The sequence below is a fragment of the Amphiura filiformis genome, chromosome 13 (genome assembly GCF_039555335.1).
Source record: "Amphiura filiformis chromosome 13, Afil_fr2py, whole genome shotgun sequence".
In the NCBI taxonomy this organism is placed as follows: domain Eukaryota; kingdom Metazoa; phylum Echinodermata; class Ophiuroidea; order Amphilepidida; family Amphiuridae; genus Amphiura; species Amphiura filiformis.
In genome coordinates this window covers 40,867,500-41,155,857 of record NC_092640.1, presented here as the reverse complement: position 1 = coordinate 41,155,857, position 288,358 = coordinate 40,867,500, and the positions used below count along the sequence as shown (strand labels likewise).

General features: G+C 36.4%; 8 protein-coding genes across 10 annotated transcripts in view; 5 read left to right on the top strand and 3 right to left on the bottom strand.

The window, feature by feature from the left end:
- The window catches only part of LOC140168352 (uncharacterized), a 7,414-nt gene extending 900 nt beyond the window's left edge, over positions 1-6,514 (top strand). The window contains exons 2-4 of the mRNA XM_072191723.1: positions 2,444-2,714; positions 3,758-4,099; positions 5,055-6,514. Of these exons, the coding sequence (XP_072047824.1) occupies positions 2,444-2,714; positions 3,758-4,099; positions 5,055-5,092 (651 nt within the window). The 3' untranslated portion in view covers positions 5,093-6,514. The remainder of the gene's footprint in view (positions 1-2,443; positions 2,715-3,757; positions 4,100-5,054) is intronic.
- Positions 6,515-30,668: 24,154 nt separating this feature from the next.
- Positions 30,669-32,042, top strand: LOC140167667 (uncharacterized). The gene has a single exon (XM_072190966.1). The coding sequence runs from the start codon at positions 30,669-30,671 to the stop codon at positions 32,040-32,042; it is 1,374 nt and encodes a 457-aa protein (XP_072047067.1).
- A 7,281-nt stretch (positions 32,043-39,323) lies between these two features.
- Positions 39,324-54,608, top strand: LOC140168350 (patatin-like phospholipase domain-containing protein 4). Its single transcript, XM_072191720.1, has 7 exons — positions 39,324-39,523; positions 47,766-47,965; positions 48,663-48,851; positions 50,214-50,372; positions 51,828-51,893; positions 53,520-53,615; positions 53,869-54,608. Exons 2-7 carry the CDS (start codon positions 47,771-47,773, stop codon positions 54,112-54,114), a joined length of 951 nt encoding a protein of 316 aa, XP_072047821.1. The 5' UTR covers positions 39,324-39,523; positions 47,766-47,770; the 3' UTR covers positions 54,115-54,608.
- Positions 54,609-82,682: 28,074 nt separating this feature from the next.
- LOC140168357 (aromatic-L-amino-acid decarboxylase-like) lies at positions 82,683-138,103 on the top strand. Its single transcript, XM_072191729.1, has 11 exons — positions 82,683-82,912; positions 95,702-95,815; positions 101,396-101,518; positions 104,392-104,526; positions 107,371-107,514; positions 108,748-108,814; positions 110,118-110,212; positions 111,200-111,358; positions 132,575-132,673; positions 134,069-134,170; positions 137,554-138,103. The coding sequence occupies exons 1-11, from the start codon at positions 82,709-82,711 to the stop codon at positions 137,821-137,823; spliced, it is 1,512 nt and encodes a 503-aa protein (XP_072047830.1). The 5' UTR covers positions 82,683-82,708; the 3' UTR covers positions 137,824-138,103.
- A 22,786-nt stretch (positions 138,104-160,889) lies between these two features.
- Positions 160,890-166,651, top strand: LOC140168355 (uncharacterized). The gene is made up of 4 exons (XM_072191728.1): positions 160,890-161,005; positions 161,732-161,847; positions 163,421-163,508; positions 165,632-166,651. Exons 2-4 carry the CDS (start codon positions 161,742-161,744, stop codon positions 165,747-165,749), a joined length of 312 nt encoding a protein of 103 aa, XP_072047829.1. The 5' UTR covers positions 160,890-161,005; positions 161,732-161,741; the 3' UTR covers positions 165,750-166,651.
- A 257-nt stretch (positions 166,652-166,908) lies between these two features.
- LOC140167666 (kielin/chordin-like protein) lies at positions 166,909-188,783 on the bottom strand. Its single transcript, XM_072190965.1, has 9 exons — positions 188,723-188,783; positions 184,941-185,108; positions 181,270-181,461; positions 180,073-180,246; positions 179,403-179,561; positions 176,500-176,691; positions 171,244-171,417; positions 170,585-170,749; positions 166,909-167,537 (listed from the first exon to the last, which is right to left on the bottom strand). Exons 1-8 carry the CDS (start codon positions 188,781-188,783, stop codon positions 170,586-170,588), a joined length of 1,284 nt encoding a protein of 427 aa, XP_072047066.1. The 3' UTR covers positions 166,909-167,537; position 170,585.
- LOC140168354 (uncharacterized) lies at positions 166,909-283,501 on the bottom strand. 2 transcript variants are annotated; one of them, XM_072191727.1, is made up of 5 exons: positions 283,247-283,501; positions 262,024-262,275; positions 259,475-259,532; positions 258,852-258,867; positions 166,909-167,518 (listed from the first exon to the last, which is right to left on the bottom strand). In XM_072191727.1, exons 1-3 carry the CDS (start codon positions 283,344-283,346, stop codon positions 259,492-259,494), a joined length of 393 nt encoding a protein of 130 aa, XP_072047828.1. In that variant the 5' UTR covers positions 283,347-283,501; the 3' UTR covers positions 166,909-167,518; positions 258,852-258,867; positions 259,475-259,491. The 2 variants fall into 2 exon arrangements, with proteins under 2 accessions (XP_072047828.1, XP_072047827.1); XM_072191726.1 differs by lacking the exon at positions 166,909-167,518 and having other exon boundaries at positions 257,713-258,867; positions 283,247-283,499.
- Positions 230,144-250,707, bottom strand: LOC140168353 (uncharacterized). 2 transcript variants are annotated; one of them, XM_072191725.1, is made up of 4 exons: positions 250,469-250,707; positions 241,079-241,138; positions 234,501-234,661; positions 230,144-231,171 (listed from the first exon to the last, which is right to left on the bottom strand). In XM_072191725.1, the coding sequence occupies exons 1-4, from the start codon at positions 250,539-250,541 to the stop codon at positions 231,160-231,162; spliced, it is 306 nt and encodes a 101-aa protein (XP_072047826.1). In that variant the 5' UTR covers positions 250,542-250,707; the 3' UTR covers positions 230,144-231,159. The 2 variants fall into 2 exon arrangements, with proteins under 2 accessions (XP_072047826.1, XP_072047825.1); XM_072191724.1 differs by having other exon boundaries at positions 240,947-241,138; positions 250,469-250,688.
- Positions 283,502-288,358: the final 4,857 nt, after the last annotated feature.

Genomic DNA, 288,358 nt, shown 5'->3' with positions numbered 1-288,358 from the left:
GGGCAGAAACCATTCCTGACAATTATTACTAAAAATATTTCAGCATTTTAGGTAAAGAATAACCAAAATTCAATTTTGACGGAAATCGTACATAGTGGCTTTATTTTCAACGTAATAGATGTACAACTTTTCAAATCGCAGTTTATATTATTTCAGGTAAACTTCATATTTAGTTTTACACAAGTAAGGTATTAACATGATTAAACTGCAGCTATTAAAATTGTCCGTACATTCATGTAGTTATTTTTTAATTTTATTTATTTATTTATTTATTTATTTAGGCCTATTTATTTATTTATTTAGGCCTATTTATTGATTGATTGATTGATTGATTGATTGATTGATTTATTTATTTATTTATGCCTATTTATTTATTTATTTATTTATTTATTTATTTATTTATTTATTTATTTATTTATTTATTTATTTATTTATTTATTTATTTATTTATTTATTTATTTATTTATTTATTTATTGTATTGCAGAGAAAGATACAATCCATCCAAGCATTGTGGACTTTCTTGTTGGTGGTGTGGTTTCTTTTTTTGTGTTTTTGTTGTGGTTCTTTTTTGTGCGGTGTTTATTACATACAAAATAACTTTGTAGTAATATTTGAGTTGTACAAGGCATCTGGTAATCCACGAACACCACCGTAGCGGCTTGGGTGGTACCCAAGTCCCTCTCCGCCTCCGGAATTACAATGAATCCGTAGTCATGGTAGTAGAGAAGGTGTATTAAAATTATATCTTCTTTGGTTATTACAGGCATGAGATTTCCAGTCAAATCACTGGAACCAGACTTTTGTGATCAAGTCAAAATACCCGCAATTTTATATATTTTCAGCCCATTTTCAGGTGCTTTTGTCAAATTTTACACACTTTGCCAGACTTTTTCATGAATGTGTATTCTCTAATTCTCGTGCCTGTTCATGTTTATATTAGGAAAATCACTTCGTTAATTATGAAAATTGTAAATGGCATTAGTGTAATATGATAAAATTATATTATATTATATTATATTATATTATATTATATTATATTATATTATATTATATTATATTATATTATTATTTATATTATATTATTCGTGATCCAAGCATCCTCTTTTTATGTAATTTTTCAGAAGATATACACGAAAAAATAATTTGTTCTCTAAATTTCAGTTGATTCCGATTTTGCGTTTGGAAGTTATGCATGCTTTGTGTATTGACACACTGCTCCAATTTGTAATTTCGTTCTGGTGAACCAGAACCAGGTTCTATGCCAGAACGTAATTCGAATTTCACGATATTTTTGCTAAACGAATTAATCTGCAAGAATTTTTTTTTTACACATAAACATTATGTAGCCAGAGATTTCCAGTGGTATTAAAATCTCAAAAGTGGAGGGATGAAGCTGTCACGAAATGCCCCTTTGAATTATAATATATTATATTATATTATATTATATTATATTATATTATATTATATTATATTATATTATATTATATTATATTATTGTTTAAATCATCTGCGAGAGTAAATCAGAGTAATTTGTTCACGCCAGTGAACATTAAGGGGGTACTACACCCATTGGATTTTTTTTGCGGGTTTTTTGCATTTTGTGAAGAAATGAGAAAAAAATTGGTCAAAGTGGTATGCAAAATGAAGGTGCAAATCTACTCGTTCTATTGGTGGCATCGGTATCAATGTAGCTTACATGCTTTTAAAGGTAGAAGCCCGGAAGAGGTACATATAGGCCTACAATCACGAAATCGAGTTTCTTGAGAATTTCAGAATTGCTATACCGTGAATCCAATTGAATATATGAATACAAAACCCACCCAAGTCCATACGTTGGCTAAATTGAGTTAAGCATGGGAAATTGTTGCTATACATAGGCCTGTCATATGTATGAAAGAACAACTCAAATTCATCCTCTGTGTCTATTGAGCATGTGAAAAATAGCATGTATGAAAGAACCACCCAATTCCATGATTTGAGTCTTGTAACACATTCATTGAAATCCAGTATGTATAAAAGTCCACTTGTAACACATTCATTGCTAGAGAGTGAGTTTTGGAAAAAAAAAATGGATTTATTAAAGGAAAGTGTGTGGTTTATAATTTAGGCCTGGCATTTTCGAGTAATTTTGTACCCGGGTACACGCCGCATTTTTCGGGCGGGTAACCGGGTACCCGAAATTGCAAAAAAAATTGCAAAAAATAAAATAAAAAATCCGGTTTTGTAGTGTCCCTGGACCTTTACAATTTCTAGGATTATTTTTATCCAAATAAAAAAAAAAAAAAAAAATCAAGATGTTTTGTATTTTTAATATGAAAATTGATAATATGTATTCATGTCATAGTCTATTAATGATTTCAAAATGCATTCAAATTCAATGCATTATGAAATCATTAATAGACTAATGGATAATTTTCCTTTTATATTTCTTTAAATTTATAGATGGACGCTTTCAACATGGGCAAGGCTGTGATGCTTTGCATTGTGCTTATCTTGATCTGTGAGGTAAGCGGTTGGCATTGGGATAATCGGGGAGGCTTTCGCCACGGCAAAGGCAATAAGGCAACCACCACCACCACCACCACAGAGGCACCCACCACCACCACCACCACCACCACAGAGGCACCCACCACCACCACCACCACAGAGGCACCCACCACCACCACCACCACAGAGGCAACCACCACCGAGACCATCGGTCTCGGGGATACTAGTAAGTGGTGTAGATTTCCTTTCAATATGAAGCAGAGTCTTTCGCTCTCAGAATAACTTGTGGTGGAATTATTGAAAACAATTTTAGAAGAAAAACAAAACAAAAACGCGAATTCTAACCACTGGACACGTGAAAAAAAAGACAAAAATGCATTCGATATTGTAGCCGTGTGCGAAGAAGGCTGAAAATCTGACCTATAGACGAATCCAACGAGCCAAGTCATGCAGGATTTGGTCGGCCATTATTGGGTCCCCGCAACACCAAACTGGTGTTGTGACTGCCCAATTGTTTGGGTGGATTAAAGCCGCTTAAAAATCGATGTTAGATTCTTTTGTGTTGTAAACTGTCATCATTCTTTTGTCTACGTGTAACACGGGTGATATATAGAAAGCAGTTTAAAATTAGTCCAAGGCCACAGCTTTTCACATTTTAGGGGAGATTGAGCCGACGGGGACCCAGCTACGGCCGCCATTCATTTGTAGGAATGCGTGAAATTGGTTTCGTCTATAGTGCATGGAGTCATATCTCTGATGGAGTTAACTTTTCGACTTCAAATTTGTAATTTTTTAAAATCCGGAGCCACATGAACGCCTGCTGATCAAAGGGGAGGGGCCGTCAGGGTATTATCTACTTGTAGGATTTGACAAGTGTCCATCATGTCATTTTCACCGAATTAATTCTGTTCAAAATTTAACCTTGAATTACTGCAGGGCATGGGCAACAATATCTGTGGTGCCAAATATGCTTGTTAAAAGTAAAATTCAACTTGATTTCGTGATCCTAGCCAAACATGTAGCCAGAGAATTCCAGTGGTATAAAAATCTAAACTTTTTTTGAGAAAAGTGGTGCGATGAGGCTGTGCATGGATCTCGAAATGCCCTTTTAATAGCGTGTGGCCAAGTATTCAAAAAATTAGGGTGCCATTCTGGGTGTCATTTCTTCATAGCAGGTGGATACGGGTGGCTAGTATGGTTCTCAGACTAGTACCTCTGAGCCATACATTTAAAAGAAACCTTACAAGTCTTATTTTGCACCTCTTTCAGTCCGCCTTGTTGATGTTTCCTTTATGGAATATGAATATGAAGATTGGCCTACTGTTGAGGAAACTACGGGCGAAGTGGAAGTACAAAACAACGGAGTTTGGGGTCCAGTGTGTGGTAACAACTGGGATGAAAATGATGCAGATGTAGTTTGTCGTCAACTGCAATTTGGTGGTACGATCATGATGATTGATGTGTGGGAATATGTGGAGGCAGTACCTCAATCAACTAACGCTTGGATGTCAAATGTACAGTGCACAGGTACGGAAAATGGTTTGGATGAATGCAGTCATGATGGAACAACGGACAACTGTAATTCCGTAGCAGGGTGGTTTGCGCAACGGTGTAAGTACTAGGCCTAATCAATTAGGCCTTCATATGAAACCTGAGCGCAAGAAGACCGTAAGTCCACTTGGCCCCTCAACATGTATACACTAAAGTTCCGTATAGTTTCTTAAGGCTTTATAATGTTTAATACATGTTCCAGGGTGAACATCATGAAAGGTTGTGAAAGATTTGTTTTGGCAACTGAACATGTATAAACATTACCAACCTATTATACCTATACGAAACTATACGTAACTTTAGTGTATACATGTTGAGGGGCCAAGTGGACTTACGGCCTTCTTGCGCTCAGGTCTTTATATAGATAGCCGGAACCAACCAGAGCAATCGTTAGAAAAATGCGAACCATGCATTGATTATGTAAGCGCACTCCGCGTACTACACGCAATACATTCGGACGGATTTAGTCTTTTTGTGGGGGTTGATGCATTTATTTTTGCTTGATAATTTTGTTATAAAAGAGCAAAAATTATGGATTTTTTTCTCATGAAAAACTGTATTAAAAACGTTTTAATAACAGCCCCGTAGCCACCCCAGCCAGCCGCATACTTCACTTCGATTTTTAACTAATAAAAATAACAGTTTCCATATTCTATGGTTTCAAATAATTATTGTTTTATACATACCACGGAAACATGACGTCATATTGCCTAAAGACCTTTCATATCGTGTGAATCGGGATTGGAAATGTTCGCAAAATAATCACATGGTGAATCACATGCTGAATATATAAAATGCAGCATGTGCGCATTTTATTAAAATGCTAAATATAAGAATCATGTTTGCGTAATATACGCATTTTAACACCAAATTACACATTTTAGGCTGTGAAAATGTTGCATTATTATTATTATTATTATTATTATTATTATTATTCTTATTCTTATTATTATTATTATTATTATTATTATTATTATTATTATTATTATTATTATTATTATTATTATTATTATAGCGATTATTTCGATTATTACGGCTGGTAGCCATGAATGACCTGACACGGTGGAACCATGGACAGCCCCGGTGGACAGCTAAGCTGCATGGAGCGACAACGCACTTGACGTTTTATCATTAAGTTTAAAAGTAGTACAATTATTATCTAGCCAGACACACTAACCGTAAATATTGCAATTTCTCAAAATGGAGGTTTTCAGTTAAAAATGAAAAAAGTGGTGGCCGGAAGAAAGTAAGTAACTCACAGGGGGAAGAAGGAAGGAGTGCCAGGGATAACGAGACTGGAAAAGACTGGAAATTCTAAAACTACAATGATAAGGTCATGTGATTATCGCAAAAAGAACGACTCCCGAGGAACGACTTAGTTTAACCATGTCGTAGACAAGTGGTGCACGCATGTTCATGATGTCAATAAACCGACCCCTTTAAGGCGCTTTGAGGGATCGGGAGAGGTCACATTTAAAGCGCTGTATAAATTTGTTGTGGCATTCGTTGTAGTCAGATACCCTATAATTTCAGATGACGATTTTCAGTCTTTTTATTAAATCTCGTACTCTTTGTAAGACTCGTATCTTCTTTCCATGTAGTTCTCTTCAGTGGGACTTTCTGCCGTCACCCAGAAATCGAACATCGAACCGAATAAACTCTTTGGACCAAAAGACCCTCTCTGCATGTATAAGAAGATTCACTGTCATCCTTGATCTTAACTGTATAATGGGAAGAATCTTGACATCCATTGCGTAATCGATATGACTCGATTGAAACATCATCTTTTAACAAGACGAGTCGGATGACATAAGCCATTTTTTCTTCAGTTTTAGCAATACATTGATATTATAGGAAATAAGTCGAGGAGTCCAATAATTGCATTTATATTTCCACAGGCTTTGTAATTCTTGAGATAAAGCAAATAATATATCAAAACGAACGTTTACCCATCCCGAGAAAATCAAGCATGCACCTGTCCGGAAATTACACCTTTATATCAAACCTTGGGGTCTATTATACCGTTCCTGTTGTGTGTCAGCTTTATTTGTCTCGATATTGGGTTCGGGACACCACTAGGTCGTGCTCCCCTGCGACTCGCCTTAAATCAGGAAACCTCTATTTTGGTAATATTAGTATTGCGGACAGTATGCATATTATGGGATGTAAATGGTGTATCTCAAAAATGTTCCATTAATCTAATGAAAAAAAATAGTAAAAATACAAGGCTCTCTTTGTTTACCCACCTCATAGACCGATGTCATCAGTAGAAAACAAAATAATTAGTTAACGGCGTAAGTTTTTAAGCATTTACATCCATCTCAATGTGTATTAATTGTATCAGAGAAACTTGGCATACACAGTTCAGTACACCGTCACTTCAAACAAAAACTGTAAATTACACGAAAAAAAAAACTGACTTGGCCGACATGATGCTGCATACCACCAGTGCCGACATAATGCTGCACACCACCAGTGCCGCACACCACCAGTGCCGACATCATGATGTCAGCACTGGTGGTGCACACCACCAATTTTCTTCTAGTCGACAAAAATAATTTAAAATTGTAACATTTTTTTGAGATACACCCTGGTGATGGGAAAAAAGGTTATATAATACCCGTATTATAATAATCATGTTAACCTTATAAAGATTAAAATAATATTCTTGTAGAATGAAACCATTTATGTGTTGGGAGTCTGTTTAATTAAATTGGATGCCGCTTTTAAGGAACCTATTAAAAAGGTTGGTCTGGTCTGGTAGAGTCCCGGGGATGCACGTATAAGTCCTCGGGGTAATAAGCCCCCGTATGCTGGACTACCATAGCAATTGGTTCAAACATGCATTTTGGGCGAACTTCGCTACTCCGAAGGTTCGGTATTCCGAAGGTTCGCTATTTCGAAGGTTCACTATTCCGAAAATTAAAAAGGTTCTCTATTACGAAGGTTCTCTATTCCGAAAACAGAAAAGGTTCTCCATTCCGAATATGAAAAAGGTTCTCTATTCCGAATATGCAAAAATGGGTTCTCTATTCCGAAAACGAAAGAAGGTTCTTTATTCCGAAATAAGTCACCGTGTTCTCTACTCCGAATATGAAAAGAGGTTCTCTTTTCCGAATATGAATTAAGGGTTCTCCATTCCGAAATCTAAAACAGGTTCATCATTCCGAAATGAGTCACCGTGATCTCTATTCGAATTATAAAAAGGTTCTTTTTTCCGAATCTGTCGTTGTTGAATCATGTTGCGCCCTCTAGCAAAGTCCTTGTTTGTTTGGCGGTATGATATAGGCCTGGGCGGTATGATTAAGGGTGCTTTGGCACTGCATTAAATTTTAATGCTAATTTATTGCACATTCTAGGGAATCGTGTCTAGGGAAGCGTGGTTACCTTTTTGAAATCGCCGAGTGGGAGGGGTTTCAATGAAATATTTTTGTGTTAAAACTGAAGCATCCTATGTATAAAAGAATATATGAATATTAACTGCACATCATATATAACGATTCATGATACCCAATCGTGAAAATTTATGTGGTTTAGGAGGCAGAGAATTTTATTTTAATTTTATATACGCCAAAATATTTTCTGAATTTAGTCAAAATTAACGCTCAATTGATGGTAAAAAATTTATGTAAAGATTAAGGGATCTAAAATGAGCGTTTATTGCGTTTCGACAGTATTTTTTGTGGGACATGAGAACACCTCAGAACTATCGAATTGCATTCTGAATACGAAGCATGTCTTTCTGATATCAAATAATTTTCATTTTTGAAAATTACAAAATAATTCAAATTTTATGACAAATTATGAAAATTTGATATTTTTCAAAGTTTTGATATATAACAGTCCTCGAAGTAAAATACATAAATCTAATGATATATTCTTAAAGTGTATGTAGCAGGGAGGAAAAGCCGACGGTCAATTTAAAATTTTGACCTTTTATATTGAAGATATGGATTTTTTCCCCAAAAGACCTTATTTTTGTTTGGTGTTTTGGGAAAAAATCCATATCTTCAATATACGAAAGGTCACAATTTTCAATTGATCGTCGGCTTTTTATCCCACCTACATACACTTTAAGTATAAATCATCAGATTTCTAAAGTTTACTTCAAGTACTGTTAAATATCAAAAATATCAATTTTAATGATTTGCCATAAAATGTGTATTAAATTGCGAATTTCAAAAATCAAAATTATTTGATATCAGAATGGCATTCTTCGTATTCAGAATGCAATTCGGTATGTCTGATGTGCTCTAATGTCCCAAAATAAATACTGTCCAAACGTTCATACCCCAGCCCTTAAAGACTAAAGATTACTGTTTCGTCTTTATGCGAATCTAATCTCCAATATCTGGAAGAAACTTTTGAGGACCTACGTGGAATTATCCTATAACTTGCAAAAATCCAGACCGTGTATACACGAAAACTCGAAAAATGGCATACTGAACCACATGTAGGCCTATATACTCAGTATAATATAGGAGTAGGCCTATAGCACGTGCAGCCCAGCGAGTTCAAATCGATAATGTATTGTGTATGTTTAAGGATAATATGTTTTTAAGGAATGGGGTGCAAGAGCACGGAAAAGCCCCATTAAACCAGGGACCATTTTTCTTACCAGCTTGGGTCTAAAACTCTCTATTTATACTATACTATTACCGGGTGAAAATCATACTTTTCAGCAACAATAAATCCATAGAATATCCGTTTATTTTGGCAAACTTTAAGTATTATTTCCAGTGGATATTTTTGAAATCAAAATATAGCAATGAAAATCAAACCTTCATTTTGATTGATGTTCAATTTTAGGTCACTTTACGAAGCTTATTTATGGGGGAGGGTACGCTTCTGCAAAGGATCATGGGTAAATTTAGATCTCGTACAGTGACGTAGTCACGTAGAAAGGGCAAAGGGATCAGCTGCCCCCCCCCATGGCCCTTTTTAGTACTTTTTTTCTTCAAAATTCCCCCCCTTAGAAGTTGGCATGCCCCCCCCCCTTTGCCCACCCTCTATAAACTGAGTGCTGCATGGTCTTGTAGCCACGGTCGACACGATACCGATATCCATTCAATTTGTGTGTGAAATTTGGCCAACTTCAGCACTATTTTATAAGGTGTCACGTAGATTTTACAACATGGGCTTAGTTTAACAAAACCGTTCGTTTTCTGCATAATGGTTTTAATAAGATGTAGGTTACACACTCCAGAATTTTTATAAATAGCGCACAAAATGAATGTCCGACGCCATCTTGAGGGCTGATTTTGGCGATGATCCATTTTGGTAGCCCAGTTAATCAATAAATACGAGGGACATTCAAAAAGTTCTACCTCCACTCTCAGCTTCTGCAAGTAACAGCACATTCGTATTTTCCATGATAATAACCAATGGTTTTATCTAGCTAATGAGAAAAATGTGTTTTAATATCTTTTTCCGTTAATTGTAGGCGAAGTATAAATGAAACCAGGAATCAGGACAGCGGAAACGGAAACGGAGAAAATCTGGACCTATATCCATATAAAGAACACATAAATAGACCAATTTGACTTCACCATGATAAAATATGATTTAGTCATCAGGTGGCTTAAATTAAAGCTGACATAACGAAAAATATTGACAATTATGTACAATTATGTAAAATGACAAAACAATCGGCATTAATCCAACAAAAAAACTTGCTTTTTAACAAATTGCAGATAAGAATTTAATCAAACTAGCAGTCACCCGTCTTTCGCGGTCATTGTCTTTCGCGGTCACTGTTTTTTGCGGTACTGATGTTTTATATAATTTTTTTAATGTTCTATTTAATGTGATCAGTGAGGTGAAGGATATTGTCATTTAAGATTACAATTGAGATGGTCAAATGCAATTTCAATGTTTGATTTATTTTTTACCTTGGGTGCACCCATTTTGAAAGTTGTGGTTTAATTTCACCTGATGCAGCGCAATTTGAAGTGCAGTCTCAGAACAATCACAATAAATGTACAATTTTGTAGGACACTTACGTTCAACATGGGCCTAAATATATTGCACAGCACAGTCCCTTAATTGAATAAATGTTTGGAGCATGTTTGTCTTATTGTACAGTGATATGAATGAGAATGCACTAGGAGCTTGAGATATCATACCAATGTCTGAGTTTTGAAATACAGTCACTGCTTTACTTGCCCAAAAGTATAGTATAGTTTAACTCACTTTACCAAATCTGCTTCTGGGAACATGTTTATGTTGTCTGTACAATGATGTGAATGAGAAAACTCCAGGAGCATCATACCAATGTCTTATTTTTTTTAAATACATCACTGCTTTACTTGCCCATAAGTAGGGGAGAGCGGGGAGTGTTCGCCCTATTTTTTTCTGACCAGCCTAGCGATGTCAATTTTAAGGTTAGGGATGACCTGATTAGCCCATGTGAAAGCCCTATGTCTTAGCTATATATGACCACAATCCCAGAACTATAGGCCTGACAATAACAACAGGATAGAGCAAACAAAAAGTTTTGCAAAGTGGCGAACTTGCCCATTATTGGGGCAGGTTCGCCCATATGGTGGGGGTAAGTTCAAAAAAAAAAAAAAAAGGTTTTAACATTGCGTAACAATAACATATTTAATGCAAACATTTAGCAAGAGTATACAGGGCATTCATTCTCTTCTGGGAATCACTAAATTTGTTGCAGGGGTCGGGTCAGGGTAAAATGTTGGGGTCCAAAGTGAGCTTAAACGTATCATGTTTACAACTTCAGGGGGATTATGGATTAGGACATAAACGGTGGTATGAGTATTAAATACTGATACCACATAATTCAGCTTTTCAGTAGTTTTACCTTGTTTAATGGTATAATTATCAATATTTTGCATAATACGCTGATGGGGCAGGTCCGCCCTGCAGTTTGGGGTAAGTCCGCCCGGGGAAGATATAGGGCGAACATGCCCCATCCTCAAAAGGGCGAACGTGCCCCTTGTGCACATTTTTGTATTTTCTTCAGGGCATGCAAAATACAAATCGAATAAGGAGTTTATAACTGCATTAAATCTTTAACAAATCCCATATGTTCCAAATACACATTTCCATTAAGACCATCTGTATTTATGTATCAATGATACATCAACATTATCAATGCAAGAAAAAATTACGTTTTGGTGTAATTTTTTTGTTTTGGCTGCAGTTCGATGAACACGTCCCTATATGTCGCGTAGCTAATATGAGAAGTTTATAATGACCTATGTCACCTAATTTTGCCATCACCAAATCCCCGATAGCCGTAGTGCTGAGAAACAAGGGGTGGGCGAACCTGCCCCTAGGGCGAACACTCCCCGCTCTCCCCTATAGTTCAACAAATTATATCAGAACTGCCCCGGGAGCATGTTGTCTGTACGACGATGTGAATGAGAATGCTCCAGAAGCATCATTATCAATGTCTGATATTTGAAATACAGTCACTGCTTTACTTTCACATAAGTATATATATAGTTTAACACATTATATCAAATCTGCTCCTGGAGCATGTTTATGTTGTATGTACAATGATATAAATTAGAATGCTCCATGAGCATGATGTATCAGCGATCACCTAAATCCGGGACAATCCCGAGAATGGAACATAACACCCCGACAATCGATAGTTCAAATATGCTGATTGGCGCTGACTGCTCCAGGACCATATGCTCCAGGAGCATATGCTCCTGGAGCATATGCTCCTGGAGCATAATTTCGGGCAATGGAGAATGAACTTTGCAAACAATGCCACAATGAAATAAAATATGAATTATAAATGTTTCGGCATATCTAAAACCACACATTTAATAACAATTTAAAAACAGCAAATGTTGTGAAGATGTTTTGTGTTTGCTCTGCTGGGTATAAGGACCGCTAATAATAATCCAAAATAAAGGCGACCCAGTTTTGGAGAGAGAAACATGATTTCGGTGATATTTTCATCCCGGTTTCTGTAAACACGGTACATGACTATCAAGATGTGCCACATTTCGGTTCTTATCTTTGGTTTTAATTTTAATATTTACATATGCCTGTACGGGTGCATTTCTTTGAATTTTTTACAAATTACTTTCAATTGAAAAAAAAGAGAAAAAAATGCGCATAAAAAGGTATAGACTATACACATTTCAGGTAAACATTGCAAATATTAGGCCAAAAACATGTTTTATGTCCGGATTTTCGATAAAAAATAGAGAGGTTTTTTAAAACTTTATATCGCACGCATCTGTGTGTATAAATAGACCTTTTATGGTTGTTTTAGCGTGATAGCGTCTAAAGCCACGCATTTGTTTGGCTTTAGGCCTATATTATAACTTAAGGTGGTACGAAAGGCAAAATCAAGTTGCTCTGATTGAGATTAAAATAGACTTGTTGCAGAGAGATATGCAAAATAATCTTAATTCCAAAATTTGAGCCAAATCGGACAAACGGTTTTTGAGATATTGCTGTTGAAATATTCTTTGTATTCTATTGTTTTTGCCAATATATTGATGAAGTTAATGAGGAAAATTGGCAAAATGTGCTGATTTATATTAATTTTTGCCAATATTTTCCCAATATTTATGAATAAACCTTCATACTACTTTTACCTTTAAGAATTTTGACCTGAAACTTTGCCAATGTGTCTCTATGACCTAAACCTTTAACATGTGATTTTCCGCCCATCTAATTTGCATATTTGCATAATTAATTAGCTTTAAGTATAATGCTAATTAAAAATCACATGTTAATGTTTTAGGCCATAAAAACACATTGGCAAAGTTTCATGTCAAAATCATATAAAATAAAAGTAGTATGAAGGTTTATTCATAAGATATTGGTATAATATTGGCAAACATGAATATTCATGAGCACATTATGCCAATTTCCTCATTAACTTCATCAATATATTGGCAAAAACAATAGAATACAAAGAAACTAAAAACATGTATATCTTGACAACCGTATGTCCGATTTCCTTCAAACAAAAACTATTTTTCTCAGTGTATTTAGCTTAACTTATTCAATCTATTCAAATGGTTCTAAATTCAGTTTCTGTTTTCCAGAAACATCGTTTCGAACCCCCTTAATATATTAAGTCCGAGGTAACCCAAATGGAACAAGTATATCGCATTATATTACATGTACCTCATTTGTAGGTGACATCCCAATGTGTATCTTCGCCATGTTTTACGAAGCTATATACCGTAAAATGGGGTAACTTCGGTCAGCAGGGTAACTTTGGTCGGTCAAATATCGGTCAAATGGTCTTATTTTCGAACAGCAATATTGTTTTTAGTCATATTTGGTGTTATTTTGTTAAGAAATTAGCATTTTTTTACATTTTTTTCAGAAAAAATAAAAATCAATATTTGTGAGCAAGGATGTGTGCTTGCTTGATTAACTTTGCAAGGGGTCAAATGTCACAAAAAACAACAACTTGCTCATATATAACGAAGGTCAATTTTTTTGATTTTTTTTTCTTCGTGGAATGTAATACTCTGTCCAAAGTTCCCCCAAATGCGGGGTAACTTTGTTCAGGCTATTTTTAACCCCTAGGGCACCCTTAAAAAATTACTAAAAACATTTTTTTCAACATCGAGGTGAAGAAGGGAACCCTAATGTCACAAAAAAGAGATAATTAGAAATATAATCGGATTTGTTTGGAAGCAGTGGTTTAAAAACTCTCCAAAGTGCCCAAAGTTACCCAATTTTACGCTACGCTTTACACAAATTTTACGGGAGTTGAAGCAGAACCCAGAGGCAGAGAGAATGAACCTCAGTCATCGCGTGATTTTAACGCCCAACACTTCCCTTATAACATATAGTAGCCTACAGGGCGCCATAGGTTTGGGATTTTTTTTTTGCTACAAATTATACACTCTCAGAAAAAAAGGTGCTACTTAGAACCTTTTTTTGTCCTGTATGTAGAACCCTAAGCAGTAATAAGGTTCTAAAAAGAACCTTAAAAAGTTCTATAAAGAACCTTAAAGATTTAAGTAGGCCTGGGGTCATTCTAATTCATTCATTCAGGGACTCATCACAAAGTTAAGAAAAGTAAAACGCAGTGTTAACCCATTTTGGTACTAAAAATAATTTTCTTGGATAAAAAACCTTTTTTTCTGTTCTACTAAGAACCCTTTGAGGTTCTTCCTTTAAATTCTTAAAGGTTCTTCAATCTTAGGTTCTACAAAGAACCTTTTTCTTGGCTTCTAGAACCTTTTTGGTTCTACAAAGCATTGGGTTTCAATTGGGTTCTTTGTAGAACCAAAAAAGGTTGTGTAGCCAAGAAAAAGGTTCTTTGTAGAACCTTAAGATTGAAGAACCTTTAAGGAATCTTAAAGGAAGAACCCTCAGAGGGTGCTTAGTAGAACAGAAAATAACCTTTTAAGGTTCTTTTTAGAACCTTATTATTGCTTAGGGTTCTACATACAGGACAAAAAAAGGTTCTAAGTAGCACCTTTTTTTCTGAGAGTGTAGTGGAACCAATGTTTTTTTTACATCCTGCTCCTGGAGCATGTTTATGTTGTCTGTACAATGATATAAATGAGAATGCCCCATGAGCATGATGTATCAAACAAATGTCAGGCTCAGCGATCACCTAAATCCGAAAATCCTTTGAAGGATAAACATTTAATTGGTTCCAATTTTCTATACCCCTGTGGTTCCCACGAGGGGTCGAAGTTCTGATGGGGTCAAAACTTAAAATCAGCCCCATAATGTTGTATTGGCGGAATAAAAAAGTCTATTGTCATATTTTTCCACAGTGCTTAGTTCAGGTCGAATAGGTCAAATGTCAAAATTTTCATACACACGGATCAAAATTTTAAAAAGGTCCGATTTCATCGAAACAGAATGGTGTCAAATTACTCCCTTTAACATAACTCCCCTTTACTCCTCTCAAACATATTCTTAATAGATTCACAATGTTCACAGTGTAATTTCTATTGTCCTAGCGGGCCTTCAGATTTTATAATGCAGGCAAAGTCCAATAGAAATAATGTAGGCCTACATACATACATGCATAACCTTTGACCTATGATTTATTCCGATTCCGAGATTAAACATGCCTCAAACAAATTCTATTCTTATTCGTTTGTCGAGAGGAGTAATTTGCGACAAAACGCGATTGAATCGGTGTATATTGAAAATAGCTCTGTAACTCCTAAACTAAGCACCCTAAATGAAAAATGACAGTTGACTATTACATTCTTATTAATGAGAGGAACAGTTTTGATATATATTACAACATGATAGAACAACTTTTACATTTTGGCCTCATTCTGACCTCCGACCCCTCGTGGGAAGCATATGGGGCATAGAAAAAAATGGAACCAATTCTAGTTTTATCATTTGAAGTGTACGGATGCCAAAAATCATTGGTTGCACTATATGTAGCAAGACAAAATGCTTTATACCCTTCATTAATATATTCTCGTTCATTATTTGGTTAAAAGAGTATCATGTGATCAAAAATAGTTTTGCTATTTTGCAAAGCAGTCAAAAAGCTGATTGATTGATGAGGGACTGAAAGGGTATACTCAAAGTATCTCCCGGGAAATAGTTATACTATCTCCATCTGAGCGCGTATGACCTCATAGCCGCGTCGCAGTTCCTAGTGGTCGGAGCCATATCAGCTATCTTCAGTAGATGACATCTTTAGTAGACAGAAATGACCTTTAGTAGATAGCCATTACCTCTCTTCAGTAGATGTCAATGACTTCGCATGGTCATCAGATATCTTAGGTAGATAGCAATGACTTCACAGAGCTATCATGGATCAGAAGCTAGAAATGTTGCTACCTGTCACTTTGCCCCCCCCACGTTTTCTAAATTGGCAAATATCAAGTTTGCAATTGATACAGGGCCCTAATCCTAACCCCGAATCTAACCTTAAACCCTAACCCTAAGCCCTAACCATAAATCGTAACCATAAGTCCCAAACCCTAATCCCTAACCTCAAGCAGCGACATTACCATTTCAAAGTTTGGCGACCTTGACCAAAATTGGGAATTTAAGGGTCCAATTTCCCGTCCAAATGACAAAGTGCTCTCTTTGAGGGTTATTTTCTTCTTAATTGAATCAGTTGTGACCCTCTTTTTGAATATGGTCACTCACTGGCTGTGTCTGATTTTGACCCCCCCCCCCCATAAAATCCCTGAAGAAAATTAAATTGTGCCGCCCCTTCGTCAACAGCCCGAAAAGGTGGACCCAATTGTTGTTTCGGTGGTTTGAATAGGCGCTAGCGCCCCAAAAGCAACACATTTTGATGTATAGTACCACCAATATTTTATACTTTTTCAAATTTTTCCGCCCTTTTTTTCTTTACTAATTCTTTTTGCCGCCCCTTCTTCTTTCGCCGCCCCCTTTTTGGCCGCCCCTTCGTTTTGGCCGCACCCAAAGCCCCCCCAAAAAAAAAATATGCGCATGATGATCCTGCTGAACACATCTACTGGGTGTATTTGTCATTGCCTAGCTGGGGGTCAGTTTGTTCTTCCAGCTTGCAACAAATCTCTGTGCATGTGGGCATGTACCATAATGGAAACTTGATAATGCTAGATGCAAACCCGGCCATAAGGGCGCATAAAATTTGACGGTTCACCTCTGGTTACCTAGCTGGGGTGGGGTTCTAATGCTATCTGATGCTTCTTTCACCCCCAGCTAGGTATTCTAATGCTATCGGATTCTGCTTCTTTCTTCTTCTGGCAACAAAAACTAGGTAATTTCAAAATGCTTCTCCTATATACATGTTACAGCCTACATGTACCTTGCACATATGTATCGCCTATATCCAGTGCCCATTAGGCCAAATAAAAAAATAAACATGTTTCACGTCCCCTCCCGCTTCCTTTTTTGAGGTTTCTTCAATTTTATTTTTATTTTTTGAAATTCAGTTATAACTTTTCAATACATATGTCTAGGAAGTAGAGATGCTTTCTATAGCCTTGCTAATATACAAGAAACACTTTTATAAGGTTTTTTGATAGTTAGAGGGGGCCTATGTCTCAGAACAAGAAATAAAAAGAGGCCTCCTCCTTTTTCCAGGCATTATTGTATACGCTAAAACAGCTCTAATTATGGGTATTTACACTGATTTTGCAATAAAAAATAAAAAATAAAAAGCCCCCTCTTCCTCCTTTTTTTCAAAAACCCGGACGTGAAACATGTTTTTTATTTTACTTGGCCTTATAGGGTGTAAACAGAATCGGAGTTATAGATTATTAAAGGGGTATTTCTGGTATATAACCAAATACCTTTAAAATGCTTCTTCTGACACATATTACATAGCACAATGACGTCACTTGCACATATGCATCGGCTTTACCAAGAGCCTATAACTTGAACATGGAATTAGGGTCAAAGATCATTAAGGGTGTAAAATATTACAATTGCATTATCTGGACATCTGTATGGGGTATGGGGCTCAAACTCGGTGACAACAAATCTTATGACCAGGGGAACATTTTATATAGGGGTCAGGTCAAAGGTCATGCAGAGGTCAAATTGTAGAAATGCACTCTCTGTACAACTGTGAGGGGTACGGAACTCAAACTCTGTGACAACAAACTTAATGATCAGGGGAACATTTTGGTTCACTTTGCAGGGGTCAGGTCAAAGGTTATCTGGGGTCAAATCTTATAATTTCATTTTCTGGATATTTGTAAGGTGTGTGGAGCTCAAACTCAGTGACAACAAATTTCATGACCAGGGAACATTTTGCAGGGGTCAGGTCAAAGGTCATGCAGAGGTCAAATTTTGGAAATGCATTTTCTGGATAACTGAACGGGGCACGGGGCTCAAACTCCGTGACAACAAACTTAATGCCTGGAGGGGGTTCTCCCTGGTTGAAGGTATACGGGGATGTGCCACCGACCTCCGTAAAGCTTTGAGAACCATAATAGAGATACATTTTAAGACCCGCTCTCCGTATAAATAGCGACGCATAAGACCCTCTCCGTAAAGCTTAGTCGTAATGGTGATGTACGATATTATTTTACGACCCTCCCTCCCTCCGTAAGGCTTCGTCAAACTTTTAGTTGTTGCCACAGACTGCAGAAAGAAACATGTCGGTGTTTCAATTATAGTTCAAGAGATTTCAGTTCATGGGCACTACAATTGTGCAGTGCAAATCGTGTTAAAGTTGCCGTATTTGGCAGCGTACTTATAGAGGTGATTAATCAAGGCTATTTCAAAAACACCCCTCATTTAGTGGAAAAAGGTCATTTAACTTTGACAGGCGGCCGCACTGCTTTGACCCCTACGTAACCCACGTGGTATTTGACCCTAAATGACCTTTGACCCCTGCATGTACGTGATCTTTGATTCAGATGTGCCCTTTGACCCCTATATGACCTACGACCCAGAAGTGATCTTTGAAACCTATGTGACCTTTGACCCCTATGTGGCAGTGACACTCTATGACCTCAGACCCCTACATGACATCTGACCCGGAAGTGACTTTTTACTCCATACATGGGTGACCACTATGTGACCTTTGAACCGGAAGTGACCTCTAACCCTACATGGTCTTTGTCCCCTGTATGACCTTACCTCATGAATATTCATAATCGATGAGGTCACCTCATACATATTCACAACCAATGAGGTCACCTCATGAATATTCACAACAATGACATCAACTCAGGAATATTCATAACAATGACGTCACCTCATGAATATTCATAACCAATGACGTCACCTCATGAATATTCATAACCAATGAAGTCACCTTATGAATATTCATAATTAGTGACGTCCCCTCATGAATATTCATCATCAACGACGTCACCTCATGAATATTCATAATCAGCGACGTCACCTCATGAATATTCATAATCAGCGACGTTATCTCATGAATATTCATAATCGACGACGTCACCTCATGAATATTCATAACCAACGACGTCACTTCATGACGTCACTTCATGTATATTCATAATTAGTGACGTCACCTAATGAATATTCATAATCAGCGACGTCATCTCATGAATATTCATAATCAGCGACGTCATCTCATGAATATTCATAACCAATGACGTCACCTCATGGATATTCATAATTAGTGACGTCACCTCATGAATATTCATAATCAATGACGTCACCTCATGAATATTCATAACCAATGACACCAGCTCATGATTATTCATAATTAGTGACGTCACCTCATGAATATTCATAATCAATGACGTCACCTCACGAATATTCATAATCAGGGACGTCATCTCATTCATAATCAGCGACGTCATCTCACGAATATTCATAATCAGTGATGTCACCTCATGAATATTCATAATCAATGACGTCACCTCATGAATATTCATAATCAACGACGTCATCTCATGAAGAATTCATAATCAGCGACGTCATCTCATGAATATTCATAATCAGTGACGTCATCTCATGAATATGCATAATCAGTGACGTCACCTCATGAATATTCATAATCAGCAACGTCATCTCATGAATATTCATAATCAGCGACGTCATCTCATGAATATTCATAATCAGCGACGTCACCTCATGAATATTTATAACCAATGACGTCACCTCATGAATATTCATAACCAATAACGTCGCCTCATCCTCATGAATATTCATAATCAGCGACGTCATCTCATGAATATTCATAAACAGTGACGTCACCTCATGAATATTCATAATCAGGGACGTCACCTCATGAATATTCATAACCAACGACGTCACCTCATGAATATTCATAACCAATGACGTCACCTCATGAATATTCATAACCAATGACGTCGCCTCATGAATATTCATAACCAATGACGTCGCCTCATGAATATTCATAATCAGCGACGTCATCTCATGAAGATTCATAATCAGTGAGGTCACCTCACGAATATTCATAATCAATGACGTCACCTCAGTAGCGTAGCCAGCGGGGGGGCAGGGGGCAGAGTGCCCCCTGACAAAAAAAATGAAAGAAAAAGTGCCCTCTGACAAAAAAAAAATGAAAGAGAAAATCAGGAGGGCAAAGGAAAAGAAAAAGGGCACAGGAGCCCCTTTTCTAGCAAAATTCAGGGCCAAAATAGTGTAAAATACAAAATTTTCCGCGCTACGCGCGCACATTGTAACAATAAAGCCCTTTTTTTAGCCGGATAATGGACGAAAATAGTGTAAAATACCATTTTTTCGCGCTACCCAATAAGGCCCTTTTCGGGAAGCTCGAAGACATACAGTCTCTATGTATTATGATGCAACTGCAATTTTTTTCGTCTGTGCCCCCAAAATTTTATTTTGCCCCCCCTGACCAAGAAAGCTGGCTACGCCCCTGCGTCACCTCATGAATATTCATAATTAGTGACGTTATCTCATGAATATTCATAATCAGCGACGTCATCTCATGAATCTCATGAACAAATGACGAAACCTAATGAATATTAGTGACGTCACCTCATGAACATTCATAATCAATGACGTCATCTCATGAATATTCATAATCAACGACGTCACCTCATGAATATTCATTACAATGACGTCACTTCATGAATATTCATAACCAGCGACGTCATCTCATGAATATTCATAATCTGTGACGTCACCTAATGAATATTCATAATCAGTAACGTCACCTCATGAATGTTCATAACCAATGACGGCACCTCATGAACATTCGTCATCTTTCGAATATTCATTGTGAAAAACAAACTCTCAGGTAACGGATATTTAAAAATATTTAAAATAAATATGTATATACTTTGATTGGCTTGTGACATCTCGCCAGAAGCATCACTAGTTATTCATTGAAGTCATAATACTTTGTCTATTTTCTTGAACACGCAAAATATAGACCATTCAGGTCAACTATATCACTTTTAATGTGATATTGTCGGTCTACTTTTCGGCATAGTTGTAATAAAAATTCCTTTAAAAAAGGAATGTGGCGCCCAATGTGAACTTGGACGTGATATGGTGAATTCCAGGGTGTGTAGATTTGGTATTATAATGATTTTTCTAGGGAAGAGTAGAAGATGATCAAATGCAAGAGAAATGTGTTTGATTGGGGAAGGTGTTCTGACAATCCAAATATAAACTTGGTTCACCTCAAATGACCTGTAACAATTTGTGATTGACATTACTTAATTCACCTCGGATGACTTTGATCTGACATTCAACATTTTCGCGCTTACACCAATCATATCCATAACAATTTAACTCTTACAACTTCCTGTCAACTCTCTAATTTAAAACTCTAAATTTATGTCTGTTTGCCTTTTCTGTCTTGTACCATTTAGTACACTACAGTTTGTTACAATTATTAAGATAAGCAAACATTGCTGGGTAGATAACAGGATTTAGTTATTTACTTAATCCAATCATGGAGGCAGTAGCAAACAAAAGCCATCAGTTTAAGAGGCCTCGTTAATTGATCTTATCACTATGGACCACAAGAGTCTCATCCCAATGGCATAGTCCAATAACCTCAATTACATAATCATAGTGCACCATTTGACCTCAAGTTGCAGAGTATGAGTTTGTGTAACCAAATTTTCAAAGGATGAATGTACAAATGTATTAGGGTTTAAGAACTGTTCCCATGATAGATGAGCATGTTGTGGATCCTAGTGTATGGTCAAATGTCACCGTCTATCGGGTTCTAAGGCACACGGTAAACTGGTTGAACGCATACAAAGGTCAGGATTTATTTGGTGTTTTTATAAATCCTAATTTTGTATTTTAAACAAAGAATATACGCTCACCATTTTATCCCGTGCATATCAGAAAACAATAATAAAATAAAATCCAAGCAAATTGTGGTTTTATTTCTGAGCTGGGCATAATTTTAGCAAAACAATTGCGAAGTCAATCTAGCAAGAGTGAAATTAGAAGCTTTTCACAAAGTCATGCCTATATTGTGGCGCCTCCGTAGAGGGCGCCACAAAAACCTAACAATCCCCGGCCCCGCCGATTACGAGTTGATCAAAGTGTAACTGATTTTCTACTTAATTTTGGATTGCAGTATTTTCAACCATCACTGCAATTAATTTATTCCAGTTCTTTCATTTTTATCCTGGAAGTACCAACCCAGCAAACACAAAACGTTTTTGACATCATTCGCAATAGGCTAAAAAAATGCCATAAAACGTTTCAATGTCGGGTTATATAAAGGACATAATAAAGGGTATAAAACGTTTTCATATCATTCAAAAACATTTGTTGATAACCTACTGCAAATATTCTAACATAATGTTATTTAAGTGTTGACAAAATATTTGGCAAAAATGTTTGAAGAAATATTTTACAATAACATTTTGAAAACATTTTAGAAATATTAGTCTAAACCCAAACCCAAAATGTAATAATTTTTATGTTTAAAACGTTTTAAAAACATTTTTGTGTTTGCTGGGAACATTGTGTCTATTTGGTCTTATTTTCGAAAAAAAAAAAAAAAAACACTTCACAAAAACTAAGTTCCCCATTCGACCTCATTTTACCCAAAAATATATTGACTGAGAATTTGAACCCATTTATAGGCCTATGACTGTGATCTTATCCATTTTAAAAGCTGCCAAAAAGACGTCAAGTAGTCAAATTAAAAATGCTGAACATTTGTATCTAAATAATAGTAAAATGCCAAGGCCAAAAAAAGTGGCCCCATTGAAGCTTTTGAGAAAGCGTCTTCCTTTTGGCTTCCTCGAGAGAGTGACGTCAGTTAGAGTTCATCGATGCGGCCGCGTCGTGTGCGTGGTTTACTTCGCGAGGGCAGCTTTAGCTGCCCGAGCACATGTGTTCTGCACATCAAATATGAAATTTCTACTCCAAAGAAATAGCTAGATAAAATGTAACATTTTGGGGTACAAAATGACCCCAAATCCTTAAATAGCGGAAATTTTAGCTTGATTCCGAGTCTTTAGAGTATAAAGTGTTAACAAAATAAGACTTCATTTATAGACTGCCATATTTTCCAAACGGGCTGAAGGTGTCAAATTTAAATTGGCCGCCAGTTAAAGGTCATATATATTGCTCGGACAACATCATATCATTGGCAAGCTAATATTATGAAGACAATGAAACTAATGACTCCTTTTTTTGAGAAAATAAAACGTTTAAAATTGATATTCCGCAAAATCCAACTTAAGCGGTGAGTTCCTTCGAACGAGACAGATTTGACCTAGAAAAAATTTGACGTCATGAAATGAGAGGTTCCTGCTTTGAGAAAAGGGACTGTAAACGCACTCAATGCACAGAACGTATACTGTTGTTGTCCAAAGAAAAAAGTCTAATCAAGTGTTACAAATTTAATGTTTTTAAACATACTAGCGGGATACCCGCGCTTCGCGCAGAGTCCCCGCTAGATGAGTAAACAGGAGCGTTCACTATAACAGGAAGAATTACAGAACAGGTAGAATCATTGAAAAGGTACATTTTATTTATCTAAATCTGTCTCTTCATACATTTTCTTTCTTAGTTTCTTCTGCTTAGCTTGTGATTTCCCGTTTCCATGTTATTTATTTATTTAACCCCGTTCCCATTATTTTCTAAATCTGTTCTTTCTTACATTTCCTTTTAGCTTTTTTTTTTATTTCCCGTTTTCATGTTTTTTATTTAATTCTGTTCTTATTATTTTAGCTTATTTTTTTTTTACATTTCCTGATTAGTTCCTTTCCTTCTTTGTTTCGTTCCCGTTTCATTTAGTTACTTTAACCCGTTGGCCTATTACTCGTACCTTTTTTGTCCTCATTTTAATCTCATTTTTCTTTATAGTACCGCTTCATGGTGTTTAAAAACATACATCTTTTTCTCGTATTTTTATTACGTCCTCTCATAGCGTGTCTGCGGACGTGTTTACCCGTTATCATAATCCCTGGACCCGTCCATGTACCTTTTTATTCTTTATTTTTCCTTCTTTTATCATGCCCGTCCACTGGTCTCTGGCTAGGCTAGTCTCTGGCTCGCAAGTCCCGTGGCTCTGCGCCGTTTACGCGCGAATTGGCGTAGTGCGCATTACGCACACAGCGTCGACGCGCTGCCTGCCAGCTGCAGTGACGCGTAGGCTGGTAACCAATTTTCATAACAAAACACCGTTTTTACCCATATTTTCACTGTTTTTGCAGCCAGTTCTTGACCGTTTTCAACCAAATTTTCGCATAACCGTTTCGGTATATTTCTCGATCTCCCGTATGAATTTGGCGACATTTAGATCGAAACTGACGGAGCCTTTATACACGATACATACATAGATAGATAGATAGATAGATAGATAGATAGATACATACAACATTCCCTATTTATAGTAAGACTAGCGGGATACCCGCGCTTCGCGCGGGTCCCCGCTAGATGAGTAAATGGGAGCGTTCACTTTAACAGGAAGAATTACTGAACAGGTAGAATCATTAAAAAAGTACATTTTTATTTATCTAAATCTGTCTCTTCTTACATTTTCTTTTTTAGTTTATTCTGCTTAGCTTGTGATTTTCCGTTTCCATGTTATTTATTTATTTAACCCATTCCCATTATTTTCTAAATCTGTTCTTTCTTACATTTCCCTTTTAGCATCTTTTTTTTATTTGCTGCTTGATTTCCCGTTTCCATGTTTTTTACTTAATTCTGTTCTCATTATTTACATTCTTACATTTCCTGATTAGTTTCTTTCGTTCTTCGTTTCTTTCCCGTTTCATTTAGTTACTTTAACCCGTTGGCCTAATACTCGTATCTTTGTGTCCTCATTTTAATTTTATTTTTCTTTATAGTAACACACGTCTTTTTCCCGTATTTATTACGTCCTTTCATAGCGTGTCTGCGGACGTGTTCACCGGTATCCCGTGACCCGTCCATTTTCCTTTTCGTCCTTTATTATTTTTCTTCTTTCCGTATTATCATGTCCACTGGTCTCTGGCTCGCAAATCGTGTGGCTCTGCGCCGTTTACGCGCGCATTGGCGTAATGCGCATTACGCACGCGACGCCGACGCGCTGCCGGCCAGCTGCAGTGACGCGTAGGCTGGTAACCGATTTTCAAAACAAAAACCCCGTTTTACCCATATTTTCACTGTTTTTTGCAGCCAATTCTTGCCCGTTTCCAACCAAATTTTCGCATAACCGTCTCGGTAAGTTCCTCGACCTCCCGTATGAATTTGGCGACATTTGGATCGAAACTGACGGAGCCTTTATACACGATACATACATAGATAGATAGATAGATAGATACATACAACATTCCCCTATTTATAGTAAGATGGATAAAATCAGCCGCTTCTTTTTTTTTATATCTTACTATAAATAGGGAAATGTTGTATGTATGTATCTATCTATGTATGTATCGCTATAAAGGCTCCGTCAGTTTCGATCCAAATGTCGCCAAATTCATACGGGAGATGAATATACGGGAACGTGTTTAAACTTTATTTGGTTGAAAACGGTCAAGAATTGGCTGCAAAAACAGTGAAAATATGGGTAAAAACGGGGTTTTTGTTATGAAAATCAGTTGCCAGCCTACGCGTCATTATAGCTGGCTGGCAGCGAGTCGGCGCCGCGTGCGTAATGCGCACTACGCCAATGCGCGCGTAAACGGCGCAGAGCCACGCGACTTGCGAGCCAGAGACCAGTGGACATGGACAGGTCACGGGATTATGAACACGTCCGCAGACACGCTATGAGAGGACGTAATAAATACGGGCAACTGAGATGTGTGTTGTATAATTCTTCCTGTTATAGTGAACGCTCCCATTTACTGTGAAGCGCGGGTATCCCCATAGACATACTTGTTTGTCTGGGGGTATCCCGCTAGTCTTACTATAAATAGGCTAATGTTGTGTGTATGTATGTATGTATGTATGTATGTGGTTTATGTAAAAGGCTCCGTCAGTTTCGATCAAAATGTCGCCAAATTCATACGGGAGATCGAGGAATAAACGGGAAATTGCCTGGACTTTATTTGGTTGAAATCGGTCAAGAATTGGCTGCAAAAACAGTGAAAATATGGGTAAAGACGGGGTTTTTGTTATGAAAAACTGCAGCTGGTAGGCAGCGCGTCAGCGCCGCGTGCGTAATGCGGACTACGCCAATGCGCGAGTAACCGGCGCAGAGCCACGCGACTTGCGAGCCAGAGACCAGTGGACATGATAATATAGAAAGAAGGAAAAATAAATAGAAAATAAAGGACACAAAGGTACATGGACGGGTCACGGGATTATGAACGGATGAACACGTCCGCATACACGCTATGAGAGGACGTAATAAATACGGGAAAAATGTGTGTTGAATAAACAACATGAAGCGGTTATAAAGAAAAATTAAATTAAAATGACAAAAGAAGTACGAGTAATTAGGCCAACGGTTAAAGTAACTAAATGAAACGGGCACGAAACAATGAAGGAAAGAAACTAATCAGGAAATGTAAGAAAAAAGAAGCTAAAATAATGAGAACATAATTAAATAAAAAACATGGAATTGGGAAATCACAAGCAGCAAATAAAAAAAAAAGAAGCTAAAAGGGAAATGTAAGAAATAACAGATTTAAAAAATAATGGGAACGGGGGTTAAATAAATAGAAAATCACAAGCTAAGCAGCAAAAAAAATCTTTAAATGGGAACAAAATAGCCCCATATAGAAGAAACTGAAAAGAAAAAAAAAAGGAAATGTAAGAAGAGACAGATTTATATAAATAAAATGTACCTTTTTCAATGATTCTACCTGTTCAGTAATTCTTCCTGTTATAGTGAACGCTCCCATTTACTCATCTAGCAGGGACCCGCGCGAAGCGCAAGTATCCCGCTAGTATTACTAAATTGTGATATTACTATTCATATGTAGGCCTATATCAAGTTTTTGAGAAATGTTTGGACTAAACAATAAAAAATATTTTAGACCAATTTTACCGTGCAATTTTAGAATTTGAGCGTGATGTATATCGATATTGTATTTATTATGCAAATAAACAATTTCAGTGGCCTTCTGTTCGAACCTTCCCGATTTCTCGTGGAACAAGGTCGCATATTATACACATGACTGAATGTCAAAAGAGCTCATATCCAGAGCTCATGTGTATATAACATGACTCTTCATTTACTGTGACGTCACCGGTCTCCTGCCATGGAAATCAATTTTGCTTCGAGGGGGGAAGGACCGTAAATTGGTGTACGACGCAGAATTTACAAACACAATTTCTCGTTTTTGCAACGAGTGTCAACTTGTAATGTAATAATTATTCACTTCGAATGGAGATAAACTTGTTTTTGCAATAGATCTGCCCTTTAAATATATCTAAAAAATCAACATGGTCAAAGGATACCATAATGATGACCAAGTAATACCGTATGTAAGCTTGATCCTATACCATCTAGCATTGTTATTTGAGTCCATGCAATGCAAACTACCTTTTCTTGTTCGGGGGGTGAGACCATGTTTATATTTTATAGTTAACCGACGGCCATCTTGGATTTGATACCCTTAGCCCGTTTATAAAAATTACAATATTTTTTAACACTTTAGACTCTAAGACTAGGTAGGAATCAAATTAAATTTTGCTTTTATTAAAGGAAGGTGACCTGATATATTTGGAAAATTAAATTCTTTAAAACTTACGTATAACATAAAATGTCATCCCTTTCAAGCACTCATACAAAAAGAACATGTAAATGTTTTTTTGTAAATGTGACTAATTCCTGATGGAATTACCGACATTTATACAGCGTGATATTGGTAGTCTACAGGGTTTTTATAAATGATAATCATCATGATCATGTAATATATTGATTTCAAGTAAAAGGCCCTATATTTTTCTCATAAACATATTAATATTAGAAGTTCCAACTCAGTGTATTTCCGAAGATATCATCAAAAAACGGTATATACAGCCTGTCTCAAAAAAAATTGTGCAAGTGAAAAGCGCCCTCTTTGGCAATTAGAAAACACCATTGTGATATAATGCTTACATCAACGTCACGAGCACAGTCTTAGCTCTCAAATGCCGTTTGTTCTGTTCTATTTGCTTGTTCCAATTTCGAGATATGTTTATTTAACAACGAAAGGGTAAAATCACAATTGTGCCACTTTTACTAGGGAAGAGAGCTGTACATGTAAATCAATGATAGTTTATGTTGATGCGTCTAATGCACTCCCCTTTCGGGGCGCATGCATTAGACGCATCAACATCAGCACTTTGATGCTAATACGCGTTCATTAACGTATAACATGTATAAGTGCGCAATATTTTTTGTCTTTTAGCATGCCTTAAGTGAATAAGAGAACAGTATTTACCATGATAAAATCATTGACATATGCACATGTATTTAATTTTACAGCAGAATGTGAAATATTTATTTATCTTTAATCTCTTTTAAGTGGAAAAGAGAATCATCATTCCTGCATCATAATAAAACAATAAAACAGTCAACAACATTTTGTATTGTGTAATTGATGCATTCTTTTGATTTCACGAAGGAACTCTTGATAATCTTGATGCTATCACTGTTACATGTAAAGCCCTCTTCCCTATTAAAAGTGGCACAATTGTGATTTTACCCATTCGTCTTCAACTAAACATATCTCAAGATTAAAACAAGCAAATTGAAAAGAACAAACGGCATTTGAGAGCTGAGACTACGCCCGTGACGTTGATGTAAGCAATATATCACAACGGTATTTTCTAATTGCCAGAGAGGGCGCTTTTCACTTGCACAATTTTTTTTGAGACAGGCTGTAGTTTTAAATGTGGTATACCATATTTGAGACTAATTCGGCAGTTTTTTAATGATTTCTTCCGAAATATACCGATTTGGAACGCCAAATTTCAATATGTTTATGAGAAAAATATGAGCTTTCATCTGATACGCCCCACTGGATGGCAGCACTTCACATCAGCTCTTAAATAAATGTTTAATTATGTGGTTTTTCCTGATGCTACAAGCTTGTGGTGTTTACTAGTGGTGAAACTAAACATCAGGACTCTACTAGACACTTTTTGTGACATCTAATTGAATATTTTGGAATTCTGAAGAAGAAATACGGTTTTTGGATATCACTGTGTATTTCATCAGTTTGTGTATTATTCTCATCACATAGAAACCATGGTCATCCAACAGTGACTTTTGGTTCCCAGTTGATATTCACACCTCTTCATACTTTGCTGTACAAGTCCCATCATCTCGATCACTTTGTTGCATAAGAAGCCATCTACTTTAATCACCTTGTTTTATGTGTGGAGAAGCACTGACTATTTGAACAATGGTATTATATCATGTCTTGCTAGTCATCTTATTGTCCATCATTAATGGACCAACTTGCCGTTGTTTTCTACACACTGGCCTGGAATGGAATTTTGTAGGCCTACATGTCCAACATGCCGGAAACCAACAACTGCAGAGACTTAAGTATCTTGGCTCCCGCATTCCTTACAGCAGTAACACATCTGCGTCTTTTCAGCTTGACATCCTGATATTCGGAGACATTAACCCCAACCCGGGCCCTAACCAGACTGAAGATGATAAGTATGAACTAGTGGCAAATGGTGGTCATAGACCACAAACCTAGCTGGGCGTGTTGGTGTTGTGGAGGTATCTGACCCCTGGAAAATGTTCCAAAAATGTTCCCCTGGTTATGAGGTTTGTTGTCACCGAGTTTGATGTCCAGATGTCCAGATAATGAAATTCTAAGATTTGGCCCCAGGTGACCTTTGATCTGACCCCTGCAAAGTGTTCCAAAATGTTCCCCTTGGCATTAAGCCCCGGACCCGGAATGCATTTCTAAAATTTGACCTCTGCATGACCTTTGACCTGACCCCTGCAAAATGTTCCCCTGGTCATGAGATTTGTTGTCACTGAGTTTGAGCCCCATAGGCCTACTTCTTACAGATGTCCAGAAAATAAAATTAAAAGGTTTGACCCCAGATAACCTTTGACCTGACCCGGCAAAATTTCCAAAATGTTCCCTTGGTCATTAAGTTTGTTGTAAGCGAGTTTGAACCTCGTACCCCTTACAGATGTCCAGAAAATGCATTTCTAAAATTTGACCTCTGTATGACCTTTGACCTGATGCCTGCAAAATGTTCCCCTGGTCGTCAGCTTTGTTGTCACTGAGTTTAAGCCCCATACCCCTTACAGATGTCCAGATAATGCAATTGCAAGATTTTACCCCCTTAATGACCTTTGACCCCAATTTTGTGTGCAAGTGATGGGCGCTGGGTAAAGCCGATGCACATGTGTAAGTGACGTCATTGTGCTATGTAATATATGGCAGAAGAAGCATTTTGAAGGTATTTGGTTATATACCAAAAATGCCCCTTTAATGACCTTTGATCCCAATTCTGTTTGCAACCTATGGGCACTGGATTTAGCCGATACATATGTGCAAGTTACGTAATTGTAGGGTGTAACATGTAGGAGGAGAAGCATTTTGAAGTTTGTTGCCAGAAGAAGAAGAAGAAGAAGAAAGAAAGAAGAATCGGATAGCAAAACAGTACCTAGCTCGGGGGGTTGAAAACCCCCCAGCTAGGTAACAAGTCAAACCTAAATTAGTTTACAGTTCTGAACAGCTAACTACATTGAACACCTACAACAACTCAACCAACCAATCATTACCCCGGTTACCCACAGAGGAGAACAATTACCTCCCTTGGAATTAATAACTCATTCAATGCAAAACCACGGGGAAAAAGAGGTGGCCGACGAAAACCATGGCTGATCTCAATTAATTCCCTAATGGATGATTTGGTAAACCACAGTATACCTGTTCACATCTCTTCAGAAAGGAAACATGATCTGCACATAAAACCCGTTCGTACTGATAGACCCAACCGTACCCTCATTACACCCCATATAAATCGTGAACCATTAATGAACATAAGACTTTGGAATTCGAGATCAATTCGAAATAAAACAACAACATGTAACGACTACATCAGTGAACACGATGTAGATGCTATCTTCTTAGTTGAAACATGGTTAGCAACCGATGACCCAGTTGTCATTGGCGAATTGAAGCCAAATGGGTATACCTTTTTGAACATCCCACGTGGTACCAGTAATCATGGTGGTATTGGAGTTCTTAGTAAGGCTCAACTTGCGTTTCGTTTACACCCGCTTAATGCTAAGACAGTTACCTTTGAACATGCCAGTATTTTAGATCCAAATAATGGTGTTCACTACATTATCATATACCGTCCCCACCCAACCAAAACAAATGGTTTTACTCTCAATTGGTTCTTGGAGGAGTTTGAGGATTTCCTCCAGGAGGTCTCTTTGTTGACTGGTAAACTTATCATGTTGGGTGATTTTAATTTCCACATGAATGAGCCTCATAGATCCGAGGTTGCTCGTTTTCAAGTTATTTTATCCTCTTTTGGACTTAACCAACATGTCACTGAGGCTACCCACATATCCTTAATCGATCTTATAATAACTCGTGAAAACGAGGATTTCCTTAGAACTTGTGATGTTGGTCTTTATTTTGGTTCTGACCACAAGATGATAAGCTGTGTAGTCCAACAACGTAAGTCACCACCCATGAAAGCTACATGTACCATGCGGAATTACCGTAATCTGGACTCTAGCGTATTTGTAGGAGATCTAACTGATAGACTGGCTTCTACTCCAGCTACATCTGATGTTAACATTCTTCTTGAACATTTCAATGAGGTTTCGAGAACTGTTCTTGACACCCATGCTCCTCAATCTACCAGAACTCGCACTATTCGTCCTCAAGCAAAGTGGTATAACGATGAGATTAGGGCTGAAAAGCGAGAACAGCGTAGATTGGAGAGAAAATGGAGAAAGAACCGCCTCACTGTAAACAGAGATTCTTATATGGTTCAACATGAAAAGGTTATCTCTCTTATTGAAAAGGCTAAAGAAAACCACTATAAAGATGTGTTGTACAATGCTAGTGTAAAAGACACTTTTAAAACATTAGGTGTGTTACTTAATAAGAACAGTAGAGCTTTACCAACTTTTGATACTCCTGATGAGTTGTGCAACAAATTTGCACAATTCTTTACTGACAAAGTTGCAAAAATACGTGGCAACATCGACAGTAATACTATCGTTTCACCACCAAGTATTGTAACTAGAAACTAGAAGGCTATATATTTGTACACAAATACGGCTATACCCGCATGTTATCGGTTTACACAAACTTACAGTCCTTATTTGCTGAGGACTTTGCTGTTGTCAGTCTCTCTAATTCACAGTGAAGCTATGCAATTTGATAGATTGAGATTCACAATATGCAATTTGATTAGGGGAAAGCTATTCCAGAGGGAGTATGTAAATTAAATGGAACATCCATTTCAGAGGGAGTATGTAAATTAAATGGAACAGCTATTTTGGGATCATTTCAGAGGGAGTATGTAAATTAAATGGAACAGCCAAAGGTATGTTATTTGAATGGAACAGCCTTAACGCTTCACACATGGTATTTCCAATTATCATCATCTATAATTATTATAGGCCTAATACGCTATTGAAATTCACAATATGCAATTTGATTAAGGGAAAGCTATTCCATAAGTAGTATGTAAATTAAATGGAACAGCCATTTCAGAGGGAGTATGTAAATTAAATGGAACAGCTATTTTGGGATCATTTCAGAGGGAGTATGTAAATTAAATGGAACAGCCAAAGGTATGTTATTTGAATGGAACAGCCTTAACGCTTCACACATGGTATTTCCAATTTATATCATCATCTATAATTATTATAGGCCTAATACGCTATTGAAATTCACAATATGCAATTTGATTAAGGGAAAGCTATTCCAGAAGTAGTATGTAAATTAAATGGAACAGCCATTTCAGAGGGAGTATGTAAATTAAATGGAACAGCCTATTTTGTGGCCAGTTCAGAGGGAGTATGTAAATTAAATAGAACATCCAATGGGTATGTAATTTAACTGGAACAGCCTTAACGTTTCTGTCATCTAACGTTTCATGTATACATATAACAATATAATGCTGAAGACCTATTAGTGTACCAAATCTAAACCCTGTAGCTACTTTATTTGCTGAGAAACGACCGGCCCTTTGTTTTAACATTTGGGCCTCTGAGACCCCTAGCCTAAACCATCTGGGGCCAAAATGGGCAAAAGGCACATTTACAACTTAGGGCCCATACATGTGCCACATATGAGCCCTAGTGTCCTTGTAGTTTTATACATGTAGCTAGCCTTGTCAATCTGTTGCCCCTTAATTTAACATTTGGGGCCCTGGGGCCCATAATATATGACATATGGGGCGCATGTATACTTGTATATATACCCCTGGAGCTATCAGTGTACTAACTCTGGGCCCTGAGGCTGCTTCATTTGATGAGAAACAGCATGCTTTGTATTTTTACATTTGGGCCCCTGGGGCCCGTGACCTTTGACCTCTGGGGCCAAGATGTGCAAAAGATAAATCTACGGGGTAGGGCCCATAAGTGTACCACATATGGGCCCTAGGGCCCTTGTAGTTTTAACGCTAGCTTTGTCAATCTGTTGCCCTTATTTTAACATTTGGGGCCCTGGGGCCCATAATATATGACATATGGGGCTCATGTATACTATATATATATATATATATATATATAGAGTACCCTGGAGCTATCAGTGTACTAACTCAGGGGCATGAAGCTGCTTCATTTGATGAGAAACAACATGCTTTGTATTATACATTTGGCCCCTGGGGCCCGTGACCTTTGACCTCTGGTGCCAAGATGTGCAAAAGATAAATCTACGGGGTAAGGCCCATAAGTGTACCACATATGGGCCCTGGGGCCCTTGTAGTTTTAGCGCTAGCTTTGTCAATCTGTTGCCCCTTATTTTAACATTTGGGGCCCTGGGGCCCATAATATATGACATATGGGGTTCATGTATACTTGTATATATAGAGTACCCCTGGAGCTATCAGTGTACCAACTAAGGGCCCGGAGGCTGCTTCTTTTGATGAGAAACAGCATACTTTGTATTTTCACATTTGGGCCCCTGGGGCCGGTGACCTTTGACCTCTGGGGCCAAGATGTGCAAAGGATAAATCTACGGGGTAGGCCCCATAAGTGTACCACATATGGGCCCTGGGGCCCTTGTAGTTTTAGCGCTAGCCTTGACAGAATGATGTGTTTGATGGAGGAGGAAAAGGAGAAGAAGGAGAAGAAACCATAGAATGGCAATATACCCGTTCATGCTTCATGCTTCGCATGCGGGTATAATAACATCGTTGTCGCAAATGATCTTGTCTCATTTAAAGAACTTGATGAAACCGAGGTTCGTGATATAATCATGAGTTGTGCAAACAAATCTTGCTCCCTTGATTATATGCCAACTTGGATGGTAAGAGAGTATATTGATATTGTTATTCCCGGGTTATTCCTCATATAACTTGTATTGTAAACAATTCTCTGACTACTGGTATTTTTCCTCATAATCTCAAACAAGCTATGGTGACTCCCATCATCAAGAAAGTCACCCTTGACTGGAATGACCTCCAAAATTATAGGCCTGTTTCCAGTATCAATTTCATTGGCAAGGTTATCGAGAAGGCTGTGATTAAGCAGGTTAGCAAGCACTTGGAAGAGAATAATCTTGATGAAACTCTCCAGTCAGCGTACAAAAACAAACACAGTACTGAGACCGCATTATTGCAGGTAAAAATGACATTGATCGGGCACTTGACAATAACCATGCCGCCTTCTTGATCATGCTTGACTTATCTGCTGCCTTTGATACCATTGATCATAACATTCTTTTTGATCGTTTTGAACTTGACTTTGGTATCAAAGGCGCAGCTCTAAATTAGTTCAAATCATATATGACCGGTCGCACATTTCATGTCAGTATGCATGGTTCAATATCTGATGTTTATGTTCTGAATTATGGCGTTCCTCAAGGATCGGTCATTGGTCCAAAAGCATTTACTATGTATGCTCAACCTGTCTCCTCAATAATCCGAAATCATGGTATTAGATATCATCTCTACGCAGATGATATTCAATTGTATTCATATTCAATCCCAGCATTCCAGGTGAAGCAGCTAGTGCTCTGTTCAAGCTGTCATCCTGTGTGGAAGAAATACGTTGCTGGATGACACAAAACAAACTCAAACTCAATGATTCCAAAACTGATTTTTTCATAGCTGCATCCCCAAATAACATGCATCGCCTTCTCAACACTATAATTTGCATTGGTAGTACTGTAATAACACCTTCAGCTACAATCAAAAACCTGGGTGTAACATTTGATACAGCAATGAACATGTCATCTCACATAACCTCCTTGTGTAAATCTTTGAATTTCTTCCTCTGGAATATATCCAGAATTCGTCGTTATATCGATCAAGATACTTGTAGCAATGCAATGCGAGCACTTGTTCTCTCCAAATTAGACTACGCTAATGCGCTTCTATCTGGTTGCAGGTCTACCGATATTGCTCGTCTCCAGCGCTTACAGAACAGAGCTGCTCGCATTGTATTCCACGTCCCTCGCCGCTTATACTCGTCATCCAAGCTTCTTGACTCCCTCCACTGGCTACCCATCGAAAAACGCATCAAGTTCAAGATCCTCTTATACATCTATAAGTCACTGAATGATCTGTCACCAATATACCTGTCTGATTGTTTGACGATCTACACTCTAAATTACAAGGATTTAAAAATAAATCCTTAAGACTGTAGTTAGGGACCAATCAATTTTAGATTTAAAATTAATCTTATAGATTTGAATTTTAAATCTTAAAGATTTAATTTTAAATCTTAAAGATTTAATTTTAAATCTAACACTTGATTGGTCCCTAACTACAGTCCCTTGTGATTTATTTTAAATCCTTGACATTTAGAGTGTATATCCCAACCAGAGAGGGTTTACGCTCGGCGTTAGACGCAACTCGTCTAGTTGTCCCCAGGAGCAACAGATTAATTGGTGATAGGTCTTTCAGTGTACAGGGACCCAAACTGTGGAACAATATCCCTTTAAACATCAGAGTTTCCCCCACTGTAGATAGTTTCAAGAGTAACCTTAAAACTCACTTGTTCTGATTGTTGCTGTTTTTAAGCCTTTTTTCAGGTATTATGTTTTTGTATATTTTTTGTATCTTTGTAAAGTGCTTTGATCAGGTTGGAAAAGCGCTATATTAAGTGCTGTTATTATTATTACCAAAATCAGCATTTTAGAGGTGGGGATGCGATTGTCAATCAGGTTACCCACCTTTAAAGCAATATTATAAACATTTTCAAACAAAATAGATTAGCATTTCTTTGCCATAAAATGTTAGCTTTTACTGTCAGATATATCCCTTTTATTTTTGAGCCGAACAACTACGGCAAAGCAAAGCAAAGAAAATTGGAATTTACTACCAGCGCACATGTCGCCAATTATACGTACCACTCCTTCGGTCATGTTGTGGTACGACCCTTTGTTGTGTATATCACCGTCCCGAACGCCGTGACGTACTGTGTGTTATGAACATCGTGTATGCGTTCGAGTAATAATTCCATCGTAATAATAAAGCGCTGAATCAGCCTTTAATTCAAAATCACGGATTTTGACAAAACTACAACACTTAGAGTCTTGATTTTTGCAGGGTATATTGGTTTAATAAAGTACAATTTAATCGTGTAAAAAAGGAATTTTAAAAATTCAGTGAGGGCGTCTTCCTCAGCAAATGTTATAATATGGCTTTAACATGCGAAGCGCTAGCGCACGACTTTACAGTGGCCTGCACTAACCATGCTAACATGTCAAATCTGGGAGACAGCAAACTAGACCTTCTTACCACTCCACCAGAATTAATGAAGTAGCTATCTGCTGCTGATGTAGTATAGTATTGATGAAGTAACAATTTAGCTGTTGATTGATCAGGGCGGATTTGGGGGGGGGGGGGCGCAGCCGGCGCGCGGCCCCCTCTATTTTTTGACTAGCAAAGGACGCCGCCGGTAACTTAAAAATACAAAAATTGTAAGAAATTTAAAAAAAAGGAACAAATTCGGCCATGAACAGCAAACAATGGGCCAAAACCGTTTTCGAGGGTGTAACCCCGGCCCCTTTAACACTTTTTTCGTCGTCGACCAGAAGGCGCCCCCTTTATCAAAATTTCCTGGATCCGACCCTGTTGATGAAGTAATTATGAAGGTATAGGCCTACTGCTAGCTGATAATAATATCAGTATTGATGAAGTAGCTATATATACGGCTGAGTGATAAGGGTATTGATGAAGTATAGCTATCTACTGCTGATAAGGGTATTGATGAAGTAGCTATCTACTGCTGATAATAATATCATCATCATCATCATCATCATCATCATCATTATCATTATCATTATCATCATTATCATCATCATCATCATCATCATCATGTTGCAAGACATTCTCTAGCTAAATTGTATATATGTTACAAATCGTGAACACCTAATTTTGTTTATATGATACATTTTAAGGCATGCGCAATAGAAAGATTAAAATGTAAATATATTACATTTTAAGAAAAATCCGACTTCTGCGCATTTCACTGAAGTGATGATGATGCTTATTTTGTATATTTAGCACGGCAGTAATTAGCGCCCTCTGTGTTACATTAATGGTGCTGTTGGCCAATTTTATACATTAAGGTTACTGTTGGTCAATGTTACATTAAGGTTAGGGTTAGGGATAGTGGATTAGGGTTAGGATTAGTGGGTTAGGGTTAGGGTTAGGGTTAGGGTTAGGGGTTAGTGTTAGGGTTAGGGTTAGGGTTAGGGGTTAGGGTTAGGGTTAGGGGTTAGGGTTAGGGTTAGGGTTAGGGGTTAGGGTTAGGAGGTTAGGGTTAGGGTTAGGGTTAGTGGGTCAGGGTTAGGATTAGGGTTAGGATTATGGTTAGGATTAGGGTTATGGTAAGGGGATTAGGATTAGGGTTAGTGTTAGGGTAACCTTAAGGGTGACGGGCTGTCTCTACTAGGTGACGGGCTGTCGATAGCGAAAATGAGATTCTGTTATCGACAGCTCGTCCATACTTAGAGACAGCCCGTCACCCATTTCACACTTTCTACTTATTTTACATTTTTACCCCGTAATTTCCCTCATTCTTCAGGCCCTGCCCTCTATCGGTGGCTAATTTACAGTTTAAGCTTGTTTGCTATTGTATTGGGAGCAACATTGTTTCTTTATAGGCCTGCGGCGCAACCTTGAACAATATTGTCCTTGAGCTAACGCCCCGTAGCCACCTACAGCCAGCCCCATACCTCATTTCAGTTTTTAAATTAACAAAATTCTGCTTTTTACATTTTATAGTGTTACTTATTAACTCAAATATTAATTAACTCTCTTAAAAAGTACTTACTAAAGTGAATTTTGATCAACAGAGGGCGCTATTTATTGCCGTATAATTTGATGATGATGATGATGATGATCCTTGACTACTGCGCATCCATTCTTGCGCATGGTCTAATTTGTATCATATATACATTTTAACTGCTTTGACCATTTGTATCATATGTACAAAATAAGAATGAGAATGGGTTGCATCATTATCATCATCATCATCATCATCATCATCATCATCATCATCATCATCATCATCATCATACATCATCATTCATGATCACTAATGTCATACTACGATCATATCATGACCCTCTGCAATATCGGCATTAATATCATTAGCTATATTGCTCTATATGTACTCCCGAAAGTGACTCACTTTTTCTTGCTTTACTGTCATAATATAACCCACAAAGTACCCAAAAGTAAATTTTATTGGGTTAAAGGGGCATTTCGTGATCCACAGCCTCATCCCCCCACTTTTCAAAAAAAAAGTTGAGATTTTTACACCACTGGATACCTCTGGCTACATAATGTTTATGTACAAAATATTTCTTGCAGATTAATTCGTTTTGCAAAGATATCGTGAAATTTGAATTTCGTTCTGGTGCACCAGAACGAAATTACAACGAATTGTCTATGGAGCAGTGTAATACACATAATCATGCATAACTCGCAAACGCAAAATCGGAATCAACTGAAATTTTGGAAATAAGCTTTTTCGTGGATATCTACTGAAAAATGTCATAAAAAGAGGATGCTAGGATCACGAAATCCTCCTTTAAAAGCACTTTGGGCATGTATAATAAGTATAAGGGGCTTTTTCTTTTTTTGGGAGGGGTAGGTCCACATTTTGGAAATTCCGCAACCACCACAAAAGAATTCTGGCTATATAAATATAAATATAATTATAAATCATACCTGGTTTAATCGATATCGTGTAGTAGGCCTAGAGAATGACTTGATTTATTTCTCTGATATCATCGCCCATTATTCCATACCATTTATATTTTAGCAATGTTATGGCATTCAGGATGCAACCGATGCCTCCCGGACGGAATAGCAGATGGTTTATAGTCCGCTAAAAGCCTGTACGCTGTTTGTTTCTCCTATTTACAATCGTGGGCTTTTCCGGAACGGTTTTTGTTATGTTCGCTAATTGCATAGAGTTAAAATGTCTAAAAACAGAGTGGAGTTTGTTTGACGGTTTGTAAACCTGTTGAAGCTAGCTGTTATTGCATGTTGCTGAAATAGTGGGTACCAGTGAAATTGTCTTCTTCCAGAATCAAACTTAAGGTAGGAAAGATATTTTATTTCGTATATCAGTAGGCCTAGCTATCAGTTTGACTGTATACTGACAAGTCACTTTAAATTATATATAGTAGACACCCGATATAGATCATAATACAGAATATTCACACCTATATATAGTCTACATGTATTTTTCAAATGAATTTGAACACTTGAGTAAAGCAGATATAGGGCCAAAATGTCCGCCATGTTGGTAATTATCGTTAATTTTGCAGAGGTTGAAGATGCAAAGCTTAAGTGTGTTTTAATCAAAATCATAACAACAACAATATTGTAATGGACAATAAAAACCTTACATTACAAAGTTGTAGGCTCTTCTTATTCCATTCATCTGTCGCATTATAAGGGATTGTCTATGAGGGAAATGAACCTCTTCAGAGGTTGGAAGTTCGTTTTAAAAATGAAACCAAAATTAAAGCCATTTGGTGCAATGTTTGCATATTATGGGCTCAGGCATAATGTATAGGTATTCATACTATATAGGCCTACATGTACATTACATTATACTGCATGCTTGTGCCTGTTAAGGCATGTTTTAAAAAACAAAATATAAATCAATCAATCAACCAATCAATCAATCAATCAATATATAAATAAATATATAAATAAATAAATAAATAAATAAATAAATAAATAAATAAATAAATAAATAAATAAATAAATAAATAAATAAATAAATAAATTAAAATTAATAAATTAATTAATTAAAATTAATTAATTAATTAATTAATTAATTAATTAATTAATTAATTAATTAATTAATTAATTAATTAATTAATTAATTAATTATAAATAAACAAGGAACCTAACAAACCACATCGTCGACAATATTAGAGCCATTACTCTGTCATTTATAACGGTTTTTCGTCTGTACTATGTTTGATTTACAAAATGGTAGATACAGGGATAGGGAGAACAAAATATAGTTTGTTTGACATTTCCATGGCAACCGGATCACCGCGGCGTTAAAAACGAAACTTGATTTAAAGTTCCATCGCTAGTAGGAGCGATTGCATTGTAAACAATCTACGAGATGTAAACGATCCATATCATTTGTCAATCATGAATCGCCAGCACCCTGCGATTGTGTTGTCGTTGAACATAATATGACACTGCTTCTGTAAACATATTATTTTGTAGACCTCTGTATAATAGACTTGATGCTTTTTCTTTTCTATATAACTTGAAAGTTCACTGTATTTGTCCACATTGTAAAATTATTTAATTTCTGGCAGAATGGGTGATAGATCATTTTTCAGAGATGGAGCTTTATCAGGAGGGATGAAAGAAGGAAAGAGACGGAAGAAGAAGAAAGACTTAGAAAGGGGAGTTATAAGAGAAAGGAGTGCATATATAGGAGACTGATATATTATAGAATACGAAACGGTGGGAAGAAGAAAGAGAGCCGGACAGGGGTTCTCAGATGAGAATGACACAGATGGATGAGAGTGCACATGAGCATGATGAGAGAGAGAGAGAGAGAGAGTGCAGGGAGGGAGGGGAGAGCCTGCAAAGCTAGAAAGAAACAGTGGGTAAGAAGGGGGAGCTAAGAAAAAGACAGACCGAAAGGAAGGAGTAAGAGTAGTATAGTACAGCTGCTAAGCTAAATCATTGTGCACTTTGTGCTAAAAGCATGAGATATTAAGCATGGCGACACATGAGTCCAAAATTTATTTTAAAATGTGGAGGCATTTCGGATTTGACCCTTATGTCACACAGGGATAAAAATTTGAAAATCTGTCTTGTCGATATTAAAGGCCTACATTCAAGTATTCGTCTGATCACAGGGATGTCAAAAATATATAGTTTATACAGAGTTATTCTACCAAAAAACCCAGATTTTTAACATGATATGATTGCTCAATTTCGCGAGCCGGTACAGCGAGTCAGATGGAACAATCCATCTGTCACCGAATGATTTTATAATTTCACCATTTTGTTTTATATCGTATCGCTCATACACGAATTCTATTTTCCATTGATAGCATTGCTAGTAAGTCATCAATGCCCTCATCAGCAGTAGATAGCATTTCTAGTATAAGTGCTAGTATATGGGATATTGATACTTACAAGAAAATGCTGATGGGCGCATTAATGATTTACTAGCAATGCTATCTACTGCTGACGGGGTTATTGAGGACTTGCTGACGGGGTTATTGATGTCTTACTGGCAATGCTATCTACTGCTGATGGGGTATTGATGACTTACTAGCATTGCTATCTACTGCTGCTGGGGGCATTGGTGACTTACTAGCAATGCTATACTGCTGATGAAGGTATCGATGACTTACTAGCAATGCTATCTACTGCTGATGGAGGCATTGGTGACTTACTAGCAATGCTATACCTACTGCTGATGGGGGCATTGATGACTTACTTACTAGCAATGGTATCTACCGCTGATGGGCACATTAATGACTTACTAGGATAATGCTATCTACTGCTGACGGGGGTATTGGCGACTTACTAGCAGATCTACAGCTGCTGATGGTGGCATTGATGACTTACTAGCAACACTATTTACTGCTGATGGATGCATTAATGACTTATATATGTTGCAATACTAGTTACTGCTATGTACTGCTGATGGGTGCATTAATGATTTCTAGCAATTCTATCTACTGCTGATGGGGTTTTGATGACTTACTAGCAATACTATTTACTGCCTGCTGATGGATGCATTAATGACTTATATGTTACACTTGCAATGCTCTCTACTGCTGATGTTGTATTGATGACTTATTAGTAATGATACTTATACTGCTGATGGGGGTATTGATGGCTTACTATAGCAATGCTGGTCATGCTATCTACTGCTGATGGGTGTCTTAATATCTTACTAGCAGCAATGCTATCTCTACTGCTGATGTAGGTATTGATGATTTACTATAGCTATATACTACCTACTGCTGATGGTATATATATACATTAATGCCTTATTAGCAATATCTACAGATGGCGGTATTGATGACTTCTTCAACATCCCCACCAGCATGGCAGTATATAACATTGCTAGTAAGTTATCAATGCCTCTATATCAGCAGTAGATAGCATTAATCATGTTAATGCTATACTCTGATCAGCTCGTAAAGTCATTAATGCACCCATCAGCAATAGATAGCATTGCTAGTAAGTCATCAATTCCCCCATATCAGCAGTAGATAGCATAGCTAGTAAATCATTAATATACCCATCAGCAGTTATATAGCATATAGCTAAATTAGTAAGTCATCAATACCCCCATCAGCAGTAGATAGCATTGCTAGTAAATTATCAAAACCACGTCAGCAGTAGATAGCATTGCTAGTAGCCTACACAGGCCGAACCAATTAAACTCATTAACCTCTAATCAGTTTTCATGATCATTGGAAAGACAGTTTCTTCTAATACAACTGCAACGTTGGATCCTCTGGAAATGAAATGACCAAAATTTCATTCTGGTATAGGCATACAGGTTACAAAGAATCTATACAATGACAACTCGAAGATCTGTTATTTTGCTTTATTTTAATCAATTTTTAAGATCAGAAGAATACTATACGGTTATGGTTTATACATAATCACAAAATGTTACGTCAGATTTACTGTTGCCCCCTCCCATGCCCCCAATACGACTCCCCCGATTTTGATTTTGGTACTGTAATTACAATGTTCCACTTTAATTCGTCACCCAATGACCCCTATTTCATTGTCTTTATTTACATTATGGTGTCACATGCATGTCACTGTCGTGTTTGACAGCTCCTCCTCCATGATCGCCCCGTCCTCGCCTCCCATGCATCCACCCAACCCAGGTACTTATAACCAAAGTTCCCACACCCACACGGTTTTTCTTCTTTCTCATATTGCTGGTATCGCTTTGCGAAATATGACAGCTCGGTAGCAGCTAATGATACTTGTTTCCTTTGACTTGGATCTTTATCCATACATCCTTTGACCAGAGCACGTAGGATGTCAATCTTGCAAAAATACCCAACATCATACATGAGATACCCGAAGGCGTAGGTGTCAGTAGCCTCGGTTTGACCGGTTATTCCTTCGATCAATTCTGGTGCTTTGAAAGGTAAGCTCTCTATATACAGCCTTGTCCTGGTCAGATAATTGAAGAGGAGCTGTAGGCGCATCCAAGGGCTTTGCAGATCCTAAGTCAATAATCTTGGCATGCCATGTTCTTCCCTTTGAATTTGGAAGTTGTGGCGGAGAGGGACACAGCAAAACGTTGTTGTTATGTAAGTCACCGTGTGTAAACCCCGCACTGTGCAGCTTGGCGAGTCCACTAGCAACGTCACTAGCAACAGCCAACCATTCTGATGTCAACAGTCGTGGATTGAAGGTGCTAAGGGCGTCAAAAATTGAGGTTGATGTGAGTGTGCTCTTGTCGCCAACAAATTCAAGAATGATCGCCGGTGAAGTGTTGTGGTCAATGAAGCCGATCAGTTCGGGAAAGGCAACGCAGTGATCCAATTTCCGCAGAATTTCGGCTTCCTTGATCAGTATGGATCTAGGCTCCGTTGGATTGAGTCTCTTGACGGCAACCAGGTCATGGCAGGATGACAGCTTATTTAAGGTGACTGTACTGCTTGATCCGTGGCCAAGAAAAAACGTGTTACCAGTTGTTATTGGCTCCAGGTCACTATCTCTGTAGATGGCGACATGCTTGGGTAGTTGCAGTGGAACAGCTGATGGCGTGTCTATGGACTCTGCGGAGGGCTCTGCGGGTAAGTCGATTGGAGACACGGGCTCATCTTTGCATACTACTGATGAAAAGTCTTGCATAGGTTTCTGAACATACTGAAAGATACAATTAGTCGTCAAGGATACACTGTTAGTCTTTAAATCATCCTCCGTGTATATCGGGCTTCCCTTTATGTAACTTCAGCTTTCAAGGTTCTTAAACCAAGACACGTTATTCTGTAGCAAAGAGTTCATAGCAAAGAGTGTTTTCCATCCCCATGCAGGATGAACATAGTATACCTCGCTGCAAACATTAAAGAGCATTTTCATCCTTTTCAAATATAATAGGCTCTTGTCTAATTAAAAATTACCAGACCTTTGTCTTGTCATAAAATTACTGTGTATTTCAAAGGGTGTACGTTGCCTACCTTTGACTGTGCTCCAGAGCCAGAGACTTTCCAATACGAGTCTTTTGTGTTGCATTCGTACATACAGGGTTCCCTACCAGGTTGCTGGTCCTCATCTTGACGAACCATGCAGCACAATGACCGCAGAACATCCAGCAGAGTTCTAAACCAGGGAAATAAACAGACATGATAAAATGACGCATTACTGAAATTAAGTAGGTGCAGGCGAATTTTGTGAGAGGAATTCCATTAGGCCTATGAAGTATAGAGCAAAGAAAGAACTGCAATATTTTAATTTCATAACCTTATACAGTTTCTTGTTTTGCTTTTCTTATTTAACTTGGTTCAATCATTCAGTAAATATCAAACACTGTTCTTCCCTGATGTCCATGGTAGGGTGTACAGACAGGCAGGCGTTACCCTAATCGGAAACTGGCTGCAAGGTCTTTGTCACTCACTGCATTTGCCCCACAAATTCAAATGCAGAAATGGAGAAAACGGGAATTGAACAGGGGACCACTTACACCAGAGTCAAAGACCTTAATAGGTTGTCTTCAATAAATTTGAAATCGGAAAAAATTCGGATAAAGGTTTCTTGGTACCATTTTTATCAGCATAGGCCTACATGCCACCAGTCCAAAACGTTGACGTTTTCGAGTAAACGTTCATCGAATTTTACACAACAAATTTCAACCTTGCTAAAATTGTGTTAAAAAGCATAACCTACAAATGTATAATTCCTCTATAGTCATGAGGATTCAGAAAATGTACATTTTACCTATCTAAAGAGTAAAACAAAAATAAATATGATTCGTTTCTATATTTCAAAATGTATTTCTTCATTGAAAAGATTTAGGCAAGCATCATAAGCAGACTCATACTAGCATACTTTGCGACTTTTGAAATCAGCAACTCCGTGTCAGCAATTTCTCCATTCATGTTTGATTACTCATGAACTGTAGATGATGCGTGTCAAAAATATTTTCAATCGAAAAAATGCTTTTTGAAAACCAAATCCAAAGGGGTAGTCTTTTGTTAAACATTTTGGCCCTCTTGTGTCAACATTGTCCCTAACACTAACCTTCGAATTCCACCAGGTCGTCGTTGTCTGGATAGGCCTTCATCTCGCACATCAGATGGTTTCGTAATTGAGAACGACTGGAACAGTTAATGATACAAAAATGATTCAAATAATATAATATTGTTTGATCAATAATCATGAATGACATGTCATTGCTAAGTTATGAGTAGTCGATTCTCATTTTTAGTAGGTCGTGTGAAAGAATGGTCATTATAACTCCTGCATGATCTTATATATCTGAACTGAGTTTGGCACAAACTTTGACGAGTTAGCTAAGAATAAAAGAGTGTCTAAGTTACAAATGATTTTACTTATACTGAAAATGAAAGGCCTATGAACTTAGAATAAGTTTTAATTTACCATGATACGTCATATTTGGTGAATGCAATTATTAACACTGCGCGATACGATGTTATACGCATGGACAAAACACGGCGTGAAAATTGTGACAATTTTTTTGGTCAAAAGTGTAAAAGTCTTAATTTTATATCAATTCACAAGGAACAACAAAAATTTACTTACCGAAGTTCGGTTCTTTCGCTTCAAGACGCCCATATTTAACAAACTTTTATGCTAAATATTCAATGAAATTACTTAAGAAATAATTATACGACGTGCATAAGTACGAGCGTAAACTAAATATGAGTGTGTTGTGTTTATGTTTTTTGGTAGCTAATGTAACGTTACGCGTTGTTTCCCGTGAAACGTGTGCCCGCGCAGACTACATGCGCGTCATTATTTTGCGTGTTACACGCGTGAAGTAGGGACTGAATGAAAGAGACGGCAAGACAGAGATGGGTGGCATGCAGGGGAGCGAGCTAAGAGAAAAACAGGCAGGGCCGGATTTACATTTTGGGGGCCCTGGACCAGGCCAAAATTTGGAGGCCCCCAAACTCACCGTGAGGAAGGCACTCAAGTGACCAAGGTTTGGTTTAGGTATAAGATCCACAGTGCCGGCGGACAGTTGCGCGAGAAGCGCTCGAAAACTGTAAATTTTAGACTGTTTTAGCCCAAAATGAAGGTAAATTTCCCTACTAACGGACCACTGCGCGTAGTTTTATCCTATTTTGGCCAAAAACATGCTGTTTGTCGGGGTAAAAAGGAAGATACACAGGGCAATTTTGGGGCCCCAAAATGTGTGGCCCTGGACACGGGCCCATCTGGCTCAATAATAAAGAAACCGACGACAGAAGGTTGGGAGCGACAGTGGAGCTAAAGAAAAACACACAGAGAAAAAAAAAAAAGAGTGAGAGAGGGAGGAGAGAGAGAAGAGAGGGAGAGGGAGAGGGGAGAGAGAGAGACGCTCGGGAAGAGGAGAGGCCTGAAAAACAGACAGAAAAAGAGAGTTACAGAGAATCTTAAAGAGAGGGACAGGTAGCTCGGAGAGAGAAATCAGGCAGTGAGGAATAATAGGTCTAGTGACGAGAGAGTAGGCAAAGAAACAGATTACAGAGAGTGAGAGAGACAAGCAGACACAGTGACACAATGATAGACAGACAGAGACATATAAAGACACAGAGTTTCAGTGCACTGGGATCCAACATCCAGCATATAATTCACAACATGGTCTTTTATTTTTTTGAGAAATTTGGGAAAATATTTTGCGAAAAACAATCCCTTTGAGAAAGATGAGTATCCTTTATCCCGGAGGGCCTGGTTACACATGCAGTTTTAGGTTCCCTTTTCAACGATTTCTTTTTATATCGATAGGTGGATTCCGGTTTTCAGTTAAGACCAATGCGCCCAATTGGGTGCATTTGGGCAAAAGTGCCCTTAAAAGCACCAATTTGGGCATTATTTGGATGCTATTTGAGTGCTCTTTGTGACAAATTTGTATGGGCTACTGATTTCTAATGGGTTGCCATAAAACAGCAAAGAGTATATAGGTATAAAGAAAGTCAGCATCCGAAAGTATGCGTGGCACATCATCGTACAAATATTTTCGAAGACCCCCTCGGGATTATATGATTAGAAATTATGAGAGCAGTAGACATACTGACTGATCTTGTGAATGTCCGACAAACATTCTATTGATCATATTTATTTCACTTTCCTTTCTTTTTAGCAAACATGTCGTCGGAAGGCGATTCAGGATTCAATGTGATGTTCGTCGGTACATCCTTCATGGGGATCTACAACGTCGGCTCTGCCCAATGTCTTTTAGACCATGGCAAAGGAGTAATGCATAGAACAAGATGTGTCGGTGGTGCGTCAGCCGCGGCTATCATTGCCAGTATCCTGCTTTCGGCACCGGAAAGACTTTTAGTAGGTCTATATGTCTGTGTGTCTGTTTGTCGGTCGGGGTGTCTGTGTGTCTGTGTGTCGGGGTGTTTGTTTGTCTGTCTGATTTTGTCCTATTTTCTCTCTGCCTTCCTTTAGGCCCAAGGGAAATGTCCCATAGGGGTACGTATACTGAAATCGAAAAAGGTATAGGTATGTGCGACGAGGGTCTAGAACGGAACAGAGACTCTGAAAAGGGCTATTCTATTCCATTTAAACTTCATATGCAGCCCCTATGGAAGACATGACCTTAATCTTCCACACAGGTACCCATTCAGGTACCGGTAACCCCATTAAAAATATAGCCCGGAAGGAGACTCCTGCGATGTCGCTCACAAAATAATAAGATAGTTACTTATAAAATGAATTATTTGCATTTATTGTAAACTTGTAAATAAAGGAATAGGCCTATAAGGAATTTTTTGTTAGAATAGATGAAGAGTAGGCGTTTGTCGGCCTGTTTCAAAATGGGCTATTCCAGTTGAAATCCATACACCCCTATGGAAGACATGACCTTAATTTCCTGCATAGAGAGTGTGAATTTCAAATGGAATCACCCATTCAGGTAACCCCAATTTGAAATTCACATTCCTATGTGGCAGATTTAAGATCATGTCTTCCATAGGGGGTGTATGGATTCTAACTGGAACAGCCCAACGCGTGTTTTGCTTTATTTTTATAGGATTACAAGGAGACTATCTACGAACTCTCAAATCACATTCATGGATTGGATAAAGGCGCAAATACGTCAGGATTCGATATCATTGCACATGTCAGAGGTGTACTGGAGGAGTTTCTCAAACCGGACGCCCATATTCAATGCAGTGGTAGGATGTCGGTCCCTCTTACGGAGCTTTTGCCCGTACATGAAGTAAGTCATTGGTCATGAAGAGTCAACTGCTCAAAGACACTTGAATTACCAAAGTGACTGCAAAAGAACATAACACCTGGGAACCAAGGGAGAACAGTGCCATTGATTGGTCACCCCAGGTTGAATGAATAAATAAATAAATAAATAAATAAATATAAATAAACAAACAAACAAACAAATAAATAAATAAATAAATAAATAAATAAATAAATAAATAAATAAATAAATAAATAAATAAATAAATAAATAAATAAATAAATAAAGTAAGTGACACTTTTGCCTTAAGTTGGGGGGACAAGTTCGTTTTAACTTTTGAAACGATTTCGAAACGAAACTATGGCTCTGTGAAGTGTGGAAAAAAAATCAGCAGTAAAACAAGGAAACACGATAATTCTTTTTGTCGTTTTCTTCTTCTTTAATTTTTCATTCCCATATCCCATAGAACGACCAATCATTTAATTTAAACGTAACCTTTTCCACTGAATGAAGTTAATGAAGTATATATCTATTCCTATCATTGGTTCGTTACCAGTAGATTTACCAAAATGTATTTTGCGCGGGTCCCCAGTCAGCGGTAAAAGCACTTTATTAGACTTGTTTATGGTTCGAGGTTTTAGTACAGTCATTACGTGGTCGAAAATGTGCGCGTTACTGTTTAAAAGGAGCACACATTTGAAAAGCAATAATTTATCTAATGCTGATATAAAATATTATACTTTATTTTCAGATGTTTGTTGTTCCTTTATATACAAATATCTTTACGACCACATTATGAGTAAAACCTTGGCCTATTACTCATTGGAATATAATAATGTTACATGGTTAAGAGGGTACTACACCCCTGGCCAATTGTGTGCCTATTTTTGCAATTTTCTCAAAAAGTATAGCGCATTGGTGACAAATAAGATATGTATATTATAGGGGCAAGGACTACAACTACTGCATTTGAAATTTTATTTCAACACAGACAACAGTTGTGGAGTTACAGTCAAAAATGAGGGAAAACCAATATTTGATCAATAACTACTTGCCTTGAGTTGCCGAATTTCCAGTGCAGTAGTTGTAGTCCTTGCCCCTATAATATACATATCTTACTTGCCACCAATGCGCTATATTTTTTTAGGAAAATGCTAAAATATGCACAAAATTGGCCAGGGGTGTAGTACCCCCTTAAACGAAGCAAATCTTCATAAACGTATCCTGCAGCAAATCTTCTTATACGTATCCTAACCAGCGAACCAAAGAAAATCTTCTCCCCTCCCCGAGATTTCATCATAATTACATTAATATGATTATCATTATTATTTCATCCGTCTGTTTTCCCTTTCTTCTCTTCTTCCTCCCTTCCTCATCACCTTTTAGACGGAGTTCAAATCTCATCATAAGCAACAAACTGATAAGGTATCCCCGCGTAGTCCCCGTGGTGCATCGCTGACCCCTGTACAAATGGGTGGACAAACGTGGAGATTTGGAAGCAGAAGAGTTGTGTCGAAGTTTTACAGCAGAGAGGAACTAATAGAGGTAACCCAGCAAACACAAAACGTTTTCGATATCATTCGCAAAAGGTTATAAAAGGTTGTCAGAAAACGTTTAAATGTCGGGTTATATAAAGGGTACATTAATGGTATAAAACGTTTTTATAACATTAAATAACATTTGTTGGTAATTTACTGCACAGCAAACACAAATGTTTTACAGAAAACATTTTTATGTCGGGTTATATAAAGGGTATAAAAACGTTTTAATAACATTCCAAAAACATTTTTGAAAACTTGGTACAAATCATTCTAAACAGAATGTTATTTTGGGGTTGAAACAATATTTTGCAAAAAATGTTTGCCCAAAATATTTACAATAACGTTTTTAAAATGTTTTCACGACCTTTATATAACCCGACATTTAAATGTTATTAACACGTTTTGTAAAAAACATTTTAAGAACATTTCTGTGTTTGCTGGGTGCAAATATTTTAACATAATGTTATTTAAGTGTTGACAAAATATTTGGCCAAAAATGTTTGCAAAAATAGTTTACAATGACATTTCGAAAACATTTAAAAAATATTGTTGTAGTGTGTTTTCAAACAAAACGTTTCAAAACGATTTCATGACCTTTATATAACCCGACATTTAAATGTTATTAGAACGTTTTTACCTAAACCAAAACCCAAAATATAACTTATTTAAAACGTTTTAAAAACGTTTTTGTGTTTGATGGGAAGGTCTGAAGTTTTGGACCCGATATGCACGCTATAAGTTTCGATATAACATCTCATCAGCCTTCACGAACTTTCACGAAAGGCACACTCACACACCCCTGACCAAGACCCCCGTCCTACACTCGCGCACACCCCCCCCCCCACGCAACATACACCCCAGCCACACTCATACAACAGCCCAGCAGACCACAATTGTAGACATACATAATACAAAATAACAAACATTAACATCACTCACGTCTAATAGTTCGCATGTTTCCAAAACATGTCAATGTCAGTGTCTAATATAGACTGTCCCACAGTCTCGGTTCGGTCCGGCCTGGATAATGGACCGATACATAATTACATAATAGCCTATCAAAATATGCCATAGTCCTTCCCCCCCCCCCCCCGATTCTAAATACACAGCGCCCAAAACCACTTCCCAGCGCCCAAAACCAATTCCTCTCTCTATACACAAATTGATGCCACTACACTAATCACACCTCCTATATTGAACGCTAAAATTCAGTGACCGTATTGGGTTGATTTTTAATGCTATGTAATCTACATTACCAGTCGTTCTCCATGGACTCGAGGGAGGGTCTATGTCTAATATGGTAGAACAAAAATGATTACAGCCATGCACCCAAAATGTAATCCACCTAACACCTAAAATGGAACTTCTTTGTCCAATGTGACTTTTCTAATATAGTGAGTTTTGTTTTATTTATTTGATTTTGTTTGTTTGTATATTTTATAATTCATCTCCTATATAGGTCTTGTTGTCAAGTATCTACGTTCCTTGGTTTGACGACTGGAAGCCACCGATGTATGCCGACAGGGTAGGTAGTGTTACAAGAATTATCTGTGTACGACTGTGTAGAGACTAGTTTATCATAATGCCAGGGCAGCATATGGGGAATGAGTGATTTTAACCCTTATACTGCCAAATCTAATACAAGCTAACACAAAACCACTGCACTGCGCATGCATGTACCCTACGTGATACCATGACGTAATCACCCAAGTCATATACTCACGGAATCGCTGGCCGGGCCAGCGAAACCTCCGTGGCTACCGGTCGGTGATCCGGTGGTTGACACGATTTCTTTGTTCATCTTCTCTCCTTTTTTGTTTCTTCTTTCCCTTTCAATAGCAAAAAAACAAAACAAAAAACAAAACACCCCTCCCCCACACAAAAAACATTGGTGTTTGGGTTAATGTGGACGTATTTCAATCCTGCTTGTATAATAGGCATGCTGCCCATTATACTTATAGTGACTTTAAATACATCTGAGACAAGGCAATCGGTGTTATAATGTTGGCAGTTGTGTTATGCCAGGGGCACTGCAACAAAATGGCATGGGATGTGGAATGAGCTATTATCACGTTTCTGGGCTAAAATGTGACTAGAAAATGAATTATTTACCTATATAGCTTTGGGGTTTACACCCCGGCTAGGTATTCTAATGCTATCCGATTCTGCTTTCTTCTTCTGGCAACAAAAACTAGATAATTTCAAAATGCTTCTCCTCCTGCATGTTACACCCTACAACTTGCACATATGTATCGACTATATCCAGTGCCCATAGGGTGCAAACAGAATTGGGTCAAAGGTCATTCAGGGGGAATTTCCTGTATATAACCAAATACCTTCAAAATACTTCTTCTGCCACATATTACATAGCACAATGACGTAATTTACACACGTGCATCGGCTTTACCCAGTGCCCATAACTTGCACACGGAATTGGGGACAAATGTCGTAAAATCTTACAATTGCATTATCTCGACATCTGTAAGGGGTATGGGGCTCAAACTCGGTGACAAAAAATCTTATGACCAGGGGAACATTTTACAGGGGTCAGGTCAAAGGTCATGCAGAGGTCAAATTTTAGAAATGCATTTCCTGGGGTACGGGGCTCAAACTTGGTACAACAAACTTAATGATCAGAGGAACATTTTGAAATACTTTACAGGGGTCAGCTAGGTCAAAGGTTAACTGGGGTCAAATCTTATCATTTCATTTTCTGGATATCTGTGAGGGATATAGGGCTCAAACTCACTATTTCCATGAACTCAGTGACAAAAAATCTCATGACCAGGGGAACATTTTGCAATGGTCAGGTCAAAGTTCATGCAGAGGTCACATTTTTGAAATGCATTTTCTGGACATCTGTAAGGGGTATACGGGACTCAAACTCCGTGACAACAAACTTACTGACCAGGGGAACACTTTGGAACACTGTGGAGGGGTCAGGTCAAAGGTTATCTGGGGTCAAATCTTAGAATTATATTTTCTGGACATTTGTAAGGAGTACAGGACTCAAACTCGGTGACAACCTCATGACCAGGGGAACATTTTTGAAACATCTTTCAGGGGTCATATACCTCTAAAACACCAACATGCCCCGGCTAGGTTTGTGGTCTATGACCACTATTTGCCACTAGTTGCTATTGCTTTACAGTATTGGGTAGATGGTTCAATCGGCACCACAAATATTGGAGTAGAGGATATGGACTTCCCTCCCGGTCGTCTTATCACGGTATCACCTGATAAGAAGGTAAGAAACAAACAAACAAACAAACAAACAAACAAACAAACAAACAACAACAAATAACAAACAATTAACCAACAAAACATAGGCCTAGTCCTAATAAACAAACCATTCTAATCAAGATTTATGAAAGAATCAATTAATTATTAATTTTATTAATTATTTAAATTATCGATTTGCAGGCTTTGGTGAATATTTTAAGATTAATAAACAAGAATGCTAGCAAAATACAAAAATTTCACCATTTTATCATTTTCAGTTCGCACACGCAAAACCACAGGATAACATCACAACGGAGTGGCGTGACGTCAGCAATGAAAGCTTTCAGCTACAACCATTCAACATGTACAGAGTCAGTGGTGCTCTTTATCCACCACCGCAAGGACAACTCAGAGAGCAGTTTCGCGACGGCGTAGAAGATGCCAAGATATTTCTGTCGAAATTTGGGTTATATGAACAAGGACTGAACTCGTTACGTAATGAAGGACCCCTTGGTCAATTCTAAATCACAAAAATCGTGATTAAGAATATTGCTGACCTGCGGGGTGTGTTGATGTGGGATGGGGATAATATGGGTGAGTGGTGGATGTGGGTGTGTGTGTGTGTGGGTGTGTGTGTGTGTGTGTTGTATACCAAATGACAACACATGCCAGCCAGATTTCTCTCGACAAAACGAGGATCTACCTGCGATATTCATTTGACCAAAATCTTTCTTACATGTCTAATGGAAAAAAATGTGTGCAAAAGGAAATAAGTGCACGAGGCTAAAGCTAATATCTTTGTTGTCGTTCTTTTCCGTTAAGAAATATGGCTTTAATCTTGACCTTATTAAATGCATAACATATGCTAAGATATCAGAAATGTCATTATCGAACTGGAGGAACAAAATGTAAATAATATATAGTTTAGACTTGTATGTATTGTACATATCAAATAGTTGTGTGAAGCAACAAAACTACGTCAACTGATGGAGACTATACACTGTAAATTCAAGTGTTTAGGGTTTCTGTAACACTTTTTAAACACTGCAAGGTGTTCAATTTTTCATTTACACAGTAAAGGTATCCTAAACAAATGTAAACACAAAGAGTAAACACATGATAGTTGAATGTTTAGAATCTAAATACTCTCATATGTTTACTCTTTGTCTTTATGTGTTTACTTTGTGTTTTGGTGTTTAGGTGTCCTGTACCTGTACTGTGTAAATACAAAATTAAACACCTGGCAGTGTTTAAAAGTGTTACAGACACCTAAACACTTGGATTTACAGTGTAAATTGTCGTGTTATAGGCCTAGCTGCATGCTTAATTCAAATGAAAAAATCATCTGCGTTATAAAAAATGACTTATGATATCATTCTCATTTCTGAAATACATGATGTCAGGTGTGTAACAAAGATGCAAAGGAAAATCTGCTACTAGTAATTTAATGTACTGTTGTTGTTATCCTATGGAGCTGAACTTTGCAACAGAACTGAATTATGTCCATGTATAGACAGATGCGTAGCCAGGACGTTTTCAAAGGTAAGGAAGGAAAGGCAACTTTCTAGCGGAAAACTTTGACTGAAATGGTCAAAATGGGCTGAAGAGTACAAAAAGGCATACTATCACGTGACCAGTCCAACGGGTCAGTTGCCTGATGAAGTATGGTGGTTCCAGACGCAACGTAGCAATAGTTGCAAAAAGTAAGTTCCAGTATTAGATTTAATTCCAAAACTCTGCTGATACTTGTCTTGATGAAGTAGCTAGCTACTGCTGATAACGGTATTGATGAAATAGCTATCTTCTGCTGATACGTGTATTGATGAAGTAGCCATCTACTTCTGATATACTTGCATTGATGAAGTAGTTATCTCGGGGGGGGGGGCTGCTCCCTTGCCTCTTTGTCCCCTGCCTACGCCGCTGAGGTAGATAGTTTGACGTTAATTAAGATGAACCGGTGGTGTAGTTTTTTAGTAATATAAAAACTTTGGTTCACATAGTACATTTTAAGGCTTCGGAGACGGAGAGAGAGAGAGGAGAGAGGGAAGGAGAAAGAGGGAGAGAGAGAGAGGGGGGAGAGGTGGGAAGAAAGAGAGGGGAGAGAGAGAGGGAGAGAGAGAGGGGGGAAGAGAGGGAGGGGAGAGAGAGGGAGAGAGAAGTGGGGAGAGAGGGAGGGAGGGAAGGACTAAGGGGAAGAGAGTGGGGGAGAGGAGATAGTGTGTGTGGCAGTGTGGGGGAGAGAGGAGAGAGGGGAGATAACATTTAATTTGGAGATTTTAACCCATAAAAACCGCGTATTTAATATAGTGAAACCACAGTAAGACCATAAGCAGTTTTTGTAGAATTTTGTTGTGGCAATAAACATGTTACAGCATAATTCAGTTTCAGTTTTTCAGTTTCAGTTTATTTATTTACCATATCAACGCAATGAAAATATATATAATACATAATGGTAGGATGACCAAAAAAAGAGCAAAGCTCGAGAAGACTTTGGCCACCCTGAAAAGTAATAACAAAATACAAAACAGTGCAAAGACAAAGACACCATTTATGTGTAGACAAAGACATTACCTACAAGTGGGACAGACATTCGCTACATGTTGGCAACAAAGGCAGATCCATGTAAACCACACTCCCAGACAGTTGGTTAGGTCCATAAGGATGAACGAAACAAGCGTGCAAAATGGAAAAGCAAAAGCAGCATAACAAGAGAGCAAATGACACGAAAAGGACAGAAATGTCTGGAAGTGCGGACTACAAATAGATAACACTATTAAATAACATGAATAATATTCAGAGCATAAAATAATCACCACTTAATGATAATTAGACAGTAAATTCACTTTATACATTAGTTTAAATTTTTTAACTGATAAGGAATTACGAGTACATGTCTCAATAGCATTCCATAGAATGGGACCCTGTCTTTTGATCGTATTTCTGGCAAGATCAGAGACAAAATTATGAGGGCGAAACAATTCAGAAGACCTGGTACCATAATTATGAATTCTATTGACAGTAACAAAATAATCAGAAAAATTTACAGGCAGTAAATCATTCGTAAATTTATACATAAACACAGCTTTAGATAATTTATGAATATCATAATACAGTAAGAGTATTAAGTCTGGCAAATAAAGGTGTCGAATGTTCAAGAAAATGAGAATTGGTACAGAGACGCATAATACGCTTTTGTTTGCGATGAACTAAATCTAAATTGCAATTATTACGGTCGGCCCAAATTAAACTACAATACTGAATATGTGGGAGAACTAAGGTATTATATAATGAAAACAAAATGTTCACGTGTAAAACGTGCTTTAGTCTGAAGAGTATGCCAGAATACTTTGAAACAATATTTGCAACTTGGACATTGTGATCTTTCCAAGTTAAACATTCATCCAAAATTAAACCAAGGAATTTTGTACTTGAAACGCGAGAAATAATGTGATTATCAATGGTGATATGAATATCTGGATAATTGCGGTTACTGAACCTATTTTTAAAAATCATATAATTACTTTTGTTAACATTAAGTGATAACTTATTCGCCTTGAACCAAGTAGAAATATTCGCAAGATCGAAATTAACATTATTAATTAATTGAGTCAAATCATTGTGAGATACCAAAATATTAGTATCATCGGCATATAAAATAAAACGAGAATGTGTACCAGCAGACATTAAATCATTTATATAAATAATGAACAGTAAAGGCCCTAAAATTGAACCTTGAGGAACCCCGCAACATATATTTAATAAAGACGAATTATGATGATTATAAGTAACAAATTGAGATCTATTTGTGAGATAACTCCTGAACCACTCGAAGGCTATACCACGAATACCGTAATTAGAAAGCTTGGAAAGAAGAATATCATGGTTTATGGTGTCAAAAGCCTTCGAGAGGTCCAGGAATAACCCAATAGTGTGCTTTCTCTTATCTAGATCGGAAATAATATTATCATATGCTTGAAGAATGGCCATTTCTGATGAAAAATTAGGACGGAAACCAAATTGATTTTTATGAAGTAAATCAAAGCGATGAATGAATAATTTATGTCAATCGCATTAATTTTGTTTTTCTCTTGTTGTTTGGTTTGCTGATACCGTTATTGATGAAGTAACTACCCATGCAGCAAACACAAAACGTTATATAGAAAATGTTTATATGTCCGGTTATATACACGATATAAAACGTTTTAATAACATTAAGAAAACTTGCAAAAACATTTTAATGTTGTTAAGTGTTGTCAAAATATTTCGCAAAAAAATGTTTGCCAAAAATATTTTGCAATATACATTTTTTCATATAAAACGTTTTATAACCTTTATATAACCCGACATTTAAATGTTATTAAGGGGACTCGATCTTTTGTGCATAATTATAGAGGGCCAGGGGATTCACTCTATCATTAAAAAAATTATTTGAAGAAGTCAAAGAGCCCTAGGAATAAAAACTGTAGTGTAATTCACGCCAGATACAATTTCTTTATACGACAAAATTAATTTTTGTAATCGATCAAAAAACAAACGTTTTACATCAATTTTAAATTTAGCCTGAATCCGTACAAAACATTCTAGAGAAAGAATGAGGACATATTAATATAGTGTTGGAATATCTTTTGTTGATTTCGAATGATAATGTTATGAAGTCGTAAATTTTAAGGTCAAATTCCTAAAACCAAAACAAAATATTGCGACGCAGATAATTCCCGACTTACGCAATTTCATCATCAAATCAGTGTCTTTATTATTTGTTTGAAACCTTTCCCTAACGTTCGTGCTATTTATGCATAAAACGGCTAATCTATCTTTACAAAACGCGTCTTTTTTTAGTAAACAAAAGGCTAAAGATGGCATTATGAGATTTATCTTTTATCATTACACTCATCCGCTCAACTGCCACGGTGGCCGAGCGGTAAAGCGCTAGACGCGTAATCGAAGGAAGTTGGAAACTTTTTTTTCTTCAAAATTCATGATCGCATTCCGAAATGAGTCACTTGTCGGTAAATCATGTATCGTATCCTTAAAACGTTTTTAACCAAAAGCAAAACGTGTTTATAACATGTTTATAACGTTGTCAAAACATTTTTGTGTTTGCTGGGTATATACTACTTCTAGAATTGATTATAAAATTATAGCTATCTATCACTCTAGGGTTCATACCACTAAATCCGCCTGTGAAGCGGTTTCCGGTAAAAGTTTATCACGCCTATAGTCCCAACTTTGCATAAAAATTGAAGAAAATCGGTACAATATTAACAATTTTAGTGTTAAAAATCGTGTTTTACTAGATTTTGTGAATGTGATCTCTGCAAATTTGAAAAGAAAATGCGAAAATTTGAGTGATGTTTACGATTATGGGCGCATGAACACACGAGGTCAAAACGCGGTTAGCAGTCGGACGTAAACACGGGAAAATCTGGCCTTTTTATTTGACGCTAATTTTCTCAAAAAGTAGACGGAAAATGTTGTGTCATTTTCAGATATGTTATGCAGAATTTTGTTCTGATTAAGATGATATCAAATATATATTTTAAAGTAAGAGGTAACTCGACTTATGGCCTAAAACGCAACCCCTATTTTGCACGTAAAGTCTATGGAAAGCTATTTTGTGTTATGTACCCTCTATTGCTGACATCTGTATGGATGAAATATCCCAGCAAACACAAAACGTCGTTTAAATATTAGATTACATAAAGGGTAAAAACGTTTTAATAACATTCAGAAAACATTTTTGAAAACGAAACATTCTATCATAATGCTATTAAGTGTTAACAAAATATTTTGCTAAAATGTTAAAAAAAAAAAAAAATGACCTATATATTTTTGCCTTAAAACATCTTTTTCACACAAGGTACCAAAACGTTTTACATAAACGTAGTTTAAATATTAGATTATATAAAGGGTAAAAACGTGTTTAAAACATTTTTACCCTTTATATAATCTAATATTTTTAAATATTGAAATAACATTTTTGAAAACTTCATACGATACATTTCATCATAATGTTATTTAAGTGTTATAACAAAATATGTTGCAAAAAGGTTTGCCAAAAATACAGATTTAAAAAAATGCCGTTTTTTTGCCTTAAAACATCTTCTTTTTCACACAAGCCACCAAAAATACGGTTTTTTTTCTTGTGAACCGGTGAACCCAAACATTTGAAATGTTTACTCCAAATATGAACTTTCTAGTACACTCAATCTAGAAATACATGTACATTGAAAAAAATGAAAGATAGTCGATTTTAAAAGTCTTACAGAATGCAAGTATCATCAGTAGATAGTGATGTAGCTGTCTACTGCTGATACTGCACTGATGAAGTAACTATCTACTGATCTACTACTGATACTAATGGCATGTCGGGGTAGGGGGGTGGGTGCTGAAGCCCCTCGCACTTTGTTAAAAATCATGCCCCCCCCCCCCCTAACTCTGAAAGGCTCTCTGAGCCCCCCGCAGGAAACGATCCTAGACACACCGGTGGATACTTGTATTGATGAAGTATAGCTATCTACTGATGATACCGGAACTTGCATTGATGAAGTAGGCCTTACAGAATGCAAGTATCATCAGTAGATAGTGATGTAGCTGTCTACTGCTGATACTGCACTGATGAAGTAACTATCTACTGATCTACTACTGATACTAATGGCATGTCGGGGTAGGGGGGTGGGTGCTGAAGCCCCTCGCACTTTGTTAAAAATCATGCCCCCCCCTAACTCTGAAAGGCTCTCTGAGCCCCCCGCAGGAAACGATCCTAGACACACCGGTGGATACTTGTATTGATGAAGTATCGGCTATCTACTGATGATACCGGAACTTGCATTGATGAAGTAGGCCTATTAACTGCTGATTCTTGTATTGATGAAGTATTTGTCTACTGCTGATACTTGTATTGATGAAGTAGTTGTCTACTGCTGATACTCGTATTGATGAAGTAGCTATATCTAATGCTGATAACGGTATTGATGAAGTAGCAATCTACTGCTGACATACTTGCATTGATGAAGTAGTTATCTACTTCTGATACTTGTATTGATGAAGTAGCTACCTACTGCTGATACTTGTATTGATGAAGTAGCTACCTACTATTAATACTCGTATGGATGAAGTAGCTATCTTCTGATGATACTTGTATTAATGAAGTAGCTATCTACTGCTGACACTTGTACTGATGAAGTAGCAATCTACTACTGATACTTGTATTGATGAAGTGTTATGCTGATACTTGTATTGATGAAGTAGTTACTGCTGATACTTGTATTGATGGAGTAGCTATCTACTCACTCACTCACTCACTCATCAGGCTGTTTCACCCACTGCTGTGTGAAGCCCTCCTCCAGCATTTTCCATCTCCTTCTGTTCCTAGCCGCTGATGCCCAAGCTGTTGTACTCATGAAGGTGGTGATGTCATCTCTCCATCGTCTTTTTTGCCTTCCTCTTCTCCTCTTTCCAGTCCTTGGCTGCCATTCTGTAAGTCTCTTCGTCAACCTGTTATCGTCAGTTCTTGATAAGTGACCTGCCCATCTCCATTTTGTTTCTTTAATCTTTTGCAAGATGTCTTTGACTTGGGTTACTTTTCTGATTTCTGTATGTCTGACTCTATCACGCAATGAGAGGTGGAGCATTTTCCTTTCCATAGCTCTCTGTGCTGTTACCAATTTCTGTTCCATTTCTTTTGTTGTTGACCAAGTCTCTGCACCATAGGTCATAGTTGTTAGCACACACTGGTCATAAACTCTTCGCCTCAGTGACAGTGGTATGTTTTTATCTGTCAACAGTTCTTTATGCATACCAAAGCATCTCCAACCTGCCTTTACACGGATTAGGATCTCTTCAGCTGTGTTGGTATCCATTCTCAAGGTCTGTCCTAGGTACTTATAGTTGTCAACTTTCTTGATCTGGTGATTTGCTATTGTGATTGTTTCTTTTGTCTCAAAGTTTGTCATAAACTGTGTTTTTCCTTTGTGCATTTGTAGTCCCACATGTATACTTTCTTTGCACAAGCTGTTCAGTTGGTCTTCCATATCCTTCACCGATGTTGTTGTTAGTGCAACGTCATCGCGATGTTGATTCCTTTTCTCTCTAGGTTAGACTTTTTGAAAACCTCTTCCAGTGCTGCTGTGAAAATCTTTGGTGATAATGTATCTCCCTGTCTCACTCCTCTCTCTATTCTCACCTCCTTGGAAACATCATTATCTATGTGTATTTTGGCGATGGCATCTGTGTATATATCTTCTAGGATGCAGATGTAGTTTTCGTTTATTCCGCTCTTCCTCAGTGCATCAAACATATCCGTATGCTCTATGGAGTCAATGCTATCTACTGATGATACTTATATTGATGAAGTAGCTATCTTCTGATAATACTTGTATTAATGAAGTAGCTATCTACTGATGATACTTGTATTGATGACTTAGTTATCTACTGCTGATACTTGTATTGATGAAGTAGTTATCTACTGCTGATAACGGTATTGAAGAAGTAGCTATCCTCTGATGATACTCGTATTGATGAAGTATCAATCTACTGCTGATATTTGTATTGATGAAGTAGTTATCTGCTGATGATACTTGTATTGATAAAGTAGCTCCCTACTGCTGATAACGGTATTAAAGAAGTAGCTATCTTCTGATGATACTTGTATTGATGACGTAGCTATCTACTACTAATATACTTGTATTGAAGTAGTTATCTGCTGCTGATACTTGTGTTGATGAAGTAGCTATCTACTGCTGATAACGGTATTGATGAAGTAGCTATCTACTACTATACTTGTATTGATGAAGTAGCTTTCTACTCATGATACTTGTGATATAGTAGCTATCTACTGATGAAGTAGTTGTCTACTGCTGATACTTGTATTGCATTGATGAAGTATAGCTATCCACTGATGATACTTGTATTGATGAAGTAGCTATCTTCTGATGATACTTGTATTGATGAAGTTATATGCGTAGATCCCGGGTGAGGGGGGTATTGTTATGTTGAAGTAACTATCTACTTTTGATACTTGTATTGATAAAGTAGCTATTTAATGCTGCTTGTATTGATGAAGTAGCTACCTACTGCTGATAACGGTATTAAAGAAGTAGCTATCTTCTGATGATACTTGTATTGATGAAGTAGATATCTACTGCTGATAACGGTATTGATGAAGTAGCTATCTACTACTATACTTGTATTGATGAAGTAGCTTTCTACTGACGATACTTGTAATATAGTAGGTATTTACTGATGAAGTAGTTGTCTACTGCTGATACTTGCATTGCATTGATGAAGTAGCTATTCACTGATGATACCAGACTTGTACCCGAGTCCAGCTCGTCCGAGTCCGAGCCGAGCCGAGTCCAGTTGTATCCGAGTCCGAGCCAAGTCCGAGTCCTTTTGTGTCCGAGTCCGGACTCGAGTCCAAGTCCAGGGTGCCGAGTCCGAGCCAAGTCCGAGTCCAACAAAATAAGATTCCGAGTCCGACTCGAGTCCGGCTCGAGTCCGGACTCGGTCAGAGTCCATGCCCGGAGGTGGGGGGCGGGGGGGCATTCAACTTTAATGTGGTAGGTATCACCCTACTGGCATTGCTTAGTAGGAGCCATTTGTATAAATATGGGTCATTGGGTATAACAAAATGAAAAAAGGGGTAACTGGGCATAAAATTTTGAAAGAAGGGGTCATTTGGTGTAACATTTTGAAAATCTGGGTCATCAGGTGGAACATTTCCAAAAAATGGAACAAAATTTTATATTTTGTTAAAATTTACAATACAAATTTGCTGAAAAAAGACAATAAGTTTCTGCATAATTTTACAGCATTTTGATGATAAAATTGTAGAAAAAGAAGGCAGTTGGTCAAAGGCCACCACACCACACACATGACACACCGCTCCCCATATACACACCCACCCTACTAAACCCCACCCACCCCACCCCACACAGTTGACATTTCAAAGATTCAACCAACCAACAGTATGTACACACTTCACTTCAATACTCCTGAAGGTAAAAACTACCATGTATCAGACAGGGACAGGCTGGCAGCATTCATGTGAGGGTATTTGTGTGTGTGTGACACACTACATGTAAACTCACAGTTAACTTGCGTGCAGCACAGATCCAGGATCTGTGGTGCAGCATACATGTAAATGAAGGGCAATTATGATAAGGATAATGAACTGAGTGCAATGCATTCGTCAAGATAATCGCACGCGCCGTGGAGTTATTGCATTTAGCTTGAGAGCCGATAGGCTCGAAAGCTAAATGCAATAACTCCATGGCAAGTGCAATTATCTTGACGAATGCATTTGCACGAATACATTATCCGTCATACACTTTGAGTGTAGGCCTATTAAAACAATAGGCAATATTAATTGCTGCATTCATTATATTAGTTTTAATATTAGGGAAAATATCTTACATTTTAAAAACACCGTCAGGACATTGACCAGCTACGTAGCATTTAACTGGTAAAGAAAATCAATCCCTGTAATCAATGGTATCGATTGCGCCATACGTCATACTTAGGTAACTTATTCACGGATGGTTTAATTGACTTGACTTTATGTTGTGATCATTTAATATTGTGGTTTCGAACACAGAGAGCACTGAACCAGTTGGAAACGATCGATTTAGATGTCATACTAGTACTACGGTGAATATCAACTGGAGTTTATAGCTCTATAATTTGAACTACTTATATTAAAACACACGACATTGGGATTTAACAATTTGTTCAGTATTATCATAGGCCTTCAAACACATGTGTTTGAAGGCCTATGGTATTATAAAGCATGATCATGATATTATGCGCTAGTGTGTGTTTCCAGGCCCGGCTATGTTATTTTAGATATAGGCCTACATGTATTTCATTTGTAAAATGCTGAATATTTTGCAATGGTGTCATCTTGTATAATTATGATCCACCTGTTTTTGGCCCTTTTTAATTAATAGAAGCTCGATTATTCTCATTTGATGTTTGATTTATTTGAGGTCATTAATCATAATTTATGACAATGATATTTGCAAGGGTGCAACTCTACTAGTCTTATTACAAGACTGCCCTATCCCAACCCTAAACCCTAATCCTAAACTCCGTAAACGAGGACTGGACTCAAGTCTAGCGAGTTACACTTATTCGGTAATTGTACACTATTATAGAACACCGTTTGTAACTATACCATTTTAACACCACAGAATGTATATTTGTACTTTTTTGTTGGTATATATATCGAACAGACAATTATATAGTTATGTGATCTCTGTGTCTAAAGCGCCACCTAACTCTACTTTATGGTTATGTGAAAGTAGTATTTCTAGTATTTGAGCGTGCACGTATTATCTAGAATCTATTGTTTAGCGTGCAGGTTTTAGATAATGCATTGTTTAGCGTGCAGGTTTATATAATTTGGGCTGTGAAGGGTAGTTCGCGAAAATAATGCACGGGAGAAGAATACATAACGATGAATAGAAACAGGCACTAGAAGTGTATAGAAAAATAACATCATCATCGTTATCGTTATCATCATAATAATAATAATAATAATAATAATAATAATAATAATAATAATAATAATAATAATAATAATAATAATAATAACAGAAATTCACCTTTTCAGAAAAAATTTGGTTGTTTGATATTAAAAAAAACAAATGTCCCAGACATAACAAATGTGCAGTGAGTAGTGACCACACACAAATTACAGACCAGTTACTGAGTGGGAGCTGAGATGTATGTTGCAGTCTACATGTTTATATCTCTTTCAAGAGTTTAATGGATTAGAAAGTTCCATGAAAAAGAGTCTTAGATATTTCATATAGTCCAAATATTTAATAAACTTATGCATTTAATTAATTATCAATCATTTCATTAATGATGAAAATATGATTCTGCTATAAATCTAAATAATTTGGTGGGTATTTAGGATACATGACAGATCACAGATTTGACAGCCCCCCCCCCCCAATGGCCAAATAAGTGAAGTCAACATTTTATTTGAGATCTATTTTGACATTTTTAGATAATCAATTCACATTTTACATGGATTTAATATTGGACTGGACTCGGACCGGACTCGGCTTCGAGTCCGAGTCCTTTTGTGTCCGAGTCCGAGCCGAGCCGAGTCTTTTGTGTCCGAGTCCGAGCCAAGTCCGAGTCCAACAAAAGTGGACTCGAGTCGGACTCGAGTCCGAGTCCGGACTCGAACGATACATCTCTGGATGATACTTGTATTGATGAAGTAGCTATCTCCTGATGATATCTGTATTGATGAAGTCATAGGCGTAGATCCCGGGTGAGGGGGGGATAAATCCCCCAATAGTAGTTGTCTACTGCTGATACTTGTATTGATGAGTACCTATCTACTGCTGATAACGGTTTTGATGAAGTGGCTATCTTCTGCTGATACTCTTATTGATGAAGTAGCTATATCCACTGCTGATACTTGTATTGATGAAGTAGCTATCTTCTTCTGATATACTTGTATTGATAAAGTAGTTATCTACTGCTGATACTTGTATTGATGAAGTCATAGGCCTAGATTCCGGGGGGGGAGGGTAACTCCCCAATATTAGTTGTTCTACTGCTGATACTTGTATTGATGAGCACCTATGTACTGCTGATAACGTAATAAATTGATGATTTAGCTATCTTCTCCTGATACTTGTATTGATGAAGTAGCTATCTACTGATGATACTTGTACTGATGAAGTTGCAATCTACTACTGATATACTTATACATATCTACTGCTGATACTTGTATTGTTACAGTAGCTATCTACTGCTGATAGCCTTGTTGATGAAGTAGCTATCTACTACTGATACTTGTATTGATGAAGTAGGTTTCTACTCATGATACTATCTACGGATGAAATAGTTGTCTACTGCTGATATATGATACTTGTACCGTATTGCATTATTGATGAAGTAGCTATCCACTGATGATACTTGTATTGACGAAGTATAGCTATCTTCTGATGATACTTGTATTGATGAAGTCATAGATCCCGGGTGAGGGGGGAGATAAACCCCCGATAGTAGTTGTCTACTGCTGATACTTGTATTGATGAGTACCTATCTACTGCTGATACTTGTATTGATGAAGTAGCTATCTTCTGATGATACTTGTATTGATAAAGTAGCTACCTACTGATGGTACTTGTATTGATGAAGTTGCAATTTACTACTGATATCTTAATACTAATTACGGCGTGTCCGTCCGTCCGTCCGTCCTCTGTCCGCGCGCTATCGCGTAGTACAGTCCGCGCATCGGAAAAGCATTACAGTGTGACTAACAGGTGCATCTCATCGGACCAATAATTATAGGCCTTATTTTCAACACATATTTCAATATTAAGATACCGAACACGTGCACACACCAAACACGTGCATGTTTCATTACTTTAGTAACGGCCTATATCCACGTCCAGATACTAATTTCGGTTTCTCTAAATGTGGTAACAGGGCAGGGCTTGGAAGAGGCGAATGATTGGTTTCCAGATTATGGGTAGGCCTACCGAAGTAAGCATCACACCTTTAAAACAAACAGAGTTGATTAAGTTGTGTCTTGGGTCTTGATCACTGAGAGACGCATTTCTTAGTAGTTTGAAAAGTCAGGGCAGGTATATGGGTAACGAGTTTGGGTAATTAGAAATAGGCCTATCACGAGAAGCGCCCGACCCGAGAACCGCGAAATCTAGTATAGTACTTATATTGATGAAGTACCTATCTACTGCTGATACTTGTATCGATGAAGTAGCTACCTACTGTTGATACTTGTATTGATGAAGTTGCAATTTACTGCTGATATAGGCCTATACTTATATTGATGAAGTACCTATCTAGTGCTAATACGTGTATTGTTGCCAGTGGCGTAGATTTGTTTTTGACATGGGGGGATGGGGTTGGAAACAATTTCTTGAAATATAGTGAATCCGGCATATTTTTGCAACATAATAAGTATACGGTACAAATGCGCGCGAAGCGTGCGAGAAATTTTGCAATTTTGAAGCTAAACTGATGAAATATTGTACAAAAGTGAACAAATTCGCTCGTAGCGCGAAACAAATTGGGCTTCAAAAAACATCAGGAAAGAGGTAAAACAGTCAATTTAAGAAATAAATTAACTTACATTGATCAAAAATGGTAAAAAATGAAAAAAGTTTATTCAAATCAGTAATTTAAAAAAAAAATCAAGTGATTTAAATCGCAATTTAAATCGGCGTGATTTAAACTAAAGAACCCTCAAGCAGGCATGTCAACTATTGCACTCTTAATATGGGTTTACTTTTCGGGGTAGTGGTAAAAATCTAAAAATTCCCGCCGATTACGAGCTGGTCAAAGTAGTGCAATGATATATACTGATGGGGACATTAATGACTTACTAGCAATGTTATACTACTGATGGGGGTATTGATAACTTACTAGCAATCCTATCTGATGCTGACGGGGATATTGATGACTTTATACTAGCAATGCTATCAACTGCTGACGGGGATATTGATGACTAACTAGCTATGCTATCTACTGCTGACGGGGTATTGACGATCTAATACTGATGGGAGAATTAATGATCTACTAGCGTGCAACGATATCTAGGCCTACTGCATGCAGAGGTACATTTATGAATTATGCTAGCAATGCTATCTACTGCTGATGAGGGCATTGATGATTTACTGTTGACGGGGGTATTGATGACCTACTAGCAACGATATCTACTGCATGCTGATAGGTACATTTATGACTTATAGCAATGCTGTCTACTGCTGATGGGAGGATTGATGACCTACTAACAACGATATCTACTGCATGCTGATAGGTACATTTATGACTTAAGCTGATCTACTACTGATGGGTGCATTAATGATTTACTAGCAATGCTTTGTACTACTGATGGGGGTATTGATGACTTACGTGCAATGCTATCTACTGCTGATGGGGTATTGATGACTTTGCTAGCAATGCTATCTATACTGCTGATGGGGATATTGATGACTTACGTGCAATGCTATATCTACTGCTGATGGGTGCATTGATAATCTACTGCTGATGGAGAATTGATGACACACTAGCAATGATATCTACTGCATGCTGATAGGTACATTTATGACTTATACTAGCATCTACTGCTGATGAGGCATTAATGACTTACTAGCAATGCTATCTACTGCTGATGGGGATATTGATGACTTATACTGGTAATGCTATATATCTACTGCTGATGGGGGCATTGATGACTTACTAGTAATGCTATCTACTCCTGATGGGGATATTGATGACTTACGAGCTATGCTATCTACTGCTGATGGATGCATTGATAATCTACTGCTAATGGGGCATTAATGACTTACTAGCAATGATATCTACTGCTGATGGAGTATTGATGAATTATACTGGTAATGCTATAATATCTACTGCTGATGGGGGCATTGATGACTTACTAGCAATGCTATCTACTACTGATGTGGGCATTGATGACTACTGGCAATGCTATTCACTGCTGATTGAAGCGCGATGACTTATACACTGTTTTTTTAATCTGCTGATGGGACCAAATTTCGCAAAATGCACAAAAAAGACACCCTTGACTGAGCACTAACCTTTCACAGGGTCGACGGGAAACATTATTATGGCCTTTCCACTGATACTAAAATCATCAGTGAAGGAGAAAAAGTGGGACAATGTCATAATCGTACCATCCTCATTTAAGGTGACGTTATGCAGTTAATAGTAAGTCATCAATGCCGCTATCAGTAGTAGATAGAATTGTTAGAAAGTCATCAAATTCCCCACCAGCAGTAGATACCATTGCTTTAATTCTTAATGCCCCCATCAGCAGTAGATAGCATTTGAGTAAGTCATCAAAATCCCACCAGCAGTAGGCATACAAGTTCGAAATAATCTACAATGACAACTCGAAGATCTGTTATTTTGCTTTATTTTAAGCAACTTTTAACTCAAGAACAGAAGAATATTATACGTTTATGGTTTATACATCGTTAAGTCACAAAACGTTACGTCAGAACTGTTGCCCCATCCCCCCAAATGCCCCAATACCCTCCCCCGATTTTGATTTTGGTGCTGTAATTATAATGTTCCACTTTTATGCGTCACCCGATGACCCATAGTTTATTGTCTTTATTTACATTTATGGTGGCACATGCACATCACTGTCGTGTTTGACAGCCCCTCCTCCATGATCGCCCCGTCCTCGCCTCCCATGCATCCACCCAACCCAGGTACTGATAACCGAATGGCCCACCGCCACACGTTTTTTCATCATTTTCTTTTTGCTGGTATCGCTTTGCGTAATATGACAGCTCGGTGGTAACTACTGATACTTGTTTCCTTTGACTTGGATCTTTATCCATACATCCTTTGACCAGAGCACGTAGGATGTCAATCTTGCAAAAATACCCAACATCATACATGAGATACCCGAAGGCGTAGGTGTCAGTAGCCTCGGTTTGACCGGTTATGCCTTCGATCAATTCTGGTGCTTTGAAAGGTAAGCTCTCTATATATACAGCATTGTCCTGGTCAGATAATTGAAGAGGAGCTGTAGGAGTATCCAAGGGCTCTGCAGATCCTAAATCAATAATCTTGGCATACCATGTTCTTCCCTTTGAATTTGGAAGTTGTGGCGGAGAGGGACACAGCAAAACGTTGTTGTTATGTAAATCACCGTGTGTAAACCCTGCACTGTGCAGCTTGGCGAGTCCACTAGCGACGTCACCAGCAACAGCCAATCATTCTGATGTCAACAGTCGCGGAGTGAAGGTGCTTAAGGCGTCAAAAACTGAGATTGATGTGAGTGTGCTCTTATCGCCAACAAGTTCAAGAATGATCGCCGGTGAAGTATTGTGGTCAATGAAGCCAATCAGTTCGGGAAAGGCAATGCAATGATCCAATTTCCGTAGAATTTCGGCTTCCTTGATCAGTATGGATCTAGGCTCCCTTGGATTGAGTCGCTTGACCGCAACTAGGTCATGGCAGGATCGCAGCTTATTAAGGGTGACTGTACTGCTTGATCCGTGGCCAAGAAAAAACGTGTTACCAGTTTCTATTGGCTCCAGGTCACTATCTCTGTAGATGGCGACACCCTTGGGTAGTTGCAGTGGAACAGCTGATGGCGTGTCTATGGATTCTGCGGCGGGCTCTGCGGGTATGTCGATTGGAGGCACGGGCTCATCTTTGCCAGAGGATGATTTAAGCACTTCCCAGCAAGTCTTGCGGTTAGCACAGCTGTGTGAGTGAACATGACACCACTGTCCGCCCACTGCATACACACGTGCATGGTTAAATTTGAATTTGGACAGATATATTTACAATAAAAAACCCTTCAAAAGTTGGTCGATTTCACATTTTATGTTATCTACAGAAGGTGTGAATTATCCTTCATGCATACATCACTTTAGATCTGAAATCGACCAAGTAATAATGACACACGGGCAATTCTAAAACAACATCTTTTGCACAGAGTTCAATGGGATTTGAGAAGTAAAGTGGCAGTTGAAACTCTAGTGATAACACTTTTACAGTGCATGATGGGGCTTCCTTAAATCATCCTCTGCATCTTTGCATACTACTGATGAAACGTCTTGCATAGGTTTCTGAACATGCTGAAAGATACAATTAGTCGTCAAGGATACACTGTTAGTCTTTAAATCACCATCCGTGTATATCAGTACGAAACTTAAGCTTGATGTCGACGCGCATTAAATGCACTAAAACACGGTAGGTCAAAATAATAGGCCTACTCCTGTTAAAACTTTTCACCTCTCATACGGAGTTAAAACTGCAAAAACTGCACGGGCTTATGTAAATTCAGCTTTCAAGGTTCATACTGCAGTTACTGTCCGTTTTCCTATACACAATACACAGTGCTCTCACCATTGACGCGCGACCTTTACAAATAGTGTATGTTAGAAGTATATTGCATTTGCCTAGTTAACATCACTGTGTGAAAAATAACCGGCCAATATTTAAACTAGTCTCCAAACTTCTAGCAAATATATTTCTCTAACATGACCTAAAATTACAGCTAGGTTAGATGTTCAGAAATAGTCGCACTTTCGTAGAATATGAATGAGGGCAAAGCATAGCTAGCTCATAGCTAGCCAACTCCCCGTGTTAATTGAATGGAGATTTGACCGAAAATATTGAGCTATATTGGTAACGGACCGCTCCGTTCTGAAGGATGCCACAAAAAAACGGTACAAGCTACATTTAAACTATTCTATGAAATTCTAGAAAATATAGTTTTGTAACATGTCCTAAATTTTTAGCTAATTTAGGTGTTTGAAAATAGTCGCACTTTTGTGTTTTAGGAAGGATATGTAAACGACAGATAACACCAAAAATATGAAGAAATTATTTCCAAACCGTGTTAAGTCAACAATCATTATGTTGCTCATTTTCAAGAATGCTGGTTAACAAAAAGCAGGCCATTGTCTCATTTCGTGAACAAAGGTCCACATACCATTGTTTCCTTGCGTTTCCTTTATAATCGGTTACCCAACTGAAGCTGTATTATAGCACCTCATAGCGATACCGCACATATAAAACAGACACATGTGCACAACCAGAGAAGATCCGATTTAATCAGTTGAGCTGTTTCAATGAGTGTTATCTTGGTTTAATAGCTTTTAATGGGGTTTAAGTCCTGCAAAGGTCGAGATGAATTCTACTGTAGACATGACTGCATCATGTCTCAGAGATTAACAAGACATGTCATTCTGTAGAGTGTATAGCAAAGAGTGTTTTCCGTCCCCAGAATGAACATGGTAGCCTATACCTTGCTGCAAACATTAAGAGCATTTTTCATCCTTTTCATAGGCTCTTGACTAATTCAAAAATTACCAGACCATTGTCGTGTCATAAAATTATTGTGTATTTGAAAGGGTGTACGTTGCCTACCTGTGACTGTGCTCCAGAGCCAGAGACTTTCCAATACGAGTCTTTCGTGTTGCATTCGTACATACAGGGTTCCCTGCAAGGTTGCTGGTCCTCATCTTGACGAACCATGCAGCACAATGACCGCAGAACATCCAGCAGAGTTCTAAACCAGGAAAATGAACAGACATGATAGAATGACGAATTACTGAAATTAAGAAGGTGCAGGCGAATTTCGTGAGAGGAATTCAATTAGACCTATCAGACACACATCTTTCATGAAGCTCAGGGTAGGGTGTAGACAGCTAGCCCTATCCGGAACTGGTTGTGAGGTCTTTGTCATTCACCTCATCTGCCCCACAAATTCATTGTGCAGTAATGGAGAGAACGGATAATAATAAATTTGCCTCCACCTGGAATTGAACAGGGGACTACTTACACCAGAATCAGAGTTGTCTTCAATAAATTAGAAGTCGGAAACAATAGGATAGAGGTTTCTTCCACCATACATATATACCTCCAGTGCAAAACGTTGGTGATTTCGAGTAAAACTAAAAAGTCATCTAATTTTACAATTGTCATATTTCAAACTCGCTCAAATTGTGTTAAAAAGCATACCAATGTATCATCTGGTCATAAGGATTCAGAAAATGTGCATCTCAACCTATCAAGGATGTACTGTCAGTTCTTGCGTTATATTCAAAAGGTCAAAATGGGGATCAAAATATAATGCTCCGACTTTGAAAAAATATGATGTTCGTTTTAAAATTCAGATATTAAAAATTCAAAAAAAGATAAAATTTTACAATTTAGGATGTTTCGTTACCTATGTAATGCATCAAATATGTCAAGATCAATGCTTTAATTAATAGAACGTGGGTTGTTATATCGAAACGAATATTTTGAATTGATACCCCTTTTGATATAAAATTGGATCGATTGAGCCTGCCTAGATTATGAGTTTTAAAACTCAGCGAGACCAATAAATATTGGGCGTAAAGCATCCAACTTTATCATTATTATGTTTTGGATCCAATAATTCCACGCCCACAGTTGGATTTGTGAAAACATAAAAATGATATAAAATTGGATCGATTGCGCCCATATTTATTGGTCGAGCTATGAGTTTTAAAATATTGGACGAGACGTAGTCGAGTCCAATATTTTATAACTCATATAGCGAGACCGATATTGGGCGTAAAGCATCCAATTTTATCATTATTATGTTTTGGATCCAATATTTTTACACACTTGGATTCAACAAAACATAATAATGTCAAAATTTGTCCCTAACACTAACCTTCTAATTCCACCAGGTCTTCGTGATCTGGATAGGCCTTCATGTCTCACATCAGATGGTTTCGTAATTGAGAACGACTGCAACAGTGAAAGAGACAACGTACACAATACAATTAAGGTTACACAAAGAAACGTATAAAAGACGTATAAAGTTGTTCTCTAAAACAGAGTTTTCTCAGTAATCAAATATCGCAGCGAGTGAAATGTTGCTGCATTGGATGTAGCTTTTTTTGTGTGTTTATACAAATTTTTAGAATAAATTTGAAAATCCTTCATTTAAAGCCTTTTTACGCACCATGTTCACAAGATCAAAATCATATAATGACATGTCATTGCTATAATGCTAAGTTATGAGTAGTCGATTCTCATTTTTGGTAGGTCGTGTGAAAGAAAGGTCATGAAAATTTCTACATGATCTTAGGCATAATAATAGTGTGAACTGAGTTGGGACGAACTTGGGTTTTTACGAGTTGGTTAAGAAAGTTACAAATGATTTTGAAAAAAAATAGCAACAAAACGTGTAATGAAAGTATAGGCCTAGCCTACATGTATTTCTATGAACCTGGAATAAGTTTTAATTTTAATGCCATACGTCATAGGCCTATTTGGTAAATGTAATATTAACACTGTAGTACGCGATATGATGTTATGCATGGACAAAAAACGGCGTCAAAATTGTGACAATGTTTGGCGATCTTTTCCTTTAGACCACCCTCGCTATATAGGGACTAAAATATTACTTTTGCATCAAGGTTTAATTTTGCATCAAGGTTTAACAGTTGCCAAACACTTTGAAGTCAAGGTTTAATGTATTGGAAGGAGGGCAGGGCTTCGATAAATGAGGGAAATTATGGGGTAAAAAAACAAGGTTAAAACAACTTTTTGAAAACAAGTGAAAACGGCTATTCTGCTAGGAAGTTTTTGTCTCAAAAAACAATTTAAAAATTATCGGAAAAACAAGAAACTTACCTTCATAAAATCAGCATAACTTCCGTCACATAAAAAGATGATCAGATGAGTGGAAAAATGCAAAGAATTTGTGAAATGAGGGATTTTTTAAAAGAAAAATACATCGTGTTTTGGAGAAATTCGCCATCTTGAATAAATGCAAAATTGCGTCATGCAGTAAAATACTGTCAAACGCGCTTGAAAATGCTTGATACGCGAGCGTAAATCATCGTCAGAACGAGCGTGCAACAAGCGCTCGTGCTACGCGAAAGTTTTGAGTTTGCATCACCGGTTTTATATTCAGCTCTTTTACGTCAAAAATTGCAATAAAAACATGGATTTTGGAACAAAATAAAGCTTGTTCGACGAAATAAAAGGTATGTTTGTATAGCTAAGAACATGTTTAACCTTGATGCGAAAGTTTAATTTGATAAATTCGTAGTTTTAACCTTATATAGTTCGGGTGGTCTAAAAGAAAAGATCGGTCAAAAGGTGTAAAAGTTTTAATTTCATATCATTCCACAAGAAAGAACAAAAATATACTTACCGAAGTTCGGTTCTTTCGCTTCAAGACGCCCATATTTGACCAAATTATGCTAAATGTTTAATCAAATTACTTCAGAAATCAGGAATACAATGTGCATAAGTACGAGCGTAAATTAAATGTGAGTGTGTTGTGTTTATGTTTCTTGGTAGCTAATGTAATGTAAACGCGTTGGTTTCCCGTGTAACGCGTGCGAGCACATACTACATGCGCGCAATTTTCTTGCGTGTTACCCAGCGAGTAACGCGTGTTACACGCCATTATTTGAGGCATATGGCTTACGCACATGGAGGAGGGTAATGGGAATTTAGAGGGTGGGGCACCGTATTTTTCTTTCCATTGAATTAGTCCCATGCCTCTTCTCCTTGTTTTTCGCACAGTTTTTATTCCAGATATTAGATAAAAAACAGGAAAATACAGCTTTAATTGACGTGATTAATGAAACTTTATCATGTTTATAGGATAAATCAAGGAGGAGTAGGCCGAGACCTACTATGGAATTCTACAAAATATGCAAACTCGCTGAGAAATCTTTATTTCATTTAAATATAAAATATAACAGCACAACAATTAAACACATACATTGAATGAGGAGGTTCTCGGAAGGCCGGATGGCCTGTATTAAGAACCCCCTGTTCTTGAAGAGAGAGAGAGAGAGAGAAGCTGAAAATAACTTAAAACAAGTTTTACGCCTTGATTTTATCGTCGAACTTGCTGATAACATTTTATTTGGAGATTTTAACCCTTAAAAGCGCGTATTCAATATAGTGAAACCACAGTTTTTGTAGAATTTTGTTGTGGTTAGCCAATAAACTTGTTACAGCATAATTTATGTCAATCGCATTAATTTTGTTTTCCCTTGTTGTTTGGTTTACTGTACCGATATTGATGAAGTAACTACCCAGCAAACACAAAACGTTTATAGAAAATGTTTATATAAACGATATAAAACATTTTAATAACATTCAGAAAACTTGCAAAACATTTTAATGTTATTAGGGTAAATTGGGGTAAATGGAACGGTGGGGTAAATGGAACGCTGAGAATACAATTCCCTCAATCAAGAAAAAATTGGGCAACATCATACCGACTGTTCCATTTACCCCAACGCCATACGTTCTGCTTTCGTTTCATACCCCAAGTGTGGGTTTACTCGGTATTTGAGTGGAAGAAAATCTCAAATGTTGTCACTGACCTTGAAGTGGTGCTACGGTTCAGTGAACATTACTAATTTAAGGGTATTGATTCCTAAATATTTGAATGTTGTGCTGAGAGTTGTCTTACAATATTGGCAATATGTTTGTTTTCTACAATAACATAAATGTTTTAAACAATAAATAGCAGATTTTAATGATGAAATTATGCAAATTAATATGCTAATTAGCTAATTAATTAGTTTGGTGTTCCATTTACCCCACAACAGATCCACTTGGGGTAAATGGAACACGGTTGACTGACTTCAAATATATATAACATGTTAATATTTTTTTTTACTAATTGGTTTAATTATTATGAAATTATATGCTACAAATAACTAATTCATGGTAGATTAGGCCTCCTATTGCTTTTTCAAAAATCTGAAAACCATTTTTTCTGTTATGTACCGAGAGAAAGTGTTTTTTACGTGGTATTTTACCATGTTTATAAAAAAACATGAAAACTAAATTATTTTTGTTAATCTTTTGTTTAGTCACAAAATATATGTTAAATAAATTATTCTGATGTCTTTTCAATGTAAATATAGCTATGAATGTAGGCTCCTTGCAAGTAATGCCCCCGGTAATGCCCCTTGTTCCAATTACCCAACTCACTGTTCCATTTACCCCAATTTGTTGGGGTAACTGGAACACCATGACCATGCATGTATTTGGACCGATACAAGAAACAAAGCCATAAAATGGGAGTTTATCTGTTAAAACAAGTTGTAAAAACATATTATCTACTTATTGAAACAAACAAAAATCATATATGGATACCCTCCTGACCACAGAAAGTGATTTATTGCTTTAGCGTTCCATTTACCCTAAGTATTGTCAAAATATTTCGCAAAAATGTTTGCCAAAAATATTTTGCAATAACATTTTGACATCATTTTTGAAAAGTGATAGTATTTTTCATATATAACCCGACATTAAATGTTATTAAAACGTTTTTAACCAAAATTAAAACGTGTTTATAACATGTTTATAACGTTTACTGCTATCTATTGCTGACATCTGTATGGATGAAATATCCCAGCAAACACAAAACGTTTTGTTAAACGTCGTTTAAATATTAGATTACATAAAGGGTAAAAACGTTTTAATAACATTCAGAAAACATTTTTGAAAACTTTATACGAAACATTCTATCATAATGCTATTAAGTGTTAACAAAATATGGTTGCTAAAATGTTTGCCAAAAAAAAAAGACCTATATATTTTTGCCTTAAAACATCTTTTTCTCACAAGGTACCAAAATATGAATTTTTCTTGTGAACCGGTGAACCCAACCATTTGAAATGGTTACTCGAAATATGAACTTTTTAGTACACTCGATCTAGAAATACTTTGAAAACATAGTCTAATTTTAAAAGTCCAACAGAATGCAAGTATCATCAGTAGATAGTGATGTAGCTGTCTACTGCTGATACTTGCACTGATCAAGTAGCTATCTCTACTGATCATACTTATATTGATGAAGTAGCAATCTACTGCTGATTCTTGTATTGATGAAGTATAGCTATCTACTACTGATACTTGTATTGATGAAGTATAGCTATCTACTACTGATACTTGTATTGATGAAGTAGCTACCCAGCAAACACAAAACCTTTTAAATGTCGGGTTATATAAAGGGTATAAAAACGTTTTAATAACATTCAAAAAACATTTTTGAAAACTTGCTGCAAAACATTCTAAACAAAATGTTATTTAACTGTTAACAAAATATTTTTCAAAAATGTTTGCCAAAAATGTTTTACAATAACATTTTGAAAACGTTTTCATGACCTTTATATAACCCGACATTTAAATGTTATGAAAACGTTTTGAATAAACATTTTAAGAACATTTTTGTGTTTGCTGGGTATCTACTACTGATACTTGTATTGATAAAATAGCTATCTACTACTTGTATTGTTGAAGTAGCTATCTACTGCTGATACTTGTATTGATAAAGTAGCTATATACTGATAACGGTATTAAAGAAGTAGCTATCTTCTGATGATGCCTGTATTGATGAAGTAGCTACCTACTGCTGATAACGGTATTGATGAAGTAGCTTTCTACTACTGATACTTGTTTTGATGAAGTAGCTATCTACTGCTGATACATGTATTGATGAAGTAGTTATTGCTGATACTTGTATTGATAAAGTAGCTATCTACTGTTGGCTGATACTTGCATTCATGAAGTAGTTATCTACTGCTGATACTTGTATTGATGAAGTAGCTATCTTCTGATGATACTTGTTTTGATGAAGTAGCAATCTACCCCGGCAATCTACTGCTGATACTTGTATTGATACAGTAGGTATTGCTGATAACGGTATTGATGAAATATCTATCTGCTGATGATAGTTGTATTGATTAAGTAGTTGTCTATTGCTAATACTTGTTTTGATGAAGTAGTTTACTGCTGAAACATGTATTGATGAAGTAGTTATCTACTGCCGATACTTGTATTGATGAAGTAGTTATCTACTGCCGATACTTGTATTGATGAAGTAGTTATCTACTGCCGATACTTGTATTGATGAAGTAGTTATCTACTGCCGATACTTGTATTGATGAAGTAGCTATCTTCTGATGATACTTGTATTGATGAAATAGCTATCTTCTGATGATACTTGTTTTGATGAAGTAGCAATCTACTGCTGATACTTGTATTGATACAGTAGGTATTGCTGATAACGGTATTGATGAAATATCTATCTGCTGATGATAGTTGTATTGATTAAGTAGTTGTCTATTGCTAATACTTGTTTTGATGAAGTAGTTTACTGCTGAAACATGTATTGATGAAGTAGTTATCTACTGCCGATACTTGTATTCATGAAGTAGCTATCTACTGATAATACTTGTATTGATGAAGTTGCAATCTACTGCTGATATAATGGATGTGTGTATGTTGGTGGGTGTGTGTGGGTATGGGATGTGTGGGTGTAGGGGGTGGTTGTCGCCTGCTGATCTTCTCCTGCCAAATCAATTTTTGAGACAAAGTTAATACATCCGAAGTGCGGGAAACATTCGCAAAATAAAAAGGTGCGCAAGACATTTTGTGTGGGTGTGTGTGTAGGGTGAGGGGTGGGTGTGAGTGGGGTGTGGGGTGGGTGTGGGTGGGGTGTGGGTATGTGGGGGTCATTCTCATGAGTCAACAAGGGTTTGGGCTGTTATATTAGTAAAGATTTTTGCAATAGTTTCAGTGATTTAATTTTCATTTTGTTGTTCTTTTTGTTGACGTAGTGCATATGATAGTAATATTAGGGACCCGTCGATATTTACGCCGCCGGGGGATGGGAGTTTTAAAGAAAATATCGATGAAAAATGTGTGTTCCCACTCGCGTCGACTCAAAATTTTCTTATTTCCCCTTGAAATTTTCTCCATTTAAAACTTATCATTTCCCCCTCTTGGTTCAAATAAATACAGATTCCCTTCTCAAGACCCCCCAAAAAATCGGATTCCCCTCCAAACTCCATTCCCCCTTTCGCGTTGCGTAAATATTGAATGGTCCCTTATTCTCACTCACTCACTCACTCACTCACTCACTCACTCACTCACTCACTCACTCACTCACTCTATATCAATCAATTATTGAATCAATCACTCATTTAACCAATCACTCAATCAATCAACATTGTCAATTAATCAATCAATTTATTATTAGGTAGGCACAGGATGGCAGCAATTATATTCTAGAAGATTTCAGGCTCGGTTAAAACATAGGCCTTGACTGTATTATGGCTGCTTTGTCACTTAATCGGTATGAGCCTGGTCTGCGCATGGGACAAATATTCTTGTCTCGAATCTGTTTTGACAGTGTTTGCCTGGTCTAAACCGGCAAAATGGCAAAAAGTGGCAAAACGTCATGTATAGTCAGTCAGATATTAAAAAGTAACAAAGAAAGCTCATGAACAGCAACACACAACTTTTAATGAATCATTCTACATCCCGTTCTACATATTTTTTTTTGTCTCATCAAGTCCTTTGGAAAATGTTTTGAATTTGATATGATACATTTAACTAGTGCGCATGAAAACCCATAAATGCCTTTGATTTTTGAATAATTATGTTAGTAAAATAATTACAAAATCTGGTCTTATAACATCCAGGAAATTATCTTTCTAATAAAGTCCCATTCAGCGAAAGTGTAAAAAAATTAAAATTGTTTATAAATTGCTTAAAAGTGAAGGAAGTCATTCAACTTGTCATTTGGCATTTTTGAATTGAAAATATTGGCAAAAAACGAAGAAAACAGCAGTATTGACGAAGTTGAAGCCCATATACATGTAGCTAATTTACATACTAACATAACATAACATAACATAACATAACATAACATAACATAACATAACATAACATAACATAACATAACATAACATAACATAACATAACATAACATAACATAACATAACATAACAACAAGTATGCGCGTTTTGCCGAGGGATTCAAGGCGCAAAAGAAAAGAAAACCAAAAATTCAAAAATGCAAAAAGCAACTGCAGCAAACATTACGGGAACAAGTGAGTTTAGAGTCCAGGCTGATGGCATTCTTGAGTAAATGGTAAGCCATTCCAAAACCCGTTGGGGCAGTCAGTATATAAATTTATACAGAGTCATGTAAAATGCTTTATTTTGTCTTATGGCTTTCGGCTGACCCACTAGCAGGCTATGAATGCACATCGGCCTATATGACAATGACAAAGGTATACCAAAATCTAAATTTTGATGATTTTTACCATCATCCGGATGAGCAATCTCTGAATGGGCCTTTAATAATTAGTTTTGAGATGAATTAAAAAAGTGAAATATGCCAATTTATCAATTCTTTAGTTTTTCCATTTTTGCCAAGCGGAAAACCATGTGTTTTCAACCTGCGCCAGAAACCTGCGAACACTGCATTCTTCTGGGTTTGCTGTACGTGATTCGCGATGTGTTCTGGGATAGCATAAATTCATGTGAGCTCCCTGTTGCGGTATCGAGAGTTTCGTCTCCTCCTGCTCCTGGCTGCGGAGGAGACTATAATATCGGGTATCGATCAGCTGATGCAGAGAGATACCATTCATCGCATCCGAGACCTTCGACCTGTTAATCGCCTCTGGTAAATCGTTATATGTAAACACATGCAGACTATAGCTGGTGCATGGTGCATAGCAGACGACACGACATTTGACACAAACGAACTTATCTTGCTGTGTTTTGACTTAGAGGAGCTGTACTAAACTACAGAAGCAGTGAATGCAAACTGAGTTGAGAGAAAGTGACTAAGCATTGGGACAGTTTCATCGGTGAGCCCTGTCGGTGAGTAAATATTAAGTACTTGCCGTAAACTTTGTGGCACATAATAATTAATATGTACATGATTAAAATTATGTTGATCTTCTTCGTATGATTTGTGTGTGTACAGATACAGTGATAGTGTACCTGTGTCTTGCCACTCATCATCATTATCATTATCATCATCATCATCATCATCATCATCATCATCATCATCATCATCATCATCATCATTATCATTATCATCATCATCATCATCATCATTATCATCAACACCATCATCAATACTGCACAAAATACACTTACTCCAATTTCCAAATGAACAAGTCACAAATGGAATGGACAAAGTTGGAGCTGTATATGACACAGCTCTACCTCATCTAGGTATGACAGGGAAACCTCAGTTAACACATTTGCTAGTCAGTCAAAATGGCCTAAACCGGCAATACAAATTTACATTGAAATTTAAAAGAACCGCTTGCTCAAGGAAACCTTCATAAATATGTTGTCTATACTTCACTTGACCCAAATATATGATTTTTTTTGGTGATGAGAGACTCGCACATGGAATTTCAGAGGGATTTTGATAGCAGTTCCATTAAAAAAACCTGCTATCGTCATGAGATCTAGAAACACCCCCCTAATACTGTTTTGGGGAATTTTGCTAGCAGAATCTTTTTGATGAAAGACAATCTTTGACTAGATGAAACTTTGCTACGGAAAGTGCTATGACAAAAAGGTTTTCAGTGTTGGCTTTCTTTACTCAAGGGCTTTAATTTGATATATAAAATGATGCAGTTTGATGGCAAATTTAAATTCACCTGGCATACCTACCTCATCCACAGCTTAATATGTGCTCATGATTCCGTCAAGGTCCTTAGATGCATCCGAGTAATCCTATTCGTCATAATTTTTACAAATTTTTCTTTACAGTTAAAAAACTATATCTACTATAGTATTCACCATGACAAATTCTGATGACTTCAGAAAATGGGGACGTGATATGGTAGATTACGTAGCTGGGTATTTAGATACGATCGACAAGCGCCCTCCACTGGCACAAGTTTCCCCTGGATATTTGCGACAGCTGATACCAGATGAAGCACCTCATCAACCAGATAAATGGGAAGATGTGATGGCAGATTTGGAGAGGGTGATCATGCCTGGGGTAGGTGTAATAAAGGAATTTCTCATAAGCATCTTAAGGGGGTACTACACCCCTGGCCAATTTTGTGCCTCTTTTTGCATTTTCTCCAAAATTATAACACATTGGGGACAAGTAAGATATGTATATTATAGGGGCAAAGACTACAACTACTGCACTGAAATTTCAGCAACTCAAGGCAAGTAGTTATTGATTTATTGATCAAATATTGGTTTTCCCTCATTTTTGACTGTAACTCCACAGCTGTTGTCTGTGCTGAAATAAAATTTCCAGTGCAGTAGTTGTAGTCCTTGCCCCTATTATATACATATCTTACTTGTCCCCAATGCACAATAATTTTTGAGAAAAATCCAAAAATAGGCACACAATTGGGCAGGTGTAGTATTCTATAAAAGATCTGGAATAAGCGTTTTGACAGTATTTTTGTGGGACATGAGAGCACATCAGACATATCAAATTGCATTCTGAATACGAAGAATGTCTTTCTGATATCAAATAATTTTCCATTTTTTTGAAATTCACGATCATAATACAAAGTTTATGACAAATTATTAAAATTTGATGTTTTTCAAATTTTTGATATATACCGGTAACAGTCCTCGAAGTAAATTTTATAATTATCTAAATATTCTTAAAGTGTATGTAGCTGGGAGGAAAAGCCGACGATCAATTGAAAATTTTGACCTTTCATATTGAAGATATGGATTTTTTACCCAAAAAGACCTAATTTTTTTTGGTGCCCTTTTCATCCCACCTACATACAATTTAAGTATAAATCATCAGATTTATAAACTTTACTTCGAGTACTGTTTTATCGAAAATATCAATTTTTAATCATTTGTCATAAAATGTGTATTACATTACGAATTTCAAAAAATCAAAATTATTTGATATCAGAAGGACATTCTTCATATATTCAGAATGCAATTCGATATGTCTGATGTGCTCTAATGTCCCACAATAAATACTGTCCAAACGTTCATACCCCATCCCTTTAAGTATCATTCTAGTTATCAGTGAATCCTATCCACTATTTTATGTCCAATCTTAATATACTTATATCAATCTTAATATACTTATTTTGATCCAAGTTGATTTGAAACTGAAAACATTAAGGTGAGTTACATGTAGAACCTTTCTGTCATATTATTTTCAGTTTTGGTTATTTTGCTTTTTTTAATACAGTTTATTTCTGTAGAGTAATATATTAACTCAATGGAAATGAGTCAAGGAAGGCTCTGGTCACATTTATATGTATTGCAGTTATTGAGTTATGATAGGCCAAAACAAAAGTTTTTGCTTTTTCTCCCCCACCCCCCTCTCAGTGAAAATCATGCACAGTGGGGGAAAAATAAAACTCAATAATGAACCTTGATATCTCACCTATTGAACCCATACATTGTACCTTTCCATATGAACGTGAGCTTTTTTGAACACTAACATGGCTAGACATCGCTCCAGGTGCAAATATATTTACATTCCAAAATTCTAGCAACACGATAACGAAATAATATTCTCTGATACCATGTTACCCCGACATGTTATCAACAATCATGTTACTATTGAAATGTAAAAATACAGTGTTATGCAAATCTTCCAAGCAGTGTAGTTTGAGGACTCTGCCCAATATTTACTCAACTATGAAAAGAATTTATGCAAAGTTTCATTTCAATAGAAATTGCATGTTGTTCATATATCTCAGTCACATGTATCATGGCTGATCTTAGCCCCAAAATTCAAAGGAGGTATTGAAATGGGGGGGAATTGCCCCAAATTGTTTGCATTTTTACCCCAAATAGTGGAATTTTCAGTATTTTGATTTTGTTCTGATGATGGAGAAATCTAGGACAATAGCAAAATTAACCTTTCTTATGGGCTTGTCCAAGTAAATCGGTAACAAAATATGTTCGCCCCCTTACCTTTTAATGCTTCCGCTGCCACTGGACCCATACATGTAGGCCTACATATTTTCAGAGATGTCACACTTCGGATTTATCCGGATTTCGGATTTTTAATGTGCTCGGATTAAAAAAAAAAAAAAAAAAAAAAAAAAAGCCAGGATCATTCATGGTTGACCTACAAAACATATTGTTTGTGTTTTTAATATGCAAAGTGATAATTTGTGTTCATGTCATACTCTACCAATGATTTAAAAATGGATACAAATTCAATACATTTTAAAATCATTAATAGAGTATGGCATGAACACAAATTATCACTATGCATATTTATTATTAAAAACACAAACATTTTTTCCCTTTTGTAGGTCAACCTTTCCTGCGGTGCAAAATGTGCAGAAACCCTCTGGCTTGCACATTAAGCCCCCAAATGTGGGCCCCCTCCCACATACCCGAAGAGGGGGCAGGGGTCAAAATTTTGATGAATCATTATTTTTATATTGCGCATATCAATTTCAGCCATGTAAGCCATGTTATTACGCAAAAGAAAAACTTTGAAGAATGTCTCTCATGTACAAAAGTATAGGAAACTGAACATTTAAAACCACTTTTTTAGGATGTAGGAAGCATTTTTCAAAAAAATCTAGAACAGGTTTTAATGTCAAAAATGGTCTCTTTTGGGGTGCTATCGTCCTGAAACTAAAAGCACACTGACCATCAAGGCCCAGGATAGGGTGCCGGTTGGTGGGGGTGGGTTGGGTGGTGTGGGGCAGTGTGGGGCAGGCAGTGGATGCCAAGCACAAATGGTTAATTATTGCTTTATTTTTCTGCTTCACTTATCAACATCAGCCATATTGGTCTTGTAATAAAGCCAAAAAACATTTTTTAAGAGTTTTATTTTTAATTAAGTTGTACATTAAGTGTAGCCTAAGATGTAGTGTAAGTTGTACTTTTTAAGATCATTGTAAAGCGCTTTGTTCATACTTATGCTAAGGCGCTATATAAATTCCGTTTATTGTATTATTGTATTGTCTCTTGTGCATAAAAGTATAGGAAACTCGAAACTTTAAAGCATGTTTTCTGGAAGAAGGAAGCACTTTTTATTAAAAGTGCAGAACAAGCCAGGAGCTTTGAAGTGTTCTTTTTACCCTCTGAAATGGCCTTTCCTGTGGTTTTAAACGTGCAGAAACCATCTGGCTTTGGGGCGAAGCCCCTAGAATGAGGGGCCCTTAAGCGGGCCCCAGACCCCGGCCGTGCTGGGTGAAAGCTCGCTCGCTTTGCTCGCTACGCTCGCAAGTTCAGGATTTGTTTTGGTCAGCCTGTGACATCTCTGTATTTTAACCAGTTTTTACACAAAAAGTATAACCAGTTTATACACAAAGAAGGGGCTAGGGCCATCTTTATACCAGAAGGCAGATGTGACTCATTTCAACAGCACACTCTTTACTGTGATGCCCCCCTCCAGGTTAAGTGGTTCATTTAACAAAATTTGTTTCAAATTCATCAATATCCCCTGAAATTTTGAAGAGTGCAGAAACAATTAAAGCTGTCAATTTAGATGACACAATGGTATCCATGGAAACAAAGCAATCATCATTCCTGCTGTCACAGGCTTAGCAAACAATTCTTTTGAACACAACAACTTCATTACTAAACACTTGTTTATCACTATGTGCTTCAAATAATTCATTAAGAAAATGAAGACAAGTAAATTAATGAGCCTAGTACAAGTCATATAATTAAGGCCTAAAAAATTTGTTTGATTGGCATTTAAAAAAAAAATAGAGTAGAGGTTTTTTTAAAACTTTTAAAGCTATAAATTGCATTTGATTAAAGGCCTTGGGAACTCTTTTCACTCTTTTTTTAAATTAATTTTTTTTTTTAAATTAAAAAATATGGCCAGACTGCCTACTTTTAGGGTCTGACTTTTCTTCTTCTTTTTTTAAATAATTTTTTTTTAATTAAAAAAAAAGTCTAGGGTCGGGCCTACTTTTAGGGTCGGCCGGGTTACGCCAATCAAATTTTTTATTTTTTATTCTTAGGCCTAAAGCATGACAAGACAGCTGTATTGATGAAGATAGATGACATGACATCATAAAAACATTTGACATCACAAAAACAGTTTTGCCAGCACATCAATGAAGGTTGTTGTCAGGCCATAAGTTTAAAAAAAATAATGCTATGTCTCAAAGCCCATGGCAGTTTCAAAAACGAATGCGGAATGAGGTTTTTTTAAAGATTTTTTTTGAAACAAAATTTTATGATGTCATTTTCGAGTGTTCAAAAGTACTCAGCATGAAATTGTGGTCAATTTACACAATAATCTTACTATAAATAGGGGAATGTTGTATGTATCTATGTATGTATGTATCACTATAAAGGCTCCGTCAGTTTCGATCCAAATGTCGCCAAATTCATACGGAGATCGATGAATATACGGAGGCGTGTTTAAACTTTATTTGGTTGAAAACGGTCAAGAATTGGCTGCAAAACAGTGAAAATATGGGTAAAAGCGGGGTTTTTGTTATGAGAATCGGGGACCGGCCTACGCGTCGCTGCAGCTGGCCGGCAGCGCGTCGGCGCGTCGCGTATGCGCGCGACTACGTAATGGCGCCAGAACGGCGCAGAGCCACGCGACTGCGGGCCAGAGACCAGTGGACATGATAATACGGAAATAAGGAAAAATAAAGGACAAAAAGGTACATGGACGGGTCACGGGATTATGATAACGGGTGAACACGTCCGCAGACACGCTATGAGAGGACGTAATAAATACAGGAAAAATATGTTTGTTGCACAAACAACATGAAGCGGTACTATAAAGAAAAAGAAAATTAAAATGAGGACAAAAAAAGTACGAGTAATAGGCCAACGGGTTAAAGTAACTAAATGGAGCGGGAACGAAACAAAGAAGGAAAGAAACTAATCAGGAAATGTAAAAAAAAAAGAAGCTAAAATAATGAGAACAGAATTAAATAAAAAACATGGAAACGGGAAATCACAAGCAGCAAATAAACAAAGAAGCTAAAGGAAATGTAAGAAAGAACATATTTAGAAAATAATGGGAACGAGGTTAAATAAATAAATAACATGGAAACGGAAATTCACAAGCTAAAGCAAAATAAACTAAAATAGAAAGTGTAAGAAGAGACAGGTTTAGAAAAATAAAATGTACCTTTTCAATGATTCTACCTGTTCAGTAATTATTCCTGTTATGGTGAACGCTCCCATCTAGCGGGGACCCGCGCAAAGCGCGGGTATCCCGCTAGTAAGTACAAATATCAACACTGCGAGTACCGAATTCAGTATCTTTTCTTCCAAATTTGTCACAGAATTTTATGATTTTACGGCAAAATGGCAGTTTAAAAACGAATGCAGAATGAGGTTTTTTTAAGGATTTTTTTTTCAACAAAATTTTAAATTAAGATGTCATTTTCGAGTGTTCAAAAGTACTCAGCATGAAATTGTGGTCAATTTACACAATAATAAGTTCAAATATCAATTGTTTTACATAAACAATGCGAGTACCGAATTAAGTATCTTTTCCCCAATCTTTTCTTCCAAAATTTGTCACGGAATTTCATGATTTTACGGCAAAAAATCTAAAAAAACAAACGCTAAAGAAAAACAAACACGCACGTGGGCTTTGAGACATAACAATTTATTTTGGCCTAAGCTCATACAGGGTCAGTCAAATTCTTAAAAAGTTAACCAAAACATGTGGTATTTCAATAATGTGGTTGCTATAAACTTGTGAGTCTACTTGGCCTCAAATGAATTCTCGCTATTCGCAATAAGGGCGCAGCCAGCGGTTTGCGATGTAATAAATGATGTATCATGGGAAAATCGTGATGTATCATGGGAAAAGGTCGACATCAAGTCCCGCATAATCGAATATTACCATGCTATTACATAGGAACACGTGACAATATTTTTAGTTTGTCAATATAGCGGTATTACGCATAAATCGATAGAGAAAAATTAATTGTGCACATTTCAAATCACATTATTAAGTATTATTGAGTATCGATTCGCGTGTAACACCTTTATTTTGACAAACTAAAAAATATTGTCGTGTTCCTATGTAATAGCATGGTAATATTCAGATTATGCGGACTTGATGTCGACCTTTTCCCTTGATACATCACGATTACATCGCAAACCGCTGGCGGCGCCCTTATTGCGAATAGCGAGAATTGAGATACATTTCTTTCTCATCTCATCTTTTTGTAACAGTTTAGAAGTGTGAAGAAACTTTTAAATCATTTACAGGATGTCAAACTTCTTAAAGAAAACTATCTTTTTCTGGAATTTCCCAACTTGCTGCAATTACACAGAATTTGGGCTCAAAAGGTCAGTCATGAGTAATATAATAATAGGAGCATATGGCTGCATGTGATTTCTATTGAAATGAGGCTTTGTATAGGCTACAATTCTCTTCATAGTTGATTTCACTTTGATCAAAGAGTCTTTAGAAACTATGGAGTGATTACCTAATAGGGTTCAACTCTACTAGTCTTATAACAAGACTGCCCTACCCCAACCCTAAACCCTAACCCCAAACTCTGTAAACGAGGAGTGGACTCAAGTCTAACAATTGCACAATCATGAATTCCACTATTTTCTTGGGGGATTTGCAAAAGGTTTGTTATCACATTATTAGGCCAAGTAAAATAAAAAACATGTTTCACGTCCAGATTTTTGAAAAAAAGGAGGAGGAGGGGGCTTTTTATTTTTTATTTTTCATCTCAAAATCAGTGTAAATAGGGGAGACCGGGGCAAGTCCGCCCTCGGGGCAAGTCCGCCCACCCCATGTTTCTGATCTCGTGACTGCTAGAAAAGTACAATGATGATGTAATTAGCTGGCACACGTCATAGCTAAGTACCCAAGAAAACAAGACAGTCCGACACATCTCGCCACAGAAATTATCGTCCAAAAACGTTTTTGAGTCAAGGAAGTTTACATTTTTAAAATTAGTAATATTGTAATAATCTCAAGACCTTGCAGAGACGGTTTTCGTTCTTATATTTATTTGGAAGGTGAACGTCGTGCCCAACATATTATGCAATTAAAAGATCGACATATTGTGTTTAGTAGGCATAACACGAGGTAAAGAAAATAAGTACCGTTGGGGCAAGTCCGCCCTGTATGTGAAGGGGCAAGTCCGCCCTGTGTTTTCCCCAGGCGAAGTCACGGGGCGGATTCGCCCATCGGCGTATTATGCAAAATATTGATAATAATACCTTTAATAAGGGTAAAACTGCATGCAAGCATATTTTTTAAAGTTAAGTAGTACTCATACCACCGTATATGTCCTAAAACCATAAATGCCGTTGTAAATAAAGGTTTTGCTCATTTTGGACCCCTGCATTTATTATCTTACATTATACCCCTCCAATAGATTTAGTAGACTCTTTGGAAGAGAGTGAGTGTCTATATTACCCTTTACTAAACGTTTGCATTAAGTTTATAATTGTTTTGCAATTATTATAACCTTTTCTTTTTATCAGGGCGAACTTACCCCACCATAGGGGCGGACTTGCCCCAGCACAGGGCAAGTCCGCCCTGTCATCGTAATTTTTATTTTCCCTTCTCCTGCCCTTACTGAAAGCTCAATGTCCTTACAAATGTGGTAGTATTTAGCTATAGTATACAGCTTAAAAATGTAAAAACTATAGCCTTCTAACATGAGAATTGCCCTCTCTAGGCGAGTTTGAAGAAAATAGGGCGGACACGCCCCGGTCTCCCCTACCCATAATTAGAGCTGTTTTAGCATACTTAATAATGCCTGGAAAAAGGAGGAGGCATCTTTTTTATTTGTTGTTCTGAGAGGTAGGCTCCCTCTAATTATCTCAAAACCTTCCAAAAGTGTTTCTTGTATATTAGCAAGGCTATAGAAAGGATCTCTACTTCCTAGACATATTTTATGAAAAGTTATAACTGAATTTCAAAAAATAAAAAAATAATTGAAGAAACCTCAAAAAAGGAAGCGGGAGGGGACGTGAAACATGTTTATTTTTTTATTTGGCCTTAATGTACATGGTATAGTATGGAAATGTAAAATTTATGGACGTAACTATTTCTTACTAGCATTTGAATAAACTTTCTCATTTTTCAACTTCTAAGATAAAAAAAAAAGTCTGTCTCAGACATATATTTGGTAAAAAAGCTAAGTGTATGCTTTTTTTAAGAAAATGAGCTACATGATATGCAATATTTTTTGTTTGTTTTTTACAGTCAAGGCAATGTTTTATGTACTATTTATGATTTATTCAAAAACAGAAACATAGTAATATACATACAGAGTGAATAGTTTTGTTTGTCTCTTCATGTGTATAACATGCAGATTCATCAATTTCATTCTTTATTTAAATACCGGTACCCCTTTTTTTGTTTGCTATTAATCAACTTTTATTTTTCTCAAACAAACATTTAGGTTACAATATGACACAAATGTTTCTTTTATCTTTTGAGCCAGATTGGCTAATTTTACTCAAACAAACATTTAGGTAAATACAATATGACACAAATGTTTCTTTTATCCTTTGAGCCAGATTGCCGAATTGTTATATCTGGTGACTGCCTTATTATAACAATAGCTCATTATAAAACATTTCCTGTAATTACCATAAATCTGTTGATTGCATGTTGTATAAAGTTAATTGGCATTTAATTTGACGTCATTGTAAAAAGCTAATTTGAGTTTTTGTTTGTGAGCATGCCATCTGTCTTGAAAATTTTGAGTGGCAAATTGCATTTAATATTAGCATTTTAACAATTTGCATATCATGAATGCTAATTAGCAATTTAGGGCAATATAATTGATAACCTATAACTTTTTCAAACATTCTGAAAACAGTGTAAGTTCACTATGTAGCAAACTCACAATATAATTAGAAATTTGTTGTACATTTATATAATTTTTTTGTATATTAAAATTAATTGTGAAAAATACCCCAGAGGATTACAGTACTTACAATATTATTATCCACTGAATTTAAAAAAAAGTTATAAAGAAGAAATGCAATAAATTAAAAATTAACAACAAAAACATTATTAATATGAATAATTATACCTCGCATACAACTCAATATTTGGTCAAGTAATTTATCCCTGAAAAAAGTTAATAAAAGCAAAATTCACACAATAAAATTACCAACTTGATCTCAGAAATCACCTCACATGTTTTCTCAAAATTTTTCCATGTAATTACATAATATTAAGGGGGTACTACACCCCTGGTCAATTTTATGCCTATTTTTACATTTTTCTCAAAAATTATAGCACATTGGTGACAAGTAAGATATGTATATTATAGGGGCAAGGACTACAACTACTGTACTGAAAATTCAGCAACTCAAAGCAAGTAGTTATCGATCAAATTTGGGTTTTCCCTCATTTTTGACTGTAACCCCACAACTGTTTTCTGTGCTGAAATAAAATTTACAGTGCAGTAGTTGTAGTCCTTGCCCCTAATATAATATACATATCTTACTTGTCACCAATGCGCTATAATTTTAAAGAAAAATGCAAAAATAGGTACAAATTTGGGCAGGGGTGTAGTACCCCCTTAAGGGAACTGAAAGTGTCACAATGAAGGTTTTTATTGATAATTACTGAATACAAGTAACAAGTAACATCCTTTCTTCAGATTTTAAACTTATCTATTATTCTAATCTATTATTCTTTCATAATAAACAAAGAATGGAAAACCACTGGCAGTTATATTACTTAAGAATTTCATTGTTGCAATCAGACTATTTTAATGACATTATTGAACTTAAAATTTCACTTGGTAACATTATTAATGCTCTGCCTGCTAGCCATGCGCTTCAACGGAAAAAAAGTTCAAGTTTTGAAATATTTTCTTAAAATATCAAGAGCTGTCTTAAGAACCACTGAACCAATACTAGGCTTGTTTGTATTCATTTTAATGCATTTTTCATGCTGATTCCAAATATGGTCATGATAATTTACATTTCTGAAATTTTTGAATAAAAAAAAAAATTTGAAACATGTCGTCTGCAGTCGACACCCGCGTGGAGAGAGTTAAACAAATATATTGTGTGCTGTGTACAATGTACAATGTACACAGATGCAGCAACAGGTTGCCTGTACCGAGACAGTCCTGTAAGAGAGCTAGCATAGGAAGACAAATGGAAAATGGGACATGTCTAAATAGCTGCCATGTGTATTTGTTGTTGTTTTGTGTATAGAGATACCTTTTTCAAATGTCATTCGACCTAATGCTGAGCTTTTAAGAAAAGGTAAAAGCAGAGAGGCATGTAGGACAGGTCCGGAACATGATGACTGATGAGTAGATCTATTTATAATTTTCTGATCGGGAGGGATGTACTAATAAGAAACAAATAGCCACTACTTGATGATATGAAGATATAGAGAAAATAATGCAATACATGACTTCTACAGTAGAAAGATGATGATGAATAGAGATGAGCTGGTAAATGCTATCTTCAGTAGATGACAAAAAAAAACATGAAAAAAAGCAAAATATAGAAATACCCCCAAAATATGCAAAATATGATGAAAAAAAAGACCTAAAATATACCAAATTTTTATTATTTCTTTTCAAAATTACAGTCAAATTGTAAAATGTGTGAAAATTTTACCAACAATGAAAAATCTGCATTTTGTCCCAATCTTTTGGAACTATATATTAAATAAAATAAGATGCCCCAAACAAAAAACCCAATACAAAAGTTATACCAAAAAACCCAGAAATTCACCCAAATTCTACTAAGGCACATCCCAGTGCCCACTTTTCCACTACTGAACCCCCATGAAATAAAATTTATCTGTACTGTAACAATATTGCTAATATTAACTACCTCAAGGCAGCACACAGCTATATCATGTTTGCGCTTAAATTCTTCAATAATAAATTGGCTTCTTGAATATGCAAATGAATCTTGTTGTATGGATACACTATCCCTGTAACCTTTGGCAAATATTGATTAGTGGTGAGCGAGCTCTCATTAAAACTACCCCGGCCCAACAACCCATCTCACTACGAACACGGATATTGGTTGGAGTGTATCCACATAATAAATCAAAGCTCAGTTCCAATTTATTTTATTCTTATTGGTAATTTAGATACAGACAAAAAGATGGACAGTTTTAAGACTTATATTTAACCAGTCACATCAAAATTGGGCATTTTAACACTTTCTGTTTGAAATCTAAAGTATTGATTTATAGGCTCTTTTGATTATATATATCAAAATATTGTTGGATTTAATTTCTTATTTTATACTTGTTTGTGTGATTGTAATAGTGATTGCCTGTCTTCAAATAAAGTGCTTCAACCATGTTTTGTTATTTTGTGTTCTTCTGTAAAAAAACAACAACAACAATTGATGTATTGTTTATAATTATGAATCTAAATAGAAAAAACTCTCTTGATATTATCACCTAATTTGCTAACTTAATTAAAGGCCCATTCAGTGATTTGCTCATCCGGACGATCGTAAAAATCATCAAAATTCAGATTTTGGTACCATTGTCATTGTCATAGATGTGTTAACATTGCCTTCTGGTTCAGCTAAAAGATGTGTATCAAAGATTAAATAAGACATTTAAATGAATTTGTAATTCTCTACTTAAGCAGGGAAATTAGCTACATGTATTTGAATTGGGCTTCAACTTTGTCATTATTGCTGTTTTCTTTGTTTTTGCCATATTTTTCATTTCAAAATACCAAAATGACAATTTTTAATAAGTCATTAAAATCGTAAATTATTTATGCATATTTTTATTTTGTTTACACTTTCGCAGAGATCATTTAAAGGGCCTCTAACTAAAAGAAGAAAAAAACCTTTTATAATGATATAAAGAAACCTTTTCCAAATATGAACTGACATTATTTTGACGCAAATGTTGCAAATATTTGCTACAGTAAAATTAAAATTGTGTATATAAGCATGCCTTGTACCCGGCCTTGTACATGCAGAGATAAGTCAAATCAGCAAGTGTTCAAAGTTCTAATTTAGAGGTCAGTCAAGTCAAAATTTCTATTCATGTTCTCTGATCAACAAAACAATTTTGATTAATAATCAATTCTTATATGATGGAGGTATTGTTAGCGGAAATGTGTGTTTGTCAGATAGCAGTTTCAGGCTGCTATATGTTTAGCCATGGGATACAAATTCAGCAAACCACAAATTTGGGTAATTTAGCTTTACATTTTGGAAAGAAATCATTTCAAAGTCAAGAACATATTTAATTGCTGTATTTGTTTTGTTTCTTGTTTACCGGTTGATAGTCAGACCATTAGCCTGAAAACTGAATCAGACTTTGTTAAGCTTTGTTATAAACCCTAATCCTAATCCCCGGTCCTTATCCTAACCGTAACCCTAAACTTCACCGTAACCCTAACCTAAGCCCTTATCCAAACCCTAAACCTAAACCTTTTCTCTAATCCTAACTCTAGACTAATCTATCCCTAACACTTTACCCTAATGCTAACCATTAACCTTAATCCTAACCCTAATCCTAACTTAAAATGCCATAAATCTTTTCTCTCTATTTTAATTCTTTCCATAGAGGCCTGCATGTTTTTAGGCTTCTTCTCAGCATAGAGCGACCGGACCGTTTAAACAAACAAACAAACAAAAAACAAACAAACAAATAAACCAAACAAACAAACTAACAAACAAAACCTAACTTTAACCCTATTGACCCTTTGGCCAATCAAGTAAACCCTCTTTTCAATTTATCAAATTTGGTATATTTTTAGGGTCAGTGTTTAGAATCATACCTTACACATCCCTATCCCCCAGTTCTAGAAGATAAACTTATTATATTTTGCCATTCATTGAATCAACAGTTGTAACTTATTTTTTCATCTTTGCTTCTCTTTTGATCCCAATGCAGGTGACACATTGGCACAGTCCTCATTTCCATTCGTATTTTCCGACGGCCAACTCATACGCTGCAATACTAGGAGACATCCTGTCCGATGCCATCGGGTGCATCGGGTTTACGTGGGTAAGCTGAGCATTAATCAATAACTTAGTCATTTTGTAAGTGTAGCAATAGAGATGGATATTAGAATAGCTGCCAGATGCTACTGTGCACCACGTTTAAAAAATACAGCACTATTTGTTTAATATTTTTAATATAAAAGAAATATCTTTCTGCTCTACAGATGAAACATAATAGTATGGAGGCCACATTGACAAAATGCCTCTATTTAAGATTTGTTTGGAACATTTTTTGGTTCAAATTCAATTTACAAATTTACATTTTTAAAAACCCAAATATCACTTTTCAGAAATGAGACAGCCATATAAATGGGGCTATTCCATTTAAAATTCACATTACCCCTGTGGAAAACTTTGGGAAATATCTGCCACAGGGGGAGTATGAATTTCAAATGGAATTAGCTCATTAGGCAGCTCCATTTGAATTTCATACACCCTCTGAGAAAGATTCAACCTGAATCTTCCACAGAGGGAGGGTGAGTTTCAAATGGAGCTGCATTATGTGTTAATTCCATTTAAAATTCACACTCCTCCTGTGGAAGATACTTTCAAAATCTTTCACAGAGGTATTGTGTATTTTAAATGGAATAGGCCATTGAAAAAAAGATTGTATGTAGGTAAATTTTAATACCATTAGAAGCTTTGTCCAAAAATGTTGACATTTTCTACTATGTGGCTATTTTCTGCTAAATGGCCTATCTGCAAATGAACTGTAAACTATAAATAAGCATGTACTTTTTTATGCCAACATTTCATCATCAAGTTTACAGTACAACATTTAGGTTACAATATGACACAAATGTTTCTTTTATCCTTTGAATTGAGCCAGATTGACTAATTGTTATGTCTGATGTCCGCCTCATTATAACAATAGCTCATTATAAAACATTTCCTGTAATTACCATAAATTTGTTGATTGCATGTTGTATAAAGTTGGCATTTAACTTGACGTCATTGTAAAAAGCTAATTTGAGTTTTTGTTTGTGTGCATGCCATCTGTCTGTAAAATTTTGAGTGGCAAATTAGCATTTTAATTAGTAGCTTTAATTTTTCAATTGCATGTCATAAAGTAGTAACAATTTGCATATCATGAATGTTAATTAGCAATTTAGAGCAATATAATTGATAACCTATAACTTTTTCAAACATTCTGAAAACAGTGTAAGTTCACTATGTAGCAAACTCACAAAATAAAATATAATTTTTTGTACAGGTATCATTAAAACATTCTGAAAACAGTGTAAGTTTACATTTACATGTGTGAGGCATATAGACTATAGCAAACTCATAAGAATTAGTACAGGTATCATTAATTTGTGTGTATCTTAAAATTAATTGAATGTGTCTCATGAAAGAAAAAAACCCGAGATGATTATTTTTAATATTCAGTGGAGAATATTTACAAAAAAATATTATCCACTAAATCAGGGACTGCCTTTTGAAAATGAGAAAAGAGCTGTAGAATGATTTTATGGTCTCTTCAAGAAGAGCTTTAGAAGAGCTGTCTGCACCTGTGTGGCCATTAAAGCATAAAGTATTTACAAATTATCTATCTAGAGGAGCTATAAATCACTCTTGCAAATGCAACTTAAGGAGAGCTGTAGAGGAGTGATTGCTCTCACTCCTGTATGTGGCTATTTTCTGCTAAATGGCCTATCTGCAAATGAACTGTAAACTATAAATAAGCATGTACTTTTTTATGCCAACATTTCATCATCAAGTTTACAGTACAATGTAAAAATCCAAAACAAAAAGGTCGACTTTTTCACTAATTTGCCCTGTCCTCAATATTAATTCCTAGCTACAGGCTTGAGGGCAGCTATGGCTTTATTTTCTGTCATTTTCTTGGTTAACTGTGTGTGCACTTACTACACCAGACATAATGCAACATGTTTGCAAGTAAGAGCAGGCTCGTAGACAGGATTTTTTTGCTTTGGGGTGCAGAAAAGTGGATTTTTTTTCCCAAAATATATTTGTTTACAAGCAGAAAGTAAACTTAACCCCATAAAGAATTGCCATTTTTCTGGTTAATTTGAATGGTTCAAATTAATTAACAAATCGAAATGTTAAAACATGAAAAATTGATCCCTTGGATTTGTTAATTAACATGAAAAATTGATCCATTGGATTTGTTAATTAATTTGAACCCTTATGGGTACATTTTTATATGTTCCCCCTAAAAAGTGGACCTTTTAGTCAATTAAGTGAGGTGGTGTGCATTACCTTCCTCACACCCCCGGCTAAGGGCCTGGTTAAGAGATACAAAACTGTCAAGAAGATTTCCCCTGCCAGTGTTCAAGAAGATGCCCCCAGTCTCATATTTCTTTTTATTTTAATCTTGTTACTGGATCGGATAGCAACTTCTGCACAGTACTTTTAGTATATTTTGTGGGACATGATAGCACATCGGATGCTTCAAATTGCATTCTGAATACGAGGAATGTCTTTCTGATATCAAATCATTTATATTTTTTGAAATTTGCGAAATAATACAAATTTCATGGCAAATTATTAAAAATTTATATTTTTGATATCTTTTTGGGGATAAAATGTATATCTTCAATATACGAATGGACAAAATTGTTCAAATGATGGATGGATTTTCCTCCCTTGGTTGCAAAGAAATTAATGATTACATAATGCGTGCATCAATGCAGTTCATTCCAAGTTTGATCAACAGGTGCATTTTTCATACTCGCTTACCCCTTTCCAAAGTTTGTGTATATCTCATTAAATTTAGTCCTCATTATCTATTTTATAATCTTATGGTGTTATGTTATTCATGCTTCCATTGAAGAGGAACAACAGTTTGCCCAAGCAAAATTTGATTTCTGCAATTGGAAGCTTCCCAGCTTTAACTTTTTATGTTGTGCATAATATTATGTTATACTATAACTTTGGAAAGAACATTTGAGCCAAGAATGACAATGATCAAGTGCTTACAGCTTTACATGTTGTTTTTGATATCGTGCAACATTATGTTGAAGTTTGAAATTTAAACTGACATTATTTGGAAATATTCCAAAAACATTAATGTGTGAGAAAACTTTTTAGCCAGCTGGAATTCTTTTTACATAGACACATCTGCATTTACATAAATACTCTTCAAAGTTGCATGAAAGCAAAAAGTCAAAGTTACTTGATTTCAGAAGGACATTCCTCGTATTCAGAATGCAATTTTGTGTCTGATGTGCTCTCAGGGCCCACAAAAGATATTGTGCAAACATTGTTTCCTGATCCCCTATATATGCTTATAAGCCCAAATTGTTTTTTGGTTAAAATATCTTAGGGAATTACAGTCAAGAAAAGTAGAATCACAAAGTGATACACATTTCTTGCTAGACTTTCCTACACCTAGTTTAATTAGATCAATTAGACCATTATAATGGTTTCCTTAGAAAATACTTTAATACCCTCTATTGTTAATGTCTCATCCTGTCCATCTGCTCATCTATTCTTATCCTCATTATTTTCATCACTTCTGTTCTTCTAGAATGTAGAATAATACTCTGTATGCTAGCCATAGGCTTCAGCATAATAAGTGCGAGTTTTGAGATATTTTCTAAAAATATCAAAAGCTACCTTAAGAACCACAGAACCAATACTAGGCTTGTTTGTACATTTGAATGCATTTTTCATGCTGATTGCAATTATACTAAAGACAATGTACATTTCTGAAATTCTTGAATTTTTAAAGAACAATTGAAACTGCACACTTAAAACTACGGGTCAAAAATGACCCAAACGGGTCATTTTTTGACCCCAGCATAGTTATCAACTAAACACCATACCACTAACGGGGTCATTTTGACCCCATTGGTCGGGGTCATTGCAATGACTACGTATTTGGGTCAAATAGTAACCCCATTGGGGTATTTGGGTCAAATGAAATGACCCCTTCAAAAGGGTTGCCTTATTGGGTTACTTAATGACCTCATTTCGGGGTCAAATGAAATGACCCATTTGAAAGGGTTGTTTTATAGGGTTACTCAATAACCACATTTAGGGGTTGTTTGGATTTTTGTAGTAGGCCTATGGTCATGCTGGTCCCACCAGGACATAAGTGTGTTTCTGCACAGAGAAAGCATTACATAAACAGCAAAATGCATCTGTGTATCACACTCACACACAGTCAGTCATCGCCTATGACAGTTCACGTATTATAAGCTTACATGATATAAGCTTAACAACTGCAGCCAAGACACCAGCCACGACAGCATGAAATTGGAATGAATCTGCGTGCATAGACAAGGGTCTATGCATCATTGCAGTCTCACTTTTCAACTAACTTTTCATATTCCATCATGCAGACAAGCACACACGACAATCCGCTGAGCTGCACAATCAGAACAAATATGGCGCTGATGTGACCACGTGATGCAAGTCATTATAAAGTTGACAAATTGGGTAACTTCGGTCAAAAAATGAGTTTTATTTATTAATCAACAAACATTAATTGCAGCTCATGTTTAAACTCATTTATGAATTGAGATTTTCAAAGCGGAAGATTGAAACTGATATCAATGCGCGACGGTATCGGCAAAATGACCACTAAGTTTTTGACCACGTTCGTCGTGGCTAAAATGACCTCGTGAATGTGGTCAAATTAAAACAGTACAACCCCCTTGAAGGGTCAAAACAACCCCAAACGTGGTCAATTCAAAATGACCACGGAAAATATAACCCCGTAGTTTTTAGTGTGTGGTTGTCTGCAGTTGACACCCGCATGGAAAGGGTTAATCACAGAAGATGAGAACTTTTCTCATGTACTCTGGAATAATCAATTCAGGCAAACAGTAGTAGACAGGCAACACCATCAGATCCAACAACTTGTTGCCTGTGCAGGAGACAATGTCAAGAAATCAATCCCATAATGCATTGCTCAGATGTTGATTTATTGTGAACAGTCACATAAAAAAAGTACACTTTTACAGGAAAATAAACTATGAGATTAAATTTTCATGATGACATTACTTGTCATTATGGATCAAGATATTTTAGAAAATAGAGTAATTATATTCTTTATTTTTTCATGCATAATTTCATCCATATCGAAAAAATAAGTGCCCCTAGCTTTAAACTTCTTTCCAAAAGGAGATCCTCTGGATCAGGAAGGTTTCTTACTTAAAGGGTCTAGAAGTAAAAGATGAAACAGGCATCTTTCAGCCAATAGGCACTAACCTTGACTAACAACTTGAGTTGTTCAAGGCTACAAAGGTGTGTGTCAGTGTTTGGTCTGCAAACGAGGACACACACAAGATTTTTTACTCTAAACTGCGGACTTACCTGCAACTGAGGACTCACAATATTATATCTAGATCATTATGGTTTGCTATTGGATCACAAAAATTTGGCATGTGCAAAGGGGGGGGGGGCAAAAGATCTTTTGATATTTTGGCAGAGAGGCAGAAGTGTTTTGGCAGACCGAGGGAGGGGAAGCATTTTTTGGCATTTCGTTTGGAAATTTTACCCCCCTGGCTCATGATTATTGCATAGCCACTAACCTGTCTTGCTGTTTACTTGGATTCTATTGCTGAATTTCCAAGTACAATAATCAGCCACTTTTATTTATATTTTGTTGCAGGTGTCAAGTCCAGCGTGTACAGAGCTAGAGACAGTTGTTATGGATTGGATGGGCAAACTCTTAGGTCTACCTGATTCCTTTCTATCTGGGGAAGGAGAAAGCAAAGGAGGGGGCGTAATACAGGTAAGATGCTATGATGGGGCTAAAGCCCCAGACAAACGAGTACCTAGACCAGTGACTTTGATTCTCGTAGTGAAGCCGACACTGCTTAGCAACGACTTTGACAAGGACGCATTCCCGGACGCAATCAAGTAGATATGCTCGCGTCTACGGAACATGTTGCATTTGACGAGAGCGATAATGGCGCAGCAATCACGCAAACGAGCGCGTCTTTCTCTCCAGACATGAACGCTTATTTCTCCGCGTCCGACCACCCGACCAAAATCACCTTGGATGCGTGGCTTCACCTACTGCCATGGTTAGGGATGGGCACTCATAGGTCTAGGTGATATGTCTATGGCTAAAGCGGGGGAGGTGAATCTACTCCAGATCAGTGCATGGGCATCAATCCTGGGGGGGGGGCACACAGGGAAATTATTTCCTTTCCACTTTTTGACAAAATTAGCAATTTTTAGTTCTTTTCAGCCAATTTTCAATAACTTAGGCCAAATGTCCCTCCCCACTTTTCAAATGCGTATATCAATGAGTTAGTCGATTATCAGGCAAAAAAGGTTTGCCTCTCAAACCAGTGTGCATAAGTATGTGAAAGCCATCCTAGCATGGTAGCTCTATGCGCTGGGCCTTTTTACAGGCTTTTTCAGTAAGGGCTGAAAACAAGAAAAAGTGGGCTAAAAAAATGTTGCTGGCACTTAACTTTTCTAAAGAAAGAAAAAATAGGCAGCACTTAGCTTTTTTGAAAAATGTTTGAGAGACCTTATATTTGAGGTGGGTAGATCAGATGTGTTATGAACATCCCCTAGTTTTGTGTGATGTGTACAGTGAGACATTTCAGCAATACACAAGCTGTACTATATAATCCTGATCAAATAGATTAAAGCTAGGGATCTTGTAATATTTAAAATTTTATTTCAGATTTGCTATCAGCACATAAAATACCAACTACCGTATTTAGTCAAATAGTCGCCCCCCCCTCAAATAAACGCCCCCACCACTTTTTTCAACCAAGATGTTTCAAAAATGCCGATATTTCCATGCTATCTTGTGTAGTAAGCAGGGGTGTGAGAGTTCAGATTAAAATCTGAATTCAGATTTTTTGATCTTGATATTTATCTCTTTTTCTACACTTTCTCTGTACAAAAGTATAGGAGCTTGCCAAATTTCAGACTTTTTCAGATTTTTTCAGATTTTTTTATCTGTGGTCACTCACACCCCTGAGTAAGCTTACCAAGTTGCGCACATGGTCGATAATAGTGTAAATAATTGGCGAAAATCTGGATCAGAAACCCCGGAAGTGAGCAAGAAGTCACTGTGTTTTTAGTTCATAGTTCGTCATTTTAGCGTGTGTTTTTACTTTACCTAATGATTTTAACGGGAATTATTGTTCTAAAATTGACCTTGAATAAACGCCCCCCTTGGGAAAATGTAACGCCCCAGGGGGCGTTTATTTGACGAAATACAGTGTCAAAATATTAAGACGTTGTATCACATTTGGTACCCCCTATTATAATATAAGTGATCATAGAGATACAGCCCATAAGCTCCCATACACACACACTTGGAATAGATTGTAGTAGAAAGCCTGCCCTCGTTTGTATTTATTTAACATTTTAACAGCCATGATATAGATGGCAGCAGTTAGAAAATAGATGTGAGAAAAAAGATACTGCTGTCACCTTGCAAAATGTGATGTTGTTGGAACCAAATCAGTTCATAAAGTGGTTAATAAATGCATGGACTACTAGTATACTCAAAATTCCACTGACAATTTGGAGTTAAGGTTCCTGAGATGTGGTAACTTGCATGTTGCATGTAGAAGACAGCAAAATAAAATTATTTAAAGGTTACACTTCTTAAAATTAGTTTCAGCAGCAAATAGTTGATCGCGTATCTGCATATGCAATTGTACATATTTAGGCATGGCATACTTTTGACTTTCAATTGCACCACATAGATGTGGGCATATGCTTGGAATTCAGTAATTGTACAATTTTTTAATGTTATAACATGTTTTGATTTTGGTAAAAAAGTTTTAATGTCAGTGTTGTATAATGGTCATGAAGACATTTGAAGACAATGTTTTAAATGAAAAAAGCTATTATACAACATTTTACAAATGTTGCCCAATTGTTATAGCAAAATATTTTTTAACAGACATATTTACAAAATAGTTTGTCAACATTTCAATAAATTTATGTTAGAATGTTTTGCAGCAAGTTTTGCAAAATGTTTTTAAAATGTTATTAAAACGTTTTACACCCTTTCGTTTTGTGTTTTTTGTGTTTAACTAACTTTGGGGACTTGATGGCTATAAATGAGCAGACAAACTTAAAACTGGATAAGAAAGAAGTTCCAGATAAAACTGTAAAAATAAAAAATTTTGTATAAAAAAGAAATAAATTTAGATCAGTACAACGACTGTGACTACCCCTAACAGCTTCCCATTGCACCTGGGTGGGGTGAGGTAAGCGAGGCAAAGCACCTTACCCAAGGGCACAACATGGTGGTGGGACGGGGACTCGAACCCACACACAGGACTCAAACCCACACACGTCCAGCAAGCTCTCAGATTATGAGTCCAAGGATGTAACCACATCCCATTTTTATTTCTTTTATGTTCACATCTATCATGAGAATTTGATGGTATCCCATCTCCCTAGAAATACATGTTTCCAATTTAGTACATTCCCCATTTGGCATAAAAGTTAATTAATCAATTCACATCTTTTGATATATACACAATATAATAGGATCATGCCCCTTTTGGAATGATTGTACATGTTTTGTGTGGCAACCATTTGATTATGGTTCAGGACCTCTGTTCCAGTTGACAAACTGATAGCACTTCAATAGTGAATCTTTTTTCCATCTTATTTCAGGGCACAGCGAGTGAAGCAACAGTTATGGCCATTTTAGCAGCTAAAATGAAGTCAATACGTGACATACAACACACAGAACCAGATAGGGATCAGTATGAGATTATGTCAAAACTAGTGGCATACTGCTCAGAACAGGTAAGGCAAAAAAAAAAGATTGTTTGCTTGTCCTCCAGCGACCGACCGTAATTTACCACCCGAGTTTAAAAATAAAAAAGTTTTTAAAAACTTTTACCGACTGACCGACCCAAATTTGTGTGTATGCATGTTTTGTTGTGCACTGTAAACTCGATGTTACGATTTTATTTGACCGAGTTACTAGCGTTGCTACAAACTCCAAAATTTTGGAGGTATTAAACAACAACATGGAGAATATAGAGGTCGATGTTAATTGAAGAGCGTTTTAAGTGGTGGAGAAGAAGGTACAAGTTGGAAGTGAGATCGATGTTAGTGAAACCTGAGACGAATACAAGTGTATTCGTCTCAGAGTGAGACCATTGGCAATGCTTGGCACACTGTAAGATCTTGGTTTGGGTGTGGGAAAAAAAAAGAAGAGAAAAAAAAGATTCCCGACCGACCGACCCAAGTCTGAAAAAGTTGTGGAGGACAAGCAAACTATCTTTTTTTTTAAGCCTAAGCTTACAACACACTCAACCATTATGTCAAAACTTGTGGCATATTGCTCTGAACAGGTAAGCTTACAACACACTCAACCATTATGTCAAAACTTGTGGCATATTGCTCAGAACAGGTAAGCTTACAACACACTCAACCATTATGTCAAAACTTGTGGCATATTGCTCTGAACAGGTAAGCTTACAACACACTCAACCATTATGTCAAAACTTGTGGCATATTGCTCAGAACAGGTAAGCTTACAACACACTCAACCATTATGTCAAAACTTGTGGCATATTGCTCTGAACAGGTAAGCTTACAACACACTCAACCATTATGTCAAAACTTGTGGCATATTGCTCAGAACAGGTAAGCTTACAACACACTCAACCATTATGTCAAAACTTGTGGCATTGCTCAAACCAGGTACATGTAAGCTTACAACATTTGTTAAGCAATAATGTTGTGAAACACTGTGCAAAGTTTTAAGAGGTATTTAACAGTGTATCTCAACACAGGCCTATGGTCTTGCAAGGGGGGGGGGCATCGGCAACATGGTCCAGTTTTGGTGACACTTGAATTATGTGGTCGTCAATTTTCAGAAATACATTAAGTAATAGAGGTAGTCATTGTTGCTAAGATCACCGCATTGACGCTTGACTGAAGAGGTGCGTCACACAATGCAACTTCTGCGTAATCGGGGGCGTAATGTCTAACATGCAGAACGACAGTACCCACAAGATGGCGGATCCCGCTGAAAAGGCTGATGGCCTCTATTGATGAAATAGAATACATTTTTCATAAGGAATACTCAAGGAATCTAAATATAAACCAAGAATTCCCAAACTGGAGTGCAACACAAATGTGGGTAGCGAGCACTTCTTCAGGGGTCATAGACAGGAAAGAAAAGTAAGTAAAAAATAAATGGAGAATAATAGATGCGTAATTATAAATAGAAGAGAGAAGAGATTCAAATTAGCTTTTGTCAGTGGCGTAACTAGACATTTTCATTTGGGGGGCAAGCGGGGCCAAACATAATAAATGAGGGGGCAGGTATCATTCATGCTGTTTGTGTTTGTAAGTGCGTCAACACCCTCGTCGCACTGGGTGACACAGGGGGAGATATGCTTGGAATGTGTCCCTGGAACAGTGGCCTAGGTTTCTTTTTGACATGGGATGAGGTTGGAAACATTGTCTTGATGTATAGTGAATCCAACACCTTTTGGCGACAAAAGAAGTTTATGGTACAAATGCGCATGCGCGAAGCGTGGGAAAAATTTTGGCATATTGAAGCTAAACTGGTGACATATGGTACACAAGCGGAATAAATGCATGCAAAAATTGGTTTTTTTAGGTTAAAATGAACAAATATGAGGTTAATTAATACTCACAGATCGCCTACTTTACCTTTTTCATGGGTGGGGGGGGGGAAAAAGCCCCCCTGGCTTTTTGTTTTTCATCACAGCATCAACATGCATGCAGGGTACCAACAATGGGCATCAGCTCAGTTTCCATAACAATGATAACAGACAGTACCCAACTTTGAGATGGGCTCTGTGTAAATAAGCATCATTATTTCAGTCTATAATAGCGAATTGATTAATTCAAATTAAACAATTCATTGATGTTAGCACTGGGTAGTAGCCATTACTGCCAGTAGACAGGAAGTCTAGAAAGTTGACCTCAATGCTGTGGGTGGTCTTCCTGTGCTTTTGAATGGGACAGGAGTAACCTTGGCCAATTTTTAGACCAAAATTTTGGATTTTTCAGATGTTTTTCTAAGTTTGTGAGAGCATAACGTTAACAAGACTATCCGTCGATGGATTTTTATTTCCGTCGGAAAATATTTTTTAAATTAAGTTTTTCATAACATATTAAGAAAACAGAGACCCCTCCTGTAAAATATTTTAGCTAGGTCAGTTTTGAGTAGCCTTGGTGAAAATGATCAAAAAAGTGCCTATTCTTTTGTGTGTGTACGGCCATTACCTGTCACTTGGTAGTCTTGTACATGTCTAATGGCGCTGTCCATGGCCACTCGATGAATTGTTTAATTCAAATTAATCAATTCGATATTATAGACTGTATTTTGTATTATGATGTGTGAGTCACACCTTTATTTTTCTTATCAAAAGTTGGGTCACTGGAAAAAAGTTTGGAAACCCTGATTTGGCATGTTTGGTGTAAAAATAACCATTTTGGAAAAAATCAAAAAACAATTGCTCTATTTTTTGTGATGACATAAAAATCTATTGTTCAAAATTTAGTCTTTGTTTTTATTTGCAAAGGCTAGCTATACCACTGTGCCTCATTTTACTCATAGGTAACAAAATCGATTTTTTCTTGTTTGTTTGTTTTAATTTTTAGGCACATTCCTCTGTAGAAAGGGCAGCTCTTATAGCTTCAGTACGGATGCGCTTACTTCCAACAGATGAGAAAAACGCCCTCAGAGGGGATGCGCTGAGGAAAGCGATAGAAGAGGACAAAGCCAAAGGACTTATACCATCATTTGTAAGAAACTTAGTTCATAAAAATTGATGTAAAATCATTGGTTCTACCACCACAAAATCATTTTAACCCATTTAAGGTTATTAAATATTTTAAACTGTTGTGATTTGGTAGTTCACAGCATCTTACGAATGGTAGTGAGCTTTGGCAAAAACTGCATTGCTCAATTCATAGCTAGCGTGTAGAAGACTTAAAATATCACATATATACTTTTATAGGTCCTGCGGTTCTTTAGTTACGTTGTAAAGATGGTTGAAACAACAACACTTTTGTAAAATGTACATAACAACAATAAATTAAGCAAATTTGCAAAGTATACGATTTATAGAATGAACTTTTGCAAAACATCAAAGTGTTATTTTTCAATAATATATTGATCTAGATAATGAAAATTGATTTTTAGGTTGCTTCGACCAACAATACCTTAATAGATTCCTTTTACTGGACAGTGGGATACTGACATGTAAAGGTGGTATGGGTCTAGCTGTGTGGCAGTGAAGGGTTCAGGCTCTCCATCTGTGCATCTGTTTGCTAGATCCCCTTCTCCCATTTGGAGATCAAAATTGTAACTCTTGAGCCAAAATTCAAGGACATACTGAATATTCATAACTCTACAATCCGCAGGCGCGTAGCCAGCATTGTCAGCCTGGGGGAACGTCAGTATCGTCCCTATTTTTCCGCTCCTTCCCTTTCTTTCTCTCTTTTCTCCCCTTTTTCTCGTCCCCATTTTTCCGCTTCTCCATCCACATTTTAGGTGTCCGACTGGCTACGCATACTGACAATCCATTTATTAGGCCCAAAATTAGTTCACTAGACTTAAAACTATGTTAAAATTTCAGTTCAGGAGCTACTATTTTGCAGGAACTACATCATAGATCATGCTCACAGTGTGGTTGATTGGGCAAACCTTTTCTGCATGAAAGTGGGCCAATGTTTTTAATATGCGCAGTCATGACCAAATGGAATGATACACACATACAGGCGCTGGAATGAATTAGCAATTTTCTTTGTTTACCTCATTTGTTCGGCCCAAAATTAAAAGGGGACTTATCTGACGGTGAAAACGAACAGTCTGTAGCAAAAAAATAAAAATATATTGTTATGGAAATGAACAATAATTGCTTTCAGTCCATGAAAAACTAAGTTATTAGTTAATCCTGAAATTAAATAAAGTACCTGCAGAATGAAATAGTTTTTCAGCAAAAATAATCTGAATGTTATTTTAACATGTCATAGGTGTGTGCTACCATGGGGACCACAGGGTGCTGCTCATTTGATAATATAGAGGAGCTTGGAACTGTATGTAAGTATTGTTTGATCATTTTAACATTGTCTCAACAAACCCAAATCATATAGACTCACACAGGAAAATTACTAGCAATACCAATAACGCACTTTCAAATAATTGGGCAAAATACCCCGACCATCTATCTATGGCAACCCCCTTCGTTCACTAGGTCACTTGTGCCTGGCTGTCAGCGTTATCTCCTAGATTTCAGCTGTTAATGCCTAGATATGCCCGACATAAAAAAAATTAACATTAAATAATCAACTTCATCGCACATTTTCAAACCATTGGTAATGCTTCAATTTCATCACACACATCCCGCACATTCACACACTTCCATAGAAAGCTATTTGGGTATTTATTTGAAATGTAAATCATCATTAAATGTTGAATCTCACCAGAGATCCAACCAACCATTATGTGTGGACTATATAACATTAATTTCAACCTTTTGAATCCTCCCAGATGTGGGAAAAAGGCGCTATATAAATTCGAAATTGATATATATTATTATATTTATTTATTATTAATACTTACATGTATGAGGAACTGTTTTTGAACACTTTGTATAATATAAGTATTCTGTATTACAACTAAACACATGACAAATAGTGATTACTCCCTTTATTATGAGCAGTGGCGTAGCCATGCGCCATGACTTTTTCCAGTGGCGTAGATTTCTTTTTGACATTGGGGGATGAGGTTGGAAAAACTTTCTTGAAGTTAAGTGAATCCAGCACCTTTTGGCGACATAATAAGTTTATGGCACATATTGAAGCTAAACTGATAAAATATGGTGTAAAAGTGTAATAAATACGCGGGATGATTGTATGGACCATCCCCCCTGGCAAAATATTTGGGGGATTTATCCCCCCATCCTCCCGGGTTCTACGCCTGTGACTTTTTCAAAGGGGGCTTTTTGTATTAAAAAGTACAAAAAAGGCCTAAAAAACTTAAATATCAGGATGGCCAGAATCCCATAAGGGGGAGGTGGCATAGGATGGGCAGCTGCCCCCTTGCCTCATGCCACTTAACATAAGATAATAAACCGAAATAGCAAAAAGAAACCTCGTATTGACTTTAAAATGGGTTTTAAGGATGTTGGATTCAAAATAGTCACTTTATGTGACTAATATAGTATTTTATTATGTTTTTCATTTTTTCAATACAACCACATTTTCAAATCAGCAACAAATTAAAACTTCCAACAACTGCTATACATGTGTTTCCATGTGATGGGTCACATTTTAATTTCAGCCCTGCAGTTTGCTTGATTAGTTTTAACAATTTGATTCAAACTAAACTTGAATACTTCCAGGTAATGAAGAACAAATCTGGCTACATGTAGATGGTGCTTATGCTGGCAGTGCCTTAATATGTCCTGAATTCAGATATCTTGGTGCTGGTTTAGAGGTGAGAATTGTGTGAAGGTTGGGGATGTACAATCTTGTGCAAAAAACGTTGGGACAGTTGATGTTTTGTGAATTGAACATGAGGCTGAAAATATATGATACATTTCATAGCTCTGACCCACCTTAAGGTGAGAATCATGGGGTAATTTCAAAATCTCTGGAATGGTTTGTGGATTGATTTGTTCTATCGTAATCAATAACTTTCTGTAAAGTGTTCAGCCTTGTGGGTGTGGCAGTGCATTATGAAGATCATTGCTCTGAGGTTAAGTTACAGCATAAAGGCAGTCAATAAATTTTTATATTTATTTTATTGTAACGGCAGGCCCGTACGCAGGATTTTTTTGAGGGGGGGGGGCGATTTTGTGAAAAGTGGACTTTCTTTCTGAAATTTGGACCTTTTTTTGACGAAAAACCCGTAAAAAAACAGATTGGGCCTGTGTAGGGCCTGATTGTAAGGTTTCAAAAGATTCAAGTGAATGGATAGGGGTCACATAGTGGGGCATCAGTTTGGGACAAAGGCAGCTATGTGAGTTACCAATAGAGGTTATCCGTGTTCTATAAGCTGCATATCCTATCAACGACTGCTATACCTTGTTTAGGATTTTCAAAAGAAGTACCTGCATGTGCAACCATGACTGCCCGCCAAAGTCATACAAGTAACTCCGAGGTCATGCATTGAATTGGTTTGAATGAGGAATACTACGGGAACCACCGCCTATTGTTAGAAGTCACACATGAGTAACGTGGATAACCTCTATACCAACACCGTGTCCTCTCTTTTACATGAAGCAACTCACACCTGATTTAAAAACAAAACAAAATGAGGCTACGCGATATGCACAAATTCTTTTGTTATTGGCCGGCCCACTTTTATTTCAGCAGATTGTTTTCGACTTGGGGGAAAATAAAACAAAGAATATTCTCTTCGTACTCTAGTAGGCCCTACTCTTCGTAGTAAGTGGTATTTTGTAATGGTTACTTTTTCTAGCTTGCTGATTCTTTCAACTTCAATGCACACAAATGGCTGCGAGTCAACTTTGACTGTTCCTGCATGTGGGTGAAGAACCAGCAGGACCTCGTGGGTGCCTTCCATGTCGACCCAACCTACCTAAAACATGAGCATCAGGGACAGGTCATTGATTATAGGGTAAGTAAGAATTTGAATCCAAGACATTTATAATGGCCCTCTTGTCACAGGAAATGTCAAACTTGGGCAATAAATGGCAAATAATGGATAACATTGCTAACATTTGCACCAAGCAACAAGCTGTATAAAGTTGCTTGAACTCAGATTGCATCATATGGGTTGCTATGACAACAAAACTGCTTCACCTTGGCCAAAGTTGACATGATCAAGCTCGCAAATTGGATCAATGTTTGCCGTTTTTGGCCAAGTCATTTCCCCTTGTGACGTGTGGCCCGGGGGGGGGTACTCAGTACCAATGACCATACGGGGACGTGCTGCAAATATGGGTAGCATTTTCAGCCTTTTGGTATATCAACGACCCCTTTTTCAAAGCCTATTTTGGTATATGAATGGGTCCTTTTTTCAAAATGTTCTCAATTTTTTTCGGAAAATAGCCCAATTTTTCCTTAATCTAGCCAAAATTGTCACAATTTGGGTTAAATTCGGCCGAAAATTTTGACTTTTGGTATATCAATGGGTCCAAATTTTTTGAAAAATTGGTATATTTATGGGTCCACTTTCAAATTCTCAGCGGCACATCCCTACCAAAACCAAACTTGAGTACCCCCCCGGGCGTGTGGCCTTTTAATGGGTTAACCAGTGGCGTAGCATCATAGGGGCATGTGCCATCAATCAATTTAAAAATTTAGAAAATCCAATAGAAAAATTGCCAAAAAATGGCCCTAATCAGACCCGGTGTCCCATCCCAATCATGGATTGTGCCTCACCCCAATTGGATGACTCACGCTATGCCACTGGGGTGAACAGGGCCGGGTTTACCTTTTTGGGGGCCCTGAGCCAGGCCAAAATTTGGAGGCCCCCCAAACGCACCGTGAGGAAAGACCTGGCCTGTTATATGCAATTTTTGAACCCTATTTTGGCCCAAACATGGTGTTTTTGGCTAAAATGGAAGATGCACACTGCACAGGGCGAATTTGGCCCCCCCCCCCCAATTTGGGGGCCCTGGGCCCGGGCCCATCTGGCCCTATGGTAAATCCGGCCCTGGGGGTGAACACCAGGAACAGGTCATAGATGATGAAAGGATGATTAAGAATATGGACATAATAGACTTGTGCAATATTATGACAATATATTCTGCATTTGTTTGATCAATTTGCATTTAATTTGATTGTGGTCCATTCTGACAGCATTTGGCACAGTGCTACAGTGACATACTTTCAGTAGGAAGGAATTATTTATAGCGATACAAAACATTCATTTAATTTTTTTTAAAGAGAAGAAAAACCAAGTAACTTATCAAAAGGTAAATGTTTATTTTTAGCAAATGGAAATTATATAATTGGGTAATTTGCTTTGTTAAGTTTGACTCCAGAATTTGACTCCGTTTTTGTTATCAAATAAGTTGCCATACTTTCTGTGCTGAACTGTTGAAATCAATTTTGAGCAGGAAGAACTCATGACAATTGTTATTCAATATGAGTATAAATAATATTTTATGTCACTAAATTGAATTGTGAAGTTTAACCCTGGACACTAACTTCAATACCATTATGTTATGCAAATAAGTTTTTTCGCTTTGGATACTAAACTTACAAAAATATGTGACAAACTCGATCAAATGTGGTGTGATCAGCAAAATCAGTCTGAAGTCGGACATATTCAATTTCCAGTTTCTTATAGGATTGTAAACAGCATTTGCAAAGCTACATTTGGCAGAAAACCTCATTGAAATTGGACAACCAACTCTATCAAATGTGATGTGATCAGCAAAATTAGTCTGAAGTCGGACAAATTCAATTTCCAGTTTCTTATAGGATTGTAAACAGCGTTTGCAAAGCTACATTTGGCAGAAAACCTCATTGAAATTGGACAACCAGTGCAAAAGATGTGAGCAGTTAAAGAGTTTCCAAAACAATAAGAAACAAAAGGAAATACTTCCTTTGTTTGGGTATATCTCAAAATCAATATCTCTGACTTACAACTGATTTTGCTTGATCGCATCACAAATTACATAATATGAGGAACAAAATTAATAACAACCACTTAAATATATAGATGTCAGTATAAATCTGATTCTACCATACATGACTTGAAATCTTTTTGACAACTTTTTGAAAAGTTACTTAAAAAACGACATGGAAAGGTTTCGATTGGTTGATTGAATCACATTGCGAAAAATTCTGAAACATCAAATACAAATTTTGGTTTGTGTGGGGATGTGCGCCTGAGATTTTGAAACCATGTACTAACACTTAATTTAACAAAAAAGAGACAAAAAAGAGACCAAAAATATATCAATTTGCAAAAAAAATTACACCAAAAAGCTTGAAAAAGTACAGAAACTCTGCCGCACATCCCTATTCACACAGCTTTTTTGAATTTTTCAAATAAACAAAATGAATGTCAAGTTATGCAAAGAAATGTTTTGTAACTCCTAAATTGATTTTACCATTTTTGAAACATCCGGCTTAATAAAACCTTCTAGAAAAACCAAAACACCATTAAATCAATCCTCGTACATTACATGTATAGGATGTTGAAAAGTGTAACTTTTTCTGAAAGCACCATTTTTGGAAAATGTGCTTTTTTTGACCAAAAATTGTTCATGGAAATGGGACAACTTTGGGAGGGTAACAAAAGGATTCTTCTATTGACAGCTTTTTGAATTTTTCAAATCAACAAAATGTATGTCAAGTTATGCAAAGAAATGTTTTGTAATTTTAGGGGGGTATTTCTTTTGAACCCTGTATTATGCAGGCCTATAGAGAAAAAAAGCCAGGATGGCAGAAAAAAATCAATTTTTTATTTAATTACAACAACAATATTATTACAATCTATTATTAGAGCCAAATGGTGTAGCTATTATATCAAATTAAAGTAATTGTGGTAGTTTGCTTACAGATAATTAGATGCCAATGGTCATTTTTCTAAAAGTGAAGTTAAACTGAACTTCACTTTTGTGCTTTGCTCTCTTATATAAAATTGATCAACTTCCATTTATTTCCAAATTTTAGAAAACTTTAAAAAATACAAGAATAAAATTGTAAATGTAGTTGTTTATTTATTCATCATAATTACCTTTACTGATTCAAATTGCATTTCTTTTTCAAGCAAAAACAACAACAATGCATCGACCTGGTCTTTGACTTAATTCGCAATATCTAAGTGAATTATGTGAATTGAATAATACAACTGGTGGTGGTGGTAATTCTTTGACTACTTTTGTCAACTGACCAAATCAAAATTTTATCAATTGAATTGTGATATAAGACCAAGAGTAATGTCTAATACAACACAAATAGATGTGACCCATCTCCACAAAAGAAGTGTTAAATTTGACAGAAAATAACAGCAACATATGACCAATTAAACATGCCAAATTCAATCTTTGAGATATTATATAATTATTTTTGAAAATTGCTGAAATGTTACTAAAGGTTTTGATATGAACAATGAATAATCACATCAAACAACCGTGCTGTGATTTTTTGCCCAATCTTGATCATGAAAATATTGATAATAGTTATATAACATGTTCATATAAAATGATATTATGAGAGTCAGAGGGTTCCATTGAACCATTGTGTTTTAAAGCATTCAGTGCTAACAATAATTATATATATTAAATTCATTTCTGAACAATAAAAGTTCTGAAAGTGGAAATAAGCCTTTCGAAAATCCTTAATTATTGTCACATTATTAAATTTGAGAAAATTTTTATTGAAATTGAATTTCAGAAAATTAATGTCTGATTAGCATGTTACAATATATGGACACTTGTATAAGATTTTGTACTCCATTATCCATTGGCATAGCCAGCCCTTTTCAGATGGTGTCAAAGAGGTGAAAAATAGCCTAAAAAGTACAAAAATGGGATAAAAAAAAACAAAAAAAAGGGGCTTAAAATCCCGGTGGGTTCAGTCTTCACTGACATGTGTATACGCATGATGGTTCCAATTAGGGGTACTTTTCAAGAAATGTCCATGGAATTTTCGAGGACAAAATTGTTCATGATTGTCCAAATTAGGGGTGTTTTGGAGCAAAATTGTCCTTGAAATGAAAAATAGGGTATATTTCTAGGACTTTCGTCCGTGTTTTACCGCTACAGTTTTCGTTATTGTACTCATTTCCCCATGAAATAGGGGTACAAATTCAAAAGCGTCCTTAAATGGTAAAAATAGGGGTATTTATTTCGAAAAAATGTCCTTGATTCCTCGTGATAAGGGGGTTAAATGAAAATGCATCCTCAAAATGATAAAAATAGGGGAGGTATTTGGGGGAAAATTTTCCTTGATTTTGCGCAAAATAGGGGGTAAAATTGCTGCAAATGTCCTCGATTCCCCGTGAAATAGGGGTCATTTTCAAATCCTGGAACGGTCATACGTCCTACCTTTAAATACAAACTGAACCCACCGGGCTTAAAATCTTACCAGGAGGCCAGCATCCCACAGGGGGGGGGTGAGCAAGAGGGAGGGTAACAAAGATTTCTCAGTGGGCAGCTATGCCACTGCCATTATCACATCTGATTCTTGAAGCTCAAAATGAATCCCGGCTCAAACCATGCATCAAACATTGGGGACGCAAACTGCATATACTGCATACAGTGGCGACGGAAGCAGACAGCGTTCAAAATATTGCAATTTTACCCTATTTACCCAAAAGACGTTATTTTTTGTGGCAAAAGGGAGGATGCACCAGGTAAAAATTGAGTTAGCTTGGAATTCCCCTGGACAAGGAACTAACTGCTAATTGTCTCGTTGTAACCCGCACGAAACTCGGGAGCTGATCCTGGTTGCGATGGTTATTTGTGGAATGTCTAGGGTGTGCGCTCTTGAAGCAGCAAAGTCCCTGATTTGTTGTTAAATGGTTTATGGAATGATGTGGGCCGTAGTGGTCAGCGACAACCTGTAAAGTGTGCTGAGGCTTGTGGATCAACGTCTAGGCGTTGTGCCTGTGCGTAGCGCACTATAAATCACTGCGCTTTTTTTTTCTCTTTTTTTTTTCTTTATTTTTTTCTTCTATTATGACTTTTAGGGGGACTCCTCCATGCAAAAATTTAGGGAGGCGTATCACCCATCCCCTAGCTTCCCCCGATTGCTTGAAACGTTTTGCATAATTATGCATCTCTGAGATTTTCCAAATGCTGTTTTGATAAGGCAGACCAGGTGATCGTACTGAAATTCTCGCCAAAGAATGGCATAAAAAATTGTGAAAATGCATCCAATTTAAATTAACAACAACAGTCGAGAATCAATATTTTTAATGTGTGTTCTTGCAAGACGCTAAAAGTGTCAACTATATCTTGTATTATGATATCGATATTTAGGAATCTGAAACTTAAATCAGAATCAACTGAAATTTTGGGAATGAGCTTTTTTCATGGCTATCTACTGAAACATACCACAAAAGAGTAAATACTCTTTAAGTAATCTCACCTAAGCAAGTTTGGTTTGATTACCCAAAGTGTGTTGTTCATGTATGTGTATGCGTTTGTTTCTTTGCAATGTGTGTAAAAAGACATTGGCTTGTTTACATCCATGAAACAAACTTGCTAGTAACCATGGTAACTACATCATCAGTTGCATCCATTGAAGCTTGATGTAAGTCTGGAATCAATATTGGGCTATTACATTTAAAAGCCACACTACCCCTTTGGAAGATTAAGCTAAAGTCTTCCACAGAGGGAGTATGACTTTCAAATAGAATAGACAATTGGGTAACTTCCATTTGAAATACTCACTCCAGTTGTGGAAGATATAGGTAAAGCCGTAATACAGGCGGAGAATGGGTTTCAAAATGATTAACCCTGACCAATTACATTTGAATAACATACTCCCCCTGTGGAAGATTCCAAAATCTTCCACAGGGGTAGTGTGGATTTCAACTGGAATAGCCCATTTCTCAAATCTTGGGTTGGTTACTGAAAGAAAAGAGTTGTTTCCCTACCTTGTATAAATTTTACAAGAGCAGTGTATCGCTGAATAGATTCATCATCAGGTTTGTACACCAGGCACAAAAAGAAACTCGTCAGTTATATTCATCCTTGCTGTTCAATAACTTGATAATTTTGGATTATTCTGAAATATACATTTTGTTAATTGGACTTTTCTTTCTCATTTGACACCCTGTTCGTGAACATTGAGCAAGAATTGACCAAGTTATGCGCCTCCAAACTCTCAACCCCAAAATGAAAAGTTGCAATTTTAACGATTCAATTGTGCCTGTTACACTGTGTGCTTTATTGATTGGCCCGTGGTGCTTGTGTGCAATACAACGATGCGTTCCCATTGAAAATCGTTGAAAGTGCAACTTTTGATTTTGGGGTTTGAGGCTTTGGAGGAGCATATCTTGGTCAATTCTTGTTCGTTTTTCACGAACAGGGTGTCAAATGAGAAAGCAAAGTCCAATTAACAAAATGTATATTTCAGAATAATCCGAAATTATCAAGTTATTGAACAGCAAGGATGAATATAACTGACGAGTTTCTTTTTGTGCCTGGTGTAGATATTCAGTAAGGAAAATTTCATTTTAATATAAAATATTTTACTCACTATTGTTGACGGTTTTGCCTATCATGGTCGAAAGGCATCATCAGGATGATGATGGATGGCCCTTACTTCCGGCTGGACCGTCGAGATACGTCCAACCAGAAGTAAGGACCATCCATCATCATTCTGATGATGCCTAACAACCATGATAGGCAAAACCATCAATAATGAGTAAAATATTTGGTTTTGTTCTAATGAAATTTTCCTTACTAAGAGCAGTGTATGTTGATTTACACCAAAGTAAACATTTTAATGGATTTCACAATGTAAATAAGAAGAATGGGTATTCAGGATGTATTTAGCATTGTCTGTTTAAATAAAGGTAAAAAATAAGGGTTGTTTTATTAATCTGTCTGCTGGGCTGCAAGAATGTATTGTGAAATCATATTTTTCCGGGGGGAGGGGGAGGGGCTGGGCTCATATAGAAAAGTTGTATTTAACATACTTGTCAATGTACTCTCAACAACTACACTTAGCTAGGATCCTGGGCTAGGATTTAAAAGGATGAAAAAAATTACCTTACCAAGGATTTTGTTTAGAAAATCACACCCTTTACAAGGACATGTTTAAAGGAGTATTTTGTGATCCTAGCATCCTCTTTTTATGATCCATGAAAAAGCTTATGCCCAAAATTTCAGTTGATTCCAAATTTGTGTTTGCCAGTTATGCATGATTATGTGTATATATTGCACTACTCCATAAGACATTGTTGTAATTTCGTTCTGGTGTACCAGAATGTAATTCAAATTTGACAATATTTTTGCTAAATGAATTAATCTGCAAGAAATTATTTGTACATAAACATTATGTAATCAGAGGTTTCCAGTGGTATAAAAATCTCAACTGTTTTTGAGAAAAGTAAGGGATGAGGCTGTGAATCATGAATAGACCATTAGCAAGGACAGAGTTTGATAGGTCTTTAAGGTAAGCATAGGGAAAATGCGCTATTTTTTGGAGTAAAATGCATGTGCCTGTTTTTGAAAATGCGTTCAAAATTTTTCTCCCCAAAAACTTCAAATATGTGGTCGAAAATGAGTTTTACATATTTATCTGTAGAAGACATTTAGAGCTTTCAGAAACTGAAAACCTATGTTCCGTTGAAAACAATTGTAAAACAAAAGAATTTTAACACTTGCTTTGCCAATATCTCAAAATCAATATTGCATGTCTACAGCGACATCCGACTCATTTCCCTTGATCATGTTACATATATATGTATCCACCACAACTGAGCCAGGATGTCTCCAGTGCCACTATTGAGATATGCTATGCTACATTGAACTAACAAAGGATTTATTGACTGTTTTATTGATTTTTCACTTCTTAAATGTCAAGTACTATAGACATGATATACATCATTTTAAAGCTAATTTCAAGCAGAATATTTTGGTTGAATATCTCAAAAATGATGATTGGCGACTTCAGGGCTCAGTTGTGCTGGATGGTCACATATATGCAATATTAAAAAATTGTGAGTTTTTCTATATTTTCTTGCAATTTTTTGCGACGACCTATTTTCTGTACTTTAAAAAAAAATGGATTGCGTTCAGATCATTATGGATTCTTTGATTTTAGTGAAAACTTTTGACCTACCTTAAGGCGTCGGCACGGGTGGATCACTCTGCCTTACTATCTGTGTCATGATGCTTTGCCAGGGTGTTCTTTGTGTTGCTAGCCTTCCAGCTTCCACCAGGGATGTCAAGTTAATGGTTGAGAGTCTTCTCTTTGCAGGTCTTCCTTTTGGTCGTTGTGGAAGTATGCTTGCTTCCAGGAGGATTTTTGGATATCTTGTGTTTAGCATTCTTTGGATGTGTCCAAAGAATCGCAGTCGTTTCTGAGTTACTCTGTTTAAGATGGTGTGAAAACTTTAGGTTTTTGGAAAATGAGGACTTGAAAAATGGTTAATTAAAAAAATTTTTGGTTGGACCTAAAATACGTGATTATACCCAAAATGCAACATTTTTGGCGGTTTTTTTGCGCATCACACATTTTCCCTGTCCTTATCTTTAAGGTATGTTTTCCTTTATTTGAAACTACCCTTTGTGCAGATTCAAGTACAAAATGACATTGAGTTTGGGAACCACCAGACTTCATCAGAACATGGACCTGTTTGACTGGTCATATGATAGATGACTAGGTATCGTCTTGTTAGCCTGGTCTCATACATGAGATAGGTTAAAGCGGAGTCCTCCTTTCTTGTTTAGTGATGGTGGCTCAATACGTTCCCAGATGGCTTCTTTGATCCCTCTCCTATGCCACTGTTCCAGATACAGAATAACGACTTCCTTGTTGTTAATTTTGTGTAACTTATTATTATACATTTCATACTCTTGCTGAATTTAAAACAATACCCTTGAAATATAAGAAATCTTATAGGGCTTGGAGACAGTGCATTGAAGTGTCACATATTTTTTCTGAGAGATATGGGGTGATTTGTTTAGGAGGGGAGTGATTTGTACCTTAGAAATGTAATTTTTTGTTTTGAGTGGGGGAAATGAGGGGGGGGGGCTGGGAAGCCCAAGCCCAAGCCTCCACCCCATCCTCACCTTCACTACCACTACCCAGCAGACTATAGTTACTAAAACTAAAAAAACCATAAAAGGAACAAGATTGCATGGTGCAGAATAACTACATTATACAGGGTGTCCCAGAATGATCTATACCGTGTTTGAAAAAAATCTTAAAAATATATAGTCAACAGTGTATCTAATTTTGATGAGTGCAATACAATGACACACATGTCTCCTACTTATTCTGTGATTTTCATGGAAATAGCCTGATGCGTTTTGGCGTGACATTGATATTACTGAAAATGGACAAAAACTACAGTTGTGTGATTTACAGTGCAAAGGCATCATAACACATGGATGCTTTATCACCATCGTCCAGCCGTTGTAGAAATCCTACATTCCATTATAGAAAATACATCAAATTTGGCACAGATGTAGAGCGTACAACGCTGAATAATTCTTGATATGGAATTAAGTGAAACATTTCAATATGACTTCAGATATTTAGGTTAAAAAACATACTTTTTATGTAATTTTTACCACAATTTTTACCCAAAAATGTCATTATTACAGAGAGTATAACTTCCTCATGGATCCCTACAGTCAATTTTAATCTTTAATTTTAATATACTGTGGACATAAATAAATTCTACGACACTAAGGACAAACATTCTCCATACTTTCATGACAAATCCATGTTCGCGGCATTTAAAATGATAAAACTCAGAAACTGCCAACAAAGAAACAATATAGTATAAGGTCACTCACGCGTAGCAAATCCTTTATTCCATACAAGGATTACTTCGTAACATTATAAATAATCGATAGATATCGACTATTCAGGCAATTTAGGACAAAAGTACCTGTATAACCTTTTACAAATACATTTTGCTGAACAGTTAGTAATTTTACAGATTTTCAAAATAGGTTGTTTTGTGAAAACCCTACATTCACCACTTTTACGCAATCTCCTGTAACTTCTATGAGAAACATCCAATTTCAAAAATCTAAAATTTCCAAGAAAGCTAAATATTTGTAAATTTTAGAATGTAAAACATTACTACCATTAATAATGCCCTTCATGCCTAGAAAAATTCAACTTTTCCGGTATAGATCATTCTGGGACACCCTGTATACACATCTTTATTAACAAAACTAGATTTGAAATTTTTACCACAAGATAATAAACAATTAGATTTTTAAAAACCTTTTACCTCATAATTCAATTTTGAACTTGAACACAAGATTTGAATGCATTATGATTTGAACCTGCTGTGCAAAGTAAATTAGCTTGGAATTGTATTTGTCCAGGAATTTTATCAAAAAAGTTATCCCAAAATATATGTTTTGACTGGTCTATACATTATATACACAGAGATTAATAAAAGTGTTTATATAATTCTGCCTTGGAATGATATTACATGCCTTTTTGGTAAAATTTTGTCATTTATGCTGTGATCAAAATTTATTTCATAATTGTTAATAAAAACCTTCTACCAGACATTTTGATTTAAACCTGAGACGAATATACCTAAACCTACTACCAAAAAGGTAGGTTTTTAAAAACCTACCAAATATTATATTTGAACCTTCTACCAGACATTTGGATTTAAGCCGGGGGCACTCAAATATAATGATGTAAGCATCGTGACCAAAAAACAGCGTGAAAAGGGGTGTTTTTTCTTGGTTGGGCACGTTCTGGCGATGTGTGACGCGTTAAGGGGCAAAACCGGTGATTTTCATGAAAAGGGGTTGTTTTAAAATCGTTTGTAACGCGTTTAGGGTACCATTTTAATCCGTTTTTCAAATCTGCTGAAACTCCGATTCCGAAAAAAGTTTATTCCAGGGTGGTATAAATGTTCAAAGCAGGCTCCAAACCCTAGAGTGTCACTATGTTATGCAAATATATTTCATGACGTGTTACATGTGGTTTAACCATGGCCTCGTACTTCTATGTAAAATATCGTTTAGATTGACAAACCTGCATATTAATTAATGATGTCATATAAATGTTGCTTGAATTATGATCATGATGATGGGTATATAGTTCAGTGGACATACGGGGAGACAAAATTTCCGCGAAAATCCGAGACGAAAATATCATGTATTTCAAAAAGATTTTCAGGACCTTTATAGATTCCTCACATTATTTAGTACTCCTGCTGGTAGATTTGCGAGTTTCCCCTTCTCTGGATTACTTTAGGAATTATATTTGCAGTAGAAAGCATGAAAAGGGCACACGATATCGGGACACGATAATCAACTTTAGGTGGCGAATTCGGAACCAAATACGATGTGAATACTGCTTAACGTTGCCTCTGGAAAAATTACGCTGAATATGGTATTTTATATTCTCACAAAACTACTTTAGGAGAATCCAATCAGATTCATGTAAAAAGCTACGAATCTGAAGGCCTCATGGTATACACTCTGAATTCATCGTGTCATTATTTATATTTTAAAGTGGTACGGTATAGTATACAGGAGGGGGGTATATCCGGGAGGGGTAGACTTTTTTAGTGTTCAATGACAAGTTAGTAGGCCTACAAAAATTTGTTCAATTTGTCAAAATCCATCAAAACTTGTAAAGTGGGTCAAATTGAGACAAAAACTTGTTTAGGGGGTCAAATTTTTGGGGAAAGCGCGCTAAAAATGTGCTTAGGGGGTCATTTTGCTCACAGAGGAAAACTTGTTTAGGGGGTGTTCGAAAACAATTTGGTTACGCATGCGTACACTCTCATATTTGAGTGCCCCCCCGGGATTTAAGATTTTAAGATAATAAGATTTGAAGCTTCTACCTTAAATTTGTGAACCTTCTAAAGTTCTACCACACTTCAACATTTAGAGATTAGAAACATTAAGATTTGAAGCTTTTACAACATGTACAATTTGAACCTCTACCATACATTTAGAATTGAATCTCATTCCACACATTTAGATTTGAATTCCCTTCCACACATTTAGATATCCACACATTAAGATTTGAACCTTCTACATTTCTACCACACTTTTAGATTGAAACCTATTATCACACATTTAGATTGGAACCTATTACATTTAGATTTGAACTTTCTACCACACATTTAGATTTGAACCTCACATTCGGATTTGAAACCTGCCATGCACACCATTAAACTATCAGCTACACTAAAAATCAGGCTGATAACTCTGGCCCATTATAGTTCATTGGTTTTCTTGTCTGGAGTCAAGGTAGCGGGGTATCCTCACTTTTATCAATTGGATGAATACATTGCATATTTCATGTGTATTTCTCCACCAACTGAAGTGAACATTTAATAGTCAACCAAAAATATAGTTATATACTGTACATATATCATGAATCATTCTACATATGATTGGCACTAGAGATGGCTGTTGCTTGCGAACTATTTTGACTTACTGTTAACCGCTTTGAACTGGACGAACCACAACCAAATGCTTTTCTGAATGCTTGACGAACACGAGGGTTGCTTGCGCTGTACACAATAGGGTTTATGGCCGAGTTAACAAGTGTCATGGCTGCTGAAAATCTCACAAAAACATACTCAAATCTAGGAGTCCAAAATGGAATTGGTAGAGAGGTAAACTCCATAATGACCCAGCAAACTTGAGCAAACTGATACGGGCTCATGCAGATGAAGAATGCAGCTCCGTTTGCGATCAACATTCGTGCGACTTGATTACGAAGACTGTTACCTTCCGTCGACTTACTGGATTTCTCCCCAATCTCACTAGATCTCTTACCTAATGTTTTGATGATCATTGTGTAAAACACAGTGTTGGAAACCATGGCGATGATGAAAGGAATAAATTCCACAAACGGCCATGCTCTCTTAAAGTTCCAGTTCGTCCAGGTGCAAACACGTGTGAAATGCGGGAATCCATCATACCTTGCTCTGTTAGGCCACATAATGCAGAAACTCAAAAATCTGTTTTTGTTTGGAATTCGCATCAATGTTGGCAGAAATCCAAGAAACCATGTGATGATAACCAACTTCCCAGTACGGGATTTACTCGACATCATGCGACTTTTTAACGGATAGCAAATACCAATGAATCTCTCCAAGGTTACAAGGGTGATCAGTCCAATGGACGTGAAATATGGCATGTACAAGAACGTTCCAGATATGTTACATCCTACAGAAGATCTATAAAACTGCCCCTGGACCATCCCATACGTTAAGACGTTCAGTCCTGTCGTCAACCCCTGCATGAAAAGATACAGAAAATCGGCCACAGCTAAATTTGCAAGATAAAAGTTGGTGATGGTTCGCATTTCCTTAACACGGATCAGGACGAATAAGAATAAGAGATTGGCGATCAATCCAAACAGCATGATGGATGGGAACACACCAGCTCGGATGACCATGGATTCGTAGTGTGTATCCAACCAACACGGTCGTCGCTTGTATTACGATAATCAAATGTTATGTGCCCAGGTGGACAGATGAATTCATCCTCCTTGTTATCCATGTTGTTGATGTGTGCTCACAGAAATGACCAAAGTCGCAAAAAACAAACTATTTTTCAGTTTGTAGTAGACTCAGCAGAAATAATGTTTGCTTGGCTGCTTTGTCACATTTACCAAAATCATTCAACGTTAAGAATTCGAACAATAATGTTGATATTGTATGCATTCAGAGAAATGCAGTCAAGTATTAAATTCTAATGAGGAAATATATTAAGTCAACAATATTGAGGTAGAAATTGTCAGTCAGTGTTAACCAAATAATGTGAGATGCTTAAGTGATTTGTCATCTCTCAAGCCAAGACGTGTGCTGTGACTTGGTTGTTGCTAATTTGCCTTTATATATTTCATAACAGAAATAAGGCAAAGTTATGGCTGCCCTGTGTGTGCATGCGCATTTATGGTTGCTTTGTGCGTAGTAGTTGACACTTTGAAGTGTAATTTGATTAAAATGAATACTTACAGTTTTTCTACCAGATTCATTGCAAAATTGAAAACCAAGGAAGGAAAATTCCAAAAAGAGCTATATATGATGGAGATTATGTAAAGTTGTTTCTAATACTAATTTACTGATTTTTAGATTTAGTATCATTTTTTATATTTTAATAAAAAAATTGCAAACACTGGAGAAGTGGTTCAAGTCTCTGATGCAAGAGGTCTTCAATCCCACAGTGGAGGAAAGAATAATTGAAACCATGATACATAACCATTGCATATTAAAATACATTACACCATTTCATACAGTGTATTGTGCCAAAAATATCTTTTTGCTCTTTCTTGATTTTACCTGAAAGTATTTTACCATAGCAGGCTCAGCGCAAGCCATTTGAAAGTGTTGCGGTGGCTCCAGATGCATCCAATTCAAGCTCAGTGTTTAATGGTGTGGAGTCCAGGGGTCCGCTGAAGGACTCTTGGATATGGAATTAAGTGTAATCAAATTTGGGCAGTTGTTACGTTTGCAGTTTTGTGCCTCCAGTGGGGTCCATTTCATTAAACTCTTAACCCTTTGTAACTCAAGTAACCATTTGTAAAGTTACGAATTCCCAATACTAGATGTATCTTTATGTGGGGTCCCTGTAGAAAATCCCTATTTCTTAAGAAGGGTACCATTCATCAGTGTGTTTAGTGAAATGGAACTTACGATTCATCGTAAGTTACAAATGATTTTGAGACTTACAAAGTTTAGTGTAATGGACCCAGGTCTCACAAACCTCTGGTTACACCATTGACTAAAGGTTGTACAAATAAATCTGTTCTGTCCTGGTATGATATCTGATATTATATGATACTAGATTTCGCGGTTCTCGGGTAGGGCGGTTCTCGTGATAGGCCTATCTCTAATTACCCAACACCTGTTACCCATAATACTTGTCCTAACCTTTCAAACTACTACGATATACGTATCTCAATGATTAAGACACAACTTAATCAACTCTAATACCCCGAAATTCTAGTAGTGTCTGGATGTAGGCCGTCCATTCAATCGGGAGAAATGTGAATGCAAACGGGTTATATAGGCCTTACCATAACTGCTGATTTTTATGTTAATCATGTCTTGAAAATAGGCCTATTGGTCCGATGAGATGCACCTGTTAGTCACACTGTAATGCTTTCCGACGCGCGATGCGGTACACGCGCACACCCATGTTGATACTCGCGATAGCACATTGCGAAAGCACGCGATATTGCACCGCTGCGACGCGATATCGCACCGCATTTAACACGATATCGTACACACGCTTGAACACAATAGCGAAGCGGGCGGACGGACGGACACTCTGTGATTAGTATTAAGATTTTGGTCAAAAAGCGCGAGATATTTTGGTCTGTACTTGTGACATTTTCAATGATATTTCATTGTATTTTCTGATTTAGCATATCACTTATAGTGCATAAGGTCTAATGTGAGAAGAAATTGTTCTGCGTCAGATTAAATTGCACCATGACTTACAAAATGGGGTGCAAAAGCGCACCCCAAGGTAAACAAAATTAATTTGAAGACTAGTTTGTATCACACATTTAGATTTGAACTTTCTGCCATACACTTTAGATATGAACCTTTTAACCATACATTTTAATGTATAGATTTAAACTACATGTACAACATATTTGGACTTGAACCTTCTATCACACATTTAGACTGGAACCTTCAACTACACATTAAAATTGGAACCTGTTACTTTGGATTGAAATGTTTGCAACACATTTAGAGTGTAACCTATTACTACACATTTAGATTTGAACCTATTTAATACCACACATTTAGAATGAAGTTTGTACAACACATTTAGATTGGAACATATAACCACACATTTAGATTGGAACCTTGAACCACACATTTGGATTGGAACCTATTACCACACATTTTAATAGATTGGAACCTTCTACCACACATTTAGATTGGAACCTATTACCACACATTTAGATTTGAACCTTTTACCACACATTTAGATTGGAACCTATTACCACACATTTAGATTTGAACCTTCTACCACACATTTAGATTGGAACCTATTACCACACATTTAGATTGGAACCTATTACCACACATTTAGATTTGAATCTTTTACCACACATTTAGATTTGAACCTTCTGCCACACATTTAGCTTGGAACCTTCTACCACACATTTGGATTGGAACCTATTACCACACATTTTAATAGATTGGAACCTATTACCATATATTTAGATTGGAACCTATTACCATACATTTAGATTGGAACCTTGAACCACTATTTATATATGAACATTCTACCACACATTTAGATTGGAACCTATTACCACACATTTAGATTGGAACCTTCTACCACACATTTAGATTGGAACCTATTACCACACATTTAGATTTGAACCTTTTACCACACATTTAGATTTGAACCTTCTGCCACACATTTAGTTTGGAACCTTCTACCACACATTTGGATTGGAACCTATTACCACACATTTTAATATATTGGAACCTATTACCATATATTTAGATTGGAACCTATTACCATACATTTAGATTGGAACCTTGAACCACTATTTAGATTAGAACATTCTACCACACATTTAGATTGGAACCTATTACCACACATTCAGATTGGAACCTTCTACCACATATTTAGATTGGAACCTATTCCCACACATTTAGATAGGAACCTATTACCATACATTTAGATTTGAATCTTCCACAACACATTCTCTTGATCAACAGAACTATATACTGTACATCATATCATGAACCATTCTACATACGAGTCACATCAGAGATTGCTGTTGCTTGTGAACTATTTTGACTTGCTGATAACCTCTTCGAACTGGACAAACCACAACCAAAGGCTTTTCTGAATGCTTGACGAACACGAGGGTTGCTTGCGCTGTACACTATAGGGTTTATGGCCGAGTTAACAAGTGTCATGGCTGCTGCAAATCTCACAAAAACATACTCGAATCTAGGTGTCCAAAATGGAATTGGTAGAGAGGTAAACTCCATAATGACCCAGCAAACTTGAGCAAACTGATACGGGCTCATGCAGACGAAGAATGCTGCTCCGTTTGCGATCAACATACGTGCAACTTGATTGCGAAGACTATTACCTTCTGTTGACTTACTGGATTTCTCCCCAATTTCACTGGATCTTTTACCTAATGTTTTGATGATCAATGTGTAAAACACTGTGTTGGAAACCATGGCGATAGTGAAAGGAATAAATTCAATAAACGGCCATGCTCTCTTAAAGTTCCAATTTGTCCAGGTGCAAACACGTGTGAAATGTGTGAATCCGTCATATCGCGCTCTGTTAGGCCACATAATGCAGAAACTCAAATGTAAGTTTTTGATTGGAATTCGCATCAATGTGGGCAAAAATCCAAGAAACCACGTGACGATGACCAACTTCACAGTACGGGATTTACTCGACATCATGCGACTTTTTAACGGATAGCAAATACCAATGAATCTCTCCAAGGTTACAAGGGTGATCAGTCCAATCGAAGTGAAATATGGCATGTACAAGAACGTTCCCCCTATGTTGCACCCTATAGCTGATCGGTAAAACTGGCCCTCAACCATGCCATATGTCAAGACGTTCAGCCCAGTCGTCAACCCCTGCATGAAAAGATACAGGAAATCGGCCACAGCTAAGTTTGCGAGATAAAAGTTGGTGATGGTTTGCATTTCCTTGACACGGATCAGGACGAATAAGAATAAGAGATTGGCGATCAATCCAAACAGCATGATGGATGGGAACACACCAGCACGGATGACCATGGCTTCATAGGTGCTTATCCACCCTACACGGTCGTCACTTGTATTACGATAATCAAATGTTATGTACCCGGGTGGACAGATGAATTCATCATCGTTGTTATCCATGCTGCTCACAGAAATAACCAAAAGTCTGAACAAACTATCTTTCCTGTTTGAAGTAAACTCAGCTGAAACAATGTATACTTGACTCTCTCTATCACATTTGCCAATATCACTCAATGTTTAGAATTCTGACAGTAATTTTGATATTGTATGCATTCAGAGAAATGTTTGAAGAAGTCAGTCAAGTATATATTAAAGTCAACAATATTTAGGTAATGAGATAATATTTAAGTCAACAATGTTGAGGTAGAAATTGTCAGACAATGTTAACCAAACCATGTGATATGCTTAAGTGAATTATGGTCTCGCTGGTTACTGAAAGCCAAGACGTGTGTTGTGACTTGGTTACCGGTAATTTACCTTTAAATAGGGCAAGGTCATAGCTGCCTTTGGCGTGTGTGAGCATGCTTATAGCTGCCTTGTCTGGAGCTGCCTTGTGTGTATATAAAAGCATGCTTATAACTGCCTTGTCTGGAGTAAGTTATATACTTAATAATTATTTGACCAATAAGGTACAAGAGTATCTGGTCTATTACAAATGTCATGATTTTTATAGCTTTTCTACCAGAAAAATACAAAAATTGAAAACAAGGAAGGGAAAATTTAAAAATTGCCCTATTTTGGGCTAAAAATCTTTGTACTGTTTTTACCTATAAAATAATTGCAATGCAAATAAACATCTCAAAAAAAGTAACTAACCCTCCTTAAATAATGGCCATTATTAAAAAACAGGCGATTGTATTAATACAGATCTGTAATGCTTTGGAAGCAGAATTTATTTCTGCACATTTTGACACCTCATTTGTAGCAATTGACTAAATATTGATGTCACGTCATGCATTTAAATCAATGTAGCCCAAGATTTGAAAGTTGCAGTAAATTCTATTGATTTTGTATTCAGTATAATGGAAGGAAATCTGTGTTATGATATCTGAGTGTTTTTGTATTGTTGTAAGTGCAACTTTCAAATCTGGATCTCGCTACATTAAATTCACCGGTGTTTTATTGTTTTCTAGGCTTTCGTATCAAATGAGGTGTCAAAATGCGCAGAAATAAATTCTGCTTCCAACGAATTTTACAGATTTGTAATACAAATTTTACAGATTTGTAATACAATAGCCTGTTTTGAATTGAATAATGGCCATTATTTAAGGGGGGTTAGTTACTTTTTTTGAGATGTTTAACTAATTTGCACACTAAACCCACTCTTTGTTAATATCATGTATTGGTTGACACAGAATGACTCTATTTTTGCTCCAATGCAAATTTGACTATTTTTAAGTTTCTCATTGGAAAGCATAAAGATTTCAAAAGACAAAAAAAAAATCATTGACCTTTTTCTCCTATCAGCGTACACGTATAGATCTATTCATATCGGATCGACAAATTATAGATTTGTACCAATTAGGGCACCTTTTGTACAATATTAGAAAGTCCAGTATAGTGTTACTTTTATAATTACTCAGGCTATTCAGTGTCTCATGTGCAACATTTTTTGTACTTTAGTTAGGGTCTTAGAATTTTGTTAAGCTCCAATGGTTTTAAATTATATGGAATAAGCCATAATAAATGATTAATATCACATTACTGCGAAACGTGGATGTCCATGGTCGTAAGACAGCATAACTTTGCATGTGGGGTAGGGTCCTCTATCGTGGGGGTAATACCAGGTCCACGGTTAGCGGTGAAATATCACAGAAGTCCATGTTTATATATATATGGTGCTAGTACTGCACAATTTGTAGTTTTCAAGTGGCTACCTGAATGGTTGGTGTGAATGTGCAAAGGCCATTTTACTCTACAGGGGAGGTTTCCTATAATCTAATGTATTTTCCTTCAGATCGCTATAGTCATTGTTTCTATAAAATATTCGATTGCAAATCAAGTATTTCCAAAGAAATTGAGAGTTTAAGTTGTGATGAAATTATCTTTTTAGAATAATTTCAAAACTGACATAGCTTCAACGACACTAAATCATATGGAACAGATTTTCCCTGTTTTTATAAAAATACCTATTTTGAATGTGAAATTATTTATCCTCTTTAACAAATAACATTTTTCATTCATACAGAAACCAGAGGGAATTTTTTTGATCAATAAATGTGATCAATAATTAGGAGCATGTCAGTACATGTAAACAACATGTCATGGACTGATGACTTTTTTCTTATTGCAAAACAAACATGTGAAGTGATCAATTGTGGATTCAGTTTTACTCAAGTTTGTGATTTGTGTGAACTAGAGCGTAAGTAATTATTTCACTTGATGGAGCATTTGATGTCAAGTCGGGGCCCACAAAAATCCTAGAGTAGTCCTCGGTGATCGACAGCACTTCCATTTTCAGCTCAGACCGTTAAAAAACAAGCCGCTGACATAAAATCAAAGTATTCTACTGGTATTCCACTTTGCATCACTTTTAGGCACAGATAAGAAAAAAAATAGCTGCCTTGTGTGGGACAATTTTATCGACGAAATAATTCAAGATATTTGATGAAAATAGTGAAAAGTTTTCAGTCAGAACGTTTGAGATGTTGGTCGGACGAGGACAAGCAAACAAAGCAAACAATTTTTTGGCCTTACCATCAAACATTTGAAATTAATATTTCCGTTTTAAAAAAGAATGGTCAAGTACAAGGAATATACAAAGATGTGGGTGAGAATGTGAAGTGTATCGTGGATCTCACAGCCCTTTGATTTTATTTATTTATTAGGGCCTATATATATATTCCAAGAAATTGCATCTTTATATGTGCATAGTTTAGTACTGACTCATAATTATTGTCACCAAAAAATGGACCAAAATGACACTAGCTAATTTTTTGTCAAGAGGTTGAGAAAAATGCAATTTTAAGGAATTATCTTTTTTTAATTTACCATACCATGTTCATCTTAGAGGGTTATTGTAAAAAAAAGTTTTATAAGCTCAAGTTAGGTATTGGTTCTTGATTTTAGGTCAAATATGCTGAAGCAAGGCCTTTATCCCGCACAAGTTTCAAACTTTCCTTGAGGTATTGACTACTTTATCACAGTAGTAATATAACAACACCCAAGTAAAGTATACACTGGGCAGGCATAAGAAGCACCCCAATGTTCATTGTCATTCTAGGTCTATACATTTTACAGAGCTCAGTTTTTCGAAAATAACAATTAAGGTTTTATATAATTACTAATTAGTATAAAGCTGATGTTTGGTGTATACATGTAGTGTCACATGAGCTGCTTTTTGATGGGGAAAAAGTATTGTCACAGAAAACCACATGGCATGTCATCCCGTTCTATGATTGTTTCTACTAACAAAAGTTTTGTTCTTTTTTCTTATTTTATTTGTTTTTACAGCATTGGCATATACCACTCGGTCGTCGTTTTAGATCACTCAAGATATGGTTTGTTCTACGATTGTTTGGCATCGATAAACTGCAGGAACACATTAAAACTGTAAGCAACTCTTACATCATTTTTAAGTAGAAACATTTATGGTTATATCACGTTATATTGTTAAATTCATTGTGCAAATTGAACGATGGTGCATAAACCAAAGAACCAGTTCACACAACATTTAAGTTTATGTCACATCACATTGTTTGATTCATTATATATGCCTGTTACCATGTTTCCCTGAATTTAATAGCTCCCTACTTGCAAATAGTAATTGACATTGATATCAAAGAAGTGCATCATCTGTTCAAGCAAAGGTAGTGGTCATGGTGCCCCCCAGATGGTCCATTGATACATCTCAATCCATTGCTATATTTCTGTGCATGCCAGTAAAATAATTTTTGCCTGATTGTAAGAGGTTTTATCATGTTTAATAACATAGTCAAATGAAACAAGAGTCTTGATATAAAATTGCCAAAAACCATCATTAAATCTGTCAAATATCTGTTTAAGAAACTACCCTAAATACATACATACATACATAGCTATACATACATACATATACAATGGCATTTATATAGCGCAATTTCAAAGAAATGATCATTGCACTTTACAGAAAAACTTACCTACTACTAAAGACTACAAGTAAACAAAAATATGAAAAAGAAACAACATAAAATTAGCAATGGTTAAAAATATGGGTTTTCAGGCTACGTTAGAAAGTAGTAACTGTAGGAGATGACCTAATGGATGAAGGAAGATTGTTCCAGATTCTGGGTCCAAAGACACTGAACGATCCATCGCCTATCAGTCTGTTTGTCTTAGGAATTATAAGGCGCGTAAGATCTTGATTTGAACGAAGGCCTTCCCTAGTTGGAACACGGATGGTCAGACAATCAGAGAGGTAGGGTGGTGCCAGATCGTTCAATGTCTTGTAAATGTAAAGTAGCACTTTGAAGCAAATTCTCTTGTCTATTGGAAGCCAGTGTATGTAACGAATTTAAAAGATGAGTGAATTTTGTTCTTGTTCGAGCAACTCGTTAATAATAGTCACATTATGCTTATTAACTAACCTTTCTCGTTCCATTTCATTAATTTATTAATTTTTCTTCATGTTGTTTTCGTTCTTTTTTCACACTTGCATATATTTTCTTTTTTCCCGGTTTTAAAACTATATAAAAAAAAAAAAAAAAAAGAAATTTAAAACAAATGCGAAATGTGATTTTTTTTTTTTTTATTCGGACTTTTTTCATGGTATTTTGAGAAAAAGTCTAATTTTCGCCGTTTTTCGGGAAAAAACTAAAAAAAAAAAAAAAATTTGAAAATAAAAAAAATGTCCGCATTTCTTTTTTGTCAAATCGTGCTATTTTACAAACGCACGCGCAAGCTTTGCGACGAACCTTTTTTTTTTTTGCCCTATCGTAATTCTCACTGTTTTTTACTTTTGTTTTTCAGCAAGTAGCATTGGCACATGAATTTGAAGCCTTAGTTGCTGCTGATAAAAGATTTGAAATATCCGCTGATGTTGTCCTGGGATTAGTTTGTTTTCGACTCAAGGTAAGAAAAAGCTAATTTCTCAAAATTTAGTAACTTTTTTTATGTGTTCATTTAAAGGCCTATTCAGTGATCCCAGTGAAGGTAGGTATAAACAAATTAAAATTGTTTAAAAATTATCTAAGAGTGAAGGATAAGTCATTATAAGGTATTTTTGCTGTGACAAATTTGGCAAAAAACAACAGTGTTGATGAAGTTGAAGCCTCATTCAAATACATGCAGTTAAAGGAGTATTTCGTGATCCTAGCATACTCTTTTTATGACATCTTTCAGTAGATATCCACGAAAAAAACCTATTCCCAAAATTTCAGTTGATTCAGATTTTGCGCTTATGCAGTTATGCATGATTATGTGTATTACACTGCTCCATAGACAATGCGTTGTAATTTCGTTCTGGTGCACCAGAACGAAATTCAAATTTCACGATATCTTTGCAAAACGAATTAATCTGCAAGAAATATTTTGTACATAAACATTATGTAGCCAGAGGTTTCCAGTGATATAAAAATCTCAACTTTTTTTTTTGAGAAAAGTGGGGGATGAGGCTGTGGATCACGAAATGCCCTTTAATAAAAAATTACAGATTCATGTAAAATGTTTCATTAATGTCTTGAATACACAGCTTTCGTCTTAACCACTAGCAGGCTATGTCAGACACATCTGTAACAATAAATATAATTTTAAACTGTTGTAGTATTTAAAAAAAATTTTTTTAAACATTTTAAAATGTTTTCATTATCTAACATTTAATGTTTTTGAAAAAAAATTGACCAAAACTGCAACAGATTTAGAAAAACATTTTTTGTTTGATGAGATGTCATGCTTGTTAACAAGCACATAGAGCATGTAGAGTATCTATATAAAGTGAAGAAAATATAAAGCTGGTATCCACCATGGATAACATATAATTTAAGTACTTAATACTGAAGGAATAGACATTTTAATGGCAAATGAATTCACAAACTGGACAAGATTAGGCATATTACTTTTAAGATATTAAAAAGATTGAAAATCTTTTAAGAGATTAAAATGTTAAGATTGAAAAATATTTTAAAACATTAACAATATTTCAAGATATTAAATTAACTTGAAGGTTAATCTTTTTTTATCATTATTGGTCATCGAAGCCAATATCAGACCAGAATATTATATAAATCAGCCAATATCAGACCGGAATATAATATAAATCGGGGCGCTTGTGCGCATGATTTCTCAGAACTGGTAAGGCATAGAGTGATATGGCAATTCTGGGGTGGCAATTCTATTAAATGCTTAAACCAAAAGAAAAGATAGTTTGTCTGTCCTCCACAACTCTTTCAGAATTAGGTCGGTCGGTCAGGATTATTTTTTTTAAATATTTTCTTAAAGGTCATAGCCAAAACATGACTGTATGCCTTTAATTAGCTTAATAATTTATAGTCCAAAATAGTTGGAATTGGGATATTTATCTATTATTGTATACCACTTCATTCATGTTTTTAAAACAGTTTAGAAGTGTGTAGAAACTGTAAACAAATGTTTCAGGATGTCAAAATTATTGAAAGAAAAAAACCCTTTTTCTGGATTTTCCAAAATTAGGGGCGGCTTTCAATTGTACAGTAAAGAAAAAAAAAGCAACCCTTTTCCAGATTTTCAAGATTAGCATCGGTCGGTGGAGGACAAGGAAGCAATCTGTTTTTTAGCCTAATTATAGATAGCTCATTTGCAAATTTATAAACTTGTGAGCACAACTTGAAATGTTATAATGTCAAAATAATATATCTTCACAAGTTTCAGTATTACTTAGCTAATAATATCCCACTGATCTGCAAAACCAAGAACAAGTCACATATGTGACCGTCAGAGTTTTCAGTATACATGGTACAGCAGAAAACACTTGAAAATAATCTTGCATATGATGCCAAGACCATGTTTATTGCATCATTTTATATTCAAGAAATTAAATGATTTTGTAAAGGGTACCTTGATCTTTTACTTCATTGCTATTTTGAAAAGTATAAGTGACCGGTTACTATTTATACCAGGGGAACAGGAATTTAAAAATTGAGGTCTCCTTTGCTTCCATTAAAAAATTCCGCATTCCCCATCTTATTTTTATGAAATTTCTCCATTTAAAATTTCACATTCCCCCCTTTGCTTTCCCCTTGCTCACAAAATATTTTTACATTCCCCTTAAATTCCCCATTCCCCTGGTGTAAATAATACTGACCGCTCCCTAAACTAATTAGTTTATTGCTTGGACACATGATTGATGATTAATTAAATGTGATTTAATAATATCCAATATGTGCCATTTTTTGTATTTGGCAGATTACTTTTGTCCCCCACATAATAAGTTAATAAGTGTGGATGCATTGAAAATATAATATGTGACATGATCAAGGGGAATGGGTCACATGTCGGCCCTGGTCAAAAATGAGTTTTACACATGTTTTTAAAGAGAACATTGAGAGCTTTCAGAAACTGAAAACCCCATGTTGATATGACTTTTCTTTGTGAAGTTACGTCAATTTATCAATCGCTGAAAACAATATAAAACAAAAAAATTTTAACACTTTCTTTGCCAATATCTCAAAATCAATATCAGCGACATCCGACTCATTTCCCTTGATCGTGTCACATATGAACTTTTTTTTTTAATATTGAGCCAATATTAAACCTGTGATTGATGGTAAATAAAATGTGATTTAATAATACCTAATATGTGCCATTTTTGGTATTTGGCAGATTACTTACATGTCCCCCATATAATCAGTTTATAAGTATGGATGTTTAAAGGTGAAAATATAATATGAAATTTTTTTTTAAAATAGCGGGCAAAATTTTCAACAGGAGAATGAGTTCCAAAATCATGCCACCAAATCAGCTGGCACAAAGCGTATGACTATATTGCAATCAGTGGCATAGCCAGAACTATTTTAGAGGGGTGGGGTGGGGGTAGGGAAGAGGGGGAGGGGGAAAGCAACTTTTAGGGGGGAACAACATTTAATGAAAATGGACAAAAATAGGCTAAAAATGCAAAAAAGGTATAAAAATCAAATTTTAGAGTGGCCAGCATCTGGACAAGGGGCAAGAGGGGGCAAGCTGCTCCCCTTTTCCCCCCACCCTTGGCATGCCACTGATTGCATTGCTAATGATAAATGGCATGTCACAAATTAATGCTAATTTTGTCTATTGTGTCTCGTATTTTGAGCCAGGAGGGGGCAGGAGCAAATACTAACCTGACTGACCCTACCTTATTTTATGACCTGTTACAGCAAGGAACAAATTTTAGGTCTTTATTTGTCAATGATATTAAACTACAAATACCGTAATCACTGACTTTGGTTGGAATGAATCAGATCAAATCTTATATCCTCTTTTTTATGTATATTACCAACTTGCAGGGAACTGATGACCAGAATCGTGAGCTCTTGGATCAGATTAACAAGACTGGTAAAATATTCATGGTTGGTGCTATGCTAAATGGTGAATTCATCCTGCGATTTGCCATCTGTGCTGCCACTACTACATCAGAGCATGTTAAGTATGCCTGGGATATCATAAAGGAGGAATCCTGCAAAGTCGGAGCAAAGGAGCAACTAAACGGGACAAAGGAGCAATTAAACGGGTCAAAGGAAGATTGCAATGGAACGGTTCAAAATGGGAAGGAATAGTAACAGTGGGGTATATATCATTTTGACATTGGGGGGATGGGATTGGAATAAATGTCTTGAAGTATAGTGAATTCAGTACTTTTTAACAACAGAATAGGTTTATGTTACAAATGTGCGTAAAAATGTTTGCCATATTGAAATATGGTGCAAAAGTGGAACAAATTCTTGAGAAGTGTGCAAAATTGTTCACTTTTTAGGCTAAAGCAGTCAGAAGCCCACATACAGGTGTCAACTTTGGAGGGGGGGGGGGTGATTGTATAGATCATCCTCCCTTATCAAAATATTATTGGAGAGATTTATCCCCCATCCCCTGGGGGGGGGGAGAAATCAACAAATTTTGTGCAAAATTGCTGCAAAAAGGGACAATTTTGGTAATATTTAGTTTTTACTGGGGGGGGGGAACTAGGGGTAGGGGCAAGAGTTCTGATCCCCTCACAAGCCCCACAACAGCCTTAATATCAATTTAGTTGAGAGCGTAATTTTCATGTAATAAGTATCGCCCAAGCATCAATGGTTGATCAAACTTATTTGTTTCTATTTCCTTAGTCAGTTTTGAACTGTTTCAAATTGTTATAATATTCACAATTCTAAGCTTCCTTGCACAAAAGAATAATATTTGTATATTATTTTATTAATAAAACATTAGATTTTTAAATTGCAGCTGACACAGTCATTTTGTACAATATTTGGCCCTACAAGCGCAGCTGACAAATTAGCCTGCTCCTAGTGGGGAAATTAGGGGGGGGAGGGGAGATCAAGACCAAAAATCATTGAAAGCCTAATTTTTTGGGCAAAAAATGCAAATTTTTCAGATATTATTAATTGCCCTCTGTTCGCTCTGTTTGTTCACCCAGACCAGTGCATCAGATTGATATCCAGCGTTATCCATTTGCCGTTATATTTCTGGCAATGCAGTATAATAATGATAATATATGGCAAAATATCTACAGTCTGGTGCTGTATTCCATGAAGACGAAGGTTGAAATGGAATACGCCACCGACTGTAGATATTTTCCCGTATTTTGTGAGAACAAACAGAAGTAACAATTCTATCCTTTAGTTAGCAGGAATTCTGTCCCATTCTATAACAGCTTTTTGAACCTTCTGACTTGTTTGTATTAGCATCGGCGGCACCAGGGATTTTTTCGGGGGGCATTGGGGGAAAAGTGAATTTTAGAGGGGGGCAAAACAAGCAAATTTTGCGCAAAATTGCCACAAAAATTTGAAATTTATGTAATTTGAGTTTTTTGTCTCAAAAGTGGGGGGGCAAGAAAATATTTACTCTTGTTGCCCCCCCAGTAGCGCCGCCACTGCGTATTAGGAATTTAGTTTGATAATCTTACTGCAATTTGTTGGCTTTTTATTAACAGGTAGTGCAGCCTGCAATGCAACCATTACCACATGAATCAGGGCGTAAGATTTGCTTGTGGCTTGGGTTATCTCATGTGTAATGTTATACACATGTTAAGATTACCCAGATAATACAAAAAATATTACCTGCCAGACTTATGGTCATTAATATTAATTACGAATATGTAGGTAATACAGATTTTTATCCAAGTGATGTGTGACCAATGTGCAGAATTCATGTAAACTAAGGATAATAATAGTTATCCCCTGTTTGTTCATGCAAAATATATACCACTGGTTTGTGATACGACCCAGGGGGGTTCACTTGGGATATTTGGTATGCATGCTCGTCATCACAAGAAACAGGTCAAAAAGGGTCAAATTTTGACCTGTTGGCGTTTACGATGTCTTTAAGAAAAGATGTACTTTTAAAGGGTACTCTTCAATGCTTAGTTTTGTAATTTTCCCATCTTTGACGTTAATATATCATAAGGTCAAATAGATGGTTCTGAAGATGGTTCTGGAGAGGCTCAAAAAGAAACTTATAATTTTTCACAAGATCATATCTCAAAATCCTGTCCATAAAAATGAACCAAAATTACACACAGGATTACTTTAATACTCTGCTCTAAAAACATGTCAGTAACCAAGCATTTGTCCAACTGACACAACAGCAAAATGCACTGACATGGAAGAGCTACCGGGACCACATTCACAGGCGAATAATTGGCACCCAGCAAAAGCAATCGGTGAGAATGCGTACACAGGTGATAATTTCCAAAGAGTAAGTGGAATAGTGTGGAAAGGGGCTGCCTCTGCTTTTCTACTTTCTTTCAGAAACACCTCTTGTTCCACACTGTTCCACTTTAAATACTCACAGATTTCTTGTGTTGGGTGCCAATTATTGGGCTGTGAATGTGGTCCAGGAAGCTGTTCCATGTCAGTGTATTTTGCTGTGTTGTGTCAGTTGCACAACTCTTTGGTTACTGCTTAGAGTAGAGTATTGAAGTAATCTGTGTGTAATTTTGTTCATTTTTATGGACAGGATTGTAAGATACAAACTTGTGAAAATTATAAGTTTCTTTTTGAGCCCAATTTAAGGTACTCAAAAAACCTAAACTAAGGAAATGAATCAATGTAGTTCCAGTGTATTCTCTTAGTTTATTAGTACTCATATTAAGTGAGAAAATTGTCATTACACATTACGCCATTAAGGGGTCAGTATCAAATTTCTAATATTGTACACCCACCCCTTCCCTACTAATTAACACTGGAAGAACATAATATTGTGATCACAAAGTTTGAAATAAATACTGGAACTTACTTTTACAACTTGCCACGCAACTTTATAATATGGTGATGATGACAATATCGCACATGCCAACATTGGACGAGGTAGGAGGGCCACCATTTCCAATTAGGCTTTAAAAGTGTTTGAACAAATTTTTTTTTTGAGATGTTGATGTTGCAAGTTGTATGTAATAGGTGTGAAATCTGTGAATCCAAATTTGTAATGAAAGTACATTTTGTATATTTAGTAAAGTTGTATGCATATATTTTGATCAGATCTGTATAAAGTAAAGATTTTTCTTATATCATGTGTAAAAAAAGGTGCATTTCCATGATCCCAGCAAAACACGTATACGTTTTACAGGAAATGTTCAGATGTTGAGTTATATAAAGGGTGCATAAAGGACATAAAATGTTTTAACAATTAGCATTTAAAAACATTTTTGAAACTTTGCAGCAAAACATTCTAACATAATGTTATTCAAGCTTTGACAAAATATATTGCAAGAAATGTTAGCCAAATAATATTTTATGATAATATTTTGACAACAATTTGTTCCTTACCTGTATAACCTGACATGTAAATATTATTTTAATGTTTTGACCAATACTAAACATGTTAATAATATTTTTAACCCTAATGCTGAAAGGGCTTTTTCGTGCTTGTAAAGGAAAGAAGGAAGTTTTGAAGAGAAAAGATAAATGAACAAAGAAGTTGTTTGTTTTCCCTCAGAATTCAAATCCCAGACCACCAAGCATTGGATCAGCGACTGGTAGGGTGAATCTGTCATTGCATTGTGTGGAATGCATGTATGTTCAGTGACTTCCTTTTGCATGATTTTGTAAGATTTTACAGCATTAAGTTTATTTTGTGTTTGCTGGGATATGGACCCATACCATTTTGTATTGTATTCTAATGATGACCAAAACTGAGGCTGGGGTCACATAAGAAGTTTTAATGTAGTTATATATATATATTGTGGAACATTGCCCATTAGTCCTAAGAGTCGATTTTAGTCCAAAAATGGTTTAAGTTAGGGTTTAAGCATTTGGGGTTAAGGATAGGGTCAGAGCTAGCATTACAGTTAGTGTTAGGGATATGGTCATGTTAGTGTTAGGATTAGAGTTATGGTGGTTAGGGTTAGGATTAGGGCTTAGGTTAGTTAGGTTAATGTTTTTAGATTTTTGAACTAATGATCCTTTGGACTGTCAACCTCTAACAATAATACATCAAGCTCTTTGATACTCAATATGGTTGCGTATGTGTTTGCCGGTAAATGAGGACACACACAAGATTTTTCACCCTAAATCAGGCGGCGGATGACATGATCGAGCCGGCAACTCGTGAAACCGCCCGGCCGTATGGCATTTTCCATATACTCAGTTAGTTTTGTGGGGTTCATTATCGAACCCCAACGGTTTTAGCTTGTATTTATATTATTTATCAACATAGGCCTATTTGTTTGTGATATTTCAAGCGTTTTAAAATTTCAAAATAATCCCATTCAATTACACGGTTGACGATGAAAATTTAATGAATTTAGGGAATGCACGTCATACACCACCTGCCCTAAATTGCAGACTTGCCTCCAACGGAGGACAGTCCTAAGTCTCAAACTGCTGCAAAAGACCTCACATGCATGCTAAATGCATTCATGCTAAATGCATTATAGTGATATTTGCTCAAAACCACGGACCATACATGTAAAAACTACAGTCAGCAGTTGATGGATAAAATTCCGTTTTGTATTTTACACAAAAAAGTCTGCCATTTTAGTCCATGGTTAGGCAATGAAAACACGATACACACGTCCGCGGTTATATAGCAATACACACTGTTCTCGGTTGGCGGCAAACACACACAGGGGTGTGTTGAAGCTATAGATCAACTGCGTGTATAACATATTTTAATATTATGTTGTAGTTTATGTAGTTGATGAACTGTATATAAGAGCTTATAAGCATGATTATTTAGTGAAGAAATAATGAGTACATATTTATAAATATTGAATGCGACTGTCCATTGAAAACTACAGAATTTCTTGGCGGATGTTGATAACTGGGTATAAAACAAAAACGTTTAGAGATATTTCAATAGGTCATTATATTAGTAAAATACCATTTTAATAAATTTTTAATGGTTCGAGTTGAGAGTGAGATCTGGATAATCAAATACAATACAGGGTGTCCCAGAAAAAATTACTGAGTGAATAAAATTGAACATGAGTCGAGAAATACACATCAAATCAAACAATTTAAAATGTAGCACATAGCTTATTTTATTGTGCATCACATACAAAAATTTTATTTGATTCGGTTGACTGGTTGCGAAGAAATCAACGATTACATAATGCGCGCATCAATTCAGTTCATTCCAAGTTTGATCAACAGATGCTTTTTTCATACTCGATCACCGCTTTTTAAAGTGTGTGTATCTTATTAATTTTAGTCCACATTATCTATTTTATAATCTGACGGTGTTATGTTATTTTTATGCTTTCACTGAAGATAAATAACAGTTTGTCCACGAAAACTTTGATTTCTGCAATTGGAAGCCTTTTCACCTTTAATTCTTTAGGTTGTGCAAATATGTTATATCTTAACTTTCCAAAGAACATTGGAGCCAAGATTGACAATGTTCAAGTGCTTTCAGCTTTACATGTGATTTATGATACCATGAAACATTAATGGTGACATTTTAAAAGATTTAATCTTTGCATTACAATTTCTTGGAAATATTCCAAAAACATTACTGTGTGTGAGAATTTTTTTAAGCCAGGTGGAATAATTCTTTATGTAACATTTACATCAAAAAGAAAAAGATATTTACAAGTGCTGAGCATCATCTTAAATGCAAACTTTAATTTTCAATATTGTGTATAGGTTTTCAAATTTGAACAAAACCTAATTTAACGAAAAAAAATGTTTTGCAAGAAACAGTTTGTTTAAAAGAACAAAAAGGATTCCACAGAACAAAATATGAAGCCCATTGATAGTCAGGGGCGGGTTTAGCGGCAGCGCACGCCCTCTGTTTTTGACTAGCAAAAGGCGCCGCCTAACTTAAAAATACAAAATATGAAAGAAATTCAAAATAATGAACAAATTCGGCCATGAACAGCAAACAATGGGCCAAAACCGTTGAGTTTTCGAGGGGGTAACCCCCTTAACACCATTTTTTCGTCATCGACCAAAAGGCGCCCCCTCTATCAAAAATTCCTGGATCCGCCCCTGATAGTTAACCACTAGTGCGCATTGTATTGAATGAGCTTTCTTTCAAACTTGGAATGAAGTGAATTTGAGGCATGCATTATGTAATCGCTCATTTCTTCGTAATCAGTCAACCGATTCCAGTAAAATTGGCGTATAAGATGCAGAATAAGATGGGCTATACGCTGATATTTTAGATTTTGGATTCTGATGTCTATTTCTCGACTTGCGTCCAAATTCATTCGCCTGGTAATTTTTTCTGGGACACCCTGTATGTCATGTATGTCGTTGCCACTCATGAAAATCGTTTTAGAATAAGTGTAAAGAACCGACGGATGCTTTTTAAGTCCTTCCTTGATCTGCTTTTCATGTGCATGACATACTGACGTATGTATGATGGATACTAATAGATCAACAAGAAAAACCAGATTAATGTGCACGACACCGGCGCACAACATAGTGACGGATGTGTGACGGATGTTTGGAAACAAATTTTTCATACTGACATATAACGTTGCAATCATTTTACTCATTTAGTATCGAATAATTCTTGATGTGATAGATGTTTCAAGATACTTCAGATACTAGTTTTTCACAATACAGCAACTTTCGGATGAACTTACTTGTTAGTGTTCTGCTATGGTTGATCACAAATTACCATACTCTTGGATAGGGTCTAACACAAAAACTTTTTTCTGTTTTTCTGGCAGAGTCAAACATCCGTCACTATGTAATGCACAAGTTGCTAAAAACACTGAAATTGATATATGAAATTTAACTTCATTTGGCAGACTCATTATGTTTGTGACATGATCTGATGCAGCAGACCAGAGGAGACAACGTTGACAGCTTGTTCAGTTATTAGGTTCATTAATTTTTATTATTAACTTGCTCATAACTGTACTGTTGATAACACCCTTTTATTCCCGGTATTGCGACAGTGGTGCAACGTCATAGGGTACAGGGTATGCCATGCCCGCCCCCATCCATTGCATAATATATGGTCCTGTGTCACGACCTGGGGTACCTTTGTGTTACATAGTAAAAAAATGAAATGGTTCAAACATTTTACCTACACATCTCATTTGAAGTGGTTCATCCTTCTGAGCATTTTGACACCTTTTTTATGGAAATCGGGTAAAAAACGAGAGAGTGCGGGCAAAAACAATCACAAAGTAGGGAGGATGTAACCCCACCTCTTTTTTTCACATTTGTAATCATTCTGAGCAAGTATTGGTCTTTTAAATGAACTTCTGTATTTATTTACTTGGTTTAGATGTCTGGGAGATCATTTAGACATTTTTTTACTAGATTCAAATATTTAAAGGGGGTTTTAAATCAAATTTACAATATGAATCCCTCCCCCTAATCCTCCTCCCCCTAATCCTCAGCCACCTTTGGCACATTTCATGCCAAACGTCATAAGAAAATAATTGAAAAATATTTTAAAACAGGATAAAAACATGAGTAATAAAGAATAAATTATCCTCAATTTAAGACCTAATTGAATATTCTAAGTGAAGGAATACTCAAGAGACAGTGTTTTGAAATCCAAACTGCACATCAAAATGTAACAAAGCCACCTTTTTGGGTACCCCAGTATATGGCACAGAATCATATACATTTAGGTTCCCCTATAAACCGTACATGGACATGAATAGCTTGAACTCTGTAATTATCCCAGTGCAAATTATGGTGAAGTTATGGTATCGTGGTGCATAGATTATTAAATTACAATATATTTTCAAATGTGTGTATGTTTTTTCTTTCATTATTATTAGCGGGAAGGGTTAATGTGTATCATTGTGTGTCATATATACAACAAAGGCCTATATCAACAAGTTCAATCGAGCGCGTCAGCGCGATGGATAGTATACTAATGGCAACAGAGCCCGAAAGTAGTGCTAATGTGGTAACTGAAGATAAAGGATGTGAATGAGAGTATTATACTCTCTAATGTGGTAGCTAAAGATCAAGGATGTGAATGCGTGTATTATAATCTCTATAGTGTGGCAGCTGATGATCAACGATGTGAATGAGAGTATTATAATCTCTAATGTGGTAACTGAAGATCAAGGATGTGAATTAGAGTATTATAATATCTTAGCGTGGTAACTGAAGATCAAAGATGTGAATGAGAGTATTATAATCTGTATAGTGTGGTAACTGAATATCAAGGATGTGAATGAGGGTATTATAATCTCTTAGTGTGGTAGCTGAAGATCAAAGATGTGAATGAGAGTATTATAATCTGTATAGTGTGGTAACTGAATATCAAGGATGTGAATGAGGGTATTATAATCTCTTAGTGTGGTAGCTGAAGATCAAGGATGTGAATAAGAGTATTATAATCTCTATAGTGTGGCAGCTGAAGATCAAGGATGTGAATGAGGGTATTATAATCTCTTAGTGTGGTAGCTGAAGATCAAGGATGTGAATAAGAGTATTATAATCTCTTAGTGTGGTAGCTGAAGATCAAGGATGTGAATAAGAGTATTATAATCTCTATAGTGTGGTAGCTGCAAGGATGTGAATGAGAGTATTATAATCTCTAATGTGGTAGCTAAAGATCAAGGATGTGAATGAGTGTATTATAATCTCATAGTGTGGTAGCTGAAGATCAAGGATGTGAATGAGTGTATATAATCTCTATAGTGTGGCAGCTGATGATCAAGGATGTGAATGAGTGTATTATAATCTCGTAGTGTGGTAGCTGAAGATCACGGATGTGAATAAGAGTATTATAATCTCTAATGTGGTAACTGAAGATCAAGGATGTGAATTAGAGTATTATAATCTCTAATGTGGTAACTGAAGATCAAGGATGTGAATGAGAGTATTATAATCTCTAATGTGGTAACTGAAGATCAAGGATGTGAATTAGAGTATTATAATCTCTTAGTGTGGTAAATGAAGATCAAGGATGTGAATGAGAGTATTATAATCTCTAATGTGGTAACTGAAGATCAAGGATGTGAATGAGAGTATTATAATCTCTAATGTGGTAACTGAAGATCAAGGATGTGAATGAGAGTATTATAATCTCTAATGTGTTAGCTAAAGATCAAGGTTGTGAATAAGTGTATTATAATCTCTATAGTGTGGCAGCTGATGATCAAGGATGTGAATGAGAGTATTATAATCTCTAATGTGGTAACTGAAGATCAAGGATGTGAATGAGAGTATTATAATCTCTAATGTGGTAACTGAAGATCAAGGATGTGAATGAGAGTATTATAATCTAATGTGTTAGCTAAAGATCAAGGATGTGAATGGGTGTATTATAATCTCTATAGTGTGGCAGCTGATATCAAGGATGTGAATGAGAGTATTATAATCTCTATAGTGTGGTAAGTGATGATCAAGCATGTGAATGAGGCTATTATAATCTCTTAGTGTGGTAGCTAAAGATCAAGGATGTGAGTGAGTGTATTATAATCTCTTAGTGTGGTAGCTGAAGATCAAGGATGTGAATAAGAGTATTATAATCTCTAATGTGGTAACTGAAGATCAAGGATGTGAATGAGAGTATTATAATCTCTAATGTGGTAACTGAAGATCAAGGATGTGAATGAGAGTATTATAATCTCTAATGTGGTAGCTAAAGATCAAGGATGTGAATGAGTGTATTATAATCTCTATAGTGTGGTAGCTGAAGATCAAGGATGTGAATGAGGGTATTATAATCTCTTAGTGTGGTAGCTGAAGATCAAGGATGTGAATGAGTGTATTATAATCTCTTAGTGTGTTAGCTAAAGATCAAGGATGTGAATGAGGGTATTATAATCTCTTAGTGTGGTAGCTGAAGATCAAGGATGTGAATGAGTGTATTATAATCTCTTAGTGTGGTAGCTAAAGATCAAGGATGTGAATGAGGGTATTATAATCTCTTAGTGTGGTAGCTGAAGATCAAGGATGTGAATGCGGGTATTATAATCTCTATAGTGTGGCAGCTGAAGATCAAGGATGTGAATGAGGGTATTATAATCTCTTATTGTGGTAGCTGAAGATCAAGGATGTGAATAAGAGTATTATAATCTCTTAGTGTGGTAGCTGAAGATCAAGGATGTAAATGAGTGTATTATAATCTCTTAGTGTGGTAGCTAAAGATCAAGGATGTGAATGAGGGTATTATAATCTCTTAGTGTGGTAGCTGAAGATCAAGGATGTGAATGAGGGTATTAAAATCTCTTAGTGTGGTAGCTGAAGATCAAGGATGTGAATAAGAGTATTATAATCTCTATAGTGTGGCAGCTGAAGATCAAGGATGTAAATGAGAGTATTATAATCTCTAATGTGGTAACTAAAGATCAAGGATGTGAATTAGAGTATTATAATCTCTTAGTGTGGTAGCTGAAGATCAAGGATGTGAATGAGTGTATTATAATCTCTTAGTGTGGTAGTTGAAGATCAAGGATGTGAATTAGAGTATTATAATCTCTATAGTGTGGCAGCTGAATATCAAGGATGTGAATGAGAGTATTATAATCTCGAATGTGGTAACTGAAGATCAAGGATGTGAATTAGAGTATTATAATCTCTATAGTGTGATAACTGAAGATCAAGGATGTGAATGAGAGTATTATAATCTCTAACGTGGTAACTGATGATCAAGGATGTGAATGAGTGTATTATAATCTCTATAGTGTGGTAACTGAAGATCAAGGATGTGAATGAGAGTATTGTAATCTCTAGTGTGGTACTTGATGATCAAGGATGTGAATGAGGGTATTATTATCTGTTAGTGTGGTAGCTGCAAGGATGTGAATGAGAGTATTATTATCTCTAATGTGGTAACAGAAGATCAAGGATGTGAATTAGAGTATTATAATCTCTTAGTGTGGTAGTTGAAGATCAAGGATGTGAATGAGGGTATTATAATCTGTATAGTGTGGTAAATGAAGATCAAGGATGTGAATGAGGGTATTATAATCTCTTAGTGTGGTAGTTGAAGATCGAGGATGTGAATGAGGGTATTATAATCTGTATAGTGTGGTAACTGAAGATCAAGGATGTGAATGAGGGTATTGTAATCTCTAGTGTGGTACCTGATGATCAAGGATGTGAATGAGGGTATTATTATCTGTTAGTGTGGTGGCTGCAAGGATGTGAATGAGAGTATTATAATCTCTAATGTGGTAACTGAAGATCAAGGATGTGAATTAGAGTATTATAATCTTTTAGTGTGGTAGTTGAAGATCAAGGATGTGAATGTGGGTATTATAATCTGTATAGTGTGGTAACTGAAGATCAAGGATGTGAATGAGGGTATTATAATCTCTAGTGTGGTAGCTGAAGATCAAGGATGTGAATGAGTGTATTATAATCTCTAATGTGGTAGCTAAAGATCAAGGATGTGAATGAGTGTATTATAATCTCTATAGTGTGATAGCTGAAGATCAAGGAGGTGAATGAGGGTATTATAATCTCTTAGTGTGGTAGCTGAAGATCAAGGATGTGCATTAGGGTATTGTAATATGTTTGTGTGGTAGTTGAAGATCAAGGATGTAAATGAGGGTTTTATAATCTCTAATGTGGTAACTGAAGATCAAGGATGTGATGAGAGTATTATAATCTCTATAGTGTGGTAGCTGAAGATCAAGGATGTGAATGAGGGTATTATAATCTCTAATGTGGTAACTGAAGATCAAGGATGTGAATTAGAGTATTATAATCTCTATAGTGTGGCAGCTGAAGATCAAGTATGTGAATGAGAGTATTATAATCTCTAATGTGGTAACTGAAGATCAAGGATGTGAATTAGAGTATTATAATCTCTATAGTGTGGTAGCTGAAGATCAAGGATGTGAATGTGGGTATTATAATCTCTAATGTGGTAACTGAAGATCAAGGATGTAAATTAGAGTATTATAATCTCTATATTGTGGTAGCTGAAGATCAAGGATGTGAATGAGAGTATTATAATCTCTAATGTGGTAACTGAAGATCAAGGATGTAAATTAGAGTATTATAATCTCTATATTGTGGTAGCTGAAGATCAAGGATGTGAATGAGAGTATTATAATCTCTAATGTGGTAGCTGAAGATCAAGGATGTGAATAAGAGTATAGTATAGTGTGGTAACTGAAGATCAAGGATGTGAATGAGGGTATTATAATCTCTTAGTGTGGTAGTTGAAGATCAATGATTTGAATGAGGGTATTATAATCTCTAGTGTGGTAGCTGAAGATCAAGGATGTGAATGAATGTATTATAATCTCTATAGTGTGGTAGTTGTAGATCAAGGGTGTGAATGAGGGTATAATAATCTGTATAGTGTGATAACTGAAGATCAAGGATGTGAATGAGGGTATTATAATCTCTTTTTGTGGTAGTTGAAGATCAAGGATGTGAATGAGGGTATTATAATCTGTATAGTGTAAAAACTGAAGATCAAGGACGGAATGAGGGTATTATAATCTTTTAGTGTGGTAGTTGAAGATCAAGGATGTGAATGAGGGTATTATAATCTCTTAGTGTGGTAGGTGAAGATCAAGGATGTGAAAGAGGGTATTATAATCTGTATAGTGTGGCAGCTGAAGATCAAGGATGTGAATGAGGGTATTATAATCTCTTAGTGTGGTAGCTGAAGATCAAGGATGTGAATGAGGGTATTATAATCTCTTAGTGTGGCAGCTGAAGATCAAGGATTTGAATGAGGGTATTATAATCTCTATAGTGTGGCAGCTGATGATCAAGGATGTGAATGAGAGTATTGTAATCTCTAACGTGGTAACTGAAGATCAAGGATGTGAATGAGTGTATTATAATCTCTATAGTGTGGTAACTGAAGATCAAGGATGTGAATGAGAGTATTGTAATCTCTAGTGTGGTACCTGATGATCAAGGATGTGAATGAGGGTATTATTATCTGTTAGTGTGGTAGCTGCAAGGATGTGAATGTGAGTATTATAATCTTTAATGTGGTAACAGAAGATCAAGGATGTGAATTAGAGTATTATAATCGCTTAGTGTGGTAGCTGAAGATCAAGGATGTGAATGAGGGTATTATAATCTCTTAGTGTGGTAGCTGAAGATCAAGGATGTGAATGAGTGTATTATAATCTCGTAGTGTGGTAGCTGAAGATCAAGGATGTGAATTAGAGTATTATTATCTCTTAGTGTGGTAGCTGAAGATCAAGGATGTGAAATAGTGTATTATAATCTCTTAGAGTGGTAGCTGAAGATCAAGGATGTGAATGAGGGTATTATAATCTCTTAGTGTGGTAGCTGAAGATCAAGGATGTGATTGAGTGTATTTTAATCTCTTAGTGTGTTAGCTAAAGATCAAGGATGTGAATGAGGGTATTATAATCTTTTAGTGTGGTAGCTGAAGATCAAGTATGTGAATGAGTGTATCATAATCTCTTAGTGTGGTAGCTAAAGATCAAGGATGTGAATGAGGGTATTATAATCTCTTAGTGTGGTAGTTGAATATCGAGGATGTGAATGAGGGTATTATAATCTGTATAGTGTGGTAACTGAAGATCAAGGATGTGAATGAGGGTATTGTAATCTCTAGTGTGGTACCTGATGATCAAGGATGTGAATGAGGGTATTATAATCTCTTAGTGTGGTAGTTGAAGATCGAGGATGTGAATGAGGGTATTATAATCTGTATAGTGTGGTAACTGAAGATCAAGGATGTGAATGAGGGTATTGTAATCTCTAGTGTGGTACCTGATGATCAAGGATGTGAATGAGGATATTATTATCTGTTAGTGTGGTGGCTGCAAGGATGTGAATGAGAGTATTATAATCTCTAATGTGGTAACTGAAGATCAAGGATGTGAATTAGAGTATTATAATCTCTTAGTGTGGTAGCTGAAGATCAAGGATGTGAATTAGAGTATTATAATCTCTATAGTGTGGTAGCTGAAGATCAAGGATGTGAATGTGGGTATTATAATCTGTATAGTGTGGTAACTGAAGATCAAGGATGTGAATGAGGGTATTATAATCTCTAGTGTGGTAGCTGAAGATCAAGGATGTGAATGAGTGTATTATAATCTCTAATGTGGAGCTAAAGATCAAGGATGTGAATGAGTGTATTATAATCTCTATAGTGTGATAGCTGAAGATCAAGGATGTGAATGAGTGTATTATAATCTCTTAGTGTGGTAGCTAAAGATCAAGGATGTGAATGAGGGTATTATAATCTCTTAGTGTGGTAGCTGAAGATCAAGGATGTGAATGAGGGTATTATAATCTCTTAGTGTGGTAGCTGAAGATCAAGGATGTGAAAAAGAGTATTATAATCTCTATAGTGTGGCAGCTGAAGATCAAGGATGTAAATGAGAGTATTATAATCTCTAATGTGGTAACTGAAGATCAAGGATGTGAAAAAGAGTATTATAATCTCTATAGTGTGGCAGCTGAAGATCAAGGATGTAAATGAGAGTATTATAATCTCTAATGTGGTAACTGAAGATCAAGGATGTGAATTAGAGTATTATAATCTCTTAGTGTGGTAGATGAAGATCAAGGATGTGAATGAGTGTATTATAATCTCTTAGTGTGGTAGTTGAAGATCAAGGATGTGAATTAGAGTATTATAATCTCTATAGTGTGGCAGCTGAATTATCAAGGATGTGAATGAGAGTATTATAATCTCGAATGTGGTAACTGAAGATCAAGGATGTGAATTAGAGTATTATAATCTCTATAGTGTGATAACTGAAGATCAAGGATGTGAATGAGAGGATTATAATCTCTAACGTGGTAACTGAAGATCAAGGATGTGAATGAGTGTATTATAATCTCTATAGTGTGGTAACTGAAGATCAAGGATGTGAATAAGAGTATTGTAATCTCTAGTGTGGTACCTGATGATCAAGGATGTGAATGAGGGTATTATTATCTGTTAGTGTGGTAGCTGCAAGGATGTGAATGAGAGTATTATTATCTCTAATGTGGTAACAGAAGATCAAGGATGTGAATTAGAGTATTATAATCTCTTAGTGTGGTAGTTGAAGATCAAGGATGTGAATGAGGGTATTATAATCTGTATAGTGTGGTAAATGAAGATCAAGAATGTGAATGAGGGTATTATAATCTCTTAGTGTGGTAGTTGAAGATCGAGGATGTGAATGAGGGTATTATAATCTGTATAGTGTGGTAACTGAAGATCAAGGATGTGAATGAGGGTATTGTAATCTCTAGTGTGGTACCTGAGGATCAAGGATGTGAATGGGGGTATTATTATCTGTTAGTGTGGTGGCTGCAAGGATGTGAATGAGAGTATTATAATCTCTAATGTGGTAACTGAAGATCAAGGATGTGAATTAGAGTATTATAATCTCTTAGTGGGGGTAGTTGAAGATCAAGGATGTGAATGTGGGTATTATAATCTGTATAGTGTGGTAACTGAAGATCAAAGATGTGAATGAGGGTATTATAATCTCTAGTGTGGTAGCTGAAGATCAAGGATGTGAATGAGTGTATATAATCTCTAATGTGTGGTAGCTAAAGATCAAGGATGTGAATGAGTGTATTATAATCTCTATAGTGTGATAGCTGAAGATCAAGGATGTGAATGAGGGTATTATAATCTCTTAGTGTGGTAGCTGAAGATCAAGGATGTGCATGAGGGTATTGTAATATGTTTGTGTGGTAGTTGAAGATCAAGGATGTAAATGAGGGTTTTATAATCTCTAGTGTGGTAACTGAAGATCAAGGATGTGAATTAGAGTATTATAATCTCTATAGTGTGGTAGCTGAAGATCAAGGATGTGAATGAGGGTCTTATAATTAGAGTATTATAATCTCTATAGTGTGGTAGCTGAAGATCAAGGATGTGAATGAGGGTATTATAATCTCTAATGTGGTAACTGAAGATCAAGGATGTGAATTAGAGTATTATAATCTCTTAGTGTGGTAGCTGAAGATCAAGGATGTGAATGCGGGTATTATAATCTCTATAGTGTGGCAGCTGAAGATCAAGAATGTGAATTAGAGTACTATACTCTCTTAGTGTGGTAGCTGAAGATCAAGGATGTGAATGAGAGTATTATAATCTCTAATGTGGTAACTGAAGATCAAGGATGTGAATTAGAGTATTATAATCTCTATAGTGTGGTAGCTGAAGATCAAGGATGTGAATGAGGGTATTATAATCTCTAATGTGGTAACTGAAGATCAAGGATGTGAATTAGAGTATTATAATCTCTAATGTGGTAACTGAAGATCAAGGATGTGAAGTAGAGTATTATAATCTCTATAGTGTGGTAGCTGAAGATCAAGGATGTGAATGAGGGTATTATAATCTCTAATGTGGTAACTGAAGATCAAGGATGTAAATTAGAGTATTATAATCTCTATATTGTGGTAGCTGAAGATGAAGGATGTGAATGAGAGTATTATAATCTCTAATGTGGTAACTGAAGATCAAGGATGTGAATTAGAGTATTATAATCTCTATAGTGTGGTAACTGAAGATCAAGGATGTGAATGAGGGTATTATAATCTCTAGTGTGGTAGCTGAAGATCAAGGATGTGAATGAATGTATTATAATCTCTATAGTGTGGTAGTTGTAGATCAAGGGTGTGAATGTGGGTATTATAATCTGTATAGTGTGATAACTAAAGATCAAGGATGTGAATGAGGGTATTATAATCTCTTTTTGTGGTAGTTGAAGATCAAGGATGTGAATGAGGGTATTATAATCTGTATAGTGTGATAACTGAAGATCAAGGATGGAATGAGGGTATTATAATCTTTTAGTGTGGTAGTTGAAGATCAAGGATGTGAATGAGGGTATTATAATCTCTTAGTGTGGTAGGTGAAGATCAAGGATGTGAAAGAGGGTATTATAATCTGTATAGTGTGGTAGCTGAAGATCAAGGATGTGAATGAGAGTATTGTAATCTCTATAGTGTGATAACTGAAGATCAAGGATGTAAATGAGAGTATTATAATCTCTAACGTGGTAACTGAAGATCAAGGATGTGAATGAGTGTATTATAATCTCTATAGTGTGGTAACTGAAGATCAAGGATGTGAATGAGAGTATTGTAATCTCTAGTGTGGTACCTGATGATCAAGGATGTGAATGAGGGTATTATTATCTGTTAGTGTGGTAGCTGCAAGGATATGAATGAGAGTATTATAATCTTTAATGTGGTAACAGAAGATCAAGGATGTGAATGAGGGTATAATAATCTCTTAGTGTGGTAGCTGAAGATCAAGGATGTGAATAAGAGTATTATAATCTCTTAGTGTGGTAGCTGAAGATCAAGGATGTGAATTAGAGTATTATTATCTGTTAGTGTGGTAGCTGAAGATCAAGGATGTGAAATAGTGTATTATAATCTCTTAGTGTGGTAGCTGAAGATCAAGGATGTGAATGAGGGTATTATAATCTCTTATTGTGGTAGCTGAAGATCAAGGATGTGAATGAGAGTATTATAATCTCGTAGTGTGGTAGCTGAAGATCAAGGATGTGAATTAGAGTATTATTATCTCTTAGTGTGGTAGCTGAAGATCAAGGATGTGAAATAGTGTATTATAATCTCTTAGTGTGGTAGCTGAAGATCAAGGATGTGAATGATTGTGTTATAATCTCTTAGTGTGGTAGCTAAAGATCAAGGATGTGAATGAGTGTATTATAATCTCTTAGTGTGGTAGCTAAAGATCAAGGATGTGAATGAGGGTATTATAATCTCTTAGTTTGGTAGTTGAAGATCGAGGATGTGAATGAGGGTATTATAATCTCTTAGTGTGGTAGCTGAAGATCAAGGATGTGAATAAGAGTATAGTATAGTGTGGTAAATGAAGATCAAGGATGTGAATGAGGGTATTATAATCTCTTAGTGTGGTAGTTGAAGATCGAGGATGTGAATGAGGGTATTATAATCTGTATAGTGTGGTAACTGAAGATCAAGGATGTGAATGAGGGTATTGTAATCTCTAGTGTGGTACCTGATGATCAAGGATGTGAATGAGGGTATTATAATCTCTTAGTGTGGTAGTTGAAGATCGAGGATGTGAATGAGGGTATTATAATCTGTATAGTGTGGTAACTGAAGATCAAGGATGTGAATGAGGGTATTGTAATCTCTAGTATGGTACCTGATGATCAAGGATGTGAATGAGGGTATTATTATCTGTTATTGTGGTGGCTGCAAGGATGTGAATGAGAGTATTATAATCTCTAATGTGGTAACTGAAGATCAAGGTTGTGAATTAGAGTATTATAATCTCTTAGTGTGGTAGTTGAAGATCAAGGATGTGAATGTGGGTATTATAATTTGTATAGTGTGCTAACTGAAGATCAAGGATGTGAATGAGGGTATTATAATCTCTAGTGTGGTAGCTGAAGATCAAGGATGTGAATGAGTGTATCATAATCTCTATAGTGTGATAGCTGAAGATCAAGGATATGAATGAGGGTATTATAATCTCTTAGTGTGGTAGCTGAAGATCAAGGATGTGCATGAGGGTATTGTAATGTGTTTGTGTGGTAGTTGAAGATCAAGGATATAAATGAGGGTTTTATAATCTCTAGTGTGGTAACTGAAGATCAAGGGTGTGAATGAGAGTATTATAATCTCTATAGTGTGGGAGCTGAATTTTAAGGATGTGAATGAGAGTATTATAATCTCTATAGTGTGGTAGCTGAAGATCAAGGATGTGAATGAAGGTCTTATAATTAGAGTATTATAATCTCTATAGTGTGGTAGCTGAAGATCAAGGATGTGAATGAGGGTATTATAATCTCTTAGTGTGGTAGCTGAAGATCAAGGATGTGAATGAGGAAATTATATTCTCTTAGTGTGGTAGCTGAAGATCAAGGATGTGAATGAGGAAATTATATTCTCTTAATGTGGTAGTTGAAGATCAAGGATGTGAATGAGGATATTCAATCTCTATAGTGTGGTAGCTGAAGATCAAGGATGTGAATGAGGGTATTATAATCCATATAATGTGGTAGTTGAAGATCAAGGATGTGAACGAGGGTATTATAATCTGTTTGGTAGTTGAAGATCAAGGATGTAAATAAGTGTATTATAATCTCTTAGTGTGGTAGCTGAAGATCATGGATGTGATTGAGTTTATTATCATCTACATAGTGTGGTAGCTGAAGGATCAAGGATGTGAATGAGGGTATTATGATCTGAATAGTGTGATAGATGAAGATCAAGGATGTGAATGAGGGTATTATAATCTCTATAGTGTGGTAGCTGAAGATCAAGGATTTGAATGAGGGTATTATAATCTCATAGTGCGGTAGGTGAAGATCAAGGATGTGAAGGAGGGTATTATAATCTCTTCGTGTGGGCCAACAATTTTGAGTGTGTTTTTCAGGTCCTGTGACAATCAAGTCTAAAGACTTTGTCGGGTGCATTACATAGTGACGGATGTTGATTTTTGTAATTTTTATGAAAATTGGCCAATGTATTTTAAATAGTGAGTAGTATAATATTACCAAGATTTGAAGCTCAAGTGTGCATAATTAATTAGTTAATGTTGATCTATGATATTACCCGACGTTTTACATAGTGACGTATCTAAGATCCGTCACTATGTAAAACGCCGTTCACTCGGAAAAACAACTAAATTGTATGGCGTATCTCCAGCATCCGTCACTATGTAAAAACATGATTTTTCAATTTGAACGTACGTAATTCAATATTGTTCATTGAAACCTACAGGATTTCTTGACGGATGTTGATAATTGGGTATAAACCAAAAACGTTTACGTAGAGCAGATATTCAATGGATCATTATTTTAGTAAAATATCATTTTAATAAATTTTGAATGGTTCGAGTTGATTCAACAATTATTTAGAGACATTATTTCAAAACTTTCCAATATAAGGGATGGTTAAGTAATAAAAAATGAAAATATGATCCTTTTTAACGAGTAGGTTATTTAAAGATGATCAAAAGATGTTTAGATGCGTTTAGAGGCGGCTCCAAGTTGAAAGATAATACAGTGTAAATGGGTAAAAACTGAATACAATCATAGGCGTTTTGTAAAAAGAAGTTACAGCTTGTATGACTAGCTATATCATGAGAGTGAGAATTAGTAACATCAGGAGTAAATACTCAAATACAATATGTCATGTATGTCGTGGGCACTCGTGACGAGTCGGTTTTATCATGAAAAAAGCGTTTAATAATAAGCGTAAAGAACCGACGGATGCTCGAAGTCCTTCCTTGATCCGACTTTTATGCGCAAGACATACTGACGGATGTGTGACGGATGCCCATAGATCAACACGAGAGACCAGATTAACGTGCGCGATATTGGCGCAAGACATAGTGACGGATGTGTGACGGATGTTAGGGTGCAACGTTTTCACGTTTTTACATACTGACGTATAACTTTGCAATCATTTTACTGATTTAATAGCGAAAAATTCTTCATGTGATACATGTTTTAAGATACTTTAGATACTAGTTTTTAAAATACAGCAACTTTTGGAAGATTTTACTTGTCAATGTTCTGCTATGGTTGATCACAAATTGGCATACTCTTTGATCGCGTCTAACTCAAAAACTTTTTTTCCGGCGAAGTTTAACATCCGTCACTATGTAATACACCCGACGACTTGTACAAAGTCTAATTTCAATTCAGGCATTCTTATTTTTGGAAAAGCCATGTTTCATTCTGATAACCAACCATTTAATTAAAGTACCATAAAAAGTAAAAATTAAGTAAAATATCTACAGATAATCAAGATTTTGAATGCTTGGATTTGTTTCAAGTCTTTGATATTTGTGACCTGTCTGAAAAATGCATGTTTTAGCTCTTTTTTCAATAAATTAGTAAAATAGTGAACTTTTTCTTTTATCTTAAGTTAGTACTAAATGAATGATTAGGATTGACCTATGTTTCACTTTGCAGAACTTGCTAATATTTATTTAATCCCAAAAAAAAATCGTGCTGTATTTGCCTGGAATGGGTGGTAGTTATGTGGAAATACTGGATAAACTGTTCCAAGAAGAAAGCAGTGAATGTGAAAGTGACAGTTTATATGGTGTCGTTGGCTGCAAAGGATATGTCAGTTGTCTCCAAGTATGCAGTGGACTTCAGTGTGGATAATACTTCAAAGAGCAATCTAGATCAATAACAAGACTGTCGGCTATTAAAGTTAAGTATCTATTTTGGTAATTATCCTAAAGTTCTGATTATTATCATTTGTCTTTTACATGGCATTGCCCAATCAACATGTACTTTCGATAAATATTTCACTTGTTTTTGATAGACTAGTAATTACTGTTGCGTGAACTTGGACAATTTGAGTATTTCAGCCCAACTTCACCCGCTTTTCGGGTGTTTCTCACGATTAAAAAAAAAAAACCTGTTGAGTAGCAATCTTGGGACAGCGCAGGTTTTCTCCGGGATCACCGGTTTCCTCCTGCTTCAAAATCGGTGATTGTTTGGGTTTCAAAAACTTCCTTCAACCAATGGAGTTTGGGGAGCTGCACAGATAATTGATGGATGTTAGGCCTACAGTCTAAGTGCTGATCGGTTTGCAACCGGCCTACCAGCAAACACAAACGTTTTCGACATCATTCGCAAAAGGTTATAAAAGGTTGTCAGAAAACGTTTAAATGTCGGGTTATATAAAGGGTATATTAAGAGTATAAAACGTTTTCATAACCTTAAAAAACATTTTTTTATTATCTATTGCTCAGCAAACAAAAATGTATAATCTACTGCTCAGCAAACAAAAATGTTCTACAGAAAACGTTTAAATGTCGGGTTATATAAAGGGTATAAAAACGTTTTAATAACATTCCAAAAACATTCTTGAAAACTTGATACAAAACATTCTAAACAGAATGTTATTTTGGGGTTGAAAAAATATTTTGCGAAAAATGTTTGCCCAAAATATTTTCAATAACGTTTTAAAAACATTTTCATGACCTTTATATAACCCGACATTTAAATGTTATTAAAATGTTTTGAAAAAAACATTTTAAAAACATTTCTGTGTTTGCTGGGTTCAAACATTTTAACATAATGTTATTTAAGTATTGACACAATATTTGGCAAAAATGTTTGCAAAAATAGTTTACAATAACATTTTTGAAAACATTTAAAAATATTGTTGTAGTGTGTTTTCATACAAAATGTTTTAAAACGTTATCATGACCTTTAAATAACCCGACATTTTAATGTTATTAAAACGTTTTTACCTAAACCAAAGCCAAAATATAACTTATTTAAAACGTTTTTAAAACGTTTTTGTGTTTGCTGGGTAGTTGATACAATCTGATTCTAATGAATCAGGTAGCGAAAATTCAGCGCATCGGATCTTCTGGATGTGCTACATAAATCCAAAATTTATCTTATTTATTCATCTGTGAATTTAGGCTAATTAAAGTTTGTGGTTTAATTCTATGTTATATAGCCAGTATTTCATTCATGCTTGAGGCATCGGTGGTCACGATAGGTAATAATGTATACAGTACATGAAAAAGTTGAATCAAATCCATCAAAAATGACTAACATCGACATCTGCTTGGATATCTGGTTACTAAGGTCTTAATTTTAACCGTAATAAAGTTCTGATATGATATGCTTTCGCATCACAGTTCAAAGAATATCCTATTAAGTACCGAGGCCATGTTGTCAAAAGTGCTCTATTTAACGGTTACGTTAAACACATGTTTGAAATTGATAAATCATTGCTAAAAATTGTGAAAATTTTCAATCTTTTGCAAAAAAAGACAAAAGGCACTAAAATTTGCATTTTATGACCACTTTTGAATTTCAAGAGGTCATACACTTTCCATGACACAGAGTCATTTGTCAAAAAAAAAATGCTTTTGTTCAAAGCTGCACACACATCATCAAAACACAAAGGAATATTCACCCATAAATCAAATACGTTGAATTAAGTGGTAATTTTGTTCATATATATTAAATATCCACGTGTGATGCGTTCTGCACGGAATTTTTTACTCCATTTAGTTTTAAAGAAATAACTGTTTAACAAGTGAAATTTGTGGGTAAAAACTAGATAACTGCGTAACTGTTGCCATGGAAATGGAATAGAACGCGCGGGTTACAAATTTGCCAACATGGCAGAAAAGAAAAGATTCTCCAACCTCTTCTGAACATTTGATATATGATTTGCCCATTTGAAACATCTTTCCAACGACGCGAAAATTTCATGGGACTGGCCCTATACTGATTTAAAATTCGTTTGATACTGAAATATCAGCGCGTCTATTAGGTCTGTTGAACTCGCGTAAATACCATAAAAAATGAAAACGCATAAAAGCAGAACCAACTCGTATCTTAGATATCATATTGTAACCCGACCGAGACTGCACAACATCAACTAAAACAGCAGTGAGGACGTATCTAGCATACAGGTAATTATATGCCAATACCTTCTCCTTTATATGCATGTTATTTGTCAAAAGACACAAGGCTGTTGACTACATATGTGTGAGAATGAGTAAACCATCAGGGAAAGTATAGTTTGACCTATCGTCCCGGCGTTCAAATGGACCCCAATGGAAATAAGCTTCAATAGAGGCTTTCTTGGGTTATCCAGGGTTCTCACAACCCGAACAAATCAAATCAAATCAAATCATACCACGCCTCAATCAGCAATCACCCTGCCCACCAGTTTACCATGCGTGCATCTCTTTGCTAGCTGTACGCCTCATACGCGATACGCGAACGCGATCTATTGCGGGAAACAATGATTTACTTGCTTTTGTATTTTGACGAATTTTTCAATGAAAAAGCGTCTTGGAAACAGTAAAAAACTCAAAATACCAGGATGTTTAACTCCGTTTGGTCTTTTTAGGCTACAATTATCATTTTTTTGTGCCAATTTTAGCATTAAAATGGCAAATTCTTGCCCGCTTAGAAATGTGTCCATTGCTAAACTAGACACTAAGACAGCGTCCGAGCACCGATACCTCAAAATCAAAGTTTACTTGACCCTGTATAGAGTTCGATGAATTTTACTGGAAATCCTCAACGTTTACGTTTTGCCGATTCCAACCGTACCAAGAAACTTTTATCCGATACCAAATGTGTTTACGACAGCCTACTTATATTGTCACATTCTGCTCTCTTCTCTCTAGTAAACCATACATGATGATTGACTTCAAAATTGTTTTGCTGGTGCTGTCCGTCGTTATAGCAGCCCAGGCTTCATGTTTTACGGGCGGTGTAAGGGGAGGCGGTCCTCTTGGAAAAGGTAAGTTATTTTATACCAGGTCCATGGTGCATTTCATAGTGACAAATTCGCTAGATAGACTCTAAATAATAGGCATTTTGTAGAATACTAATAGGTATTTTTGTAGAACACTAAATGAAGAGTTTGGTTCCAAAAGGCGCTTAATCCAAAGACTGCTTCGTGTAAAATTCATTTGAAGATATTCCTAAGAGTCAGTAGCAGTAACCTTGCCAATCTAGAATAGTTATAACAATTTGTTTTTGGTTATCTTTAACAAAATAATTGCAAATCTCTTTAACCTCGTGCGAAGAAGAAAATGATAAAATAAAAAAGAAAATTATTTTGCTTCTTTCAAAAGGAGCTAAATCCAATGGTAGTAATTTTAAAACTTTGCATTGGAGAATTTTTGGTAACAAAATGATGTTTAAAATAGTTAGAAAATATTTTCTTATATTTAGCCTGAGTCCCTTGGCCATTCTCTCACAAGTATTAAACATGACGGAACAAAATGGTCATGCGTGGCTTTTGAAGAACTAGCTAGAACTAGTGGATTCGCACTACGATCATGGTTATTTCTGCCATGAAGCTATCGGGGTAATGCACTGCGTCATCATCCCTATATCTTCGTGTCAAAAATTGCCGTGATAGAACGGCGAATCCTCTCGTTTTTCAAAAGCTACGCATGGCGATTTTCTTCGAGATAGGCCCAGCGACTCAGGCTAAGCATACCATTTACATGATATGAGATACCATAGAGCCTGCGGCTTAGTTTCTATTCTACGATTTGCGCATGATCAGTACCACATGGTGTTACTATTATAGAAAATTCGATTTGTTGTCAGGTAAAACGCAGGTTTTGTTTCCAGTACACTAACTCGAAAAGCAATACACTAATTAGCGGGGCCTTGCTGTTTGCTGTGGATATCTTTTACTGCATTTTATAAGTAAAGATTTTGAAATCCAAAGTAAAATTTTTGATATATTCAACTATTTGAGAAATGAATTATACAAAGGAACCCGTGTAAAATCCAGGTGCTGTATCTATAATACAATGTACATTATCGACTTTCTTTATCTGCGTCAATAATAGAATATCGATTTCAATCGAATTGAATACATGACTCCATTTTGAGTTTGTACTACACCTCTGAGCGATCAAGCGATCGATTTCTAGCCAATCAGATACGGTAGGCCGCCTTTTCTTGCGTTCGGTGAAATACCAATCGCCCGTCGCTCACCAACGGAGTATTAAGTTTATATTTATAACACTGGCTGTTGACACTGTGTGATATCACTGTGCGTGTATAAAGGATGGTGAATGATGAGTTGACATCAATGTTTATCAACAAAGGCAAGGGACTGGTATGCTTGAGCGAACTGCATACAATCACTACACTGTTCAATAGTCTTATTGCGATGTGACGGGTTTTTAAAGCACGGACCCTGAACAAAATATGATGCGCGAGCATGTTGTCAGGTAAAAAAAAAAGATGGGAATTGTGATGATGCGCCCGCATACTACCAGACAATGACGTCACAAGCCAAGTCTTCGGTAGATCTCTGAATGTCCATATAATAATTTTTTTGTTTGCAGAGTGCAACCCCGGAGAGACAAAGAAGGAGAACTGTTATACGGACTGTGAATGTATTCATGGATTTTGGAGCTGTCACGGTTGTACCCCGTAAGTATGCACTAAACAGTCTGGTCCGCGACGAAAATCATTTTACGACAGGTATTTTTTTGTCAAAACAAGATTTAGAGCGGGTCAGATAAAGGGTAATTACATTAATTAATTCGTTGTCATGATTGAATGATCGTTGTGAATTTTGTTCATTTTGAACAATTCCAAGTAAAAAACGAAGTTGATTTACTCACTGTTTTTAGTGACGTTTCACCACTACACTAGTGGCTTCATCAGACTGGCAACTCATCACATCTAACTGCTTGCTTTTATAGGCAACAGGATGCACCGTGGAGGGCGTGATGAGTTGGTCAAAGATGTTGTCGAGCGCGTAGGCCCCCTCGTTCTTGTTTAGAGTGTCATGTCCTTTTCGGCGGATTCAGATGGCTTCTTTCAGCCACCTGGTGGTCTTGTCGGCTTCACGATCAATACCTTTGAGTCCTCCCAATTCTCGGTATTCGCAATAAGGGCGCCGCCAGAGGTTTGCGATGTATTCGTGATGTATCATGATGTATCATGGGAAAAGGTCGACATCCAAGTCCGCGCAATACGAATATTACCATGCTATTACATAGGAACATGTGATTATATTTTTTAGTTTGCCAATATAACGGTATTACACGCAAATCGATAGAGAAAAAATTTATTGTGCACATTTCAAATCACATTATTAAGTATTATTGAGTATCGATTCGCGTGTAACACCGTTATATTGACAAACTAAAAAATATTGTCACGTGTTCCTATGTAATAGCATGGTAATATTCGTATTACGCGGACTTGGATGTCGACCTTTTCCCATGATACATCACGATTACATCGCAAACCGCTGGCGGCGCCCTTATTGCGAATACCGAGAATTGATGGAGTGATTTGTAGAAGCCACGTGACAGATGATTGGCGTTTTGCTCGAGTAAATGGTTTTGATTCAAATTTCTCCACCCCTTTCTGGTGCTCTTTGAGTCGGTACCAAAGTTGATATCAATATTCCTAATGAACTTGTTCAAAGATTTGAATGATCGTTATTTTAATGACCTTTAATATCATTAACCATTACATGACCATTTCCCGAAAAATCATTTTGTAAAAGATGAAACTATAGGCATACGCCACCACATCGTCAAAAGACGTCAATGCAATGAATAGGATACCTTTCTCCAATGATGGTGCTGAAGTAGTGTTGGGCAGTGCGTAAAATACCGCCCGTCCGAGACAGACTACTTTGTCATCAGACGTAACTAGTCCGTCCGACGGACGCCCTGAAATGTTACCATGGTTACCAACTAAAGATAGTGGCGTACTAACTGCCAAAATACAGACACGATTGGTCACATTGTGCTGTTTATCTTCCGTTTGGCTTGTTTTAGGCCATTATTACCCTTATTTTGGACAAATTCAGCATCAAAATTGCAAATAGCGCGTACACGGCCCGTTAAAAGTAATTTTGGTAAATACTCAGCTGCACGATTTGGCAATTTTGTCTACCTTGGAAATTTTGTAACTAAATAAAACATTATGCTGCGCCCGAGAACCGATACATCAAAGCCACAGTTAGCATGGTTAGACGTAAAATACGCTAAGCCAAAGAAGAAACTGATAATTTTTCACAAGGTCGTATCTTAAAAACCTGTCCATCAAAATGAACCAGGATTAATTCAATACTCTACTCTAAACACATGTCAGTAACCAAGCACTTGTACAACTGACACAACATCAAAATGCACTGACATGGAACAGTTTCCTGTACCACATTCACAGCCCAATAATTGGCACCTAGCACAAGAAATTTGTTTGAATGTAAACAAGGTCCTTGCACAGATGATAATTCCCAAAGAGTAAGTGGAATAGTGTGGAACAAGACCTGTAAATGGTCTATGCTTAAAGAAAGTGCATGAAAAGCAGAAAGCAGCACCGTTTTGTAAATTATCATCTGTTCAACGATTCTCACAGATTTCGCAGTGCATTTTGTTGTTGTGTCAGCTGGACAACTGCTTGGTTTACTGAGTAGAGTATTGAAGTATTCCTGTGCGTAATTTTGGTTCATTTTGATGAACAGGATTTTAAGATACCGTATATGACCTTTTAATAAGTTTACTTATTCTATTAACTTTTTTAAATTTCAGGGGCTACCCAACCCATTTTGACGACGACTGTGAAAGAATCTTTGACGAGGAGTCATGCTCGTGGTCTGTTGTAAAAAAGAAGCGCGAAACATGTCGAGTTTATGGAGCAGTTGGCTAATATTACTTTATTAAATAAGGCCAAAATAACTCATCATGTACCATTATGTAAACCTGAAGTCCTCTTTCTGGTAAGGCCGACCAGATAACAAAACCATAACCATAACCCTAACATCTAACCCTACGACCCTAACCCTGACAATAATGAATCTTGCCTCGGACTGTCAGCTGGACTGTGCGATTAGTGATATATTGCGGCCCATTATAGTTGCAGAAAGAAATTTTAGCGTCCCGCTTGCAGACAAGGGCAAGCGACATGATGAATGCAAGCGGCAGAAAGTATGAAACCAGCATAAGGGAACAAACCAAAAGATCGACGACGTCCTATAAACGAAACTAGTTTCGTTTAGGGGGGAGGGGGTAAAAATACTCGATTACGTTTGTACAAAAACATCGGTCGGAAGAATGTGTCATTATCATTATTATGTCAAAATTTTCAACATTTCATTATTACGTTTCTGGCAGGGAGGGAGGGGGTCGGCTGAGAAACGAAACTAGTTACGTTTATAGGACGTCATCGATCTTTTGGTTTGTTCCCTAAGTCATGACTAATACTATAGACCTACCGTTATTGGTCTTAACCATGCATGGTGAAAACTTTTGTCCTCGCCGGTCGTAACTGCTAAATTGTTGGTCGAATCCATCTGTAACCATGGTAACGTCAAATTTGGGTAAAATACTCAGTTTGGAGAACCCCCTCCCCAAAAAACAACAACCAACAGCAACAACGTTTTTGTACCAAATATATTGTATATAACAAAAAAATCTTCAGTAATTTTGTTAATATATAGATATCTAGGACGGAATGCGCTTTTTTTTTGTTATATTTTTGTTTTTGATTTTTGTATACCAAATTTTGAATTTTCAACCATTTTTGGCGAATATTTCTCAAAGTCGATAAAAGTTTAAAAAAAACCACAACAGTTCCTAGATATTTATTTTTTGAAAACTATATATTTTGTACAGAGGAAGAAATGGTTTGTTATGTTCCCCGGGTGATGTTGTCCAAAAAATTTGTCTTGACCAAATTTTTTTTACCACTTGTGATTTTGACGTCACAGATGGATTATTCAAGTGTTGACCATTCTATAATACCTGTACATGTGTATTTGTAATGTTATGTGTGACATGATCAAGAGGAATGAGTCGGATGTTGCTAATAAGATATTGGCAAAAACAGTGTTCAAATTCTTTTGTTTATTATTGTTTTTAGCCATTGATAAATTGCTCATAACTCGGTAACCAGATGTCCGATTTTAATGGGGTTTGCATCAAAATGTAGCATTTCAAAACTGCCAGAAAATGATGTAAAAAACTTTTAATTACAAATTGCCGACATGTGACTCATTCTCCTTGATCTTGTCACATATATTGTAGACCATCAATGTAACAGCCCACAATTTTGCACAATTTCAGGGTTAACACCAATCGTAGTAATGATGATTCCGTAAATATGTGCATACTGCATTATAATATAATTTGCTTATTACTAGTACTATTATTATGATTTTTGTTATTGTTATTATTGTTTCCTCAAATATGTTATGCTTAACATTATTTAAATAATCAAGTAAATCGCAATGTCATCAACGCATAGGCAATTCTTATAATTATGCAACACATTTGTAAAATTCATAATTTTAATGATTTTGTGGTATATTTTTGGAAATGACGCAAATCAAACGTTATCTAGCGATGCAGATACAACCATCTTCAAGGATGTCGTAAATTGGGTTCGTTGTGGATTTCTAGATCGCGTTTCAAAGACACAGCAGCGTTACTTCCCATTCTGAAATGATACAAGATACATACTGAACATGCTGAATGAGAAATTTCCATTATCTCTTTTGAAAATTAGAAAATGTGGAAAGTGAATAATAATTACTATGTATACGATGATAAACTACAAATATGACTTGCAAATAAGGTCATGAATATGCATAATGTACATGTACCATGACACAGAACTACTATTCAGTACATGAGGTCATCATTAGCTATCATTATTGCCTTATTACCAAGTCTTAAGTTCGTTGATGATGATGAAATAAAGTTTAAAAGGCGACGTTCGCATGTACTCCCTGATGAGTGTAATCCTGGTAATGCACGAACTTAGGCACAGCATTTTGGCACTGTAGCGCTATTGGTGCCCGAGGAGGTACCGATGACACTTTTTTTACCCTGAACATTTTTACAGTGCATTCGTTTTTATTTAAATGAAAAACAATAACACTGTGCAACTGTTAATTGTTATGGTTGATACAATTTATTACATCTCCAGGGAGTGATGTTAAGAGTCATCGGTACCTAACCGGGCACCGATAGTTCTGTAGGACTAAATTCGATGTCGTGCCTTACCATGCTCATTTATCACCCCCTGCCTTGCACAAAACACGTAACACTTAACTTACACACACCCATACACCTCCCCCATGCCCAATTGTCCAAGCACATGGACATGGGGGGGGGGGGGTAGTGCGGTCATATCAAAATGTGGACTTTTTCGGAAAAGAAGACTGTTTAGTGCACAACAGCTAAAAGATTAAAGTAAAATCTAGGTCGGTCGGGCCTGTAGAGCAGGGTTTAACCCGTCGCCTAAGGGGAACTCCGAACGTATCATTAGATATCAAAGGGGGAGGGGCTGGGTAGTTGGGGTTGTGACAAATTTGTTTTTTTACCACCTCAAGCCGACGAAGCCACTTTTTTTTAGCACCTCATCAAAGCAACAAAAACTTTTGTCACCTCGGTGAGACTTTTTTTTACACATCGGTGATGCAATTTTTTTCAACAGTTTGTTTTTGTGAAACGAACTTTAAAGCCTTAATGTACGATATTTTTTTCATTATTCCTTTACTTTTCAAAATCGATTTTTGGCATATTTGTAATACTTACACATGTTCCAACTTACATCTATAAGCAAACTGTCAAATTCGCCCTATTTGTAGTAAAACAGGATGATTTTCTGTTGGTCCGACATATTATCATAATGTTGGAACATTGTATGTTGGAACGATCGGAAATCATAGTCTCTCACGAAGCCAGTTTGGTTACGCTCCCTCCACACATGTGGAGGGAGCATAACCAAACTGGCTGCGTAGGAGACTAACTCTGAGGCCGTACTCGGCGTCCTAATCCAAACAGTGCGAGATATTTTGAGTGACAGAGGTGAAGTTTATGATGTTGTTAATTTCTTTGCAAATTTCCAATGTTTTTCGCGTCCAAATGTATTGGGAACTTTCATATTAATGATTGCATATTATCATTTTAAAAGAAAAAAAAAGAAAAATCTAAAAATTTAAAAAGATCGTACATTAAGGGCTGGGGTATGAACGTTTGGACAGTATTTATTTTGGGACATTAGAGCACATCAGACATATCGAATTGCATTCTGAATACGAAGAATGTCCTTCTGATATCAAATAATTTTGGTTATTTGAAATTCGCAATTTAATACACATTTTATGGCAAATCATTAAAATTGATATTTTTGATATTTAACAGTACTCGAAGTAAACTTTATAAATCTGATGATTTATACTTAACGTGTATGTAGGTGGGATGAAATGCCGACGATCAATTGAAAATTTTGACCTTTCGTATTGAAGATATGGATTTTTTTTCCCAAAACACCAAAAAAATTAGGTCTTTTGGGAAAAAATCTATATCTTCAATATGAAAGGTCAAAATTTTCAATTGACCGTCGGCTTTTTCCTCCTGCTACATACACTTTAAGAATATATCATTAGATTTATATAATTTACTTCGAGGACTGCTATATATCAAAAATTTGAAAAATATCAAATTTTTATAATTTGTCATAAAATTTATATTATATTGTGATTTAAAAAAAATGAAAATTATTTGATATCAGAAAGACGTGCTTCGTATTCATAATGCAATTCGATAGGTCTGAGGTGCTCTCATATCCCCCAAAAATACTGTCGAAACGCAATAAACGTTCATTTTAGATCCCTTAAGGCTTTAATATAAATCCATATTTTTACAATTTCTGTTTTGTAGCACCTAAATTTTGCGTGCCGCGAAAAGCATTATTTTAAGGTTAAATGCAGTTCATGATGTGTTTTTCGCGCGTAGCGGAGAACTTGAATTTTTTAAAGTGGATCCATGTATTAAGATTATATTCTTCAAAACTTAGACTCATGTCATGTGTAAGGATTTCTAAAAAACCCATACCGTACCTACATCCATCCTTACGTATGGTTTCCCATCAGAGTATAATTTGATTCACCTCAAGTTTGGTAGTGACGTCAATGCTTTTTCGCGGTTGCGCCGTAAGCGTGACAACAAACCGCCTCTGTACGCGTGCGTGTTCACTCAGCGCGTTTAACTTTCCGCGCGCGATTCGATACTGTGGCGAGTAAAATACGCACATACGTCACTACCAAACTTGAGGTGAACCAAATTAGCAGGGAGTGTGGCATAGATTTCTTTTTTGACATTGGATTGACTTTGGTCAAAATCTGTGAAGTAGAGTGAACCACGTGTTTTCACTCAGAGAATAACTTTTCAAAAAAAAAAATATACTTACCAGTTCGAGGCTAAGATATTAAATTGGCCTATGATGAAAAATGGATCAAAATCGCGCGATTGCAATTTTAAAGCAAAAATAGTCATGAGGTTAATGTTTCTTCACTAACTGTAACAAATTTTTTTTCACCCTTGACACCAAATATTTTTTTTTTCTAGTCCAAGGTGGAGCCATTGTTTTTGGTCTGAGGTGGAGCAATGCCTAAAAGACTACCTAGCTCCCTTGACATCTAATGGTAGGTCCCTTGTGTTTCATTTTCTTCCATAACATGCTATGGCTATGACTACCTTAACATCTTCTTGGCTTAATTTTCTTCCCGTTTCGTACGAAGTAATATTTGCAACCTCCGCAATAGTCAGCCACGCATGTTGCACCACGAACTCTACAAGTTCTACCTTCACATGGATCAAGAGGACAATAATGCACGTCTACACCAGGGGGACAAGTTACACCTATGAATAAAATGTAAAAGAAAGTGAAAAGAGAACAGGAATGCAGTTATTTACATTATAATATTATCATGCACTTTTGAAAACCTCTTCTTCTTCCTTGGTTGTGCAGTCCTCATATATAGATGGGTATCAAACGCATGCGTGGTACAAGCATGACATAAACAAAACAAATTATTTCCCACCTCTCTTTGCCATCTCCCCGTCCCTCCACCCCTCCCCTTCCACACTCTCCACTCTCCACTCTCTTTCTCACTCTCTCTAATTCTCTCTCTCTAATTCTCTCTCTCCTCTTCTGTTCTCTATTATGACATGTGCGTCGTTTCTTATTCTATATCTTTAGTGACCTTGAATCGCTTCATTTGATTTGCTATGTACGCATTAATTCTATTATTATAATAAAAACAGTGTAAGGCATATCGTGGCAAAACAAAGATTTAGCATCAGATTATTGTAATATGAGTCATTATATAGGCCAGAAGAATACAGTAAATTACCGTTACAATGTTCATATGATGCGCAGCATTCACCATCAGGATGATTCGGAAGACAATAAGGAGTTGGCATTAGGCAATCGATAATGGCACAAATCGATGCTCCATAGTTACAAGTACATGTCTCACATGGATCGTCGGATGGGATAGGATCGCCATGAGCAACACCATCACAATCTGCAAAATCAAGAAAATAAATATGAACCATTCAATTAGTGGAAGGTTTTGTGTGCTGCTGCTACCGTGAACTTCAGTGATATAGCGTGAGCCATTCTATTACACCAACCATGAGGCCGGGGGGAGGGGGCACCATGTCTGATTTGGGTGGGCACAGGCCGTTTTCCCCGAATATTTCTATGGGATTTCCTAAATTTTCAAATCGATGGGGGGGGGGGGGGGCACGTGCCTCCCGTGCCACATGACGCTACGCCACTGGTGGACTTATTATACATGGTGTGAACTTCATTTCATTTGATTAAAAAAGGCGCCAAATTGAGCAATTTTTACATTAATTAAAACACATCAAAATATTACAAAATTACAAATACAAAATATATAAACAACAAATTTAAATTCAAATAATGCAAGATAAAAGATGAAAAATATTGCACATAAAGCATAAATGGATATAGGCACATATCACATCAGCATGCAGGTGTGAGTCGGGTGTGGGTAGTCCATACAGGACCAACGCAATATTTAGTACTATAATCAACCCCGTCAGGCGTTGGTCCTTATAGATCCGACATATCCTCCCTTGGAAAGTCAAGGGAAATGTCAAACTGACTAACCACGCCTACTGACAGCTACTGACGATATTTAGCCAATCAGATTAGACTTGCCTTCCACCTGCCAACTACTAGCTTCCAGCTTTGGATCTAACACCACTATTGCGTAACAATATCGATAATCATGTCCATTCATTCATTCATTCATTCATTCAATTTATCTATGTCCTCTTCAATCGCGATCAATGTTCATCATCCACGTGAATGAGCATTGATCTGATTTTACTTCACAGGGAGCGTGTTTATAGTGGTGTACGGTATTTATACGGTATCCTTATACGCATATGGGATTAGGATGGAATGTGACTTATCCGTTATCTCGGCTGTTTATAGTGGCAACCAATAGCGCTATTCTGAATCCGAGGTGGTTGAACTCTGCGTGTTCGAGGTCACCGCAATGCAATGTGGGAGGCACAAATATTTTCCCAGTTTCAAATAGTTTGCCGTCGAAACGATACCGGCCTATTTTTATCATTATTGCTACAGTACTGTACCATATTTGTAGGTGATGTGTAATTACAGTGACAAATTGAGCTGGGAGAGTTATATAACCCTGCTCCACTTCCTTTAATAACGGTATCGTTAATCCCTGTCTGTTTATAGTGGCCGTATACGGAATGAATATACTGCAATATCCATCGATATCGAAGGATATCAGTTCCGTATAATATGTGCGGCAAATAGCGCTATTGGTCTGTTTATAGTGGCGACCAATACCGTATAAGATGTACTTATACGCTAAATACCGGATAATCTGGCTCACTATAAACACGCTCAGGGTTACTAAACCCGCGAGGTCGTAGGCAATTGGGCAACTATTGAAGAGTTTCCCCGGCACTTTTGATAATAGAGGTTATCCACTTCACTCATGTGTGACTTCTAACAAATGCACTGGTTCCCGTAGTATTCCTCATTCAAACTAATTCAATGCACGACCTCGGAGTTTCCTGTATGACTTTGGCGGGCTATTTTGAAACAGTCATGGTTGCACATGCAGGTACTTCTTTAGAATGTCCTAAACAAGGTATAGAAGTCGTTGATAGGACATGCAGCTTATAGAACATGGATAACCTCTATTCTTGTCCCATATAAATCAATGGTTAAGAAGATACTTGGCGATTATTTTACCCGTGATTCGGGCTGAAATGTTCTTTTTCAAGTTCTTCACTTTGTAGGTTGCGCACATTATACAGGTTTTTTTGGGGGGGGGGGTGGCCATCGTTTCATTTTATCATTAGGCCTCTGTTATTATTATTTGTTTTGCAATAATATAAAAATGGATGACGCCGCTATTTTGCATGCTTCGAATAAACCAGGAATTCAAGAAGTTACCCGCCAACAGACGAAGGGAGTTACAAGTTTTTTACATGGACATGGTTTTCCGACAGGATATGGCAAGAGCTTTATTTTCCAGTCAGCGCCAATTTGTGTTAATTTTCTTTTAAATGTCGACATCGCCATAAAATGTAGTCCTTTACTTGATTTGTAGTTTAGTCCAATTCCTATTAAAGTGAAGTAGGCCTATTCACTTTCTTTACTAACACAATATTTCAAGAGTTTGTTTCCAAAAGGCATTAGTTCAATAGCTGCCTTGTGTAACATTTTGCTGGAATATTTTTACATTCTAAAGTTTAAATGACATTTAACGATTGGAATGGATATGTTTGCACATCTGGCTTATTCTCTTTCGATAATAGATTTGTCCCCTAAAATGGTCAAATCCAAGGTTTTAAAATGGCTGCCATTGCACTTGATGCCTTTTTCTTCTTCGCACGTGGGAAGTTAAAGGGATTTGCAATTATTTGCCAAAATTGTTATAACTACATATTCTACTACGCCAATGTTATTAGAGTGGCAAGGTTACTGCTACCCAATATTTTCAAATAAAAAATCCCACAAAACAGTCTTTGGACTTAATGCCTTTTGGAGCCAAACTCTTCATTTAATGATGTTCAAATTTTCTCCATTATTTTAGGACCCTGGAATAAGGCAAAAAAGACCATCGCTTAATTTAATACATTTAATTTATGGGTAAAAATGGCATTTTTGGGTGATTTTGTTCAGTTTTGTCCAAGAGAACAAATTTTCATATGGGAAATTTTTTGAAAATTGACATATGCATCTTGCAAAGTGTATCAGTTTACTAAGATGGATGTTTGGATCAAAAACGTCAATCATAACATTTTTCTGCGACCTATGGTTTTTGACCTATGACCCCTTGGAATTCATAAGTAGGCCTAAGCCGGGTGTTTAAAAAAAAAGGGATCCAAACATTTTGAATCTATAAAAAAAGTGGTTCTAAATTTTTAACTTATGTAGGGGGGTCAAAAAAGTTTTGACATACCGAAATCAAAATTTTCCAGCCCCCAAGTATTTATGAACGTTCCCTTAGCTCTTTAAGTACTGTATCTCTACCAAATATGGCAAATTAGGCCTATAAACATTTAGATTTTGCAGTGTTCTCTTTGGACCTCGCCTCATACAAACAGACGGCTGCCAAAAATTGAAAAACGATGAAAGCAGTGCACTTTTAAAATTTTGTCTTGTCTTGTCTTTTCTTGTTTGTAACTTTGAAATAAAACAAGGACCAGGAAAGTATTACTATCAACGGAGCGGGAGCCGTTGCCTCAGCTCCGTCCGTGAATGACGTAGTTAAAAGTGATGAATCCCATGTCCCTCGGTTAAAACGAGAAGACCATGTTGTTTTTTAAAGATTTGATATTAAAATAGTTTAAATCAAAACCCTAAATTCAAATAGTAATCACAGGCCTTTTCATGCCTTCGGGATTAAAGAAATATACTGTGATTTTTCCGTTCCTTTTTTTTTCACATGCATTTGAAATATCAACACGTTCAACAGTAGGCCTACTTGCGAGTTGTATCGCCTTTTATTTTATTTGACTCACTCTGTTATTTCCAGTTAGGTGTTAAAGGCTTAATGTACAATTTCTTCAAATTTTAAATTTGTCATTATATATTCAAAATGCTAAAATAATAATGTACCAGTAATAAGCCCTAATTAGGGGGAATGGTTTCTGTCCATTTTGAACTGAAATAACGAGGTAAACAAATTCTTGAATTATGACTTTATGTCGAACTTTGCTCTGTTTACCTACAAACACAACAAATTTGGCTGATTCCATTTAGATGCAAGTTGTAACATGTGTATACGGGAGGTGATTTTAAGGGGTCCCCGTTTTTGGGGTCCCCGTTTTTGGGGTCCCCGTTTTTGGGGTCCCCGTTTTTGGGGTCCCCGTTTTATATACTCCCTGTGTATACATTACAAATATGCCATAAAATCAGGTTTGAAAAAAATTAACCAAATTCATATTATAAGATCGTACATTATGACTTTAATAAATCAAAGTTCAGTTCGAAATAAACGGTGTGTAGAATTGGTGTTCTTTTAGCTTTTTTAATGGTATCACGGTTAGGCCTATCGACAAATGTGACAATATTAAATAAAAAAAGAAAACAAACCTAGAATCATACAAATGATTTATTGTTAACACTGATTAGGCCTACATTATCTTTGCACTGATATAGCAACAAAAAACTTTCATTTAATTCATACCAGCCCGATTTACACTGGTCATGGAAATTGTAGATATCTACTATTTCCATGCACTGGTAAGCGACCTCAAAAGTTTGTATTGCTTTGATTGCATTATCAAAATCAATCGATTGGGATACCAAGTACTTGAGATGACTTGAGAGTCCCAGTTATGTAATAGATGCGGTTGAATGATGGCCCGAATGATAGGCGGGTCTATTTTCCATATTTGGATTCATGACGTAACTTATCGACTGGTTTGGTTTTGGTCACTGTTTATTATAATGAGGGTGCACTGCTGGGGTAGCGAACGGATTTTAAGGACCAACGCCTGACGGCGTTGATTATGGTGCTAAATATTGCGTTGGTCCTGTATGGACTAGGTGTGGGTGGAAAAGGGGTACACAGGTGAAGGGAGCATGAGTGCACACACTGCCATGCATGCAGATGTCAGTGGATCATCCTTATCCACATTCTCTTTTCATGTGTAATGGACTATAACCACTTGAAAAATGCATTTGATCCCTACATCCTGCATTGGTAAAATGTACTACATTATAAAGATAATGTCAATGTTATGGTAGAAAATATCATCGGCGTGTGAAGTAAATATGGATACTTAAATCTTGACTTACTAGAGGGGGGCAACACCTCCTAACAACATATCTCATCTAGAAAAATAATGGCTGTTATTAACCACGTTTTAGTAAATGAGGACCATGATGCTGGCTGGAAATACAAGTTTTGGAAAATCCATTTCAAGTCAACAATACTACATACAATTATGTATTACGCAATAGAACAGGTCCCTGGGCCTCAAGAAAGAACAGATGATTAATTGTGTTTTCAACTGATAGTGTCCTAGGTTAAAGAAGAAATAAAACAAACAAATAAACGGGTGTTTAACTGTTCAATTACCTGGTAGACAATGATCATATGATGGGCAGCATACACCCTCCGTATATATCGGCTCACAGTTTTCAATACCATCTGGTGGAGCTTGGCAAGCAGCAACGGCACACATCAGTTCTCCATTAAAACAATCACACCATTGACATGGATTCAAGGATGGGATAGGTTGCGAATCAGCAGCATTACTAGTACTACAAACTAAAAATCAAGAAATATATGAATATATGAATACAAAAGCCACCCAAGTCCATACTTTGGCCAAATTGAGTTAAGCATGGGAAAGTGTTGCTATACATAGGTCTGTCATATGTTTGAAAGAACAACTCAAATTCATCCTCTGTGTCTATTGAGCATGTGAAAAATAGCATGTATGAAAGAATCAACCCAAGTCCATGATTTGAGTCTTGTAACACATTGATTGAAATCCAGTATGTATAAAAGTCCACTTGTAACATCTTCATTACTGGAGAGTGACTTTTGAAAAAAAAATGGGTTTAATCAAGGAAAGTGTGTGGTTTATATTATATGGCAGAATGCTTATCAACATTATACATAACTCATGATAACTATGTGCTTTATTTTGTATTATCTTACTAGTGGTAATATCATTCCAACATTATTGTCTTTGTATATGATTAAAAAAACCACCCAAGTCCAGAATTTAAAATGAACACCACGAAGTCCCTGAAATGCTAATCGTCATACCTAATACAGTTTAACCCACCCATTTGCACGTACAACTTACCATATTGACCAGGTAAATCTAACTGAAGGAATTAAAATGATACACAGGTTTTTTCTCAAAATCACTTCCCATGGACTTGGGTGGGTTTTGGATTCATGTATTCATATACATCATCCAGTGAGTGGAAGATTACTCATGTCCACTCTATTGCATCTTAGTGTACAGACAGCAAAATCATAAAAGACACTGCACCAGTTATGTTCACACCTGTTATCCTACACAAAGACAAAAAAATTAAAACCAGCAGCCAATACCAATATACCCTTAGCTGAAATCGGGTAAACTATAAAATAACATTATTTTTATGTTAGAATATTTTTAAAGCCTTAATGTACGATCTTTTTTTCATTATACCTTTACTTTTCAAAATCGATTTTTGGCATATTTGTAATACTTACACATGTTCCAACTTACATCTATAAGAAAACTATCAAATTCGCCCTATTTGTAGTAAAACGGGATGATTTTCTGTTGGTCCGACATATTATCATAATTTTTCAGATTATGATAATACATTGTATGTTGGAACGATCGGAAATCTTAATCTCTCACGAAGCCAGTTTGGTTACGCTCCCTCCACACATGTGGAGGGAGCATAACCAAACTGGCTGCGTAGGAGACTAACTCTGAGGCCGTACTCGGCGTCCTAATCCAAACAGTGCGAGATATTTTGAGTGATAGAGGTGAAGTTTATGATGTTGTTAATTTCTTTGCAAATTTCCAATGTTTTTCGCGTCCAAATGTATTGGGAACTTTCATATTAATGATTGCATATTATCATTTTGGAAGAAAAAAAAAGAAAAATCTAAATATTTAAAAGATCGTACATTAAGGCTTTAATATAAATCCATATTTTTACAATTTCTGTTTTGTAGCACTTAAATTTTGCGTGCCGCGAAAAGCATTATTTTAAGGTTAAATGCAGTTCATGATGTGTTTTTCGCGCGTAGCGGAGAACTTGAATTTGTTCAAAGGGGATCCATGTATTAAGATTATATTCTTCAAAACTTAGACTCATGTCATGTGTAAGGATTTCTAAAAAAAACCATACCGTACCTACATCCATCCTTACGTATGGTTCCCATCAGAGTAGCAGGGGGTGTGGCATAGATTTCTTTTTTGACATTGGATTGACTTTGGTGAAAATCTGTGAAGTAGAGTGAACCAAGTGTTTTCACTCAGTGAATAACTTTTCACGAACAAATTATACTTACCAGTTCGAGGCTAAGATATTAAATTGGCCTATGATGAAAAATGGATCAAAATCGCGCGATTGCAATTTTAAAGCAAAAATAGTCATGAGGTTAAGGACTGGGGTATGAACGTTTGGACAGTATTTGTTTTGGGACATTAGAGCACATCATACATGTCGAATTGCATTCTGAAAACGAAGACTGTCATTCTGATATCAAATAATTTTGATTTTTGAAATTCGCAATTTAATACACATTTTATGGCAAATCATTAAAATTGATATTTTTGATATTTAACAGTACTTGAAGTAAACTTTATAAATCTGATGATTTATACTTAAAGTGTATGTAGGTGGGATGAAAAGCCGACGATCAATTGAAAATTTTGACCTTTCGTATTGAAGATATGGATTTTTTCCCCAAAACACCAACAAAAATTAGGTCTTTTGGGAAAAAAATCCATATCTTCAATATGAAAGGTCAAAATTTTCAATTGACCGTCGGCTTTTCCTCCCTGCTACATACACTTTAAGAATATATCATTAGATTTATATAATTTACTTCGAGGACTGTTATATATCAAAAATTTGAAAAATATCAAATTTTTATAATTTGTCATAAAATTTGTATTATATTGTGATTTTCAAAAATGAAAATTATTTGATATTAGAAAGACATGCTTCGTATTCAGAATGCAATTCGATAGGTCCAAGGTGCTCTCATGTCCCACAAAAAATACTGTCGAAACGCAATAAACGCTCATTTTAGATCCCTTAATGTTTCTTCACTAACTGTAACAATTTTTTTTCACCCTTGACACCAAATATTTTTTTCTAGTTCAAGGTGGAGCAATTGTTTTTGGTCTGAGGTGGAGCAATTCCCAAAAACTACCTAGCTCCCTTGACATCTAATGGTACGTCCCTTATGTTTCATTTTCTTCCATAACATGCTATGGCTATGACTACCTTAACATCTTCTTGGCTTAATTTTCTTCCCGTTTCGTACGAAGTAATATTTGCAACCTCCGCAATAGTCAGCCACGCATGTTGCACCACGAACTCTACAAGTTCTACCTTCACATGGATCAAGAGGACAATAATGCACGTCTACACCAGGGGGACAAGTTACACCTATGAATAAAATGTAAAAGAAAGTGAAAAGAGAACAGGAATGCAGTTATTTACATTATAATATTATCATGATGCACTTTTGAAAACCTCTTCTTCTTCCTTGGTTGTACAGTCCTCATATACAAATGATATAGATGGGAATCACACGCATGCGTGGTACAATCATGACATAAACAAAACAAATTATTTCCCACCTCTCTCTTTGCCATCTCCCCGTCCCTCCACCTCCCCTTCCACTCTCTCTCTCTCCACTCTCTTTCTCCCTCTCTCTAATTCTCTCTCTCTCTCTCTAATTCTCTCTCTCCTCTTCTGTTCTCTATGACATGACCTGCGTCGTTTCTTATTCTATATATTTAGTGACCTTGAATCGCTTCATTTGATTTGCTATGTACGCATTAATTCTTTTATTATAATACAAACAGTGTAAGGCATATCGTGGCAAAACAAAAATTTTGCATCAGATTATTGTAATATGAGTCATTATATAGGCCAGAAGAATACAGTAAATTACCGTTACAATGTTCATATGATGCGCAGCATTCACCATCAGGATGATTCGGAAGACAATAAGGAGTTGGCATTAGGCAATCGGTAATGGCACAAATCGATGCTCCATAGTTACAAGTACATGTCTCACATGGATCGTCGGATGGGATAGGATCGCCATGAGCAACACCATCACAATCTGCAAAATCAAGAAAATAAATATGAACCATTCAATTAGTGGAAGGTTTGTGTGTGCTGCTGCTACCGTGAACTTCAGTGATATAGCGTGAGCCATTCTATTACACCAACCATGAGGCCGGGGGGAGGGGGGCACCATGTCTGATTTGGGTGGGCACAGGCCGTTTTCCCCGAATATTTCTATGGGATTTCCTAAATTTTCAAATCGATGGGGGGGGCGGGGGCACGTGCCTCCGTGCCACATGACGCTACGCCACTGGTGGACTTATTATACATGGTGTGAACTTCATTTCATTTGATTAAAAAAGGCGCCAAATTGAGCAATTTTTACATTAATTAAAACACATCAAAATATTACAAAATTACAAATACAAAATATATAAACAACAAATTTAAATTCAAATAATGCAAGATAAAAGATAAAAAATATTGCACATAAAGCATAAATGGATATAGGCACATATCACATCAGCATGCAGGTGTGAGTCGGGTGTGGGTGGAAAAGGGGTACACAGGTGAAGGGAGCATGAGTGCACACACTGCCATGCATGCAGATGTCAGTGGATCATCCTTATCCACATTCTCTTTTCATGTGTAATGGACTATAACCACTTGAAAAATGCATTTGATCCCTACATCCTGCATTGGTAAAATGTACTACATTATAAAGATAATGTCAATGTTATGGTAGAAAATATCATCGGCGTGTGAAGTAAATATGGATACTTAAATCTTGACTTACTAGAGGGGGCAACACCTCCTAACAACATATCTCATCTAGAAAAATAATGGCTGTTATTAACCACGTTTTAGTAAATGAGGACCATGATGCTGGCTGGAAATACAAGTTTTGGAAAATCCATTTCAAGTCAACAATACTACATACAATTATGTATTACGCAATAGAACAGGTCCCTGGGCCTCAAGAAAGAACAGATGATTAATTGTGTTTTCAACTGATAGTGTCCTAGGTTAAAGAAGAAATAAAACAAACAAATAAACGGGTGTTTAACTGTTCAGTTACCTGGTAGACAATGATCATATGATGGGCAGCATACACCCTCCGTATATATCGGCTCACAGTTTTCAATACCATCTGGTGGAGCTTGGCAAGCAGCAACGGCACACATCAGTTCTCCATTAAAACAATCACACGATTGACATGGATTCAAGGATGGGATAGGTTGCGAATCAGCAGCATTACTAGTACTACAAACTAAAAATCAAGAAATATATGAATATATGAATACAAAAGCCACCCAAGTCCATACTTTGGCCAAATTGAGTTAAGCATGGGAAAGTGTTGCTATACATAGGTCTGTCATATGTTTGAAAGAACAACTCAAATTCATCCTCTGTGTCTATTGAGCATGTGAAAAATAGCATGTATGAAAGAATCAACACAAGTCCATGATTTGAGTCTTGTAACACATTGATTGAAATCCAGTATGTATAAAAGTCCACTTGTAACATCTTCATTACTGGAGAGTGACTTTTGAAAAAAAAATGGGTTTAATCAAGGAAAGTGTGTGGTTTATATTATATGGCAGAATGCTTATCAACATTATACATAACTCATGATAACTATGTGCTTTATTTTGTATTATCTTACTAGTGGTAATATCATTCCAACATTATTGTCTTTGTATATGATTCAAAAAACCACCCAAGTCCAGAATTTAAAATGAACACCACGAAGTCCCTGAAATACTAATCGTCATACCTAATACAGTTTAACCCACCCATTTGCACGTACAACTTACCATATTGACCAGGTAAATCTAACTGAAGGAATTAAAATGATACACAGGTTTTTTTCTCAAAATCACTTCCCATGGACTTGGGTGGGTTTTGGATTCATGTATTCATATACATCATCCAGTGAGTGGAAGATTACTCATGTCCACTCTATTGCATCTTAGTGTACAGACAGCAAAATCATAAAATACACTGCACCAGTTATGTTCACACTTGTTATGTTCACACCTTTTATCCTACACAAAGACAAAAAAATTAAAACCGCAACCAATACCAATATACCCTTAGCTGTGATTAAAACCCGAAATCGGGTAAACTATAAAATAACATTATGTTAGAATATTTTTATACCATTATCCTTTATATGTCCTTCATTTAATCCGACATTTAAACGTTTTCTGGCAACCTTTTCTAACCTTTTGCGAATGATCTCGAAAACGTTTTGTGTATAAAATAACATTATGTTAGAATATTTTTATACCATTATCCTTTATATGTCCTTCATTTAACCCGACATTTAAACGTTTTCTGCAACCTTTTCTAACCTTTTGCGAATGATCTCGAAAACGTTTTGTGTTTGCTTTGTATATACAGCCAATAAATGTTTAAACGTGCGTATGAACGTACGTATAAACGCACGCTCCACGTGCCACGTATGGAACATAGCACTCTCACTAGTAGCTTATAATAACGTGACCCTTCTGATCAAAACTGAGCGATTGTCGTCATAAAAATAGGAAATAGTAGGATACATATAACCACCGTTCTTTAAAAGACCAGCATTGAAACCTTCAATGGTAGGGTATTTTAAAACTAGTTTTAACAAGAATTTGTCTTTAAAAAAGACAAGTTCACGGATCAGGTGTATAGTACATGTACTTTGAGCTACTTTGGTCTAACATTCAATATTCATACCTAACCTACTCTGCACTTATTCGACAATAAATAAGTGATATGAGGCTTAATAATGATACCTGCGTCTTGACTCTGGAAAACAATATTTTTTAAAAACCTCATTTTGCATTTAGTTTTTTAAGCCACCTCGGGAGCCACCTACAGGATCTCGTTTTGCATTTAGGTCTTTATTGCGTTGCAAAGTAGCAAAACTTTCTTTATATATGGCCCAATTCGTGCTTGGAAAAGGCTATCCCCTCTTACAACCTATCGACAGGTCTGATTTCTATAATGAGGTGTCACCGGGTTTGCAAGAGATAATAATACCAAATCTAACCACCATGAAATTTTCACATCACGACCAAGCTCACATTGGGCGCCCATTCCTTTTTAAAGTCACCTACTACATGTGTAAGAAACAAATTTGGCTATAACTACGAAGAAAATTGTATCTTATCACAAGTAAACAAAATAATTACACAGCTTGCTCTTGCTAGCTTTTGTCAGAGTCATATGTATGAACACCAATATTATACAGGTTTATAGGCCTACACATGGGTTATTACATGAGTCAATAAACATTAGCTAACATTCAATTAACTATAGAGTATAGATAATGGACTTAGTTTTGTGCAATGTAGTAATTTTCTGAAGTAAATCCCTTGCTGCACAGTTTTCTATACAAAATATGTTTACTTTGTAATCAGGTCTGGCCATGACCCTGCTAGTTTTGATTAACCAATCAGTTATGTGTATTGTCAGCATGTGATGGCTATAAGCCAATTACAAACATGTTTCTAAAAAGGCTAAAAAATTCCTACTCCTGGACAGACTCTTTTCCGGGTTAGGGCTAATTAGTAAGTTGTCATATGTGGCAAGATTAGATAAAGGCATACAAACTAGGGTATGAGACAGAGGATGATTTAAGGAAGCCCCATCATGCACTTTAAAAGTGTTATCACTAGAGTTTCAACTGCCACTTTACTTTTCAAATCCCATTGAACTCTGTGCAAAAGATGTTGTTTTAGAATTGCCCGTGTGTCATTATTACTTAGTCGATTTCAGATCTAAAGTGATGTATGCATGAAGGATAATTCACACCTTCTGTAGATAACATTAAATGTGAAATCGACCAACTTTTTGAAGGTGTTTTGATTGTAAATATATCTGTCCAAATTCAAATTTAACCATGCACGTGTGTATGCAGTGGGCGGGCAGTCGTGTCATGTTCACTCACACAGCTGTGCTAACCGCAAGACTTGCTGGGAAGTGCTTAAATCATCCTCTGGGTATGAGATATTAGGAATTATTTCCTAGACTCTTAACCACAGGGCTGGTGGGCTACATACCTATTCATGACACAGGATATGTAAGGGATAAACTGTGCATATGAGATATGGGGGAAAGTGGCATCATTTCACTGCCGTAAAAATAATTCCAAAAATTGCTACCTTTCCTTCAGTCTTGCATAAATGCAATTCACTCGTACTACCATGCGACAATGGAATCTTTCTGGGTCACATATTGCTATCCTTTTAGACACCCAAATCCACAATCGTGTTCATTCAACAATGACTATAGCACAAAGTAACGATCACTGCCAAACTGTTGTCAGCCTATCCCTTCTCTTCTCTCATTGTCTATTGTTATAACAAGGTCAATGTCTATACATAGCTATTTAGCCAATTATCCGTGCCAATATTTGATAATCGTGTCGGATTTGTTTATTAAGAACAATACCGCACGTAATCGCCGTTGGCATAGCAACTGGTTATACACAACTATTGTAAAACTCTCCACGATGCTTTTCTACAATGTATATTTTGAGGAAATCAAGGGATGTCTCCGGCAATCACAACATTATGCCTTATATATATTACAGTAGGAGCAATGTATTAAATACTAAGATTAATGACTTTGCATTGAAGGGGTCTGGTGGATAGGCCATTATTTGTACACATGTTTTTCTCCCACCACCAGACTCAAGTACAGGGCAATAAAAATGAAAAAAAAATCTACATGTAGGATTCTTTACCAACTTACCTCCACTACTGCATTCATGTATTAGATAGCCATCCCCATCATAAAAGAGAGCGTAGCATCCACCGCAGTAATAAGGCACACATTGTTGTGCATTGGAATCAGAGCAAGAGGTCACGTTACAAGGGTCTTCAAAGCATGCCACCATTGGCACACCTGGAGGACAATCATCTGAAATAAAATAAACAAGATTACGAGATGTGAAAGTACCTATCTGCAATGCGAACACTCGATCGGTGAACTCAGAATAAGCCGGAGATTCCCGGTTTTAGTATAAATGTTAAATTTTACTGTAATTAAAGCCATAATGTGTGATTTTATGTGTGCTTTAATAACAGTAAAATTTAACATTTATAACAAAAACCGGGTATCTCCGGTTTATTCTGAGTTCACTGATCAAGTGCTGAATAACATCGCCTGCGTGTGTATATTAAAACATTGAATAAGTGACGAACCGTATAAACTGTTTGTATATCGTTACTAGTACGTCTTGTCTGTACATCCCATCAGCTGCGTGTAGATCTGCCAATAATCATGATAAATCATACGATTGGCGATATTATACACGCATTGTATAGGCACTGTAGCCTACGTCGACTTGACGCATAAACTGTGTGTGTATATCGCAAATCGTCTTACGTCTTGTATAAAGCTCCCGATATTTAAGGCTAATGAAATGAAATGATTAGTTTCCCGTCACATTTTTTTCAATGAAATACGAGGTCATGATTTCATTTTTCATTATTTTGAAAATTTTCATTATTGTCAAAACTTTCATTTACATGGGTATTACCTATATTGTTGATAAAAGACCATCTCAAAACAGGTATTAATGCTTAGATCATCATAACAGACATTTTGCAACAGATTGCCATTTGTGTAATCACTAGAAACATGATGAGGTAATCCTTAAATTTCCATTATTTACCACATCCTCTACCCCTACAACTAAGAAAAACTGCTGATTATGATCAGCAGGGATGTCAGACATTTTGGGAGTTTCAATTTTGATTATTTCCATCTCAATAATTGTCAGAAAATTGACTTTTAAATGAAAATAATGAAAGTTTTGGTCAAATTGAAAAAGTTATCAAAAAACCACTTATCGCGAAATATGGATATCCAACTAGTTTGCCCCGCAGGGCTACAAAGAACCATTAACCGCGAAATATGGATATCCAACTAGTTCGCCTCGCATGGCTACAAAGAACCACTTACCGCGCAATATTTTTACCTCAAAAAAGAATTAATATCTACCAAAAACGTTTCAAAACGTAAAAGGGGCCAAGTTTAAAAATTCTTTCCTGTGTGGCTTTTCACCCTTTTTTAAGGAAACTAATAATTTCATGCCTATTAAATCGGCGAGTTAAATACACGCATTGTAGGCGCTGGAATGAAATTTTCTTTGTTGTACCTCATTTGTTTGGCTCGAAATTAAAAGGAGGCAATGCGATCAGTAGCTATCAATGAAAACTAACATTTAAACAGGAATTTTTTATGCAAATCACACATTATTGCTTTAAAACACTTCAAGCTTAGTCTTTCACAGGGCATTTATATACACCAGTGGCCATTACAATGGTGCAAAAAGTAGAAATTGGAAAAAAATTGAGGGCGTTGCTGTGGAGCAAATCACGCATTATGACTTAACAATATCTTAAAGACATTAAACTTAAATTACCAAATAAAGTAATCAATAGATGCATTTATTCTACGTATTTTGACTCCTAATTAGGCATTATGCGACTTCTTTACTCCTTCTTTACTCCTTCTTTACTCCTTACAATTAAGGGCTCGGAAAACAACGTTTGCTCAGTATTTTTTTCTCGGGTCCCCAGCACATCAGACAATTATCGAATTACATTCTGAATTCGAGGAATGTTCTTCTGATATCAAATAATTTTGATTTTTTTTTTTTTTTTGAAATCGTGATATAATACAAATTTTATGGCAAATTATTAAAATTTGATATTTTCATTTATTTTTGATATTTATCAGTCCTATTTTCAAACGTCTTTAGAGTGAATATCTTCAACATTTTTTTGGAAAGAATAGTAGAATTTGTCCCCTCAGAAAAGATTTGTCGCTAACTTCAGTCGGTAAAAAATGAGAATCACTCCTTTTGGTTGATTAAAGCAATAATGTGTGATTTGCATAAAGAATAGATTCCTATTTAAGGGATCTAAAATGAGCGTTTATTGCGTTTCGACAGTATTTTTTTGTGGGACATGAAAGCACCTCAGACCTATCGAATTGCATTCTGAATACGAAGCATGTCTTTCTGATATCAAATAATTTTCATTTTTGAAAATCACAATATAATACAAATTTTATGACAAATTATAAAAATTTGATATTTTTCAAATTTTGATATATAACAGTCCTCGAAGTAAATTATATAAATCTAATGATATATTCTTAAAGTGTATGTAGCAGGGAGGAAAAGCCGACGGTCAATTGAAAATTTTGACCTTTCATATTGAAGATATGGATTTTTTCCCAAAAAGACCTAATTTTTTTTGGTGTTTTGGGAAAAAAATCCATATCTTCAATATCAAAGGTCAAAATTTTCAATTGATCGTCGGCTTTTCCTCCCACCTACATACATTTTAAGTATAAATCATCAGATTTATAAAGTTTACTTCAAGTACGGGTTAAATATCAAAAATATCAATTTTTAATGATTTGCCATAAAATGTGTATTAAATTGCGAATTTCAAAAATCAAAATTATTTGATATCAGAATGACATTCTTCGTATTCAGAATGCAATTCGATATGTCTGATGTGCTCTAATGTCCCAAATTAAATACTGTCCAAACGTTCATACCCCAGCCCTTAAATGTTAGTTTCACGGATCTATACTGTCCTCTTTTAATTTCGAGCCAAACAAAATAGGAAAAACGAAGAAAATTGCTATTTCATTCTATCTAGAGCCTATACAATGCATGTATTAGCACCCGATCGTACTGCATGTATTATTGCGTGGAGCTTCACGCAGCAGGGACATATAATATAAGACGTACGACGAATAGCGATATGCGCACAAATTATACGTCACCGATTCAATGAACCCAAACCGGAGATCTCCGGATTTAATATAATAACTTAAATTTTACTGTAATTAAAGCATTTCACGTGGTATTTTAGTGCACCAAGTCTGCAGGGCAGTAGGCCTACAATCATGCAAAAAGTAGAAATTCGAGAAAATTTGAGCGCATCGCTGTGGAGCAAATCATACATTTTGGCCTTAAAAAGATTAAAAATTCAAATGATTCGACTGAATTCAGTCGAAAACTAAAATCGGCAAGAGGTTGAAAATCAATCTTTTTGATTGAATATTCAATCGGAAAATTTAAGGTGGTACTACACCCTTGATAAATTTGTGACTATTTTTGCATTTCTTTTCAAAAAATAATATATTTATATAAGTTACATATATTATAGGAATCCACTTACTACACTGGAATTTCAGTGACTCAAGACAAGCGGTACTTTATTTATGATAAGAAAAGAGGTACCGCTAGAATGTACCTAATTTCTTATGAACCACTTGTCTTGAATCACTGAAATTTCAGTGAAGTAATTGGATGCCTTGCCCCTATAATATACCGTACATAACTTTTGTTACCAGTGTGTAGTTACTTTTTTGAGAAAAATGCAAAATTAGTCACAAAATTTATCAGGGAGTGAAGTACCACCTTAAGAGAATACATGTTTTGTCTGTTTGTTTGTTTGTTTGTAGTTTGTTTGTTTGCTTTTTTTTTCGAATTCCTACAAACTTACTTTGCCCCGTCACCACGACGGCTAGTGTAACAACGAGGAACAACTTCAACGACAATGCCATGTTAGGCAAAAAAAAAAAAAGGTTTGTCTCACGAACCCGCGCGCATAAGTATGTGAAAGCGATACAGCGCGTTTGTCTACGCGCTGACCGCCTTTTTAAAGGGTTTTTTTTTCCCCGATTTTTCCGGTTCCCGATAGTTCGACCAACGTAGTAAAATTCCTCAATGTCAGAAAACCATCGAAAATGTCAGGCAGCGCGTATGCCATTAGTGTTGCAGATAGCCCGTAACCCACACCGTAGCCTCAGTCTCGCTAGTTTCACGCCATCCTTGCAACGGCACGGAGCGTAAAGCCGACGAAGCAAAGTGGATGCAATATAAAAGGACTTAGCCTACGGAGAACTCTGCGATCGAGTGAAGCCATGTTGTTTTCATAAATTTTTGTATTTTTGCAGCTGTTTTTAACGAATTTTTACCGTTTATTTCAACATGATTGTTCGTATTCGTATAGTTAAAACAGGGGGGACTGTGCTGAGGAATTGGGCACTGCATCGGTGCGCCGATTCGGTTACTCTGAATATTCACCTCTATGGAAACATCAAATCTCGCTCATAGTATACCAACATTTGTATCGTAACTTTGTATTTTGCACTGATTTTTAATAGTGATCAGCTCTAGGAAGGCAAATAAAATACAGTTACAGAATATTAACATTGTAAATTTGTTGCTTCTCTTTCATTGTAAGACCACTTGTAGTTTTCCAATACCTGTCTTGTGATTTTCATTTGTCTCAGGCTAAAAAAAAAAAAAACAAAAAAAAAAACGCATTAGCATAGCTTCTAAAAAAAAAAAAAAAAAAAAAAAAGCATAGCACTTAGCTTTTTTGGCAAATGTTCGTGAGACAAACCTTTTTTTTTTTTTTTTTTTTGGCCTTATCACACGTCTTCAGTAGAAAGCAACGAAATCAAACTATACTGCACCAGCTTCTGCATACGCTTGTAGATCAAGTTGAAATCTGCAGATGTAATCCTAGCGTAATTCAGCTGTATAAGACGTGTGTTATTCCGGTCATATACCAAGTTCAACACTAAAGCTAAAAGTGGCTAGACCTTTCTGTTCAAAAGTCACTCGACTTGACTTCGAAAATAATAATCTTTTAAGCTGAGGAAAATTGGTCACGCATGATTAGGCAACTCTATATTCTATGTCTATACGAATTGGTGAGGTTAGTATTTTTGTTTATCTATTTATTTGTAACAATTCGGTCAGAGATCAGGCGAGAACCCACGCAATGCGCGGTGAACCAGCAAATAATTATACGCAACTATAATAATCACATTTCACATACTGTATACACGTAATAATGGCAAAGATAATCGTGCATGCATTTTCAGTGCAAGCATGCAACTCCATGCTCCAATTAGTATCTTGTTTTATAATAGATTTGAACCCGTAAACCCCGGGATTAGAACTTTCATTTCCCCTCTTCTCTAACCCCCAGCTACTCCACCTGTTACTCAAGTTAATTATACATACGTTGATTCATACATCTTCTCTGGTTGATTGAAGGCAACTTACACGGAAACCATGCACAGTAACCGAATTTTTGACTTTTTTTAAAAAACTTACCATACATGAAGGTTTTTTGCTGTTCTCGAATTCAATATTGTCATGTGTATAAAACTTAAGGGCTCGGTCACCACCCTTTGCACAGTATTTTTGTTGCACCTGAGAACACATCAGACACAACACTTTGCATTCTGAATACGAGGAATGTCCGTCTGATATCAGATAATTTTGATTTTTTTGACATTCGCAATATAATAAAAATTGTATGGCAAATTACTTTTCTGTGTGAAAAATGTATTTCTTCCCCATTTCTCAAATGATGGTCGGATTGTCCTCCCAGCTACATACATTTCAAGTAAATATCATTAGATTTCTAAAGTTTACTTCGAGGCTTGCTAAAGATGGATGACCTGATCGACAGCCTCCCCACCACTGTTTGGAGATTTTGGCATCAAAAGAAAGCTCATATTTTTTTCATCATAATCCCAGTGAAATTTTAGACTAAAATATCATGCATATATTCCGTTTAGATGTTGTGAATGAAAGTGTGATATAGCCTCATCCCCAAATGTAGTCCCATACCGTTCTATATCAAAACGGCTAGTGCAATTTATAGGGAGGCCCATACAACCTTATTGGCCTATGGAATGAAAGTGCTTTTTCAGGCACAATTTTCTTGCAATTCTTTGGTGATTGTGGTCCATGTATATTATTTTTCCGAAGTTCAACTTAGGTATAACAAAAATATTGTCAATAATGGCTGATGAAAAAGTCAGTTTTGGAGATATTTTGGGGTGAAAATGCCCTTTTAAGCAATTTTGACCAATTTTTTTTCATGTCTTTGAAAGAATTGCTTTTTTCTGTTGTTTTTAATGTTATAGTGTCCATTAATATACCATTTGACATAATCAAAAAGAAAATTTTTCATTTTTTATTTTTTGTTGAAAAATGCAAATTTTATGATTTTTGCGGAATTTGCCAATTTTCATTATTTAGCCTTATAAATGCCACATTTGTAAAACAATTTCCACCCTAGACACCCTCTGAGAGCATGTCTTACAAAAGTATGGGGGACAGAAACTACTCCTTTGAAAATTCCAGATTGTTTTAATTGTTGGATTACGCGTTATGATCCTTCAAGAAAACACATTTGTACGAAATGTAGCTAATTTAATTTGCATTTTTCCCAAAAATCTGCCTTTTTAAAGACATTTTATCTCATAGAATAACCCCACCCACATGCCTTTTTCTCTCCACAGGTACAGAACCCAACAAGATTGAAATAGCAAGCAAAGTGGAATCAAAGTTCATGGAAACTCTGGTTATCACAAAAAAAATGTGCCAAAATGGCACTTTTATTCAAAATCATACTTCTACAACATAATACATAACTATATTTGGAAAATGCTTATAGGTATTCATCTGATCTAAAAAGAAACAGTTTAATTTACATTTTTCATTACATTAGAAATGTCTTTAAAAATGGGCTGAATAATGAGATTTGATGAATTTTCCAATTTTTCCCAAAAATCTGATTTTTAAAGGTATCCAATTTATCACTTCTGATAATATTTTCTGCAATTTGGCAAATTATAAATACTCTCCACCATAGATTTAACTAAAATAACAGCAAGCATTTAAAGACACTTGCCATTTTAAGGCTGAAAATGCACTTTTCCTCATTTCGGGCAATTTTTCCCCAAAAAAGTGATTTTTAAAAGTCTCGTAATTATCTTTTCTGATTACAATTTCAGCTATTGTTTTCTTTATAAGTACCCTCAAACACATATTCAATCATATCAACAACAGCAATTTAAAGTTACTTGTCATTAAAAATCACTTTTTTAAGGCTGAAAATGCACTTTTCATCATTTCTGGCATTTTGCCCCAAAAAAGTGATTTTTAAAAGTATCTAATTTGTCATTTCTGATTACATTTTTATCAATTTGAGTCTTTTTGTGTACCCTCAAAAACATATTCAATCATATCAACATCAGTAATTTAAAGTAACTTGCCATTAAAAATCACCTTTTTAAGGCTGAAAATGCACTTTTCATCATTTCTGGCATTTTTTCCCCCCAAAAATGTGATTTTTAAAAGTATCTAATTTGTCATTTCTGATTACATTTTTAGCAATCTGAGTCTTTTGTGTACCTTCAAAAACATATTCAATCATATCAACATCATTTATCAATTCTGATTACATTTTCAGCAATCTGTGTCTTTTTGTGTACCCTCAAAAACATATTCAATCATATCAACAGCAGTAATTTAAAGTTACTTGCCATTAAAAATCACTTCAAAGCTAAAAATGCTTGTTTTCTCAGTCCATGTTATTTTTCCCTATTAGGGATGAAATCAAAACTCCACCGGCGGTTATCCGCCGGTTCCAATTGTTTAGAACAATAGCAACTGGACGGAACCGGCGGTCAACCACCGATCGAGTTTTGATTTCGTCCCTATTAAAGTGGTTTTTAAAATAATTATATAATATTGAATGGCTTTGAGTGTGATACAAGAATATATTGCACGAGATAGAAAAATATTGCACGAGTCGAAGACGAGTGCATTATTTTTCTATCGAGTGTAATATATTCTTGTATCACACGGAAATAAGCCATTCAATATTATTATTATTATTTATATCAGGCTTTTGCTATGCGGTAAAATGAAAATTTAAGCTTACCTAGCCACCGGGTTTAACCAATGTGTATTGTAATGTAAGCTTACCTTTTGACCTTCTTGTTTTCTGCTCTTTACTCTCCAAAGACATTTTCGGAATAATTATATATAGGTTTATTTGTAGATGTCGATTATATTTCCTCAGGTTATCCTCATCCAGAATTGCCGCGAATTAAGGGGGTACTACACCCCTGTGGTAAAGTTGTGACTATTTTTGCATTTTTATCAAAAAATAATAACACACTGGTAACAAAAGTTATGTATATTATTGGGGCAAGGAATCCAATTACTTCACTGAAATTTCAGTGATTCAAGACAAGCGGTTCAGTAAATATGATAGGATATGAGGTACATCCTTGCTGTACCTCTTTTCTTGTCATAAATAAAGAACCGCTTGTCTTGGGTCACTGAAATTCCAGTGTAGTAATTGGATTCCTTGCCCCTTTAATACAGATAACTTTTGTTGCCACTGTGTTATTAGTTTTTGAGAAAAATGCAAAAATAGACAAAAAATTATGGAGGGGTGTAGTACCCCCTTAAGGGGTTGTTTGGAATGACAGGTGAGTCAGGGGTCAAAAACAAAATTTTTACCTTTTTGACCTCAGCACATGTGTATGTATGATCTGCCATACAAAAATTAAAAAACAATACCTCAAAGTATCATTTTTAAATGTTTTTGTCATAATCACGCTTTTCTACAAATTTCATCTGTTTGTACTGGGGCGTGTCTGTTGCCAGGTAGGCCTACATGACAGCATAGACACACGTTACAACCTTGAATAATAATACAGAATTGTGACGTTATATTCTTCTTAACCTATCTTAGAACTGCCTATTATTTCAATTGTTATACTGTTCTGGTTGGTTTATTGCATATACTGTATAGAAATTATGCAATATGACGTCGAGCATGACAGAGTCATCTTCATTCAAATAAAATTCAGGTACCCGTAAGGTACCACGGAGCAATTCGCACGATAATACAATAAAACAGATGAAAGGTATGAATGGTTGTGGAATCGAATTGCAGACCTGTCCCTCTGTCACCTTAGAACTGCATCTCGTAGGTAATAAACCAACCGGAACGGTATAACAATTGAAATAACAGCATGTCTTGGTCTCAATTCAAGATGTGCAATTTGGACACACCTACTCGTTGGCTGATTTATACTTCAACAGTTACTCAAAGAGATATCAGAAAAGCCACTATCTCATTGTTCATTGGCCCGCAGTATGCGCTCGCCCCGGGGCACTCAACTTTAGAATTGATGGGTATATGTGCCTACAAGCGTCGCGAAGTAGACGCATATCAGTACAAAACGTTGGGGTTTTTTTTATAAAAAAAAGGGTCATTATGTACAATCAAAATGAAAAAGGGGTCATTGGGTATATATTTTGAAAACTGAAGGTGCCTGGTCATCGGGTATAGTCGGCTTCAAAAGAGGGGCATATATTGACAGGCACATACCGTCACCTCTAAAGTTGATGCCCCCGGGTGCTCGCATTATATTTTGTTCATGGCTCGGCTTTTAAAACTCCCACACATCACAATAAGGCTATTGAAAAGTGTATAGAATAGCTAATGATAGACCGGTACCTGCGATTAGTCGCGGACCCGAGCGACAATATAGTAAACACATCGAGTTTATAACACAAGTGACAGTAGTCGTGAATTATGGAGGGTTTCATTGAACTTCTACCGGCAAAATATGGAATAATACCAACACAAGACACCAATCGAGATGATGATACCAGCCATAATGGAAGGCTTGTATTTGACCTTCTTATGAATCCAATTTCGTGGCGAGAAGTTAAAAGGTAATGTATATTTTCAAGAAATTTGGGTTCAAAATTCCGTATCAGCTCGTATCATCAATTCCGTAAATATGGCGTATAGAGGCACAACTTGACAATAAACTGAACTATTTAAACGTAAAGGACGCACTGGAAAGTTGGACAATTTATGAATTATGATTGGCAAAATAGCGAAAGGAAATAGACTTTTCAAACCATGTAAAACTACACTGGGTTGTTGACATGGTCGACATACATTAAGGCATACGCATGTTCCTAAAGTAGGAGGTAAGTACTATAATTAATTGTTTAAAGTGCTCAACATACCAGCAAAAAGTCATAGGGTCATCAGAGTACAGGGACTTTGTGAAATACTGGGTACCAAAAAAAAGTGCGTGAGCCAATATGCAACATCAAATATAAAAGCCGATTTACATAATTTCCCATGACCTTACAGAAGTGATCGTGCTCAAATATGAAACTATAGAGTTTGGTCCTTGATATGCACCATCAATTGTGTACTTGTGATCAATATTGCTAGGCAAACAATCACAGCAAACATGCCAAAATCCTCCCATTTCTCCTCCATTTACACACATATAAACCCATCCCTTAAAGTTTGTGATTTTACTTGTTTTTGGACAATTTATGAATTATGATTGGCAAAATAGCGAAAGGAAATAGACTTTTCAAACCATGTAAAACTACACTGGGTTGTTGACATGGTCGACATACATTAAGGCATACGCATGTTCCTAAAGTAGGAGGTAAGTACTATAATTAATTGTTTAAAGTGCTCAACATACCAGCAAAAAGTCATAGGGTCATCAGAGTACAGGGACTTTGTGAAATACTGGGTACCAAAAAAAAGTGCGTGAGCCAATATGCAACATCAAATATAAAAGCCGATTTACATAATTTCCCATGACCTTACAGAAGTGATCGTGCTCAAATATGAAACTATAGAGTTTGGTCCTTGATATGCACCATCAATTGTGTACTTGTGATCAATATTGCTAGGCAAACAATCACAGCAAACATGCCAAAATCCTCCCATTTCTCCTCCATTTACACACATATAAACCCATCCCTTAAGTTTGTGATTTTACTTGTTTATACAGTACGAAATCTCCTGTGAGCTGTTACGATGTCTGTAGTGTATTGTTGTGCTGTTGGATCATGACGCGTGTTGGTGCCGTCACCATGGTAACGCGCGACGCGTACGCGATACGCGTACAATATTCAAGAAATATTGTATTGCATCCGGGTATTTTGCAAATATTGTACAATATACAGTTTTATTGTATCGCTCAAAAGCCTGATATAAATAATAATCGTACTTATCTCTTTCGATTACAATTTCTGCTATCGTGTTTTTTTTTTTATAACCAAAGCCATCCCTTAAAACATATATATTCTTTGGGTTGCTTCAAGTTAGGCAGTGACATCAATGCTTTTTCGCAGTTGGGCTGCAAGCGTGCCAACACACCTTCCTTGTACGTGTGTGAGTACTGTGTAATTAAATTTATGTGCGCAACTTGATACTGCTAGACAGGGGCTATTTTAACGTGCCTCCTGGAAATCCGTGCAGTGAGAATTAAAAATCTGTGCTTAAAATATTTCTATACTAGAAATGAAAGAAGTTCCCCCATAAAGTAAGACTGATCTAGTCGGGAAATCCTATATCCTATATTGTATAGTTTAATCGGCAGGGGAAATCAAGCAAATATTGCCACACAACGCCTCTGGTAACGCCCTTTCCTCCCAATTTGTCGGTCACTCGTGGGGGAAAAACCTCTGGACGAGAAAATCCGCAACTGGCGTGGGGGCAGCTCCATCTACCGGACAGAAATTTTCCAGAATTGTCCTGTGCATCTTCTTTTTTAGACCGTTAAACACCTTAATTTGGGGGCAAAATAGTGTAATTACCACAACATATTATCTTTGTTTGTGCTAAAATAGTGTAAAATGGAAAGGTTTTGCGCGCTTCGTGCGCAATTGTCCCAGTAAAACAGGCCAACAATTATGACCATCAGGAACATTTTCATCGCCGCTCACCGCTGATATGCCACCGGGGACACCAATAAAAAAGCAAGCGCGCAGCCTGTATAGCATGCAGACCTGGTAACGGGGGCACTGGGGCAGCTTGATAATCCCTCTGGCTCAATATCGGGACTTTTTTTATAATCAACATTTAAAATACTTTAAATGGCCAAATTAGTATGAAAAAGGCTAAAAGCGCGGCTTTCCTCAACATGAGGAGTCCAGATCAGTGAAAAAAGCACTGCTTAACCATATGATAATTATTAAAAAAATTGATTGTTTTTTCATTTGCTAAATGCATGTGAAATCAGCCGGTTTAAACTCTTCTATATAGGTGCTTACAAGGTAAAAGTATAGGCAAATACTAAATTAAACACTTTCAACGCTAAACTAAACACATAGACACTTAATGATGAGCACATCAAATTATACTAAACGTATATACAGGGTGAGTAAAAAAAAGTACAATAGGTCAACGAATCAATATTCACGTAAGAACCAAGTTGAACTTTCCCATTTTTTTCAAGGTTGATTTTTGTCGTTCTTTCAATTCCTTTTTTCGATTCAAACTAACTTTCTAATATTACTTAAGTCCTTCATACCTCACCCAACTCCAACTCCAATTTTTCAATTCCCTGCAATGTGTCTAACTTATACTGGATATTTTGTAATTCAAACCACTTCAATTTGCACGCATTCCTTTCGACATTTGAAAAACCCGCCCATAAATTTGTATGTTTCTTTAATAGAGAATGAACATTTTTAATGTAAGGGTAAATATGAAAATAACAACAAATGAAGAGCTCTGTTGCAAAAAAACCCTTACATCCACTTTTGGCTGAAATTGAGTTATTGGCATGACATTATAGTGTGGGTAAAAATACGTAAACAATATGTTTGACCTTCATACCACCTTCCCTTCTGGAGATATCGTAAATCGTCGCGTGGATGACATGGTGGTCTATCACGAAAATGGCCATTTTGAGATAAGTGCATCTGAAGTTTTTGCAACTTTTAACCGTTTGTCATACATTGCCTCGATTAAAATGTCCCGTTTTCTTGAAAGGATATGAAAATATAAATATTTAAGTTACATTTAATGTATAAAATACATTGTTGTCATTCACCAATTAATTGTAATTAGTCATTAAACTTTTTTTTGAAAAATTATTCTCCAATCAAAATTGACATAGGACACGTGATACGCCAGTATGTCGAATAAATAGTTCAATTCATATCCATATTGGCCACACAGCCGCGATATACCAAAATAGTGGCGTATGTCACATATTTACGACATAGTGGTGTATGTCACTGATACATTTTATGTTCGCGAACATAGTTTAAAAATAACCCCTTTCCCCAAAAAATTGGGAACGATCATGCGTTAAGAGACAGCATCGGGCTTCGGAAATGATCAAAAATTTCATTTTGCCGGATTTAATTAAAAATTCATAATTAAAAAAAGTAAATGAGATATTTCGATTTTTCTTTTTGATTTTGAGAGCATTAGTCAAGTTACATAAAGTAATGCAAACAAATGGGCTCAAATTTGATTGCAAAGGTGGTTTCTAGAAAAGGTGTAGATTTATTTTGTTGCAAAAGGCCTTACATCCACAAAAGGCGCGATATAAAGGAAATAATAAAATAAATAGGAAGGCTTGAAAATTGTACCAAACCTATTCTTTTAGTTTCTATTCAACACCACTTTATCCAAACCCAAATTTAATCAAATCGAACAAGCAATACTTGCACAATTAAAAAAAGCTGTTTTTCTCAAAAAGTCAAAAAGTGGATGGGGCTTTTGCAACAAAGCTCTTCAAATAAAAGTAATGTTTCCTTTTGTTTGTTTGTTTATTTCTTCTTTATACTGGGTCCATATTCAGGGGGAAAATTTAAGTATTCCCCTGTTCTTCCTCTACTTATACAAGAGCAGGGACAATAAAACTTTGGGTGCTCCATTCTACTTCAGTGCCAATGAGGTTAAGAAAATGGTTATAAAATGAAGATAGATTCTTTGCACTATTGCACTTTTTTGACTCTCCCTGTATATTGCTTGTAAAAAATAAACACCCTGTTTATGGACTGAACATCTTAGTGTTTTAAGTTGAGCACTATAGACATTTAGTTCATGAAGAGTGTGTTTAATCTTTTGTAATGAAATTTATATGCAACTTTTTTATGCAATTTGCCGACAACTTATGCACCTTTGCATCACTTAAATTGCAGACATCTTATCACATTTTGAGAACTTTACGCTACTGTGCGACAGGTTAAGAGATGGTAGGGACACGTGTTCAACATTTAATAAAGAGGTTCTGTGTACTGTTATGGAGTAATCAAAAATGATAATTCAATTAAATGGAATGTCATTTTAAATGAAACTTACCCTTTTCAGTAAATCAAAAGGATTTTTTTTACTATTATGATATTTTACAGATATTAATTTCGTGCAATTGTAGGCACCTGTGTGCATTTTATGCATTTTTGCAGAGTTTGTATTCATTTTTGCATATCAATACCATCAATACCATAAACTTAATGACATTAATCCTAGTGTGTACTTTCATGGAGCTGTAGGTAATTAAAAATAATGACAAGTCAATTAAATGAATTAGTGAAATGCATTAGTGAACCAGACATGTATCAATTTTCAACTTTAAGTGCATACCATTAGATTGATAAACTTTACTTCGAGGACTGTTAAAGGTCAAAAATATCAGTTTAATAATTTGTCATAAAATGTACATTATATCGAAAATTCAAATTATTTGATATCAGTTAAGGCTATTCTTCGTATTCAGAATGCAATTTGGTATGTCTGAGTGATGTGCTCTCAGCTCTCAGCCCTTAACGTCAAAAATGTGTCAGTAAAATGCGTGATTTTAACGCGTGATTTGTAAAGGTTTACAGAACTCGAGGGGAGACAACCCTTCTGCCAGCAACCCCTTCCCCTCAAGCCTGTCTCCGCTAGCTGACCTTTTAGATTTTACGTTTGCTAACGTGCAGTGACTTTTTTCTTCTAAAATAGCCCCTGCTGCTAGAAGCAAAATACTCCCTTTGTCACTACCGAACTTGAGGTGGACCAATAAGTAGGCCTACTTTTAATTTATCAAAATAGAAGAAGTTACAATATTCTTATAAATGGCTTCAAGGTTTATGGTAGATGCTTATTAAATGCATTATAAATTTGCTAATGCTATGGCATCCTCATCACTGGACGAACTGAACTCATCGGCGCTCTCACTGTCCGATTGATGAGTATGTACGTCGAAGGCAGAATTTTGTCCAACAACTTCACAAAGAACAGCAAGCAGCTGTTGTTTGGACTTTTTGTAATAGCCTTTCAGCAAATCGGCTTGTTGAATAGGAAGACTTTGCCACAGCTGACACTGCTTCTTCAGATCACCGACAGTTAGTTTGGTTACATCTCTGATTAACTCTCCATTAGCAAGAGCCTGTTGTGTAGCCCTTATTTTTTCTTCTGCTCTTCTTTTCCTTTCCCGAGCTTACATTTTCTTGGCTTGCCGGGCTGATAAAAAATACGATCACGCCGACGAATCAAAAACAAAGTTAACTAGATGGTACAGTGACTGTGTTTGACCAAACACGAATATCTATGCCCGTGATGACCACACCTAACCCCCTTCCCCTATTCACAAACGAATACTTGGAGAGCACCATGTGAAAGCTTTCATTTGATATACATGTAATGCTCATAACACTAGACTGGCGCAAACTCTCTCTAATACCCTACCAAGCCTTCACTCTCTTTTATACCCCAGCAGATCATCACTCTCTCTAAAACACCACCAGACTGGACCACACTCTCTCTCTAATACCCCCACCAGACCCTCACTCTCTCTCTCTCTCTCTCTCTCTCTCTTATACTCCACCAGACCATCACTCTCTCTAAAACACCACCAGACTGGACCACACTCTCTCTAATACCCCACCAGACCCGTCACTCTCTCTTATACACCACCAGACACCGACTCGCTCTAAAACACCACCAGGCTGACCCATACTCTCTCTAATACCCCACCAAGCCTTCACTCTCTCTTATACTCCACTATACACTCACTCTCTCTAAAACACCACCAGACTGGCCCACACTCTCTCTAATACCCTACCAAGCCTTCAATCTCTCTTATACCCCATCAGACCTTCAATCTCTCTAAAACACCACCAGACTGGACCACACTCTCTCCAATACCCCACTAGACCCTCACTCTCTCTTATACTCCATCAGACCATCACTCTCTCTAAAACACCACCAGACTGGAGCTGGACCACACTCTCTCTAATACCCCATCAGACCCTCACTCTCTCTTATACCCCATCAGACCCTCACTCTCTCTTATACTCCACCAGACACTCACTCTCTCTAAAACACCACCAGACTGGCACACACTCTCTCTCTAATACCCTATCAAGCCTTCACTCTCTCTTATACCACATCAGACCTTCAATCTCTCTAAAACACCACCAGACTGGACCACACTTTCGCTGATACTCCACCAGACCCTCGCTCTCTCTTATACTCCACCAGACACTCACACAATCTCTCTAATAATCTCTCTAATACACCACCCCAACCACATCCCTTGTCCCATCATGACAACCTTTTGAGATGGTCGAAGGAACCAAAATCAAAATGCCTACACATTCCCTTTTAAGGGAGTTTTTGTCAAGTGATCAGTTTCCTTGACGTACGATTCAGACCTTTATCATTGCAAACACAGGTAGCTAACAAAAATTACAAAATACTACCTATTGCGCTACACTGTGTTAATAGGTCGTACCTATTTTGGTTTTTAAAGCCTTTAGACTTTGACCTCTGGGGATGCGGCTAATATATAATACATCAAGGGTCATGGGTCATCATTGTACCAAGTATGAACCCTGATGGCGCTGTAGTTCTTGAGCTAGAGCTGTTTGAAATTTTACACATATTGCTCACTGTAGCCCATGACCTTTGACCTCTGGGGTCGATGTTACTGCAGGAAATATCTAAGGGCCATGGGCCATCATTGTACCAAGCATGAACCCTGAGGGCGCTATAGTTCTTGAGCTAAAGTGGTTTTTAAAATTTACACATATTGCCCCCTGTAGCCTGTGAACTTTGACCTCTGGGGTCGAGGCTACCATAGGTTACTTTTAGGGGTCATGGGCCATCATGGTACTAAGTATAAACCCTGAGGGCGCTATAGTTCTTGGGCTAGAGATGCTTCAAATTTTACACATATTGTCCCCTGTAGCCCATGACCTTTGACCTCTGGGGTCGAGGGTACCCTAGGAAACATTTAAGGGTCATGGGCTATCATTGTACCAAGTATGGGCCCCGAGGCTACTTTAGTTCCTGAGCTAGAGGGGTGCAAAGGAAGCGTGAGAAGAAGGAGAAAGAGAACTAGATGCCACAGTAATGTGTTTTACCAAACACGAATATCTATGCCCGTGACCACACCTAACCCCCTTCCCCTATTCACAAACGAAAACTTGGTGAGCACCATGTGAAAGCCCTTGTAGTTCCTGAGCTAGAGCTGTTTGAAATTTTACACATATTGCCCCCTGTAGCCCATGACATTTGACCTCTGGGGTCGATGTTACTGTTAAGGGTCATGGGCCATCGTTGTACCAAGTATGAACCCTGAGGGCGCTATAGTTCTTGAGCTAAAGCTGTTTTAATAGTTTACACATATTGCTCCCTGTAGCCTATGACCTTTGACCTCTGGGGTCGTGGCTACCCTAGGTTACTTCTAGGGGTCATGGGCCATCATTATATTAAGTATGAACCCTGAGGGCGCTATTGTTCTTGAGCTAGAGATGCTTCAAATTTTACACATATTGCCCCTTGTAGCCCATGACCTTTGACCTCTGGGGTCGAGGCTACCCCAGGAAATTTCTAGGGGTCATGAGTCATCATTATACCAAGTATGGGCCCCGAGGCTACTTTAGTTCTTGAGCTAGAGGGGTGCAAAGGACTGGTCTTACGGAGAAGAAGGCGAAGACGAAGGAGAAGACTAAACACAACAAATACAATATCTATGCCCCGTTGCACGGGCATAGATAAGAACTAGATGCCACAGTAATGTGTTTGACCAAACACGAATATCTATGCCCATGACAACACCTAACCCCCTTCCCCTATTCACAAACGAAAACTTGGTGATCACCATGTGAAAGCACTTGTTTTAAGCTTTCATTTGATATGCATGTAATGCTCATAACACTGCACTGGCCCACACTCTCTCCAATACCCTACCAAGCCTTCACTCTCTCTTATACCCCACCAGACCCTCACTCTCTATTATACTGCACCAGACCATCACTCTCTCTAAAACACCACAAGACTGGACCACACTCTCTCTAATACCCCACCATACCCTCACTCTCTCTAATACCCCACCAAGCCTTCACTCTCTCTTATACTCCATCAGACACTCACTCGCTCTAAAACATCACCAGACTGACCCATACTCTCTCTAATACCCCACCAAGCCTTTACTCTCTCTTATACTCCATCAGACACTCACTCGCTCTAAAATATCACCAGACTGACCCATACTCTCTCTAATACCCCACCAAGCCTTCACTCTCTCTTATACTCCACTATACACACACTCTCTCTAAAACACCACCAGACTGCCACACACTCTCTCTAATACCCCACCAGACCCTCGCTCTCTCTTATACTCCGCCAGACACTCACTCGCTCTAAAACACCACCAGACTGGCACGCACTCTCTCTAATACCCTACCAAGCCTTCACTCTCTCTTATACCCCATCAGACCCTCACTCTCTCTAAAACACCACCAGACCGGACCACACTCTCTCTAATATCCCACCCCTTAACCAACCACACTCCTTGTCCCATCATGACAACCTTTTGAGGTGGTTCAAAATCAAAAATCAAAATGCGTACACATTCCCTTTTAAGGGAGTTTTTGTTAAGTACGATTCAGACCTTTATCATTGCAAAAACTATTGCGCTACAGTGTGTTAGGTCGCACCTATTTTGCTTACTGAAGCCTTTAGACTTTGACCTCTGGGAATGCGGCTAATATAGAATACATCAAGGGTCATGGGTCATCATTGTACCAAGTATGAACCCTGAGGGCGCCATAGTTCTTGAGCTAGAGCTGTTTGAAATTTTACATATATTGCTCACGGTAGCCTATGACCTTTGACCTCTGGGGTCGATGTTACTGCAGGAAATATCTGAGGGTCATGGGCCATCATTATATACCAAGCATGATTCCTGAGGGCGCTATAGTTATTGAGCTAAAGTGGTTTTAAAATTTTACACATATTGCCCCCTGTAGCCTGTGACCTTTGACCTCTGGGGTCGTGGCTACCATAAGTTACTTTTAGGGGTCATGGGCTATCATTATACCAAGTATAAACCCGGAGGGTGCTATAGTTCTTGAGCTAGAGCTGTTTGAAAATTTACACATATTGCCCCCTGTAGCCCATGACCTTTGACCTCTGGGGTCGAGGCTACCCTAGGAAACTTTTAGGGGTCATGGGCCATCATTGTACCAAGTATGGGCCGCGAGGCTACTTTAGTTCGTGAGCTAGAGGAGTGCAAAGGAAGCGTGAGAAGAAGGAGAAGAAGGAGAAGGAGAAGGAGAAAACTAAACACAACAAATACAATATCTATGCCCCGTTGCACGGGCATAGATAAGGAGAAGGAGAAAACTAAACAGAACAAATACAATATCTATGCCCCGTTACACGGGCATAGATATTACACGGGCATAGATAACGGGGCATAGATAATTTTGGAGTCATTTCGGCGATGCGCGACTGTACTAGGTAATTGGGTCAACAAATGGACCGCACGCAGCTGAACACATTAAATTTTTTTCGCGTTTTGCATAAATTATTTAAAATATTTTCTGACCATCAATTTCCATAAAATTTGGCATGGGTATTATATAAATCTCCCTTTGAGTAAACATTTTACTCAGTGAAGGAGTCAATACATGACTCAACACTTTTTAACGTAACTCTTACTCTAGACTATGCCATAGTCGATTTTGGATAAATAAAAACATGTTATTAATCATGAAAGCATTCAGTTGAACTCAAAATTATACTGATATTTATTACATCATTGTTATGAACAAGTTTATATAATTATATTAGTGAAAAGTAAAGTATACGTAGGCTTATATTATTGAATGCAACATATCATAATGTCATAATTATAATGGCACTTCAATAGTGAACAATTCTGATTTTAGAATCTACCAGTTTATATTAGTAGCCCGAGTTAAAACTAACAAACAGAGGGAGTACGGTGACTGAACTAAAGATCAGATGTGAAAATCTATCAATTGTGCACAAATTAATTAAATCAGCGTTATAAAATGCAATAGCCAGAGTATGCACAAAGGACAAGTGGACTACGGAGTAGTCTACTCTTACTCAACCTTACTCAACAGGCTATTTACTTTTCACCTAAGTATACATTTGATAATGTTCATCATGTCCTTTACACCATAGATGTCAGGTATTCCACTCGGTTCCTACCCCTCAGATTCCAGGTAGTCCAACTTGAGTGTCTCTCATTCAAGCTACAGCTATTTTCCTGTATCAGATCAAAAAGGATAAAACAAAAAATTCACTGTGAGAACAGTTCTCTTGTGAGTGAATATGTTAATGTATGACAAAGAAATGCTTACCCTCCTGGCTTGCCAAAAATCAAAGCTACCTCTCCTCACCCCCAATTTCTCCACCCTTGGGAGGGGCATAATCATTGCACAGTCCAACACATCTGGGTACTACATGACCATAATTGGCTTGCCAAAGAATCAAAGCCGTTCACCATTTCTCCACATATTGCACAGCCCCTTGCCACATGTACATTTGAAATTGGGGTTGGAAGATACCTTCCCCTAAATAACAGCTAATAACAGTATTGCGAACCTTCAGCATCCATGGTTCGATGTAGAGAGTCTGTCCTATTCAGAGGAAATATTGCAATTACACACCTTATTGCCTTTTAACAATAACCAATGACACTAGCACGTAATTCCAGTCAAGCACCAATCTTTAATCCTATTGTTGAAGAGGATAATAAGCTTATACTTATGTATAGCATTAGTAAAAAGCTTAAGTCTTTGTTTGCTTTGGCTAAATCCTGTTCAAGTGGTGGGCTAACCAACAATTAACAATGAGAGGACATTCCTGAAGCTCGTTCAGTTGGGGGTGATTTGAAGTGACCGCCAATTATGACCATTTGATATTTAATACCAGCAATGTGGAAAAAAAGAAATAATGTAGTGCCAAAATAATGTACCCTTTTACGGAAGGAGCAAAGTTTAACAAGTTATAACTCCGCTTCTGCAGTACGAATGTCAGCGGCGAATGTCAGGTTACTATTTCCCAGTCTTTAAAAAAATTGCAGGCAGAGGTGGGAATCGATCTCGGTACCTCCCGGTTAAAAAGCACTGTGCAAAACCACTAAGCCAACTAAATATCTGTTGTGAGATGCTTGACATTAATCTTTGATATTGCTTAATGGAACAAATCGCGGAATTAAATTAGTAATAAAAGAAGTATATAGATTCTTATTTAGCGGTCAAATTGGATAAAAGGGGAAATATTTGTCCCTGCTCTGAAGAAAATATAGGATAGAAAATTATCAAATAAATTTAAATTAAAAATTGAGATTTTATATTTATTTCTTTCACGAGGCGGCATTATCACAGACAAACACTATATAAGCTAAAAACTCGACCCTCATCACTAGATGCTGTCATAACTCAATGGTAGAGCATCAGACTGCTGATGTCAATATCGTTGGTTCGAGTCCTCCTCCCAGCAATGGTTATATTTATGATTTTAATGCTACGCTACAATTTGTTCAATTTGTTCGTTTATTTATTTATTTATTTATTTATTTATTTATTTTTGTTTATTTATGTAAAAAATTTGATATATTTGAAAGAGGTATTTGAGCAATTGAAATTTTGATTTTATAATCCTATGGGGTCATTTTGAACCCCACCCCTCCCAAATTGCCAAACGCACAACACCTATGAGTTTGCATCATACATGTCATCATCATAAAAAAAAACCATTCTATGTATACCTGACGCCGGCAACTAGACTACTATACAAAAAATAGTATCACATCTTTCCTGCTCAATCAATATATTATAATACTTGCAAATATATCATAGTTTACTAATCTAATCCTGTAATATAGACATGTTATAGCTTGTTATATCACCTGTAATATGTGGCTGGACGCGGCGAATGAGCCGTAAACTCGGCAAACTTCATTTCGAGCTACAGGTGAAAATATATGCAAATCTCGTATTTTGGCGAAGTTGAGATTTTTGCAGATTTTAAATGTTTAAGCTTTCTTCTAAACACATACAAAGTTTTATTTTAAAGAAATAAGTGGAAATATGAAATAATCTACATTTTCTGAGGCCCGTCTGATGAATGGTCATTATGCTTCCCTAACTTTGAACACGTTTTGCTCAGTTTCGCGTTTTGATTCATGACAACCTATAACAAGCCATAACTTCGCTTCTGATTGTCATATGAAGTTCATTGAGGTGTCATTTTAATACCTGAAACATGCTCTTTGCAACTATGCAAAAATTTAAAAATGACCAGAGGGGGGACTTTACGGCTTATTCGAGGTGTCCAGGCACATATATGTGATCATTGTATACATGGTTTGTTATGGTAGGGATTAGTGTCCGATCTCTGTAATGTAATGTAAATGAAGCATATTGATATGCAGGAAGAATCGATCAGGGCGCTATCTATTAGGGAAAGATAAACACTATTCAAAATATCAATAGACAAGAAGAAAGGGATGTAGAGATTTGTAATTGAGTCATGCATGATTTAACAGAAGGCTCTTTCCAAACCTCAAACGTAATGTATACGTGTAGAATGCAAAAACGTAATGATTACATAGCAATAAGCACAATCGCCATTCTAACTTCCGGTTTTTGAAAGCAGTTTTGGGACACTTTGACCTCTGACATATCGGGAAAATTGATGTAATTATTATTAATTTTCTTATTACTGTCATAATGTTGATCATTAAAAATACCAAATAATTAATTTATAAAATGCTAATATTTTTTATATTTGTTTTAATTATTATGAAACATTTTAAATTATATTTTGTACGTACAAAAACCCAATATTTCTGAATTTTCTAAAAGGTCAAAGGACAAAGTGTCCCAAAACTGCAAAAACTGTCCTACAATGCATTGCAAACTTCTAATGCCGATTTGGCTTATTCAGATTGATGAGTCATATAGGGAAATCCCAATAAACTTGTTGAGACAGGTTCATATGCCGACTGGCCCCACAAAGAGAGATATATAATTACATGTGAGTGTGGGGGAATTATACAAAAACATTAATATTGTCATTTCAACCGCCATTAATTAAAAACAAACAAACAAAAAACCAGCCACTTCTCGATTGTTTTAAGACCAATTTTGTGCATAATTTTCATAATTGTAATGTCACAATTCTGTATGAGGCATACATGCTACACTAATTATCAATAATAATAATCAATTATATCAAATAAGTAATTGCCCCTCACTAATATTCATTTTTAATTATTGATGTGTACGTAAAGTGCTGGAAATTGAGTTGTGATTATTGTGATTTTTTGAAATTCGTGATATAAAACAAATTTTAAGACAAATTAAAAATTAACACTTTTGACAATACAGTCCAAATTAAATTCGCAATTGAAGACCTGACCGCAAGAAGACCGTAAGTCCACTTGGCCCCTCAACATGTATACACTTATGTTGTGCATAGTTTCGTATAGTTTTGTAATGTTTTATACATGTTCAGGGGCCAAAATAAATCTTTCACAACCTTTCATGATGTTTTCACCCTGGAACATGTATTAAACGTTATAAAACCCTAAGAAACTATACGTAACTTTAGTGTATACATGTTGAGGGGCCCAGTGGACTTATGGTCTTCTTGCACTCAGGTCTTCAATTGTACAACATCTATACTTTGATCAGTTCGAAATCGGCGGGCCTTATAACATCGCGGATTAATATACAAATATTTTATTTTGAAAATGTTCTTGTGACATCTCGCCAGAACCATTACGAATTATTATTCCAAGTCCTATACTTTGTCTAATTTCTTGGCACACAAAATATAGACCAGACAGGTCAACTAATAGCACTCTTAACGTGGGTCTACTTTTTGGCGTAGTGAGAAAAGCGTAATATTTCCCGCCTGAGCTTATCAAACTATAGGATCACAACCAAAATATTAAAATCTACATGTAGGATTCTTTACAAACTTACCTCCACTACTGCATTCCTGTATTAGATCTCCATTCACATCATAATAGAGAGCGTAGCATCCGCCACAGTAATAAGGCACACATAGTGCATCGGAATCATGACAAGTAGTCCCCTCACAAGGGTTTGCATGACAGTCTACAGCTTCTGTCCCTGGAGGACAAACATCTGAAGTAAAAAATAAAATAAACAAGATTACAACGAGATGTGAAAGTACATATCTGCAATGCATCATATCAAATGTTGGATTTAAATTTAGGACCCGGTATTTTTTTTGGGAGTGGGGTGGGTCACTCAAGAAGTACGAAGTGCACTGTTCTTTTATAACTGTCATTTAGACTCAGGGCTTTACTTTAACGATTCCAACCGTCTTGACTACATAATTAATTGTGTGGTCAAGACGGACAGCGCCTACAATGCGTATTATTACCACGATTATTGGCGGAGCTTTACGCAGCTGATGAGATGTACAAACAAGACGTATGACGAATAGCGATGTACGCACAGTTTATACGTCAAGACGGACAGCGCTAACAATGCGTATATCATCTCGCCAATCGTATTATTATCATGATTATTGGCGGAGCTTCACGCAGCTGATGGGATGTACAAACAAGACGTATGACGAATAGCGATATGCATAGAGTTTACGGGACGCCACTGATTAATGATACACGCGCACACGATGGGTTTATCCAGCACTCAATCGGTGAATTATTTATTATAAATGTTAAAATTTTACTGAAATTAAAGCACTTCAGGCTTAGTCTTCCACAGGGCATTTATGTACAACCATTTCCATTACAATGAATGGTGCAAAAAGTAGAAATTTCGAAAAAAAAATGAGGGCGTTGCTGTGGAACAAATCACATAATATGGCTTCAAAACAAAAGCAATATCTTAAAGATACTAAACTAAATTAACCAAATAAAATAATCAATCGATGCAGTTTTGTTGTGTGTATTTTGACACCTAATCCGGCATAATGCGACTTCTTTACTCCTAACACACTGAGTGCAATGCAGTCGATTTAAATGAATATCCAATGGGAAAATGTTAGAGAATACATGTTTTGTTTGTTTGTTTGTTTGTAATATGTTTGCGGGTATGTTTGATTGCTTCTTTTCGAGCCCTACAGACTTACCTTGCGCTACCACCATGACGGCTAGTGTAACAACGAGGAACAACTTCAACGTTTGCTGGAACAATGCCATATTATTATCACACACGTCTTCAGTAGAAAACAACGAAATCAAACTATACCGTACTGCACCAGCTTCTGCATATAGATGAAGTTTAAATCTGCAGGTGTAATCCAAGCGAAATTCAGCTGTAGAATGTGTGTTATTCCGGTCCTATACCAAGTTCAACACTAGCTAAAAGTTAATAGACCTTTCTGTCCTGAGGTCACTCCGGGTACTTGACTTCGAAAATAATAATCTTTTAAGCTGAGGAAAAATGTTACGCACGATTAGACAATTCTTATATTATATGCCAAATCAGCGAGGTTAGTATTTTGTTTATCTTTAATTATAACAATTCGGTCAGAGATCAGGCGAGAACCCACGTAATGCGCCTGTCACACTACACCGAATAGGTCTTCCGTACAAGAAACGGATGGTATTTTAGTAAATCCGTTGTTGTTCGTCAATGATCGTTTTATGTTCTTTTTATGTCCTGCTATCATCCGCCAAATGCGTTTCGTGTTAGGTGATGTTCGTTAAGTCCGTCGGCAAGTTTTGTGCATGCACAAAACTTGAAACGGAGTGTACCGAATACACATGTTCGGTATTTATCCGATGTGTGTTCGTATGGTGCTGCATATTGCCGGAGTTTGTTCGCTCTCCTTTCGTTCATGTTCGTTCTTTGTTCGTTGCACTCGGCCCGTGTTCGTTGCAAATACGTTCCTGTGAGGCCTTCACCACCGGATAGCATATGTTTGCATTCGGCGATGTACGTTGACCCAGACCGTGTTAGTGTCACACTACACCGGATCGGTCTTCCGTATAAGAAACGGGTGGTATTTTAGCAATTCCGTTAGTGTTCGTCAATATTCGTTTTATGTTCTTCATATGTCCTGCTATTATCCGCCAAATGCGTTTCGTGTTAGGTGATGTTTGTTTAGTCCGTCGACAATACGTTTCAAGTTTTGTGCATGCACAAAACTTGAAACGGAGTGTGCCGAATACACATGTTCGGAAGTTGTCCGATGTGTGTTCGTACTGTTCTGTATATATACCCTGGGTTTGTTCGTTATTCTTTCGTTTATATACCCCAGGTGTTTGCAAGGTTTCGCAGGCGCTTGTGCCGGATGTAGGCCTATGGCGAACGCGTGCATCGATCATGGGGGGGACTTTCTGAAGGGTGTGTGACGCAATATCATATTTCTCCCAGTACTTTAGTGACTGACAAGTAAAAAAAAGGGGAAAAGGAGAGAAAAAAGGAAAAAAGTGAGAAAAATTGAAGAGAGAAGAGTAGAGAAAAAGTTAAATTGCACGTAATTTAGTAGGCCTATGCATGTAAGTAGTATTGAGGGAGGGGCACTTTCTGAAGGGTAGAGGACGCAATATCAAATTCCTACCAGTTTTAGTGATTGACAAGAAAGAAAAAAGAAGAGAAAACATGGAAAAGGTTAATGTACGTTATTGAGTAGGCCCAGGATAGTATATAGTAAGTATAGGCCTGTGATTATTATAGGCAGTGCTTAAATGTGGTTCCTTGGCCCAAAAGCCTGTGAAAATTACTGCCGGCCCGTCGATATGTAGGGCCCGTGACATTTTGTCACCAAAGTCAGTATTTAAGACGGACTTAGGTCTATTACTGACTTTAACATAATCAATCCATGCATTACCTTTACCTGAAATTACGAGTCTGAAGTCTTATATCTAAGTGTCAGTGGATCAGTGTAACATTTTAAATTTTGCAAATTCAGTTCGGGCCTTCTTTGTTTTTTTGTTTAAGGCAATAATAGTGTAAAAATGATGCACCAAAAACAATTTTCCAAATTTTCCATTTTTAAAACTAAATTTTTACACAATAGGCCTAGGCCTAATATTGCAAATAGGCCCTACAGTCCCCATGCAAATGGCTTCAATTGGACCTTCATTTTGAAAAATGGAAAAGTCTTCCTTTTTGCTTCTGCTATGGACATCCACGTGTTATTTTTAAAACAATTGTTTATATTATACATTAATGGTGAAAACTTTTCAATGGCTTCAATTAGGCTTTCGTTTCACCAATTTGCGGCTGTTTCAAACTAAAATAGTACCCAATAATAGTGCTAAAATTGATCCAAAAAATTACAAATGGCTTCAATTGGGCCTGAATTGTCCAAAGGTTTCTCACCTCTATTGCCCCCGGACGCTGGTTGCCCTGATATATCAGATTTGTAGCCCTTTTGTACTTATTAGCCAATATTTGACCATTTTTGTTAAAGTTGTCCCCCTTAAGGCGATTTAATACCCTGATTTTCATCAGTACCCATCTTCTTTTTTTTATTGCAAATTTATAAAGTATATTTATATGTTCATCATCTCATGTCCTGAATTTATAAAATATCTCTACATACAAAGTGGTATTAGACCATTTTAGAAAATCATTTTAGCCCTATATATTTTTTTTGTTTACTGTATCCTGGTAACTGAGATGTATGTTTCATAACAAACCATAATATATTCTATTGAACATGTCCAAGTAGAATACATGAATAGAATACATTAAATCCTTTGTTATACTATCTATAGAAATATACTCACTGATTATAACACTGAATAAATTAAATAGGCCTAAATAATCTCTTCCACATAGACAATTAATACTACACCATGTATGTATCTTCTATAATATGTTGTTAGGAAAAGAGATTAAAAAAGGCTATAAGGTCATCAAAGGTCAGGTTATAGGTCAATTGGTTCAGGTCAAATTCAGGCATCAATTTTGAATACATGTGATAGTCTGTGATATCATACATGTCATAATGAGGCATCAATTTTGATATTTTGTCTGTTACTGGATATATAATGGAAATGTGTGAGGTGGATATACTAAAATACCTTGGGATGTAAATGGTGAGTACAATTTAGATTGCCTAGTTGAGTTGGATTGGGCAAATAAATATAAAATAGTTACCAAAATCACAAAAATGAAGCTTACGGAAAACTACCTAATATGGTGGTATAGGTGACAAAAATACAATCTTTTTCAACATTGCTGTAGTGTGGTTGTGGTAACCTGTTACCTATGGCTTAATTAAGTTTCAGTGACATAGTGTTGCAAGTTCAAAATACAAAATATAGCTCGACATTGAAAATAGAAGCATTTTAACCGGTTCGTTTTTTGATAGTTGTGGAGCACCAAGTTCATGAAGTCATAAAATAAATCAGGGACCACTTATTCCCATTTTACATATCAACATTATTTCCCTAATGTGTTAGCAACACATATCCAAAATTTTAACGAAATTCGTTGATAGTAAGCTTTCCAAAATGAAGTGAATTTAAATCATCAGTGATGTACCTCCTTTTGGCTTCTATCTTCAAAAGCATGTAAGCTACATTGATACCGATGCCACCAATAAAACGAGAAGATTTGCCCTTCATTTTGCATACCACTTTGTCCAATTTTTTTGTAATTTCTTCACAAAATGCAAAAAAATGCACAAACAAAATCAATGGGTGTAGTACCCCCTTAAAAGTTGTCTTTCCCCACTTTGTTCACCCTCTGAAAAAGTGCTTGCTACGTCACTGCCTCTAAGGGGTCAAAACCCTCTCAAACTCCCTCTCCTCCCCACTTTTCTGATATGGTGGACGTCCCTGTTGGTGCCACATGCCACGGATTCGCCGGTCATTTGTCGGACGTTGAACGATTGAATATAAAACGCCTGCAGGATTATTAGCGGCCACAACGCATAGAGAGACGAACGGGAATCGGACCCCCAAATCCGGACATTTGTCGGACGTTGACCCCCAAATCCGGTCATTTGTCGGACGTTGAACGATCGGATATAAGACGCCTGCAGGATTATTAGCGGCCACAACGCATAGAGAAACGAACGGGAATCGGACCCCTAAATCCGGTCATTTGTCGGACGTTGAACGATCGGATATAAGACGCCTGCAGGATTATTAGCGGCCATAACGCATAGAGAGACGAACGGGAATCGGACCCAAAATCCCACCGAATCTTCTGCCGGACTGGTGATTTTTCCACCGAATAAAATATTTTTGTATTCGGTGATGTACGTTGATCCAGTCCGTCGTAGTGTGACAGACCTATAATGCGCGGTGAACCATAAGCGAGTATAATAATCATATTTCCCATACTGTATAAACGTAATAATGGCAAAGATAATCATGCATGCATTTTCAATGCAAGCACGCAACTTCAATTAGTATCTTGTTTTATAATAGATTTGAACCCGTAAACCCCGGGATTAGAACTTTCATTCCCTCTCTCCACTTAGCTACTTCACGTCTCCACCTGTTTCTAAAGTCAATTTTTTCAAACTTGCCATGCAGGTTTCTTGCTGGTGAAGTGTCCTCGAGTTCAATATTGTCATGTGTATAACTGAAGGACTCGGTCACCACCCTTTGCACAGTATTTTTGTTGCACCTGAGAACACATCAAACACAACAATTTGCATTCTGAATACGAGGAATGTCCGTCTGATATCTGATAAGTTTGATTTTTTGAAATTCGCAATATAATAAAAATTTTATGGCAAATTACTTTTCTGTGGGAAAAATGTATTTCTTCTATACTCAAATGATGGTCGGCTTTTCCACCTAGCTACATACACACTTCAAGTACATATCATTAGATTTATAAAGTTTACTTCGAGGACTGCTGAAGATGGATGACCTGATCGACATTCTCCCCACTGGAGATTTTGGCATCAGAAGAAAGCTCATAGTTTTTCATCATAATCCCAGTGAAATTTTAGACTAAATAAAATAAAATATCATGAATATTATTCCGTTTCGATGTTGTGAATGAAAAAGTGATATAGCCTCATCTCTAAATGTGGTATACCCCACATACCGTTTATATGAAAACGGTTAGTGCAATTTACCTCAAAATTTGGCAATTGGATTATTTTTATACAGGCCTCAATGTGAGGTGCAAAAGACAATACGAACAAATCTGACCTCCTTCCTTTAAATGTCAAAAATATCAATTGAATTCGTATTATATCGCCAATTTCCAAAAAATCATTTGAATAGTTATTGATATCAATCAAAAGGACATGCCTCGTATTCAGAATGTAATTTGGTGTGTCTGATGTGCTCTCAGGTCCAACAAAATATATTGTGCAAACGTACGTCGTTATCTGAGCCCTTAACTAATTACTCCTTATAAAATAGTCATGGCATCATAATGATATTTCATACACTTTGATTCTTTTTAAGATCAATCTTTTTATCGTCATTATAAGCTGTTCGAGTTATAATCATGTGTTCTCAATTCGGTAAGCCCTATACTCCAAAAATATTCAAGCAACCAACCAAAGCGCTATTGTTTGTTAGATTTTGTTTTTGTTGCTGTTGTTGTAAACAATCCGAATCAATCAACACACATATTACTATAGCTCCAATATCTTCGAATGATTTTTTCAGGCTCTTCAAAGGTAGACGCGGTATTATTGGTCGAAGCACCCAAAATATCGATTTTTAATATCTAATTCAATTAAAGGGAGGTGACCTGATATATTTGGAAAATCAAATTCTTTAAAACTTACGTATAACATGAAATGTTATCCCTCTCAAGCACTCATGCAAAAAGAACATGTAAATGTTTTTTTGTAAATGTGACTAATTCCTAATGGAATTACCTTTACTCTAGTATACAGCGTGATATTGGTAGTCTATAGTGTTTTTATAGGTTTTCCCGTCCAATTTCAAACTTTGGTCGTTCAGTTTAGTATAAGTGTCATTCCTTTTCGCGCGAAATTGAATGAACGCTTACATTCTCGATTTCAATTTAGCAAATGTGCAATCTATTTCATTTAATACGCATTCAAAATTCTAAATAGTGCACCCAATTTCACACATTGTGCAGCAAATTTCGCAAATTGTGCAGCCAAATTCACGTGGCCTTGAATTAAGAGCCTATTTGGAAATACAAATTCATATATGCGGAAACAAAATGGAAAAATGTTCAATCGAATTCGCAAAGTGCAAAATCAAATCCAGAAGTTCTTAAATATTTTATAATGGTTCAAATATAAAAATGCTATTTATCGTGTTTATATTGAACATTAGATACATGTATCGTCAACATTGTTCAAACAAGCACGTTGCTATATTAAATGTGAAGGGAAAACATATTTTTAAGTAATGTTTAAAATTGCCGTATGCATAGGCCTAGTAAAACAGAAAATGAATTATAACTAATTATAATATATATATATTTAAAAGCATTTTCCCGGTTTAGTTCAGAAACCATAAAGTGATGTATGTCCCATAGTTCAATCAAGCTCAGTCTAGTTAATCATATAAATTATAAAAATACAATGAAACTTTTCTTTAAAGTTAATGCTACTTTTTCTTACGATAGATCTTTTTAAATCTTCGTATTTTTAATTGTATAATATATATAACCTTTATCTATCGTATAAGAATAAAAACTGAATGAACACAGTCAAAACAACATCTAGAAATTAAATAATCATATTTTGCAGTCGACTTATAAACATATCCTTCACATCACAACCTGTTTAATTAGACCCCAATCGTGTCCATTTCCTTGTGTGAAAATCTGAACTATATATAGGCCTATAGTATAACATTTTATTAATTTTTATTGGGGGGCACCGACCATGATTGAGGGCACCGGGTCTGATTGGGGCACAAGCCGTTTTTCGGCCATTTTCCTGTGGGAGTTTTTAAAATTTCAGATCGATTGGGGGCACGTGCCCCCACCCCCGTGCCCCTATGACGCTACGCCACTGGATTAACTGACATGTTAAAGTGTTAATATTGCTAACACCCGAACGTGTTAAGCGACGTTTTAAACATATTTTAATGTGTTCGTGTGTTAAAAACAATATTAACATGTTACATTCGTATTTGCAAGCATTAATGTGCTTTAATGAACACTGTACCTAAAGTACACTTCTCATTACAAGCATTACTCATTAAAACATGTGTGTGTTTATTCTGTGTTACATAGGGCTAGCTACTCACTTTTTTTCTGCTGCAACGTAGGCGTAGGGCCTATAGGCCTATGTCAGTATACTTGAAAATCCGCATAATTTTAAATTGAATTCCTTTTCGCTAATTAGATTGTCAATGCATGAAATTGAAAATAGGATTAACAGCGTTTCGCAGTCCCCCGTGCATCTTTTGCGAAATTGATTGCATATTCCTTTAAATTAGACGTCTAATGGTGAAATAGAAACATTCGAGAACGAAATTGAATTCACAATAATGAATTGTTCTGATCATACATTAATTTGATTGAACTAAAATGAAATCGATTGCTCATAATGCGAAAAAGAAATCGGGATTCGTTGCAATCATTCAATCTTGCGCGAAAACGAATGACACTTTTATTAAATCAAACGCACAAGTTGCGAAATTGGCCAGGAAAACCTATATTAATGATAATTATCATGATCATGTAATATATTGATTTCAAGTGAAAGGCCCTATATTTCTGAAATTAGAAGTTCCAACTCAGTGCATTTCGAAGATATCATCAAAACTGTTTAATTAGTCTCAAATGTGGTATACCATATTTGAGACTAATTCGGCAGTTTTTTGATGATTTCTTCTGAAATATACCGATTTGGAACACCAAATTTCAACATGTTTATGAGAAAAATATGAGCTTTCATCTGATACCAAAATCAGCATTTTGATGATGTAAAGTGGGGGATGAGATTGTCAATCAGGTTACCCACCTTTAATATATTATTAAAAACTAACACTTGAATGTTTTGCAAAAGTTCATTCTACAAATCATATGATAGATTACCTTTCAACCTGGACTCCAACCAACTAAACTGCCTCATATAGTCATTTTACAATTGATCTTAAACTGATCATATACGACAGTTTATTAGAGAGTGGTAGCGCCCTCTGTTGTTATCACCATAGAATATAACAACTGGTATTTTTATAAGTTACATTACATTTCAAGGTCGGTATATTAAGGTTAGCAACTATTTTAAATTGTTGCAATTTGGTATTCACAGCATCTTGCAAATGGTAGTGAGCTTTGACATTGATCATTTCATAGCGAGCGTATTTATTTCATTCGGCTTCGAAGCAGGCGACTACAAAGTGTTCATGTACTACGATTTGAAGCCAAAGTGGTTATGGTATTTGGCAGTAAAAAGTTGTCAAAGTCCATCAACAGTTTTGCACATTAGACAAGTAGGATGCTCTTTACCTTCCATGTCTTCTTTTACCATGTTATGGGCCCGGGTTATGGGGTGCAGAGAGCATATCTTCTCCATGGTTCATCTTCCTGCATTCTCAGGATATGTCCCAGAAATTGTAGTTGTCGTGATTTGACAGAGTTGATAAGAGGCACAGTGTTGGTGATGGTATAGATCCTTTCATTACTAACATGGTCAGTGCGCTTGATGTTCAGCATTATCCTGTAACATGATGTACCAAAAGTGTTGATCTTATTTTCCATGTCAGTAGATATAACCCAGGACTCACAGCCCTAGAACAATAATATAACACAAGTAGTGTGAAAAAGCTTGACTTTTGTTGCAACAGTGATTGTTGGACTTCTCCACAGATGCTACAGTTTCCAAAATGCATACCATGCAATTTAATAGAGCCTTGCAAGCACCAGGGGTCACTGGTGCTAGAGCCCATCTTAGAACCAAGATTAAAATCGGTGGCATACTTGATGGGTTCTCCGTATACTTGGAGTGGTGGCTGTGGATTGCAGTTGATGGTCATGTATTCGGTTTTAGGAAAACTGATGATGAGACCCAGGCTTTCTGCTGCAGCCGCTGTTCTATCAGCTGTGCCTGTGCCCGCGGGATGGAAGATTCAAGTAAGGCAATATCATCAGCGAAATCCAAGTCGTTCAAAACCTTGGCAGGATATCGCCTGGAACGACGCGGATGTGCTTCAACACCACTGTCAGTCCCCTCGGTAGCTATCTTCATCAAATAGTCGATGAGGCAATAAATAGGAATGGAGCTAGAACATCCCCCTGCAATATTCCAGTAGTCACTAGGAAGGGATGTTGCCATCTAGCAATACTGCTAGAATTTGTGAATTAGTATACAGTACACGTTATCGCCTTTACGATGCTCTCTGGGATATCATAGTGCCGCAAAACAGAAAACATCATCTTCCTGTTGATTGAATCAAAGGCCTTCTTGAAGCCAATAAATGGAAAGCCTCCATGATTCTTCGCTGGATATACGTTTGCTGTGCATAGCTTCTGCCCGGACAAAATCCGGCTTGGTTACTTCCCAGCAAACACAAAATGTTTTTAAAATGTTTTAAACAGGTTTTGTTTTGGGGTTTAGGTTTTGGTAAAAAAGTTTTACTAATATTAAAATCGGGTTATATAAAGGTCATGAAAACGTTTTAAAAGGTTTTATATGAAAACACACTACAAAAATATTTTTTTTAAATGTTATTGAAAAATATTTTCTGAAAACATTTTTGCCAAATATTTTGTCAACACTTAAATAACGATATGTTAGAATGTTTGCAGTAAGTTAAGTAAAAAATATTGTTGAATGTTATGAAAAGGTTTTATACCCTTTATATACCCGTTATATAAGCCGACATTTAAACGTTTTTTGGCAAACTTTTCTAACCTTTTGCGAATGATGTCGAACACGTTTTGTGTTTGCTGGGTTCTTATTACAGAATCAACATGGTCCCTAATTCTACTCAGTAGCATCCTATTATACACCTTAGCTGCAACTGACATCAGTGTGATTCCTCTATAGTTGTTGATGAGGATGAGGTCTTCTTTCTTCACTGTTCCGGCGGCGTAAGCTTTGTAAAATGTCTACGCAGAATTTATGGATGATGTCTACCATTATGATAGCTTCACCGCCACGCTGGAGTTCCTCAGTGGTAACCACACAGTCCAGTCCAGCAGCTTTGTTTGTTTTCATTACTTAAATGGCTTTTCTTGTCTCTTCCAGGGTAGGGAGATCACTGGGCACAAATAGGTATTCCTGATCGGCGGGTGGTGGGAGATCAGATGTTGGTGATCCATTGCCAATGTTCAGCAAAGCACAAAAGCACTTGAACTTTCCAAATTGTGTAAACACAATAGTTTAGTTCAGGTTGTCAACAAACCAACCAGAGGCAATGCAATATTAGATAAAATGTTAACAAACATTGCTGGATATTACTTCACCCCCACCATCGGGTCCCCAATTAGGCTGAGTGACCATTCAACAGTGACTTGGCTACCTAACAAAACAGTTCAAAAAGTTCCAAATAAGACAATTACGAGCACCGTTCGCCCTATAAAAGATTCAGACGTGCGTGAATTTGGATCATGGATAGTCAACCATGATTGGAAAGAAGTAACAGAACAAGCTAATGCCAGTGACAGTACAAATGCTTTATATAATACTCTCCAAGAGCGCATGAACGTGCATTTTCTAATACGCGAAATTAAACAACATGTTTCAGACAAACCTTGGATATCGGCGAAAACAAAAGAACTGATTCGCAAACGCCAGGAAGTTTTTGACCATTCCAGACCGCCAGTATGGAAGTTCTACAGGAACAAAGTACAACGTGCGATTGCCGTTGATAAACGTGATTATTACAAAAACAGAGTTGAAAGACACAAAAAGTCAAACCCATCAGAATGGTACCGCCAGATACGAATCATGTCAACAAAGAATATCTCACAGCCCCTTATAAAGCCCCCACCTGGTACTGATCCTTCCAACACCAAAGAGGTGGCAAACAGCATCAACAATCATTTTGTCTCAATTGGTAAAGATATCAAAAGTTTGGACACGTCAGATTTACCCGCCTAGGCCTATTTACCAGCTCCTGAAAAACTCCCGGAGATTTACCCCTGGGAAGTTTGTGCCAAACTCTCTAAGATTGGTAGGAAAAAGGCAGGGGGTCCAGATGGAATACCCGCAAAATTGATTCGTGAGTTCCCTTTCGAGCTCAGTGTGCCGTTGACCCACATTCTTAATGCTTCTTTTCAAAAAGGATCAGTACCGGACCAGTGGAAGCGTGCAATTGTGGTGCCCATACCCAAGAGTAACCCACCTATATGTAATCAACTCAGACCTGTGTCATTAACAGATCATTTTGCCAAAGTGGCAGAATCTTTCATCACAGACTGGTTAATGAATGACATTGAACTGCAAATTGATGAGGGGCAATTTGGGAACCGTAAAGGGAGATCCACAACTCATTATTTAGTCAAACTTATGAATAACATTACAAAGCATGCAGATCAACCAAAAAGCATGTCTCGTATTATTATTACTGATTTCAGTAAAGCGTTCGATCGTGTAGTTCATAATATTGCCACCCCTAAGTTGCTAAAAATGGGTTCTAGACCCGCAGTCCTACCATGGATATGCAGTTTTTTGTCTAACAGAGTCCAATGTGTTAGGTATCATAATATATTATCTGAGTGGAGTGAACTCACGGGAGGGGTCCCACAGGGCACTCTGGATGGCCCAACCATTTTTCTTGCCCTGGCAAATGATGCCGCTATAGTGAAAGATACCAACAAACTTGCGCTCAAATATGTTGATGACTTGACTATGGTTGAGAATACATTTGTTGGCCAGAACAGTACCATCCAGTGTGACTTGGACAAATTTAATAATTGGGCCACTGACAATCATATGAATTTGAACGCGTCTAAGTGCATGTTTATGGATGTCACCTTTGTGGCAATCCCACCAGTGCTACTCCCACTTCGTTTGGGTAGCGAGCATTTACAAAGCACTGATGTGGTTAAGATCTTGGGAGTAAAAATTGCTAACAACCTCAAGTGGGACAACCACACTGATGACATCATTAAACGTGCAAATGGACGCCTTTTCATGCTCAGTACACTCAGGCGTTATGCTCTAAGCATACATGATCTGGTCACAATATATGTCGGTTTTATTCGCCCTCTCCTTGAATACGCCGTGCCTGTATGGCACCCCGATCTTACTGAGAATCAACATTATGCTTTAGAGCGTATACAGAAGAGGGCGTGTAAGATCATCATGGGTTCTCAATATATTTCTTACCAAGATGCACTTATCACATGTGACATTTCTGAGCTCCGATTACGTCGTGACAAAATCTGTTTGGACTTTGCCAAAACTCTTTATAATTCAAATGAGTTTCGCGATTGGTTGCCAAAGTTAAGATCTGAGCAAGTCAGAAGGACTCTCCGTAATGCCAACACACTGACTGTGCCAAAAACACACACTAAAAGATACGCTCAAAGTGCAATTCCTTACATGATTAAAACGTGGAACGAAAAATGTCACATGTGATGGGTGCCTCAAGAGTTTTCATGAAATGCTTGTAGATATAGTTTTTAGTGTGTTTTTGATCATTGATTAATATTTGATCTTTGATATTTTGTTGCTATGAAATTTAAGTTTGGATGGGGGTGTAGGGGTGTGTGTGACGTGTTTGGTGTGTGGTTGTGAGGTGAGGAAAGTCAATCTCTTTGCATTATATTGTTTGTTGTAGTACTAATTTTGGTAGTTGTAAGTCAATTATTTATTGGTGATATTTGGTGAGTGTGATGGGTGTGAATGTGTGTTGCAGTTGTGTAAATGTGAGTGGCAGCTTGTATGAGCGAACAAGGAAATTTATTTGCATTTGAAGAGTGTTTAAAAATATTTTCAATTTATATTTATATGCCATTTATTATTTAGCTTATGTATTTTTATATGTGCAATGTATGTAATTCAGCCTTTGGCTACGAAGTGCATTTTTTCTAATAAACCATGTAAACCTTGAATAAAAATAAATAAAAGTAGTCTTTCCACTCACATGACTCAGCAAATAGGTCTTTGTCACTTGATGTGACCGTTCCATCTCTATTTTTCACTTTGGGATTTGCCCGGGGGGATTTGATCTCTTCTTCCCCGAGATGTTATGGATTATTTGCCACTTGCAGGTCTTCTCATATGCCTGTGTATAGAGGCAAGTTCGTTAGCCCTGTATGACTCGTTGAGCTGGGCGTTGAGCCTTCTCCATACGTCTTTGGCGTGGCGAGTTCTAACTAGTAGGTATGTCTTCTTGGCCGCATCTCTTTCTGATCTCAACTTGAGGGTATTGTCTGTCACCCAGCTTGGCATTCCACAAGGGCTACATTTTCCAACGACCTTTTCTGTGACTTCTTCTACTGTTTTCTCGAACATTTCTTACATCTTAGAAATTGGTTTCTGGTTTTTGTCACACTGGAGGACCTGGAATCTGTTTGAAAGTTCAATCTGGAGACGGTTCTTAGTAGGAGCATGTTGCAGCTTCTTCCAGTTGTACTCATGCCTCTTACAAGGTTCACCTTTGGTGGTTCGGAGACTGGTGTGCAGTCGTATGCTTAGTATTCGGTGGTCTGAATCCAGCTCTTCAGTGTTATAGGCTCTGCAATTGCGCAGGGATGGTCTTCTAGTAGATTATAGAAGCCGTCCTTTTCTCCTGCGGTTGTTGATTCAGTTGGGGCTTATGTTGTAAAGAGGGCTGAAACAACGACACTAAAACGTACACAACTCATTAACAGCAATAAATCAAGCAAGTTTTCAAAGTATATGTTTTGTAGTTTAATACTTGTCGAACTAATTCAGAACAAAATCAAAGGTTTTTCATGTTTTTCTTTCACTTATTGACATTAGTAAATGAATAATATGATATAATATGACCAGATGGTTCATGATTCAACTAAATTCATTTTATTTTGCTACACAAAGACACGAAAGTGGTCAAAGCTGTTTTGGGACTACTTTACACAATTTGTCATGTCTTTGCCTGTAGACCACCAATTTTATTGAAATAAAGCTTAAGAAATTACCCTGAAGACATACCCCTAGTAACACTATACAATCAGTAAGTGACATGTTTGCCTAACGCTATTTTCTAAATTGGTTTAATTTGTTTGTTACAACCTGTATACTATAAATCAAAACAAATAATTACGAGATCAAATATAAATGATTAGGGATTCTATTAAAAAAGTACGAAATAGCTTACTCGAGTTAAATATGATATAATTAATTCGCAGCAAACATTACGTTTTCCCGTCCAATTTCGAACTTTGGGCGTTCAGATTAGTATATAGGCCCTAAGTGTCATTCATTTTCGCGCGAAATTGAATGAACGCTTACATCTCTATTTCAATTTAGCGAATGTGCAATCTATTTCATTTAATATGTATTCAAAATTCTAAATAGTGCATCCAATTTCGCTCATTGTGCAGCAAATTTCACAAATGTGCAGCCAAATTCAAGTAGTCTTGAATTCAAGGCCTATTTGGAAATACAAATTCATTATGCGAAAACAAAATCGAAAAATGTTCACTCGAATTCGTGAAGTTCAGAATGAAATCCTGAATTTCTTAAATATTTTACAATGGTTCAAATAATGAAAATACTATTTATCGTATTAATATTAAGCATTAGATACACCTGTCGTCATTCGTCAACGTTGTTCAAACAAGCACGTTGCTATATTAATTGTGAAGGGAAAACATGTTAAAAATGGCCAAATGAATAGGTCTAGTAAAAATAAAATGAATTATAACTACACTGCAAAATTGTGTCTAGCATAGAGACATGTCTTCAGAAGACATGTCTTAATTTAGCGTCTTTGTGCAAGTCACATATCATAACCACATACCGTAAACGTTCGCCTAATGGCGGTATGGAGTTCATGGAAATGAGAGAGCGCCATCCCTGTAAAAGCCGACTATTATCACTGATCATTAAGGGTACGTGTAGTTAAATGATGAAACCTATCGACACATACAATTATGAGCAAGATCGAACAAACTTGTTCATGATAATGCGGTAATCATTCACCTGATACGTTGTGGCCCAGTGAGCAGAGCATTAGACTATAGTGCGAGGATAAAGAGAACTTGCGGAGAAGTTTGATGGTTCGAATCTCATGCAGTAATTTCTGATAGATTATGATGTCTGTCAATGTTTTTTTTTCTGAGTTGAGGAAATTTTATTCTCTCTTTTCTTGATTTTATCTTTAACATTGTTTATATAATTTTATTATTTTATCTTGTATGTGTCTTTTTTCATGATTCTTTGTTTTTCGTTTCATTTTAGAGTAAATCAGTCCATTCAATCAAATGTTGTAATGAACCTATTTGATTGTATAGGCATTTGTTATGTGTGTGAGACGAACTGTCGCGTGCGAGAAGTCTTTCAATTCGCGCGAGTGTCCTTGCCTATGCATCAGTGGTCATAAGAGGTATATCATTTTATTCGAAGGGGGGTCCCAAATATACGGGGGTCATAAAGTCTTGGAAAGAATAATAGCAGGGGGTCATAAAATGTTTTATGACCAAAATGTAGGAGTCACACGATGACCATAGAAAGTGTGTTATTTTATTCAAAAGACTGATTTCAATACAATTTTGGGGTTTGGGATCATAAAATTTTTTTTTTGCCGAAAAAGGGGGTGCGCAATTTTATTGACGCAGACTTTTTGTAAATGTGGGACCCCCCTTCCGAAAAAAATGATAGCCCTCTAAGAGGATTCAAAAGATAACCTCTGCCACAATAATCCCTAGCTATATTTGTTTGAAACTGTTCCACGGAGGATGTATCATAAATGACCTATAGTCTTCAAATGATACATGTATAAATAAAATTTGAATGAGTGAACGAACAAAATCATACAACGACCAACTGAATAGAGGCTGTGCATATGCAATCCCAGAAGAACGCCAAATATGGATTAAAAGACCTTTGACCTTGGATGTACAACAGCATGTTATGATCTAATGGGAAACTGTGCACATCAACAAACACCATTTCTATCAAAAAGGCAACGGCCGATATAATTTGAAACCACATAAATTACTAGAGTTGGTTCTTCTCTTGGATTTGGACCAAGCTTTAGAATATCGACTGTTGCGTTTTGAAATAAAACAAACCAGAAATTTATCACCCATTGTAAAAGATATGGCACATGTACCGAATACATGTACATACATTGGCTGACCTTGTGGATTTCCTGGCCCATCCATGCTAACCACATAAGGAGATTATACGATTAACCTAGTGCAGCTATTGTCATAGCAGGGTATTATTATGTAATACTCCTGATCCATATTTGGCACTCTCTTGGACTGATATGACGTATCATCCCGTAAATCTAGTGGCGGACTACTCAAATGCATTCAATAAAAGCATGATTGCATCTACCGCGACAGTTCGTCTCACACACATAACAAAATGCACTACGATCAAATAGGTTGATGACAACATTTGATTGAATGGACTGCACTGCGCCATGATTACGGGGAAGAAACCGGTTCAAATCTTTTGTTTGGAGCCAATCGATAAACGCACGGCCTCTATAGCTATCATTGAATACTGGCTAGGATTCCACAACACAATTAGAACATGTTATAAGGCGCTTTGGAAGGCACACAATACCCCAATGGCTTTCCATATTATGTGCACTCAACAACTATTCAGTATCGAAGCCCGGTATCGACGTTACGTAATGTTACTATGTCAACGGGATCACGCGCTTAAGTAATGAACCACGATCGAAACAATCAGTACACAAAAAAGGCATACCAAAATAGCGTGATCGTAATGATCGCCATATAAACAGTGCTTGGTTCCGATACCATCACGGAGTTACGTAACTACTTCGTGGTCTGATAGTTATATGATCAATAGTCTGATCTACTTGGGTTCGATCCTTTTAAGAAAAGAAAAATAGCTGATCATTTATAATGCATAAATGAATAAAGTAATGTAGTTACACAATTTGAAACATTGAGGCCGTTCTATTTTTCAAAGGTCATTTAATTGTTAAATGTAGTGGAATATATCACGCATTGATAGGTAGCAGGTGGAGCAAATTTTGTCAGCGGATTTTTTTGCTGTTTGTTCGCAGTACCTATTTATCTAAAAAAAAAAAAAAAAGAAAATTAAAATTAAATTTAAAAAAAATTCACAATATTCTTTCGTAAAATGGGGACAAAATCCAAAAACATTTCTTGACCCTTCTTCACATAAAAGTGGGGGCAGAAATCAAGATTCGAACAAGTACCATACTACCATTCACCATTCAAGACGCACCCTCTACCGACTGAGCTAACGGGTCAGACAATAGAAGGGTGTAATTTTGAACTGAAGAATATTAAAAAAATATGAAGAAATTACAATGTTATAAAAGATTTACCAAAATGAGTTAGGTATAACGTATGAATCGATTTACAAATTAAGTCCAATGACACTTTGAGAAAGAATACCTGAAGAAACCCCAAAACATCTGCTGCTCTAGCAACTAACCTAGTGACCTTAAGTATTGGGTCATGTCACGATATTTTTTCCGAGGCATTATGTCCAGGTTGCTCAATTTAACATACACGTATCCTTAATGCTGTTGAGATTTTACAAGGATGGCGCTCTCACATTTCTAAGAATCCAAAAGCGCCATTAGGCGAACGTTTACGGTATCTTGTGGTTAGTCATGACTTTATGTATATGAGTCATGTCTAGTTTAGAGACATAGGAAATTGCGATAAGACACGCAGGGGCGTAGCCAGCTTTTTGGTCAGGGGGGGGCAAAATAAAATTTTTGGGGCACAGACGAAAAAAATTACAGTTGCATCATACAATACATAGAGACAAGGGGCTTTATTGGGACGATGTGTATTTTACACTATTTTCGCCCATTATAAGGATGAAAAGGGCTTAATCTTTGCAATATGCGCGCGTAGCGCGGAAAAATTGTGTATTTTCGGGCTGAATTTCGGTAGAAAAGGGCTCCTTGCCCCTTTTCTTTTCCTTTGCCCTCCTGATTTTCCCTTTTAGTTTTTGTCAAAGGGGCACTTTTTTCTTTCATTTTTTGTCAGGGGGGGCACTCTGCCCCCCCTGCCCCCCCGCCGGCTACGCTACTGAAGACACGACTCGAAGCATTAGTGACTTGCTAGAAGTCACTTATTGAAGCTTTAAGAAAGAGGTTTGGAATTCATTCCGAATTAATATTCCAAACCTCTTTCTTAAAGCTTCTAGGATGAGAAGATGATAGAGGGCGGGTATTGAACTGAAGGCCTATACAGCTATCCGACTTCGCCATTACTGCGGTGTCCCCGATGTAAAACTGCGGTGTCCCGAGGTCGGGGGTTCCATCCATTATTTATTGTGTGCTATACAGAATTGTACCCGGGAATTGTACACAATAGTGATATTCAATACACAATCATGAGTATTGAATTACGAATTAAATCTCCCGCTCTGGTACATCTGTGTTGCCGTCAATTCAGCATCGAAGTGGTTACGTAATTATCTTGGTTACCGGATCACGCTACTTTGGTATGCCTTCGAGTGCCATATACTTTATGTGGTGATCATTTCGATCGTGGTTCATTACTCTAGCGCGTGATCCCGTTGACATAGTAACATTACGTAACTTCGATACTGAATAGAGGGCCAAATACAGTAAACGCTTCTCGGATTGGTGTATATAGATAATAACATCAGTGCTCTTCTCCATCTAACTCATTAGCTCAGTTGGTAGAGCATCGGCCCGGTGATCCGAAGGTCCCAGGTTCAAATCCTGGATGGTCAGTGAAAGTTTTTAACTGGCTGTCATTTATGTATGTGTTGACTTGTGTTAAAAACCTTTCTCATATTAATATTATTATTATTATTATTATTATTATTATTATTATTATTATTATTATTATTATTATTATTATTATTATTATTATTATGAAAATGAAATCGGGATTAGTATACGATCATTCAATCTGGAGCGAAAAAGAATGACAATTTTATCAAATCGAACACACAAGTGTTGTGATATTGACCGGTAGTAGTAGCAGTGTTATTATTATTATTATAGGTTTTCCCGTCCAATTTCAAACTTTGGGCGTTCAGTTTAGTATAAGTTTCATTCCTTTTCGCGCGAAATTGAATGAACGCTTACATTCTCGAATTCAATTGAGCAAATGTGCAATCTGTTTCATTAATACGCATTCAAAATTCTAAATAGTGCACCCAATTTCGCACATTGTGCAGCAAATTTCGCAAATTGTGCAGCCAAATTCACGTGGCCTTCAATTCAGAGCCTATTTGGAAATACAAATTCATATATGCGGAAACAAAATGGAAAAATGTTCAATCGAATTCGCAAAGTGCAGAATCAAATCCAGAAGGATTTACAATGGTTCAAATATAAAAATGCTATTTATCGTGTTTATATTGAACATTAGATAGGCCTACATGTATCGTCAACATTGTTCAAACAAGCACGTTGCTATATTAATTGTGAAGGGAAAACATATTTTAAAGTAATGTTTATAAATTGCCGTATGCATAGGCCTAGTAAAAAAGAAAATGAATTATAACTAATTATAATATTCAAAAGCATTTTTCCCGGTTTAGTTCAGAAACCATAAAGTGATGTATGTTCCATAGTTCAATCAAGCTCAGTGTAGTTAATCATAATTATAAAAATATAATGAAACTCTTCCCTTACGTTAATGCTACTTCTTCTTACGATAGGTTTTTTAAAATCTTCGTATTTTTAATTGTATAATATGTATCGTATAAGACTAAAAACTGAATGAACACAGTCAAATCAACAATCAGAAATTAAATAGCTAAGCATATTTTGCAGTCGACTTATAAACATATCCTTCACATCACAACCTGTTTAATTAGACCCATTTCGTGTCCATTTCATTGTGTCCATTTCATTCTGTAGGCCTACTATATATAGGCCTATAGTATAACATGTTATTAATTTTTATTCGGGGGGCACCGACCATGATTGGGGGGCAACGGGTCTGATTGGGGGCACAAGCCGTTTTTCGGCCATTTAAAAAAAAAATTCAGATCGATTTGGGGCACGTGCCACCCCCGTGCCCCTATGACGCTACGCCACTGGATTAACTGACATGTTAAAGTGTTAATATTGCTAACACCCGAACGTGTTAAGCGATGTTTTAAACATATTTTAATGCGTTCGTGTGTTTAAAACATGTTACATTCGTATTCGTATTTGCAAGCATTAATGTGTTTATAAATGAACACTGTCAGACTGTACCTAAAGTATACTTCTCATAACAAGCATTACCCATGAAAACATTTGTGTGTTTATTCTGTGTTACATAGGGCTACTCACTTTTTTTTTCTGCTACAGCGTAGACGTAGGGCCTAAAGGCCTATGTCAGTAGGCTATACTTGAAAATGCACATAATTTCAAATTGAATTTCTTTTCGCTAATATAGATTGCCAATGCATGAAATTGAAAATAGGATTAGCATGACGTTTCGCAGGCCCCCGTGCATCTTTGGCGAAATTGATTGCCTATTTCTTTAAATTTGACGTCTAATGGTGAAATTGAAACATTCGAGAACGAAATTGAATTCACAATAATGAATTGTTCTGATCATACATTAATTTGATTGAACTAAAATGAAATCGATTGCTCATAATGCGAAAAAGAAATCGGGATTCGTTGCGATCATTCAATCTTGCGCGAAAACGAATGACACTTTTATTAAATCAAACGCACAAGTTGTGAAATTGACCAGGAAAACCTATATTATTATTATTATTATAATAATTATTATTATTATTATTATTATTATTATTATTATTGTTATATGATTCTACAATAATCAAGCAGTAAACTAAAGTGTCATCAACGCATAAGTAGCAAATTCTTATAATCATGCAACACATTTTTAATATTCATAATTACGATGATTTTATGGTATATTTTTGGAATAATGACGCAAATTAAACGTCATCATCTACACATGCAGATAACCATCTTCACGGATACTTTGAGTTCATTGTCGGTTTCTGGTTCGCATTTCAAAGGCACAGCAGCATTACTTCCGATTCTGAAATGATACAAGAAACATACTGAACATGCTGAATGAGAAATTTCGCTTATCTATTTTGAAAATTAAAAAATGTAGAAAGTGAATATTAATTACTATACGATGATAAACTAAAAATATGACTTGCAAATAAGGTCATGAATATGCATAATGTGCATGTAACATGACACAGAACTATTATTCAGTATAAGAGGTCATCAGTATCTATTGCCCTATTATAATTGAAGACCGAATTAAAAAGACTAGCTTGCGTATGCCGTCCTGTCAACCAGACCAAAAATGCCATACTGCGCAGGTCAGCAACCAATCACGGCGCGCCTTTGTCATGACGTCAGACGCAAACTAGTCTTTTTAATTCGGTCTTTAATTATACCAAGTCCGAACGTTCGTTGATGATGATGGAAGGCATAATCGCCCTTTGCTGCTTTTTGCGTATAAGCATCAGATTGCATTAGTGGAATTTCAGGCAAAATACGCAAAATAAGCTCATTAATATTAGTAAATATACAAATGTCACGACATTAAATTATACAGCACACTAGGTCATCAAACTCTATCACCTACAAGTTCATCGGTGATTTTGTGTAAGCTATAAAGTGGATTAATGAATTTGCTTCCGCCTGAACAGACGGTCGACCAACCATTCAGGATAACATAAGCTACACAAAACACACTCCTGTGGGGCAAACATTCGGATAAATTATAACCATACCAAGTAGGGCCTACATGTACTTGAAACGATGACAACTATGCTTAAAGGGGGGTAACCCTATCAGTTTAGGATATGGATTGTCTTCAAACTTACATACAATTTCAAATATTGTCCCCTTTATGCATCTATGTGAGAAAACGAGAACATTTTCAGCGTAAAAGTGAATAATTAGCACGATTAGCAAGCCAATACGTTGGTACGCATGAATTGCATTGTGGTCCGGCATCCAGAAATAACACTCCCGTCGAGTGCTTCGCCATACCACTACGCTCATCATTCTTGTGACAAAATATCTCATTCTTTTTATTTTAATTTGACCCTGATACATTTCCTTTTAATTTTGTATTTATTATCATCACGTACATTTTACACTTATCTTTATTTTGGGATTTGTTTTAATGAAAAAAAATGGGTTTTTTTAAATAATATTTCTAATTAATTGATCAATTAATTAATTAATTTTATAGTGGGGACATTTTTTCTCATATTTTGTTTCATATTCCTCGTATCATACTTGACAGATAAGGTCTTGTTTTGTATTTATTTCATCCCTTATGTATTTCTTTATTTTTGTTTTAAGCGTTTATCATTATAGCCACCTCATTATTCGGACCTATTTCCGTTCGCGCGAATTGGCATGGGAGTAAAACGGCTTTTATTCCCGGAATCATTTTTTCCTACCCAGAATGTCGAAGGTGGCTACCAGTATAGCCTGTTTGTTTCTTGATTTCTCCGAAAATACATCAAATTGGATCGTCAAATTTCAGGATGGTAATGAGAAAAATATAATCTATTAAATGATACCAAAAACTCATCAACAATGAGAAAAATCGGGGGGATGATGCTGTCGATCGGGTCACGGACCTTAAGTTATGTTCCTTTAACATGGTGACGTTCGAATGTAATGTGGCACAATCCACATTAGGCCGTATAAAATTAATGTTTTGGTTCTCGTCCAGAGGATTTTCATGAATTGATGAGGAGGGAGGTGTTTTTTTTTTTTTTTTTTTTCCAATGTAAAATTAGCATTGTCAGTAGTTTTCGGTCTTCTCCAACAGTGCTCGAGGAAACGATGAGGCCCTTTTTTTCAATTGTGAGATTCTGAGGGATATTAAAACCCCTAGAGTACCACAAAAAGACTTGGAAGTGATGCTTGTTCTCTAATAAACTTATTTATATGTATGAAGATTTCATAAATCATTCCAAAGTCTAAAAAAATTGAAAAATCTAAAAAAAAAAAAAAAAAAAATCTGACAAATCCCAGAAATTGAGGAGGGAGGGACGAGAACCAAAATATTAATTTTACACGGCCTTATGTGCACCTAAACCAAGCGTATATACATGTAGTAGTGCGGGGAGGTAGTGCGGTCATATGAAAGAAAAATCGGCTCATATAGATGAGGTGACCTATGATGTCACATGTTTACATTCAGACTGCCCTCTGTTGTTTCAAACCAGGCAAAATAACATAGGAGTGTCTATGACAGACCACATAAATCTCTTTAAAACTCAACTTTTAAAAACCTTTGAAGTTTTGTGTGATATTATGTATATAGCTTGATGCATTTATAAACAAGATTGATACCATTTTTAGTATTATTTGCTTTGAAACCAAAGTTAATGAATAAAAATCATCTTCTCCCATGTAAACTATAGCTAACTATAGTGTTTTTTGCCTGACAGTTTTGATCACAGACCAACAGAGGGCGTATCAAATGTAAACACATGTCACCTCATCTATAAAAGGAGGCTTTTTAGTCTTCTAACCTCAACAGTTGACAAACAGCTAAGAAATCCCTTTAAGGAACCGTTCACAAACACTTGTTAGGGGGTGGCTGATGCAAAAAAAATTCAGGGACCCCTTTTTGCATCAGGCCCCCCAACAAGTGTTTGTGAACGGTCCCTAAGCGTAAAATCTAGATTTGTCAGGCCCGTAGAACAGACGTATCTCCTATCAAGCAAATCTACATGTACGTTTGTAAAATAGTGGACCCCCCCCCCCGGCGGCTACGGATCACACCGACATCGCCTTGCTTATAATTACTTTATCAGCAGAGATACTAAAATAAATACCCGGGATCGATACACGTGAATTTGCTATGCACGAGTTTGATATGAGAAGAAAATCTTTGGATACCGGTGTAGAAAATGATGAATATCCCCGTAAATGATTTCGTATAAAGAAACCAGATGTGGTTCCTTGCACATGAAAATATATTTTGAACAGATATGATAGTCGTTAGCTTGCGTCTTGAGACAGTAGCTTGCGTCGTGAGTCAAAAACTGACAATAATTCCGCAATAATTCTGATTTATATGTGCCGAATTATATAGCGCAGTGTATAGGCCAATCGTGAAGGTAGTCTAAAAGAATATGACCTATGGCTACCATGCTCGACTGACACACAGCGAGGTCAGTCACCGAGCTAATCGGGGCTATTGTCAGTAGCCTTAGTCAGATGTCCTTCGGCCTATTATGCGACTCAAAAACTATTAAACAGGTCGATACATAATGGCCATGCGTGGCTGTGGATTCAATCTACCATGGCGATTTCTGCAATGAAGATATCGGGGCGATGACACTGTGCGGATATGCATAATATTATGATATACCGTACCTTATTGCATTTTTTGATTTTCGTCCCATTTTGTCGCACGAAGTAAGAGTCGCAACCTCCGCACTGGTCAGGTACGCATGTAGCACCAGGAACGTGACAGGTTTTACCTTCACAGAGATCACCAGAGCACCGATGCCATGGTTCACCAGACGGGCATAGATCTGCACAGATATATAAATGAAAACAAAAAGAATATCGTTAGTTGCATTTATATAATATCATTATGCACTTGTGAGAACCTCGTGCCCCCCTCTCATCCTTCCCCAACAGTGTGTTACTTTTCTTCCAGTTTCGAGTCACACATTTCAAAGTTTTGAGTTATGAGTTTCGTGTTAAAATGTCCGATGCTTAATTAAAAGATTTTTTAGTATCTGTTGCAAGGCATATTAAAGGCCATCTTAAGGGATGGGCCTATAGGAATAAATAACAAACAAACAAATTCTTGTTTATGCCGTAATATTGTAGTCTTTCAACCCTTTCACAACTTCAGCTGTGTAACTTACAAATTAATGGTGCTAAAATGGTTCTTTTAATTTGAGAAAATACATTAAAAATCCCATTGAACTGATCGTACTATAATGACCACCAGCCTGATTACACTATAGACTGGGATTACATGTGACATCGTTGCCAGGCAATTTGTCTCTATTGTTCCTTGCCCGGAAATATGCCCACGCAGTCATGTTGTGTTCAGGGACCGTGCTTTTAAAACGCCCGCTAGCTCACAATAAGGCCATTGAACTGTGTAGTGGCCACGTATTCGCTGAAGTATAATGGTAGCACGTTCCCTTACCGACTCATTAATAATGTGTGGAAACAGGTCAGGGACGGCATTCTGATAATTCTAATCCTTTCTTTTGAGATAAAAGAAAGACCTTGAAAACAGGTGCTTGGTTGTAGATAATATTTGATCATCAAAGCTGCTGGCATAAGAAACTTCGAGGAGGCAGCGCTTATTATTTCTTGTAAACACAATCTAATGTGGTACTCACTACATGTAGAAGGCCGGGTCTGCAAATGTTCTGTGCATGAAGCTAGTAAAGATATAGCTTCATGTTCAGTGTAATCAATTATAATACTATGGCTGGATATCAAAAAAATCGCGAGGCATTCCTTCTTGTTATGGACGACAAGTATTATTTTTTATATTATTATGAGAAAATCCAGTCCCTTCTCAATTGAATAGGCTCCGGGATTAGGCTTTCTTTAAAAAAAATAAATCATAGGGCCTAGAGGCCATGATATAGGCCTAACCTAAACCCATATTCGGTATGCAGAAACATTCACAGTCCGGGCGGCGCTTGCACTCGCATCGCATTAAACAGGCAAAGTTCGCTAAACTGAGGCCTGCTTCAATTGGCAACCTTTATCGAGGGGCGAGTTTGAGGTTTCATAGTCATCTATTACCTATACCATTTTCCCCGATGTGGCAGTGACGTCAACGCGTGGAAACGGCTGTTTCGCTCTCGCATCTATGCGGCGTCTTTAAGCGCGTGGGTATGTACACCAGCGCTTTGATCGAACTCTAGCGAATGAGGCTGCACCTAATAAAATTCGTACAGTACTGACGTGACGTCACTGCCACATCAGGGTGAAAATGGTATTGAACATCGCAAACCAGCCAAATTTGTCATAGGTTTGAATAGCTAGTAGAAAAACCGTGAATATAGTGTCAGAAAGTCTCTCGCATCTCAGTATAACCTTGTCGTTAATGTGACACCGAATACAGCGCCATTTTTGGAATATATCATACATTGTGTGGGCAAATATTTGGTCAAATGTAGGCTAAGTAGGCCTAAATCATGGAAATCGCTTAATCGGAATAATACCAACCAGCATCGGACATTAAGACAACACTACGGGAGAAGTTTGAGGTAAGTAAAGCTTTTCCTTGTTATAAAAAAACAAGGAAAAAGCAGTCGTTTTTATCACAACGTGATATATTAAAAAAGTACATTTTGAGAGGGCCTACGCTGGTTCTTTTAAAATCTGTTCATCACCTGCAGTCCGATTTGGTATCTATGTTTTCATCAAAGTCTTGGGAACTAATGTGGATGGTATTTTGGTTAACAAAAACGATACTGTTAAAAATATCGGTATTTATGCAAGCGACATTTCTAGTATGTAAAATGCATTGAAAATTGTCGGCTAAAGAGTGTATAAGTTAAAATCGCGAAGAGTAAGAGCAACAATAACTATCTACATTCCAAGAGGAAACGCTTTTCAAAAACATACCACCTTTTTCGGGCAATCGCTGAAAATTATGAAATTCCAGGCCATCTGTAAAAAAGTGCGTGGGCGGAAATGACCATGAACTTGGGTCACCGAAACAAATGTTTATATTGCTGTCAGGCCTTTCATAGTGATACAACAATTAGCCCCCAATAATGGCTTTCATTTGAACCGTTATTTGTTAAACTGCGATTTTTACTTTTTGAGAAATCAATGAACGTATCAAAAAACTTTTCGCAAATCGATTTAAAATTGCCTAACCCGTTAAAGCAATAATGTGTGATTTGCATAAAAAATAGATTCCTATTTAAATGTTAGTTTTCACTGATAGCTACTGATCGCATTGTCCCCTTTTAATTTCGAGCCAAACAAATGAGGTAAAACGAAGAAAATTGCTATTTCATTCCAGCGCCTACAATGCGGGTATTTAGCTCGCCGATTATTATTATCATAATTAACGGGAGTTTTATGCAGCTGATGGGATTCAAGCAAGACGTATAAGACGAATAGCGATATACACACAGTTTATGCGTCAAGTCGACGTACAACGCCTACAATGCGTGTATAATCTCGCCAATCGTATTGTTTATCATGATTGGCGGAGCTACACGCGCAGCTGATAGGATGTACAAACAAGACATACTACGAATGGCGATATGCATACAGTTTATACGGTACGCCACTGATTATGATGATTTAATACACAAGCAGGCGATGTATTTATTCAGCTCGGATCGGTGATCACAAAATAAAACCGGGCGACCCGGTTTTCTTATAAATGTTGAATTTTACTGTAATTAAAGCACTTCAGGCTTAGTCTTTCACAGGGCATTTATGTACACTAATGGCCATTACAATGGTGCAAAAAGTAGAAATTCGAAAAAAATTGATGGCGTTGCTGTGGAGCAAATCACACATTATGGCTTTAATTCAATAGTTTGTCTCAAAGCCCAGTCGCACATTAATAAAATTGCCCGCTTTTTGTGCGTTATTCTCTCTGGATTAAGTAAATTTCATTTTTCCTCGGGTTTTTTTTTTCCAAATCCAACACACAAAAATCTAACGTCTGACATCGTCCTACGTGAAAATACCCTAAATCGTAAATCTCAATAAAAAGTATTGATCTTATTCCACAGTGAAACTTCCTTGAGCATTGAGAGACGAAAGTTGGTCTATTCGTGTCACTAAGCTCGTTCGACAGATAAAAACAATTACAAGAAAACAATCCTTTAAAAAAACTCGCATTCGGCATTAGGTTTTCAACTTCGCAACGACTTTGAGACAAATTATTAACATGATTAAAGAATTAAGATGGCTTAACATATGTTTTCAGTGGCTTGCGCAGGATTTCATGTCGGGGAACAGGCACTCGATTTCAATTATATATATTGTTATTTACATGGCAAGACACGATCGAAGCGCGCAAAATAACGCAACAAATAACGTGTAACAGTTGAAGCATATGGGACACAAAGAAGCTTGAACATAAGTAGCCGGAAAATGAGAAAGAGTACACGACAAATACCAAAAAATCCTTTTTCTACCAAGCAACTCTTGATTGGAATAACCTACCTTCACATATCAAATCCATTCTGGACAAATGTACTTATAAACATGCTATGTAAAAATACCTGGCTAGAATTGTTATGACCCATGAGTCTGCTGAATTTGTGCAGCTTTCGCCTTAGGTCCCTGCCTTTGTTTTGTCTGATGTTTTGCACGCTCCCAGACATCTTTTTGTTCTTTTTGTGGGACCCCATTGAAAAAAGTCTACACAGGAAGCTAGACTTTATGGGTCATCCTGGCAATTCGGCATTTTGGTGTTTTTTTGGTGTGCAGCTTTTCAGTGTGTTAATTTTTGTATGTTTGATTGTACAATTTTCTGTCGCTTTTTGCCAAATAAATATGAATGAATGAATGCGCGATCAAAACTCAAAAATTGGTGTCATGTTAAAAACAACAACTAAAGTTAGCTTGTCTGATTGAGAAATAAAATTGCTATTATTAATACTTGAGCTTCTTAAAAAGGATTTATTGGGACAATGTTCGCGCGTAGCGGGCAGAACTTTGTATAAATAAAAATTGGCAAGATTTAGCGGCTTCGCCGTCGGCCAAGTTTAGAACTGTCAAGCTGTCGTCAGGAGTAGTAAAAGGTTTGGTGACTCTGAAAAGCCACCAAAGCCGATAAGAGAGCACTAGCAGATATGCGAGGTCTGCATGTTCTCTCTGACAAGGGGCAGGTTTCAGTGAATGGCTCTTTTCAGAGCCACCGGTAGGCAAGTGGCGGCCTACATGTCACATTCTTAGGTACTTTGTCCTGAAGAAGTCAAGGCTACTCCTGACGAAAGCTTGACAGTTCTAAACTTACCAAATGTTATGAACTCCCGTCGTAAAAGCCTATCCCACAAGTGTATGTTTACACTATTTTTGCCCATGATCATGATCTGTGTGAATTTTGGTGGAAAACGTGCTTCTTGCCCTTTCTTTTCTTTTCCTTTTCCCCCCTGATTTTCTCTTTCGTTTTTTTGTCAGAGGGGCACTTTTCTCTTTCATTTTCTGTAACAGGGGCACTCTGCCACCGCCCCCCCCCCCCCGCTGGATACGCTACTGTGTTTTACAGTGGACCATCCTTATCCCCATTTTCCGTTCATGACCACAGTAAAAATGCATTTGATCCCTACATCCTCCATTGGTAAAATATACCATATTGTACGAGGGTCATTCAAAAAGTGCTACCTGTTGGGTCATTACTTTTGTTTTGTTAAAGGTAGTTACTTGAAAATTTGCATACATATAAGTTTGTAATGTCACCTACAGGTGGTGAAAACATCGTGTCAAGAACATTTTCAGATTTTTGTTGGTGACCTGAAAAACACAGTAAGATATGGTACACCGGAAACGGTCAAAAAATGTACAATATTTACAAAGGCGTCTCAAGTACAGTGTGTTGAAGATACCATAATTATTCCATTTGGTCATGTTATACAGTAAAAACTGTATAAAACACAAGAATAATCATAAATTTATATGTAATGGTTAAAAGGTTGCCACAAACTGAAAATGATGGACATTAATAAGCACAAAACTAATAGAACAAATAGCCAGTGTAATAAAATTAGTATAAATGACCACAAACACAGTTTATGAAGATATTGACTTTAATAAAACATGGTGTAAAATTGAGGCATTATGTCGCTTTCTTTGGAATAAAATACCACAGTAGATCACAAAGGGAATTAAATTTACTTTTTTGACTGTAAAATTTGTTATAGTAGCTTTAACTTTTGTATTTTATCTAAAAGCGCAGCTAGAAAAGTCAGGCTGTAGGGATGGACCCAGTGCTGATTATCATTACCTAAGATGTTAAAGGATATCCCTCCAAACATCGGAATTCTGGGTAATTTCTGTACATCAAAATTTTACTTTTTCAGTCACAGATGATGTTTTGGACTGTAAGGTGTATATTCATTCAAAATTTATATTGTTACTAATACGATTTTTTTGTATAAAGAGGGAAGTTTGTACATTAGCTGCACGCAAGTTTTCAAGTGCTTTATCCAAAGATGCGTCACCGTTTCCGGTGTACCATATCTTACTGTGTTTTTCAGGTCACTTACAAAACTCTGAAAATGGTCTTGACATGATTTTTTTCACCCCCTGAAGGTGACATTACGAACTATATGTATGCAAATTTTAAGTAGCTACCTTTAACAAAACAAAAGTTATGACCCAACAGGTAGAACTTTTGAATGACCCTCGTATGTCAATGTTATGGTGGACAATATGTGAAATAAGTATGGATACTTAACTCTTGTCTTACTTATGTGGGGAGGGGTAATACCTAACAGATATTTTACCTTTGGAAAAGCAATCGCTTCCATCTTGAAAAAATAATGGCTGTTATTAACCACAAGTTTTAATAAATGAGAACCATGGTACTGGTGTGAAGTACCGGGTACAAATTTTGGAAAAGCAAAACCAATACAGTGAATAAGTGAAAGCATATACGAGGGTAACGCAATTATAGAACAAGTATCTAACTATAGATGAGTTGACTTCTGATGTCAATGCCTGACAGTATGCGTACGCATCATCACAATTTCCATTGTTTTTTGCCTGACAGTATGCGTGCGCATCATATTATGCTCAGGGCTCGTGTTTTTAAAACTCCCGCAAACATTGAGGTCAACTCATCTATACAATTACACAATTACCTGGACAATTATATGTTGATGGACAGCATTCACCGTCTATTGGTATCGACACACAGTTCATATCTGGTGCCGGTTGGCAAGACATAACGGCACACATTTTTTGTCCAGCTTGACAAACACAATTGAACTCACATGGATTATCGGACGGGATAGGATCGCCGTTAGAATAAACAACACCTTGGACTTCACAATCTGCAAAATCAAGAAAATAAATATGCACCATTCAATTAGTGGAAGGTTTGTACCGTGGACTTCAGTGGCGTAGCGTGTTATTCTATTTGGGGGAGAGGGGGGGGCACAGCGACAACGTCAGGTAAACAATTATATTATACTGGCAAGGAAACTAAATCAATACACGTGTATCTATTATCACGCCGCCGATAACAATAATACAAAATATAGTTGACATTTCTATTCTCTCCTATTCAATGATAACTATACCCTAATATTAGTAACGGCCAAACAGAATAAAAATCCTACATTGTTGAGGGGACAATAAAATAAGCAGTGTCTCGCCGTGTCTATAGACCACTTGACATCAATGTTTATCAACAAAGGCGAGGGATTGGTCTTTTGATATGCTCGAACGAACCGCTTCACTGTTCAATGGCTTTCTTGTATATGAAATGTGGTGGGAGATTTAAAATACACATGCCCTGAGCAAACTACGATGCGCACGCACACTGCAGGGCAAAGAACAATGGAAAGTGCCATAATGCGTGCGCATACTGCCGGGCAATGACGTCACATGTCAAGTGGTCTATAGAATTCCTAAACGATGGTGTCAATGAGATAATTTGAAGTAACCGTTCGCGCTCTTGTCCTTTTCAGGTGGGCTAGGGCAATTGGGCAGCCGAGTTGAGCACTAGCGTATCTACTCTCTGATATTCAGACGATAAATCTTTGGATACCGGGGCAGAATATGATGAATATCTCCCGTAATTTTTTGGTAACCAATTGTAAGGCATGCACTTGAATAGATGTGTTGAAAGAACATGATAGCATTAAGCGTACGTATCTTGACAAACAACCGTGCGTTTTGAAATCAAAAACTAACAAAAATTCGGATTTTATATGTTTGGGGGGGGCGGGGCACCGGGTCCTATTGGATGGGCACAGGCCGTTTTTCGGGAATTTTTCTATGGGATTTCCTTAAATTTCAAATCGATTGGGGGACCATGCAGCTCCACATTCACTTTTCATGTTTAATGGACTAAAGCCACTGTAAAAATGCATTTGATTCCTAAATGATCCATGTAAATTGATTGTATATCAATGTTATGGTGGAAAATATCATAGGTATGTGAAGTAAATAATGGATAAGCCATATTATAACATTTCTGTAAAAACAGATTATTATTTATTTTCCATAAAATGTTAGCTTTTACTGTCCCTTTTCATAGTAAAAATTCCAAGAAAAAACTCACGTTTTCCATACAGTTTCGGCAATAATCCTGTCTGTTGCCTTTCTCAATGGTATATGCCAATTGATCCCTTGTTGGATGGTATGACGTCATCGTAAGATGATGACGCCCTCAAGATCAATTGGTCATAGACGTGACTCAGTTGGAAGGCCCCCTCGTCGCCGTTCATTAGACTCTCTTTCATGGTTGGTCGTGATTTCCTCCGGATCCAGATAGACTTCCTTATCCATCTGGTGTTTCTCAGATCAGTACCATATCTGAATTTTAATTCTGCCCACCCATTACATCATAAACTAGGGGTTGTGAGAACTTTGTTGGACAGAAAAGATAAAATTGTAACAGAACAGGAGGACAAGAAAAATGAAGAAGACCACATAAAGAAAGCCCTTAACACATGTGGCTACCCTAATTGGGCCATTGATAAGGTTAAGAAGGAAAAAGAACAACCTAAGAAAAAGACCGCTAGCAAGACAACTGAGGACAAAACTAGGGCAAATGTTACGCTCCCTTATATTGAGGGGGTAACTGAACGTGTTCAGCGAATTTTACGCACACACAACATCGCGTCTTCTGTTAAACCACATACTAGTTTAAGACGGCTCTTAGTACATCCGAAGGACAAGGTAGACATGGACGACAAAGCCGGCGTCATTTATGAAATCCCTTGTTATAATTGCCCCAAAACGTATGTAGGCGAAACGGGTCGCCGGTTCGGTACTCGAAAAAAAAAAAGAGCACAGAGTTGAATCGGAAAAAATGATGGCCCAAAATTACACCAGGGCGACACGGAAGGATTCGCAGTCAATTGAAATGAAATCCTCAATTGCAGAACATGCCAGTAAAGAAAACCACCTTATCAACTGGGACAATCCAAAAATTCTAGCTACGGACGACACGAGAAACACCAGATGGATAAGGGAGTCTATCTGGATCCGGAGGAAATCACGACCAACCATGAAAGAGAGTCTAATGAACGGCGACGAGGGGGCCTTTCAACTGGGTGGGGGAGGGCAGGCAGCACCAATGTTGAGAAATTTACACTAAATCTATTGTTTTGTTAATAATCAATATAGTTAATGAGCTAAAAGGACTGGAAAGGCTCATAAATATGTAGTTTTTGCCAATATTTTGCTAAAAATCAATGCATAAATGTTCAGGGTACTTTTATTTTGAAAACTTGGTATTCTGAAACTTGGTCAAAGTGTTTCTAATAGTGTTCTAATGTATTATACAATGAAGCCCTCTAATTTGCATAATTGAGCTTATTTGCATATATGCTAATTAATTATGCAAATTAGGGCGGCGTCACTATATAATACATTAGAACATATTAGAAACAATTTGACAAAGTCATTTTAGCTCATTAACAACATGGATTATTGATAAAAACAATATGATACCAAAAAAATATAAATAGATGTATTATAAAAACCGTATGTCCGATTTACTTCAAACAAAAGGTATATTGATCAATGTACATTGCCTCACCCAATTAATCTATTGAAACATGCTCAGAGCATTTCCTTATTTTCATAAATATCCTCATATACCACCATTATTTAGTTACTTCATTACCGGGCTTCACTATCTCGACGTTTCGTTATATTGATGGCGATTCCGGATGGCGATTGGGTGTTAGCTTTATCATAGAAAGATGAAAACTTATTCAAATTGTCCTGGTACAATAACATTTTATCATAGGTGGTCAAGTCGCTCCTGAGAATAGAAGTCATATCTTGATTATAACTCTTGAACAGCTCGTTTAACTCCGTCACGTAGCGAAGCCTCTTGATCAGTGGCGGCGCTACAGGGGGGGGTACAAGGGGAATTTTCTTGTACCCCCAATTTGCCCCCCCCTCACTTTTGAGGAAAAAACCCAAATCACGTAAATTTCCACTTTTGGCTGCAATTTTGCCCCCCTGAAATTCACTTTGCCCCCCTCCCTCAATGCACCAAAAAAAAAAAAAATTCCTGGCGCCGCCACTGCTCTTGATGTTGTTGCAGTCTATTCATCATGTCGGAAGATACTAGTGACGCCATTTTCTTGAAGGGCATCGTCGTTTACTCTTTTACTTTTTTACGTATCAAATTGGTCCGCAGTGGTACTACAGCTGGTAACGGCGGTCAAAACCAAACTGATGATACTCGTGCCGAGGTTTTGGACGATCAAACCGTCTCTTTGATTGACGGATTTTCTTTTGTTGGCGAGTTTCCTCGGCTTTTCCTCCCAGCTACATACACTTTAAGAATATGTCATTAGATTTATAAAATTTACTTCGAGGACTGTTATATATCAAAAATGTGAAAAATATCAAATTTTAATAATTTGTCATAAAATTTGTATTATATCGTGAATTTCAATTAATCAAAATTATTTGATATCAGAAGGACATTCTTCGTATTCAGAATGCAATTCGATATGTCTGATGTGCTCTAATGTCCCACAATAAATACTGTCCAAACGTTCATACCCCACCCCTTAAGGCCTTATGATGTGATTATCGGAAGCCAAACAGATGGCGTCTAGCTACACCCAACCCGAAAACAAGTTAGTATTAAGTCGTTAAAATTGTTATAATTATATTTTAAATGTCAGGTGCGTTTTATCATCATATCGACCTTTTTCGTCAGGAAAACCTTAGCCTGAATATGCTGAGTTCAGGCGTTTTTATATTACCCACAATCCTTTACGTTGCATTACCACCAGCACAACCCGATGGCCGTGCGTAGATGTTGAAGGACTGGATGATTTAGTCTAGAAAAAGGTCCCAATTGCAACGTTGTTGTTTTTTAATACTCATCATTATGATCATAGCTTAATGATGTCGACTTACGTGGCTAATTAGTTATTATTATTCTGTCTCATTCAGTGCCGTCACATAAAGGACAACATTGATAATGAAAGAAGGCAAATAATGTTGATTTCTGTAGCTTTATAACATGCGTGGGTCTCCCCGTTTGGTGGTATGTGCCACAATTTTGGGACGCATTTGTGATTATTTTTGGTATAGCGATACCACCAAATCATTGTATTTTGGCAATGATTTTCACCCCAATCTGAGCCTAATTTTGCCCAAATGTAGATGCTTTTGTGCAAAATAGGTACATTCGCCTTTGTGCGGATCCGCCATCTTGCTACCACGTTTCAGTTCCAAAAGGCGCTAAATCCACTTTTGGAAAAAATTGAGTTATTGGTACCAATGTATAATGTTACACCATTAGTTTCACGGAATCAAACTATTTTTTCCAAAAGGAGCTCAATCCCATTACAGGGTGGGCCAGAAATTTGATTTTTTTTCCAAAAGGCGCTAACCCCATTTCAGTTTGTTTCCAAAAGGCGCTAAATCCATCCGACCAATCACTGTGCTCAGTAGGCCATTAAAGACTAAAATTGCATAGGACTATTCTCCTGTTGACGAGGCAACTAATGATCAAAGTTTAGATCCCAAAAGTTTAGAAATTTAACTTGTACACACACGTGTAAAATGGAATGATTTGACAGAATTTTCTTTGTAAATTTTTTGAAAAAATTATTTGCACAATTTTTTCACATTTTCAACCTTACGGTGAATAAATATCATTACCTATGTTGAAAAAAGTGCAATTTGCTTTATAAAAAATATTTGTGTGTATTTTGTTTAATATTACAAATTATTTTGAATATCATTTAATATTTTGTTTCCAAAAGGCGCTAAATCCACGGTTATTGGATATTTTGTTTCCAAAAGGCGCTAAATCCACTTCAAGCTGTTTAATAAAAGAATAATGAAGAAGGAGACGGCCTATATGCTTCACCCTAGCAGGGCGTAAGACTGCGCGAGACACAAATTAATATATGTGAGGATACGAAATAAACGATGCATGCTCGAAAAATAATTATTTAAATAACGCGTTTGGGGCTCGAGCAAATTGACATATGAAAATATTTAGATACGGCACGATATAGGGTCGGAAAAAAACCGGACATGTTTTGAAAAGAAACCCTAATACCTCATACTCATTTGAGACACTAAACAATATACCGTATAATGCGGGATAAAGTAAAAGACAAAATACAAAACTTAATATAAAGATTCTATCTTTTCAATAAATTTGTAATTCTCATAATTTTTTTCAGATTTACAAACCCTAATAAAACAAAGTCAAACATAAGAATTTCTAAATTCTTCTTTTTAATGCTTATTTTCCATTCTCATAATTTTCCTCATAATACAATAAAAAACAAAAGAAATGGATTTACAGATCCTAATAAAACAAAGTCAAACATAAGAATGACTTTTTTCTAGATGCTCATTTTCAATTCTCATAATTTTCCTCATAATACAATAAAAAACAAAAGAAATATATCACAGATCCTTATAAAACAAAGTCAAACATGAGAATGACTTTTTAGATGCTTATTTTCAATTCTAATAATTTTCCTCATAATACAATGTAAAACAAAAGAAATAGATTTTCAAACCCTAATAAAACAAAGTCAAAAATAAGAATAACTTTGTCTAGATGCTCATTTTCAATTCTCATAATTGTCCTCATAATACAATGAAAAACAAAAGAAATATATTTACATATCCTAATAAAACAAAGTCAAACATAACGATGACTTTTTTGGATGCTTATTTTCAATTCTAATAATTTTCCTCATAATACAATTAAAAACAAAAGAAATATATTTACAAATCCTAATAAAATAAAGTCAAACATAACAATAACTTTTTTTTGGAATGCTTATTTTCAATTCTCATAATTTTTCTCATAATACAATGAAAAACAGAAGAAATATTTGTTATTCTTTTTTAATTATTCTTATGTTTGACTTTGCTTTATTAGGAAATGTAAATATATTTCTTTTGTTTTCATTGTATTATGAGGAAAAACTATGAGAATTGAAAATAACATCTAAAAAGTCATTCTTATGTTTGACTTTTGTTTTATTAGGATCTGTAAAATATTTCTTTTGTTTTTCATTGTATTATTAGGAAAATTGTGAGAATTGAAAATAGTCATCCAGAAAGATGTTATTCGTATGTTTGACTTTGTTTTATAAGGGGTTTGTCAATCTAAATTCTCATAGTTTTCCTCATAATACAATGAACAACAAAAGAAATATATCCTAATAAAATAAAGTCAAACATAAGAATGACTTTTTTCTAGAAAGAAGTTATTCGTATGTTTGACTTTGTTTTATAAGGGGTTTGTAAATCTAAATTCTCATAATTTTCCTCATAGTACAATGAACAACAAAAGAAATATTTTTACATTTTCTAATAAAACAAAGTCAAACATAAGAATGACTTTTTTCTAGATGCTTATTTTCAATTCTCATAATTTTCCTCATAATACAATGAAAAACAAAAGAAAAATATTTACATATCCTAATAAAACATAGTCAAACATAAGAATGACTTTTTTTCTAGATACTTATTTTCAATTCTCATAATTTTCCTCATAATACAATAAAAAACAAAAGAAATGGATTTACAGATCCTAATAAAACAAAGTCAAACATAAGAATGACTTTTTCTAGATGCTTATTTTCAATTCTCATAATTTTTCTCATAATATAATGAAAAACAAAAGAAATATATCTACAGATCCTAATAAAACAAAGTCAAACATAAGAATGACTTTTTTCTAGATGCTTATTTTGAATTCTCATAATTGTCCTCATAATACAATGAAAAACAAAAGAAATATATTTTTCATATCCTAATAAAACAAAGTCAAACATAAGAATAACTTTTTCTAGATGCTCATTTTCAATTCTCATGTTTCTCATAATACAATGAAAAACAAAAGAAATATATTTATATATCCTAATAAAACAAAGTCAAACATAAGAATGACTTTTTTAAATGCTTATTTTTAATTCTAATAATTTTCCTCATAATACAATTAAAAATAAAAGAAATATAGTTTTATTCTTTTTTAATTATTCTTATGTTTGACTTTGTTTTATTAGGGTTTGTAATGCTATTGCTTTTGTTTTTCATTGTATTATGAGGAAAAATATTAGAAATGAAAACCTCATACTAAATTGCCCCGAAATCGTGACATAGCTGAAAATATTGAGGGATAAAAAAATCAGGACTTAGCGGGGATTGAACCCCGGTCGGTGGATTACCGGTTCAGAGTTTTACCACTGGTAAAACTAGTCTGTGTCTATTTAAGGGATCTGGAATGAGCGTTTTGAGCGTTTCGACAGTATTTTTTAGGGGACATGAGAGCACCTCAGACGTATCGAATTGCATTCTGAATACGAAGCATGTATATCTGATATCAAATAAAAGTGTATGTAGCTGGGAGGAAAAGCCGACGATCAATTGAACATTTTGACCTTTCATATTTAAGATATGGATTTTCTTCCCAAAAAGCCCTAATTTTTTTGGTGTTTTGGAAAAAAAATCCATATCTTCAATACGAAAGGTCAAATTTTTCAATTGATCATCGGCTTTTCATCCCACCTACATACACTTTAAGTATAAATCATCAGATTTATAAAGTTTACTTCGAGTACTGTTAAATATCAAAATATCAATTTTAATGATTTGCCATAAAATGTGTATTACATTGCGAATTTCAAAAAATCAAAATTATTTGATATCAGAAGGACATTCTTCGTATTCAGAATGCAATTCGATATGTCTGATGTGCTCTAATGTCCCACAATAAATACTGTCCAAAAGTTCATACCCTTTCCTTAAGAAACCCCCAATAAAGTGACACCAATGCTACAATAATAAATTCATTTTCAGAACCAAAAGTTGTCAAGTTCATAATACCGTAAAACCTCGTCTACAAGCATATAGAGTGCTTTTAATGAAAGCTAAATTGTGAGTGGACGCGGCGAATCAGCCGTAAACTCGGCAAATTGTATTCTGAGTTAAAGTGTAAAATGTATGTGAAGGTCGTATTCATAGGTGTATCAATTCGTTGCGACAAGTATCTTATCAAACGCTGTTAAAATCAATCAATAATACTACTGCTGATAAGGATAATAAGCTTCTACCTATTTCTATAGAATAGTTCTTGTCTTTGTTTGCTTTGGCTAAATCCTGTTCAAGTTGTAGATAACAAAGCATCGCATTTTGTCTAGGTATGTATAATCAACAATGAACAATAAGAGGATATTTCTGAACCTAGTTGGCTTGGAGATGATTTGAAATGACCGCCAATTATGACTGTTGGGTATTTATTACCAGAAATGTAGAAAAAGAGACACATGTAGAACCGATAAAAAATACAATTTTGTCGAAGGAACAGAGTTCAACAAATCATAACCCTGCTTTTGGATATCGTTTGAAGTCAAATGATATACCATTTTAAAGCTTATGGTATATATTTTCTAAAAACGAAATAAAACAAAATTGACCGGGCCGACTTTACGGCTGATTCGCCGCGTCCAGTCACAATTAATGTAGGCGACATCGACAGAATTTTAACATTATAGGGTTTGAGGAAATAAATTACTGATAAACAAGTAAATTACTTTTGTAAGACCAATCTATTGTATTGACATATGCACGGCTGTTTCGTATTAATTTAGTTTTCATCAAAAACTCTCTATGTGCTTGTAGACGAGGGTTTACGGTATGAGTATATACAGTCTTTTTCTGAATCAGTTCTTCAATCTGTCAGTTTCGCTTACAATAAATGTGACTTATAACATTCAATAATTGTGATTTTCCGCTTAGACCCAATACCTGAATCTGATTTGCACACAAATTCATTTTTCGTAAATATGTTGTCCTTGCTTGCAGGACGATTGTATCGCTATGCTGCTTTCACGCATCGATGTATTGCAGTTTTCATACGTTGGTCGACAGGCTATTAAAGATTGCATTGATAATCTCATTTATTAGTCCACAGTTCAAATCGGATGCCCACCTGATTTGTTTTTAATGTTTTATTGAAGACACGACAATCTTTCTTTAAAAAGCGTTATTAACAACCCAATAAAGTATCGCCCACAAACTTTCCCCCCACTACACTCCAGAAATACATATTGCGGACACATTTGCATTTTGAATACGCAAGTCCCAAAAAATACTGTGCAAACGGTTAAAATCTATATACCAGAGCAAATTATTGGGCTTACCTGATGCCTCTGCCGTCAACATGGCATGTGTCACGAAGACTGTGAGAATCGCTATGATAATAAGCTTATTCATGGTTACAGGTTCGACTCTTTCCTGTCCTTCGTTGATAGCAATTGCTCTTAACTGAATTTTCCCTGCTGTCGTTTTAAGGCCACTGTAAATATTGGCGGATAAATACTGTGTGAAGTATAATATGACGTAAATTTATAAGAGTACGTGGCGCGAAAACATCTGCTGCACGGTGAAATCACATCATACTGCAGTTACTGTCCGTTTTCCTATACACAATACACAGTGCTCTCACCATAGACGCGTGACCTCTACAAATGATGTATGTTGGAAGAATGGGCACTTGACTAGTTAACATCACTGTGTGAAAAATAATCAGCCAATATTTAAAGTATTCTCCAAACTTCTAGCAAATATATTTCTCTAACATGACCAAAAATTACAGCTAGGTTAGATGTTCAGAAGGGGTTGCACTTTCGTAGAATATGAGTGAGGGCAAAGCATAGCTAGCTCATAGCTAGCTAACTTCCCGTGTTAATTGAATGGAGATTTGACCGAAAATATTGAACTATATTGGTAACGGACCGCTCCGTTCTGAAAAAAAAAAAAAAAAAACGGTACAAGCTACATTTAAAGTATTCTATGAAATTCTAGAAAATATAGTTTTGTAACATGTCCTAAATTTTTAGCTAATTTAGGTGTTTGGAGAGGGTCGCACTTTTGTGTTTTAGGAAGGATATGTAAACGACAGATAACACCAAAAATATGAAGAAATTATTTCCAACCCGTGTTAAGTCAACAATCATTATGTTGCTCATTTTTAAGAATGCTGGTTAACAAAAAGCAGGGCATTGTCTCATTTCGTAAACAAAGGTCCACATACCATTGTTTCCTTCCGTTTCCTTTATAATCGGTTACCCAACTGAAGCTATAATACCAGCTTTATTGCGATGTCGCGCATGTAGAACAGACACATGTGCACAACCAGAGAAGATCCGATTTAATCAGTTGAGCTGTTTCAATGAGTGTTATCTTGGTTTAATAGCTTTTAATGGGGTTTAAGTCCTGCAAAGGTCGATATGAATTCTACTGTAGACATGACTGCATCATGTGTTAATATCTCTGAGTAAAATATTTGGCAACTAATTTGACGTCTGTAAACAATGCTATATTTTGTATATACCCCGTCGAAGATTTACCAAGTAATATTTCCAAAATTGCAACTCAGCTATTTTATTTAATTGATAAATAGAGACCACCAATTGCATCTGAAAAAGGCGAATACAAGTAGGGTCTGATAATATTGTGTGACTACTCCGCTGACAATATCTGCGACCACATTATGCAACTAAAAGATTTGAAAACTTGCTCCTCCTGATATGAAATGAGCCCCACAAGTCCATAATATTAGCCCGAAATTGCTTCCCCCACCATTTTGTCCTCTTCCGGGATTGCTGCTCAGCTTGAAAAAAGGCCTTTATGTTGTAAAGTATGTGTAGAGTCCGAAGTTTACCGTTTTCTAAAATCCATTTTCCGTGTTGTAATCCGTGTTGTAAAATTTGTAAATCCGTGTCATGAAAAAAGCTTAAAATATTTAAACAATGATATTAATGTCACAATAAAGTGTTCAATATCGCGATCAATATGCTCTGATTGGAATATTCTCACGATAATAGGCCGACTATTATGATGTTTGGAGGGATGATATATGGGGTTCATGCCTTGGTAATATACCTTTATTTCGGTGTTATTAAACAGTATTTTTATCATAAAAGTTGACATACACAACTCATGATTGTTTTTAACATTTATTTCTCTTATCTTTTAACAATTGAATATATGAATACAAAAGCCACCCAAGTCCATACTTTGGCCAAATTGAGTTAAGCATGGGAAAGTGTTGCTATACATAGGCCTGTCATATTTTTGAAAGAACAACTCAAATTCATCCTCTGTGTCTATTGAGCATGTGAAAAATAGCATGTATGAAAGAATCAACCCAAGTCCATGATTTGAGTCTGTAACACATTGATTGAAATCCAGTATGTATAAAAGTCCACTTGTAACATCTTCATTGCTGGAGAGTGACTTTTGAAAAAAAAAAATGGGTTTAATCAAGGAAAGTGTGTGGTTTATATTACATGGCAGAATGCTTATCAACATTATACATAACTGTGTGCTTTATTTTGTATTATCTTACTAGTGGTAATATCATTCCAACATTATTGTCTTTGTATATGATTCAAAAAACTACCCAAGTCCAGAATTTAAAATGAACCCCACGAAGTCCCTGAAATGCTAATCGTCATACCTAATACAGTTTAACCCACCCATTTGCACGTACAACTTTCCATATTGACCAGGTAAATCTAACTGAAGGAATTAAAATGATACACAGGTTTTTTTCTCAAAATCACTTCCCATGGACTTGGGTGGGTTTTGGATTCATGTATTCAATTGTTTTCACATCATAGAACAATGTCATTTTCCGTGTTGTACTTCGGACTCTAGGTATATGTTATAGAGGAACTGCCTGGACTATTTATCTTGTGTCGTTCAGATCTTTAATTTATCTCTTCTTCAGGTATTATGCCATCTACATGGGCAGTTTCAGGGACTGTTTCTCGCATCATTCCGATTTTCAAATCTCCCATCTCTCTTCAACCCATTCCTTTGCCTATCTGACATTACAGTTTTTACACAAAAAGTATTTTTTTGAAAAATCTAACACTCGCCTTTTCACGGAGTCGAGAGGTCAAAAGACTACCGTTAACAATTCAATAATTAGCATTAAAATCAAGGTTTTTTTACGTATTTTAGAAACACTTGCCCTATGGCGTGAGCTGCTGTGGTAGCTGGCAGGTACCTACGTACCTACGGAAAGGTAATGTATCATCGAACAGGTCGCGCCGGGTTTGTGCATATGCTTGGTCGTGTAACAGTATATTTGTGTCCAAATTGAGGGCGCTATTTACATATATATAAGATTTAATTTAGCGTAATAATCTGCGCCATTCCTTTCATTTCATGATAAAAAAATAAAGATTTCCTTGCTATATGTTATATGCTATATGTTACTCATGTCATGACCTTTGAATGCCACTATACAAGTGTCTACCCATGTAAAGATGCAAACCAGATTTTAGATAAATAGCGCCACCAGTGTTAAACTTTGCTTTAAAATAATAATAAATAAAGATCTACACGCCATCAAACAAAATGCTGCATAATAATATTATTTTGAAGAGGCAGAGTAATGAATAATGAAGAAATGAATAACGATATAGCGTATATGATGTACAATGTGAACGGCAGTTGAAACTGTGTCTGGTAGTCAACGGTCTTGTGTTCGTTGCGCGCCTGGTGGGAAAACACAATACACAAGTTAACCATAAGTTAACAATACACATGCCCCGGAATTGGATAAATTGCACATTTTCTATCAAATTTCGTTCAACAATTTATCTAGATGGAAAACTACCAAAGTTATTGCTATTCTGAAGTTTAAAAAAAACCACATATATGTGATCCAAAGACCGATATCTCTGCTTTCACCCATCTACAAGCTTTTAGAGAGACTGATTCTTGGTAGAATTATCGGTACAGTAGAGGAACATCTCCCTCCTACTAAGACTGGCTTTTGCAAGCGCAAATCAACTACTGACCAACTACTTGACACCGAGCATGCCTTCCAGTACCAGCAGAAGTTTGCAACAGACTAACAGCTGCGTAAGACACTGTCTGGTATCGTGGCTTGTGTCTATCAAGCTCCTCAAGACCATCTCAAATGTCAAGGTTGTCAAGTTCATAATGTCGCGGATAGTTCAAGGCAGACTTAAGACCGTTCATTCATTTTTGAAACATCCAGCGGCGAACGAAGCAGAAAAAGGAGGCTTCGAAATGGGATGACACAAGGCTCCGTAATCTCGCCCATACTTTTCAACATCTATATATATCCCCGACATGTCCAAAGGAGAATGTCAGCAGTACTCTTACTCCGCGCACTCGAAGTAGTCCATTACTCTTTTGATGCATTGAGACAGCTCTTCATTGAGACAATGATCTCAGCATGTTGGCCAGCTACTTCCATCGACGGCACATTAAGCTCAGTATGCAAAAGACCGACGCGTCTGCTTAGATTACTGAGTTTTTAATATGTCGAACATTATGTGCCAACCGAAAGTTCAACGTTACCAAGCTGCACCTTGACCCAACGCCGAAGTACCTTAGTGTCATGCTTGACCGCAGCCTCACCTTTTCTCACCATGTAAAGGAGGTTGCTGCTAAGACGGAAACCCGAGTGAACCTCCTCAAGAAACTGACTGGCACTGGTTGGGGAGTATCCTTGCGTATTCTACTGCTGAGTATGCTGTGTCTGCATGGAGCCACAGCGCCAACACTGACAAGGGCGATATTGTCGTCAACGATGTCATTAGAATCATCGGTGGCGCACTCCTTGCGACACCTGTCAACAACCTCTCCCGTCAGTATATTTACAGATGTAGATGTGGTGGATCATTACCATCTTTTAATGCTTTTAAAATATGATTTTGTACACCAGGAAACTGGAATATTATTGTGCTAAAAGAATCTTAAAATAAAATTTTCATTTCAACAAATGGGTGCCTATTGAATCATGGAGTGAACCTTCTGATTGATTGTGTTTTGTGTTAAGAGTCATCTTGTGAATTTTGCATTTTAGCTTGTAATCATGTGTTTTGTTTTTGTCTTGTCATATTGTTTATTTTGTCTGCAAGAGATATTAAATAAATGTTCCGTTTAATAAAAACACAACCTCTCCATTCTGTCTGGAATCCCTCCAGCCAAGTTGTGGAGAGATCTGCACACCCTGAAGCTGACCCACAGCGTGACCACGATGATAGATAGTCTTGTGCTTTCATTGTTAATATTGAAATGCTTGGTTATATCAAATAATATTTGCCAAAAAATACGCTGCCTTTAATTGTAATTCCTATCACTGACAGTGTGGGTCAAATTTCTGCGGCTTCTGTAAATGCCAACAGCTTACGGGGACTTCGCCACCTGGACATCCCACCAGTGGCCCTTAGCATTGCCCTGGAACCCACACCGAAATCACCTTGGGGGTCTGCAAATACTGTATAGACATCAAACAATATTAAAATTGAATCATTTCAAACATTTGTTACGTGTAGAACAAAAAGTAAAATGTGACCAGATTTGGACCAATCAGGCTAAAGTCAGCAATAATGAGACTGAGATAGAGGAAAATTAGCATAAAACACAAGAAATTTTATGCTCATTTTTCCTATAACTTTGCAACCAAGTATTCGAGAGACCTGGGGATTCTACATCTGTAAATCTAGGTACTGGGCAAGTTAGTTTAGGTAGTAACTCAATTTTCATTATTTCCTACTTTAGCCTGAGTGGATCAGATCGGGTCATAAATACAGGGTGTCCCCCCCAAAAAAAAAACACACCACACAACAAGACCCTAATTAATATATTTAATTAAAGTTTCAGAAATAGGAGAAAAAGAGATCGCAATGTGGGTTCTGTTTTATTTTTGGGACACCCTGTATAATGCATGATAATCAAACTTTCCTCAATGATAACTTTATAAAATAACAACTTTATTTAGGGAATGGGCTTTACCAGTGGGCTTATGGGCTACGGTTTTGTTAGTTGTCATTAATTTGTGGGCAAAATAGTTGTGGGATGGGACTTCTTTTGCTATACTTGCAATTACTTATTTTTTGTTAGTTATTTATGCGTTTTTGTTTTATTTCGTTTTTTACTTTTTTACTTTGTTGTTTCTTGCTTTCTTTTTATTTACAAAATATATAAGTCATTTCTCTTTTTGGGATAAAAGGTAGCCCTGAAAATGGCTGTATGGCTTGTCTTTGGTTCTTCTGGTGAGTTTACTGTGCTATTCTGCTTTCTATCTGGATGCCTCCTAACAGGTTTCAGCCCTGGTCCACATTGCATCAATTTCGTTGACTATGCGCGCAGGATACTTGTGAATGCAGCAGTACGATTACGAAGATCTAGCTGGTTTACCGTGGTCCTCGCCCATAATACGCGCTTTGGATTTCGCCCCAAGTGGTATGGTGTCTGGTGATCTTGCAGGCACTCCACAGCATGACCTCAACCGTGGACAGAGTGAAAAACGGGTACAAATCTTTAAAACGGCATATCTTCAAAAGTTGTGAGCCAATTGAAATAATTATTTTAGTTCAACTTTTAAGAAATAAGTGAACAAGAGGGCGCGATGAGGGATCTGTTTTTTGGACACCCTGTATGATACAATATCAATTAAATACTTCGATAATGTATGAATTATGTACGTGTGTTTGTGTTAACCAAAGTAAGATCAGTGTTGATTGTGGACAATGCTTATAATGTACTGTGTAGAAAACGTCATTTAATTTGGACCAGCTGTGTGTAACAGGTTTTGCAATGGTGATTAGCGTGTTTATTATACATTTGCTGAATTGACGATCATCTTTAATTTATCGCGGCGACTGTTTGTATATTGAATCAAATTTACCAAATATAATAAATAACCGTCCCTCACATGTCAAATGACCTGGACCATACACCTAGATCATCAATGCAAACATGGTATCAATCCCGAAGGACAGGGGGACATCAATCCCGAGGGACAAGGATACATCAATCTTGGGGAACAGGGGAGTATCCCTTATGTTTTAGGTGGGGGACACAATATCAAACCCACCATATTTTGACACATTGCAAATTTCACTCCGGAAAGTTTGTGGCGGGTCTATCAAAGTAGGAAAGAAATACTTGATTTATGTCCATTTATAGATGAGTTGACTTCTGACGTCAATGCCTGGCAGTATGCGCACGCATCATCACAATTTCCATTGTTTTTGCCTGGCAGTATGCGCGCGCATCATATTTTGGTCAGGGCTCGTGTTTTTAAACCCCCCGCCACATCACAATAAGGCTATTAAACAGTGTAGTGGTTGCATGGGGTTCACTCAAGCATATCGATATACCAGTCCCTTGCCTTTGTTGATAAACATTGAGGTCAACTCATCTATACACTACGTAAAAACATCTGCTTTGTGCTTGGGTACTTTTTGAAAGTACGTGAGTGATATACAACCAGATTATCCGTTATGTAGAGTATAGGTTTTGCGAAAACAATGGATATTGCCGTATAATCTACCCGTATACATCCACTATAAACACACTCAAAGATGTGGACACACAGCACGACAAAATGTCCTTCTCACATCGCCATTACTAGTAGAAAAATGAGAATTCTTTCAAAACGATGAGAATTGGACAAAAGTATGAGAATTGTAAATTTTCTCATTTCTATGAAACTTTCTCATCTAAATGAATGAGAAATACTAATTAGCGTGTCAACCACCTGTCACATTGTTTTAAATGAGGAAATTAAAGTTTCAACCGTCATCCTGACGTTCTGTATATCATGTATATAGCTACAATCAAGTGCAAATTTGCTGTGACACATCCACGGTTCAATGACTCCCCCCCCCCTTATTCAATGCTGTATACCAAACTAGTATTTCTCATTCATTTGGATGAGAAAATTTCAATTCTCATAGTTTTGTCCAATTCTCATCGCTTGAAAGAATTCTCATTTTACAATTTCCACTAGTGCATATCGTCGAGATTTAATAGCAGACTACAACTCGAGTTTACAGCTCCATACCTCGAGTGGACAAACATTATTTTGACCCTTTACACGTTAAAACTAGCGCCACATTTATAATAGTTATACATTTTTACTCAGTCAATTTTTCACCAAATACTTTTAGAAACATGTTCTTTAAGGATATGCATCAAAAATTTGAAACAGATTTTTCAACTATGAGAAATCAACCTTTGAAATTTAGTAAAGTTGTTTTTGGACCACACTGTACTTGTTTTAAAGTACACTAAGTATTGCATTGTTTTAAATATTGCGTCTGTGGTTTGTGTATATCATGCATTATAATATACCGTAGAACCCCGATTACAAGTATTATAGTAAGAGACGAATTATTATTATTATTATTATTATTATTATTATTAGTGTTATTTTGTATTATTATTATTATTATTATTATTATTATTATCATTGTTATTATTATTATTATTATTATATAATCAAATATGTCATGCAAACATCATTTTACAAATAATCAAGAAGTGAACCGAAGTGTCATCCACGCATAAGTAGTAAATTCTTATATAATTATGCAACACATTTTTAAAATGAATGATTATGATGATTTTGTAGTATATTTTTGTAATAATGACGCAAATTAAACGCCATCATCTGTAGACATAACCATCTAATAATTTGTCGCATTTTGAGTTTGTTGTGGGTTTCTAGATCACGTTCGAAGACACCGCGTTACTTCCCATTCTGAAATGATACAAAAACGTACTGTAAGAATTTGCCCTCATCTCTTATGAAAATTGAAAAAATATGGAAAGTGAATACAACAATAAATTAAAAATATGATTTGCAATAAGATCATGAATATCGATTAATGTACATGTTTGATATTAAGTATGGAATATTTATTTACGAAGTGCAGGGGCCACGACTAATCTGAAAGGGGTCTGCCCAATATTTGCTAAAAGGTACCTCAAAAGCATGCCATATCCCCGTACACCTTCAAGAACGGCGTCTAACAGTTTACAAACAGTTAAAAAACAAACCAGTAAATCGCAAAATCTAGGAGTGGCCAGGTTGGACCCGTAGAACTAGAACAGGTTTTTCCGTCGCCTAAGAGGAATTTTAATATATATGTGACTTCGATAGAACATCTATCGGGCAAATCTACGTTCATTATATCATTGGTGTTGCCGCCTTACTTAACGTTAGCTTTGGACATTTACTTTATTGATTTTATACGCGGGTAAGTCGGGTGGAAAATAAATAATTTAATAATTAAATATCCAAAGCTAACGTTAAATAGGGCGCCTCCGCCTAATGACTGGACCCCCGGCGGCCAATCATACCATACCTTAACAGTGTCTCTGTTTACTTTCTTTCCGTTTCTTCTAGGTCATTCGATTTTACATCTATGAATAAAATATTTAAAAAAAAGAAAAGTGAACAATAATGCAGTTATTCATATTATAATATTATCATGCACTTTTGAAAACCTTATATTTCACCTCTGACTATACTCTCTCCCACTCCCTCTTCAAAATCCACTCTATCCTCCTCTCTCCCTCTCTGTGGCGGGGTCACTCAAGTTGAGTTACTGATCGCATGATCGTTACCAAAAATCGCTGGAAAGGTGGTCATTTTGAGGGTACGTCCGCAGATAAATTGGAGAATTAGGGGCAAAACTCGGGGGTTGCGAATTCGGTCAACTGTTATCACAGCATTCTATAAATATTAAGAATTCTGTGACTTATATTCCCCGGGATTTACACCCTATTTCCGTGGTTATTTTTTCATTTTGTGCCAGTAGTTTTGAGAATCTCCGCGCAAACACCTAGCTTGGAAATGAACTCCCCCGACGAGCATGTTTACAGATAACCGGAACAGAAATCATTTCCCGGTATGTTTTCTCACGCCCGTGCGCGTACACTCTCAGAACATTGGATAAAAATGGATGGGCAGAAAACAGTTGGTTAATAAATGCCCAACAATGGTTAAGATTCTTGAAGTTGGGCAAAATACAGTTTAATACATAAATGGTCAAACCTGTAAATATGGTATTTACATAGGTCGGGTGAATTCAGAGTTCAAAATTACCAATGTTGGTTAAAGTTTACCAACCTTGGTAAACCACTTTCTTTTCCCGCCAATAAAGTTGGCAAAGTATGATTTTGCCCAACCATGGCCACATGGTGTTTCTTTGCGAACTGTGATTGGTCATTTGTGTTGGGCAGAAATGCATTGCAGACAACAAGATGGCCGATGAGTGGCTTGCTGCAAAGCTTGTGGATTGGGGTCTTCAAGATCTATTGGAGACGTTTAAAGCTAGGAAAATATATTATGAAGTATTACATTTTATCGGGTATAGCACCTAGTTTAAGTGTGTGCGAGGCCGAGACTGCGATCAAGACTTACGATGATTTATCGGCGACATCTACCACCACAACCGGTAATAATAATAATAATAATATAATTTCCTACCTTCAAACTCTCCAATTGTAGTTCATTGTGTACTCATTTAACCCTGAGTCTGCATGAACTAACCAACATATTGGTTAAAATGTAAACAGTGAAATGAACTTCCCATTCATAGTGTTTAACCAACTATTGGTTGTATTTTGCCCAACATATTTTGGTTTAAACTAATGGTTAAAAATTTGCCCAATATCATTACCCAATAATATTAACCAACAGTTGGTTAAGATATTTAACCTACCACAATTTAACTGTTAGACCAACCTTAGTTGGCTGACATGTACACGCAGACAGCAGCTTACAACACATTAAACAGGCTTACAGGCATAGTATCCCTTTTTGGCACCACACGTGGATCACAAAATAGTTTCCAGTTTGTGCACGGCAAATATTTACATAAATAGAGAGCGACACAGACCTTAAACTTGTACATTTACCAATAAAATTCAATAACATTCCTTCGCTTCTCCCCACTCGTGCATGCTTTTCAAAACGGCCATCTTGTTGTTTAAAATGCCGATTTGGCGGTAAATCAGCATTTTTAAAACAACTCGTTGTTTAAAATGCCGTATTTTTTTTTCAAACAACTGTTTAAATTGATCATGTTGCCTTTTCATTTGTTGTTTTTAAATCAATCAAGCGCCCATTTTTGATTTTTTACAACTCTGTTTACTTTTCTGAGCAACATTATTTTAAACAGCGAAATTTTAAACAGTGTATTAACAACCATTTACTCACTACAAAGCACTTAAAAATATTGAAAGCATACATACAAAGGTAATACAGTTTAAATAATGTATAATATATACTGCGCCAAGAAAGTATCCTTACACTTGGAAAAATAATCACAATTTCAAAACCGAACCATGTTGGAATAAATTTGTTTTTGTAATAGATGCACGATGTAATTCTGCACATTATGACACCACATTGAATCCAATGTCACCTCAAGAAGTAATAATGGACGAAAGTCCACTTTTAAAAGTGACAAACTGGCCTATACAAGCGCAACAAATTTAAGAGACAACACAGTTTTATTTAAATCAGTTTTTTCCAGTTTTTACTTGTCTGTACTTTTCATAACTTTCTTTTTATTTGTCAGTTCTTTTGTTTCAGGTTTCTTTTGTTCCTTTTGTTTTAAATTAAAGGCACGCCTTAATTAGCCGTACACCACTCTCAAACCAGATGTCTAGTCCGTGGAGTTTTGAATAGGCAAAATTGTCACTTTTAAAATTGGACCTTCGTTTAATCAAATGCTTGTAACTTTGCTTCTTGAAGTCACATTGGATTCAATGGGATGTCATAATGTGCCGGATTATATTGTGCATCTATTACAAAAACAAATTTATTCCAATATGGTTCGGTTTTGAAATAGTGATTATTTTTCCAAGTGTAAGGATACTTTCTTGGCGCAGTATAGTAAATTACCGTCACAATGATCATAAGGGCAGCATTCATTCAGACGCCGTTGACAATTTGGTGGTATATTTTTGGGATCTTTGCATTCCTTGATGCCACAAATTACGTCTCCTTTGTAACACTGACATATCTTACAGTCTTCCTTGGATTCAACAGACATGTCATGATTAATATTTTCACAAATTTTTTCTCCAGCTTTGCAAACGCATTTCGAACAGTCAGTCTCGGATAGGATATGACCTTCAACTTGACCTTTACATTCTGCAAAATCAAGAAAAATGCACCATTCAATTAGTGGAAGGTTTGTACCGTGGATTCTAGGGGAAGGGCGGGGGCACCGGGTCTTATTGGATGAGCACAGTCCGTTATTCGGGAATTTTTCTGTGGGATTTCTTTAAATTTCAAATCGATTTGGGGGACCACGCATTCTCATTTTATGTGTAATGGACTAAAACCACTGTAAGATGCATTTGATCCCTACATCATCAATGTAATGTACTACATTGCATATCAATGTTACGCATGGTGGAAAATATCATCGGTATGTACAGTAAATAAATGGATACTTAAATCCTGTCTCACTGAGATGGGGGAGGGCAACACCAATTTTGAAAAAGTTGTACCAAAATTGTTGAAATTTGGACAGAACTAAGGCTTTTTGATGATTTTTTTGGAAGTTGAGCATTTTTCAAGCATTTTGTCAGTGGTCCAAAAAAATTGGACCAAAAACTGGTTTTGCGATTTTCTCCACAAATGAGCAATTTTGCCCAAATTTGACCGAGTCACAGATGAATTCATCGCGTGTTTGCTATCCTAAATATGTATACTCATTTGGTGGGCATAACCTTAAACTGAGGCTAATCCACCCCTAATAGCCCCCCGACAATTGTGCCACAAGTTTTAAAGCCTGCGGACGCCACTTGTTTATATCCATAAGTTACTTCACATGTTAAAAAAATAAATAGGCCTACAATAACAATATACCAGTATAACTATTACAATTCGGCCTCAGACGGCTTTAAAGGCCACACATATCTGATATTGCTCGGATAATATCATGTCATTGGCAAGCTAATATTATGAGGACAATGAAAATGACTCATTTTGGGCGAGAAGTGTAAGCGCATCTCGCCCTCTTGCGCTGAGTCTTGACCTACATATTATTCACAGTGTTGCAGAAAATATTCATGCTGTCTATACACTCGCTTGAAACTACAGAGGCGATAGTGTTCATTAAAATTGGTAATATTACTTCATTTTGATATTAAAACAGTATTATAAAGTCATCTTAGGCAGCAGTGTATTTGTATTAAAAGAATAGTTGTATAACTAGAATTATTTCGTCGAACGCCGCACATACTGGTCTATCTCGGAAAAACGCATTTCGAGAAAATCGCAATTGAAAATCGTCGTATTAAGCTTATCTTTCTATAATTTAATTAGACTGTGGATTTTCATGAAAGTGGTTTTAAATTAAAGCACATACTTAACAGATTTATTTAAGTGGAATCTTGGATTATATTTACGTATGCAATTGCTTAAAACTACACTTAAGTTGTAGTTCTGTTTGAGATATGGTTAATTTCCCGATGTCGTATTTAAAGTGCATTTCATACTGGTCTATCTTGGAGGCTGTCTCGATTTCGCGAACGGTGACGTGACTTTAGACGCATTACATACTGGTCTATCTCGAGATAGACCAGTATGTAATGCCCTAGATAATTCAAACCGAGTATGAAACCGAGTAATTTTAACCTGTAAGATAAAAAAACAAAAAAACAAAAAAACCAAAGAAAAACCAGATTTTTGTCTTTGCTGTGTTTCTTTAGCTTGGTCTCTCATGCAAACAAAACAGTATTAGTTCCATCAAATATCTGTACACTTCAGAGTAATATGATGACTGAAACGCCAGAGGAGGCTTAAAGGCATTCCTACAATGCACTATGATTGGGAAATTTGATCAATATAACCTAATTTTAAAGGCAAAGTCCCCATTGCCACACACACCAAATGGTACTTTTAAAACTGCAGCTAACGAGCTAATAGTTGAGACTTATGACTGATATTCATATGACTGAATTCCTCCTGCGTGATCTCTGCGTGTCGTAAAAGCCAACTAAAAGAGGACCATGGAATCTTAGGGGCCAGTTGATGTTGGATGGCACCAACAGGATCGGCAGGATCAATAACAGGCTCAACCCTGATACATGGTTAGCCCTGCATCGAGCAGCAGCGATGTAGTACGAGTTCTTGGCGCTCCTTAATATATTCAAGGATATCGGCAGTACTCGATTTAGTGATGGGCGTTTTGGGAACCCCAAACACGGCTGTCAATGCTGCGGTGAAGAAGGCAACGGGATACCACTTCACTTATTGTTTCCCAAGAATAATCATGGAAGGTCACAATTTGATGTTAGAGACTAACGGCGTGAAGGGGCTGTGGAACCTAATGTGGACGGCTCCTCGCCCGGTAGGGTGTCCCATGGAGAGCAGGTGGGCCCACACCGTCAGCTAGCTACTGTTCGAAATAGTAAGGTCATCTTGCGAAAAAGTAAGATCATCAGAGTTGGAACCTGGAATGTGCGAACTCTTAACCAGAGTGGGAAGCTCGAAAATGTTAAGCAAGAGATGACCCGACTTAAAATCAACATACTAGGAATAAATGAAACCAGGTGGACAAATAATGGAGACTTCAAAATCGATGACTTCAAGATGATTTATGCAGGTGGTGACAAGCATGAGAAAGGAGTTGGGCTAATGCTAGATGCAGATATGGCTAAATGTGTGCTGGGCTATTGGACTGTAAGTGAGAGAGTTTTGCTGGTCAAACTACAAGGTCAACCTTTCAATATCTCTGTTATTGTAGTATATGCTCCCACAGCAGAGAGCACAGAAGAGGAGATTGATGCTTTTTATGATAAACTGGAGGAAGCAAAGTCGCAGTGCAAATCAGATGAAATACAACTGATCATGGGAGATTTGAATGCAAAGGTGGGGCAAGGACAAGATGGCAAAACAGTAGGCGAGTTTGGACTTGGAGAAAGAAACGAGCGTGGTGATAGATGGGTGCAGTGGTGTGAAGCAAACAACATGGTAATCACAAACACTTGGTTTAAGGAGCACCCCAGAAGAATATATACATAGAAAAGCCCTGGGGATCGCACAAGGAACCAGATAGATTTCATAACCATTAATGACAGATTTAGAAGAGCAGTGAAACATGCGAAGACACATCCAGGGGCAGACTGCGGAAGTGATCATATTCCAGTAGTATGCACACTTCGTTGTAAGCTGAGAAAGATGAAGAGAGCGAAGATCACGAAGAAGGTAGATTTTGAACAGCTGAAGAAACCAGAGATCCGAATGGAGTATTCCATCAAAGTGGAGAACAGGTTTGAGCAACTTACAGACGAAGGAGAAGAGATGACATGGGAATCAATGAGGGATATCTTGGTTGAAACAGCAGAGGAATGCCTGCCAAAGAAGAAGAGAAAGTAAAAGCAAGTGGATGACAGAAGAAATTCTATCAATGATGAGAGACAGGCAAAAGATCATGGACAGGATTCGAAAGAATATAGAGAGTTGGACAGGCAAATAAAGAAACGTTGCAAGGAGGCCAAAGAGACCTGGCTGAATAGTAAATGTGCCAAAATTGATAGTCAATTTGGAGAGAATCGGAATGTGTACCAGAGGATAAATGAGATCTCAGGCAGGAAATCAGGCTGTTCGAGCTCTGGGTGCATCAAGGCAAAGAATGGTAATATGCTGGTAGGGAAAGATGATGTAATGAAAAGATGGATTGAATATGTTGGGGAGTTATTTCACGATGTAAGGGATGGTTTGCCAAGCTTTCCGATTCTATTGAGGGTCCAAAGATATTGCAGTCAGAGGTTCGATCAGCTATAAAAAATGATGAGCAGAAATAAGCCTGCTGGGCCAGATGGAATAGTTATTGAAATGATTGAAGCATTAGAGGATTATGGAATTGAGAAACTGACAGGAGTCATCAACAGAATGTATGATGATGGGATATTTCCGGAAGACCTGAGCAAATCAACCTTTATTGCTCTTCCCAAGAAACCTGGCGCTGTGGATTGTGAACAACACCGTACAATTAGCCTTATGAGCCATGTTACAAAGATAATTCTAAGAATCCTGTTACTGCGTGCAAGAAGTAGAATAAAACCTGAGATTGGTAAAGAGCAGTTCGGCTTTGTAGAAGATGCTGGTACCAGGAATGCGCTTTATGTCTTGAGAATGATAACAGAGAGAGCGGTAGAGATGCAGAAGGATGTTTTCATGTGTTTCATTGACTACTCAAAAGCCTTTGACAAGGTGAGACATGATCAGCTTTTTGAAGATCTTGGCAGGCTAGACCTGCATGGAAAGGATCTACGACTGTTGCAGAACCTTTATTGGAACCAAACAGCGTGCATAAGGGTGGATGGAGATTGTAGTGAATATACAAGCATTAAGAGAGGAGTCAGACAGGGATGTGTGATGTCACCAGATCTCTCATGATGCAGTCATGGTCCATGGCAAAGGCGATTCGACCTTTGTGGCATTAAACCCAGTTAACAGGAAATTAATCCAGTAAATCGATTCAGTAAAGCAAATAAGCTCATGCATTCGATCACTAACGGCAACAAGCTTCGGTCGATTACCCCAGCTGCAGCGTGTGTAAACTCTAATTTGCATAGAGGCTGTACGTGAAATTATTGATTGGCTCCAAACAAAGGATTTGAACCGGTGCACGTAATCATGGCGCAGTGCAGTCCATTCAATCAAATGTTGTCATCAACCTATTTGATCGCAGGGCATTGTTATGTGTGTGAGACGAACTGTCGCGGTTGATTGCAATCAAACAAACGATGTCTTATGTATTACTTTGTTCCGTGATGAAAATCGTGATGTTTTATTCAATCACTCTTGAAAAATATATTTCTTTTGTAGGCCTATTACTTTGTTTTGTGATGAAAATCGTGATGTTTTATTTCATCACGCTTTAAAACAAACGATTTCTAATGTATTACTTTGTTTCGTGATGACAATGTTGATGTTTTATTTCGAAAAATTGATTTCTTATGTATTACTTTGTTTCGGGATGAAAATCGTGATGTTTTATTTCATCATCACGCTCTAAAACAAACGATTTCTTATGCATTATATTTGTTTTGTGATGAAAATCGTGATGTTTTATTTCATCACGCTCTAAACAATAATTATAGTTACATGCATTTCAAGAAAAAATCTTATTAAAACGGTAGGCCCTATGTTGTTTAGAAAAAATGTAGAAAGTGATGATGATGATGATGTCAATGATGATGATGATGATGATGATGATGATGATGATGATGATGATGATGATGATGATGATGATGATGATGTCTCCAAAAGTGTCCCGGTTTGTTTTCTTGCCCTAAATCGTGCGTATCTATTAATAAGGCACTTCAATAATCAATAATCAGTCCGTGACGGCCTCCACTAACTAGCTACTAACTTGGGTTTATGGGCGCTGATATTTCATGTTCACTGTCACTTATTTATCAGAAAAGTGCGACCCTTTGTCAATCACCTACAGTACCCAATTTCGGCATACTATATAAAGAAACTCATCATGATGATTGCCAGAGAATACCTAAAATGTAGCTTGTACCGTTTTTTGTGGCATCCTTCAGAAGTGAGCGGTCCGATACCAATATTTTCGGTCAAATCTCCATTCAATTAACACGGGGAGTTGGCTAGCTATGCCTTGCCCTCACTCATATTTTACAAAAGTGCGACTATTTCTGAACATCTAACCTAGCTGTAATTTTAGGTCATGTTAGAAAAATATATTTGCTAGAAGTTTGGAGAATACCTTAGATATTGACTGGTTATTTTTCACACAGTGATGTTAACCAGGCAGGTGCCCATTCTTACAACGTACATCATTTGTAGGGGTCACGCGTCAATGGTGAGAGCACTGTGTATTGTGTATAGGAAAACGGACAGTAACTGCAGTATGTTTAATTATTACAGTGAGCTGATTCTAAGGGAGCTAGAAAAGGAAAATGGTCTCAGTATAGGTGGACATAACATCACGAACATAAGATATGCAGATGACACTGTCCTATTAGCTGAGTCTGAGGAGGATCTGCAAAGGCTTCTTGATGTGGTGGTTCAGGAAAGTGAGAGGAAAGGTTTATCGTTAAATTGCAAGAAGACAGAATGTATGGTGGTATCAAAGACTGAAAGCCCAACATGCATATTGAAGGTGAAAGATCAAAGAATTAAGCAAGTTTCCTCCTTCATCTACCTTGGCAGTCTAATCACAGAAGATGCCAGATGTATTAAGGAGATTAAGAGAAGGATTGCACTGGCTAAGTCTGCGTTCTCAAAATTAGACAAGATCCTAAAACAGTGCCCTCAGTATATAGACCAGAATTCGGGTACTCAACTGCTATGTCGTCCCTGTATTAATGTATGGAAGTGAAGCATGGTCAATAACAACAGACATTAAAAGAAGATTGGAGAGCTGCGAGATGTGGTTCCTTAGAAGAATGATGAAGATCCCGTGGACTGATAAAGTGTCTAATGACGATGTCCTAAGTAGAGCAAATGTGAACATGAAGCTGTTACGTGAAATCAGAGTTAAGCAGCTCAAATTCCTTGGTCATATCCTCAGAAAGGATGGTTTTGAGAACCTAGTATCGACAGGAAGAATAGAAGGAACAAGGAGCAGAGGCAGGAAGAGAGTGATGTGGTTATCAAATCTGAAAGACTGGCTAAAAAAAAGGGGAGCTGAACATAAAGCGACAGAGCTTCTGGAGATGGCTTATAACAGAGAATTGTGGCATGACATGATCGCCAACGTCTTAGGATATGGCACCTAGAGAGAGAGAGAGAGATGACTGATATCTGATTTTCTTACAGGAAACATATTTTATTCATAATCTCAATGTTTTGAATGTTAAATAATAGGGATGAAAACACCAGATATTTGCACACAATCCCAGTGCAAGGTATGGTCAACCATGCAACATGTGTACAAAAGCCAGACATACCAAGGTCAGAAACCCCATTGGGTTATGGGAATGGCTTTAAACATCCTCTGCTGAAACACATTAACCGCACAACGTACACTTTCTGTGAGTACGTCCGCAACGGGGGTGTTTTTGTGACCTGTCATGCAAACCGAGAATGGGATTGGAATTAAATTTTCAGGTTTTATACTACTCTCAAAGATACTTCTAATACAAAGTGTTCAAAATCCATATGCCTCCATAAGTTAGAAGATCTGGGTCCTCAAAGTCTGTGAAATGTACGTCCGCAACGCCGGAACTGCCCAAAGCATTCTTTGTAGCAGGACCTTTTCTTTGGAACAAACTCCCTCGCCATATCCGCCACGCTCCAACGCTGGCAACCTTCCGGTCTAATCTAAAGATTTGTTCTTTGTTCTTGGATGTTGTTTTTCTTCTTTATTTTCTTTTGTAAAGCGCTGTGATACATGGTTTTTCTTTGTAAGAGCGCTATATAAGTGCCTGCATAGTATAGTATAGTATAGTATAGTATAGTATAGTATAGTATAGTATAGTATAGTATAGTATAGTATAGTTTAGTTTAGTTTAGTATAGTATCCTATGGGGTCATTTGGGGGTCTTAATGAGGGTCACAGTCTCACTATAAATGCTTGGCAGACAACAGATTCGATGTCAGCATACCCAAATTAATGCGAAAATAAGCTGGTTGCCAAATCTTCTTCATTCAAATTGGTCACCATGGCAAAAAAAAGGGGGGGGGGGCTATTCAGACAAAGAGGTGTCGAAATTTGCAAAACAAATCAGGGTTTTCTTTTGCTATTTTTTTGCTATTTCAATTTTAAATGTTGCAATTTTGAATGTCCGTCTGATATCAAATAATTTTGATGTTTTTAAATTCGCAATATAATACAAATGTTATGGCAAATTATTAAGATCTTTAAGTCTTTTGGGGGAATATGTATTTCTTCATACGAAAGTTCCAAATTTTTAAATAATGGTCAGCTTTTCCTCCCAACTTAATGAGTTGGAGATCTTGACAATTTTAATAGTGGCTCGGATACCGACGTTTTCGCGTATTTTGTGGGAGATGAGAGCACACCAGATGCACGAAATTGTATTTTGAAATATTTATAATTATATTTTGATATATGAATTATGTCAGGTGCGTTTTATCACCATTTGAACTTTTATGTTAGGAAAACCTTAGCATGAATACACAGAGTCACCGAATTGAGGCGTTGTAATATAGACGAATCCAATTTCACGTATTCCTACACCTCAATGGCAGCCATAGCTGGGTCCCCGTCAGCTCCATCTCACCTAAAATGTGAAATGATGCGGCCTTGGAGGGTATTTTAAAATGCATTCTATCACCCATGAAACAGGTAGACAAAAGAATGATGACAGTTTACAACACAAAAGAATCTAACATCGATTTTAAGCGGTTTTAATCCACCCAATTGGGCATGTACAACACCAGTGTGGTGCTGCGGGGACCCAGTAATGGCCGATCAAATCCTGACCATGACTTGGCTCGTTGCATTCGTATATACCCATTATCTTTTCCTTACAATCAGCACAACCCGATGACCGTGCGCAGAAATTGAAGAACTGGAGGATACAGACTAGGAAAACATTCCGATTGCAACGGGTTTTTAATAGTCACCATGGGTGTTTTTATAGTCATCATGGATGTCGACGTGGCTAATAATTTGGTTTATTATTCTGTCTCATTCAGTGCCGTAATTTCCGTCACATAATTATAAAATTGACAATCTGACAGAAGGCAAATTGTTGATTTTTGTATATAGCCTAATCATATATGTGAACGTACACTACGAATCAGCTGTAATGTCAGCCTCGGTCAATTTTGTTTTATTTCTAGTTTAGAAAATATATATCATTAGCTTTAAAATGGTATCATTTGACTTCAAACGATATCCAGAAGCGAGGTTATGGTTTGTTGAACTCTGCTCCTTCAACAGAATGGTACCTTTTTCGGTTCTACATTTTCGGTTCTCTTTTTCCACATTGCTGGTAATAAATATCAAACAGCCATAATATTGTCAGCCTGCTACGCTTATTGCCTTAAGTCATATTTTGTAATTTTGAGAACAAAGAACAAAATGTGGTTCAAGCATGCATCAGTTACGTAATCACCCTAATTATTTCGGATTCTTCCCTTTCATTTGTATCATTCTTGTGTAAAGATTGGTGAATAAATAATGTTTAAATGCATGTTTGAAACATATTTTGTACTTTGTTCTCAAAATTACAAAAATGACTTAGGCAATTAGCGTAGCAGGCTAACCATATGCGGGGGGTCAAATCATCCCCAAGTCAACGAGGTTCAGGAATGTCCTCTCATTGTTAATTGTTGGTTATACATACCTAGACAAAATACAATGCTTTGTAACCCACCACTCAAAGCAAACAAAGACTAGAGCTATTTAAGGATGCTATAGAAATAGATATTGGTTGGTTTAAACGGTGTTTGAGAAATATGTCGCAACAAATTGAGGTACCTATGGATACAACCTTCACGCACATTTTACACTGTAACTCAGAATACACTTTGCCGATTTTACGGCTCATTCGTAGTGTACGGCCACATATGGTCGAATCCAACCAAAAGTGTACATGGGCCCTTTTTTAAAGTCCAAAATAGAAATGTCTTTCCTTTTGCCCATTGATTGAAGGCATGTTTGCCTTTAATATAGGAAGCAAAAGTGACATTATTAATCCTGAAAAATAAATCCAGGACATGTGATAGTTATTGTGACATCATAACCCAATGTTACCTATGAATACCACCGGGATGTTTTCACTGTCGCCATATTAATCAATCTTAAACAAATTATATATTTCCATTAATGCTTTTTCGTATATTGTAGACCACAGGGTGTTAGGAAAATGCTAGCTCAACCAGAAAATATTGTTTTTCATTTTTATAACTAGAACAATGTGATCTTATTCAATTTATGCTAGTTTATTTTTGAAAATCAAGTTTAGGTCAGTTTCTGTATTTGTTTATCAAATGAGGATGAATCAATTTACATATTGTATAAACATGGTTGTTTGATGTGATCATTAATCATTTATTAATATTTCTAACAAAACATTATTATAATGTTCAATTCTATACCAGAATAATACCAACAGCTGCCACACTAATAAACTGTGTATAAATATATATTTTGTAGCAATTTTTAACATGGGTTTTCATTTCTAATCAAAATATTCATCTATTTGAGCCTTTTTGTGGTTATTTTAATTCTATAAACCTATACATTTGTGTACAAATTGAGGGCGCTATTTACATATATTTGAAATTTATATTAGGCAAATAATATGAGTTGTACCTTACATTTCATGATAATGGGTTTTTTTCTACCTCTTGTAAAGTTTTACATGGCATCAAACAACCGTGGAAAGAGTGGGATATATGTTTTCTGAAATATTAGGAACTATAAGCATACACCTAACGCTTTATGTAATCATAGGTGAAGAAACCCGGGTATTCGTAGGTAAAATGATCGATTTAACAATATCTATAATATTGAGTTTAGAGGTTCAAATTTTGCTATTATGTTAATGGATAAAATGGTAGTTTTAGATCTGTTTCAGATGGTACGTCCAAATGAATCAATGTTATTACCTTAGATCACAAAAACTTGATGCTTTAGCAAGATTTGGAACGCTTTATTTTGATATACAAATAGTTAAACAGCAAATTTACGTAATAAATCATTGCTGATTCAACAACTCTTCTTATACCTTTGTACAGGAGCCAACCGTTGTTAATCCGTGATGAATCAACACTTTTACTGTAGCGTATACGCGAACGCGAGCGAGACTACACGTTACGCGAGAGTGCGTAAAATTCGGAAAGTGCGGAACCTTTGTTGAATTCAGTATTTTTCAGGTAGCGGCTAAACATTGCCGTTTTATTCTGTAGTTTTATTGCTGATATCAACAGAAAAATCAACGAAATTTTTGTAAGGCTGAGTGGCAATGATTAACTGACATTCCTCATAAAATAATCGTGAATTATATACGATCTTTAATTTCTTTTCGTTGTTGAAAGAGATTCAATCATGTTTCACCGTTGTTCATCACCGATTAACAACTCGCGTCCGGCGCGTCTGCGTGGTTTACTTCGCTCGGGCAGCTAAAACTTTTTAGCTTTAGCTGCCCGAGCTAAACAGGCGAAAATAGTAACTTTTTGCACAAGATTTGCAATTAAAAGAGAATGGACCATTGCTCATTCGCATGACGCTAGTATATGGACAATATAAGTGTGCTTTTTCATTAAATGACATTAAATTTGAAAAATATTGTAAGGAACGCTTGAGGTTTTGACTTTTAAAACCTACATTTTGGTTTTAAAACCTACATTTTGGTTTTTATAATGTGCTTGGATAGGTATAGTTTTCAACAGATTTACCACATTCGCCTTGCATAACATACATTGATTATTTTGTAAAGCTGCCCTCGCGAAGTAAACCACGCAGACGACGCGGACGCATCGTTGTTAATCGGTGATGAACAACGGTGAAACATGATTGAATCCCTAAATGAATCCGTTATATGGGGAATAATATTGTTATGGGGTACCATCCCAGCCAACACAAAAACGTTTTAAAAACGTTTTAAATAAGTTATATTTTGGTTTTTGGTTTAGGTAAAAACGTTTTAATAACATTAAAATGTCGGGTTATATTAAGGTCGTGATAACGTTTTAAAACGTTTTGTATTAAAACACACTACAACAATATTTTTAAATGTTTTCAAAAAATGTTATTGTAAACTATTTTTGCAAACATTTTTGCCAAATATTGTGTCCATACTTAAATAACATTATGTTAAAATATTTGAACCCAGCAAAAACAGAAATGTTCTTAAAATGTTTTTTTCAAAACCTTTTAATAACATTTAAATGTCGGGTTATATAAAGGTCATGAAAACGTTTTTAAACCGTTATTTAAAATATTTTGGGCAAACATTTTTCGCAAAATATTTTTTCAACCCCAAAATAACATTCTGTTTAGAATGTTTTGTATCAAGTTTTCAAGAATGTTTTTGGAATGTTATCAAAACGTTTTTATACCCTTTATATAACCCGACATTTAAACGTTTTCTGTAAAACGCTTTTGTTTGCCGAGCAGTAGATTATCAAAACATGTTTTTTAAGGTTATGAAAACGTTTTATACTCTTAATATACCCTTTATATAACCCGACATTTAAACGTTTTCTGACAAACTTTTATAACCTTTTGCGAATGATGTCGAAAACGTTTTGTGTTTGCTGGGATATCAAAGCTTCTATAGATCGTACATTAATTTAGTGACTTCCAATATTTAAAGAGATATCTAGTGCTATGAAAAAAGTAAATCTTACACTAAAAGACACAATTCATGCTTAATTTTAACTCCAGGATTAACACCCATTAATGACAACTTTATGCAATCGATTTTTGGCTGCTTTGGCCAACAATACATCGTGTACCTTCAATCCGGTTCTTTTATCTTTGTCATGAAGAATCGTATAGTCGCCGGGATCGATAGTCGGTAGGGGTTTCGGACCTAACGTCGTTGATTTCCATGAATAATAAAATACAAACAGTTACCATAAATACGCGTTTACAGTAAAATTACGTTTATGAGTGAATGTTGCTCGACATTTTTACCAAAGTGTCGTAATCTCCGATCATAATTCTTTGATTTAACACCATTTGCCATTTCTTAAAGGTATGTTTGTTTTGGATTTTCAACTTGTTACCCCCATGCCGCCCTAACTATCTTAGATCCCCGGGGTTAGATCAGTGGGGCAGTCAAGCACATGTGCTGGCTGAGTCTACTGGCAATATAAGCCGTGCTGTTTCGATCACCTCAGAATTAAAGGGAGTGTCCGGCAATCATAACTTTATGCCTTATATGTTAGAAAAATAACTATCAAGCACGAATCACATGGTTTTATTTAACTCATGTTGACCATAAGCACGAATAACACAAGTCGGTTCTCGACATTGTCTAAGTGCAATTGATTTACCGGAAAGAGTATGTTCGAGGGTGACCCCTAAATATTTTACAGACAGGAGGTATTGATTAACTTGCCATTGCAAGAAACAGTGAAACTATCAACAGAATTTGATTTTTTTTTTTTTTTGGTTCCAAAAAAGATAAGCAGTCTTACCAAGATGAAGGGAGAGCATATTATCTATCATCCATTGCCTACAGAAGACCAATTCGTGACTCAATTTATCAGTAATTGTTTGGGGATCTTTATCAGAAAGAAGCAAGGCACTGTCGATAGCATATAAAAGTGATTTACAGTCGACACTGATGGGAATGTCATTTACATAGCAGAGGAAGAGGACCAAGGATACTGCCTTGTGGAACTCCAGAGGAAATATCAAGAAAGGCAGAATCAACTTGGTTAACATTGACAATTTGCCTCCTACCAGTTAAATAAGATTTGAACTACTCAACTGAGGACACTCCCGAGGCCACTAATGTTGTTGAAAGCCTTTTGAAAATCAATCAAAACCATATGAAAAGGTTTCTGTACAAAAACGATTCTTTTAAAACCATCTATACACAGTTTTCACCTCGATACACCTGAGCACACATTTTCGTCCAATAGCTTCGAAGCAAGCAACGAATTGTCTCCACACAGTCTTTGATTACACTACACGGTTGATTGCATAGCATCGTAAGAGCTGTGGAGCTTCTAGTTGGAAAATGGGCCTCTGTAATTGGTTTTTGTCGATACCTCAAGTGTTCCCTTCATCCAATCAGATTTTTTTAAATATCAAACGAAAGCTAATACTGCCCCCTAAAAACACATTTCGTCATTAGGTCAACAGATAACGCAATAATCAATGTATGTTATGCAAGGCGAATGTGGTAAATCTGTTGAAAACTATACCTATCCAAGCACATTTTAAAAACCAAAATGTAGGTTTTAAAAGTCAAAACCTCAAGCGTTCCTTACAATATTTTTCAAATTTAATGTCATTTAATGAAAAAGCACACTTATATTGTCCATATACTAGCGTCATGCGAATGAGCAATGGTCCATTCTCTTTTAATTGCAAATCTTGTGCAAAAAGTTACTATTTTCGCCTGTTTTGTCATACGGTTATTAATTCAATGAACCACGACTTTGCTAAATAGCGCTTACAAATTGATATGCATACCAGTAAAATTGCCAGAAGAGGTCTGACTATGAATATAGTCACTCATCAAACACAAAACGTTTTCGACATCATCCGCAAAAGGTTATAAAAGGTTGTCAGAAACGTTTAAATGTCGGGTTATATAAAGGGCAACGGGTATAGAACGTTTTCATAACATTCAAAAACATTTTTTGATAACCTACTGCAAATAATTTAAAATAATGTTATTCAAGTGTTGACAAAATACTTACCGCATTGGATTTGTAATCACTCTGGGGACATGAGAAAAAACGTTTTTTTTTTTTGGCCTGATGTGATTATCGGCCAAACAGATGGCGTCTATAGCTACACCGGTACCCGTAAATAATTTAGTATTATGTCGTTAAAAATTTTATAATTATATTTTGATATAAAAATTATGTCAGGTGCGTTTTATCATCACATGAATTTTTTGTTAGGAAAACCGTAGCCTGAATACTACTGAGTCCCCTGAATTGCGGCATTTTATATTACCCATAATCCTTTATGTTACCTTACCGTCAGCACGACCCGATGGCCGTGTGTAGATGTTGAAGGACTTGATGATTCAGATTAGAAAATCATGTCCTGATTGCAACGTTGTTGTGTTTTATTCATAACCTCATCCAATTACATTTAGTTATTTGTGAAAACGCGAACGCAAATCGAGGTCATTAATATCTCACAATTGACCGCAAAATGCGTACTTGTTAGAAAGTAAATATACCTCCGCGAGCGCTGTATCGTGCGTGCGCTGGCTGCCGTATTTGGATTGAGCGCTACCATATTTGCACAGATTGTGATACGCACTTTTGTTATTGGTCGTCCTGTTTTAGCCTGATCGATTTTTGGAAATGGAAGATGTAAAATTCATCTATTTGTACAAACTTGAGCAAAATGTTATTTTGTACAGTGAAGAGATCAAAGTGACGGTTATGAATGAGGTTAATAACTTTACATCGGTAATATGTCGGGCATTGTGAAGAATCTAAACATTTTGCTTTGGTCCTCGGAATATCCCTTGAAGCTACGCCCCTCGGGATATTCCTCGGTTCTAAAGGCAAAACAGGCGAAAATAGTAACTTTTTGCACAAGATTTGCAATTAAAAGAGAATGGACCATTGCTCATTCGCATGACGCTAGTATATGGACAATATAAGTGTGCTTTTTCATTAAATGACATTAAATTTGAAAAATATTGTAAGGAACGCTTGAGGTTTTGACTTTTAAAACCTACATTTTGGTTTTAAAACCTACATTTTGGTTTTGAAAATGTGCTTGGATAGGTATAGTTTTCAACAGATTTACCACATTCGCCTTGCATAACATACATTGATTATTTTGTAAAGCTGCCCTCGCGAAGTAAACCACGCAGACGACGCGGACGCATCGTTGTTAATCGGTGATGAACAACGGTGAAACATGATTGAATCCCTAAATGAATCCGTTATATGGGGAATAATATTGTTATGGGGTACCATCCCAGCCAACACAAAAACGTTTTAAAAACATTTTAAATAAGTTATATTTTGGTTTTTGGTTTAGGTAAAAACGTTTTAATAACATTAAAATGTCGGGTTATATTAAGGTCGTGATAACGTTTTAAAACGTTTTGTATTAAAACACACTACAACAATATTTTTAAATGTTTTCAAAAAATGTTATTGTAAACTATTTTTGCAAACATTTTTGCCAAATATTGTGTCCATACTTAAATAACATTATGTTAAAATATTTGAACCCAGCAAAAACAGAAATGTTCTTAAAATGTTTTTTTCAAAACCTTTTAATAACATTTAAATGTCGGGTTATATAAAGGTCATGAAAACGTTTTTAAACCGTTATTTAAAATATTTTGGGCAAACATTTTTCGCAAAATATTTTTTCAACCCCAAAATAACATTCTGTTTAGAATGTTTTGTATCAAGTTTTCAAGAATGTTTTTGGAATGTTATCAAAACGTTTTTATACCCTTTATATAACCCGACATTTAAACGTTTTCTGTAAAACGCTTTTGTTTGCCGAGCAGTAGATTATCAAAACATGTTTTTAAGGTTATGAAAACGTTTTATACTCTTAATATACCCTTTATATAACCCGACATTTAAACGTTTTCTGACAAACTTTTATAACCTTTTGCGAATGATGTCGAAAACGTTTTGTGTTTGCTGGGATATCAAAGCTTCTATAGATCGTACATTAATTTAGTGACTTCCAATATTTAAAGAGATATCTAGTGCTATGAAAAATGTAAATCTTACACTAAAAGACACAATTTCATGCTTAATTTTAACTCCAGGATTAACACCCATTAATGACAACTTTATGCAATCGATTTTTGGCTGCTTTGGCCAACAATACATCGTGTACCTTCAATCCGGTTCTTTTATCTTTGTCATGAAGAATCGTATAGTCGCCCGGGATCGATAGTCGGTAGGGGGTTTCGGACCCAACGTCGTTGATTTCCATGAATAATAAAATACAAACAGTTACCATAAATACGCGTTTACAGTAAAATTACGTTTATGAGTGAATGTTGCTCGACATTTTTACCAAAGTGTCGTAATCTCCGATCATAATTCTTTGATTTAACACCATTTGCCATTTCTTAAAGGTATGTTTGTTTTGGATTTTCAACTTGTTACCCCCATGCCGCCCTAACTATCTTAGATCCCCGGGGTTAGATCAGTGGGGCAGTCAAGCACATGTGCTGGCTGAGTCTACTGGCAATATAAGCCGTGCTGTTTCGATCACCTCAGAATTAAAGGGAGTGTCCGGCAATCATAACTTTATGCCTTATATGTTAGAAAAATAACTATCAAGCACGAATCACATGGTTTTATTTAACTCATATTGACCATAAAAACGAATAAAACAAGTCGGTTCTCGACATTGTCTAAGTGCAATTGATTTACCGGAAAGAGTATGTTCGAGGGTGACCCCTAAATATTTTACAGACAGGAGGTATTGATTAACTTGCCATTGCAAGAAACAGTGAAACTATCAACAGAATTTGATTATTTTTTTTATTTGGTTCCAAAAGATAAGCAGTCTTACCAAGATGAAGGGAGAGCATATTATCTATCATCCATTGCCTACAGAAGACCAATTCGTGACTCAATTTATCAGTAATTGTTTGGGGATCTTTATCAGAAAGAAGCAAGGCACTGTCGATAGCATATAAAAGTGATTTACAGTCGACACTGATGGGAATGTCATTTACATAGCAGAGGAAGAGGACCAAGGATACTGCCTTGTGGAACTCCAGAGGAAATATCAAGAAAGGCAGAATCAACTTGGTTAACATTGACAATTTGCCTCCTACCAGTTAAATAAGATTTGAACTACTCAACTGAGGACACTCCCGAGGCCACTAATGTTGTTGAAAGCCTTTTGAAAATCAATCAAAACCATATGAAAAGGTTTCTGTACAAAAACGATTCTTTTAAAAACCATCTATACACAGTTTTCACCTCGATACACCTGAGCACATATTTTCGTCCAATAGCTTCGAAGCAAGCAACGAATTGTCTCCACACAGTCTTTGATTACACTACACGGTTGATTGCATAGCATCGTAAGAGCTGTGGAGCTTCTAGTTGGAAAATGGGCCTCTGTAATTGGTTTTTGTCGATACCTCAAGTGTTCCCTTCATCCAATCAGATTTTTTTAAATATCAAACGAAAGCTAATACTGCCCCTAAAACACATTTCGTCATTAGGTCAACAGATAACGCAATAATCAATGTATGTTATGCAAGGCGAATGTGGTAAATCTGTTGAAAACTATACCTATCCAAGCACATTTTAAAAACCAAAATGTAGGTTTTAAAAGTCAAAACCTCACGCGTTCCTTACAATATTTTTCAAATTTAATGTCATTTAATGAAAAAGCACACTTATATTGTCCATATACTAGCGTCATGCGAATGAGCAATGGTCCATTCTCTTTTAATTGCAAATCTTGTGCAAAAAGTTACTATTTTCGCCTGTTTTGTCATACGGTTATTAATTCAATGAACCACGACTTTGCTAAATAGCGCTTACAAATTGATATGCATACCAGTAAAATTGCCAGAAGAGGTCTGACTATGAATATAGTCACTCATCAAACACAAAACGTTTTCGACATCATCCGCAAAAGGTTATAAAAGGTTGTCAGAAACGTTTAAATGTCGGGTTATATAAAGGGCAACGGGTATAGAACGTTTTCATAACATTCAAAAACATTTTTTGATAACCTACTGCAAATAATTTAAAATAATGTTATTCAAGTGTTGACAAAATACTTACCGCATTGGATTTGTAATCACTCTGGGGACATGAGAAAAAACGTTTTGTTTTTTTTGGCCTGATGTGATTATCGGCCAAACAGATGGCGTCTATAGCTACACCGGTACCCGTAAATAATTTAGTATTATGTCGTTAAAAATTTTATAATTATATTTTGATATAAAAATTATGTCAGGTGCGTTTTATCATCACATGAATTTTTTGTTAGGAAAACCGTAGCCTGAATACTACTGAGTCCCCGATTTGCGGCATTTTATATTACCCATAATCCTTTATGTTACCTTACCGTCAGCACGACCCGATGGCCGTGTGTAGATGTTGAAGGACTTGATGATTCAGATTAGAAAATCATGTCCTGATTGCAACGTTGTTGTGTTTTATTCATAACCTCATCCAATTACATTTAGTTATTTGTGAAAACGCGAACGCAAATCGAGGTCATTAATATCTCACAATTGACCGCAAAATGCGTACTTGTTAGAAAGTAAATATACCTCCGCGAGCGCTGTATCGTGCGTGCGCTGGCTGCCGTATTTGGATTGAGCGCTACCATATTTGCACAGATTGTGATACGCACTTTTGTTATTGGTCGTCCTGTTTTAGCCTGATCGATTTTTGGAAATGGAAGATGTAAAATTCATCTATTTGTACAAACTTGAGCAAAATGTTATTTTGTACAGTGAAGAGATCAAAGTGACGGTTATGAATGAGGTTAATAACTTTACATCGGTAATATGTCGGGCATTGTGAAGAATCTAAACATTTTGCTTTGGTCCTCGGAATATCCCTTGAAGCTACGCCCCTCGGGATATTCCTCGGTTCTAAAGGCAAAATGTTTAGATTTTTCACAATGCCCTCCAAATAACCGATGCGCAGTTATTAACCTCTTAATGCTCATCATGGTTTTAATTATGTCGATTTTAATACGTGGCTAATTGGTTATCCACCGGGAAGCACGGTGACCCAATGGTTAGGGCGCGGGCTTCATAATCGAAAGGTTGCGGGTTCGAACCCCACCACGGCCAGTGTGTTGCGTCCTTGAGCAAGATTGCTTAATTCCCAATTGCTTCACTCCACCCAGGTGTAAAATGGGGAATTGATAATGAAAGAAGGCAAATAATGTCGATTTCTGTAGCTTTATAACATGCGTCATTATTATTATTTTGTAAGGCGTCATTCGTAATTTTGTTAATTCTACCTAGAATATTCCATGGAGCAAGTAGTCCTATTCCCCATTCGAATTGTTCCACGTCGAATAAAGTTGCCAATAAAATATTCGACGTGGAATGAACAAACTTCGTTAGAAGATAAATACGACTTGAATCAGATTGAATAACGGATACTTGGTGTATCGAATATTCAATTCAATTCCAGTTATAGTAATAGTTTGCCAAATCAGGTAACAGTGGCGTACCGTGGCCGCTCCTACCCCGGGGGCTTAAGAAAATTCAATTTTGCCGCCCTTCCTCAACAGTCCGAAAAGGTTGACCCAATTTTTTTCCGGTGGTTTGAAAAAGTGAAGAGCAAAAAAAAAAAAAAAAAAAAGAAAAAGGATTATCAGCGCTAGCGCCCTAACAGCAACACATTTTCAAAAGTTTTTATACTTTTCAATTTTTTTCCGCCCTTTTTTCTTTACTAATTCTTTTTGCCGCACCTTCTTCTTCCGCCGCCCCTTCGTTTGCCGTCCCTTCTTCTTTCGCCGCCCCTTCGTTTTGGCAGCCCCCTGCTTTTACCCCGGGGGGCTGGCGCCCCCAAGCCCCTCCCCCAAATACGTGGGTAATATTGACATTACGTGGACAGAGCCTTGAAAAATTGGAGCAGAAAGATCCATGAAAAAAACCAAAATCAGTGGTCATATATATTTGTCGTCCTAATCTGTCAACTGTTTTAACCAATCAATAGAACAATGGCACCTCCCCTATTGTGCTATAGACTGTATAAAACAGGATTAGGATGACGAATTATATGACCAGTGATTGGTTTTTTTTTCACGGGTCTTTCAACTTTGATTTTGTAAGTAACTGATCACGTAATGGGTCTTTGTGTCTATCTAAGAGACCCACAATTTATCAATAAAGTGACACCAATGCTACAATTAAAATAAATTCTCTTTCTTATTCTTGACATTTAACAGTACTCGAAATAAACTTTATGAATCTAATAATATAGACTTAAAGTGTGTGTAGTTGGGAGAAAAAGCCGTCAAACAGTTGAAAATTTTGACCTTTCGTATTGAAAATACAATTTTCCCCAAAAGACCTAATTTATTATTTTTTTAAATAAAAACCTTTAATAGGATGGTCACAATTTTCAAATGATGACGGCTTTTCCTCCCAACTACATACCCTTTAAGTCCATATCATTAGATTATAAAGTTTACTTCGAGGACTGTTAAATCTAAAAAATATAAAAATATCAATTTCTACTAATTTGAAATAAAATTTGTATCACGAATTAACCGAACAAAATCAAAATTATTTGATATCAGAAGGATATTCCTCGTATTCAGAATGTAATTTGATGTGTCTGATGTGCTCTCATGTCCCAAAAAAATGTAAACGTTGCTATCCGAATACGTAAGTTGATGAATTTCAATTATTTCCTTAATCACTAAAAATATCATATTATTTTACCATCTATATAGGCCACGTAAAACAGAAGATACACAGAAAAGTGGAATAATAGGAAGTAACAATGAAAATCCATATATTGGGCTTACCTTTATTCCCGCCTTTATTGGGTTTATCTTTTGCCGGTGCCGCAAACACGGTTTGTGTCATGAAGACAGTAAGGACCGCGATGATAATAAGCTTATTCATGGTTACAGGTTTGACTCTTTCTTGTCCTTCGTTGATATCAATTGCTCTTAACTGACTTTTCCCCTGCTGATAGTTTTAAGACCACCGTAAACACTGGCGGACAGTAAAAGGTAACAGTGCTTTCACACTGTGTGAACTATATGACGTAAATGATAGTACGTGGCGCGAAAACATCTGATACACGGTAATAACATTTTAATATCGCTAATTAAAATGTTTGGCAAATTATTTGACGTCTGTAAACTTTAAATGCTGCAAAATGAAAAAAAAAAAAAAAAAAAAAACAAACAAACAAACAAACAAACAAACAAACAAAAACACAAAAAAACGAAAACCAACAACTAGATTTTATATATAATAATATATATTTATATAGTATTGCAAATACTACATGTACAATGTACACTGTACATCTCATAGATATTTTATTTTTTATTTGTAAATTGAGATGATTTAAAGACCACCAATTGCATCTGAAAATTGCAAGGTCATTATTGGTCCTCAGGGTCTGATAATGAATATATGACTACTCCGCTGACAATGTCTGACACCACATTATGCAAGTAAAAGGTTTGAAAACTTACTTCTCTTGATATGAAAGGAGTCTCATTAATATAAGCCCAAAATTGCCCTCCCCCATTTTTCCCTCTCGTTCAGATCTTCAATCTGTCTCTTTCTTCAGGTATTGTGCCATCTCCGTGGAAAGTTTATCGCATCATTCCGATTTTCAAATCTGATGACAAGAATATTGTCAAAAACTAACTCCCATCTCTCTTCAACCTATTGTTTTTAAACTCCTGGAAAAGAGCATCCACAAGAACATTCTTCGCTTCTTGTAGGAAACCAATTTGCTCACGGAGAGTCAATTTGGAATTATTCAACCACAGATGCTCTTCTGACCACCATTCATGATTGGCACATATTGCCGTTGCTCGTTTCGATTTGGCTAATACGTTTGACTAGGTGCTCCATAAACATTTACTCCAGACACTGAATGTTTTGAAATATCCGGTTAACCTTTATCGTTGATGCGCTAGTAAATACCAATTATAAATTTCAATATGTGGCTATCCTTGAATCTTCCTCTCTCCCTGTTCCTGTTCTTTTTTTGCAATATTTCCTTTTCAAAGAATATCTCCGGCAATCACAACATAATGCTTTATATTTTAGAAAAACAATTATCCAAATACAAATTACGTGATTTATTTAAACCAGACCCATATTGACCAAAAAATATCGATCCCTAAGGCACACATGACATGACATGACATGATACCACTACAAGCTACTGTATCTCACTCAAAACTAACATAATCTCTGTTTCCAATAAACAGCACTCAAAAATTTCCTGGATAAACGCAATGATCCTACCATATCAACGAATACACTCCTCCGGCTTACTGAACTTGTGCTCAACAACAACACTTTTCATTTCAATGACCACTACTTCAGTCTTGAGAGGTATTTCAATGGGAACTTACAAGATGGGTCCTTCGATTGCCTGTCTGACTTTATGATACATTGAAGAAAGGTTGTTCAAACATCTTGGCGTTAGAACACCCCTTCTTTATAAGAGATACATTGATGACATTATGGGTGCTGCTCAATGCAGTCGCGTCCTTCACCGTAATCATGCCGCAGTGCTGTCCATTCAATTAAAAGTTGTCATCAACATATTTGATTGTAGTGCATTTTGTTACGAGACGAACTGTTGCGGTAGATTGCATTCATGCTCTTATTGAATGTATTTAAATGCCCATTCAGTGATTTGCTCATCCGGACGATTGTACAATTCATCAAAATTCAGCTTTTGGTACATTTGTCATCGTCATAGATGTGCTAACATAGCCTGTTAGTGGTTCAGCTAAAAGCCGAGTATTTAAGACAAAATAAGGTATTTTACATGAATCTGTATTAAATTTATACTGCTTACCTAACAGATGCTGTATTTATCCAAGGAGGTTAGATATAGAAAGGAGCGGCAATATATCACGTAATGCTTTGTTCCTTTGATGCCGATTTGATTTTCCGACAGGCTATTCATAAAAGTGGTACCATTGTTTCGAACAAAGGGGTTCCTTAAATTTGTCACTGATCCGGCAGCATATTAACGCTTTACACAACAGGCTAGAATCAATAAGTGACCACAATAATGGCATGTGTAAGCAAACCACTTCTGAAGTCTATAAAGGAGGCTTGGGTACACTTCTTTATTACCCACCTGACTTTAGGCGCTCAAACCAATTGAGTGGTCTTGCCGATCGATTGCACATCAGAATGTATTGAGGCTGCATTTTCCAATGTCAGCGCTCTAATCGGAAACATAACAATAATCCATACATAGCGTTATATTTATCAGTGTGTATCGGTTATATTTATAAATGCGCTTTTACAAATACGTATGTGACCCATTGTCACGACATACGAAGACCAGCAAGCGTAACCAAATGCTCATGCATTGACCACTATACAGAAAAGAATAGGAACTCTGAAAATAAATATCATTAAATTTAAGTATTAATTTAATACGATTATGAAGATTATCATTCATCCAGGTATAAATAACTATGAAATTATTATAATCTGATCTACTGGACTAGCATCATCAGGCCAACTGATGTTAAAGCGGCAAAAGTTCGTTGACCTGTGAAGAGGATGTTACGTCACAGGTCGAAGATGAGCCCAACCTCTGAGGGAGGCGGGCTACGACACAACTTGGCAGGGGCCTATTGTTCAGCGATAAAGAAGATCTCTCAGAGGTTGGGCTCATCTTCGACCTGTGACGTAACATCCTCTTCACAGGTCAATGAACTTTTGCCGCTTTAACATCAGTTGGCCTGATGATGCATCCGAGATAGGATGTGAAATATTGCCACTCACAAAAAACGTAAGTCCAGTAGATCAGATTATAATAATTTCATAGTTATTAATTTAATAGCAAAATTATTACACATGGGGATTCCGAAGTTGTAATACATGTTATCTAAAACAATATTTTGAAAGTATTTAACGACGGAAAAAATATTCAACAACGGAAATGTTTACAATATAATCACAAGGTTGAACAAAATAGACAACTTTGCTGCACCAGTCTCATGTTGTTCCGCCTTTGCATTCAAATGTATAGGAAGACGACCCGCTATATAGAAGATCACATCGACACCTACTGTCTACAAGCTGTTATTGTAGCTCGGAGGTGGTCACGTGCGTATTTATAAAAGCGCATTTATAAATACAACCGAAGTACGCTGTTTGTTGAGTTATTGTGTACCTAAATCGTCATTTTACCGAGAAAATGAACATTGAAATAATGACCGTTGAAGTTTAAAGTGGTCACATTTTGAACTTTGATCGAAGCTCATAAGAGAATGCGGCAACTCTCGTTTTTCATTCATTACTTGATATTTAAATAAAAAAACACACATTCTATCAGCTAAAATGGAGCCATTTGACCACTAGGTTTTTGTGAAAGTAGCGCTTCTAGAGGTTGCGCCGGGAATGCAGATAAGCGTCACGTTTGCGTAGCGTATCTGTGCGTTAACAAATTGCATAGACTATCCCACAGTCTCGGACACAGGATCGGTAAAAGTGAATTCCCACAAAATGCTGGGAAGTGGAAGGGAAATTGTGTACAGATTGGGAGGGACCATGTAACGGGTTTATTTAATGTTATATAATCTACATTACCAGTCGTTCTCCATGGACCCGAGGGAGGGTCTACAAATGGCACAACTTCGTAACGCAAAAACGTTGTTGCGGGCGTGTACCCCGCTGGTACAACAAAGATTTTCTTTCCTTTTAAATTGGAAACACGAGTGAAATTGTGAAATCAAATCCGTAAAATAGTGCATTAGGGGTTTACAAATCTGGATTTTCTTGTATTTATGAAAAAACATCACAAAGTATATCATGCATATCAAAAAAGCTCAATTTTGCAAAAGAAACAACGTCTAGAGTACACAGCCGCGTTGAACTTGCTGGTCACGGCTACCGCATGACTCTAAATTCCTGTCTCGACGCTATTCCACCCCACCAGGAAACGGCCATTAGGCGCTAGCCAGCAAATCTCCAAATCGGTGAGCCCTGTCATATTTTTTCCTCGGTACGTATTTTTGGCCCGCTGATTTTGTCATCAAAGAGCAAGATAACGGGACGGTAATTATCCCAAATAACCGGTTATACAGGAAGATAGATTATTAAAGTATGAATTTCTGCAGTTCATTCTTGTAGTGGACTGTTATTATGAGTTTGAGGGCCAAATAAAAAAAAAAGAAGCCGTGACGTCACACCATTGTTTAAAATATTATTATTTGCCTCTGGGGGCCCCACTCAGATATATAGGAGCTACGTTTACCTGTAATAAACACGTGGGAAAAGGGTCTGGATTTTCGCCATCAGACGGCGTTTTGGGAATCAGGGGTATGACCCCTGTAAATCGCCTCATTATAATTTGTATAATGCTACGTGTGACTTTGTATATATCGTGGCTGGAAAGAGCGGAACCAACGCTGCTGAAGAGACTGCAATTATTTGACTTGAATATTCCCGTATTTGTTCAAATGGTTTTGTGGTTCAGTGGTAGAGTTCTCGCCTGCCACGCGGTTCGATTCCCGGTGGGGTTATTTCGGTATTTTTTTTTTCACATCCATTTTAACTCCTAAATTATTTTTTTTATGTGAAAATGTATACATTACATTGGGAAATATATTTTGTGCACTTTTTTTTTTCTATAACGGGGCCAATAACAGCTAAAAACACACTTTGGCGCGGCTCGGGAAATAAATTACGTCCAACATGTTATAGAGGGCGCTGTAATAATGAAACGCTGAAAACAAAAATAAAGAGATATATAAGGGGCGAAATAAATACAAAACAAGACCTTATCTTCTCAAGCATGATACGAGGAACATGAAAAAATATAAGAAAAAATGTCCCCTCTACAAAATTAACTAATTAATTAATTAGTTAATTAAAACTACAAGAATGAAAACTCAGTTTTTTTTAATTTAATC

Excerpts from the sequence above, each read along its gene's own strand:
- LOC140168350 (XM_072191720.1), top strand. The coding sequence starts at position 47,771 with ATGTCGTCGGAAGGCGATTCAGGATTCAATGTGATGTTCGTCGGTACA. Across the intron at positions 47,966-48,662 it reads CGGCACCGGAAAGACTTTTA|GATTACAAGGAGACTATCTA; the intron begins GTAGGTCTATAT and ends TTATTTTTATAG. Across the intron at positions 48,852-50,213 it reads AGCTTTTGCCCGTACATGAA|ACGGAGTTCAAATCTCATCA; the intron begins GTAAGTCATTGG and ends ATCACCTTTTAG.
- LOC140168355 (XM_072191728.1), top strand. The coding sequence starts at position 161,742 with ATGATGATTGACTTCAAAATTGTTTTGCTGGTGCTGTCCGTCGTTATA. Across the intron at positions 161,848-163,420 it reads AGGCGGTCCTCTTGGAAAAG|AGTGCAACCCCGGAGAGACA; the intron begins GTAAGTTATTTT and ends TTTTGTTTGCAG. Across the intron at positions 163,509-165,631 it reads AGCTGTCACGGTTGTACCCC|GGGCTACCCAACCCATTTTG; the intron begins GTAAGTATGCAC and ends TTTAAATTTCAG.
- LOC140168353 (XM_072191724.1), bottom strand. The coding sequence starts at position 250,541 with ATGAATAAGCTTATTATCATAGCGATTCTCACAGTCTTCGTGACACAT. Across the intron at positions 241,139-250,468 it reads GTTGACGGCAGAGGCATCAG|ATTGTGAAGTCCAAGGTGTT; the intron begins GTAAGCCCAATA and ends TTGATTTTGCAG. Across the intron at positions 234,662-240,946 it reads ATCAACATATAATTGTCCAG|ATCTATGCCCGTCTGGTGAA; the intron begins GTAATTGTGTAA and ends ATATCTGTGCAG.
- LOC140167667 (XM_072190966.1), top strand. The coding sequence starts at position 30,669 with ATGGATGATTTGGTAAACCACAGTATACCTGTTCACATCTCTTCAGAA.
- LOC140168354 (XM_072191727.1), bottom strand. The coding sequence starts at position 283,346 with ATGAATAAGCTTATTATCATCGCGGTCCTTACTGTCTTCATGACACAA. Across the intron at positions 262,276-283,246 it reads CAATAAAGGCGGGAATAAAG|AATGTAAAGGTCAAGTTGAA; the intron begins GTAAGCCCAATA and ends TTGATTTTGCAG. Across the intron at positions 259,533-262,023 it reads CCCTTATGATCATTGTGACG|ATGTAAAATCGAATGACCTA; the intron begins GTAATTTACTAT and ends TTTTATTCATAG.
- LOC140168357 (XM_072191729.1), top strand. The coding sequence starts at position 82,709 with ATGACAAATTCTGATGACTTCAGAAAATGGGGACGTGATATGGTAGAT. Across the intron at positions 95,816-101,395 it reads GGTGCATCGGGTTTACGTGG|GTGTCAAGTCCAGCGTGTAC; the intron begins GTAAGCTGAGCA and ends ATTTTGTTGCAG. Across the intron at positions 134,171-137,553 it reads TAGTTTGTTTTCGACTCAAG|GGAACTGATGACCAGAATCG; the intron begins GTAAGAAAAAGC and ends ACCAACTTGCAG.
- LOC140167666 (XM_072190965.1), bottom strand. The coding sequence starts at position 188,783 with ATGGCATTGTCGTTGAAGTTGTTCCTCGTTGTTACACTAGCCGTCGTG. Across the intron at positions 181,462-184,940 it reads ACATGAATGCAGTAGTGGAG|TTTGTAGTACTAGTAATGCT; the intron begins GTAAGTTGGTAA and ends CTTGATTTTTAG. Across the intron at positions 171,418-176,499 it reads ATATGATCATTGTCTACCAG|ATTGTGATGGTGTTGCTCAT; the intron begins GTAATTGAACAG and ends TTGATTTTGCAG.